Source organism: Miniopterus schreibersii, assembly GCF_964146895.1.
Source record: "Miniopterus schreibersii genome assembly, chromosome: 6".
NCBI lineage: Eukaryota > Metazoa > Chordata > Mammalia > Chiroptera > Miniopteridae > Miniopterus > Miniopterus schreibersii.
Window position 1 is genome coordinate 71,151,909 of NC_138107.1, and position 274,679 is coordinate 71,426,587.

Genomic DNA, 274,679 nt, shown 5'->3' on the forward strand with positions numbered 1-274,679 from the left:
GCGCCTTTCAGCATAACTGATTTATTCTCATGATTTGTGCCTTAGCCAACTTTCTTCCTTTTAGAAATGACTATTCAGTCTGTAGCAACATCTTCCTACCCAGTCAAATCACCCAATATTTTTTATAAAAATTAGTTTTATTTCTTTAAAAAAATTATCACACTCTGAAATTATCTTTGTTTTTTATTTAAGTCTCATCAGCTCTTAATCCTTGAGGACAGGGTTCTTTTCTATACTGCTTACTGCTGTATTTCCATAACCCAGAAATGTAGGTGAAGTAAGTGCTTAATATATTTTTTTAAATAAATAATTTCATCCATTGTTAAAAGAGTGAAAAATAAAATTTGCTTAATAATTTTAAAAAGTATCATTTAAATCTAATGTATTTTAAAGGACAGATCATATTATCAGTCCCATCAGAGTCAATATTAATTCAGTAATTATTATTATAACTAGAACTTCCTGATATTAACTTGGTGGTAAAGACCACCATTTACTATGCTCATATTTTAAGATGTAAATTTTCAGAAGAAATAGTATTAGCCTGGGAATTAAAACAGTCTAGTTAAAGATTAGCATCGTGGAATTCTAACCCACCCTTTCATTTAATATTTGTGGCAACTGAGACACAGAAAAACTACCTTGCCCAATATTAATGGCAAGGTTAAGTCTGGAATTCAGGTTTCTCAAATCTCAAATGACTAATTTCCCCCCCTAAATCATGTCCCCATCCTAATCTAAGAGTAATCAGTTACTGAATGTTTTCATTTATAGAATAAGCAGGTGAAATTAGATGATCTCTCAGCATTTGCAGCTAAGTCACTCATTTTTTTCCTTCCCCTCAACCCTTCAATTGTTCTACAACTTGACTGGAAGCAATCTTCTTAAATTCTCATTCATATTGTCTAGCTCTTATTCAATGATACCTTGAGTCTCCAACAATTCTAAATGTCTATTCCTCAGGGGTGTTGGTGTCATCTGACTGGTTGCTGATGATCCACAGAACAACAAAACTTAACTACTGAATCTACATAAGTAGATAAATAGGGAGGGTTGATCATTTGCATGTCCTTCTTTGGAGGACCCCCCAAGTATTGGAAAAGAAAGCATAGCCAATCTGATATAGTGTAACAGGGTCAATTATGATCAGACTAAAGTTCAAGTTGCATTTCGTATAGACCAAAGTTCAAATTAAGCACTTTAGGATGACATTGTTAAGACTTTTTTGGTAATCAATGTATTTAATTTAGAATTAAATTGCCTTGTTCATCATGGGGGCAAGGTTTGTCTTGTATGTTTCCTCTGTTCTCAATGTATTAGTTTTTCGGGTGAAATGGGTTACCTGTAAGCATATGTATAAGAATACCACAGCCTAGGAAGAAATCTGATTCACTGGTGTAAATGCCCTTGGGTAAATCAGAGTTAGTCTACCTGAGTCAGATTGTTACCCAATTTATCTTAATATCTCACAAAACAATTATAAAGGCTACTAGTTTAGTCCAAAGTTTTCTGTAGTCTTGTGAAAACATTTTTAGAAGGAAACTGGACTGAAGCACATTTTCTAAGCTATTAATGAATCCAGAACCTTTAATTTTTCCTTGTTTTAGAATTTTAAAGCATGCTAAGGAATTTAACATTTTCTTGAGTATGTTATCTTTGTGCCTGAAGAGGGCCTTCCTAACACTGGTTATACAAGTGTGAGAAAAGAGAGATAATGATTTATCCTGTATATAGACATAATCCACGGCCGCGTTCCCTCGGTTGCTCTCTGCAGTGTCTAGAGCATTTGCTTAAATCAGTCTTGGTCTACCCACTGGAAAACGATACAGAGGTGTGGACAGGAAGGTAGTAGAATGGGATAAAATATTGGAACAAAAAACCTAAGGTATATTTCAGAGAAAATAGAACCATTGAGATTTACTCTATTTATATTATACGATACTCTGTTAACCTGGGATCTATGGACTCTCCTGAAACATTCGGGGGGGTCCACACATCCCCAGAATTTTACTGTAAAATAGTGAGTATACATTTTTTGGGAGGAAAAAGACAATCCATACTTGTTTTTATCATATTTGCAAAGGGGTCTGTGACCCCCAAAAGGCTAAGAAAAACATAGTACTACGTCAAAAGGTTAAGAGAACAAGCATGATAAAGATGGAAAACTGTTCATTAATATTAAATTGGCATCTCTCCTCCTCCCATCTCTACCTGAATTTGACATTTGTTATTCTCAGACTTGGAAATCATCTCTAGTTTTGGTCTGTACAACTGAAATAGATGAAGATAACTTAGCAAAGATTTAGGGAAGGACATTTAGGATGAATAAAAGAAGGAAGTAAGATTTATTAGAAAAGAAAACAAAAAACAAGGTTCAGTTAAATGGTAAAATAATAAGGATTTTTTTTACATGCAATAAACTTTAATATAAAGATATAAAGCAACTGTTTTCATTACCTATTAACTTTTGATTTCATTGGTAACAACAACCAATATTTATTGAGAACTTACCATGTGCCTTAGATGGTGCTTAAGCGTACCTTTGTACATCGAGTTCTCACAACACACCAAAGGAAGAAGGAAATCCCCCCCCCCATTTTTTAGACAGGGGAATTGTAATCCTCCTGGCATGTCAGGAAGAACTTCCAAGAAGAGATGACAATGCTGAATTTCCAAAGACTGGTGTGCACGTTTGATGATGTAGAGTTCTGAATTCTAAATGAAAAAGAGTGGAGAGAGGGGCTGGCAAAGGAGCAGAGTAGATACAACAACAGCAAAGTTAGGTTTCATTTGATATAAAGAATCTTCTCTGGAGAGAGACTTGTACACAGAAAGAGACTGATGAGGAAGGCTTGGGAATTTTGTCTTCCAGAGATCTGCAATAAAAGAGCATTGCATTGAATCAAAGTGAGGCTCTACATGAAGGCTGGGGAATAGACAACATGTTTTTCCAAGTTTCTTCCAGCTTTGATTCTTCAAAAGCTAAAATTTAAGTCTCCTTAAGCAAAATGAATATTAAAAATTTATAAGTAGGAAAAGAATGATAGAGCACCTTAAGAAACCTTTTTCATTGTTTTGTAAGAAATCGTATCAAGCCTTCCAGGCCAAGGAGACATGGAAAGAAAATGTGTTGATCATGAAGACTCTAGGGGAGGACATGGTAACACTGTGTCCCTCAAAACAACAACCACCACCTTTAAAATATAAAATAAGCCCGTGGGTAATTCAGGAACTGATTAAAAATATATTGCAAAGAACTCAGAAATTTCACTTCTGGGTATAGAGCCAAACGAATGAAAAGTGGGGAGTCAAATGGCTATTTGTACACCCATGTTCATAGCAGCATTATTCACAACAGCCAAAAGGTGTCCATTGATGAATAAATGTATAAACAAAATGTGGTTAATGCATTCCCCAGCTTTACAAAGGGAGAAAATTATGGCATGCTACAAATGGACGAATCTTGAAAATGTTATGCTAAGTGAAATAAGCCAGTCACAAAGGACAGATACTGTATAATTCCACTTAGATGAGATATCTAGATTAGTCAAATTCATAGAGACAGAAAGTAGAATATACTTTCTGGTACTGGCAGAAGTGGGTAATGAGGAGTTATTATTTAATGGGTACAGAGTTTCAGTTTAGGAAGATAAAAAAGGTTTTGGAGATAGATTGGTGATGATAAATCACAACTATGTGAATGTAATTAATGCCACTGAACTGTACACTTAAAATGATTAAAATGGTAAATTTTATGTTGTGTATTTTTTATCTATTTATCAAAGAGAAGAGAGCTTAAGTTAATCTACTTGATATTTTTAAAGCATATTTTTGTTCCTAGTCTTTAAATACATATATGCAATTGAATTCCATTCTGAATAAGGCTAAGTTAAAAATTGTACATTTGTGAAACATAGTTAATAGATTTATGTATGTGAGATCAATATAAATGCTTTCCTTTAAATTCCTGTATGTTATGTAGCTTGATTTAAATATGCTTAAAATATTATATGGTTAACATTAGATATCTCTTGGTTATTTATTAAGTATAGTCAAAGTAGAATTTCATTATCCAAATTGAAAATGTTGTTTGACATGGTTGATGACTAGTGGCTTATGTGGTAGGAAAATATTTTACCAGGAACTCTTGGCTAGTGGGAAGGCCAATAAGATATATTATCAACACTTTAAAATGGTGGTATATTCACAGAGTTCACAGTCTAATAGATGGCTAACAATTTGACAAACATCATTTTTAAAAAATTAAATGCACTGGAATGTCTCTATAATGTTTTCCAGGGATCTGGGATTTTTTTCAGTGTTACATGATCCTCTTTGGGCCCTTAGCCAGCCCTTTAAAAAATGAACATTAGCTGCAGGAAAATGTGAAATGGAGGCATATTGTGATTAATTTCACTGTCTAGTATTTATTTTAAAGGGTTTAACCTAATATACAACACAGTGAAACTTTGCTTTCTCATACATAATGTATTAAAAAATTTAGTTCTTTAGAAAACATTACAAATGAGTTACAGTGAACAACAAACCCATGTATACTTAGAGCTGGAATTTTTTCAGTACAGTTTATTTTTTCATGGCTGTCTTGAATGGATATTTTAAACTTAAATGGGTTCCATTTCTCCTAAAATAAAGCATCTTTAGAGGAGAAATTTTAAAGGAACAGATGAAATTTCATTACCACGCATGTGGTCACACCTTGTCAGAATTTAGGTTCTGAATTTCACTGTAATATTGATATTTGCACACATTTAAAGTGACATTATTTGGCAAAAGAACAAGTATCTAGTTTGAGTTAGTGGCGTACATGGTGATGACTAACCACGTACTACAAGGTTAAAACAATTTTTAAAATCACTTGTTAATGCGATAAGACCAGGCTCATGTTTTTCCTGACCTCATTTTCAATTGACCTTTTTGTTCAGCCAATAGGTGAATAAATGTTTGGAATTGACAGATGTATTCTTTACTCAAATGGAAAGGATGCGAGGGTGAGATATTAACTGCTTGATTCACACCTTCCTGGACATGAATCCCTTATTCTAAAATTGAGTAGTGCTCTAGTGTAACTGTACCTAGTTTGACTCTAAACCAGATTTCACCTATGTGAATGGACTAATAAGATCTTGTTGGAAAAATATATTTGTGGAAGAATTCTGTTCTAGAATAATTTATTCAGTATAAATTATCTCAGAATTTCTTTTTCTTTTCCCTTCTTTCAGCCCATCACTCCACAAAAAGATAATTTGCCAAGATAAATAAATTTCGTCAAATGCTTAGACTTTACCTTCCTTAGTATTCTCATTCGACAGCAATTTTCCTCACAGTTAATGAGTCTTTTGGATATGGAATTTAGTAGATATTTAACAACTTCCATTATTATTTTTTAAAATATTTTATGGATTGACAGTTTCAGTGACCTTTAATAATCAGTTAAGATAGTTTTGGTTTTGTTTGATCACTTGAGAAATTAAAGCTGCTCATGACTATGGCCACCACTGCTATGCAGTCTGTCCAACTGTACCTCTGTATTCAGCTCATTTTCCCTCCCCCCCTTCTTGCTTCCCTCCCTCCACCCCAGCACAGAGCAAGCTCTGAAAGCTCCATTTGCTGCCCTGCCTCACCGGAGCCAGGCTCTGCTGGGCCTCGTGGAGTCTCACCCGGTGTGTGCAGAGTTCAGACCATGGCCAAGCAAGCCATGCAACCCCAGTCCTTACCCCACCCTTCTGAGTAGCTTCCTCAATACTGGAAACCTGCCTCTCAAATTTCACCTCCTTCTGCATTTCTGAAATCAGATAATTGCCTCCTCAGCTAAATAAAATCGCTGTATTCTATTTGGGCTCCATCTTCATATGCTCAAGTACAGAAAAGATGAGGCTGATCTCATATGTCTCCTTTCTTTACCACCTGTTGCCCAATGCTTCAAAAGTCTCTATCATAAATTGTATCCATGTTTATAGTGATGAACAGTGAGAGGATAATTCTCTTAGCAATTACTGTATCATGATCAGAATTAGAAATCCTATAGATTCTTTAAAACTTTTTAAAGATTTAATTGATACATAATCAAATTCACCCTTTAAAGTGTACAGTTTGGTGGGTTTTCGTATATTCACAAAGTTAAGAAACTATCACCATTATCTAATTAAAAATATTTCAGCACCCGAAAAAGAAACCCCATGCACATTAGCAGTCACTGCCCCAAATCCTGTCCCCTTAACCCCGGAAAACCACTAATGTACTTTGTGTCTCTAGAGGTTTGCTTATTCTAGACAGTTTATGTATAAGGAGCCATGCGATATGCAGACCTTTGTGACTGGCTTCTTTGATTTAGCACAACGCTTTCAAGGTTCATCTATGTCGCAGCGTTTAGGAGTTCTTCATTACTTTTTATTGTTAAATAATATTTCATTGTGTGGATATGTTGCATTATTTATCTGTTCAGCAGTTGATAGTCATTTGGGCTGTTTCTCCTTTTTGACTATTAGGAATAATGCTGCTATCAACATTTGTGTAGAAGTTTTGTGTGGACATACGTTTTCATTGTAGGAGTGAAATTGTTTGGTTACATAGTAATGCCATCTTTAACGTTTTGAGAAAACACCATATTGTTTTCCAAAGAAACTATACCATTTTATATTTCTACCACAGTGGGGGGGTTCCAATTTCTGCACAACCTCGCCAACACTTGTTATTACCTGCCTTTTTAATTATAGCTATCTCAGTGGGTACGAGGTGGAATCTCATGATGGTTTTAATTTGCATTTTCCTGATGGATCTTTTTGTGTGCTATTGTACATTTTCTTTGAAGAACTGTCCACTCAGATCCTTTGTCTGTTTTTAATTGGGTTAGTTGCCTTTTTATTATTGAGTTGTAATAGTTATTTATATATTCTAGATACAAGTTCTTTATCAGATATATGATTTGCAAATTTTCTCCCATTCTGTGTATAGTCTTTTCACTTTCTTTATGGTGTCCTTTGAAGCACAAAAGTTTTTAATTTTGGTAATGTCTTTTGTTGCTGCTATTGCTCAGGCTATTGGTATTATATGTACGAAGCCATTGATAAGCTCATGACCACAAAGATTTACACCTCTGTTTTGTTCTAAGAGTTGATAGTTTTATACCTTACAGTTAGATCTTTCATCAATTTTGAGTTAATTTTTGTAGATGGTTTGAGTTAGGGGTGCAACTTCTTTTGCATGGGGTATCTAGTCATCCTAGTATCACTGTTGAAAAGACTATTCTTCCCCCATTAAAATGTCTTGGCACCCTCTTTGAAAATCAACTGACCATCAATGTGAGGATCTATTTCTGGACTCTCAATTCCATTCCATTGGTCTTTTAAAAATTTATTTTATTTTAAAATACACAGGCTGGAAGGAGCCTAACCCTGTATTTCTCCTAGGGACAATGATTCAGTATTTGTTATTCAAAATTTGAAGGTACTTTTTGGAACATAACTACAGTGAACAATCAGAATCCTCTGTATATAAAATTATAACAATGACAATACAAAAATACCCAAAATTTACTGAGCGTCAGCTATGTACCAGGCACTGTACTAAATAATCTATAGGCATTAACTTACTTCATTCCCATTATTGTATTTAAACCATGAGGTAAGTATCATTATCAACCCACTTTTTAGGTGCCATAACTGAGGATCTTAATAGGTCTCTCCACGAGACTGGGATGTTTTTCCCCCCAGTAGCCTGAATTCAGAGCCTGGGTTGTTAGCAATCTTTCTTAAATGATGAATTACTTTTATTATGTTACATTACATTCTATTAGAATTTGTATGTTCAACCTCTAATATATTTCTTGGTTATTTTCATTTTGTTCTTTAATAATAATAATGACAATAATAATAAGTGGTAACTTATTATAGATCCATTTTAACAAATGGCATATTTCACAATTTCTGCATTTAATTTGTGCCATTTTAGAAATCTTGAATGGTTTTTCATTCTATAGTGGGTAAAGAAAAACTCTTTGGGGGAAACAATGATTATTAAGTATCTGATTGAATTCCTGGTGACACTGAAAGTGGCAGATTGCCTCAAAAGTTTTCTCCATTTGTAAATTAGAAGAATTTTAAGACCCTTAATGACATGAAGAATTATTTTAATTTAATTGATGAAGAAAACATGAAGGTTAAGTAATCTTCTCAAGGCATTGGCTATCGACATAAATGAAACTAAGCTCTCTTGACGGGTCTAGATTGAATCGGTATTATCTCCCTATAGCATTAATGTAACATCACACAAGGTATCTTTAGAATTACAGTATTTGATCAACACTAGAATTAGTCATTACCCTTAAGCCCTTTTCGATTTGTCCTGAGGAAGAGAAGGGTTAGATGAGGAAAATTGTGACAAGCCTCAAAAGAAAAATACTGTGATGGCCAATGAAAAATAGAACCAAAATAATGTGTAACTTTCAAAGCATTATTTTATATCTCACTTAGAATTCTGTCCCAGAGTTCTGTTCATTGAAACTGCAGATACCTACATAAAGTTTCCTGTGGGGAGAGTCTCAGAAAAATGCTTCTAAGACTCAGGGCCAGTTTAGCCCAGGAAAGTTTGGCCAGCCCTATTCTAAGAAATATGAAGTCCTCAGACAAGCGTCAGTTGATCAGGCTTCACTTCCCACATAGAACATGCTATAGAGTAATCACTTGTTTTCATTTCATTTTTCTGGGACCCATTATTCTTCTGGGTTGCAACAAAGACTATAGTTTCCACAGTAGGTTTTAATCTCAGTGGATCCCTTTCCTTCTTGTTTATTTTAAGGATGTATGTTTCTGTTTCAAAGTATGAAGAGCCAGGTATCTTTGTCTTAAAAAATGGGGAAATAGGCTGTAGGAAGGAGAAAAGAGTCACAGGATTGAAACCCTATGAAGATTAAGCAACATTTTGGTTGAAAGACAAAAGCAAAGTCTTTCCAAGAGGAACTGATCACTCAGAGAGGAAAATGTGAATTTCTCTAGTTAACTCAACTTTGCAGATCTTGGTTTGAGGCCACTTTTGATATCCTTGACTAAAAGAAGGAAAGGGATCCACTGAGATTAAAACCTACTGTGGAAACTATGGTCTTTGTTGCAACCCAGAAGAATAATGGGCCCCAGAAAAATGAAATGAAAACAAGTGACTACTCTACAGCATGTTCTGCCTGTAGAAATAGTGCCGTTTCAACACGTAGACAAAAATAAACACCATAAGAGTTTCATTACAAGGGCTCAATATTCGCATGGTAATAACAGTTAAACATACAGGGAAAAGTAAACATTTTTAACTGGTATTAGAAACATATTCAACAAAATTTAGAGTGCAGGATATTTTATACTATTTTATTTATTTCTCAATTCTCTGCCATATTTTTGAACTCATCAGAAGAATTCTAAAGAACACATTCTATTTTGGATGCATGCCACTCTTTTATTTAAAAATTTTGTAATTTATATTGTAGTAATAATTTCAAATTCTTTGAGGCATTTATATTTAGGACCGTTTCTGTAGTTCATGGTTCTTACAGGTTTGAAAGCAGTAACTAGTAGTGGCACATGACAAGAATTCATCAAGTATTCATGAAATAAGTAATGCATAAGCATATAAAATTTATCTTCTGAATAACATAATTCATTTAAGCCCTTGTATTTAGTATTGAAACTATTTTGAATTGCATTAAATTCATGTATAAAATCACATAGTCCTTTGGTCAACTTTTACTGTCAGTACTTGCTACAGAATGAATGTTCTATATGGATTTAATCCCACTTTCTTTCCCCCATTCTCAGTTCCTTTCCTAGTGAATTATTAATAGAGCTAAGAAAAAGCACTTCATGAGACTACCATGGCTTGCAGGGAGAAAGGTATGCTGTTGTGAATTATTAGGGAACGTTTAATTAAACTCTACGTCACTTGAAATTACATGAACATTATTTTTGAGAATGTTTAGTCCTGAGTAAATTGGGAAATAAGAGAAGTTTGTTTTAAGGTCCTACTCTCTAGCTTTCCATTTTATATCCCAGCATCTCTTTCTCTCTTCCTTTGCCCGCTTGCACCTGCCCTGAGCCAGGCCCTTTAAGGTATCTGCCTTCCAGATGCAGCAGTACACGCAGTAGGTCTCCATCTGGGCCTACTGTGAGCTGCCCTGTGCTCGGAACCCGCCAGCTTTCCTGCCTTCCTCCCATCCATATCAAAACTTTGTCGTTCTGAGTTTCATCCTGTCAAGACCCCACTGTCTGCTTTTTAAGGAGATTGCTACCTAATCTGATAAATGCAACCTCAGTGATGTGATACACAAATTAACTTACATCTTCACCCTTGAAAAAATGATTTCATCGAGGAATTAACACATTCAGAAAATGTGCACTAGTCAGAAGTGTGCAACTCAATGGGAGTGAACACACATATGTAACCAGCACCCAGATCAAGAAACAGAGCGTTGCCAACAGCCCGAAAACCCTTTTCCAAGCTCTCCATCTCCAAGAGTCTGCATTATTCTAACTTCCAACAGCATAAATATTGTCTATTTTGTACATTACTTGAATTGAACCATATCATATGTAGTCTTTTGTGTCTGGCATCTTTTATTCAACATTATGCCTATAAACTTCCTCTATATGGTTGCATATGTTTGTGAGTTATTCTCATTGTATACATAGTATTCCATTGTATAAATAGTTCACAACTTTTTTTGATTGGCATTTGGGTAGCTTCTAGTTTAGGGTATTATGAGTAGTGTTATGAATCTTCTTCACGTGATTTTTGTTTATTGATTTTGTTTTGTTTTTTGGTGACTATAACTTTGCATTTCTGGTGGATATGTACCTAAGAGTGGAATTGCTGGGTCCTAGGATACATTTAGTAGAGACTCACAAGAAGTTTTCCAAAATTGTTAGCCAATATATATTCCCTGTAGCAGAGATTAAGAGTTTGTTTTTTCCCAAATCCTCCCCGATACTTCCCTTTGCCTGTTTGTTTTAGTTACTTTGTGTGTGTATAATAATGTCTCCCCATAATTTAAATTTGCATTATGTTGATGACAGTGAAATTGAACATCTTTTCATGTGTTTATTAGTTTTCTATACACCTTCTTTGACGAATTACATATTAAAGACTTTAGGCTGGTTTTCTGTGTCTTTTTCTTGCCATGGGAGCGTGGCAGTAAGCAAGGTGTCAAACGCCTGGGGAAGATGTCTAGGTATATTATTGTTTTCATGTGTCTCAGCCCTCAACAGTACTTCTAGGTAACACAGGAACACGACTCCTCTCCTTAGCCACACAGATCATTTAAACCGATATCTTACCTTAGAAAATAGATGACATTTACTATCCAAGATACACATTTATATTATTTTTTATCTTAAGTTGGGCCGAGAGAAATCTGGTGCGAAGTCCAGATTCTGCTGAGTTGGCGTCAAATAGCAAAACCCCAATGGAAAAAATGCAGAGAACTAGAACACGTGAGGATGAAATGGAACAGACATCCCAGCCTTAGCTGGTGTGTCTCGGCCGTGGATGCCACTGTGGTAATGCTATCCTACACGTGTGGTCACAGTAACCAAAAGCACAGCCTCCCTGAAAGGCGCCCGGGATGAATTAGCCCACAATATTTGAAGGAGCCAGAGGAATTTTCCCATCGGTGCTCCTCCTAAAAGAATGCAAACAGAGATGCAGAGAACAACTACAATGCAGAATTGCTAATGCTGTCAGCTGTAATTTCCATTTTTTTCTGAAATTTCTTACTTAGTCACAAGCCTTCTATAAGTTCCTACATTTGGCAATGACCTCTTATGTCAGTTTGTATATTGGTGAGCCCATCATTCTACTTGCAAAGGTGCTGCAGGAATGCTGATTAGTGACAACTTCAGTTCAGCCTGATTCAGTTTAACCTCAGACTCCAAGTCTATAAACCTATGTATTTTTACGTGATTCCGTAAGTGCCACAGCAAATAATTATCTTTTATTTTGGTTTTTGTTTGTTTGTTTTCCCTCAATGGTATGAGCCAACCAACACCCAGAAATCATACTGAGTCGTCTCCCAGGGTTGTTACCACTTTACTTCCAGGGCCTCAGGACCTGGATTTGAATCTCTGCTGTGTTTCCTACATAGCAGAGTGAGAGCTTGACTAAGTGACTTGGCATCTCTAAATCTTCCTTTCCTTATCTGTACAATGGGCTAAAAATAGTACCTACTTTTCAGAGTTGTCAGGATTAAAGGAGATTATCCATGTAATATTTTAGGTGAGCACACAATAAAGTTGACTAATATTACTACATACTTTATAAAGTTTACTATATAGATCTTCAACATATAGCACTTATCTATACTATTTTAAACTTTGCTAGTATTTTGATGATTCTTTTTTACCTACTTGCCCTTTAAACATTGAGCTTTCTAGAATCAGAAATTAGGAAAAGTGATGTTTTATTTCCACATTAGACTTAGAGAAATTAAGTTGTAAGTGAACAGAATTAATAAGAAAACTTTGCCTCGCCTAAGTTCTCAAATTGTATAAATGTAAATAAAATGCTTAAATACTCAGATAAAAGAATCAGAAGCAAAATTTTATCAAAAAATACCCAAGATGTAAACATAAGCCAGCAGCAGGTTCCAAGCAGAGCAGCAGTTTGACTAAGTGTGTATTTTGTTAGTTTCCTGTCCACTGCTTAGTTCACTTTTTACTCCTGGGGTCTCAGGCTCCTCTCCTGAACCTTTCTGATTACCATTTATCTCCACTGTGACCTTTCTCCCGGACCTATGCTTCCTCATCTACTCAGATTCAGTATCTCCTTAGCCCATTTCAAAATATCTTTATTGCATGATATACATTTAAAGTGTGGCTCACTTTGCTATCACACTGAAAAGAGAAAAGTCCTACTGAGATAGCTTAAAAACATTATGGGACTACCTCTCCAAGGATATGTCCATGTGGGGTGGACCTAGAGGGTATTAGGCTAAATGAAATAAGTCAGACCGAGAAAGATAAATACCATATGATTTCACTTATATGAGGAATCTAAAACAAAACAAAACAAAACAAACAAAATAAATGAACAGACAAATTAGAAACAAACTCATAGATACAGAGAACAAACTGATGGTTGCCAGATAGGAGGGGAGTTGGGAGGCTGGGTGAAAAAGTGAAGGGATTAAGAAGTACAAATTGGCAGTTAAAAAACAGTCATAGGGAATATAGTCAATAATATTGTATTAACTATGTATGGTGTCAGGAGGATACTAGACTTATAAGGGGGATTACTTCTATGTTATATAAATGTCTAACCACTAGGCTGTACATCTGAAACTAATGTAATATTGAAATTCAACTATAACTGAAAAATAGAAAAATTTTAAAAGAATGCATGCCTTGGGTCAGCATGGATGGAACTGGAGAGTATTATACTAAGCGAAATAAGCCAGTCAGAGAAAGACAAGTACCACATGATCTCACTCATATGTGGAATATAATGAACAAAATAAACTGATGAACAAAATAGATCCAGAGACAAAGAAGCATAGACCAGACTGATGAATCTCAGAGGGAAGGTGGGGAGGGGGCAGTGGGTGGGCAGAGATTAATCAAAGAATTTATATGCACATATGCACAACCTATTGACACAGACACTGGTATGGGGAAGGCCTGGGGGTGGGTTGGATGCAGGGTGGAGGGGATCAAAGCGGGGGGGGAAGGGGATATCTGTAATACTTTCAACAATAAAGATAATTAAATTAAAAAAGAATGCATGCGTAATACCTATTAACATACATATAGTTCAGAAAATAGGATCCAGGGTATTTTATAACCTGCTTTTGTTACAATACATGTTTCACATGGAAAAAATACACATCTGTTAAAAACAACAACAACAACAAAGATATGTCCATGTGAACTAGTGGATCTTGGTTTAACTAAAAGGAATCAATTCTTAATGGTGGAATGTTGGGAATCCTTTACCAAGCTGTGGGTGAAACATTTGGGGAGAAACACATTTTCTTAATTGATAAAATCAGTCAACATATTAATGACTCCCTATAACCCTGTGGGCAATCTCAGTCCTGATTAAACACATCCACTGTGCATACATTTGTGTGGCTTTAACTGAACTTTCCCAATACTTTTTTTACTACGTGTAATTATGTCTACTCATATGGCTCACATCTTCTCCTCCTCCGTCACTTGAAAGTTGTTACAGGACACCATCTGAATAATGGCCATATTCGCACACCCACAGTAAACTGGGCCTGAAAAGTAATTATCCTGGATTAGCACAGGTCCTCTGATGCTAAATTAGCAGCCAAACCCAAGCATACAGTTGCTACCTGACCCTCAGTTACTCTTCGCAGAAAACCTGAAGAAATCTGAGTAGAGCAGTCCTTATGCTATTGGTTTAATTTACTTACCATTTATAGACCTGGCCTCAGTTAGGAAAGAGATTTATTTAGCCGCTAAAGAAATTTATCCAACCTAGATACATATTAGGCAGCAATTAAATGCTTATTCACTGGCTGGCAAATAAGCACCTTAAAAGGGTGGGGACAGACCCAATGTTAATGTTGGTGCAGGCCTTAGAGATCATCACTGAGCAGGGGCCTCTTTTTCATCAGTTTCTGCAGATCAGGAAACTGAACACAGAGAGGCTAAATGACAAAAAATGGTGGCAGAAATGGATCCGGTGTCCAGGTTTCGGATCCCTGAGGCAGTGCTTCTTCCACTATAATCTCTGCTCTTTGTATGAACGGGCAGAAACTAGGGGCAGAAAGGGGTATGGTGCTGACTCTGTGAAGTGTTATCACCCCTTGTTGGGAAGAGCTGCATGTTCCATGATAGCTACGCGCCTTAAAATACATTTCACTCTTCTAAGCCTGTGACTACGTAGTGATTATGACAGTGCCCACTCTGACAGAGCTTCCGTTTACCTCTAATTCTAAAAAGAAGTGCAAATTCATTTGTTTGCTGCTGGCTCAACAGTTGGGTGGTGAGATCACCCTAAAAGTCCCTGGTGGCAAATATTCCTGTAACAGAGTTATCCCCCCAGCGCCGCTCGGCTCTTGGTGTCCACCCGTACAGTATCACCCATGAAGTGTGGGGAACAAAAGTTCCTGCAGTGATTCAAGCAAGGAATAGAAGAAGCTCTCTAACGGGATTATAGGCAATGCCAAGAGTGGAAAATTGAGGGAATGAAGCGTAAAGTGATTAGTCTGCTGTTCACACCCCAGGTTATTCGTACTGAAGTTGGAGTCAAACAAGAGCTAGAAAACCTGAGAGCACGGTAGAGATAACTTTGGATAAAACACTGACATCAACTCATTTATATACTGCATATCATTGCTTTTATTTTCTTTATTTTGTTAAATAAAGTAGCAATTTATTGCCTAATGCAAGTACAAAGCACTTAGTTTAGCATTTGTGGACTTCTGACTGCTCACTAATCCGGAATGCAGACTTTAATGTTATGTTACTTTTCATTTTGATTCAAGGGTGCTAAAAATTCTGCCATAACTCATGAATCAGTTAAAAACTGATTAATGTAAACCTTCTAGTAGGAAACAGAACAGAAGCAATTCTAATCCTTAGAAGAAAATGCACTTGTTGTCCTCTTGCACCCTTAGAGAGTAAATAGTCATTCCTAAGGCCTTCTCTGTGTAAACGAAACAACTCCGAGGGCCAGGAGGCACTGGGCCTGCCTCGTCTAGGGAGGCTCAGGCTTTCCAATGAGGATGAGGGCTCCGTCTCAGCCAGGCACAGATGAAATTCCGACAGTGCTCCCCACTGTACCGAACCAGCATCCCTTGTCCCGTGTGTGCTACCATTTCTATGACTTTTTCAAACAACTATTTCAAAATAGAAGAGGCTCAGAAATGAAATGGAAAGAGTTAAAATGTCCTGCATGCAAATAAGAACAACCCAAAGCACGGAAATTATGGGTTTGGGAAAAATGTTTTCTTGGTTTATTTGATTAACACTTTGCCACTGAGGCGAATTTTCCTTTGAGGTTTCTTTTTCTGCATAGTTTTTAATGTAATTGGTTTAAGTGATACTTTACTTAAATATATCTTAAAAAGAAATCTGCCACTAACTATAAAATTTTCATGTTCAGTTCAATTGACTTCAAAGTAATCCAAAATGCTTTTTCCCAAGTGACACCTATCAGTCTCCAGCTGTGTTCCTGATGGAGACTGACATCTGAAACCAACAATTAAAGTTACCTAATGCCAGGACTCTTTAAAGACTGAAGGGCTTTACAGTACCCTATCAAAGCGGCTCATAACCAACTCATACTATTATTGTTTCTATAAGTGTGCTGGGAGGATTAATTTCTTGACACTCATTTAACATTACAGGACAAATAATTTTTAGAGCCAAAAGGTCATTCTCTGCCAAATCAGAACATTCAAAATAGTATGTTTCAATGAAAACCCCAAAATATCATTAAGGCTTTGACTATTTTGTGTGTGTTCTATAATCATTCTGGCCTTCCTCTCATTATCTATGTGACGCCGAGTAAGGGAATTATTTAAATTTAAAACTTGCCTTCAAGTAAGAAAAGCAGAGAAGGGGGACTCCAGAATACATTATCATTCAGACAGATAGAGCAAATTTCTTTCTTTTTTGATATTAAAAATGCATTTATTTTATTATTTCACAAACCTTTTCATTGACTTTCAGAGGGGTTATTCAAGCAAAGACTGAGCTGAACTTAAAGGGTGAAAAAACAGAACAATTTTTGTTCTGTGATATAAAAGTCCCAAAACTCACGTAGTCGTCATGGCTGCCCCAAATCTCAGGAAAGGTGGTTTTAAGGAAACATAGGGAAATATCATTAATATCAAGCTACTATGGTCCTGAGATGGTGCTAAAAGACCATGGGTAATGAATGATATCAAAGGAATTCTTGCTGAGAGTGGGAAGTGGATATCCTTAGCTATGACTCAACTAGGGTCAACATGTAACTACTTTATCTCACCCTACCTTCTTCCCCTTCTACTGCCTACCAGTTGGGCAGCCTCTTCTCAACTCCTCCTTCCCCTGATGTTCACCCATCAGCACAAATTACTAGGATCACATAGAACTGATTACAGATATTTAAAGGAACTTAATAATAAAATTGTTCAATTATTGAGCACAATGTATGATCTATCAACACAAACAAGGCACTGGATATCTCTGGTTGATTTTTAATAAGATACTCAATTTTTCAAGTTTCCAGTGGAGGCAGTCTAATCTGTAATAGACTAATAAATTTAAATTCATACTACATAAGTAAAATAAGATATTATTAACATACAAAAATACTGGTAAGATCAATAAATACTGAAATACAAACTATTTTTATTTGTTTTAGGAACTAAATTCTTTCTGATCAAAGATTATATTTTAAATGAAAGATTTTGTTTTGGCATAAATAATAGCTGACTTTCAGCTGTAAAACAGAATAGGATAAATGGCACTTTTATGGTTTAGCATCAAACTGGGTACTAAATAGAGAATAGACATAATATTTATGAAGGTGATCTAGAGGGAGAAATGTTCAGTTAAATATCTAACCTTTTTGTGATATTAAGCCATTCCAGTTTGTAAAATGTCAAGTAAACATTCAGAAGAATGTTTTTAAGGTTCTGTGTATGAACAGCTTTCTGAAGGTGAATTTCAGGATATGGATTGCAAGGCAATGGACTTATTAAAAGCAGCATAAACAATAAATACTTTGGGATAATGACTTTTAAATTATAAATTATAATCCTGAAGAGATAATTGTTATAATTAGATTATTTTCTGAAGATATTAGCCCACATACTGGTGAGATTATCACAAAGTATTTTGTTTCATTCTTGATACTGTTTAGAAATATATTAGAAACATAAGAGAAATAATTGTTCTACCTTTGCCCAGAATTAAAGTTCATCTGCACCTGGAATGAGATTACAGTTTTGTTGACTGTATTCCATGAAAAATCCGATGGGATTTGGAAAAGTCCAAACAAAAGGCAATTGCGGTTGAGTTTTGCATATGCTCATTTCTTCATTTTCCTCACAAGAAAATTCTAGAAATCTTTTAATAGAAGTCCATCAAGTCATGGAGTGATGAAGAAGCACTTAAAAATATTAAAACAAGGGGCCCAGCCGTCGTGGCTCAGCGGTTGAGCATTAGCCTATGATCCGGGAGATCGCAGTTCGGTTCCCAGTCAGGGCACATGCCCGGGTTGGGGGCTTGATCCCCAGTAGGGGGCCTGCAGGAGGCAGCCGATCAATGACTCTCTCATCATTGATGTTTCTATCTCCCTCTCCCTTCCTCTCTGAAATCAATAAAGATATATTTCAAAAAAACCCATGGCTCCAAGGTACAATCTGTAGACTCCATTGCCAGCAGTAAAGGTAAACAGGAGTCAGTACCGCTGGTTACTCGTGGTCAACAGAGCAGTGAGGCCCCTAAGAAGCTGTTTCATATAAGCACACACTTCAAAGTTACAATAAATTGAAAAGGAATCACGCAAGTTTTTTGTTGTTGTTGTTTTGAAATACAACCCTCCAGGAGGCATTGTCTGCCCACTGAACTAAATGCATAAACAATGCCGTTGTGGGTTTAATCTGTGAAATGAGTGTAAGCCTCGATGAGCTGTGATGTTCGCTATTTGGAAATAAAAAACTACTTTTAATTTTACATGTTCATCTGAGAATTGCCACAAACATAAAATATGTAGGCTCCCCAAATTAGCTTAAAGCTTGAAATTTTTCTCAGCAAGAATTTAAATGATAGCATGAAAGTGATTGGTTTAAAAGTTATGTCATAGGTTATGAAGTTTTATGACAAAATGCCCAATAAAAATATTTTTAAATGCTGTGACAGTACAAGTACAAATGAAATACTTTCAGTTGTTGGCGGCGGGTACTTAAATCTAGGCACAATTGTGTCCTCAACTTATGTGGCCAGCCCTTGCGTGAGGCATGTGCATCACACTCTGTTTTCAGATAGTCTTTTTAAGTATTAGTGATGTGCTCAAAATGTATTAGCATTGTTCTGAGAAAAGTAATCTCATATTAATATTGATAAAACACCGTATCAAACACAAACACATTTAAATTATGTGTTGATACTAAAAATAAAACTGAATTCAACTAGACAAAAAATAGTTAATATAAATTATAAATTAAAAACAATGTACATACACACACACAATACTTCTGGTTTATTCTTATTTGTCAGTTATAACCTGCTGCTGAATTGATATCCAACTTCTATGTGTAATTTTAGTAAAGGGGGTAGGTCACGTTCTCCTGATTCCTGAAATTTGATAACCATGGTAAATGGATTTAATTCATTCCATCTTTGTAATAATATTCTGAATTATAAACAACAGGAAACCTACACTAAAGAATTGTTTTATGGGTTTCCGATTTTAACCAGGAAATACAAGGTGCTACAAAGAATCAACCTGAAAAACAGAAAAAAAAAGGAACATAAAATAGGGGTGAGTTTTGCCAATCATTTTACTTCTCAATTAGTTGCATATTTTTGTAAAAATAATATTATATTTAAGAGAGTAACTGTTAAAAATTTGTCATGCACAGTAACAATAACACACATATGTTATGTGCTCAGTAACTTCAACCAGCATGGGGAGAGTTGAGAGACCTGTATTCTAATTCCATTTCCCCAACAACTAATAAGCAAATCACTCAACTAGAGTTTCGTAGCTAGAGAATGAGAATTTTGTGCCAAATTATAACCCAACCTATTTATAGATTTATAAAATCAGTCATCCTATGACAATTACTATCTTGTTGTTATTAAAAAGGGGGGAAAAAGAAATTATCTGAAAGTTTTTGGTGGATTGCTGACAAGGGTAGAATAAACAAGTTAGAGAAACAGTGGAAGGAATTACTTCATAAAAGCGAATGATATATTTTTAAAAATGCAAGATTCCTAAAATTCTAGCCCTTGATATACTTCAACGACCTTTACCCTATTTTTTGTTACATAATCATTCAAAATAGTGTGAACACTTTTAAAAGCTATTTATTTATAGGCAGCTTATATGGATAAAATGTGATTAGAAAACAAATTAAAAGCATATGAGAAAGAAGAAAGGTAGGATGGGATCTTAAATGGTGTATGGTCATGGCTAATGCAAGAAGACAAACCACAGCAGTCTTGCTGTGGATGAGTCCCAAATGTGGTCCTAAACTTTTGAGCATTAAGTCCAAAAAAGAAACTTGATTAGTCATACAATTCTCAGTGCCATCGAGATACAAGCTACCTATTCTGATGATACTAAACTTCTTTGTCTTCACAAAAAAGAGAGTGTATAATACCATGAACTAATTCTCAACAACAGCTTATGAAGTAGATGCAATAACTCTTTCCACTGGCTTATTACCTCTGTTAGGATTTATTGTGTCTTTTTAAAAATTGTAGCTCTATCAATTAATGCAAAGGTGTACTTCAATGAGGCACAGGCAATACGAGGAGGCTCAGATAGTATGTATAGTTATTGGTTTATTCAACACGTCTATATGGAGAGCCTACTGTGTGCAAGATTCTGCATTAAGCACTCCAGGGGATGGGTAAAAAGTAGCACCCACAATGTGCTATCAGTAATCATCCTACTAAGTAGGCTTTCATTCATACCTAAGACACATACAACTGTGGGAGACGTTCATAAGAAAACCCAAAGATCATTCGTGTCTGAGTGGCTGAGAGTGAAGGAGACAGTGTTGAGAAGAGAGGATCGGACCAGAGATTGGAGGCTCCCCCCAACAATAAAGAGGTGACATGAACAGAGCTGTGCTGTAAAATGAATAATCTAATGGGAGACGTGAGGAAAGGCATTAGAAATAGGAAAACCAATTATGCAGCCACTTACATGGTCCGTCTGAAAGTAAATGAGGCCCAGATTAATTTAGTGCTAAAAAAAATAATAATACAAAGGAGGGAGAAAGCCAAGCTTATAGCAGAGTGGGAACTATGGGACTCCACAACCGATTGGATGAGCAGGGCTGAGGAATGAACGGACTCGTTTCCACCTCCGTGTGGCTGGGAGGGCATTGGTGCCATCCGCAGGTAAGGGAACACAGGGACAGGAGTATCTTGTTTGGTGGAGGCTGAAAAGAAGAGACAAGGGCTCCTATTTCTGTTGTGCTGGATTATACCTGTTCCTGGGCATAAACACTCTTCCTGCTCTAAGGCCAGGACCAAGTGCTACCTCCTTCATTCTCCTAGCTGGACGCAAACTCTCTGCTCTGAACTAAAATAGCCTGTTTGTCAATGTTTCTTTTAAGGAGCTTGACTTTCTCTCTCATGTAAGAACTATTTTTAAATGCCCTATTTTCTGCTCTAGACTGAAATTTTCTGGAGGAATGGACTGTGCCTGGTGCGTCTCTGCACCTCTTTTCACTGACTAAGCATGCTTGAATGCCAAGAGCACCACTGAGGAGTAGCCACATGTCAGTGGCCAGAGAGGATTCAAGGAGAGGCTACTGGACGGGTGTTCAGAGAGGAGGAGCTGATGAAGTCCAGGGTAGACCCCAGGAGCCAAGAGAGAAGAAAGTTCGAGGAAGGAGTTTGCCAGTGGGTCTACCCTGGACTTCATCGCCTCCTCCTCTGTTCTGCAAATAGAAGGTCTAAGAAAGGATTTGACATCGAAAGAAGAGGGTTTCAGGAATCTGATATGGTGAAACCCAGGATGAAAACTAGGCAGTGCCACCAGGACCTTGAGTTCCTCTGGGTTGATGTCCTAGGTGGCTTCAGCCCTGGCAGTTAACCATTTTTTTTGGCAACAGGGCCAATTTGGAGGGAAATTAAGTGTTTATGGGTTTCTTTTTTTTTCATTCAAAATTAAAATAGTGTCTTTATTGGCTCCCCTGAGGACAAAGGGTCATTTCTTACACCTGAGACTGCCTTTGATTTGAAGGGTAAAGAGTGTTACAGCGTTTCAACCACTCAAATATTCAAATGAGGCAGAATCGGGAGCAACAGCACACAGGTGTCTCACAGGGACGCTGACTCATTTCATCTTGAAATAAAGGTGTGTGGGCTCATCCCTCTGCTTCAGGTGGGGTGTCTCTGGCTCACATTAAGTTAAAATTAAGTGAGCAGGGGAACTACAGCCGGATCGGTTCATTTCGTTCAGTGCAATAATAGCACTTATATCCCCAGCACTACGTGAGGCGCTGCCAGCAGAGAGAGGAACAAGGGGCAGTCGGTCGTCCGGAATCCCTCCCCTTCTGCCTTTTTCTAACCCAGCCCTCCCTGGGTTTCTCCCGTGGATGTTGTTTCCTCTCAATGGGTTGCCCTCAGCCTCCCCTCCTGAGCCACATGCCCCAATCTGTTTTTGTTTGTTTGTTTGTTTGTGTTTTTAACTCATAGACTGTTCTGAAAATGGTCACGAAGCTAAGATGGCTCAGCACAGATCCCAGTCTTAGGGCACGTGCAGAACACTTTATCTTTGCTAATGTGCAATAGTAAAAAGTAGAATTCAAAAGAGGGAAGCTGTTTGGCACGTAAAGGGTAAATCAGATCGCCCAAACATGATCCTCTGTGAGTTGGCATCCCCAACTTTAAGCAAATTATTCACACAGGAGGAGGGTCCCCATCAGACTATCATAGTCAGGTTATCAAATGGATGATTTGCTAATCCCTCACTTAAGCCTTTCTTCTCTCTCTCTCTCCTCTCTCTCTCTCTCTTTTTTTTTTTTAGTAATTATTTATCAAGTGTTGGATCCAAAGTACTGTGCATGGGAGGGAAAGGAAGATGCAAGGTTCTGGATTGCCACATCTGCTCTGGGCAGTTATCACTGCTGGGATAAGGAATTCACACTTTATTAAATAGACATTTGGAACCTACTGGAGATTTTTAACTGAGAGAAGAGCTGTACATTAGAGGGGAGGGAAGACCTCATATCTCTGTCTAATGGATTGGCAGAAAAGAGCCTAGAGGAGGGGGATGCCAGTCAAGATGTGGAACTGGGTCTGGGGAGGCAGGATTGGGGGGGGCGGGGGGAGACGATACTGCCGATACAAGACAGACTTGTCCTGTTGATTTATTGTTGTCAGGAGGCGAAGCTGGTGGAAGGGCGAGAGGACGGGATGATGCATTCGGCTTTGAGTATGTTGAGATGCCAACAGGACCTGCGGTTGAGGATTCCCAGCCCTCTGGGCAGGAGATTTGTGTCCTTAAATCATTGGTTTAGAGGTAACAGAAAAGATTACAGAAGTGAATAAAATCGTAAAAGGAGAGCATACAGTGCAGAGAAGAGAACCTATGTCTCATTCTATTTTTCATTGTAATTAAGAGAAAAAAGGGAGCTCTGTAGGAGCTAGAGAAGCGGCAACCAGCAGATAAAGAGGGAATCACGGGAGCTGAAAGTGGAGTTAGCAGAAGGCTGCTTTTGGTACCACCAAATGCTTCCTGGAAGTCAAGGTTGAGGAAGACTAAGAAGTGATCATTTGGAAATCGTTGATGATCTTAAGGAGAGTAGTCTCAGCAGAGGGATGAGAGCAGAGGTCAGATTTCTAGGATTTAGTGGAGCCTAGAAGTAGATGCACCGAGCGCTGACCACTATTTGAGAGGGTTGGTAGCAGAATAAATAAATCAGGTGAACAGGAAAGGCATTGTAATGCATGTTGAAGGGGGTGCTGAGAACACATACTTACAATCGAAAAACATTGTATAAAGAAATTCCTTCTAAATGTGCTCTAAAATGCAATGGAAGACATGGGCAAAACAAAGCTTTCATTACAGTTTTTCATATTATAAAGTTTTCTTTTAAAAATATTCAATCTAAATGGATTGTGGCAATTTAGCAATCTTCATAACTTTGCAGTTTTATAAAATAAACGGATGCTGGAGTAAATCAAGTCAAATGCACTGCTTTAAAGTTGTCAAATCAATTTACTTGCTATCCATAAAGTAAGATTCCTCCTTCTACCAATCATGGAATTGTGTATTTGGGGACTTTTGAATTATAATCAGCGGACATTTTTCATAAGCAGATAAACATCACAAGGATAAACAATAAAGGTTTGTATAAAAAAGAGATTAATTGGATCTTTCCTACGTTGAAATGATTTCTTTGATAAGCCAAAGAAATCAGAAGAACAACACAGTGACATTGTTCATATTTTGACTACGATTATCATTTAAACCTGCATTTGAAGTATTCAAGAAATCAGGGCTGTTATAGCACGCCAAAGAAACACTGTGTGAACTGAAAATAGAGGGGGGAAAATTACATGTCCGTGTGTTAGAATATGAAAGTAACGTGAGTTAGTGGGAATTTGCAGGGAAGCCCAAACCTAATGCCACGGAAGGAAAAAAGGGACTCATTCTAGGATGCTAACGAGACCACGCCTGGAGCAATGCATTCAGTGCGGGACACCTCTCAACAAAAATGAACACCAACGAAACTGGAAATAGTTCAGAGACAAGCAGTGAGAATGATTCAGGGCTGGGAGAGACTGACCTTCTGAAACAAAATTAAAAGGCCTTTCCTTTGTTTACGGTGGCTACAGACGACCAAACGTGGGCATGATATCTGCTTATAGGCATCTGGATATTGGGTGTAAACATGAAAGCTAGAGTAGAATTGCATAATATGGTAGGGAAAGAATTTAACTTGGGGGGGGAATTGAAGAGGGAATGTGAAAGTAAATACAATGAGCTCCTCTCCCAGAGAGTGCGCATTTCCTTTCCTTTAGAGGCTCGGCCTAGGGTGAGGGAGTGGGGCTGAGAGCCCAGCAGAGAAGAGCCACCCAACAGGCCCCCCGGCAGGTCTGATTTCTTCACTTACACAGACCAGCGGAGACCTTTTTAAGCTTGATCTGTGTGTTCAGAATTGCTCAGAAAGCGTGTTTATTTATAGATTTTAGAAAACCAGCAGCACAGCATTTTAGATTCCTGGGCAATCATGTATCCTCATTTGTCCCGTCATTGGTGGAGTAGGTCAGTAAAACAGTCTTCAATCCAGTTCATATTGATGCTGGCCTCCAAACGCCCATTCTCCCAAAGCCAAAGGGTTTGGCTTAGAATTTACTAAGAAATGGTTGAATGATTTTATTTTTTTAAGAATTGTGTACACTTCCAGCTGGAGTTCAAAGGTACACCGACGGAAAGTAACTCAAGAGGTCTATTTTGGGATTAGTTTTACAAGCATTCAGTCCTCTGTTTTCTTTTTTGGGTGAATGTAGTGTCTCATTCCTTTTTTGTTTTTTAGCCTAAAGTTTGTTCTTATTAAAGTGATATAATTGTTTTCCATTAAGGTTACCTTAAAATGAAATTAATATAAAAATTATATTTGGCTTATGAGCTCCTAGAGGGCTTTGTTTGTTTAATTTGTCTTATATAAAACCCAGTGACAAAACAGTGCCATGCACACTTTGGAGAAAAAAAAAAGTAGGTGATAACTGCAGAAGCATCCACACGGGGGGGGGGGGGGGTAAGGGAATTACTGATAAGTGATCTTTATATATTTCCACTGATTTTCACTGTAAAGTTATATTTTCTCTCTTCCCAGAATAAATGTCTTTTCTCAGATGAAGTTGAACATTTATAGGTATTCTGATGGCCTGATTCATGTCACGTAGGACCTGTTAATGTTTCTAAATCACTTCCAGAATTTTCCAGCAGATTTCAGACTTCGGAATTTCCCTACGTGTCCTTCCGGGCTCTTTGAGCTTCTGTTGATCTGCTTTGGCCTCTCTTCATTGCCTTGTAGAACTCTGTTGCAGTACCAGACTGGGCCAATAGATGCTGCCACTTCATGAGTTAACAGTGGAGAGTTTCTTTTTCAGTGGTTAAGGCCTAGGATAAAGTGTGTGTTGAGGGGAAAGTGGAGATAGAGGGAGGGTAATAGGTAACTGGTACAGTCTCTCAGGAGAGTAATTTGGTTTATGAATTATTTGAATTTTACCACAAGTAAGATAGCAAGCAAAACAATAAAATATAATTTTAAAAAGCACATCATCAATGTCAGGTGCTTCAAGTATATTTTAGGCAAGAAAATCAATAATTGAATAACATGATTTAAAATGTAATGCTTAAAAGTATGTGGACTCAACATTTCTCTACGGTAATGGAAAGGAAGGCTTGAAAATATGTTTGGAGAGCCTGAGGGACATAACAAATGTAATTTTTTAAAGTAGTTTTTCTCAAACTGGTGTGTGAGATAATTTTAGGTGGTACAGGATAAATGATTTTTATTTCCATAATATAGATTCATTTGCAAAGTTACCTTCCATTCATGGCTAATTATATTGGTTTTCCATTTTATGGTGACTATAAAATGTTTCCTTTATCAGATAAATGTCTTTAATAGCTTATTTAAAGAAAAATGTTAAGTAAATAATATTACAGGTGATATGGTGATAAATATAAAAGTGGTATTCAATACAAATACTGGAAATAATGCATTGTTTAAACAAGCAATACTTTCGCCTATATAACCTTATAATTGTTTATTATACTCACTTATTTCAATATGGACTGAAAATGTGACATTTTATATCACTCCAAGTGGTATCCATGTAATATATGTATAAGACTAGATGGATTAGGAAGTAGTAATAAGAAGTTGAATAACTAATATTGTGCTATAATTCTGGGTTTTTTTTTAATAACTTTTGTAAACGTATTCTCATGTAGATGTAGAAAAAATATGTGGGAGCAAAGTAACTTGAAAGCAAGGTCAATATTGCTGAAAATCTGATTATAGAAGGGAGTAAACAAACATGCTAAAAACTATATTTGTGTACCAAAGTATGGATTTTTATTTTATTCAAATTATGCATCTTCCCACCTTTATTTAGAGGTCAAATTGACACTTAACATTCTATTCCAAAATGAAATTCAAAATTTTGTGGCCTTATGAGAATATTAACATCAGCATTGTACTTAATTTTTACATGATATTTGCTATAGCCACTGAGAATTTCTAGACACTGAATGAGCCACAAAACATTTAAATTGAAAATTTTACCTGTAACATATACACTGTACTGAAAATATTACTAGTTTTCTGGCTACTGTTACATCGCAGTGTCTAAGGGTGGTCTTTGGAGTTACACACAGGTTGGTTTGGATCTTAGGTCTGCCATTTATTAGGAAGTAACTAAAAATTATGAGCTCTTAGTTTTCTCACCTGTAAAATAGGGGAAAATAAATTGCAAAGTTACTTAAATTTGCCCATTGATATTTCTGTGTTAAGTGGATACTAACTGGCATCCTCTTCAGGCCGGGATGTTCTCTAGACCATACTCCAAATCCTCTTTACACCAAGCCCACCACCAGAACCCTTTCTTTCTTGAGAACCAGGAAAGGGAACATTATACCTGGTCAGTGCCTAACTCCCTCACCCCCCAATTAATCCTCAGGGAAGGACACCCAGTGAGTGGTGAGAGCAGCAATAAATGCCGATTTATCAGTTTAAATTTACAACCTTACCTTTCACATTGTCTGTTAATAATTGTAGATAATGCCCCACTAATTAAAAAATAAATTGTAACTACAAGTATTCAATACTATTTCTGCTTTTGAACTTGACAGTATTCGTATCAGTTGCATAAAACCAAGCTGAAGGAGAGGGGGAAATCTTTTCCTGAACTTTTTACGGAATATAACTTAGTTGACAATGTATTACAACTAAATATTCTTTGAATGGGAGTAATTTATACCAGCTAACTTGTAATCTCTCAGGCCACATCTAAGGCAATGTATGTGGGGGCGGAGGGGGGAGGGGTAGGGGGCTGTGTGTGGAATCAGAGGCTTTGTGGCTAGAGACTACTGGGTTTGTCCTTGAGAAAGTTACTTAGTTTCTTTGGGCCTCAGTTTACTTAGCTCTTATGCTGGCTTAAATAACCATCGCCGAGTTGTGAAAGTAGATGAACTCACACGTACCATAAGTGGCCAGTATAAAGGCTGACGCTCAGTCAATTCTCAATACACTAAAAACACTTATAATTGATGTGACAAAGAAGATGCTCCTGAAATAGACAATAGCTTTTAGGAAGAGGTGACTAAATGGCTGCAAAATGTACGCGCCGTTTACCGTCCACTCCGCTTCAGCCTCTGGCTGCGATATACACGTGTGCGCAACCCCGTGTGGGTGCATAATACATGCTCAGGAGGCTGAGGCATGAAATGTCGCTTCAGCAATGTGCCTGGGGAGCTCTGACGCTGCCTTGGAAGTCAGTCGCGCCTGACCTTTGGGCGTCTGGGAGGGATGCCTATACCTGCGCCCGGCGCTGGAAGGGGCCCAGGCCCTTCCCCGCGCGGCCTGCCCGCAGGCTGCTCATTCGCTCCTCGCACGCATCTCCACGCAAAAGGGTATTTCCTCCCGTCCCCGAGAGCTCCCCGGGCTGGCGTGGGTTGGTTTTTATTTTACGTTGTTGCAAGTAGGCGAAGTCCCGTCTGTCTCCTCCCTTGGGGTAAGTGGAAAGGAGTCCATCAGGGCGTCCGCAGTGGCCTACCCCAGGGGCAGGCGGCCGGCAGGACGGAGGCACCTCGGCGACCGCCCCGCAGCAGCAGGTGGGAGCAGACGGCGGCTCCCGCCTCCGGGCCGGGGCGCGCGGCCGGGGGCCCTCCCCTCCACCCGGAGGTCGCGGCGGCCGGCGCCCGGACGGTTGGGGGCGGGGTGGGGACGCCGCCGAGCGCGCGGAGATCCCCACGGCGCCGCCGGGGACGCCCAGGGTCCCGAGCGCTGCCCCACGCAGGACCGCAAACGATGACAGCAGGCGGCCGTCCCCCGAGGTCGAATAAAAAAGAGGCCGCCCCCGCGCGCCGCCGCCCCGCGCCGCCGCCCGCAGGCCCCGCGCCGCCTCCCGCGGGCGCCCGCGGCGCAGTCCCCCGCCCCCAGCCCCGCGCGCAAGTGCGAGGCCGCCCGCGGCGCGGCGCACGCCCCGCGGCTCCGGGCTTCCGCGCAAAACTTCGAGCCTGTCCGCCTGAAGTTGTCGCTCGGCTCTCGGCGGGGGACGCAGCCCTGGGGAGCGCCCGGGCGTGAGCGCGGCGGCGGCGGGGCGCGCGCGGGCTGCTTTTCTTCCACCCTTTCCCCCGCGGCGTCAGTCCGGAGTTTTGGCTCCGCTCCCTTCCTCCTCCCCCTCGGAGCCGACTTGTCCCCCCGCCCCGTTTCTCCCCCACTTGTGTACGCTATTTGTTGGGGGGTGACCGAAGGGGATGTCCTGTTTTCACCAGAGGCACAGCGCGAAGGGGAAACTTCGACACTGGAAAGAACGACAGTAAATAACCTCAATACGGACCCACGGAGCCGCTGCCGGGACAGGCGCTTGAACTTCAGGATCCCGAGGCGACCCAGGCGGCAGGAGGTGAGCGCCCCTTCCTCCGGCCCCCATCCTGGGGTTGGCCCGCGGGGGCTCAGCGTTAAGGGGCCCGTACCCTCTATCCGGGAAAGCGCGGGGGGCGCGGGGGGACAGTGCGGGCGCCAGGGTCCCCGCGGGCGCTCGCGGGCGGAGGGCCGCGCGGACTCCAGCGTCGCGCTGGGGCTGGAGTTAGCCCCCCGCGCCCCGGGTCCCGGCGCCGCCTCCCAGCCGCTGGCGGGGCCGCCTTGGAGCCGGCGCCGAACGGGGTGCGCCGCTCCCTACCTGCACCCCGCCCCTGCCTCGCAGAGGCGCGGGCCCCGGGGTCCCCCCTCCGTCCTTTCCGTGACGTTTGTGGCTTCGTGAGGACCCCCTAGATATGGCGCGAGGATGCCGACCCGGGCCCCGGGGAAGGGCCCAGGCGCCCGGGGCTTTGGCGACGCCGGGCGCGCGTGTACAGTGAGCGCTGCGCCCCGAGGCCCGGGCGCGGGCCGGGCTCTCACCCTGCGGCCACCCCGCTTTCCTAGTTTTTATGTGGCGTGGTCCGAACGTCTCCTGCAGTTTGCCAGGGTCCGTGAAATTAGAGGCGCCTTGTCAGAGGAGTCGCGTTCATTGGCTCGGGACGCAGATGCCACGGAGGGATTATAACTTCTCCCGACGAAGGGACCTGGCTGGGGGAGCGGGTTTTCTCTCGTTTCCAAGCCTTGTGGTTCGGGGTGGTTGTGGGGCTGGACCCCGCTCCCCGTTTCAGCATCGTTCAGCGGGATTTGGAAGGAGATGGTGTGCGTGCTTGTTTTATTTTTGCGCCGCACGGCAGCCAGAACTTTCTTTTAGGAGCGCTTAAAAGATGTTTCTTTCTTTGTAGACGTTATTCGGAACAGCTTGGAGCTATTAGGGAATTTTCCGACCGAGTCCCTTGGCAGAGTGGTGGCGAAACTGGAGAGCGAGTGGAGTTGTCATCTCTCCCCTAGGTGGGGTGGCGGCGTCTCCCCTCCCCGCCGCCTCTCCGCGCCCCTGCCTTGGCGGCGAGGGGTTTGCGCTCTGGGTGAGTGTGCGTGTGTGTGCGTGTGTGGGGGGGTGTTGTTCGGAGACGGTGTCTCCCCCTCGCCCCCGCACTCCCGAGCGGTCGGTCGCTCCTGAATCCTACCGGGGGCGCTGGGGGAAGGTGCGGGTCCCCGGCCCTTCGCGCCCGGGCGCAGGGACCCGCGTGTGTTTTGGTTTCGCAGCGGTTCCACGTGGAGCACCGCCGTGTGCGTGTGTGCTGTGTACTTGATCTGTGAGGAGGTAACAGGAGTCTCGTGTTCAAACCCAGTGGGCTGTTGGCCATTAATTTGCTTTCCTGGCTGTCATTACAGACACTTCCAAAATCTGATACCTAAGAGAACCAGCAGGTTGGGTTTCACATTAAGAGCTCATACTTAACAGTTTTCTTTCTCCCTTACCCCTTTTGGCTGGGCACCCTGGCACCCACGTAACTGATGGAGCGAAACGTACCTTCTCGAATATGGCATTTTGTTGTCGCAGCCGCTTTTTGCACCCTCGGGGCGCTCGTCCGTTTCGGCGCGGGGCTCCTGCGGGATTTAGGTGGGGAGCCCCAGGGGCGGTTTAACCGCCGCGGGCTCCGCTCAGCAGCTTCTGAAGTTTCCTTCCCGCGTAGGTGACTGTCAGTGTTGCAGGTTGACCGTGTTTTTTTTCTTTGTTGCGTTGTCTTTGTTATTTTTTAAAAGCTGTTCAGGACAAGGATAGGTACCCTTTTCCTTCCGGGCGGAACTTCCTAAGCAGAAACATTGTTTTGGTGGGGTGTTTTTTTTTTCCTTTTAAAATGTTTCTGGCCAGCTTGTAGTCCAACCACCAAAAACTAGGAAGGGGGGCTGGGGGAGAGCCCTAAAACAGAATACTTGGGACGTGGTATATGGTGCGTCTTAGGAGACTGCATTCAAAGGCATTTGTGTATTTTTAAGGATAACAGTATCTCAAGAAATAAGCGGCAGTAGTAACAGGAGACAAAGTGTTTTGTGTGGGGCCAGACTGGCAGAGTCTATAATTTTTATCGCAACAATACCAAACGCAGATATAACTACATCCAATTTTATTGTTACTATAAACCATAAAAATAGTTTGTTCCACCTGATTAAAAGTTGTAAGTCATTCAGAGTTAAACCAATTTTTAGAAATGACTGTGCAAGATAGTAAAAACCTTTGACAGTTACAGCTTTAAAAGTAACATAATTAGATTATCCGGAAACTGTTCCTTTTTTTCTGATTGTTAAGGGCTGTAGCCTTGTCTTTCATAACAAGTGAAGGTTTAAAATCAATGTGGTTTTTAAATGCCTGTTTTCCTTTGTCAATTTCCTGTAAATAGTATGCTTTAACATTTTAAGGCCATCATAATTAGAGGTGGTTTCACAAACAACTGAAATTAAAATTGATTATTTTTGTTAGTATTTATTTTATTGGATATTAAAAACTTAATTTCTCCTTTACAAAATGAAAAGTTTATATTTATTAAATAATATGTTCCATTTAAAAAAATTTTAAAAACCCCAAGGTTTTTATAAAAAAGTGGCTCAAGAACAATATTATTCTTATTAAAAAGCACTGATAGTGAATTCTAGAGTATTTGTAGAAGCTAGTTGAAAAAAATTGTCTGCATAAAAGTTTCTTTTTTGAGGGAAGAGACTGGCAAATGAGTAGTTTGTCATTTTGCTAAAATTTTTTTCTTTTAAAAAAACCTCTTTGAGTTAAAAGAAAAAGAAAAACAAGTTCTCCATTTCTAAGTGTTTCCTTTTTATTTATATTGTGATTTGGGGTGTAAATAAATTTTACATAGCCACGGGAAATAGAGTGTCCAGTTTCATGTTTTCAACCTCTGTTGCAAGCTCTAAATGACTGATGCCATATCTAAAAATATATTTGTGTGGCTTGGTATTTCATTTTTAAAAATTTTATGCACTGAATTGAATTATCTAGAATTTTTAGAAAGGTAGAATGGTAGAAAAAACATAACCATTGTTATGAAAAGTTAGGGGGTTGGAAAGTTCACATTCTAACTCTCAAATAATAAAATTAAACTTATTTCACCCAATGGAACTTCTTATGCAGAGTTTAAGAAGAGGGGAGATAATCCTTTTCAAGACTTAGTGAAGTGTTAAGTAATTCAAGAGTGCAGGTATTTATGTTTTTTCATTATCTTTTTTCCCCTTCTGTTAGGTAAATGCAGGAGCACTGAACATTCAGTAAAAACAGGCCCCCCTTTATAAGGAGTTTATTCACCATAGTTCTGTATTGCAGCTGCTGATCATATTTCATGGAGCTGTTAAAGCACTTAAAACCTAAAATTAGGTACTGTCTGGTTGTAAATATTTCAGATCACTCATTTAAGAAACAAACAGAAAAGCGTGCTATCAAAGGTGGAAGACGGTTGGAATCCTCTCGTTGCAGAGCTAAACAAACCTCTATCAAACGCCTCGTTATTTTCTCACTAAGAATACAATCGTGACAGTTTCTTTAACCAATGGATATTATTCTTACGTATTCTAAACTCTTATAATGTGTCTCCCTGTAGAGTATCTTAAACTAACTGTATTCAGAAATACAGTTGGGGGATTTTATTACAGCGGTTACTAGGTGAATGAAATCAACACCAAGGAGGAATGGCACGAGGCAGCATGCAGTGTACCTGCTGCTCTCATGGATTTCTCCCGGTGAACTAAGAAATAACACGCTCCTTTAGGCATTTGTTCTAGAAATGGGTGAGACGCAACGTGTATTTGATTGCAGCGCGTGTAATACTGCATCTTGCAGTTAGGTGTGTTTTAATGTGGGCAGCACTGAATATTCATTAAATTGTACGCGGAGCCAGACTTGGTGTCATGTAGCTTGAACTCCAGTTCAAGAAGGAGATAAACAAGAACCACATATTCAGAAGCAGACCAAGCAGCTTGGGTTGCTTTTGAGTTTGAAGGCTTTGGAAATGTTACTGTCACCTGACAGTGCTTGTGGCACCGCACATTACTGTAAGGCTCCGTGACATACCATTTTACTCTTGAAAGCCTGTGGTTCTTACCATGTCCCCATCCATGTTTTTACTAGTACAGAGGTACCGAAAATGAATACCACTAGTCTTACTTCCCTACCTCCTTTCCCTCTTTCAGAAAAAGAGATGAAACAGGTTAATTTAAAAATAGAAACCATTTTAAGTTATCAAAACCACATTTATAGGGTGGTTTAAAACAGTTTCAGAGAGCCTACCTCTGAGTCTCACCATAACCTTTTCTGTCATTGAAAGGTGCTAATTGATCTTAGGGCACTGACATAATAGTACAGTTTGATATTTGAAACCTTTCAGCATTGCTCTGGCCCTCTCCTCACCCTGAGATTGCAGTGCATGGCTGATGAAGAATAGCACCATATTAAAATGCTAGGAATTCTAAATTTGTCCCCATACGAAGCATTTTAATACAACATAGTCACATTTTAAAGCTTTTATTTATGTACAGTGTTAGATACATTTTAATGTATTTCTGGGCCATGAGAAAAATACCTATTTTCATGTTAGGATTTTTTTAATATTACTTTTTCATAGGTACATTTAAAAAAATTTTTTTTCAGATTGAAATTTTTAGGTAAACTCTAAATTGCTATGATCACGGAATACTTTCAAAGTGAAGTTTTATTAAACCAATATAGAATAGCCATCTTGAAATTTCATATCTGAAGTATATTTTCGTACATATATTTATATCTTAAAGCATATTTTAAAATAAAAACTGCCAGTTTGGTTTTTGTATAATTGTAATTTTTCTGTCTGTTTAATCATCATTGTCATCATCAATCACTAGCATCATCATAACATCATAGCATCCTAACATCATATACTTAGGATTTACTTTATGCAAAACACTTTAAAGTATTTATGTGGATTAGCTAACTTTAATCTTCTCAACTATGCCGAAAATTAGGTAGTTTAATTATTCCCATTTTACAGATGAGGAAACTGAGACCCAGGCATGCAGTGAAGTGCAGCCAGGATCACAACTCTGCAGTCTGACCCCAGATCCCTTATCCTTAAGCAGTGTGCTGGGCAGTTGCTCCCACCAGTCAGAATGAGTTCATTTTAGGTGGCATTCAAACAAACATTTTACTTATTAGTTATGTATTTATTTCTAAGGACATTAGAAAAATGTGTTAAATTTAATTTTAAGCCTATACTTTCCTGGATAATATTGTTTAAGACAAGGCCAAAAAAAGTATTAAAGTAAAAATAATTTTTAAAAAGCACCTATTTAAAGAAACATATTAAATAACAGTGAACAAGTGCTTGGCTGAAATAGCCAAAATCATAAAGATTGGTGGCAAATGACTAATTTGGAGAAACTGTTACTCTGGAATGCTTTCCAAATGTCAAGAACTTACTACTACATCTTTTTAATATTTAACTTACATGTAGAATTTTCCTCAGCTTTTCAAGCCTTATCCATTGCTTAGAAGTTAGTTTTTTGGTTTGCTTGTTTTAAGCCTAAATGCTGGTTATGATTCTCAAATCTACCCATTTATGTTGAACCAGTTAAAAGGAGGCAAGTTTAGATTATAATAGGGTCATTCATATTTTGGAAATATTTTCAACTTACATGGATATCAGACTTTGTATTTTTAAGGTTTTCTCTAGGTGAACACTTTTGTATCGCTGCTATTAATCTGTTTTATAACTTTGTCTTTTTTCACTGAAGCAGTGGTTTTCATTTTTTACTTATTTAACCACAGGCCCTTTTATTCAAGTGAAAACTGACTCTGTGCCCACTAGAGAAATATCCACTGTTCTGGAAATATCCACTGCTTAGGACGTGGTGGCCTGCGAATCACTCACCAAGTCTGCCTTCTGGTCATTGCCGCCTCCCACAGACTCTGTGAGGGTCTTTTTCAGTGTGTGAAAATCACTGGAAAAATGAACAAATCTTTTGATGAAAGTGGCCAGATCACAGTACCTGCTCCAGTATGTTAGTGTGTCATCCACTAAAACAAAACGAAAGGAGAAACAAAACAGAACAAAAAAACAAGTCTCAAATACCACAAAATATCTCCAGTGTAATTATATAGGCAAAAGTTATGTCTGTCCACCCTCATATAACTTGAATGTTTTATTAACCAATCTGTAACTTTATTTCAGTTTAGTACTAAGAAAATAAAAATAGTTAAAATGTTTCCCATATAGGGTAATATGTCTGATTGAGGCACACAGAATTTGTACTTAAAGATTTGTGTTATTAAAGCATCTTTTATTCCTTTATAGATTTTATGAAGAAACATCAGCAGTGGCCTAAATTGAACTGATCTTAAATTTTCATGTAAATTATTGCTACGTTTTCTATTATTCTTTCTTCCTTTCTTTTTAAAATGACAGTGATGTTTCTTGTGAAAGACCACAATTAAATCATAAAAAGTTACACTTGTATGCCATTAAGTTTAATTCTACTCACAAAAGCAATAGCATTAAATTTAAATTCTATCCTTAATCAAGTAGGTGTACCACATACTGGGAGAGCTTATTCTCTGCAAGGTCACATACACAATTCACAGACCTCTGCATAGATCCAGTGGAGTGATCTATTCATTACATTTCACCTCTGACTTTGAACTCCCCAATGTTAAAGGATTTGAAAACACCTGAATGTTTGGACTAAGCGATTGAATAGCTCTATCTTAATGTGTCCAGTATGTTGAAAGTGGTGATGACTTGGGGAGTCAACAGGTCTCTGAATTAGCTAATTCTTTTTATTTAAAATTTTGTATTTTAATACAAATATATATTCATGTATGATTATGACTCTAGTAATTCCAGCCAAATTTAATCACAAGGTGAGTGAGCCATGTTCAAATTTCCTTTCGCAGATTTTCAGTAACCTCAAACTGTACTTCTAGTAGGTCACTTCAGAATGTAAATCTCAGTAAGTATGTGAACAGCAATACTTCCAGAATGTTTTACATGAACTTTCAGGTGTTAAAATGATGCTACTGTTTTATTTTTCTTAGTTGACCCAAGAAATTTATGTCTGTTTTGTTTCCTTAATTGTTGACTTTAGTTTTTGGGCTTCACTCGGGAAAGTACCTAGCAAAGTTCTGGGTACACTTAAGTGCTTTTTAAATGGCTTTTCATTATCACTGCTGCTGTTGACATGCAAAAATTAAAGTGAGAAGAACAGTTTTATTTTCTGCTCTGTTTAATTTTGAAGACTTTGGGGCTTTTAATCTATTGTAATAAGGTTTAGTTTTTCTTGGCATATACCATTTACAAGGAATGGTTAGCATACTGAGTTTCTAAGACTCTCCTTCCCATCCCTAGGATGTTCAACAACATTAGTTTATGGTGTTTATTGGACCCCTCCTTGATTGAAAATTATTTTAAAACTTTCCTGTTGTCTATAGGACAAATTCCAAAATTCTTTGCAGGAAGTAAAGGGATCTTCATGCAGAGAACCTTGCTCAGGTGGCCATTCTCATCTCTCAGCACCCACTCACAAGAAATCTATTCTCTAGCTGCTGGAAATACTGAATTTCTCAAATCCACCCTGGCCATGTCCATTTAATTCTTTGTGCATGTGATTCTCTATGTTTGGAAGACATCTTTCCTCTGCCCCTGCAACTTCCTTTCCTATTTCTTTCTCTTTTAAAAATTGATATTTATTGTTGAAAGTATTACAGCTGTCTCCCTTTTGTCCCCCATTGACCCCCTCCACCCTGCTCCTGACCCCTCCCCAGGACTGGACTCCAGAGGCGAAATGTTACCTCCTCTGGTAAGTTCTTCTGAACTCCAGAGGCTGAATCGGATGTTCCTTTTCTCTTCACTGCCAAAGCTCACAGTTTCTACCTTTAGCATAGCACTTGCCATGTTGAAATGTAACAGGTTACATGAGCGTAAATCTTGCCCTGAGAATTTACTGAAGTGATTACTCATATTTGTCATTTCGATATCTCCAGTAAGTAGGGGTCAGTAAATTCCTGTTTGAGTGAATGCTGTTGACCCCGAGAGAAAAGATACTAAGGAGGGCTCCTGTGGCTAACGGGGATCAAGTTTAAATGCAGAGCCTGGAAGCCCTTTCTGAACAGGGGCCCCTCCACCAGGCGCGCTCTCCAGGGAGAAGCCTGCGCTAAGCTGCGTCCTGCGCGGCGCCCCTGCGCGCTGAGCCCGCCGCCTTATAAATGCCTTAGCTCTTGGAATTGGGTTTCAATATCCAGCTGAGACTTTCCCTGTCCAATTAGAGCCTACAATTGTGTCCTCATTAGCATCTTTACCAACCAATCACAGTGCTTCATTCTAACCAATCAGGACAGTGCTTTTTGGACAAATCGAAGTAGGAGGATTTGGAGACCTCGTTTGTGTGAGGATGGGCCGGTCAGAGACCGGGGGCAGGGACTTCTGCGTAAGTCAGTTCCCCTCTGGCTGTGAGAGCACACTTTCCCTTTCCACTGAGGTCTGACGACTGAGTCCCTACCCCCCTACCCCCCTCAGCTGGGGAAACTGAAGCACACTGAGGATGTCTCGGTGCGGCAGGGCAGAGCTGCCTGATTTGGAGAGGGGCCGCTGTGCTGTTCCATAGCCATGCTGTTTCATACCCTGAGTTTTAACACAGTTGAGCTGCTCCACAGTTGTGCTGTATCACTGTTGAGCTGTTTGCATGAATAAAATTTCCTCCTTGACTGCACACAAAATTGGGGATTCCTGTTGGCACTGAATTGGCACCAACGCTGTCCGTTGACAGTGCATAGAGGAAATGGGGATGAGAGTAGTGGTGGTGACACTGGACATGCTCTGCCATGAGATTGGGGACAGTGGGAATAGCTGTGACCATTACAAGGCAGGACGGCCTTAAGAACAACCTCAGGGATTTATGGCGTTAACCCAGTAGAATTGCAGCTCTGAATTCAGGCCCAAGTTATACGTATTTGTGTATTGATGTAGAAATGTATTTATATCCCACATGACCATTGGGAAGTCACTGATCCAGTAGGTAAGCCAAGGATCCTGAAAATTTCTGGAGCTATGGGTATTTTATAGCACTTGAAATCTGAAGATCCCATTTGCTTTTATGGCATAGTGGTAAATATAAAGAATATGAAGCCATGCTGCTTGGGTTGGAACCCCAGCTCTGACCTTGGCACCTCTGTGATTATAAGCATGTTACTTAAACTGGTTTTACTTCAGTTTTCTCCTGTAATAGAAGATAGTTAATGGGGTTCTTATGAGAATTCGAAGGTAAATATATGCAAGCATTTAGAATAGTGTCTGATGTGAGTTTTAGCTGTTATGATTGTATACCCTCCATTAGATTACCCAAAACATTCCAGAGATATTTAGAGCTGTAAGTCCTTTTGGGAACTTAGACTGGGGACCGTAAGTTGAGTCCCCAGTGTTCCTACCACAAATTTTATGTTCTGGGGTGATCTTGACAAATCTGAGGCTGTATTTGGAGACCTAAGAGAGGATGTTAGTGGTGTGCAAAACTCAGCTTTGGCCATTTATGTTGCTCAGTATTTCTTTTAACAAATACTTCCCCATACAGTGATCTAGATTTTTAAAAATTTTGATCTATGTGGTTCCTTTCCTACCCTAAGCAATAATAAGAGTATTTTATAATGGTGCTCTTATTTTATAGCCAATATTCAAGTTTCCTCAGTTGCTTTTATTTTTCAGCCTGAAGACACCAATTATAATTTGTATAATTTTTAGTTGACAGTGAGTTGGTAAACTCAGTATAATCTTTTAAAAAGATGACTTTAAACATTGCTATGATTTTATGTTTCTAGAAACAATAGGAGGTTATTAGCACCTCTGTTTCTAGAACTTGTCACTGGTCCTTGTTTTCAGATGTAATGGCTATTCGGTAGAATGGGTCTGAGGGAGGAAAGGAAGTTAAAATGTTAATTATCAAGGTCCCATTTTTACTGCTTACCTGGAATTGCTGCTAGGTGCATCTCTGAAAAAAATAGGATACTAATATTGATGTTGTGCCTGGATCTTCAATATATTTAGACCAGGATTTCTCAAACTCTGCTTATTGACATTTTGAGCTGGATGCGTCTTTGTTGGGTATGCGTGGCTGTCCTGTGCATTATAGGGTGTTTACTAGCATCCTAGTCTCTGCCCACTAGATGCCAGTAGCACCCTCCCCCGAGAAATGACAGTGTCTCCAGACATTGCCAGATGTCTTGTGGAAACAAAATTGCCCCAGTTGAGAACCCATAACCAAAGTTCTCATGCAATCCTGCATGAGAGGATTGTTCTATTTTCAGTCAAGTGTGGAGAATCATACCTTCGTCCCAAGTTTAAACACAAGGTCAAACAACTCTCATTGGTCTGTGTTGATAGATTAACTTTATGCAGAGGGAATTTACAGGTAAACTTTACATAGATGGTGATCTTCAGCATATTTTCCTTTTCAGGAAATAATATATAAGTGGGGGGAGCAGAATATCTGGGAAAATATGTAGAAAGTAGATATTTATTGGAATCAATTATATGTCTGTTCTTTATTATTTTTACTGTTACTTGTTAGTAGATACTTTTGGATCATTTTTAATAATGACAATTACTTGTCCTTTTCAGTAGATAAATATTCAGTAATAAGAAACTTGTACTTTATTCAGTCTGTAGTGTCAGAAAGAGTAAAGTTACCTATAATTACAATTGCCTAAGAGTAAAATACTTAATGAATTAAATCATTTGTTCATTTAATATAATGAAAAATTTTCAAATGAAGTATGGTTCAGTTTTTGGTTTGTAACACAATTTCAGGATCTTGAGTTTAATAACATTGGTACAACCTGGAGAAAGTAAAAATGAAAATATTGCATGTAAAAGCTGCTTTGGTGAATTACCAAATCCAAACTTATGTTCTAATTCTATAGGCTTAATCTTGACATATGCATTTTATCTATGAATTGATGTACAGTTAACTGTAGGTAAATGAGAGAGGGTAAGTTTGCCTATAAGGATTTTGGGTTGAATGTGAAAATTACTTTAAAATATGAAACAATATTAAAATATGTATGATTAGACTAATGTCCATAGGAGGTTTAAACAGTAGAGCATTTCTTTTTAAAGCCCACTAGTAATTGCAAAGATACTTGAAATTCCACACATACGTACTGCCTAATTTAGTGGTTTTACTTTAATTGTATTAAGGAGGTAGTCATGTTACCTGGAAGCAGTCAGATTGACCTGGGGATTTCACATCATTTACTAATTGATGTTGAGGCAAGCAGGGCAGAGGTACTTGATAACAAACTCTGTGTCTGTCTGTCTGTGTTTGTCTCTCTCTCTCACCTCTCCTTTGATTTATGCTTTAATTTTTCAAATATACTCTTAAGGGGGCAGTATGGCTGCAGATATAGCTTACTGTATGTGACCAAAATGTCTCTCTGTTTTCTAAAAAGAGAAGGACCTGGCACAACTACTTGTTAACAGAAAGATGAAGTGGGTGCTGGGCAACTCAGTGACAGATAGGGGCCATTCCAGGGGACGGGGGAGGGGGTTGAAAGTCAGGCGTAAATCATGAGTTTTCAGACAATGAAGGGGAGTTCTGCTCCCCGCCTTGACAGGAAGCTCAGGGTAGGCCTAGCAAACCTCAGGTCCATCCAGGCTCTTTATCCCTGACATTGGACAGGAAGCCTGGTAGCCCTTAAGTCACTGGAGAATAGATAGCAAACCAGAAGCTCTGTTTTTCCAAGTGAACACTTCTTGGGTTCATAAGTTAGAGACCCCCTCTTCCCCCGCAGAGAATTTGAGTCACATATCTACTTTCTTAGGTTGATTCTTTGTACAGTGGATTCTAATGTAAGACTTACCTATTTTTTTTTCCATTTTTATGAATGCTCTATGGCATAAGGTACAATTAGACACTTCCTTTCCTCTCCCTGGGACAGCCTCATGAAGTCCTGCACTGTCCCAGCTCCCTTAACCTACTTGCTCCTTACTCTTTTGCTTACCTACCTGGACAAAAAAGTCTACTCATCTTTCAAGGCTCAGCTCAAATGTCACCTCCTCTGGGAAGCCTTCCCGAAGGCTCAGGCAGAACTAATTCATTCCTCTCTGTAACACCATAGCACCTTATTTGGGCTATTAATATAACAGCACATTGTTCTGGGGCTAATTATATGTGAGTCTGACTTCTAGAGAGAGTCTGAACTCACTGAGGGGAGAGCTCATGTCTTCCTGCTCTGCAGCCCCAGTGCCTGTACATATTGGTGGCAATTCGGTAACTGCACTATTCCACGCATGTCTTCAAAGGACATGCCCCCGAAGACAGGTAACTGCAGAGAAGGAATCCTGTTTACATTTGCAGACTGATTCTCTCTTGCTTGCAGTGATGGAAGCAGATTTATTAGTTCCTATTCTAACTTATTTAAGGCTTCATTTGGACCAGTGTGAGTGATTTTCTGGCAGAAGAAAAGACGTGTCCAGCATGAACGAGTATTTTGAATAAACTGAAATTAAGACAGCTTCCAGTTGAGGTTTATGGTCTTCCTGCTTCCAGTTTTCTCCAGAAACAAATTTTGACCCCTCTGGTCACTTTCTGCTGAGATTAATTTCATGTTATTTTGAAGAATTTTTAACTCTCAGAATTAAAGACTTCATCTGAGAGGAAACATGTTCTGTATTTTTCTATCAGTGTTTCAAAATGTGGGGACCCAAAGTCCCAGATGTGTATGTTAAAATTATATGTGGCCTTTCGGTGAGAGAAATTAGGTCTTTTTTCAGGCACAACCGAGGAAGGAAAAAGTTTTGTTTAATTTCTAGTGGTTTGTTTTTAGGCATTTTCCACAAAAGAGATGAGCAAGACCCTTCAAAACCACAAACTTGCTTATTTATGGGGAAAGAAATCCCTCCCATGTCCAAAAATAACATTAAATTAAAATGATTGTTTCCAATAGTTTCAAAAATTGTGGCCTTATTTCCTTGTATGAGTCATTTCTGAATGCAGTACATGATTTCATACATCATGATGAAGCATATTTGCTCTGGATTGTAGTAGGTCACACTATGGATCAGAGAACCAGATCAGAAGAGGATTGAGCCTCAGTGTCCATTTTGCAGGTAGATACCGACCTAGAGACAGCAGGTGATTTATTTGAAAGGAAGCCAAAGGGAACCGTGGCTGGAGGCACCCTAAATGCTCTCAACTCTACCTCTTGCCCTTATTTTTCTTTGTTCGTGTCTGACAAGTTGCTGCAGACACTGGAATCAGGCTACCTCTGTGGTATCCAGGCCCTGCTGCCACTCATCACATCAGCATGTCACCTTGGGGCAGTTATTTACTGACCTGCTGAAAGCTGTAGTTCCAGAGTGTGAACTGGGGGGATAATAATAATGATTTTACCTGCCTCGTGGAGTCACTGTAAGGAATCCCTGCGTTCACACAGGAAAGGCGCTGAAAATGCTCGGTGTATATTTTGAATGGATTTCTTCTCTGCTTGGCGTATATAACAGTGAAAAAAACGGTGGTTCATGCTGCTGAAGCACAGTTTTTTAAGAGCATTTTTCTAAACAAAAGTAATCCATAAATTGTATGACATACTAAAACAGGTGCGGCAGGGATTACTCGGCGGAGACGGGACCAGGGAGGAAGAGAGGTTTCTGCAGTGCTGACAGTGGCCTTTGTCTTGATCTGATTGTGGTGACATGTGGGTGTTTACTGAGTGAAAATTCATCAGCTGTCTACTTGTGATTTGCCTATTTCACTGTGTGTATGTCACACTGTATCGAAAAGTAAAACAATAGAGATACGTGTAAACTAAAAAGTGGATGTTCCCACTTTATTCAGCTTTTCCACATTCCACAGATCAGGGTAAATTGTTGTTCTGAGGTATGTTTCTCCTCAGACTTTGTTTGTTACCCATGTGTAATGTAAGAACTACATGAGGATGTAATTTATTTTTATTTTACATTTTTAACTCCAAATGGTTCATCAGTTGTCTTAAAACTTGCTTTTGGTTTGCTGTATTTTGAACACTTTTCGATATTAGTACATACAGTTTGGGATACTTCTATTTCATTTGCTAATGTTTTATAATTTAACTGTTCTCTCTTTGGCATTTACTGAGGTTGCTTCCAGGTTTTTACTGTTACAAAGAGTATTGCAGTGATGATTTTCATATAGTTCTCTGTACATCTGCCCAAAATTCCTACAGATAAAACTCTAGGTGTAGGATTAATAGGTGAAAGAGTATGTGCATATTGCATATATGGTGCCAAAATACTTCCAAAAAGGTTTAACACTCACATCTCTATGATGATGTGTACATCTTTCTCATAAAAGCCAAGGGCAACGTTTTCTGCTTAATTGAACATTGTGAGTATTTGTGCTCTGGTTCATAAGAAGGTGCTCTAGTGGTAAATTCCTCGAGACTCATATATTAATGGGACTAGTTCACTGATAAGCACAAATAAGTCTATTAACTACATTGATAACAAACCTACCATATGTAGTTTATATCTCACTTAAGAATTGTTACTACTCAGTTATATGAATAATTATTATATATATATTCATAGTTTTTAACTAATTGGTAGGAAGAAAAAAAATCAGTGCATATCATACTTAATGATGTTTTCACTTACCACCATAAAGTATTTATAAGAATTATTAGGAGAAATGTCTCTAACTCTGATGTTGTAGATGAGAATTTATAAGGATTACTTATTATTATTATTCTGTTAAGGGCCAACTATGTGCCTGGCACATTTCTAGCTAAGCGCCTTACATATATCACTATAGCTTTTTAACATACAGATAAAAGGTATAGACATGTTATTATAAATGAAATTATTCCACTCTGAATGTGTTGATAAATATTACTATTTATCAAAATACAAAATGTGTCTTATGAATGTAATAATTTGTAAATCTGTTAAGTGTTATAGCTTCTTCAATGTGAAAATTAAAATTAATGTATCAAAATCCAGAAAATTACTCAAGTCCTGGCTAAAGTAACATAGTACATAAAGTTTACAGTGAAGTATATTAATCAGTTGGCTTTGTTGTTAGAGTCTCATATGTAGAAAATTCTGTCTTCAGAATATTCAGTTTTTAAAGTTTTTGGTTAGTTGAGATTCTGGTTAGCCTTTAGTGGTTATCTAGTGCCTTAAAAGAGTAATCCAACTCAAAATAGCTAACTTACTTCTTCAACATTGGATAAATATGGCTATCAATTTTTGTGGGCTTTTTTCCCCTGCAGAATTTCCTGTTATTCTAAGGGATTCAATAGGACTTATGCACATAAAACTGAAAATTATATTACTATAGGGAAACGGCTGTGTGCCTTTGAGAAGGAACTCTCTTGCTAACTTAAGTACTGTGTGTGTAGAATAGCTAACATATTCCTCCTCAGAAATTTCATGTATGCAGTTAAAACACTCTTAAATTGATTAAGGATTTGTTATATATTTCCAGAAGCACTCAAGAGTACTTTTATGGTTGTAAGAGTAGAGTGCATTAGAATGCCAGAAACCAGCGAATACGCTAGAGGCCTTCAAAACCATGCCCAGCATTCCTGACTTCACCATATAAACGTGGGGCAGCCTGGAAAAACAAAACAACTCTCCTCCCCCAACGTAGGTGAGCCTCTGATGATAACACTTCAACTGGCGTGAATATTAATTTACTGCTTTTTCTGTTACAAGTAATTTTTATTACTTAGCAAATGGAATGGAGAAATAATAAATATGACTGGTATTTATTTTCTCAAGTAAAGTATTATTTTACATCAGATTTGAACAGTTACCTTTATACTTTTTGGAAAGCGTATTATTCTACAACTACCACAGTATTTTGCCTATTAATCGGGGAAGCTAAAAAGCGTTTTATAAATGTTGAATCAAAACTCTTACCGCTGCGAGGGAATTAAATTTCAAGCCATATACTCCTTTTATAGAGTGAGAAACTGAAGTATGGAGAAATTACAAGGTTTTCCCAAAGCCATACCTTAAGCCGTGGCAGACATGGAAATCGGCGATTGTGTTTGCCCGATTCAGCCTGAAAGTTCATGAAATTCAAGTTCTCTGTTTCCTGACATGTGCCTTAGTAGTGTTTCCTTATTACTCCTCCCTTTATTTCTTCATACATGTAAAGGAATCCGTGTTTTCACAAGATACAGTCTTCTCGTGTGGACCGTGAACAATATTTTGAACTTACACATCTCAGATATTTTCTTTAAAGAAGCTCAGTGTAATTTTTTATGACCATGAGGAAGGAATTGAAACACTGACAAGCAAGCTGGATTGGCCGGGTGCGGGGCACAGCACTGGCTGCCAGGAGGATCTGACGCTTCCCTGGGAGCTGACGAGGTTTGGTCAAGCGCCTGCACGGGAGCCTGGCTGAGGCCGCAGGTGGGCCTGGGCCGTAGGCTGGGGACCAGGAGGGGCCACAGCAGTTGTCAAGAGTATGGAAGGGACTGGTGCCCACGTCTCTACAACCAGGTGTCTTTATATTTGGTTTAATCAACAAGGAGCAAATTATTCTGCTTCTCTTTCATCTTCCTGAGCCTCAGTCCTCACGTTTTTAATTCTTATTCGTTGTGATCTTTTTCTCACTAGTGTAGCCTTTCTTTACTGTCTTCATTTTTCCCCTCCAAGCTTTAAGAGTCATATTTAAAGCAAATAGTATTTTTTGGGGACAGACCTCACTTTTTTTTTTTTTTATGTCTTTATTGATTTCAGAGAGGAAGGGAGAGGGGGAGAGAGAGAGAGAAACATCAATGATGAGAGAGTCATTGGTCATCTGCCTCCTGCACGCCCCCTGCTGGGGATCGAGCCCGCAACCCGGGCATGTGCCCTGACCGGGAATCGAGCGAGGTCTCCTGGATCATAGATTGGTGCTCAACCGCTGAGCCTCGCCAGCTGTGCCAGACCTCACTTCTTGATTGAACGGTTGGTGCCAGGCTACAGAAGAGTCAGCTAGATGAACCATTAGAGTGTGTATAAAAAGCTCAGCAACTCAACACCAAAAATTCAAACAGTCCAATTTAAAAATGACCCGAGTAGACACTTCTCCAAGAGGACATACAGGTAGATGGCCAATAGACATATGAAAAGGTGCTCAGTGTCTTTAATAATCAGAGAAATGCAAATTAAAACAACGAGATATAACCTTATACCTGCCAGAATGGCTATCATCGTAAATCAACAAACAACAAGCATTGGCGAGGGTGTGGAGAAAAGAGAACCCTTGTGCACTGTTGGTGGGAATGCAGACTGGTGCAGACACTGTGGAAAACAGTATGGAATTTCCTCAAAAAATTAAAAATGGAGCTGCCTTATGACCCAGCAGTTCTGTTCTGGGAATATATCTGAAGAAATCCGAAACACAGATTTGAAAGACTGTCTGCATCCTTATGTTCATTGCTGCAGTATTTGCAATAGCTAAGATCTGGAAGCAGCCCAGGTGCCCATCAGTAGATGAGTGGATAAAAAAATCTGTGGTACATTTACACAGCGGAATACTACTCAGTTGTAAAAAAAGAAGGAAATCTTACCATTTTCGACAGCATGGATGGATCTGGAGAGTATTATGCTAAGTGAAATAAGTTGGTCAGAGAAAGACAAGTACCATATTATTTCAGTTATATGTGGAATCTAGTGAACAAAACAAACTAACAAACAAAATAGAAGCGGACTCATAGATACAGAGAATAGACAGACAGTTGTCTGTCAGAGGGGAGGGAGTTTGGGGGGCTGGGTGAAAATGTGAAGGGATTAAGCAAAGAAAAAAACCTCGTAGACACAGACAACAGCCCTCTTGGTGATTACAAGAGGGAGCAGTTCACGGGAAGGTAGGAGAGAGCAAAGGGATAAATGGTGATGGAAGGAGACTTGACTTTGAGTGCTGAACACACAGACAGTATACAGATGATGTATTACAGAATCGTACACCTGAAATCGATACATTTTAATAACCATTTTTACCCCAATAAATTCAACAAAAGTTTTTAAATAAGTGTAACAGAATGCTAATATAAAACTTGGTAAGAAACTGTGGAGCACTTGAACAGAGATTTGCATACAAAGATGACCACCAAATGGAATATCCTAAAAATACTGTATTGAAAATACATTTATTGTCATGAGAAAATGTATAATGTTTAGTTAAAAGGGAGGGCACGTGACTTTATATTCAGCAGCATCCATTTTTGTGTGAAAGATGTAAAAGATGATAATGTAAATTTTAATAGTATAAAAAGAAAAAGTGCTCAGCAGGGTAACTGCGAAGTCTAGGTTGGGCAGAGCGATAGCAGCAGCAGATGAGAAGGAAAGTTGGTCTGCAGGCTCTTCCTGAGTATCTGGAGGAGTAAGAAAAGTTGCTCAAACTCAGGTTCTTTCAGATGTTTCTCTGGGATCGTCCAGTGATAGCTGTGACTGTGTTTTCTAGGATAACTAGCCAACCATCAATGATTAGCAAACACAAACAAAACAGAAAATCTTAGCTGGCCCTTCGTGTGAAAAATCAAGATATCATTTCTAACTCCAGGAATTTTGCTGCCGTCAAATGAAGCCATCACTAGTGACCAAAATGATTATCATGAAATTGAGCTTGTTATAATTTTTTAGCATGTGAAATTAACCCCATCGTTATTAAACATTTCATATTAAATGGACCATTTTGCAAAAGTCCATGCTCTGTCTTTACAAACAGTTCAAAAATAGTTCAGCATCTAGTTTGTAGCTCGGCTCCATTTAAGGCAATTAAGTCAGGCAAAATGCTCATTACTGTTCACCCAGATCTGTTTCTTGGACACCTTTGCTATTTTCCTTTTGTACAAGCAGGGAAGGGAGTCACATGCGTGGTCAAAGAATGCCCACGTCCACCCCTGAACAGTTGGCCCCAGAATTGGAGCTAGGTGTTCTTTGTGCTCTTGGCTTCCTCCTCTGGCACGCTGTCTGAGCATTTGGAACCAGACAGTGCCTGACCCAGCTTCGCAGACCCATTAATGAAATTTGGAGGGCAGTGTAGATAACTTGGTGCACAGACATGAAAGCAACGCCCTTCTTGACAGCTGATCCCAGATACAGTTTCTCAGTAATGTAATGAGAATATAAATTGTTAGATTTCCTATACAGTTGCAGTTTTATGGTAGGTAATATGCTTAATAAAGGAATTAATTGAAGACTATGAGGATAGTGCATGGAATCCAAGGGAGAATTGAACAGCCAAGCAGCAGGAAGAGCATAGAAACAGTAGAGACTTCAGGAGTAACAAGATCCAGGTCCTTAAATTCTGCCAGAACCTTCTTGCCATCCTCGTGTTTGCTCTTCTTTCTGGGTCAGCTCCCTTCTCTCTCTCCTGAGCACACCAGCTATTTCCACGTGGCTGTAAAGAGCTCCCAAGTTTTATACCCTAGGCATTCTGCCACTGACGGAGGACTAGCCCATACTCTCCCAGGCGCATATGCTAAGCAATAGGAAGGGGTTGTGATGAGTCCCCGACAGAAGTAATTTGGTGTAACTGGAAAAGATCTTGGGAATCTCATGGTCGTACACTGAATAGGGGTCAGTGTAATAGATGCATATTATAGTAGGTGTGTCATCCACCACCGTGCAAGCAAACCTTAATTTTGTACACAATATGTTTCTGAAAATTTAATTGCAGTTTGTAAATCTGAAAGTCAAACAATAGATGGGCTGTTCTTAATTATTGAGCCCAGAAAATCCTGCATGTGTACCTCGATCCCTGAAATTCTGCATCATACTTAGGGAACGATGGGGGCTCGAACCACTGCAGTAGCAGTGAGGAGAGAAACATGGAGAGGTCTGAGCGACCTGTGTGATGTATAGATATGACTTGGTGATTTATCGAAGTGGAGAGGAGTGGGCCGGGAGTCAGTGACAAAGCCCAGATGTCTGCCTTTAATGACCGGTGGAAGGCTGTGCCGTTTGTCTACATAATCCAGAGAGAGGTGTAGTGTTCCGCGTGTAGCTTCTGTCTTTGTCCCATGCCAGCCCTGGCACAGGGAGCCTCCACCTTCACGGTCACGTTTATTCAGCCAGAGGAAAGCACCCCGGGCAATCTTTTCATTGAAGGTTTGATTAGAAACACAAGAGGACTGGGCTACATCACACAAAGTCCACGAACTTCCCTTTCTTCAAGGCGCAGGGTCCCTGGCTATGTCCCCACCTGGACCAAGCCTAAGGACCGCTTTCCATTTGTGAGAATTCTTTTTGAATTTTGATGTGCGTATCTCGTTATATATTTAAATTAGAAGAACCCTTTTTATTCTAATTTTCAAAGAGACAGGAGTTTATAGTTCACTTTAAGAGCAGAGTTAAAGGATTCAGTCAGTTTTCTATACGTTGAAACCCTAACTGTGGTAGAAATAATCTAACGTGGATTGGGTGAGGTTACTATTATCCTGTTTTAACTTCACCTTTTCCGAAGGAATGGTCTTGAAATAGAGCTGGGAACTAGATTATTGCCCCATAAAACAGCATGAGGTTACTATTATTCCTTAATTTTATATCTTTATTATGAGGTAATACTTCTCTTACTCGATTCTAAGAGTGTTCTCGTCTTTTTCTCATATATTTGTGAAAACTGAATGTTAAAGGATTTAGCATAACAACCATTGCTGAATTATGATGTAAAATAATACCGTGTCTGCAATTAGCCTAGGTAGTTTTACTTGGTTCAATAATATAAAATCACTGGACTCATAACATTTTAGTACCTTAGTGTGCTTGGCAAAGAAAGAAATTCATGTTACCATAAAAATGTTAAACTAAGTAACAATTAATCTCAATTTTAAGGAAATATAAAGCAAAGTATTATGTTGTAACATGGAACATTGATGCAAATAGCTCCCAAACTGGAACATTAAATAATTCTGAACTAGTGGGTAACCAAAAGAGGCTAGTTTTTGCTTAATTCTCTTATGCTCCAATATCTTTCCTGAAGTCTTAATTTTAATTTCACTTGAGTTATTACCAACGCTCTGGTGGCCCTTCTAGAAAATGACGACTTCTTTCCTAATGCTCAGTGTTCTTATTTTAATTCTTGTGTATCCTTTCTGGTAATATTACATTGAAACCTTGATCCCATCTTAAAAATGATTTCAGTGTGATAACTGCACGTGCTGTGGGTTGAAGCATGTCCCCTAAACAATATGCACCAGTTTTAACCCTGTCACCTTGAATGTGACGTTATTTTGAAATAGGGTCTTTGCAGATACAATCAAGTTAAGGCGAGGCCTTACTGGATTAGGATGGGCCTACACCAGTGGCTAGTGTACTTTTAAGAAGAGGGCACTTTGGACACTGAGGCACCCCCACACAGAAGAAGGCCGTGTGAAGGCGTGGGCAGGGAGAATGCCACACAACGGTAGAGGCAGAGATTGGAGTGATGCACCCACAAGCCAAGGGATGCAAGGATTGTCAGCCAACACCAGACACTAGGAAGAAACAAGGAAGCATTCTTTGCTAGAGCTTCTGGAGGAAGCACGGACCTTCCACAACTTTAATTTTGGACCTCTCTTCAGAACTGTGAGAGAATAAATTTCTGGTTGTTCTAAGCCACCCAGTTTATTTCTTGCACAGCAGCCCTAGGAAACTTAGTCAACATGTTATGTTGTAAGTAAACAATTGGTTAGAATGGTATCATTAGTAATTTTGTTATAAGTATTTTATTATTAGGTCAGATGAGTAGGAAAATATCTGGAAGACTAATTCTCGGTATTGAATTTTCTGAAAAGTTAAAGTATTCTCATTCAGGAAATAAAATGTCCTCCAATTTCTTATTCTTCTGCCCTTATACAAAGTAAAAAGTAAAATATAGTCAATTATGTACTTGAAAAATGTAGGGCAAAACAGAACTTTTCTTAAAATAGGCACATATTTGAGACAGAATTTTCAAAAGTTAAGTTATCTGGCTGTCAACTTTTTTCCTTCACATCGTCAGATACATTGTGTATGATTCCATTCACCACTAATTGTGTAATTCATTCGATTGGTATTTATTTATTAAACTCCTAATATTTTCCACGGACTGAGCAGGGTGCTCTAGATAACGCTAGTCAATAAGACCGAGAGTGCCTGCCTTTAGAGAGAGTACTCTGGCTTTGAGATTTAATCCACATAGAAGAAGCCACAGAGGCCAGTGGGGGATGCGTCTACCTAGAAAATTAATCTTCACTATAATATTTATAGTTTTAACTGATTTTGTAAAACCATTTCAGCATCATTTGGTTTTACTTACTATATGTCTCCTGTATTTTAATGGAAAAAATAAAATTTTATTTATTGCACAGACAACATAAAATCAATAATAAAAGTGAAAATTATTGTGTATTAAGTGAAAAAATAAGAAAATTTTAGCTATGCTTACACTAATATACATGAACTTGATATTGCTTAAAAGGCAAGTTAAAAAATAAAAATGATATGATTAAGAATCATACTTTTGGTTTTACATACTTTTATTATTATGAGTAAAATCCTTGTGACTTTTTTTGGGGGGAAGTTTACATCTTAGGACAGTTAATGTTGGATAAAAGAGTTTAAACATATTTATAGCATTTAAAATGAAGTGACAGATTGCTTTCTAAAAGTATTAGAGAACTTGACATTATCATCAGCAATTGAATGAGGACACCATTTTTAAATTTTTTTTTAATTTTTTTACTGTATCCTTTCTGACAATGATATATTTTACTTAAAATGCTTTGGCTATTGAATATGTGTACAGTAACCCAAAATGCATACTCGTTGCTTAAGTTTACTTATCTCAGCAACTGTGAGAAGGAACGCTTTTCTGTATGTTGGTTTATTGTTTACATTTTCTTATAATGATTTGCGTTTCCATAGCCTTGCTTAATTTTTTAATAGGCCCTTAAACTTTTTCCTACCAATTTCTTGGTTCTCAGCATCACATTTATAATATTTCCTGAAGATACTTTCCATAGTCTGTTGTATCCTTTTACTTGTTGGGCTGTTTTTCTGTGTTCACAAAAGCAAAGATTTTTGTGTTGTTTTTATTTAGTTGAATCCGTCGCCCCTTCCTTCTGTAATCTGTGCAGTGTTTTACCGTCCGTCTCACCCAGACACCTGCTAGGATGCAAAGGAACATCAGGGTCCCCGCCTTAAGAGGGCACTTGGCTGGTTTGTCATCCAGGCGCGAGGAGAAGGGCTTTAAACCGGGCCGGGCGGCTGCAGCCGGGACCGGGCAGGGCTGCGGGGTTCCTGGCGGGTGGGCGTCACCGCGATGGGCGCCCCACCCAAGGCCACCCTGCCACCAGGGGACGTTCGCATTGTCATGTGTCTTGATTTTGCTGATTATTTGTGTGTGTGTGTGTGTGTGTGTGTGTGTGTGTGTGTGTATTCAAGGGGGTGGTTTGGCTTTTCTCTGTTATATTACATTGCTTCTATTATAAAATCCTCTATCTGAGAATTAAAAAATATATATATGCCTGCTGTTTAGAGTTTTCTTAAAACTAATTTGCTAGGAAAATTTGTAGTGTATGGTATGGAGTAAAGATGAACATTTTTGAAATAGTAAACTGATTGTCGGAGCGTAGCTGATTGACCAGTTGTCCTTCCGGGCTGCAGAGTTGGGCCAAAGTAGGTTCACAGTTGTGAGTACATGAAACAGTTTATTCTTATATTATTACTTACTAATTACTGTATTACTTTCCATACGAACAACTGTAAACCTACTTCTGCCCAACCATGTATATTTGTGATACTGACTTTATCATAATAGTCTTATTTTTATTCTCTTTTTAAAATCGGGCATGTATTTTATAACATTATATTCTTTAGAACTGAGTATGATCACCTGTTAATTCAGACAAAAGTTCCAGGATTAGAAAGCTGTCATATTGAAATACATACTGTATTTTCTCAATCTTATGTGCTTTGTAAAGTGAATAGTTAATGAAACTCATACTTTTAATCCATCCATTGTCTAGTAACAGACCTTTCTCAGCAAACCAGTGTACTATGTGTTTGTTCAGACTGTCTCCCACATGGTCCTCAGATGTTTTTATCTGTAGGATTCCCGAGGAGCTCTTTCTATATCCTAACTTAACCATGATGTGATTTTTCAAGATCATTATTTCTAACATATATAGGGACAATATTAATGAATTTTGTTCTTTAAAAGCAATTCTACACATTACCACCTATCATGTAAATCATAGTGTGTTTCGATAATTTTACAAATAAACAAAAAAGGTAATTTTTTCATGTTTCTCCTCTGTTTCCATCTTTTTGTTTTAGATAGTCCATTTTTAATTGAAGGAAGCTGCTTCTACTTGGGAGTGGCAGGAGAAGTGAGAAAACCACATGGAAGACTCCCAGGATTTAAATGAACAATCAGTAAGTCTTAATTCAATCTCAACTTTGCTGAAAAATGTGGTGGTGTCACTGACTACTCAAAATCAGGCTAAAAGGAATATATTGTAAAAAGCAAAAATTTTAAAACGTATCTGTAGTTGATTTTGGAATTCTTTCTTAATACCAAGAAACAGACCTTTGGAAATTTCTGGTGTTCCTGCTTACGATTGTAGTCTCCCTTGTCTCCTTGTAAAGCCACTGGTAGAAAGAGTAGGGAGTTGAAATCGTGCTAAGTGTTTTAGACAGCATAAACCATTTTACACACCTCCTTTATTAGCTTTATTTCAGACATGCGTAGATAGTGCATCTATTGTTGAATGTCAGAAGCATGAGAAGATAGTGTTTTACTAGCATGCCTAGTGTTCATTTCAAGGATGGCAACCGCGGTCCTCAAGGGCTTTCCTTATGTTGCTAAGCTCTTTGCAGGGTGGAGAATGCACAAAATTGCTGGCAATCTTTCTAAGATTCTTGATTTCTCACAGGGAAAGGATTTTTATGGCCTTTCCTCCTAACTCATTAGTAGTGTCTCCATGAGACTAGTTTTTGACTGTGTGGAACTGGAGTCAATGTGAGGTCTTCCTTCATACTCCTTTGGCCCCAGCTGTTCTGTTCACAGACAACTAGTGATGTCACAAGTAAGAAGACGTGTGTACCTACCAAGTGTGTGTTATGCTGACTGATGCTATTTTTTATTAGCTTGTGTGATCATGATTGGATCTTAGAGTCTCATGTTCCTATCAGGCAACAGAGGACAGTGTGTTTGTGTATAACAGTGTGGTTCTAGAAAAGATTTGTTTGATGAGTTCAATTTTAAAATACAGAGGTATATGTGTTATGGTGTATACATACATACCATTCCAAGTTAATTTAATTTTTTCTATTATTTCATTTAAAAGAAGTTATAAAGGAGTCTTCACATACATGACCATTGTTTAATTTCATATATATTGTATTATTATTTAATTTCACATAGAATCAAAGAGTAACAAAAATTATAAAACTATTTAAAAAATCTGTCCAATGGTAGAGATGTTATTTTTCAAGATTTACTTGACCTTTTTAGAAAAGTAGACAAATGGCAAGTGGGAGGCTGGGGTTTCAAAGCAGTTTTTTTAATGCTCGTTATTGAACTTAAATATTGATAGTGTGGATCTAGAAAAATGGATGATGCCGTGATGATATGTCACCCCTGCTCTTGCATGTTTAAGGATCCCGGTGGTGTCAGAGGTCTGTGTGACCATGTGTGTACTTGAGTGAACGATGATGTCCTCTTAACAGTAATGCTTCATGAGAAGGCTACTGTTGATTTGTATTTTGTTCTGACACACTCAGGGTTACTTAAAAGTTTGTGTGCGTGTGTGTGTGCATGTGTGTGTGTTGTTAGATTGACCAACTCTCCCTGTTTTCCAGAGACCCAGGGGTTTCCCAGGACATGGAACTTTCAGAGCTAAAATAGGTAGAGTCTGGGATGGGTTGATCCAGTTAATCATGTTAGGGTGTGTGTGTATACTCAGGCACACATTTTTGTTTTTAATGCAGTGGAAGCTAAAGAAAATACGTTTTTATGTTTAACATTAGAGTGAGGTTATTACCCAAGGTGCTTCATACCGCCTTTTGCAAAAAGAAACCCAGCACTCGTAGACCAAATATAATTTCCTCTTAGTGGTATTTTAGAGTAGTGGAGCTCAGTATTTAAAAACATTTTAAGTTTCTGGTGTTGCCAATGTGCAGCCATGGTGACCTTCTGGCCTCTCAGCTTGAACCCAGCTGCCGAATTTGTGGTGAGAATGGAAGAGATTTTGAGACAGGGGAAGGATGCTCTTCACTGTCTGTGTCTCTTCCCCTTTCTCACATTGAACTCCTCACCTGAGGGTATTGAAGCCGCTGATCTGTGCAGTGGTTTGAGGCCATCAAGCATGGGAGCTTCCGTTTAAGCCACAGAAGCTTGATGTTTGTGTCAAGTGCCAGCGGATTAATGGTCCTAATTTTATAAACACCGAAAATCCCTCCTCCCCCTTCAACCCCCGTAGATGCAGAAGACCATATAGGCTAATCTCTTGATCCTGTACATGTGCAAAGGGATGCTTGGGACTGTTAAGTGATCCACCCACGTTGGCATGGCTGGTAAGCATCAGAGTTGGGACTTCACACAGGTCTTCTGACTCCAAGTCCAAAGCTCTCTTCATAATATAAACATGACTTATCGCTTTTGAGTTTTCTTATCTTGACATTCATCACCTTAGAAACGTCAAAAAAGTCAAAATTAACTCCCTTTACATTGAAATTATTTCTATTTGAATGAAATATTTAACTGACTTTAAATCTTGCAGAGTATATTAATGTCTCAAAACTTTTTGAAAAAACATACTCAGCAATTAAGATGCAGAACAAACAGGGTAGGATTAAAAGAAAGTGTATAATAAGATGAAAGGAAATTCACTTACTGTAGAGCATAGCTATTTTACTTTAAGAACAATTCTTTCTCTAGGCATTGGCCTCATAATTGGTGACATTTATTGCACATGAGTACGCCATCTAGCATTTTCCATGCATTCTCTCCAATCCTTACTATGTCCTTGCAATGTAATTGTTATGGTCACCATTTTACAGAAAAGGAAACTGTGGCTTTGAGAGTAGCCAGGTCAAACAACAGTTAAGCAGCAAAGATTAGAGTTGAACCCACTTTTATCTGGTCCTAAAACCAATGACTTTTGCATGATACAAAACAGTATAGTGGGTAAGGGATTGAACTCTGAAATCAGACATCCCTGACACTGAAACACTTGATGACCTTTGGGGAATCCCTTAAACTCTGCCTCATCTGTAGAGTAGGGAGGATAATAAAAAAAAATTATATGAAACACTTAGCACATGCCTTGCTTAGAGTAATCACTTGATAAATGTTAGCTACTGTTAGAATTAAATCTGAGAAATTCAGGTGGTGTTTAGTAAGTATGAATTCATTCTTGCATATCCAGCTACCTTCTGGCAACATCCCAACCTGGAACTGGTGAATTCAGTTTTATCTCCTGAGCTTGTGGACAACCTCATATCAAAGTCCTGCTCACTCTTAATTTTTAATATCTCTCAGAGCTGTTGTCTTTTATCTGGTCCTAAAACCTGTAATGGATTTTGCTAGTTATTTAACTTAAATATTCAGCTCCCTATTTTGGATCTTTGTTTCACCTCTTGACTGTCTTTGAGTTAGCTCTAGAGCAATCTTTCTAAAATGCATACTCGATAACGTCACTTTTCTGCTTAATATCCTTTCCAGGCCCTTACTTGTCCTGGAGAGAAGGTCCCAAGTGTGTAGTAAAGCACACAGACTTAATGACTTACCTGTAACTGGCCAGCCTTAATTCTGGCTTCTTTGCGTTTCTTGAATCTCGCAGGTTCTCTGAGGCTTTGATGCCTTTGTTAATGCTATAACCTCTTCCCAGATGGGCCTCTTCCCCACCAGGATAACTTGTAAATCTTGAAGACTCAATATGGGCTTCACTCCCTCTGCGCAAGCCCCTCAGATGGCTCCTTCTTCCCCGTGCTGTTCCCATTCCCTTGAGCGTTTACCTCTATCCCAGGACTTACGCCACAGAGCTGGAGCCTGACCTGCTTATTTGCCTCTGTACTAAATTACAAGCTCCTTCAGAGTAATAGCAGGTCTTGTTCTTATATACTTCTTAGCACAGTTCTTGCTGATATTCAATAAGTGTTGTCTTCAAAAGCTTTTATATACTGTTAGTAAGGTATGTAAAGGAATAGCCTGACAAGTTTTAGAAGGCCAAATGTCAGTCAGAATGGATTACCAGGTTATGAATTTATGTTTCACTCACATTTTTAAAAAACTGCATAAAACATGTAATATTAGTTTAACAGCATGTGATCAAAACAAAGTTTGGTCCTTAAACATCGTTTTTCTGTATTTTATCTGTATCTTATTTTGCAGCCTGGATTAGAGGTTCTAGGGAATTTTAAGAGGTGAACAATTAAAGTAAGATTTAACTTTCATGTTTGCCTGAAATTCTGTATTAGGGCTTCAAAGTCCCTTAGAAGTAGTTTAAATTATATCCAATTATAGCTTACTGCAGTTCTCAGCTGAATGTTGCTCTTGTTAATAGAAATAAATATGAATCAAGATTATACATAGCAGTATCTATATTATTAACCAGAAGTTGCTTTGATACTGTGAAATACGTTATATTCCCTGTATTCAAATAAAGGCTGAGTAATATTTGTTGTTTTTATAGCTTCTGTAAGAATTCTTACACATCAAGATATTTTTCAGTCCTATTTTGGTGATATTGAATATTCCCAAGGGTTTTTTCAGGTCTGATTCATTCATATTTAAGTAAAAGAGGGAGCCTGGCCTCGATTTATCATCAAGCTGGAAGGTTTGGAAAAGAAAAGTCTTTTGTTAATTTAAAATAATATATGTTATACAATAAAACATTAGTGGCTACTAAGTAAAGTGGGGTAAAATTAAAAAGTTGCAATTTATAGTAGGATTGCTTTCCTGAATATTAAATAGTAAGAGCCTGAATATTCCTACATAGGTCAATATTGTTGCTAAATAAGTTAACTTATCTTTTTGATGACATATTTTAGTTAGTGAGGTCTAAATTAATTCACATCTATTGGATCCATGTTATATGTTATATTCTTCAGCAGTACATTTAGAAAGTCATATGTATTTGTAGATATCAATAGTATTTATTTTCTTGCACAAAACCTAATAATGCGTATTAAAATTTTAGAGTTAATTTAATAAATTAACCTTTATGCCTCTGTTTTCTCCCTTAGAATTCCAAATCACTTTAGATTATTACCCTATACTGTACATTCTACTATATATAGTACATATAGAGAGATTCTATAGTATCATCTTTGACAGCAGCTCCTGGCCCATTTTTAAAACGCACGCTGCTGTCAGAGCCACCTAGGCAGGTTTCTAGCTGTGGTATGGAACCGAATATACCATCCTGCTTATCACCCAGATACAGAGCTTCAGAATCATCCATTTCTGTCAGTGTTTTAACACTATGCTGGAAAATAATTATTTTGATTACTTTTAGTTTAAATCATTGTTTTCATTTATGATAATGTGGCGTTATCAAAATCCTGAAGTGCCATTCTTCTTTTACTTCTTTCTTAGGTTCCATAAATCAATTTGAGCAGCATGCATACTTATATTTTTAAATGTATCTAATAAAAAATCAGATATTTTTTTGAGGTTACAAATCTGTTGGATAGAACTTGGCCTTTAAACTAGTCAAAAGAATCATGTTTACAACATGTATTTTTTACACCGTCCAAATGGACAGCATACTTCAGTGTTCAATGGAATTCTGCTTGAAGCTAAATTATTTTCAGAACTGTAATCCCAGTGGCCAATTGCAGTTTTACTTTGCAGGTACATAATAGAGTACCTACACTGTGAAATTACACAGTAGATACAGTAAACATCTTTTACCTTTTATTAGTGATTTAGATTGATTCTTTCATTTTAAACAATTTTTAACTCTGAACTTTTATATTTTTCATGAGTTTATAAGGATTCATAAGATTACGTGAATTATTCTCTTCTGTGATTTTCTTTAATTAAAATTTAATTTCTTAAAGCTTTTTCACAAATTTTGGAATACATGTATAGAGAGGGAGAACCCCCTATTGTACAGGATATAGATTGTGATTGCATACCCTTTTCTAATCTCTAGAATGTAAATGTTGGGCTTTGTTTCTACCAACTGTAGTCAGTTGGTAGCAGCTGCTTATGTTGAAAAGGAACCTAAAGCTACCTTGTGGCTCCTTGGAGAAGTGACATTATCCATTTAGTGCAGTCTGCCATGGACTTGGTGAGGATGAGGGTGGCACCAGGGCCTCATATTTGCTGATCCTAGGCTTTGTCAGCAGATGGGAGCACTTTGTTTGAATAGTATAGATGCAAATAAGAGCTATGATATCTTTGGGTACCAAAAGTCTTTTATCTGAATTTACAACTTACATGTGGTATATTAATTGTCCAATAATTCTCCTTTATACATTAAAATGAAAAAATTGTTTATGATAGAAATATAATCTGTTTATTTCATGCTTTTATAATCTTTTTTGTATTATAATTCACTTTTTATTTTATTTTTTTCAATTACAGTTTACGTTCAGTATTATTTTGTATCACTTTCAGGTGTATAGCATAGTGGTTAGACAGTCATATACTTTACAAAGTGTTCCCCCTGGTATTTCCAGTACCCACCTGGCACCACACATAGTTATTACAATATTATTGACTAAATTTCCTATGCTATAGTTTACATCCCCGTGACTATTTTGTAACTACCAACCTGTATTTCTCAATCCCTTCACATGTTTTGCCCAGTCTCCCCAGCCACCTTATAATCTTGAGAAATGGGGAAAATGAAAGTAATATAACTTTTGCTATAAGGTATACAGCGAACGAAAAGTTCTCACTGATAATAAGAGTAACATTCATTTTACCTTGTTCGACTCAGTGGCCATCAATGTTTTATTATATAATATAGAATAAGCACCATGCTAAGCGGCTTGTGGGACTCATCTCATGGGCCCTCCCAGCAGCCCTGTGTGGCGGGCTCTGCCGTCAGCCCTGTGCAAAGAGGACCCGCTGCCGCTGAGCTTGGGGACGTTATTCCAGGCCGCAGGAGCTGGAGAGCTGTGCTGACGAATGCCAGCTTGTCGCCTTATTCCAGAGTCCACACTGCTAAGCACAGTATCTTACCTGCTTTGATCAACTTAAATGGTTTCCAGACCCTTCAGTACATTTGGTGTTTTAAAAGTATCCATTAAAACTCAATTTGATCTCAACTTATTTAAACAAAGAGCCAAGGTTTTAAATAGCAGGGGTCTTGGTGAGAAATGTAAGTTATTCTCCCCCATGAGTACAAACCAACTGTACAATCTTCATTAGTAAATATTTTGAGCAGGCAGCCATAAGATAGCAGAATGTGCGAAAGTTGAGTGATAATTCAACATATTCAATGAAACAAATATTTAAAGGTTTCTTACTCTCTGTTGGGAACTCTGCTATGCTAAGGATTAAAAAATAAATACAATTCCTGACCCCCCCCAAAGTCTAGTTTGGCATAAGATGGTGAGATGTTATGTCAAGTTCTAAAGTCATTTTCAAATGAGATTTGGACAGTGGCTACTAACTTAATCAGTGAATACTTGTGGGGAGCAGCTGTACTTGAAGCATGGTTGTAGGTGCTGGAAATACTTGGTGGACAATATGGAGACACTTATTCTCATGGAGCTTATATTGCAGTGGAGGGAGATGAACAGTAAATAAATATAGTGCGCTGGGTAGTCGTGTGGGCCAGGAGAAAACCAAACAAAGCAGAGACAAGGACAGACGTGTGGGGACAAGCTGGGTGCGTGGGGAAAGCTACATTTTTCGACAGTAGTCGGCGATCTTACTGGGAGATGGCATTTGTGCAAAGATTTGAAGGAGATGAAGGAGCAAGTCGTGTGAATGTGCGGAGGTGTGGATTTTGTTTTGGAAGGAACAGCAACTGCAGAAACTGAGGTGGCAGCATGCCAGCGACACGTATATTCAAGAGATAGAAGGGAGGCCGGTGTTGGTGGCGGCGGGGAGGAAACGAGGCGGCGGGGGGTAAGGAAGTGACCAGGCCGAGGAGGTGGAGGCGTGCAGACTGTGCAGGGTTTGTCGGGCGTTGTAGAAGCTTGAGCTTCTCTCGGAGCGGCATGTGAAGCCGTTGGAGGAGCTTGGGGATGGCATGATGTGGCTCAGGTTTCTAAAAGACCACCCCATCTGCAATGGTGAAAATAGTTGGTATGGTGACAAGAGTGGAAGCCGGGCTACTGCAAGTCTCCAGATGTGCGAAGGACGCTGTAGCAGTGGAGGTGGTGAGGCTGCGTCTTGAATGTAGCGCCATTCAATGGATCGGATGTGGACTGTGAGAAAAACAGGGGAGTCAAGGATGCCTTCAAGGCCTTCGTCCTGAGCAATGGGAAGGATGCCATTGGCTTTTACTGAGCTGGGATGACTTAGAAGGACCGGATTGAGGGTGGAGATAAGGAGTTCAGTTTTAGATGCGGTGGCAGAGACATTCCTGTGTTTCCATCAATTCTGTTTCATGCACCCTTTTTCTGCTGCACCAAGGACTACACCCATAGCCCCCTTTATTTAGACAGGCCCATGAACTAGTCCTGGCCCATGAAATGCGACGGGAGGAGGTGCACATCATTTCCAGGCTGAGGTCTCTGTGTTCCCCTCCCATTAAGCATGAGGAAGGAGCCTCAGGTTAAGATGACAGAACCCCAAGACTGAAGAAGGCTGGACTCCTGAGGCACTGTGTGGACGAGGGTCCCGGGAGAGTATTCGGCAACTGACTTAATAGAGACATACTAAGTTTTACCTGATATGAGACATATGTGTGGAAATGCTGGGCAGTCAGTTAGATGTAACCATTTGGAACTCAAGAGGGAAGGTTGGACTTGAAATATAAATTTGGGATGCTTCAAGGTATCAGTGGCATTTAAAGAAATATTGTTGGTTGAGATCACTAAGAGAGTGAATCTAGATAGAGATCAATTAAAAAGCCTGATCATAGTCAGTGAATTCCCTTTGATGTACCTTCTTCCAAATCTTCCAACAATCACATTATATGCGGATTACTGGTTACTGGGTTCACCTCTTTCAGGGGAGCAAGAGCCAGCACACAGCTGATGAGGTATTGAGACATCATTAACTTCTTTGCCTTTTTGTCAAGGTAACAAGAAGTCATAAATATTTAGGAGAAAATAGTCAACAAGTATTTATTATTTTCTCATTGTTCTGTTTGTAGGTATGATGTTTCTAGCATTCCAGCTTAACAAGAATTGAGCTACCTCAGGGTTTCTCAACTTCAGCATTATTGACTTTTGGGACTTGATAATTTTTTACAGTGAGGGGCTGTGCTGTGCATTATATGATATTTGGAAGCATTTCTGGTATCTACCCACTAGATGTCAGTAGCACCTCCTTACCTCCCCCACTCTCTTGTTACTGACAATCAAAAATATCTCCTGGGGGAAGGTAAGAATCATTGATTTCTATTATATCTACTTCCAATGAGTTATTTGTTTATATATTTATTCTCTGCAAAATATCTGAGGAGATTTACCTGAATGTTTAATATAATATGCTATTTTAAATTATCTAGGAAACTGGGATGAACAGACAAACACATGGTAAGATGGAATTTGAGCAAGAAAGCAAGATAGCATTGCCAAGTTAGCAGTATAGAATTCAAAGCACTATGCTACCCGTGGGGAAAGTCTGTTCAAGAAAGGTCAAGAAAGGAATTATAGATAGGCTAGGTCATCCCTTAACTAGGTCTTGAAAGAGGGGATGACACTGTATGGACATGACAGGACCTAACCTGGCCCGGTGGATAGCAGGAGTGAAGACTCAGTAGTGCAAAATATAAGGCAGTGAGGCCGCCCAGGAACTGGGGATGGAGTAGAATCACTGAACCGGAGCTCTGTGGGGAGGACAGGGAGAGCGTGGGAGATCTCGCAGAGAAGTTGAGACCAGACTGGAACAAGAATTGAGGTGGAAGGAGGAAGATGGATCTGGAGAGACTGAGAAGAGCGAATAAGGGAAACAAAGGGAAGGTCAGGATAATGTTCAGAGCCAGTGGCCAAGATAACTGTCAGGAGGAGTTGGCCATCACTGTCTGACGTTTCAAGAGGACAAGCAGAATGGGGACTGAGAAAAAGGCCGTTTCATTTGTTGATTAGAAGGTCATCGGTGGCACTTCAGTATCCAGCCCCGGTAGAAGCGACATCCCAGAGGCTCAGCACAGAGAAGACAGTGAGGGAGGAAGAGGCAGCCGGTGCGTCAGAAGCAGAGGGACAGAAGAGTAATTGAAGGGAGCAGCTTCTGCAGGCAGGAGGCCTGAGCGTGGCTGATGACAGGGGAGAAGACTCGGTAGAGAAGAGAATCAGATTGTTGCAGAAGGGATATTGGGGCTCATGGACGTCAGGGTAAAGAAGACAACACCGGGACGAGGGAGGGATGGCACCCTCTGACTGAATGTCAGAGAATGCGTGTGGCCTGCACATCCCAGGGCGCTCTCCTCGATGGCATTCTTTTCCAGGCAGGGTCGGGAAGTGGGTTGCACCATGGTGGGACCCAGGATTTGAGTAGTATAAAGATTAACAATGGACATTATTTTTTAAAGTGGTAGGTGAGCTCCTAGAACTAACTCAATACACAGATTATTAAGAGACATTTTCAGTTTTCCTTTAGCAAAGCAGGTCACATGGACTAGGACTTAAGACTCCGTGTTAGCGTTGAAAGTTTATTTTTTGTATAGAAACCATTAAGGAGAGACAAGAGAAAAATAAATACTTTGTGGTTAATGAAAATGCCTCTCATCTTTGGAAGAAACCGCTTGCTCTGTTTTCTTTGGATATCAGCATATCCAACAAAAAGAAGAGCCTATTTATTTAGATGTGATTGGGTCAAATTTAATAACAGCGTCAGACTGAAAAAGTGCTTCTCTCAGAGCGCCTGAAGTTCTATCATTTCATGTCTTCCTGGATTAAGGATTGATTTCTCTGCTCAAACTTCTTTCGGATGCACATGCCCTTGTAAGAGTTAATATGTTCAGAAGTTCATGTTAACTCTCTTGGCAGGAGCCAGGATGGCAGGGTGGAAGAAGGTTTGCAGAAAAAGCAAACGGAAGTTAGAAAAGAAAGGCCAACACTGCTTGCGTACCTCGCTTAGCTTGCATCATGTCGCCCAAACTGCTGTGGATGCCCCGTGCAGACAGTGGGTTAGAACTGGATTATGAGCTCCACCTGCTCACAGCTAACACTTAGGTAGTCCTTATGTATAGTGATTTAATTCTCACAGCAGTTTGATGAGGTGGGCACCATTAGTATCTGTCGATTTATAGGTGAGGGTCACTCAGCTCGTGGTGGGTGAGCAGGATATGAACCCGGGCACCCTGGCTCCTGAGCCGACAATTTTAATTGCTAAAGGAGTCTGCTGGGGAAATGCCATATTTATTTTTTCGTTCCTGACTTATGCCTTCAACCAAAAAATACTGAAATGTTTTGAATTTTTATACATAGAAAGAGAACAGATTTGATCTGTGTCCATGTTTTTCTTTATCATTTCCTTTAATTTGCTGATCTGTCACACCAGAAATGGTGTGGAAGGGGTGGACGGAGGACTATAAAATAGATGGTATTTGTTTTCCAATCTACTGATTAAAAAAAGGGGGGGCTTAGGTAGAAATAGGAGACTGCGCAAAATCCTGGTATTGCACACCAGGATTTTTAGGAAGAAAAAGCCACACTTACATTTCGTCTCCCTTTTTAATAGATTTAATCTTTACTGTTGGAAGTATTACAGATGCCCCCCTTTTTTCCTCCCTCTGGCCCCCTCCCCCCCGCTCCTGCCCCCTCCCCACACAGTTATATTTCTTTTACAGTAAATGTCTTGCCCACTTTATCTCCTTTTCATGTTATCATGCTCAATACGAAGGCCTGGAGGACTTGTTTTATAGGTGGTTGGGATCTTTAGAGATGGCAGTATCCAAATTCTTTCTTTTACAGATGCAAAAAAATGGAGGCTGAGATGGCTTAAGCACCTTATCAGGCTAAGGCCAGCACAACACAGAAGTTCTGAAATGAGACTTTTTGCTTCATTTCAACCTCAACACGAAAACTTGAATTCTTTTGTTTAACGTCTGGAAATTAAAATCAGTCCCTGGAAACCTGTACTATATTATTGCTTTATTTGGGGACTGATGAAACAATTTTATTTGAGCTTCTACTAAAGTTGTTGGTAGATCAGGGTCATTTAAAAAGCTCAAGCAAAGGTGTGAAACACTTTATTTTACATGTTTGTTTTCTGCCCAGTTATTATTTACTGCACAATCAGCATTAACAGAAGAAAAATTATTTGGCTGCTAAGTTACTCCGATATAGAATTTCAAAGGGCCTTATTAGAGAGGGATGTAATTTCATCCTTTGGGCCCTTTATATAACAGAGTGCATATTTGGGTTACTTTATTTTGACCCGGAATTAAACAATAGATTAAAGTTGTGCACAGGAAGTTAGAGTATTCAACAGAGATGGAAAAGTGTGTCATAGTTGTTTTTCAAATGCTCAGGCTGTCTTTAAACTTTATGCTCTTTATTTTTGCTGACTGTTGTCTGAATAGCCCGTGCCTCAACATTTTCTGTTTATTTCACAAATTTTATAAAATGTAGGTATTTTATAACTACCAGGTATAATCAGTGGTTTTTAAATGCGTAACTCTGACCAATTGATACACATTAATGCTTTTGTATATTGCTCAACTACATACGTCCATAGATTAGTTATGGGATTCGAAAATGAGAAATAGAGTCGTCACAGATTGTAACAGTGATTCACATATTAAATATTAAGGGCAGTAAGCTTGAAAGCCTGTAAATTGAAAGTAAAGAGCCTTACAACTTCAGTTGTGAGAGCATTTTCATAAGATGAAAGAGACAAATAATGTCAGGGTCCTGCTAACTCTAGCTGTCTCAGCAGTAAATGTGTCCTTCATGAGACTTGTTTTGTTTTTTAATATATTTCTATTGGTTTCAGAGAGAAGGGAAGAGAGAGATGGAAACTTCAATGATGAGAGAGTCATTGGTCAGTTGCCTCCTGCACGCCCCCTGCATGTGCCGGGACCAGGAATGGAACCTGTCTCCTGGATCACAGGTGGATGCTCAACCGCTGAGCCAGGCCCCGCCGGGCAGGAGACTCTTTTAAAGGTGGTCATCTCTGCTCCCTCACCCCAGGACTGATGACTTGCACTTTTCTTCAGTACCCTGTGATCTGCATGATAATATCCACACTGATTCATCTTTGGGGTGATTGTCTCCATCCTCACTCTGAGACTGTGGAATTTTTATTTTGTTTCCATAAAGTAAAGTTTGTGTTGGCTGGGGTCCCAGCTAGACTGATGCTTTTCTCTCATTTTGTTTGTTTGTTTAATATCTTAGATTTTGAAAGTCATCCAAAATTAAAGGGCTTACATATTATCCTAGGAAGATAATTCGTGATTGAAACCATTTGTGAAAAATCACAAGAGGCGTTTAAATGTTAGTTAAGTAACTTGTTATCAGTGGCTGGATAAGAGGTTCTTCTGAGTGCTCTTCTGCTGAACATTTATATGGTACTTACTGTAGTGGGATCTGCTTACTTTTTGGATGATTCAGACACATTCCATTGTGCATAAGTTATGCCGCAGAAGTAAAACAGGAATCATTAATCATCATTTTTAGGTTATGCATAATTATATTTTAGAATGTTGAATAAATATGCTAATCTACAAGTGAGTAAATTTTACATTGAATGTTTCTGATTTAATAGTTTTAATACTTTTATGCCAGACTAACTTTCCCCATTAGTTTGTTATTGTTTCTTGCACTATAATTGGAATTGTATGTATAGTATTTTAATATTTGAGCCCTTAATGTCAAGCTTAAGATTTAAGGGAATTAGTTGAAGGCCTTCAGGATATTGCTGTTTGTTACATAGATTGAACATTGATGTTGAGATCTTAAGCTCACAGTTGCTTTGCTGTTCAATTCTGTTAGACAGTATACAAGGAATTTGCAGGGGGTGAGGGTTGGGGGTAAGGGATGTACTCCTGGTGCCTGGCTTTCTCTATCTTTGGGACAAGTATCAAATTTAGGAACTGTTAGAGAAGGACAATTTTTGTTTTATTATAATTTTTATCAGACTTTATTACACAATTATCCTTTGATATCTGATGTACCTGAAAAAGCCTGCAGAAATTTATGTATGTCTATTTAAATAATTTTGGCAGAGTCTTTGCATGTTTAAGAGACCAAGCAGACCTCTTATCATTTCATTGATGTCATTAGAGTAAACTAAGGACCAGGGAGATTAACCTTTAAAAGACGGCATTTAAAAGACAGCATCATACAAACTCCATATATTTTCCAGGATCAACTGTACAAATAATGGTTTCTTTCCTTTTGCCTGTAAAAAAGAACGTATATGCTTAGGTTTCTGAGTACTTAAAGAGGCTGTTCAGGACCACACAGTCAGTGGGCAGTAGAGTCAGGATTCAAGCTTGGGTTTTTGAATCCCAGGCTGTGTTCTTTACAATGCTTGTTTTTTTTTCATGTCCCAGAGCTTTCGACTATTTGACATTTGTTGAACTTTTGAGTCTAGGGGATCTGCCATTGTTGGATTTTTAAAAAATATCTTTATTGATTTCAAAGAGAGGAAGGGGGAGAGAGAGAGAGAGAAACATCAATGATGAGAGAGCCATTGACTGGCTGCCTCCTGCAGGATCCCTGGGATCGAGCCCGTGACCCGGGCATGTGCCCTGACTGGGAATCAAACTGCAGTCTCTTGGGTCCTAGGTTGGTGCTCAACTGCTGAGCCACACCGGCCAGGCATTGTTGGAGTTTTTGAAGTCACACAGGGTATAACCCTTTACTGAACATTTCAGACTGATTTGAATCCTCACCATGTCCAACTCGCAGAATTCCATAGCACATCGAAAACCCATAGCCAGGATTTCTCATCCCTGACGGAATAATCCCAAGCTCCTTCCACTGGACAGGCGACCCAAGGGGCTTCTGGGGAAGATCTTACTTCACCTCAGTGCAGGGCTGCAGGAAGGAGGACCCCTTCCTCTCAGCCCTGCATTGCTTACTGCTTAGGAGGCCGCTGTGTTAGCCGTTCTCTGACAGTCAGGTGGGAAGCCTAAGAATGAAAGGCCAGCGTGCTAAGGGTGGCCAAGCAGAGGGACAGAGAGAACTGCATCGTTGATGAAATTACTGACCTGCCAAACCCGGCTTCTTCCAGGCTTCTTCCTTGGGAGATAATTGTTTCTGAGTTGAGATATTCTGTTATATTTGTTAAGATTTGTGTGTGTGTTTTTCCTCCTTGGTGGAAGGAAAGGAAAAATAAAGTTATTTTCCCTGTCCTTAGGATCACAAAACTCACTTTTTAAAATGAGAAAATTATCCTTCCGAAACTGGGGATTGCCTTATTTATTTTTTTTAATTTTTGAATTGTTATTGAGGCAAATTTATATACAGCAAACTGCGAGCATGCACACGTGTGTGTGTGCGTATTCTCGATACAAATTCTTTATCAAATATATATACTTTGCAAATGTTTTCTCACATTCTGTCTTGCTTTTTCATGGTCTTAGTAGCTTGCTAATTACAAAAAGCAAAGAAAAGAGAAGGAAATAAACCTACCGGGATGCTAATGGACAGCCATAGAATCTGTAGATTAATTGGGGGAGTTGACTTCTTAACAATGAACGCTGAGTCTTCTGACCTGTTCGTCCATGTCTTCTCTAACTGTCCTCAGCACTGTTTATAGTTTTCAGTGTACGGGTCTTGCATAGCTTGTCAGATTTATATCGTAGTCTTTCATATTTTTGTTGCTATTGCAAAAGTTTTTGTTTTTAATTGTTCATTCCTTTATATGGAAATAAGTTGATATTGGTATATTGATCCTTTATTATGCAGCCTTGCCAAATAATTATTATTTCTACTATATTAGATTTTCTACAGAGACAATCATATTGTCTGTAAGTAAAGACAGTTTTAGTTTTTTTATTCCTCAATCTAAATGCCTTTTATTTCTCTTTATTGCTGTATAGCAGTGGCTAGAAATCCCAGTTTGATGTTGAATAGCAGTTGAGAGAACATCCTTTATGCCTCTTTACATCAAGTTGAGGATGAAATCTGTAGAAGCTCATAGAAAGTCTCAAATGAAACTTCTTAGAAGGCTCATGATTGATTTTGAGAAAAAATTCACATTTTGCATTCTCCTCTATATCTTTATGTTTTAAAATATAAAATGAAGTTTAAGAACTTAATAGTTAACTTATCTTACTCAGGAAGTGTCTCTCCCCCGACTCCAAACACTGGTGAAAGAAGTGCTTCAGGAAAATGTGCTATCTTTAATCCTGTGTTTTTTATAGCATGTTTCTTAAAACCTAATTTGAGAAGCAAGGTAAATGATAAAAGATAGGTCACATAAAATATATCTAAAAAATACAAAGCAATGTAAAAACATGTGCAAGTTGTAGAACACCATACTGAGTTATATCGCAGGCCATATTATTAATTTATCTCAGGCCTTTACAACCAGACTGTAAGTTTCTTCCAGGCGCACCGCATCTTACTCTTTATGTCCCATAGCCTGCAGGACAGCTTTGTATAGATTTTGTAGAATGACTTTCACAAGAGCTTATCAGCTTACACATGTAGAGATCACTGGAACTAAGTAAGAGTGTGATTACACTTGAGTGATTAGAAAGCAGGTTAGAAAGAATGGAAGTGTGTGTGCGCTTGGGGCCGGATTGGAATAGAGGGTAGGATGCCTATGAAATGGAAGTGGATTATATGTCCATTACAATTGAGCAATGATACAGAACAGTGTTTCTCATATTGGTATATATATAGCCAGGGGCCTATAGATATATTTCTTGACAGGATGAGTTTCAAGTTCTTTATAAAAACTTCCAAAATGTTGTATATTGGAACAAACAAAATTACTGTGCAGTTTGGGGTTATGTGAATGACCATGACTTTGTACACAATTACTTCTATGAAATTTTAGTACTATTGTATTTTGTATATGCCCTGGAAGGGGGTCATGACATTTTCTGTGAGGCCATATCACCTGTAGCACTAACATTTTTCTTTCTATTACAATTGACACATAAATATACACGTTGACTTAATAGAGTGTATATATATGCATAGACATATATATGCATGAACTTTGTTTTTAATTTTTATATGTAAAAAGTACAAAGGAAATAAATGAATTTTTTTGTTGTCAAGAATCTCTCAGAAATGAAAGAAGAGGCAACACAATATTCTGGAAGGGACACTATACTTGGGGCCAGAAAAACTGGTTTCCGGCCCCGTCTCAGTGCTTCAGTTACCTCCTCACTCTGCCTGCAGCAGCTCAGCTCCTCCAAGCCTCTTTCATCTGCCGGCCCAGTGGGGTCAGAGACTGTGCTTTTTAATCCATAGACTTCTCTATAAATATAACTGTTATGTCATTGTGAAGGTGATCGTCATTATCTTCATCATCTAAATGAACACTTTTCTCATATATATTCATAGGTGAGCTATTCATAAGCTTATCCTTGCAAGTGATTTGTATGTACTTGAATTGGATATGTAGGATCCAGACTCCACTGTAGCCCACTGAATGGAGAACAGGAAAAGAGATATTCTTGGTCTTTTTCCTTCACGTTGTCATTCAGCATTGAAATTAACTGCCTATTATTTAAAAACAGAGGTTGGTCCTGCCATTTTTGAAGGACTAGTCAACATTGCATTGGTTATACATTTTTAAGCGTTCTCCCTTAACTGAATACGCAAAGTAAATTTTTTCTGCTCTAGTGTAATATAGCCAGACTTTGAACCAATGTGAGTAAACATTTATCCCCTGCGAGATAGTAAGTGTAATTCTAGATATATTTAAAGGTTTTTAATGGTTTCAAAGTTAATATTTTTACTTGCTTATTTTAAGACTTTATTTTTTAGAGCAGTGATTTAGGCTCATAACAAAATTGAGGGGGAGGCATGGAGGTTTTCTGTATACCCCCTACCCTGGCATATGCAGAACCTCTCCCCTTATTAACACCCCCCCTAAAGTGGTACATTTGTGACAGTTGTTGAACTCACATTAACACGTAGGTACACAGAGTCCATAGTTTTGAGTCATTATAGTTTACCCTTGCTGTTGAACATACTGTGAGTTTGGACAAATATATAATGGCATGTATCTATCATTATAATATCATACAGAGTATTTTCACTGTCCTGGAAATTCTCTGTGCTCCACCTATTTGTCCATTTCTTCCACCCTGTTCCCAACCCCTAGCAACCACTGATTTTTTTACTGTTGCCATAGTTTTGCATTTTCCAGAATGTTATGTAGTTGCAATCATAAAGTATGTAGCCTTTTTGAATTGACTTCTTTCACTGAGTAATGTGATTTTAAGATTCCTTTGTGTCTTTTTATGGCTTCATAACTCATTTTTTAGCACTGAGTAATATTCCATTGTCTAGAGAGACTGCAGTGTATCCATTCACCTACTGACGGACGTTGTAGTTGCTTCTAAGATTTGGCAATTATGAATAAAGCTGCTGTAAACATCTGAGTGCAGGTTTTTGTGTGGTCATAGTTTCAACTCCTTTGGGTAAACACCAAGGGGTGTGATTGCTGAAATGTATGGTAAGATTATGTTTAGTTTTGTAAGAAACTGTCAAACTGTTTTCCATAGTGGCTGTAACATTTCGCATTATCACCAACAATGAACGAAATAGTTCCTGTCACTCCCACATCCTCGTCAGCATTTGGTGTCAGTGTTTCTGATTTTGGCCATTCTAATAGGCGTGTAGCAGTATCTCATTGTTTGAATTTCAGTTTCCCTAATGATATATGCTTATTTGCCATCTGTATATCTTCTGTATATTTTCTTTGGTGAGGTATCTGTTAAAGTCGTTGGCTCATTTTTTAATCTGGTTGTATGTTTTTTTCTTATTGTTAAGTTAAAGCTAATATTTTGAGTTGTAAAATGCTGTGCAGGGAAATCTTATTTGTGATAGTTTTTCCCCAAGTTATGCAAAATTACTGTTTCAAAGGACATCTGAGTTTCAAAAGGATTCTTTAAATGATTGGCTCGATAAATACGTTCTTCATCTGATTATATGTGCACGTGCTTCCTTACAGTGGTGATAAGTGGAATCATTGATTCATGCTAGGACTCCAAACTCGCCTAGAAAAAATGACGCTGTATCCAAAGAATGTCATCCAGCCTCACCAGGCAACTATCTTTCTCCTGCAGTATTGTAGGGCTTTGCATTGGGGTTGGGCTTGATTATTATAGAGAGAGACAAAGTAGGGAGGTGTCTCAAAACATAAAATATAGTGACACCTATTACTTATCAAGCACATACTAATTATAAAGCATGTTGATTTATACATGATATATATTTTCATACATATTAAATGCATTTATATACATGCAACTTTTATCCTTGCTAAAATGATAACTGCAATTTGAGTAATTACATTTCCTTTTTAAAGGTGAGACCATTCTTAGGGTAAGATTTTGCTCAGATTCACATATCAAGTTGCAAATATAAGATCCAAATCCAGGTCTGTTTGACCTCAGGTCCTTGTTTACTCTGCTATATGTTATTATTTATTGATTAATTTATTAAATAAAGATTAATTGAGTACCTATGATGTGCCAGACATGGTGGTGCTGAAAATACTGCAGTGGAATAAAGACACCAAGTTCTTGCTTTCAAATATTTTATAATGTAGTAAAAGGAAGTAAAGAAGCAAAATATGCACATTTGTCCTGTCGTAGTAAGTGCTATGGAAAAAGGGCAAAGATGTGTAATAGGATGGAGAGTGACGGAATAAGAGGTGTGTAAGGGAAAGAATGGGCCATGGTAATACATGCAGGAATAGCCTTCAGGCGGGGGGAACAGTGCATGCAGAGCTCTGAAGATAGGAACTTGGTTGGCATGCTAATGGAACATAAATGAGGCCCAGGTACCTGAAGCTCATTGAGTGTAGGGGAGAAGGTAGGATCCGAGATCAGAAAGGTGGTGTGGGGTCCAAACCTATAGTCCTTGGTCAAGACTTTGGCTTTTACTCGAGGGAGACGGAAAGTAGTTGGGAAGATTTGAGCATATGTTTCTGAACACGGTATGACATATTTTAAATGGAGAACAGACCATAGGACAACAGGAAAGGGTATGGGGACCTATGGAAGTAGTTCAGGCTTGGGCCTGGGTGATAACTGTAGAAGTGATGAGATTCATCATCTAGTTCAGAGGTAGAGCCAACAAGATAAGCTAATGGATTCGATGCGGGGTGGGAGGAAAAGAGAGAAGTTCTGCACCCTAAGTGCTACAATGAGAAAATCTTCAGGAGGGTAGGTGGGGAAGGGAATCAGGAGTTCGGCGCTTTTATAATGTGGGGTAGGCTTTTCCCTCCCCTGAACTGCTTACTGTTCCCAGCACATTTGGTGGTCTTCTTTTTCATTTATCATCTGTTTTTCACTTGTCATTTATCAGATAGCCATTTATGTCCATTAAGGTATACATACTTATGTTACTCAAACTTTCACTTTTAATTACGTAACCTATCATTTTTTGGAGGGAGGGGTCACCGAATCTACTAATTACCGAGATGTGTTAAAATCTCTCATTGTGATGGTAGATTTAGCATTTTATCTTGCAATGCTATGTTGGCTTTATATATATTAAAGTTATGTTACTGGGTTCATGCACATTTAGAATAGTTAATTATTCATGGTGAATGAGCTTTTATTATTATGTGTTAATATGCTTATCAAACGCCCTTTGCTCCAAGGTCTATGTGATTACAACCATTGTTCTTTTGGTTGGTTTTTGTGTCCCTGTTTTTGAGCTCATGTTGTTTTGCACTTTAGCTGTGGGAATCCTTTGGGGTCTGGATTTAAAATATGTTCCTCCACAGACAACTTTAATTTGCTCCTGCCAGATGCCTGGAAGCCCTATCATCTGGGGTTCATTTAAACTCAAGTTTGATTTAGGTTTTTTTGGAAACCCATGTAGCATGAATGTTGAATACCAAATTGAGTGATTGTGGGCTTGTGGTTAGGAATTCTCAGGAAAGTGTTTTCCGATTTTCTCATCCAAGCCAAGGTCAGGACAGGCATGTGGCCTCATCATCTGCCTCTGCAAGATGGGGCTTTTTCTTCTTTATCACTGAGGGTAAAGCCACTCAGCGGTCCCACCTTGATGTGCGTATCCCATAGCTCGTCTCCAGGCACCTAGAGGAGTTTGGACTCCTGGCTTTGCCTCATTAAAACCCATCTTTGAGGCCACTGGGGATTGACACCAGGCAAAAACCCAGTTTGTGCTCCCTAAATCTGCAGAATTTTCCAATCTTTTCCTTTTTGTCCTCTGAGGAATTTTTTTACTTTCCTGCCTTCTCAGATATACTATAAAGATATTTAATTTTTATACAGCATGCCTACATCTGCCTGACCAGGTAGGATCTCTCTGAACATCTAGTCCACAGTAGTTCTTGGTGACATGCAAGGTTGTAAACACATGCGGGTTTGAGGCCAAGCCCAGGGTTGTGGTTTTTGTTCACCAGCTTTGTGGGTAAATACCTTCAGGCCACATGAAGATCCTCGTCTGCAGCAACCTTTCACTGAGCGGTTTTGGCATCCAGTAACAGTTATTGACTGAATTAACTATTATGCTGGGAAATGGTGACTTTTAAGATCTGTTATTTCTCCTACATGTATTATTTGCCAATTTTCCATAAAGAAGAGCTTTCTCCTCTGACCTATCAACCTTTTTCTCTTACTGTGGTCTCATGGATTATTTTTAATTAAACAAGACTTATCCTTTACCGTCATTATTTCTGATACGCAAACTGCCCTGAATTTAAGTGGGAGGCCCTCAAACCAAGTCCTGTGTTCTTTTGACTGCCCCACTTAAAATTTAGAGTCCATCTTTGCTGTCTGGAGCAGAAGATGTTGCAGGCTTGCTTTGTACTGTTCCTGCACTTGATGGAATTAGCCAGTTTTCCCAGGGAGCCCTGCTTCTGTTGGTGGGAAATGGCATTTATAAACCAAGATCAGAGTTCTAGATGTGCTCATTGCTACTAGGGTGCCAGTGCATTTAGGCCCTTTCAGTGGAAACTACTAGAAACTCTAATTTTAAAATCATATGTTTACACTGATATTCTCAACTAATAGAGTTTATTTGCTCTAAAATAAAATCAGTGTCAGAAATGATAGCACCGTGGCTAGTAATCTCCATTCTAAAATGTACTGGCTGTTTGCTCTTGGGCAGTTTACTGCACTGCATCTTTCTTAGTTTCCACATCTGCAGAATCGGTATAATAAAAGTACCTTCCTTAGGAGGTTGTTGTGAGAAGTAAGGGTGTTGATAGATTGGTTAGAACAGTCCTTGGCTTGGAGCATGCACTTTATAATCATTTGCTGAAAATATTAGGTTAGAGCTTAACTACCACTGTTTGACCAATTTGATCTACAAAAATGATAATTTCATCTGGCTCAGCCTAATAAATGTATGAACCCCTTCCTTCACTGAGTGCCTGTTAGGGGCTGGGTACCATGCTTTGCAGTAGACACTTCAAGATAAATACAAAAGTCCATGACCTGAAGGAGCTGAGAGAGAAGTGATAGATCTGTCATTAAGGTTCCCCAATAGTGCAGTGTATGTAGTGGGAGAGTAAAGCAGGACTCTTCTCTTCTTAGACTGTCATGAGTCAGTTGGGGAAAGGAAATAAAAGTCTGGAAGTCTGGAGAAAGAGAAGGTGGGATTATAGATTGGATTCCCCAGACTTAAGGTGGGAACTTCTATGGGATGTCCCCAGGGAATGAGTTAGAAAAACAGACCACTTTTATGCAGTACTATGTATAATTTTGCAAACAAAATAATTATCAACCTATTTCTGTAATATGACAAAAATTAACATAGGCATTAGAATCCTACTTATTCCTTTGTTGACTCTTTAAAAAACTTTTTCTTTCTATCTTTCATATGTGTCACAAACTCAATCCCATGGTTATATTTTTGCCATTGAAATAGTTCATTAAATACTTAACATCAAGCTAACATACTTCTGTCCTTCCCAGTCGAGCTGCAAACAGAAATTTATGTGATGAATGTTAATAGTTTATTCTCTGATTCTCTTATCATCTCTTATTAAATGTTAATGAACGAGAATAACACAGGATTAGCACAAATATGTGGCTGAAGATAGCTGACCTTTCTTTAAAAAACGAATGTCTTATTGGCCGGTGTTTAGTTCATCTCAATATTAATCACAAATATTTGTACAAAATGTACTGTAACTTGGTTTCTTTTTGGAGAAGTAGTATGAGCACCTTCTCGCAAAGTAGCCTTTTAAAACATCTCACAAGCACCACAGCTGGATAGGTGCCACATTGCTGTTTGCCTTCTAAGTGTTCTGCATGTCTGATTAGTTTTGTAGTGCTTATAAAATTAAAAGCAAAGTTTTTACAAAATTCTAAGAAGCCTCATTTTGCTGAAGGCCAACTCTAGCTGGGACTTGAATTTTCATACCATGTGTTTTTTATTTTGTACACTTTTGACTGTAATGAGCCTGGCGTATCCACGTGCGTCATGGTGGTGAAAAGGAGGTGTGTGTTTGTGTTTGTGCTCTGTAGGAGGGTCCTGGAACATGTGTAATTATTACAATCATAAAAATCTATTAAACCATCTGATAAGAAACCTTACTTATGTAAACTATTCATTAAAAAGCCCTTTCGAGAGAAATTCCTTAAAGAAAACATGATGAATGAATGTTTACCTTTTAAACATTACACTATTGGATTCATAACACATGATGAAAACGCTCACTAACCACCGTTGTCTTTGGCTGGTGAGTTTTCCTTTGTGTACTTTCTGAATTTCCACATTTTCCCTTGGTGCACCAATATGACTTTTATGATTATCAAGATTTTAATGGATTCCTGGATGCCTTTGGGGATTCTTTTTTTTATTATTTTGTTAAAAAAGCAATTTCCTAATACAGAGTGAGTGAAAATAGCTCTGCATATCAGGAACTAAATTCTATGTGCATTACTTTATTTAGCCTTTTAAGCAACCATATAAAGTAGATGCTATTTTTTAATCTCTGTTTCATATATGAGGAAACCTGGAACTTGGAGATGTTTACTAACTTGTATAATGTAAAAGCCAGTAAATGTTGGAGCTGGGATTTGGATCTGTGTTCAAGATTGAAATTCCTGTCCGCTGTGTTATACTTGATTTACTGTGTTGGTTGTCCCTGGGACATGCATTCGCGCGTGGTCACGCTGCACGTGGGATGGGGCACTACGCTGGGCTTCGGGAGCAGAGGTGATTAGGGTAGGCCACGCACACTGCACTGAAGGCGCTCACCTCCGCTGGGCCCCAGAGTCCCTGAGCCAGGAGTGCGGGCAACTGTGGAACTTCAAAGAGCGTGGCTACATTTGCCTGGGGTGGAGACGGGGAAGAATCAGGTTAAGGTCTTGGAGGAGCTGAGTTTAGGCTTAACCGGCACAGAAGGGGAGGAGGGGGTTCCAGGAACGGAGGGAGCAGAAAGGTGGTTTTCCAGGTAACTCAGAGACCAGCTTTTGAAAGGCCTTGGGTGCCTGGTGAAGGAATTCTGAACGGTGGGGAACCATTAGAAGAGTTTAAGCAGTAATAGAATTAGATTTGCTTTTCTACAAAGATTTATCCAGCAGCCATGTGGAAATTTTGTTACAGTGAGGGAGACCAGACTGAAGGCTGTCGAACTCCATGCCCAAGTCCTCATGGGAATAGGCAGAAATAAAAATATCTGAGTGCCTGAGATTTCAATTTAATATGAGAATTGTAACACAATGAGTTGGTTTCTGGAGTCTAGACTATATTCTCATATACCAAAATTAGTAACAGTTTTTATAGCTTACTCATTAAATGTTTGTTTCAAAACTGAGTGAATTTGGAATTTATTCAACCAGAAACTTTGACATTCTAGAATCAAATTTGTTCATTCTAGAGTGAACTAGAAACTAAAGAAAATATATACACACTACATGCAAATACACACGTGTTTACACAGCAATTTACTATTTGCTTGTTTATAGTAAATCCTAAGTAGCTATAGATTTTACAAATTAAGATTTTTAAATCTTTATGAGCAGATGATAGCATCTGTCCCACTACCCACAAGCCGTAGTCTTCCGGCTCCTGATTTATCGTTTTGTTCATTTGTGTGCTTGCTTTTGATTCTTAATTTTATTATAAGATTGCAGGCTCACCCTGAACAATATTGCATTTTGTCCTAGTGCCTGCTTAGTGTAAGCATATTGGATTCAGTGTTTTCTCAGTGACTTCTTTTTCCTTAACAACATACATTAGTTTTATATTTGTTAGAATTATATACATTATTTTTTTTGTTTTTTTGTTTTTATAGTCTCTTCTGTTGGAAACCAGTGAAGCAGTTTTTCATGGTTTTGCACAATGGTTTGCTCATTTTAATTATTTTAGGTATTTACTTAAACAGAGGGACAGTTCCATCAAAAGCCTAATCGGAGGGAAGGGCCAGAGCCAGACCACGGTTTTGCAGCCAGTGTTGCAGAGCTGGAGAGGCCAGTGTTTATAGGCTCCCGCCCTGCTGCCTCCGAGGTGGTGACTGTGACTGGGCTCCCGTCTTCCTGCCCTTTCTGCCTTTCCCCATTCCAGGTTCAGTTGTAGAGATTTTGAATACTTTACCAGCATGCAGTAAAATTTTTGCTTAGAAACAGTCAATTTATTTGAGTTCCTATAATTGGATGGAAGAGAAGATATTTTACTTTATCCCATCTTTTAAGATTTGGGGTAAGAGAAATATTCTTTTCCTTCATTATGAAATATGAATGTTACAGTGCAACCAGTTCTTTTGGTTTAAACCAAATTTCACTTCCTTCGTATTATCTTTTCTTATCACGTCCCCACCCCCAATCCTAGAAGTGTTACCTCATGCGTCACAGTTCTGGTAGTACTTTGTTCATATCACTCATGTGACATGTATGTGGCACTAAATTTAATATGAGATTCTTCGCTCCTAGTCAGAAGTGAGGGTGGAGTGGGTGCAGGGCCCAGGTCAGGGAGGACTTTGGTGTTCGTGGAGACTAACGCAGTAGGGCCATCCCTCTCTGTCCACAAGGGATTGCTTCCAGGATCTGCTCAGATACCAAAATTCATGGATGCTCTAGTCCCTTATATAAAACAGCACAGTATTTGCATATAACCTACACACATCCTCCCATATGCTTGAAATCATCTGATACAAGTAATCAATCGCACAAGATAACTTGTAATACCCAATAGGGTGTAATTGCCATGTAAGTAGTTGTGTAATACTGTATTGTTTAGGGTCTAATGACAAGGAAAAAAGTCTGCACCTGTTCAGTATAGATGCAACCATGCAGCCATCATAGGCATGGCCACTTACTGTGTGTGTCAGTGACAGTATAACATGTTTTACAGAAGGTTCAAATCAATGTGTTGGCCGAATGCATGAAGGTGCAAGAATTCTACATGTGATATAGTTTGTAGCAGCCATTTCTTCCCACACCCTAAGCACCTGAACTTTCTGGTGGGTTTCTGTGGCCACCATTCAGTTCAAACTTCATTTGAGCATCTATCCTGTGCTACATCTTATTTTATATTCCTTAATGTATTAGTTTACTACTTAGTGAATTATCTAGTGGGGAAGACAAACCTTAATACATTATTTTAATAAAATGGGGGTGTGCATCTCAGGGAGCATGTGCAGGGTTCTCTGGTAGTCCGGAGGCAGGCACCCCACTCAGTCTCTTTCCTTCTCTGACGTTCCCAGCCAGATCCTGAAATGTGAGTACAGGCAAACCAGGGGAATGGCAGGGAAAAGAAAGGAAGGACATTTGGGCTGAAGAGCTAGCTGCAACGAAGGCGGAGGTGGGTGAGACACTGTGCTGGGTGCTGGGAACTGCGAGCAGCCGTGTTGCTGGGGTGCTGGGAGGTGGGCCTGGAGGAACAGGCCGGGCCAGATTATGGAGGGCTTCAGGCGTCACGGCAGGGGAGGAGTAGCACAGTGACTGCGTTCACTGCGTTCATTCTAGAGTGTGAGTTTTAATCCTGCCTCTGCCCCTTACTGCAGGCTCGGAGACGGCTCCATTTATCTCACCTGTAAAGTGGGGTTACAAATGATGTATCTTCTAGGGCTTGTTCATTAATTCAGGAGATGATTTATGAATACTTGCTGTGTTCCCAGACTTCCTAGGTCCTGGGAATACAGCACTAAACACATTTTTGAAAACCCTGTCCCTAGGAGCTTAGATTCTGGATGGAGTGGAATGGGGAGATGTACAATGAACAATATAGATAAAATATATAATGTGTGAAATGGTGAGAGGAGGATAGGGAATCCTGGGACCAGGTTGGGAGTGGGGGAAGGTGGAGGTCAGGGAAGACCTCTTAGAGAAGACCACAGTTGGGTCAAGACCTGAAGGAGATATAGAGGGTCCAATCAATAAGGATATAGCCTGGCCAGGCATGGCTCAGGGGTTGAGCATCGACCTAGGATCCAGGAGATCGGGGCTCGATTCCCAGTCAGGGCACATGCCTGGGTTGTGGGCTCAATCCCCAGTCGGGGGCCTGCAGGAGGCAGCTGACCAATGACTCTCTCATCATTGATGTTTCTATCTCTCTCTCCCTCTTCCTTCCTCTCTCCGAAATCAATAAAGATGTATTTTAAAAATATATATATATAAGGGTTTCTGGGGGAAGAGCATTCCTGGCAGAGGGAACAGCATATGTAAGGCCCCTGGATGAAATGTGCTCGACATATGTTCGGAACAGAAGGAATCACCATGGCTGGAGCAGCGCGAGTGAGCATTGGGGATGGAGTCAGAGTGGTAAGGGGATCAGGATTTGCAGGTCTTTGTTGGTCATTGTTATGACCTGGAGTGAGATGAAGCATTGCAGGGTTTGGGGCAAGCAGTAACATGATCTAACTGTTTTAACAAGAACACTTAGGCTGCTATTTTGAGAATAGGCTAGGTAGGGCGAGGTCAGAAAGGAAGACCACTTAAGAGGCCAGTGTGACAGGAAGGCATGGTGAGAAGTGGTCTTTGTAAGGATTGAACAACTTGTAAATCACTTCCTATAGTGCCTGGCACGTGGTAAGCAAACAGTAAATGTCAGCTATTAGTTGGTCGTTAAAACTTCTAATGACATTCAGCAAAGAGGGTTCAACGCATATTCTTATTTGGCTTTGGATTGCTGGGCACAGTGCCCTTTGTGAGTTGATGAGCATCGTGAGCATGTGTTGTTTTGAAGTTGAGTGAGAAAACGTATATTCCATTACCCACTAAGACATGACAATTATCTGCAAACAGCTGCCATGAGGAGTTAAGCATAGGGACCTAGATGTCCAGAAAGATAATTGCAGCCACTCAGTGAGCACTCACAGTGAGCCAGGGTTGTGCAGGCTCCGTAACATTTTTTTCTCCATAACCGCTGGGTAATCCAACATGGTAGCTGCTGTTAAACCAGTGTCTGTGCTTCAGATGAGTCCACTGAGGATGCTGGGCATCCTGTTCACGACCATAGAATTGGTAAATGGCAGGCTTGTGTTTGAAAACCATGCCTGTCTTTTTCAGCTAGGTTAGATTACCTTATGTCTATTCAAAATTTCACAGAGTATACAAAAGAATTAACTAAGTAAATAAACATATGGAAGGCATTTCTGTGTTATATTTCTGCCATTATTCATAACACCTGAGTGACAGTGATGACATAGGAACTTAACAAACGTTGTTCTGTGTGTGTGTGTGTGTGTATTTACTCAGATGGTATGTCTGATACAATCACAGTAAAACATTGGGTCAAATGTAGCCTTTTCCTGAGAAGTTTTAATGATGTTCCAAAATTCTACGATGCTTCTAGGCCGTTTTCTCTGCCAGGTAGACAGTGCATTTATATCACATGATTTATCACGAATTACAAAGCATGGAGACCAAGGCAAGGAGAGGTTGTATGCTGTGGTGAAGACTCTTGCCTAGGAGAGAGGAAGAATTTAGATTAGATCTGAACGGATTGGCTCCCGACCCTGTATTCTTAGGCATAGAGCCCCAGAAGGCGCAGTCCTAGGCACATGGTGTGAGAAAGGGCCTCGTAAGCAGAAGCCCTCATTCTGCACTTAAAGGAAGTGGGGTTCTGGTAGTGGGGTGACTGGCTGTAGCCAGCAGCTGGCAGAGCCGGTCCTGTAATCTGTGCCTCTCTCTTCCATCGCCCTGCACAGCTTTCATTTGATCAGCTGTTTTTCCAGGTGAAAAGTATATTCTCCAAGGGGAAAAACAAATACTTCTTTTATTCTCTCAACGTTCCTGAGCAACTTCCTTTTATTGTGGAGCTGTAGTAAAAATGGAACATTTAATTTGAAAAACAGACTGGTATCCTTCAGTTATGTTGATGTTAAATTGTATTGGAAAAATTATCATATCCAGAGTCGTTCTTGTCTGGTGAATATTAGTTTCTAATACTTAACATATAAAAGATACTGATACTATAGGCCTGTTTAAGTAGTTATTTCTGTAAATCAAATGTAAGGATAAAACATATATCCTTAGAATCAATACAGTACAACGTATAAATAGTGATAGTTACCGAGCCGTTGCTATGTACCAAACATGACTCTAAGGATATATAATGATATAAAATATAAATATAAAAAATAAGGGTAAAATAACCCACATAGATTTAAATCGTAAAAGAACTGTTCTATTCAGAGACCCTCAGTAGGAACTTTAAAAATAATATCACGTATTTAATCCACACTCTCCAGCCACCACAACAAAGCAGGGAACGATTTATGCACGAGAAAAACATTTTCATTGTTTTTGTAGTGGGGCATGTATTGCACACACAGTAAGTGTTATAACCAAAACAGATACACAGTTGGGACGTTGTGTTTAAGTGATCTTCTGTCATGTCCGATATGAACCACCAATAGTTTGAAATGTATTTAAGCTTCCATCTGGGACAACGCAGAGGCAGTTCCCGGCGCCGGCGTGATGGATAGGGCCCGAGCCTCATCGGGAGCCTGCCGAGCACGTCCCTGCGTCCTGGATCATTTGTTCCACGCTTGGAAAGAATTCCAACATCCGTCTTAGATCCCAGAGTTTTTGAGTGTTTTTAATAGATCGTGACATTTTTTCTGGCTTCATAAAGAATGAAATCAATGAGGTTAAATGTTATTTGTCTAGATTTCCTTTTAGTCTTGAGAGATAAAGTTCAGGCTTGTGTCTTTTAAAAGCTTCAGCAGAAAGTCCCATCTGATGAGACAGTTTCTTACTGGGATTTGACAGTTTGAAAGGAGCAGCCTTCAGTTCAGTTAAAGCACCTGAATTGAGGACCTGCTGACATAGTAACAGGTAGGTATTTAATCAAGTACCCATTAAGTGCTATGCACTAGAGGCATTTCAGACCTTAATAATAACCTTGTGTCCTGATCCAGCTCTGACTGGCCCTAAAGACTGTCTGAGTGTTTTCCTTTTACAATACTGTGTCTGTTGCATTTTCTGTATATAATGGCAAAAATACAAGCAGTGATAGTTACTGAGCCCTTACTGCGTACCAGGCATGGTTCTAAGCACTTTATACAAAAATATCTCATTTATTCATAACAATCTTATGAGGTAGATACATTTATAATCACCATTATTTTACCTGTTAGGAAACTGAAGACCTGCAGAACTGTGTAACTGGTCCAAGGTTGCATAGCTAGCTCATAGATGCTAGTTTTCTAATTCAGTCCTCATGGCAATGCAGGCACTACCTTAGTTCTTACAGGTTATATAACTTGGATCAGAGAAGTTAAGCAAATCTCCTAAGTCATATATCTAATAAATGGAAAAGGAAGGACTTGAATTCAGGACTTCTGATTTTAAATTCAATAATTTCAAAGTAAAACATATTGCCTTTTCAATAATTACATATTTTTGTACATAGAAACTTTAATACACGCACGTACAATATTTAAAAACAAATTCAGTATGTAGTCTTAAAATAATGTTTTATTCAGAGATGTTTCTACATTTTAAAAAAATCTAAATGGAATTAGAGAAGATACAATTGTATTATTTTCTGTAGCTACTAAATTTCCCAGTTGCACTGGAATATTATGTTTACTCTTTGCAACAAAATATAACAAGAAAATACCATGCACACAGAATAATATGATTAATATAATACAGGTTTCTTTAGTAGTTATGCTAAATATTTTTTGTTAAATATAATATTTAATATAATATTCTTTTATAGGCAATGGAAAAGTTACCAAACTGTGGAAATCAAAGATATTTCATTGGTATTTAATGGAGATACTAATACTTAGTATTTGATTAAAGTTCTCAGTGGAGGTATATGTGGTTATGAGAAACATGAGAGTATAATTATGGCCCAATCATTCATCTGATATGAATGAATTTTACTTCAAAAATTCAAAGATAAGTTGAGCATTATCAATTAAGTGTTATTCTAGGAGAAAATATAAATGAGAACACAGTAAGTAGCACACTATCCGTCCGTGTGTGACTATGTTTACAAAAACTTGTACATTATACACAAAACTTGCTAATTTCTGCCAGACCTGTATTACTTGACCATTTTCAGTTTCCACCATTCATTTGCATTTTCTTGATTTAGAGAGGCTATTAAATATGTACTTAAATGAAACCTAATGATAAATTGTAGTTTTCAGAAAAATAATCTATTATTTTTATTCTTATTTTTATTATTCCACTTTATCGAATGGATTAATCCCCTCACATGGTAATAAAGTCCTGTTTTTCTTCCAGGCACACTGACATAACTTGCCTTTTGCATGAAAATATTTCTATTTCTCAAACCAAATTTTCCACTAATATTTAGTTAAGAAAGCAATATTACTAGCATATTAATCAAAAGCTAATATACATGATTCATTTTGATTTTGATATTACTTTCTTCATCATCCTTACCTATGAAAACATTTTTAGCCCGTAAAACATTTTATATGGTGAAATAAAGTAATGTATAGCACTCTCCTTTTAGTAGTTGGTTACAGGCACTCCAAATCTACTGAAATTTCTAACTGAAATTGGAATTCATTACAAACCAATGTCAGGTGTCACCGTGCTTTCTCTACTCATCTAATGGAAGGGGTGTGTAATTTTGGGTGTTGGCTGATTTTCTCATAGGACTTCGAAAGAACATTCTATTAAGATGTTGCTTCTCCCCAGCTCCCCTCAGTGGAAAAGACGTGTCTAAGCTGAGGGGAGCACACCGCGTGGGGAGGAGCCAGGCTCCTGTATCAGGGTTAGTGGAGCCCCTGGATGAGAAGGATCTGTGGTTACTGCAGCGGCACCGAAATTCAGTGTTCCGGCCACTAAATCACACTTGGCCTGTGCAGCTGTGTAGTCAGGGGAGGCTGCAGATATTCAGGACAGCAACCACAAAATCTGTTTTTTATAGAGCATTTTCCAAGTGCTTTGGGAAAACCATCAAGTGTTAAAACATTTTTGGGAAGGAAAGCTGAAGATTTTTCTCTTCTTTTATGGTGATTTCAACCTTGAGGTGAAATATTTCTTTAATCATGTAAAATATATTTTTTAAATAGAAAAAATTACATTAAAATAATTTTGGGGGACATGACTAAGAAGGAAAAATCTTTTATTTGAGATTTGGTTATCAAACACTCTTAAACTCAGAAATTTGCTAAAAATCTCCCCCTACCCCCCCCAAAAAAAAAACACAGTAAAAAAGATTGACGAGAGACAAGTACCACTGAGAGAAAAGAGAAAATATACTAAATAAATTTTAAGAACAGAAATGACTAAAACAAATTCATAGGGCCTTTATATAGAAATAAAAATGTAAACTGTATTGACACAAACAGAAAGCTTGTGGAATTGAATTATGGCGAGAAATGGATTCTACAGTAATGATCAGAAAGTATATTGATTCTTACATGAATTCATTTTAAAAGCATTTTTTTCACTGCTAAGATTTGTATTATTGGAAAGATGTTCTGCATCTTCTAATAAAAATTCATACTGATAATTTTTAAATAGGGAGAAATGCAAAATCAACAGAAGCAGAGTGCTATTGGAAGTGTCAGCAGAAAGATCTGGCTAGCTGGAGCAAGCCCTGAGACTATCTATGCAGCACACGCTGCAGAAAGCACTTCTGCGCTCCCATCGGGCAGCCTGCAGGCCTGGCAGCTCAAAGGCCCTGCTTTCCAGTCAGTCCTCCTGATGGGGTGCAGTGCATAATAAAAACTCATCTCCTCTTGCCCTCTCCCACCTCTCCTGCCATATTTTAGGCCCCAGGAAGCCTCTCTTCACAGATCTATTGGGGGGGGGGGGAGAAATTCTTCATCCTGGATTTGCATAAATCTTTGTGGCTATCCACCTGGTGCTGTCGTTAAAGTGGAGAATTTCAGGACTAGACACAGACTCTGGTGCTAAGATTCAGCAGTCAGAATTTGTGCCCAATCAATTGCCATGAAAGTAGATGAGTAAAAATCTCTCTGTAAGATTGCACATTTGTTATTTATTTATTATTATTTATTTTTACATTGTATATTTTACATGTTATGATTTATGTGTATAGAAGCTCATAATTTTTATTTCTCCTTGGTGGATTTTCATTTTGGTACTGGACAATGTCCCTTTTTGCTCCTATTAAAACTTTTTTGACTTAAACCTCCCCTTTTCTATATCCACATTGCTATATCAGCTTCCATTTAGGTAGCATTTGTCGAATATTCCCTTTTCTGTCCCAGTGGGACCTTATTTTAAAAGCTGTTGTTTAGCATGGTTTTGTGGTAGGGGTGTCTCTTTCAAAGCAGAATGAGTTCGATATCTTCACTTTTTAAATAGCTGATCCTTCTGAATAGGGATTTTGTTGTTTACATTTATTGTGTTTGCAGGTGATTTATGTTTATTTTTATTATCTTTTCTTGAATTTTCTTTCACCATTCTTTTGTTTTGCTACTTTCCCCACTTCTTGCCCTTCATTGGATTATTAAAGCTTTCTATTTTATTTTATTGTTTCATTTTATTTCCTGTTTATTTGAAAGCTATACATTGTAGTTCTGTTTCTTTAGGGATCACTTTTACTTTTTAAATATATGTAAATTTTTATACATTTTAAAGTCTAAAGTTAATATGTGTTTATATTCTCTTCCTGACCACACCTTAGCATGTTGTTCTTAATGAATAATTCTCATTTTTAATACTGACTAAAGTTTTGGTTTTGGTTTTTCTTTAATGCAAAATAATTAGTTATTTTATAGTAAACAATTAATTAAATTTTCAATATTTTTTATACTGTTGCATTTATATGGATTCATTTTTTTATATAATGAAGTAGATCCTTAATACAGGGTGGGGCAAAAGTAGGTTTACAGTTGTGAGTACATGAAACACAGTTTATTCTTGTATTATTAATTATTAATTATTGTGTTATTTCTATACAAACAACTGTAAACCTACTTTTGCCCCAGCATATATTGATTCAGTGATGGTCAAGGGTGGCTTTATTTTAATTTCATTTTTGAATAACAGTGTAGCCGGGTATAAAACTCTAAATTAACATTGATTTTCTTTTCAGCGCTTTAAAGATATTATCCTATTGTCTTCTGCCTGGAACACAGTAAACAGAAATGAATGACATCTGTGATCACTCATAAGAAACTCCTGTCAGTCTAATAGTTGTTCCTTTGCTTGTATTCTGGCCTTTTGCTTTCTGTCTAGTGGCTTTTGATACTTAACCAGTCTTGGTGTTTGCAGTTTTCTTATGTTGTATCTGTATATATTTAGCTTTATTTATCCTGATATTCAGAGTAAACCATTGATCTGAGGAGTTATATAACTTTATGAAAATTATTAACTTTTATATATCCAAATATTCTTTATCTAAATTTATCGTATCCATAATCTATATATCGTTATCTATAAGATATATTTATAATCTCAGCAACTCTTATTAGATATATAGACTTTATTTATAATCTCTTTCTCTGCATATCCTATCAAAGATCTGGTGGAGCCTCTCAGTTGCTCTGCAAGGTATATTTATTTCAACAGAAATTTTTAATTTTTTTTCAATGCTTTAAATTTTTAATAATTTTAGTATCTCCTGTTCTTTTAAAATTTCTGTCAGCTGTTGCTTGGAAAAGTTTTATTTCTGAGGGGGGAGGACAAGGAATTTCCCTTTATTTATCTATTTGAAATTTCTACACTGACATCTCACAGAAGTAATTGTATATGGAGAAAAATTAATGTTCAAATTGGCTGATTTTATTGGTTGTGTTTCTTGGGATTAGGATTTCTTGTAATGTCTTTTGGACTTTTGGGATGCAGGCTTAGAGTAGGAGGATGTTAGTACAAGTGGGTTTTTCCCCCAGCAGCTTCCTTTCACAATTATATGAAACAGTGTGAGGGAAGCAGTTGGACTCCATACAAGCTCATAATTTCCATTAGTGATCCTTGGGGGAGTCTCTGTATTGTGTTGAGGACATTAGGCTTGTGATGCTCTGGAGCCAAATTACTACCTGCTCCTGGACGTAGAGGCCAGTAGGTCCATGACTTCTGCCTCCCATACCATACCACTTTGCCTAAATACACTCGTGATATTTTTCTGAAATCTCAATTATAGCTTTTTGACTATATTTTCTTATTTTTGTCATTGCTATAGGTTTCAAGCCAGAAGAGGTATGTCAGTGATTGAATGTATGGAAACATCTTAGCTAGAAGCGGAGACTTGATTTGGGGACTAATGACTGATAAAAAGTAAAAGAGTGAGCTTTGGTTATTTAGATTGAGTGGCTATCTCATTTATTATCCAAACTGAGATACTTTTTTAAATTGAAAGAAGGCTCTATTAGTAGTTATATGGGACAGTAAGTAAAACCAAGGCCACTGAAGAAAAATAGAGTTGTGTAGTCACTGTGCTATAGAAGACTGCTCTTCCTTAACTTGCATATATGAATATTTATGACTCATTATCACCGACAGTCTCCATTGATGACTGTACACCCTGTTACAAGATGGTTTTTTGTACAAGAAACACATGATTAGTATATAGGTATAAAGGCCTGTAGACTGAGAACTTGAAATACAAGGTTATTGAGGAGAAAGTATGATGCATGAGTAAATCTGAAGCTAATTTTATTCATTAAATTTTCAGAAAATATTTATAATTTTCTTCTCGAAATATTTAGAGCATTACATCTCATGATAGCTGAGTCTAATTTCCCTTGGAACAGACACAGGGATGTCAGCAGTAGGAGTGACGCTGAGGTGAGTTTGGAGCGCTCACCTTTGGACACGTATGAGACTACATGTTGGCTGTTATACTGTAATTGCGATGAATATACTGTAAGTAGACACATATAAGAGAAATTCTGAAGCAGTGTGCTTTGCAAGTACTGAGTGAACCAATATACATAACTTTAATTAAAACTTGTAGCATAAAGGGTATTTTACAGACAGATTTAGACTTTGTATGCATCACAGAATTTAAACGCATATACTGAGCATGCTTGGTACTAGTGAGATACAAAAAAAAGATGTCTAATTACCATATCTTTGAGGGCCTATGAGTCTAGTCATGGTTTCTAAATGTGTAAGCTTTATCAGTTTCTCAGGGAAAAGTTCATTTTTATTCTATGTATCTATATTTACATATATCCATACTAAATCTCTCTCTTAGGTATGATCTTATACATAAGGATCAGAAACCCCTAATGAATCAGGCTTTACATTTTCTACTCATTACCATATCTCCCCAAGCCAACATAATTCTCATTTTTGTCTTTTTCAAATAAGCTCATGCCATCATGTTGGTCAGATAGAAGGAGAACCATCTCATCTTTTGTTTGTTAGAGAGTTTCAATTATTTAATAAGTGCAAGTAATTAAGACATTAAGAATTAAAGTGACTCCAAGAAGAGCTCGGAGACTCCGAACCACAGAGCGTTGCCTAGGTTTCTGAGTTTGAATTTCAGCAGAAGTGAAAAAGTCCTGCTACAGGTTCTCTCGGAACTTTTATAAGTAGTGCAGCGTGTTGACATTTTAATAGGATTTAGAGACTGTAAAATTATGTAAACGTTGGTTAATAGGGACAGTTATAAAATCCAAATGCAGTGCTTTCACTCCTCACTAAATTGGAATGATTGTATCACCAAAAAGTCAGTACAAATGGGTAATTTTTTGCCTGTATGTAGTAACTTACTAGTTGATAATGTGGTTCTAGTGGAAGCAGGGGTTATGTGCATGAGCACACACGTGTGTGTGTGTGTGTGTGTGTGTGTGTGTGTGTGTGCGTGGAGAGGGAGGGAGAGGGAGAGGAACAGGAGTGACTATGTGTTATATTCTCATGTAGACAGAAATAATAAAGGAATTACCACAGTTACTTCTGTAACCTTGCAAATGCTGCGTCGTGTCCCTGGGGTAATAAGGCACACATCAGGAGGAGGTGGAACAAGTCCAAGTTCTCAATACAGACCCATAAGAAGCTGGATCATGTGGTATCTGGATCTCTGGTGGACACTTTTATTTCTCAGATAACAAAAGAACTGTTTGCAGTTAAAACTTATCCTCCACTAATTTTTAAAAAAAATTCCACTTCCAGTTGAACAACTTCGAATATTATTGATTTTTTTGTCTTCTTTTGAAAATGAATCCCTCAAGTTTTCAAAGACAACTGGAATATTGGGTACCAGTTCATATATAATGCATATAACCTCTCCACTGCTGTCAAAGCAGTCTTTCTGTAGCCTCGTATTAGAAACATAAAGTTCTTAAATTCGGAAGAGTGTATCATTATTCTACAGGGCATTGCTTTATATGACAGAGAATTTAGACTGTATTCTGTGCCCCCCAAACAGCATCTGTAATTAGAAGTTTTATTTATAATAACATTTCAGTTTTAAAATGTAATTTTAAAAGAAACAAAAAATTTTAAATCTGTTGCGTATGTATATGTGTGTGTGTGTGTGTGTGTGTGTGTGAGAGAGAGAGAGAGAGAGAGAGAGAGAGAGAGAGAGAGAGAAGTGTCATATAATATTTGATCCACCAACTTTTTGTTTTCAAGTACTTAATTTTAAAAGTATTTCTGTCTTATGGAATATATAATAGTTTGGTTTTATGAATTTTCTTCTTTTTATGTAAAATAAATGTCTAAAATCGTTTCATGATGTGTCTGAAGTATTGGGGAGATAAAGGATTCCTCTGAAAGTTAAAAAATAGAAAACCATTACCAGGTTATTTCTCTGGTCCAAATTTGTTCCCACCTCAGCACACATAGTAGGTCCTCAGTAAATACTTCTTTAGTGAAGGATGGCATGAACTTTCTTGAATATGAATAATAATACCACTACTAATAATAAATTAAAAGAAAGTTTTTCATTATTAGATAAGCCAGTATTTCAAAATAAGCAAATTAATAAATCTAGTCCCTTCTTTCAAACTTAGTTTTTCCTGGAAACTTAGAGAGCTTGCTTCAATAATTATTTTGACAGAAGCAGTCTTATCTCTGAAAACCAGCTGGCACATTTCAAGGATGCCAGGTTAGCTCACCAGGTAAAGTATCCATTGTGTCAACTAAGACTCCATTGGTAAAGTGACCAATGCAGCATGTGCATTTAGGTGAGAGTGGGAGTTGTACAGGAATGTGGTTGTGATGCCGAGAAGAAAGAACCCATATAATCTTGTGGAAGGTAAACCTGGTGGTTAGAGTGTGTGTGGGGGGGGGGACAGAGAAAGAGAAGGGAGAGAATGAGCTGAATTATATCTTATTGGCATGGACCATTTTGTTAGTATCAAAATTCCTATTGTTTATACCCACATCTGTGTGATCCGTCTGATTAGTACGGGTTAGCTGCAGACATGGACCTTATGATAGGTTTATGGTCTGTCCTTTCAAATCTTACAGTTCTAAATTTTCACTGGTTGCACTTATTTCTATATATAAATTTGTATCTAGAAAGACTGATACTTCTTCAGGGAGTGGTCAACAGACTTTTTGTGTAAAGAGCAGCTAGTAAATGTTTTAGGCTTTGTCGCCATATGGCCCTGGTTGCAATTCGTCAATTCTGCCATGGTAGCAAGAAAGCGGCCATAGACAGTGGCTAAACAAATGGATGTGCTGCTCACTTCTCTTAGCTCAGCTGTAGGGAAACAGGCTCTGCCTCCTGCCCCCACCCAGCCATTGGCTTGTCACGGGTGACAAATTGAAGTTATCATTACCCACCCGCCTGTGGTGGCCTCTGCTGGAATGCTGTATGTGCAGCACCCAGTTTGATGGTCTGCCTCTTCAGCTCTGTGCTTCTTAGACCTCCTAGGAAGCCCCTGAGGGACAGCCCTACCTCTTTGTTGGGTCATATTTGGGAGGAGGCTGTTCCCTCACATGTGGAGGCAGCGATGCCCAGAGCAGCCCAGTCCCAGACTGTCTTGACTGGAGCTTCACACGTGCTGGGGACCTCAGCCCCATGAGCTGGCAGGTGGGGGTGAGTCTGCTGTGCCTGGCGCCTGGTAGGGCTGGTATACACCGTGGGACTGGACCCCCTCCCCCACGTTCACATGACTCTGTTGCCCTGCTGGGCTGGAGGGGCTGATTCACTCTCCTTCCGAGCCCTGAATTATCTTCCCCACACCTTCGTTGTGGCTGCAGGGCTGCTCCTAATGGGCAGTTGGCCCTCAGATGATGCCCTCTGCCCTGTAAGTACCGGTGGCATCCTGGTCTCCTGTGCTTCTGCCGGTTCCATCACTTGACCTCTCTTGGCTTTCAGTCCCTGTCTGAACCAAGCCTCTTTGGTGGCTCTCATCCTCCCTGTCCCTACTTCTTGACCTCCTAATGGCACCGGTTGCTGAAGACTCACGCCTCACCGTTGGCCCAGCATGATGTATGTCAAAGTCCAGGTTATCTTGCTTGTTTTCAGCATATATATATAAAAACAGACATTTTATATATATATATATATATATAAAATGTCTGTTTTTCAAATCTGAACATCTTATGGTTATTGTTAGTTAAATACAAATAAAACTTACACTAATATTTATTTAAAGAAATATTTTTCAAGGAATCTTAAAATCATTACTCAAAGATACTAAACATGAATTAAAACCAGAGAAAAGATCAATGAGATTTCATGTTGGTCATGGTATATAGGGAGCAATTTGAGACTCACAGAAGATAAAAAACAAGGCTGAAAATGTTGGTTATCCTTGATAAGAACCTACTAGAAGTTTTTCTGCTTCTAAATTGTCTTTTACAATTCCAGAGTCAAAATACTTGATGTAATTCAGTAAGTGGATATATACAAGAGACTAGTGAGTCTTTGCCTTTTATATCAGAACATTTCTAGAAATGACATTGAGTAATAGTAATTCTTTTATTACAAAGTCAGTTTATAAGGACTATTTCATATGGATACAGACTGGAGAGAAGACAAAGAAGATGCTTAAAGTCCAGTCAGTAGGCCACTGCAAAGTGTCCAGATGACAGGTTGGGTGGGGTGGGAAATGTGAAAGGGAAAAGTTTCCTAGAGACTGCAAACTGGTTAGTGTCACTGTCCATCCAGGTCTAGATGGTAGACTTTAAAAAGGGCCGGAATCATTTATGTGACCAGCATAACCCTGTGGGATAAAGGGCAGGTAAGGTGGCGGCTTTGAGGAAGGTGGAGGTAGAGCGAAGGCTAAGAGCAAAACCAAGGAGTTGCACTGCCTGACTTTCCAGCCCACTTCTACACCTCAGTAGTGGGAAGGTTATTTTACATCTCTAAGTCTGGGCTTTTTATCCTTAAAATAGTGTTATTAACATAACCATTTTAATAGGGGTGACTATATAAGGATTAATGAGATAATATGTATAAGAAACTTAGAACATTAAAAAATATGTTATTATTATATGGAGTCAGTAGACGTGGATTTCAATTCTTGCTCCACCATTTGCTAGCTGTAAGACACTGGGCAAATTTATTAAGTTACCTTGGTTCAAGTATTGTTATCTTTATTAAAATGGGAGTAATATTACCTATTTCATAAAACGGTTGTAGGAATTTATCCCAGTAACTATAGGTAATTTTAAAATACACAAGAAGTGCTCAATAAATGATAGCTCTCATCAGCGTTCTCTAAAGAGATATTATACCTGGTTTAAATAATCTGATTGCTTTAGAGGAGAACATGAAATACATGTAGAAATAAAACCTATCTCCTCTTTGTCATTTATTTAAAGTTAGTTTATAGGTTTTCTCCAGGGATAAATATTTCCAAAATGTAGGCACAAATCAAATCCAGATTAGTGTTTTGTATGGATAGAGAAATAGCTAATAAATACTAGACAAGTGTATATAGGGAATTGTCCCTCAAGACCCAATACTGATGAATTTTAAGGTCTTGAAGATGGATTGTTTTGATAAATTCTCAGGTTTGCAGGAGACACTGGACTGTTGCAGGTAAACGTTTGGCTTATAAAAATGGTACTGGATGTTTACACAAAAGTTTCATATCAACTTTAAAAACTTGGAGATTTAATTCAGTTCAACAAATATAGGGCTGCTGGAATGCAAGGAAATTACTCAGTCTGCTTTGGAAGGATCTTTCATTTATTTGTCTAAATCATTTAAAAATACTTTTGGTTCTTGGAGTGGTGACAATTTTAGTATCTTGTGACTTGATGATTAGGTGTATGTTTATACCATTGAAACTTTTCAAGATTTTAAAACTTTTTATTTTTTCCCATGTCTATTTTACCAGTATACACAATATTCACCCCAAGTGTGTATGTTCTAGCAAGTCTATTTCCAGTCTAGAGCCAAACATCTATTGGGTAACTACAAAATATTTACAGACATTGGAGAGGAATTTTTAAAAATTGCTCTTTCACCCCTCAGGAAAGCTAAAATTCTAGCTGGGGGATTTGATATTTTTTTTCCAATTCACAGAACAAAAATTTTTAAAATAGTTTTGGGAAATCTTAGTCTGTCTACAGTGAAAGAACAAGTCACAAACTTCAATTAATAGAAATGTCTCAGAAATATCCAGTCCTGGTTAGGTTGTCCATTGTTTTTGTGAGAACTGTTCATGGCTGGTTTTACATTGCATAAGCAGTAATAATGTCTTTTTGTAACACTGTTTCTAGTCCACATTGATAGAACTGAATACTGGGTATTTCTCAAAAGCCCGGTGTTTTCCCTCAAACTGTGTGTCTTGTTTGCTTGAGACCTGCCATTGTAAGACAGTCTATGCCTGCATATCAATCCGTGTGGTACAAACCACGTAAGGGCTAATAAGGATTCTTCCAGGAAGCGAGTGGAGACCTGATGTAAAAGGATCCCGAAGTGGTGTTTTGAAGAGACATGACTGGGCAGAGAAGGAACCATGAATGCGAAGGAATGAACAAGAGCTATCCAAGGAAGGATCAACTTGGCCGGAGTTGAGAACTTGCCTATTTAATTTAAAAAAATGTGCAGTGGGTAGGGGAGAAAAAAGGGAAGAGTGGAAAATCTCAAGTGATTCCTAAAAGGTCCATGTGAGACCTTTCTAGTCCTATCAGCTAAATGAAAATGAAACAAGCTGCCTAGAAAATTTGTGTCCAACTGGTAGAGACACTGAAGTCAAGTGTCTCCCTGTTAGATGTTTAAGGAATTCATATATCAGCTAGAAGATAGACTAGATGCCTTCCAAGATTTGTTCCACCTCTCAGTTACTATGATTCTATGATTTACATTGCTGATTAGCCTGAATATAGTATGTGGCAGATGTGATAATACAGTTGATTGCTCTGTAATAATAAATTACCCCCTTAATTAACTACAGTGAGTTTTTAAAAGTAAAACCCTACTGAAGCAATACATTTCTTTATGGGAAAATTATATTATATTTTTGAGCTTGATTTTCTAAATCCCATTTCAGAAAAATCTGCCCTCTCCCATTAGAAAAACAGAAATCAAACGTACTGTCTTAGACTGAGATTGCAATATATAAATATCCTTTTCAGGATCACAATCCTTAAAATAAACCAGGTAGAATAATTAAAACCTGTATGTTTGGCTGATAATTTTTGAAATGGCCTAGATTTTGTGACACATTGTGGCTTTCAAAAAAGCCCAGGTTTTCCCAAGTAAATAAAGAAATGCCCCTTAAATTTTTTCACCCCGACAAGTCTGCTTTAGAGGGTTTCATTCCTTCTTATGTTGATTTATCAGTCTGTGCATCTTGTGCAAAGTGCAGTGAGAGCAGTATGTTTATAACAGTGAAGTATGTGGTAACTGGAAGCACTTAAAAATTGTGATTTATGTTGGTTCAGGCAAATTAAATAAAATACATTGACTTTGTAAGATTCTTTTTACTGGTTACTTTATATAAGGAAATCAAACAAAATTCTGAAGTTTCATTCCTAATTCTGCTATTTGCTCTACCTGAACTCTTTTTTGCACCAGAAGTGTAAAAATTAATGATTAATACATCCCTCTCCATTGTTAAAGTTGAAATTTCAGATGGTTAACTTTGAGACTCTTTGTGTACTTATTCTATAAAATTAGTAGGTTCTGTGAATTAAAATCTTCACTAAATGGATACATTTTTATGACTGACAAAATGATGGCCCTGAATTCCCAGTGGACCTTAACAACTTTGTCAACATATCGAAAATCTTGGGAAAATGTGACTTTGGACAAGGATAATGCATAGGTGTGATCAGTATCATTTATTGTCGGCAGAATGGCAGAACCCTATAAATAATTCACTTTTTTAAGGCCCGACTGATACCTCGTGAATCCCTGTGTCATCAGCAGCATTATTTAAAAGATGGCACAGAAGGTAACATCTGGGAGCCAATTCATCATTTAATTAAATTATCCTGTAATGAAATCTTCAGTAATGAGATTAATTTTAATTATTTATCAGGAGTTGACATGGGCACAAGGCCCCATGAATAATAAATGAAAGGCTTTGTCTGTTCCATTTCTAAGAAAGGACCTACTTTCCTGCAACAGTGCTTTTTTATAGAGCAATGCTGAGTCCTCGCAATGTGATCATCCAAGAAGCTGGCTTGATTTTTATTTCAAACCTAAAGAGAGGATAACTGATCAATGCTTTCAGATTTGAATTCCACATCTATATATTTTTAGTGGACACATTGGTTCTTTTAGTTGATGAAATTTTCAGTTTTTGAGGTATTTTGAACATGTCAAAGATAGAAAATCTTTAAAAAAATAATGTGAGTTAAATTTTTAATTTAGGTATGGAAACATCACTTTTTCCTGGTACTTTATTGAGATATAATTGACATGTTACTTTGTGTAAGGTTAAGGTGTAGAATGTTATAATTTGATACACACACACACACATATATATATATATTGCAAAGTGATTACCATAGTAAGGTTAGTTAACAGACCCATCACATAATTATAATAATTTTGTGGTGGTAGAGAGAACATTTAAGAAACTTTTAAGTATGTAATACTGTATTGTTAACCATAGTCACCATGATGTATATTAATAGATTCCAGAACTTACCCATCTTATAACTGGAACTTTGTATTTTTTGAAAAATGTCACCTTTAATGGCTAAAAATAGTTATTGCAGTCACACTTTGGTATCAGCTGTAGGTGTGCAGTTGTGCTTTCCTGTGACAAATCTGTCCATGAGGGGTCCCTGGCCTCCAACAAGGTTACACCCATTCTGACAAGACAGTGGGTAGGTCAGGAGACCGAGCCACAGCTCAGCGGGGACTCAGCAGTGCGCAGTGGTGGGCACCCCCGTGGTCACCAAGCAGAAGCCTTCCCTGGCCATATTTGCTCAGGTCTTCTTGCTTCCCTTTCCCTCGGCTGCCTGAATGGAGGACAGTTGTTAAAATAAAGAAATAAGACCTACTCTTTGTAGCCATAGAAATCAGGGTGAGGGTCAAACTGATGGGAAAGCAGACTGAAAAGTCTTTAAGAAAAGGACTGATCATCTCACTTCCTTCATTAAAGCTCTTCAGGAGACTCCTAATTTCATTTAGACTAAAATCTAATTTCCTTAATAAGACCTACAAGGCTTCTGCAACTTCTTTAGCTTTCTTTCACTTACCTACACCCACCCATCCAGTCTCAGTGATGTTATTTGAGGGCCTGGAAGGCGCCATGACTTTTTGTACTTCAAGGCTTCATAATACAGTTCCTGTGCCTGCTCCTGGATCTTTTCTAGACGTGCTTCTGGTCATCCTTCAGGTCTTAGTTAAATGTCACTTCTTCTGAGAATCCTTTTTGCATTTCTCAGTCTAAATCATTCCTCCCCATCTGCTATAGTTTGTCATCACATCTCCATTGATTCATTCATATTGTGTTAAATTATCTGGACTTACCATGTGCCAGCCAGCTTTTGCTTCCTTTTAGATAACTTATCAAAATGTGTAATTATATAGTGATCTTCTATGGTTATTTATATCTCTCTCCTACTAGACTGTAAACCTCAAGAAGGCAGGGAACATGCTGAAGCCCTGACCCAGTACCTGGTACATAGTATTCCTTAATGAATATTTGGTAAATGAGAACAGAAGCGACGTGAACTTCATTTAACCTTATCAGACACTAGAATGGGTTTCCTTAAAAGGCAATGCACTTTACGTTAATGGAAATGTTTAAAAAAAGGCTGGACAACTCAGTTAGCGTTTGCCTCTAGGAAGTGGATTTAAGCATTAGAAAGGAAATTGAAATAGAGGACAATAAAATTTTACTCTAATTCTGTGGGGGGGTAGTTATAATATCTAGGAAATAATCAAATAGTTGCTTATTAGTTGACCAAAACGTTATTACTTCTCAGTGATAGTTGCATTATTTGTTTCATAGAAGAAACTGAACATTTTCCTAATTTAGTCATTAAGTATTTGTTGAGAATACTCTGTGAAAATTGAGACTACTGGCTCAGTCAATATTTTACCCTTATCAGTTTCTAACGCCAAATAATCCCCTGTGATTCTACTTTCTCTTTATTTTCTACCAATCTCGCTAGAAATATCTTAATAGTCTCTCTTAATATATTAGAATAGTAATGAATAACATGATAATTGTAGTGAGAATTATCAATCTATAATCTGATTAAATTGTGCTGGATATTCTGAATGTTACCACTATGTAATGACAAAAGTTTTGCAGGTAATAAAATTATCTTGCCTTCTGAAAAAAAATTCATGGTTAGGAACTTGCTAGTGGGCTATATATACACACTAAGGAAGTCTTTCTTTTTCATTGGTAAAATTCCACTGCTCTCAGCTATCTCTCAATCTTGGCCACTTAGTGTAATTAAAAAGAGCAGAAGTGCTGAGCCTCTGTACAGCCCTTGAGCCCAGTTTGCTGTTTCACTCAGTGACAATGAATCAGTCAGTCCTTGGGAAGGATAGTTCCTACCCACATAATAGCTTTCAACATATAAGATGACAGAAATTTGAATTAGCAGATGCATATACTAAAAACAAATCCTTTTTTTTTTTTTTTTTTTTTTAATTCTGGCTTTACAAGCCTAAATTGTCCATGATGTGCCTCAAAGGCACACAGGACAGAATTCATGTAACTGGTTCCTCACACTCCTTGAGCAGACGAGATTCAAGCCTTCAGTGTTTGGCCACCAGGGCTTTGAAATAGTCCTGTCCAGAAGGGAGCATTTCTTTCAACATCATCTGTTTGTTTGCAGGTTGGTAGTAATAGTAAGACTTTCAGAGCAGGATTTTTTTTTTTCTTAAGTGATATCTGGAAATTGTGTTAGTAATTGTGATTAGCAGGCTTGTCCTAAATATATTTTTTGCTCCCATGTGTCTAGTTGGCATGTGTCACCAGGGCTGAACATTTTAGCACCAACGAGGAGCTGTATTGTGTTTCAGTACTTTTCCTACATGAGTGTGCATTTGCCAGTCTATCTATTCGATCACTCTTAGCAAGGAAAAAAAACACCCTGGTGACCTCCATCACATTCTTTATAAAATAAATAGTGTATTTTATTAAGGTTCATTTTATTAAGCCTCTGTTATGTACTTTCAAGGTTACAAACATTAACATAAATATTAGAAATAGTTCCTACATAAAGAATATTTTAGCATCTATTTACCTTTTGTTGAGAATTTCTTTCATTGCTGAAATTTCAAAATCTATCCAGTAACTGAACTACATGCAGATCTAGCCAATAATTAATACTCTTCAGCTAATTTTAGGATTGAGAATATCATCAAAGCTCTAATTGACCATTTCATATCACTTTTGCTCTGACACAATTTTTCTTATAAGAGAGAATTCTTTATTCCACAAAAGAAAGGAAAGTTATTTTTAGACATGACCAATGACCTGGTAGAAACCTTTCTGGATATCTGATTTTTACAAGGCAGTCCATTGATCCAGATCACTAAAAAAATTAAAATAAGTTTTAAAAGAAAGAACTACAGCAGTGGTTTAGCAATGTGCCTTTATGTGCTTAGGTCTTTGGGTTTTTTGTTGTTGTTGTTGTTTTAGCTAATTATAGATAGACTGAGTAATAAGTTCTGGAGACTTTGGTTGCCAGTTTGTAAATTTTTATAGGCACATCCATTCTGTCTCTAAATAGTTCTAAAGGTGAATAAAAATAACACCATGCATCAGGTTTATTTATTCATTTATTCAACAGGCATTTATTGAGCTTCTACTATGTTTCAGGCATTGTGTCTGGTAAAAAATTAATAGATTATATTTTTGCCCTCATATTGCTTGCAGTCAAGATGATAAAAGAGAGGTAAAGCAAATACATATAAAATCCACTGTCTTAAGTGCTGCAAAGTTAGGAAATAGTTAAATGTTTTCTCTGAGAAAGTGCTTTATTGAAGACAACTAATGAATAGGACTTGAGTAGGAAGAGGTGCTTGGGGAGCACATTCTAGGTGGGGCAATAGCTAGTACACTCTTTAGGAGGCTGGAGCATGACGCTCATACCTGGGACCCTGGGAGCCAAGGCAACTAAGTGCAGGAAAGCTGTCCAGGTGAGCAGAGGGCAGAGCGCAGGCACCTGTAGAGCAAGTTAAGGTGGTGGTTTTGTTTTGCTTTGTTTTTCTTTTTTGTGTTTACACTAAGAGCAGTGGAAGCCCTTAAAATGTTAAAATGTGTGTGTGTGTGTGTGTGTGTGTGTGTGTGTGTGTAAGAGAGGTGGAGGGGGGATGGAGGAAAACATTTGCTTCTAGAAAAGATGATTTTGGCTGCACTGTAGAGCATGATTGAGAGGCATTAAGAAGGGATATAAAGTAATAATTATGATTTATGTAACACAAATAAAAGAAGTTACAAACTATGAATCCATAGTGATGCTTGGGAGTAGGAGTGAAGTGAGGTAAAAAGCTCTTCTCAGAAAAATGCTAGCTCTTGGAAGTAGAAGGAATGATACAAAGTCACCATTTTTGCATTCCCAATATAATAACTGATTGGAGTATCATAAGCAGAAAATAAAACCATTAGATGAACGCCTATGGGGGAATAGTATATTCATATGGTACCAAAATATGACCCTAGAGAATGAGTGCTAATTACAGAAGAAAAATTGTCACTTTCCAGTGAGGGTCACCACTTTAACCAAGGGTTAAACTTAGCTTCACTAACCAAGGGACAGCCTGATCTGAAAGACTTTGTGATGTGATGCGATATGAAGTTCCCAGCCTCACATATGAAGTATTTATGCAAAAGGGAAAAAAGGTTTAACCTGACTATAATCAGGACTCTAGATCTAACTCGGAGTTGGTGGAGAATGTAAGAATGGAGGGTCAATTCATTGACACCGTATGGTGGGATATTCTACAGGACTCCTGGCCTGGGTTTTTTAGAAACTTGGTATCATGGATTAAAAAGGTGGTGAGGCTGTTTAATATTAAAAGAGATTAAAGAGATGTGTCGAAAAACAACTTGTAAAGATCTTGACTGTGTCTTGGTTTTAAAAGTTGTAAAAAAATAAGACTTTCTTGAGACAGTTGGGGATATTAGAGGATTTTATGGTACTGTTAGTTTTTATAGGTATGATAACCTATATTCAGGAAATGACATGTGTCAACCTACTTCTAAATGATTTAACAGAAATTATAAATATAACAGAAATAAAGGTAAGTAAATGTGGGAAAATGTTAAGAATTTTGGAATCTAGGAAGAGAATAAGTGTTCATTGCACTATTTTCTCCATTTTTGTTGTCTGTATGAAATACTCTATAGTAAAAATTTGGAGAGAGAGAGAATGGATGGTAAGCTGGCTAAGTTACTTGACTCTGTCACAGGGTTTCTGGTACATGAAGAACTGCAGCTGGTGGACTTTCTTTTACTAATTCAGAGCCACCCAATGTCTACAATCCCAAAGCTGCTAAGGCCTCCAGGTCTTGGACACCTGGAGTGTAATCACATCAGCAGTGTAAGTATGTGTTTTGCGGTATGAGTGTCCCACCCAACATACCTTCACTGAGAGTCTGGGACTTAGGGTTGATAGTCACACCTGCTACAAAAATAGAGTGTTTGTGCTTGACTTAGCACAGAGGAATGATGGTGGGACACCAGTGAGAGGGCTCTTGCCATATACCAGATGGAAGGTGACATGATAGCTTTGTGCCAGGATGGTAGTGATGAGAGAGGGAGGAGCATAGATGTGAGAAATACATAAATTTCAGGAGTTAAAAATGCCTGCACTTAATACCATGTTGTTAATGGGGAGTAAGACAGAGGAGTATAATGGATGACTGCTGGATATCTGACTTGTATAACTGGGAAAATGTTGGTGTCAGACCTGGAGGGTCAGGACTCTGACAGTGGACAAGTTTGGGAAGAAGGACCCAAGGTTTAGTTTTAGGCGTCATGGGTTTCAGATATTTTGAGTAATTTAAGTGAAAATGTATCATTGGATTATATTGGGTCATGAAATATAGTTTGGCTGAAAAAATACACCTTTAGGAAATACTATAGTACTTTTTTTTTTTTTTGCACAAAATAGCACTAATTGGGTATATTTCCCTAATGGCCCCTACTTAAAACAGTTTCCAGACAATTACATGGTAATTTTTTTCTAATGGTAACAAATTTTTAAAGCACTTTCCTTCCTTGTTTATTCTCCATGAAGCTATATTATGGTAGTGCTTAATCTAACTATGGAATGATGGTTATAGGAGGGGTAAGAATTTTAGTTCTTGCTGAAACCATGCAGTATTATATGTGTTCATGTGCATACACACACAATAACATTTGGAAAATGATCACCAATTACTTCTTTTTTTGTCATCTCAGAAATAGGCAGCTATACTATCTAATAAAACACATTCTTAAGAATTATGTTTATCCTGTGAAGATGGTGTCTTCTGGGCAGCATTTCTCTCTTTTATAAAATGACTGTCATAGTCATTTTTAATCACCATCAGAAGACCTCATTAGGTGCTGAAATCAGTGCTGGGGGGGGGCAGGATGTGGTAAGGGAAGCATTGTGCTGGGTATCAGGAGACCCACCTTCTGTGCAAACTGATCACAGACTTGTCAAATGTCTTTGCACAAGTCACTGTTGATGAAGTCATCATTTGGTGAGTTTGGATAGTCTGTTTAGGAACTAGCTAGGCGGCCATAAAAAGGGACTGTTTCGGGACTTCTGCTGAAGTAGCACAAGGTTGTGAGGTCCATCAGGATAGACACAGTTCAAAGTTCTTAGGTCTCTGAAGGAGTAGAGTTGTAGCTTCACAGTACTAAGCAGTGGCTCTGAACACTAGTGTGTGTGCTGCCTCAGGTGTGTGATGGTTACAGTTAGGTCAGACTGGTTTAAGTGGCCAGAGGTGGTACAGAGCCATCAGTGGAAGAACAGCAGACTTTTTTGTTGGTTTTAGACTTGGAGGAATATGATTGTGTTGTGTCTGGAAAGTAAAGGTCATCCTTGGAGAAGAAATGGAAATATGCAAGAGAAATGGGGGGAAGAAGTCATTCTTGCTTACTGGTAAGATTATCCTTAGAAAGGATAATTATGGACTCTTGGCTGCCTAATGAAACATGACAACCAGAAGGGGCCTGTAGCCTGTAGTTAGGGCAGAACATTCAGTGGAAATGTGGTTTCTGAAGTGATAAGAGGAGAGCTCGTCTTTAGAGAGGGCCTACTAAGAGCTCAAGTTTTGATGGGTTTATTAATAACAAGTTATGCCAACGTCTAGGTAGGTGTTTATAGGTAGCTGAAGTGGAAAAGAACTGGGAAGTCACTGGCTTTGAGGCTGTGTGTCCAGAGATAGAAAAAGTTAGTAACATGATGTTGAATCATAGGGATGACTGCCAAGGATGGACTACAGAGGTGAGTAAAATAGTTGCTGAAACCAACAAGCAAGTTTGGAAGATTGACCATGGAATTGGTAAAATTTAGCAACCAGTTAAAGGTTAATAAAAGGTGGTGGTAAAGACTTAAAAGAGAATGGGATGTTAAGTCACAATATAAGAACTTGTCATATCCATTGAAGTGGGTTAAAAAAATTGTCACCAATATTAAGAGTGTACATAGGCTTAATGTGTTAATTCATGGTCAAAAGTTCATTCCACTCCCTTTCTGTTTACTGGAGGGATTGTGGTTATAGACACAAACAGAATATAAAAGTAACACAGCAGTTTTTATAACCTCATGTCCCATTCTTTGCTAAATTGGTTTTGGACCACTCCTCTGGGGACAAGTATGGTTTTCCTGCCTTTACCCCTTTGAACATATACATCTTTCTCTCAGGACTCGTGCCATTCACAAGGCCTGGACATGTTCGACCTGGAATGTCTTCAAAGTCACCCTAATTCCTTTCTTCACATCTCCATAATGTGGGTTATTCGGATCTCCCAGGCATCTGTTTGCTGTGCTTCATTTTGCAAAATGTTCCATGGAAGATGGGATGGCCTTCTCTTAAAATGTGTATTCAGGGGGCTCAAGTTCAGAGTTCATGTCCAGGGTCTACACCACAGCAAGTATAAATGTGGGAGGAGTTACACATTATTATTTCCTAAATTTGGGAACCTCATGAAAAGTAACTTCCATTTAAAATCCAGGCTACTGGCAGATCATGTTGGCCTAAACTGCAGAATATATCCAGACTTTAATCACGCCTCACCATGCCCTCTACTTTCATGTTGACTAGTGGCACAGACAGCGTTATCTTCCTGTGTGTTCCCTTACCCCTCTGCATTTCTTTCTTCACAGCAGCCTGAGCAATTCTTTTGAAAACTCATATCATCATGCCACTCTTCTGGTCTAGCCTCCAGTGGCTTCCCGGTATGCTTGCAGGAAGAGCCGGGCCTTTACTGGCCTCCAGGGCTCCATAATCATCAGTTTCACCACTCCCCCGACCTCAACTTCCAGCCCCTTTCTTCTCTCTCACTCCTCTGCAGCCAATTGGCCTTTTTGTTTTCTTCAGACACTCAAAACACAGCTCTGCCTTGGGACTCGTATATATCCATCCCCTGGAATGTTTGTCTCCCTTTTTTGCTTAAGAGTTCCTTCTCTTATGTCTATGAGATCTGTGTACAAACCTCACTTTATAAATGGGGCTTGCTCCCCTCGCCCCCCAGCACAATCCTCTCCGATCTCCTTTCTAACTACATTTTCTCATAGTCCTTTCACCATCGGACACGCCATATATTTTATTTGTTCATTTATTTATTGTCTAACTTTCTGAGAATGAAAGCACCCGATAAGCAGAGGTTTTTGTTTTGTTCATGTTTTGTCCCTGACTGCCTACAAAATGCCTGGAACATGGTAGGTGTTCATTAAATGTTAGTTGAACGAATGAGTGATTGGATGGTCACATGGATGAATTTTAAATATATGGTAATTTACATTATAAAGGTAAGTGGTAAAGCCAGGATTGACACTCAGGTCACCTCTTGGCCAAAGCCACTGTTTCTTCTACTTTACCATGTGAACTAATCTAGATCCTTTACTGAGATATGTGATGAATCATTAATAGTGGAGTCCTTAGTAGAGTTCACTATAACATTGAAATTTATATTCAAGCTGGATTTAGCTTTATGGACTTCCAAATAAAAATAGTCTTAAATTCTTATTTAGAGGTGTAGCATTGAACAGAATTTAGAAAATTCTTTTCTACCCTTGAAACAAAGAACTTCTGCGATAGTTGAATTAAAAAAAAACAAAAACATTGACTCACAAATGACTAGCTAAGGGAGAGCAGGATTTCTTGATAAGCAGGACAAAAAATTTCCACTGTTTCTCACCAAGTATGTAGCTAATGGGGATGGTGGCTTTACGCCAACTACCACTTAAGGGGGGAAAAAAAAGCATATCATTCAACAAGTGAAATGGTTAGCGTGGAATGGATAGCGTCTATTGAAATTTGATTTTCAGCAGTCTCCCCAAGTGACTGAATAAATTTTTTTTAACCTGTTTACTTTTGTAACATTTCTTCTCATAGTTAAATTTCAGATTAATTATATGACAGTGTGTGCTCTGATGCTACTGAATTTTCTCCATAGTATCTTGAGAGGTCATTTAAATGGGCTGACTGACATAGGATCATTAACCCACAATGATCAGGGTTTAGGGGTAATTTACTATCAGACTGAGCCCCAAATCCAGATAGTAAAATCTCAGAAAATGAGTTGAAATTGAGACTAGTCTATATTAGAACCAACACCTGTGGGTTTCTTGTGTGGCAGGATGGAGTCAGGTGGGTGGCATCATGAAGCCATTTTGGATCTGGGCTGATATAAATCTAAGGATGAATTCTAGCCAGTAGGCAAATAGGGTACACAGTCAGGTCAAATCCCCAGAAGGGCTTCATAGAGCCTGGACACATATTCAGGGTCCAGCCAAATGGGCTGAATGCCAAGACAGTTGTATGGATCCGGCTGGGGGAAAGTGAGACAGATACAGGTCAGGCAAGTCAGGGGGGTGGGGAGGCTATTAAGGATCTACATTTAGGTCCTATGTTACCCAGGCTTACCTGATAACAAGGTATATTGCTCCTGTCCAATTTAAGGCACCCACTGTAAAACATGTGGTTTCTAATATTTTTATGAACTTAACTTGGCTTAAGGCATGGGTTGAACTTACCCTGCATACTGTAAATCTTTAGCATTTTTATATCTGGGCCCAGCTAGGGTAAACAGGTATTGATGAGATTTGGGGATTTCTGAAATATTTATTCAGTATACCTATATCAAGTAGGCTTCATATGAACTACGCAGCACTAATCTGTTTTCATGGTGAAAATTCCCTTATATCGTGATGCTAATATTTCTTTAATATAGTACAGACTTGATTTCTAATTGTACACTTTTAACAGTTGTATATTCTGAGCACTATTATCTATATTGGGCTTGTGGATCTTTGTGATTTTGATAGAATGAATTTGTGTTTATTTTAAAAGTTAAATATAATCATGAAAATATGCCATGAATATGAAAATTTACAGTTTAATGACTGTTTTGTGTTATTTGATTTATTAGCTTCATAGGTTTCTGGTCAGGAGGTAGAGAGTAAATTGATCTTCTTTAAAATGTTTTATGGACTGTTTTAGAATATGTGCAGATAGCCTAAGAAATGAGGGAGTAGAATTCTTTGAGAGGAGCTTGACCGTAGGCCAGCCTAACAAAAGCTCAATTGTGAAGAGATCCATCAGAACAAAATGGTACACATTAGCATGCGTACTTTCTATGTGTGACTCCTCAGCTGAGTTTACTGGGATGGCTCTCAACCTATCTTTTACTTTAAATCTATTGTTGGTTTTCATTTTCTACTTACTTACACACTCTTGTACTCTGTCTCTGCTGTGCCACCCACACTCTGCTATTCTGTCTCTGCTGTGCCATCCTTGAGTCTCAGCTCTCTTCTTCCATTTTGTCTTTCTTGGCAATAGACCTTGATCCTACACTTGGACTCAGTTTCCGCTAGTGTCCTAGGGCGATAATGTCTCACTCCCTAGCAACTAGCCTCCCTCTAGCCCAGCAATCTCTCCGCCTCCTCCACCACCATCAGCAACGCCCCACATACGCACACTGGTAAATTGTATTCTGATGCCCTTACTTTACCGTCTACAAAGTGTTTACACTTTAATTTTTCTTATCTGAAATAGTGGTTGCTATTTAAAACTAAAAGAGGAAGGTTATGAGTTAAAGGAGAACTATATTTTTCATAAATACTTATATATTTACAATTAAATATTAAAGGGTTCACATATGTTATTTATAAATATTTTCTTGTTATAGGGTGGGAAATAAAAGATTATGGATTCTTATATGCGCAAGGTTTTATTTGCTTATTAGAAAATATTGCCACGTAAGTCTTACAATTTGGTAGCCATTATTTATCAATAAATTTTATTTATTATTAAATCATTACTTTGGCTTTGTTATACTCTGATTTAAAAGTATCATCTTGTCCTTGAAGTGAGAAGAGAGAGCAGGAGATTCTTCACAGTGGCCTCCACGGCCGCACACGGTCAGGCCCTCAGTTGCACCTTTGCCATTCTTATTTCTCCTCAGTAATCCGCTCTAGCGGGATTAGCATGTTGCGGTCTTTGAGTACACCAGGCATACACCTGCCTCAGGGCCTTTGAACTTCACCCCCTTCCTAAAGTACTCATTGGTTAAAGGTCTCTATGACCTACTTCCTTACCCCTTTTTGGTCTTTGCTAAAATATATTTTGAATGAGGCTTTTTCCCTGATGACCTATTTTATAAATGCTTCCACTGCCCTGTCTCATTCCTTATTTGCTGCTGACTGATGGTAATGAACATCATCTAGCGTGGTAGATTCTACTTTTCTGTTTGATTACTTTTTTCTCTCTCCATTACTGAAAATACAGATTTTGAATGTTTTTATTTCAATATTATATACTCACTACCTAGAAAAGTACTTGACGCATATTAGGCACTCAATAAACATTTATTAGGTTAATATATGGATGGGTTAAAGAATGAATGAAAGATGAGATGAGATGATGAGATGAGATGAGATGAGATGAGATGAGATGAGATGAGATGAGATGAGATGAGATGATGAGATGAGACGAGATGATGAGTGAGTATGTCCAAGTTTTAGTAGGAACTTGCATCTGCATTGGAAAATAATTACAAGTTAGTGCCGGTCTCTTATTCTGGTAACTAGGACTTATGAGTATATGGTAGGCAAATATATGTATATTTTTATATAAAATCATATAAAATCTTGGCGCCCAGGCAGATAATGCAAACATGTGACATGCTTTGGGATAAATTAATACAGAGGTGTGGGGGCTGTGTCAAACCAGATGGTCAAGCAATCACCCCTGTTGATGGCTACCCAGGGTGACAGGGGCCTGCCTGGTCTATGATGTTGAAAGAGTATTTGAACAGAGAAACAAACAAACTAAACTTCCTGAGAGGGTCCTGTTACATGCCACATGTTGTTTTAAGTTCTAGGTTATAGAGGTGAAGACAAAAAAGGTAAACCTTTGAATAAAACTTCCAATCCATTTGTGGGGAAGAGTGTGACAGACAGTCATCAGATTAACTAATGAAAAAGCTAATTTTACAAAGATATAAAACAAAATGTCCTGATAGTGCTGGGGTTGGGGTGGTGGCTAATTTACAGAGTGGTTAATGAGAGTGTCTTTGAGATGGTGACATTTGAGCAGATACCAAACCCACAAGAAAAGCGACCATTCAAAGATCTGGGGCAGAGCTTCCAGACAATGGGAATATTAAGTGAAGGAAGGGGAAACAGAAAGAAGCTAATCCAATTCCCTAAAGAAGCTGTGTTTAGGGAATGGCAAACGGGACAGACGGAGGGGCTGGAGGACAGTGAGTAAAGGCAAGAGCTGAGCTAGGTGAGGCTGGGGAGGTAGGCAGAGACCATGTTATAACTTAACTACAAAGAAGACCTTAGAGCCCAGGACGTGGAGCGTGGATTTTATATGAAGTGCAGTGGGAAGGCATCGGATAGTTTTAAGGATAATCAAGTTTATATTTGAAGCATAGGCCTTCATACTTCTTTAGTTTAGACTCATAGTAATATTTTACATAGCTACCCAACACAGACACACACACTCTTCAAATTTCATGAAAATACACTTAATTTTATTACGCAGAAGACACTGCTATTTTCTTTTTTATTCTGTTGCATTAAAAATATTCTGGTTTCCATTTTGTGACCCAGTTAAGAATCATACTCTACAGTTTGAAGAACAGTGTGTTGAAAGTGCTCTCACTGGAATGTAGCTGAATTGTGGTAGATGAAAAATAGAAGCATGGAGAACACCAAGAAGGCTCTGCAACAGCAAAGGAGAGGGGTAATGCTGCCTTGGACTAGGACTGTCTTTGTGCAGATAGAGAAAGTGTAATGGAGAAGCAGGGCTGAACCTGGGGCGATTTTTTAAAAAATCATCTTTATTGAGCTACAAATTGCCTATAACAAAATGCACCCATTTTAAGTATAACGTTTGGTGTGTTCTCGATAAATAGATACATCCATGTAACTACCACCCTAATCCAGATATGGAACGTTTCTCTTACTCCAGAAGCTTCCCCACTCCTCTTTGCAATCAGTAAATCCCATCCCTTGGTCTGGCCAGCTATTGATCTTTTTGTAACAATAGGTTAGCTGTGGCTTTTCTAGAATTTTTTCTGAATGCATTCATATGGTGTGGTATCTTTTTGTTTGACTTCCTTCCCTTAGCATGATGCTTTGGGGCTTCACTGAATTCTTGGGCCTCAGTAATATGTACTTTTTCTTGCTGCATGTCAAGACTATGTGTGCAGTGTAGCTGTATTGTGACTATACCAGAATTTGTTTATCCATTCGGCAGTTGGTGAACATTTGGGTTGTTTTCTGGTTTGGGGGGCTATTATGGATAAGCTATGAACATTCATATACAAGTCTTTGTGAGAATTTATGGTTTCATTTTTATTAGGAGTAGAATTACTGCATCATATGATAAATGTTTTAATTTATAAGAATGTGCCAAACTATTTTCCAAAATGGTTTTACCATTTTACATTTGCACCAACAATGCCTAAGAGTTCCAAATATTCTACACTCTCACCAGCATTTGACATTCTCTTTCAAATTTTAACTTTTTTGAGAAGTGGATATTAAAACCATTATCATAGGCATGTTTGATAAATTAAATGAAATTATTTTTCATTTGCAGTTCCTCGTAAGTGATGTTGAGAATCATGTCATGTGGTATTAACCATTCTATATCTCTTCTGTGTGTATGAAGTGTCTGGATAGTTCTTTCGTCCATTTAGTATTGAATTTATCTTACTATTTTGAGGTAGTAAGAGTTCTTTACACATTCTGGATGCAAGTCCTACATCAGGTGCATCTATTGTAATATTTTTCTCCCAGACTGTGACTGAAGGTGGATTTAAAGATTGGATGTTTCTAAAATTTTATTTTCACTAAATCTGGAAAAAAAGTTTACATTATTATGCAAGTACTTTTCTGCCCCCATTAAACATGTTTGATTGCTTAATATTGTCTCACAATTCCCTGTGACTCTATTAGTTTCCCATGTCCCCACGTTTGCCGATCTTTTCTATACTGCATCAAAACTGTTATTAAATCCAGTGAACTTATTTTTACTTCAAATATTCTATTTTTTAGCCCAAGAAGTTTTATTTTTTACACATTTCATTTCTTTTTATTGTATTCATATTTATATCTAAGTTATCAAACATGTTCATGATAATGGTTTTAATATTCATTTCTCCAAATTATATTATCTCTGTTACTTCTGTGTATATTGCTAATGACTGATACTTCTGGTTATATTTTCTTTGAATGGCTAGGACATTTTATGGGATGCCACACATAATGAACGTCGTGTTGTTGAGTATCTGGATTTTATCGTCTTCCCTTGTGGAGTGTTAAATCTTGGCTTAGCAAGCCATTAAGTAACTGTCAGATCAGCCTGAGTTTTAGAGGCTTGTTTTTAAGTGTTAGGGTGAGTCCAGTGTAGCCCTTAATCTAGTGTTAGTTTTGCCGTAGCCTTAAGGTGTGAACGTCCCGGGTCTGGACAGAAGGATCCGGCTGTTCAGCGAGGTCTTTCCATTGTGTTCCATGCAACACAAAGGGCTGCTAGCTGGCTGCTGGCCCCACACGTTAACATGAAAGCTCATCAGTGTCTTTGTTTCTGACCTGCCCTGTGGCGTTTCAACCTGTATGTACAGTTTAGTTTTATCAGCTGTATAAAGGAGCCACAGTCAGGTTCCTGGAGCTCTTTGTCTGTATAACTGTTAGCCCCTGCCCCATGGCCCCTGTATTCTAGGCTCTTAACCTTCCAGAACTCTGACATCTGACGTCTAATGTGAGGCGATCACAGTCCTCCCTGCAGCACAATCCAGAAAGAGACTCTAGATCCAAACCTGTTCCGCTTGTAATGCTCTCCTTCAGTTCCCTTCTTTCGTGATTCCTCTGCTGACTCTGTCTCATATTTAAAATCACCATTTCATATATTTTATCTGGATTTCTTGTTGCTTTATTATGAGGGGTGGGGAGAGTCTGATATAAATTCTTAAATATGATCAGGAATGGATGTCCGTGAGAGAGATTTTTTCTATAATATTTTATTATGGAAAATCTCAAACATGCCGAAGTAGAAAAAGGACCCTGATGAGCTCTTACACCTGTGGCCCATCGATAACAGTTAACAGCAAGGTGCCAGACGTGTTCACCTGTGTCCTCGTACCAGCCCCCTCTCATTTTAGATTAGTTTTTAAACAAGCTTTGAGGAAAAATTTAAAGCAAGAAGTAGGAAGACTTACTGCTATGTTAAAGACAAAAATAACATAAGAGAGATAATATTTATTGAATCCCTACTTTTTAATTTAGTACTTATTCTTGAACTATAGATCTAAATGAGTTTTTCTTAATCTCAGAAACTTGATGGCTTAATTTAATCTTTTTGAAGGCTGCTGAATATTTTTTTGTAATTAATGAATTTCATCTTTTAGAGTTGTTTATTTTTTTAGAGCAGGTTCACAGAAAAATTGAGTGGAAGGTACAAAAAAGAGTTCCCATATTCTCCATGTCACCACACGTACACAGCAGTACATTGTCCACACCGTAGCGGTACGTTTGCTAAACATTGACGAACCTGCATTGATTCATGATTATTACTTAAAGTCAGATACTTTTACATATACATTTGATTCGTGTCTATATTTTTGTTGCTAAAAATCATTACAGTTATGCCAATAGTTTCAATCATTTATGTACCTTGAGCATTGTTTTGTGTACAAAATTTAATCTAATTTGGTTAAAATCGATAAAATACAATAATCTCACAATTTAATGGCTGCCATGGGAATGACTTTCCTCTCATTTGAAAGGAGAAGTTTGTATAGAGATTTTTTTTATGATGATGAATAGTCTGGAGTTTTGAAAGCTAAGCAAAGAAACAGCATGGAAATGTTTTAATGTAATACTTAATATGTGAAAGAAACTGAAATATGTACGTGAACATTATAATTTGTAGTATTTATTTCACATTTACATCAGTGGTTTAAAATGTCATATAAAAGTAACATGTGTAGCCCAGCCAGGCGTGGCTCAGCAGTTGAGCGTCGACCTAGGATCCAGGCTCTCAGGGTTCGATTCCCCGTCAGGGCGCATGCCCGGGTTGCGGGCTCCATCCCAGTCAGGGGCGTGCGGGAGGCAGCCAATCAATGACTCTCTCATCATTGATGTTTCTATATCTCTCTCTCTCTCTTTCTCCTTTCCTCTCTTTGAAATCAATAAAGATATATTTAAAAAAAAAAGTAACACATGTCATGTGGTGGCTATCTTAAAAGGAATCTAGAAAAATAAATAATATGAATAATTTTTCTGACAGATTGGTGCAATTTTTAAAAAAAATTCCTTTAATATTGTTTCATCAATAAATAAAAATGGAAATAAATGGAAAAGGAAATAATTGGAGGCATATAATTAATGAACATAACCAGTTGACTTAATTTACAAAACATGATTATAATGAGGCTAGAACTGTAGCTGCACTGAAAGGAGAAAGAAAGAAACATAGAGTTGAAGCCAAGTTTAATAGCAGAGTCTTGCAAGACAGAATGAAAGTTGGGAAATAATCACCCATAGCTAAATCAACACACTTAATACCACTAATGATGCTCACATGTCTTACCTCAAAATATTATGGTTGGCAATTGTGGAAAGTTGATAATCTTGTCCCGTCACTAAAGATATTTTGGACATGTATGTACAAGTTCAGATGATTATGAGTTCATAGCTTTTATCAATGAAAGCAAGCTTATATTGAAATGAAAATTTCACTCTGAGTAGTGTTTTCTCTACTTTGGTATAAATTTCACATGCCTTTTAAAAAATCATGATTGTACTTTGTGCTGAGAATGTTTATTTCTCTAATGATGTAGAGAATTTTCCTGAATAATGTATCATGATTAATTGTTATTGAGTCATTCCTCTATTTCAAGTTCACATGAACTGTTCTTGATGATCTGTTCATGAATATTCCATTTCTAACATCTTGCCAATAAGTGGCGCTGATGTGTGTGCCTGTGTTTCTCTGTGTGTGTGTTTGTGTTATGAAATGACAGTTCTTTAATTCTGTTAGTTAACGTTGAGATGAGTGAAGGTTAGTCACCTTCCCTTCTAAACTTTGCATGGAGGTAAAAATGAAAGAAGTCTCAACCAAATTCTACCTTCTATATAAAAATGTATTAAGCATTTATTGGCAAGCAACACACACACAATAGTGCCCCATAGTTTGTTCTGTGTGCTCAAGGAAGTTCTAGCCCTGTGTCCTTTTAGGTGTTGTGATCACCACTTTGCATAAAAGCTTCAGGTGATACAAATATCAAAACACCAGAGGCAGGATTCTCTCATCAGAGTCTTCTATAGTTTATGACTCAATTTAGGATTATTTGAAGAGTTAGGCGGACTTCTCAAAAGTAAAGGCTGCAGCCTTCTCTGATTTTTATACTTAGTTTTTGCAAGGGCAGGACATATTGCTAAATATTTTAGCGACCTTCTTATCTTGACTACTTTTAATTTCATCTATGAGCTCATTTCCAACATGCACGGTGCTAGTCTAGAAGCCTGTTTTCATCAATGAAACCCTATTTTTAAAACATTAAATATTCTAATTTTCAGAATGCTAGTTGCTGATGGAAATACAGACACCAGAAGACTTTGAGTAGTTACCTGAGGGAAAGTGGGTTTCCCAAGGAGAATTCCACTCCTCTGTTGTTGCATTATTAAAAAGTAGAACGCTTGCAACCCCTAAATTATGGCTTAATCTAAGTAATCCACGCAAAATAATACATTGTATGTGCTATAGTATTTTAAGGAAAATTGCAACAGACATCATAATAGCATATATGTTTATAACATTAGGGACAATGGTTTGTATGCTTTAAAAATCCCTGTTTGCAGCTTCTGTGACATAATTTCAGCTGATTCCATGAATGAACTTTGTGTAGCTATAAATTCCAGAGAGGAATTCTAATCTTTTAACTTTCAGGACTGAGTAGGGGTAGTGATGGATTGAAAAGTCGTAGCAATAATAATGGTCATAGTAGAGAAAGAAGCTAGAGACTAGCTTATATTCCCTGAGTGTACACTCTGTGCTATATGTTTTAGGTTCATCGCCTTATTTATTCACTGCAATGACTCAGCTACTGCTATTTTATCTTAAATTTTCTGAAGAAGAATTTCACCTAATTGGAAAGCATACAGAAATGGAACACAAATCATCTACTTCCTGATTCTAAAACATGTTCTCATTTCAGTGGCCTTGTACTGCTTTTTCTGTCAAATCTTTTATAAGGATTCTTATAAAATTTTGTAGATATATTTCTATTAGGACTTCTGGAACCGGAATAGTTTATAGGGAAAGAATAGTTTATAAGGAAATAAAGGATCTAGGATTCTTCAGTTTATTTAAAGTTGTGCCAAGGGGAAAAATGTGAAAAACTTCATTTTTATTTATGAAACATTCAGTTTCTACTTAAAGATATGACTCAGATACATTGAAAATGAGTTGAGATGTAGTTTGTGTGTGTGTGTGTGTGTGAGTGTGTGTGTGTGTTTTATATGAAGTTTATGGGAAATCACAGAATCAGGGCCTTCTCATTAAGACTGCTGCCAACGCTTTTCGACAGTAGAATAACAAATCTACCTTTTGGGTCCATAGACATCATAGCAAAGGTTCAGATAAGTGGTTTTGAAAAATAGTTCAATGATTGCCGTTCCCTGGGGATGGACCCCAGTTCTAAGCATACTTTGGATGGCTTTTCCTCTGTGACTATTATATATCTTTGAAAATGTGTCATTATTTATGTTCAAAGATTAAGCTTCTTATATTGAAAACTATGTTTTTATATTATGTACTTCAAGAATTCAGGATTTTGAATATAAAATCTAAAAAATAAAATAAAGGGCATACTTTTATTAGAAAAATATCAATAGGGTTACATTATAAAATTGTATATTGTCTTAACTCAAGCTGCTATAAAAAAATATCAGAGACTGGGTGGCTTAAACAACGTAAATTTATTTCTCATAGTTCTAGGAGCTGGAAAGTCCAAAATCAAGATGCTAGAGTGGCTGGTTGATAGCTGTCTTCCTGGCTTATAGGCAGCTACCTTTCCCTGTGTCCTCACATGGTGGAGAGGTGGAGAGACAGCAAGCCATCTGGTATCTCTCTTTGGAAGGGCATTAATCTCATCAGGAGGACCCCTCCCTCATGACCTCATCTAACCCTAATTACCTTACACAGCCCCACCTCCAGATACCATCACATTAGAAGTTAGGTCTTCAGCATAAGAGTTTTGAAGGGATACAAACATTCCATTCATAACATATATAATGAACTTTAAAGTCGAGTCATACTGCTTGTTTACAGTTTCCACTGAAGTGGAATAACACGTGAATTATTTAAATTGGCACATTTTACTCACCTTGTATTAATACATAATTTGATGGTTGTGATGATGATGTTAGAGGAATCAGTGCTTGACCAGAACTCTAAGTGACTTGCCCTAAAACTCTTTGATTTCTGAGGTTATTTTCTTATTATTTGTGGCTCTTACTGTGAAAGTTATGCAGAAGATAGCAGAAGTTGACTACCTCTGAGGTAACAGGGATGGCTACTCAAGTTTCAGATTTAGAAATGATAGCTGTTATTATGAAGCCAGCTATTTTGATATTATCAGGACCAATGGTGTAATGAATGTGAAAGAGTTTTGAGAATGAGCTTACTAAAGATTAGTCTAGTATATGTTAGCCTTCAAAATGTCAAAGCATTATTCAGTATGTTTTTAAGAAGGAGTGAAGAATGTTGGTCAATCAGTGAGTTTTTTAAATACAAGAACTTCTAGCATATCATGGCATCATAATAACTAATAAGAAAAGTATGTAATAAGAATATATTAAATACCTACATAGTAATGACCTTAAATATCTATATAACTAATATGTAGTGGAGTATTTAGGAAAAATCAACTTCTAAGTTTTATTTATACTCAAATAATTCTGTCACTCAAACTCAGTTGTTTATTTAAACCATGAATTGGGCTCAAATTCCTGTTTTCATTCATGATAAACTTGATCAAGAATAGTTATATATATTTAAAGTTAAATTGTTAATTTTTCTTGTATATTTACAGTCACAGTATATTTAATGGTCTTGTTTACTAGCTTTTAAACAGTCTATTATTCCTCTTTTTTTTCCTCTTTTGGTTAAACTGAGCTTTTCTGAACTGAGGTTCATTTTTCTAGCAAAGAAAAGGGAGGACCTTTGTATTCTCACAAAATTTATTTTGCAGAAATATCTGAATGTTGTTTAAGTAGCAAAATGAGTTCTACAGAGGTAAGTTCCCCCCCCCCCCAATTTAATTAAATGATAGAACTGGATCTAATTATAAGATGATTTTTGAACTGATGAAATCATTTGGAAAAATTTCTAAAATATCTTTCCACTTTTGCACCATACATTTCAGAATCTGACATAAATCTAAACACTCTCATTTCCAGGTCATGTCAAAAAAATCTAAACTGTTTGTTTTGCAATAGTTTTCAAAGACATGGAAGCCCATTATCCAGAAGCAGTTCTTTTCCTATTAACACTTAGGATGCAGTCACACAAAATGAGGCCCTTCATCACTGGGTTGTTTGTTTTGTAATTAAGGAGGAGGGAAAAGAGGACTTTCTGATAGTTTTACTCAGGGCACAGATTTCATATTATGGTAATGCTTATTATTATTTAGGGGGCAATAATTATATAATATTTATATAACTATATTTAAGTATTATATATTGTTTATACATTTATATATTATATTTAGGAACAACAATTCTGTATGTTGTTCCTATATAATGATATATATAGTTTACCTGAAGTATTACTAAGACTTGTTACTACATATTTCCTTTCAATATGCTTTGAATTAAAGGAAATATTAAAGGTAAAACAAACCCTGAAATGAACCCCACTGTTAACTTCATAGCTTTTGTTGACTTACTGTTAATTTTATTGAAGTTCTTGCTTTAAAACAACAAGACTCACTCGTCTGAAACTCATTTGAAAATAAGAAATCAAAATGTTTTAGTCTTCTGGTAAGAACCTTCTCTTTAAGGCAAAGGTAGGACAGCACACTGGAGGCCTCTGACTTGTATAGAAGGATGTGAATTTGAGTCTTGACTATCAAGTATTATTTTTATGATCACAAGAAAGTTGCTAAATATCTGAATCTTCAGCTATTTTCTTCTGTGAAATTGAGATAACAACTGAGATCAAATGAGAAAATGAATAGGTGATTCAAAAGCTATTTTTGGACTGAAAAATGCATTTATATAGTCATACTTCTATATGAAACTTACAGATAAAAGGAGTCGTGCATTTTCATTGGGTTTTTCAGATATCCCAGGTTTTACCCATTTAAAGTACCAAAATATTTTCTAGTTGAGCTTTTTTAATTGAGAATTTTTCTAAAAATTATTTCATATGTATATATTCACATATATATTAAAATGTGTGGATAGTATTGCCTTATATTTACATATTCATTCATTCAATCACTAACAAAATGTTGTTGAGAGCAGTTTTGTGCCATGAACTATGCTAGAATCTTCATATAAGCTCATGGAAAAACCGACACAGGTCGTTTTCACAAAGTATATAAGAACTGGTGGGGAGACAGGCATTAGGTAAAAACAACTAAGCAAATAAAGGTACATAAATTGTGGTAAGTGCTAAGAAGGAAAACAAGACACAACTACAAGAAAGAACAGGGGAACACTACTTTAGATTGAGTGACCAAGAAAAATCTCTCTGAGAAAGTGAAATTTAAGCTGAGATCTGAAGGATGAGAGATAGCCATTCTTACAGAACGTGGGGGAGAGCATTTCAGGGACAGAAACATGGATGAGAGGCCTTATAGAAAAAGGACCCTTTTTGTTTTCAAGAAAACTGACAAATGCATGGTGGCTGGAACACAGTGACATGGAGAACTGTCTGACATAGATTTAGAGTCCAATACAGATTATGAAGCACAATATAGAAAATAGTTCAAGGCAACCAGTTGAGATACATAAGACATTGTTTTTTTGTTTGACAAATATAGACACCGAGGGCAGCGGAGGATGACTTGACCAAGGATACCTTGCCAGTAGCTTAGATTAGAGCTCCAGTCTCTGACACCTAGTCCCGGGCTCTTTCTCTTATGAAGATCTCCTGGCTGAACATTTTCATACTTTCCTAATGCCCAAGGTCATAATTGTGCAATCAGTTAATGAACTGAAACCCTAAGGGGGCAGTTGGAATGTGGAAGGCCAGTCTTTCAGATTCTTGTGCTTGCATCATCCTTTTCTGTGTCCTCTGCTCCTGGGTAACTGTCACAGGATGTCAACTGTGACATTTTCCTTTTCTGAGGAGCTTCAGCATGGTAATTAGCATAGTTTCTTAAGTATGTGTAAAGTAATCCTAAATGGCCTCTGAGTAAGAGTCCATTGAACTGTTGTATTAATATAGTCAATGCACTCAAGTGTGTAGACTTTGATATGTTTTCTGACTGTTCAGAAGCAAAGTTCTTTTGGTCCTTATTTAAGTATTTTCCTGGTAGGTGAAGTTGTGAGAGTCCAGTATTAGACAGCTGAGGTATTACTGGTGTTTGGGAGGGAAACTGCGTATCTTCTGTTATTTTGTTGTCTCCATAGACCAGACAGTGAGTATAATTATTCCTAATTTTAAAATTTCTTTTATATTGGAAATCTTTGCCTGTAAAATACAACATATTCGTCTGTAGCAAAGGGCAGCATGCCTGCTGCTCATTATAAAAGGTTTGGGTTCCCTAAACTCAGGGTTGTTTTGCTGTAAGGCAACCCATTGCAAGTGCAGATGCCGTGTCCCCCTGTGGAATGATGAAGATCTCATGGGTAGTTAATGGATATAAGGGATATTCATGGACATCATTAGTGAACACGTTGACCAACTTGTTTGGTCAGTGGGGGAATAAATGATCCTCCATTTTTTTGCCAGTTAATGCCAATGAATTGAAGAAGTGGTCATAACCTAAGTACTCAGAAATAGGTTCAAACTTCCTTGGGACTTCCTTGCCAATCTCTGGGTCAACTTTAGATCCACCCCATTGTGACAGGTATTACAGTGACTCATCTGGTCTGGAGGAAGGTTCGGACTCTCTCCAGACAACAGTTATAATTTCACTTGCTAAGCATGGAAGGAGGGAATTTGAAACCATTGCAGGTAGGAGACAATCAAATAGCTAGAACTTTGACTGGTTCACTTGAAAGGTGGAGGTGTGGGGTGTATAATAGTTGTTAAAGAAGAATGGCAATAACTGGTCCATTTTAGAGTTCAATCATCCTGCGATTTGTCATACCAACCTTAGATCCCTTAGGAGACAGTAAAAGGTTTCAGAGTTGTTGCAGTGGGTCTGAGCTGCTGTAAAGGAGCTTTGGCCTTCTTGGGGAAGTTTACCTGAAACAAAAAGCTTCTATGGAAACCATAGGTGAGGTGTTGACTTGTATTTGGACTCTTACTGCCCTGGAATGCTGATGAAATGATCTATTAGAAAATGAGAAATCAACTCAAAGAAATCTAGACAAATTGTAGGAGTCATCTCATTTGCCTTGGAAAAGCCTCATAATTATGTTGAAACAAGGATAGAACTTGAGAGATGTTATAATAATAGGGCAGTAAATGCCCTCAATTAAAATAGACTCCTTAAAACAGTCACTGCTGTGCAAATCAAGCTCCAGTCATCTAAAGGTACTGAATACCATAGCCACAGTTAGAGTGGTTATGGCTATTAAGTCTAGGGGTTCCCCAAGCTGAAATAGATGGCATCAGTGATGAAGATCTTGCTGCCTAATACAGAGTATTCATTGCATGGACTGAAAACTTTAGAAGTGCATAAGATTGAGCCCGGAGCCAGCTGTCAATCAAAACTGAAAGTAAATTCACCTCGTTTACTAACAAGGAGCTATTCTCTCTCTGTGACTCTAAATTTCTCCCCCTCTCTCTACCCCAACTTTAGCTTCTTTAAGGAGAAAGATAAATGTTAGGAATGAGGCTGAAGTCTCCCTGTCCTGCCAGAGGACCAAAATTCTTAAGCACTCATCCAAATAATATGTAAGAAATACGTTATATGCTGGGAAACTCTGGGAGGGGAGGGACTTAAACTTCTAAATTGCCCAAATCACCATTCTACCCATCCCATGGTGGGAGGGGATGTCTGAATTCAGTGAATGTGGCTTGCAGGGTTTGCAGTGAGGGAAGGAAGCTAATAGACCTTGTGAGTGGGGCCCATTGGGCCAATTCAATGTAGCATTGTTGTAGCTTTCACTACTGAATTTTACATGATTACACTGTAAATGTTCATAAAATCTAGTGGGGATGCTCCTGATCCAGAAGAGCTGCATATAGAGAAGTGCTGATATGTGGGGGCCCCACAACCCTAGTGACCTCTTTTGAGCTTCACATCACTTTGACTTTCCTGATTGGAGACTCTGGCAAAAGGAGGCAGCCTCCACCTGGAGGTAACACTTGGAGTTCTGGACTCATCCCATCCCTGACATGGACACCAGGTACACTCCTGTTGAGTCACACTGAACAACTGGTCCATGGAAGCCTTGTATCTCTTCACCCTGACATTCTTACTTTGGAGTGGTTCAGCTCATACTTAGTTAATAACAAGGGGGGAAGGGCCCAATAAGCCTCAATTGTCAAGTGGAAATGATGTGGTCGGGAAGGCAGATGGGCCGACACCAGCATCATCTTTACTTCACATGAAAAAGTGGTAGTTCTCCCTTTGGGGAAAATTTTACCCGCCTGATTCACAGGAGGTTCTATTAAGTGCCTAGGCCTGAGTCAATGATGGATTGGCTAAATCGAAACCTCGTATTCACTGGGCTGCTGTGGCTGTCCAGCCTCACCATCAGCTATGCAGAATGGATATTGCCTGTGCTCAGTGTGCAGACTTCAAGGCAGTTCTCATAGTGCTGGCCAGTACTTCCCCTAATGAATCTTGTTATATATTTACTGTCTCTGGGAATGTTGCCAGTGACCTAGTTGTTTGGTCTGCCACTTGAAAAACTACCAACTGGCAGATTAAAAACATCCCTCTTGGGGGCCACAAGCTGCGGAAATGGTTAAGCTGTCAGGGTCATTCATGAAGACACTTATGATGAGTACCTATTCTCTGATGAGAACCAACTGGAATCAAGCTGCTGGTTCAGCTGCACCAACCAGACTGCTGCCACCATTGCTGCTTAGATTCTTTATTGTACTGGATGGAGCACACCCATAGTCATGGGCACGAAGTAAAGCACTGTGTGTCTCAGATGGAGGGGTGACCAGCATAGAAGATTGATAACTACTGCTAACAGCGGACTTTTTTGTCTCAGGGAGAGAAGACATTTTATAGGTGTTTATCCCTCCCATCCCTGACAGATCGGCAGCATTGGACTCCCTTATAGGGCCTGCAGTGGTACTTCACTGCTATTGACACTTTCTCAGGTTATGGTTTTGCTCGTCCATTTCAATAAGCTAACTCCAGCCACACCATTGTGACCCTTGAAATTGATCTATGTAAGTCTGACAGTGGTGCACCATTTACCATAGAAGCCAGGGCTGCTAGGCAAGGTATTCAGTGGCTCTCCCTGCTTCCTATCATCCACAAGCATTTTATATTGTTGAGCATTGGAACAGTTTCTTAAAATCAATTCAGAGATTTATAATGCCGCCTCCATGACCACATTCTGGCCCACAAACATTAGTAAGACAATTTGGTTACTGAATCTAGCTGGCTGTTAGACATCATCTCTCAGCCACTTCCTGGGTTATGATCAGGATGAAAGGGGTGAGAGGTTATATCAAATTTTATATTTTGAAAATTTGAGGTATCACCCCAACCATTTATAGACATGGTGAGTCTTTTTTTCCTCCTAACAGCTACCCTAGACCAGTCTATTTGGTACACCTTCTGGTGGCAGCCTAGTCAAAAGGGGTTGGAACAGAGGATTCCAACTTATTCTAATTCAGCCACTTGAATTTTCTTGTTGGATTGAATCATCCTAGATGGTAATGATATTGATCACTTGATTGAGCAAACTGCTCTCCGAGTCCCCCTAGAGAGGCCCTTGTAGGTAAAGTGTGGGGGCAAATGGCCTTGGCCCTCTTGCTCATGACATTTCTGGGTGAATGGCCTGTGTGCAAGTAGGAGATGACTGGAAAGAGAAGTTGTAGCTACTGGAACGTGACACAAGATTCTGTAGTGATGGGGACAGAGCAACAAGTCTGAATGTGTGGATAGAAAGCCTGGGAGGTGCAGTGGTTAAAAAGCATTCATGATTTTTGTCTTTCAGAGCCACTCTTAGAACCTTCCTCTGAAGGAAATGCCCTCCCATACTGTTAGATGCACCTTAAATTTAACTGAGTTCTGTTCTGCTACCCCCGACAGCTCTGGCATGATCTGAACAACATTTCCCATAACCTTACCAAGTCTATAAGCCTCAGTAGAAAGTGACCCATCTCTTTCACTTCTTATGCAAAGCTCCTATGAATACCTTTTAGATGTCTCTCCCATCAGTCACAGAGTTGTTATTCATTCATTCCATGGGGCAGATAAATGCAACTGGTTAGTGGTGTGGATATACAGAGATAGAATTGACTGGTCCCCAAAACAAGATTAGACACAGCTATTGGAGTTGAACTGGGAGTCTTAAGGTCAATCAACTGAACTGGAAGCCATGTTCAAGGCACCATCCACCTGTGCCTTCCCAACTGATGTCGATTCCATTTATAGGGTCCCAAAAATTATAAAAACACTTTCTGTCTGGGGGCCCTGTGTACATCTTGGAACTGTACATGTGTAGAGCACTTTTATATTAGGGGTGTCATAAGAGACTTCACGCACTTAAGGATTATAGATCATATATTTGTCAAATGTGGAGCTCTGTCCAAAATGAAGCTACTTTTGGTCCCACAGGGGAGTTTCATGGAGAGGTAACTGACTCATAATTTGTGTGTGCCCTGTGGGCCATTATCTCTATTTCCAGTTAGAAAAGGTGATAACAAATTTGTGCCTATTTTATCTGAGGTCATCAATAACAGCATCTTGGCCCTGGAATGCATTCAGCCCAGGCTTAGCTCACTAGCCATGGTTGTTAGAGATGACAGAATTGTCCTAGAGTTCCTCCTATGGGGCACTTTGGTATCTGCAGGCCAGGTGGAAAAGTCAATACAGAAACTTAAGGATAAAACCACCTGACTCTCTAAAGTTTGTCTTTGATGGTTTATGAGCTTTGTTGAGCTGATTTGGTATGGAACTCTGGAATACATGGTTGAAGTCACTTCTTCAGGTTGGTCTAATCCTGCTGTTCAGATGAAGTTAGATACAGAGTTAGAGGAAAGGAAGGACCTAGTGACTCTGGTTTCTGGCTTTATGTAGAAGGAAAATACTGAACAGTAAAGACAGAATTAGTGGAGGAGTAATAGAGCCTAGCACTAGACATATTAAAGTTTGATATGGTTGTGAGATATTTATATAGACATATAAATTAGGAGTATCTGAGCATTTGGAACTCAGGATGGATCTCAGGAGGTGATAAAAATGTGGGAATCTACAGCATATAGGTGGCATTTAAGACATAAGAGTGCATGAATTATCTAGGGAGGAAGTACAGAACTTGAACGGTTTGGGGCAGGTCATGCATTTTGCCAATAGCCCCACCTCTGCCGACCAGCTTTGCTCCTTCAGATTACCCACATGGCTCTTGAGTGTACTCGGGTGTGTCAGCCTCAACAGGAGAAGAGGGAAGGAGATTAAACAAAAGGCAGATATGATTACTGTATTGATTACTCTATGGCATTTGCTCTACAGTGGCATAGACATAATTTGCTAAATGTTTATTGAAAAATAGGCTCTTAGGCTTTGGATTTTATATTCTAATATACATACCACATCAGTAAGCTGGCTAAGGAGCCTGTTATAAATTTGTGGTGGCTGTTTAGTTTTGGTTCCATATGGTCTTTTTCAAACCAACAATTTGAAAGCTTAGCGTACATACAGGAATTTTAAATTACTTTCCTCTCCACTCTCTGGGGTATTAAGTTGTTGTCAGAATTATATGAGTGTACTTTTGGTTTTCTTTTTTCTCCCATGTTGGCTCTGTTTTATCTCTAGATTTCTAATATCTTTCTTTGGGACTTTTTCCAAAGCTGTCTTACAGTTAGTTAGCCAATAATGAAAAGTAGCAGGAAATGTATACATAAGAGCCTGTAGGCATTTATAACTTTGGAGAAAGAGGGTGCTTGGTGGGTTACTAGACAATATTCAGAATACGCCATGGGGAACAAATGAAGAAGAGGGGTACAAAGCACCAGCCGTGTACTGCTCATGGAGAATCAGGAGTCAAGGCGAACATGAAGGGTGTGCCCCACGAAACTGCAGTAACTGACTTGTTTTCTCAAGTAAAAAAATGTTATATGATTCCTACCCAACCTAAGAGTTGTCATAAATGATGAAATTAATCTTGTTTTGCATATTACTTTGAAGGATATTCATGCATTTGACAAACACTAGTGTAGCATCGACACCGTGCAAGTCACTGCTGTAATGTATTGGCTGTAAGCTTTGCTTTTATCAGAACGTGGGACAGGCCTCATTGGTTGCACTTAAATAATTGGAAGGTAGACTTGAGGGAATTATATAGAGTTTCTAGAGGTCAAAGTGCCATTTTCAGTATTTTCAAATGTAAGAGAAAACAAACATTTACCCAAAACAAGGCTCTTATTGGCTTTTAAAAACATCTAGTACCTTTGAGTTTGGCAATTTTATTAACTCATTTGTACCTACAGAGTATGCCCTAATAATTAGCATTAAATGACAGCTATATGCCTGATTTTAAGCATGGGTAATGAGAGCAATTATTGTTAAATGAAATACATTTGATAGGTGGAGTCTTTGAAAATATGTAGTTCATGCTGAGAAAATAAATACTGTCTATGCTATTGACACTCTGGAAATCTTTATTTTACAGATGGAAAAATGGATGCTTAGAAATAATGGTTTATCTGTTTGTTCCAGATCATATAATTACTCGGTGGCAGTACATTGGGCCAGAAGGGCATCCTAGCAATTATCTGTTCATAAATTGTTATTAAAAAAGCATTGATGTAATTTTCCTCCTTAGTTGAATAGCCTAAAGTAAAGACATACCATTTTACTTTTATGATTCTAGGAACACTTTGATGCCCTGATGTGAACCAAAGTAAAGATTACATTTCTCATCAAAACATTCGTAGTTATTTGTACTCTTTAAAAGTTAAAGCTACAAATAACATTCGTTTTTATGTTTATAGTTCCCTTATTTACACGAAGTTTACACACGCTGCTCGTTGCCCCTGCCACTACCCTCTGCTTTGCCCCCCCCCCCCCAAGATTGGGAAAGAAAATTACCATCCAGGCAGCCCTCTTTGCTTCACGAAGATTTATTTTGTGCTCTTCAGGGTATTAGGTATGGTTCGCTGGGTCTCTATAGTAACAGGACCAGATATAGACGTTGCTTCAATGAACATTTCTTGAGCTCCTAAGAGTTTAGAAAATATTGAATGACTTCTAATCCCTTACGATAGTAGCCATCTCAGAAGCATATTCTGTTGAATTTAAGAATTCAGATTTATACCGCAGTACTCAAGAAGCTTTAACTGCTTGAGATTTGGCTGCAAAGAAGACATTAATTACTTTTAGTGATCCTAACCATAACAAGGAACAAAGAACTGAACTGTCAGAATGGCATGTCTAAAATAATTGATCGATAGTTTTTTTAACCCTGGTAGAGCCAGGCAGCTGTCCTGTAAGCGCTGCAGTGGCCCCGGCCTGGGCTGAGCGCGCTGCAGGTGGATGTCCGCCCTGGGCCGCTCGCAGCGGCGGCCTGTACTGTGGGGAGACAGCGCCGTCTGCAGTTGCGAAGCGCACAGAGCTTTCCGCGGCCCTGCCCGGACCTGAGCTAGGTGATGGCTTTCCACCCAGCTCCTTTCTTGAAAATGAAAACACTTCAAGGAACACTTGTGCTACAGATGACTCAGAATGAGGTATTTTGACTCCTTGGCGCTGTAGGTCTTTATTTTGAACCCTTTGCCTCACTGTGTCAGTTAGAGCCACACTGTAAAGATCAAGGGGAAAAAAAAACAACGAAGGAAAAAGAAACCATCCCAGAAGTATGTAGACAATTTGGAGGCAGTAATTCCCATAATGCCCGTAAACACTAAATTGAAATGTTAGGAGGAACTTAGGAAATGAGTTTAGTCTTTCTTTTGACATCTCCAAGACACAGTTTTAAAAGGATGAATTGGAAAAGTTGCATAGTGTTGTTTTCTCTAAAGAAAACAATTCTTTTTTATGAACCATTAGATAAAAGGGAACCTCAGGGCCAGAGAATAGGCTCGTTTGCATTCCAATTTTCCTTGAGTTCAGCTCTTGTTCACTTCCCATTTCTTTGGAACCTAACATATCTCTTCTTCTGTAAACATAAAAGGCTTTATTTTAGATAACATTTTACATAAAGTGATAATCTCTGTGTGAGCATTTCTAATTGTGTGCCCATCCCTTCCTCTACCTCAAATAAAAATGCATAAAAGTCTAATTAAATGAAAATGCCTGAAGTTATCTTCCCACTTGGTCAGGATACATGTGTGTGGTGAGGGGAAGAAAATTTTGTAGTTAATGGAGCGAGAGAATGATGAAAGTGAACTCTTACAGGCCCCTCCTCCAAACAAACGAACGAACAAAAACAGCATAACATGTTGGTTGGAGACCTTAACTAGCACCAAAGTTTATTTAATCTTCATTTAAATGAGTACCATTCCCTAACTTGCCACGAGGTATTTTTTTTCTACAGAAATGTTTTGCTTTACAAGAAATTACAGTAAAATTTGCTTTTAGACAATTTTAACGCAGGGATTTAACTCCTTGCACAGCTCCACCAGTGGTCTGTGAATGTGTCACCATGGCAGCAGGTTGACAGCCTAGGAATCGGGATAAATGCTGTCCCTTAGATTCCACCCAGAGGCAGGAGCTGCTGATGGGGGCGACCTCTGACGGCAAGTCGTCTTACTAGAAGCAGGAGGTCGTGGAAAGCCATTGGTCAGAGCCAAGAGTGTTTACTCTCCAGGCCTCCTCCTCGTTAACCTAAATAACTGCACTGCTTGTGGAGCCGGAGGCCAGCCGAGCAAGGTGTTTTTAAGGCTACCTGGGTGCTGGTTAGAGACAATGAACCTCTCAGAGGGTTCCGTAATCTCCCAACCGGCTTCATTCTGCTCCCACTGCAGAGTGGAATTTATTGGCTGTTGAACTTCACACACACGCACACACACAACTTACTTCCAAATAAAACTGGAATTAGTTTCAGGTTTTTTGGACTTTGAATGAGGTAAGTTGTATTTAGCTTTTGGTTGAAGCGTTATAATTATTATTATGTTACGTGGTAAGTGATACCTTTAAGTATAGGCCGTTCTAGCTCAGAGAAAAGTATTAGCGAAAATAAGTTGTATGGATTTTTCTCACTTTTGGCACGAGGATGATAGAAGAAATATGTGCATGAAAATTGAGCAAGTAGGTCATAAAGAGAAAATCCCTAATTCTGCCCATGCTGAAACTTGTAAGTACATTTGTCTTCATAAAATTTAACTACTGGAATTGCATTATGCTAATGCTCAAAGCCATGCATATGATGCAATAATTGATATTTAATAGATTACGTTTTATTAGAAAATGTTAATAGTGGACTTTGAGTAGTTTTCCCTTATAGGGTCATGCTGCAGGATTTTAAATGTTAATACCAGCTATTTAAATAAAAAGACTTTTAAAAATAATTTTTATTTTGAAATTTTGTGCTGAATTTGGATTTTTCATTAGATTTCAAATGTGTTCATCTTGATGAGAAGTGTGTTATATTTTTAAGAGATCAACTATTTAAGAGAGCAAATATTGCTATAATAAGTAACTTCATTATTTTTCTAAAACTCTAAAAGTAAGATCAAGTTTAATTTTAACTTAAAAAAATTTTTTTATTTCTAGTTGGTTTTCCCTTCATTTGGATGTGCACTTGAGCATGTGCTTTGATTCAAAAACTTTATATGGAAGCCTTTGGTAACTCTGGTTTAAATTGTTTAATCACATTTTTGTACCTTTGAATCTCATGAAGAAAGAGTGTGAATTGCTGTTTTGTTGATCAAGGGGCTAAGGTGAGGGTGAATTGTCACAATAATTACGGTATCTTAAAGATTTTCTTTCATCCAGGACAACTGAGAAGAGCTCAGCTCTGTTGGTATTAGTACATTATTCTTGTGAGAAAAACACAGTTGAGGAGGAGGAAAATATCTTCTAATTCTAAGTGTCTGGGAAAACTGATTTACAGCCAGAGTTAGATTGTTTAGGGGACCTGTTTGAAGAAAGGGAAGATGAATTATCACAGCCAATAAGTTTTCCAGTTTGGTTTACAGGGTCTTCTGAGCATCAGTCAGCGCTCTCCAGTTTCCTGCTCCTTTCTTAGTTGCAGTTACTGTTTTCTGAATCCCGCGTAATTGAATAATGATGTTGCACTACCTTATTTTGCTTCTTGAGTGTTCATTTATTCATCTAAAGTTTCCTAAGCTACTGAAATATTACTTGTCAAAATGACAACAAAAGCAAATGCCAATAACCATATAATGCTTTGTGTTCTAACTTCTTAAAGAGAGGAAGGGGAGGGAGAGAGGGAGGGAGGGAGGGAGAAAAAGAGAGGCCAGTTTTTTTTTATCTCTACTTTGATTTTTCTCTTTTCCCCTCCTAGTTCTTTATAAGCTATGTTAGAATTTTCAAAATTGTTTGATCTGGCTTTTTGAGCTCATAGCCACCCGCAGAAGGAAGGTGACTGTGTATGTGTGTGTCCGGGGCAGTCTCACGTTTTGCTTTGGGGAAATGGTGCGAGCCAGTTTTGAAGGTAATGCAGCTGTGAAAGAAATACAAAAGCCAGATGACTTCATAAGTCTGTGTTGAGGAAACCAGAATAGATTGTCCTTAGAACCCGCTCTCAGCCATTTTAATTGAGGTCAAAGAGGAAAAAATCGTAAGTATATCTCAATTATTTATTAGGTTTATCTAGAATGAGACCTTCACTGCAGACAGACCTAATCTATAATTTCTCTACTGTTTAACCCTTGAGTTTAACCGCTGTGTAGATCCCTTTTGCATTGGGACTGGGGAGGGTACTTCATTCTTGATGATAGACAAATATTTAGGTTCACAAAAATTGTGAGATTATCTGACTAAATGTCACTTCTACCTAATGAACCAGCTTTGGCTTTTTAAAAGGGTTATAATCAATTGCATAGTTTTTACTTGAACTTGCACAGTTAATGGGACTGTTTCTTCTAACCACATATTTGTATGTGTGAAATTTGCTTGGAGCTGTTTTATCCTATGCCCTTAGCCTTGTAGGTGATTCAAAATGTTACTTCAGTTTGATAGAAAATCTACTCAAACAGGAATTCCATAATTTGTATTTTTTAGTGTGCAGTTATGACACAATCTGTGTTTTATTAACTCTGCCAATGAAGAATTTCACTTTAGGATTAAAACCTGAGGAAAGGTGATTTGTAAGCTTTTTATAACAATGGTTATGCAAGATGGATTTATAAAACTACTTTAGAATATATTTTAAAACTCAAAACGTGGCTAAAATATTGTAAAAATATCAGATTAAAAGGCAGAATGCTACAGATCCATTTTTTCTTATTATATATACTTTAATTTTAAAAATAAAAAGCTTACTGACAACACCCCAGAATTTTCTTCTTATAAAAGTTGCTGTTTTAGTGGGAGATCAAAAATCTAAAATTTATAAAGTTTAAAAATATAGATGTTTTTATATTCTTCTTTTATCCACATGCTGTGTCAGGAATATTTACATTATATAAAAATCTTTAGATTAGTTTATAAATACATACCGATATATACTGTTTAACTTTAAATTGCCTTTAACATTTTATTGTTTACATTTTATCCATCAGTTTGTTTTTAAAGTTAAAGAATTTCTCAGTTTTTCTTAGAAGTAATTGAGATGCCATTGGTCACATGGAAAGTTTTTATATGTTTGTTGAAAATATATTTTAAAGTTTATATATATATATGTATGTATTCAAACCTAAGAGAGATTTTAATAGAAACTTCTGCTAAGACTATTACATATAAATTCAACAATTATATATTAATAAACCACTTTATATACCACTTGTTGAAATTTAAAAGATTAGTTATCAATTACACCTAATAGACAGTGATATTAGGTACATAAGAGTATGTTACACAATGATTGATATTTATGCTTTAAAACAAACGATAGCTAACCTATGCCTATGGCCAAATTCTTTTGAAGTTTCTTGACTGAGATGAGCTGAATTTGTTAAGTGGTCGAGGGCTCTGTTGTCTGGGGGCCCGTTGTGCTTGGCAGGTCATGATAAATGGGGAAGTTGTTCTTAACCTTGTGGTCAAAGCATTCCAATATCTGAAAAAATGAGAGAAAAAACCCAGAGAGATACAGAAGACATTGCTAAAAACATTAGCAAGGATTCTCTATTTAGGGGAATCGGGTCAATTCTTAAGATTACGATTAAAGCATTGTTTGCATGAATTCATAAATCTGCACTCAAGTGCAGAAAAATCTAAAGCTGAAGATTGTTATATGTAATACCGGTGGACTTACTCTTTCCTGGCTCAGCGAGAAAATGCACAGTGGAGTTAGCAATTTGAATTTAATTGCAGTGGATTATACCAAATGAACATTATGCTCGTTAAGTATTAGATCTCGGTTTAGAGTTGAACATCCCACTTTGCTTCTTTGTTGTTTCGGTACTACTGTATGTCTGGTGACACCCAGGGCTGCAAAGAACCTGTAAACCAGAAGTATACAGGAGACAGAGCTATATGGGTAAATATCTCTTGGGTGTTTACAGTACACATTTGTGAAGAAAAATATTCTTTTAACACTTATCTTTCATATATATGCAGAGTATTACAGCTGAACAATCTAGCCCTGTTCCAAACCTGGGGGGAGTGGAGAACTTTCATATGAGCTGTAACATGATATGTTAAGGCATCTTATGGTTCCTTTTGTGGCATTTTAAGTACTGTGTTACCTTTGATATAGTCCCTTTTGGGTAATAATGAAAAACGTACCATTAGAAGGAGTTTGAAAATTTCCGGAATATTTCATATAGTATATGTGGAGTTTATGGCAGGTGACAAAGGACTGTGACATAATTAAGGAGAAAATATGCCTCAGAATTTTAAAAGCTTATGTGGTCTGACATTTGATTTAATAGGTATATACTGTACATAAATAATTATGCTGTGTTTCCGAGTCATTGTTATACATTTCTTTTTAAATATATCCAACCTTGCAGTGAACTCTTGAATAATTTGAACACTGTTGTGACAGATGTAGTTGATGAAGAGTTACAGCTTATAGGATTTTTTACATTTAAAAACATACTTTCTCCCAGTGTGTGATTTTGTATAACATACCTCCCTAAACCTGGGTCCTGGAAATGAAGATCTTACCCATGGCAGTCCAATACTAGAGGGGTAAAATAACTTCTGCTTTAGGTTTTTGGTGGTGGATTTTTATGTATTAACCTTCTGTCCTACTATTCACAGTGTATGTGTTTATTTTATATACTCTTGCAGTTAAAAACAGAGTCTTCAGTTGTGTCTTTGTACTTTATGTATAACAGTTAAAGAAGGGTTATGGCCATTTTTCTTTGAACTGAAGTAGATGCCGACTTCCAGTTATGCAGTAACATTGCCTCACTGTTACAAATAAGTGGTAGCTTGGGCTTTGGGGAACTGATACCCCGTGTCGGGGGGCGGGGGGGGGAAAGCCTGGGCGAGCAATGATAAAGAAGTTGAAAAGGGAGATACTAAGAGAAGGGAGGAGTACAGAAACTTTCCTAACTCCATGGAAAGGATTGCAGAAATGTATGACTTTTAGAGCTGAATTTTGTTTCTGAGAAGGAATGACACTATAAAAATAGTTTTAGATTATTTAATAATTAGATTTTTACAAAGTCTATCTCTAAGACTTTTGGGGTTTTTACCCCATTTTGCAGAATGGCATTTTATTATTTTAAAAAAACCTCTCAAATTTGTATTGGTATATTAAAACAGAGATATATTTTTAAAACTCTACTTGACAACCTTTGGGATCCAGAGGGTTTTTTTTTTGTTTTTTTTTAATGCTTTGAGTTTTTAGAAGTCAAAAACTGAATTGAAACGTATATAAAAAGTGTAACATAGGTCTTGTTGAGGGTTGTGGAGACCTGTTAGCTGAAGCCGGTTTAGACAGTGTCTCCCTAAGTTTGTATGTTTGGGACTAGCAGCACAGCAATTCGATGCTGCTCTCAACATAAATTATATGTACTTGGCTGCACAAATAATCACAGGTTATCTCATTAAAGTGTGTATGTATTGTACACTAAGTTCTATTAACTTGTAAGTTTAGAAAATAAACATATATTTTTGCCACTGTTCTTAGTAAATAAACATTAGAATAACTTCTGGCAAAAGCCTCTATTGTAAAAAATATATATTTTGTTGAATATTCCAACTAGTATTATTTTGACTCAATTTTTAAGTGAATTCATATACCTACTTTTATATTGTCTTAGCTATGTTACTCTATGCATTCTGAACTAAAATAGAAATATTTTAATTCATATTTATTTAATTCTACCAACTAGAGAACAGGATGATCTGGGGGAAGCCCATTAAACTCCTAGTATCATCTGATTCAACTAAGTGAAAAAAAGTAAATGTATTAAAAAGAGTCATCTAATTAAAATGTATTAAATGAGAGCATAATTTACATTCCTGGAATGAAGCTGGAATAATTGTAAGAAAATGCATTTTAACTTCATTATATAATTTAAAATTCAAATTGGTACTTCAAGAAATCTCTTATTCTCACTAAGTCACAACCTAAAGGAAACCCATTCTGCTTTGCCAGGCAGTTATTTACAATAATTTTATCTAACTCAGTCATATAATACATTTTTCTAAATTAAATTTATTTGGGTGACAATGGTCAATATAAAATACATTTTATAATATGCACATTAATACAGAGACTAGGTATCGGTATGGCACAGTATTTGTATAAATACTGTCAATTCAGTCAGATTCGCATTTTAGAGTTTTCACATTTGAAGTACAACCAAAGTTGACAATCTGACTTACATTATATTTTCTACACAGTTCAGTGAAGAAATAAAGATTTTCTTAAATATCACCTGTACAAATATGTGTAATCAGTCATTCGTTACATTAGCACACTTTCATTTTTTAAGTGTTTATCTTGGATGGATAGTTGCAGAATTGATCTCTTGTTACCATGTAGAACGTTCTAAGACTTAATCGTTGAAGTTCATTTGCAAACAAAATGAAGTCACAAAAGACATCTTTTTAAAACGTCTTCTTCCATTATTCAGTTCTTTAATTTTTTTTATTGTCGTTAATGTTTCAGGACTTATAAACAGCAAGATTGAGTAGAAAATAATTGGCATAATTGGTTCCAGCTTTTTTAAAAGATGGAGGATGGGATAAAAGAAACTTTTTCTTTTCTGCAGATTTCTTACGAGTTAATCATGCTTTTAATTCTTACAAAAGTTAATTCATACAAAGGGTCAGAAGTTGCTCAAAGCACCTCATGGTCAGAAGACATGAAAAATTTTAAGGTGATTTTTATACTTGAATATAATAGTTATAATGTAAAACACTCTAGAGATTATATTTTCTACATATATTTTCCAGACATTGAAAGTTTTCATTACTTCCAATCCCAAATCCCACATTCTTTATAATTTATTTTAAAAGCACAGGGTTTTTTTCAATTACAGTTTACATTCAATATTATTTTGTATTAGTTTCAGGTAAAAAGTACAGTTTCTGTTATTTATGTGCATACAGCCTAAAAAACTTGAAGAATGAGTGGTATTGTCAAATAAGAACAAGATTTTTTTTTATAATTGTCTAACTAATGTAATAAAATTGGCCGATCTTCCCTACCCCTGCTTTCCGCTGTCTCTCGGCACTCGCACTGCTGGCATTAGGTTCCGTTGCCTGATCACTTATTTACTGTATGTCTCCTCCGCTGGAGTGCACGACCCATGCAGGCAGGGTTTTGTTGCTCTAGGTTAGTGCTCTTCAACAGAAATAGGGTGCAGGCCACATATGTATTTTGAATTTTCTAGTAGCTGCGTTAGAAAAGTTAAGAAGAAACAGGGGAGTTTGTTTTATTTAACCCAGTCGATCTAAAATATCATTTCATTTCTCAGTGTAAAAAAGGTTGAGACATTTTACATTCTTTTTTATACTACGTCTTTGCAATCCCGTGTGCCTTTTGCGCTTACAGCACCTCTCAGTTTGGACTGGCCGCATTTCAGGGTCTGATAGTCACGCGTGGCTAGTGGTTATTCCATTGCCCTGCCCAGGTCTAGTTCTTTGTTCCTAGAGTGGTCTCCAGTATGCCCAAGGCATTCAGGGAAGTGTTGTTGAATGAATGGACCTTGCTGTTTCAGACATGAAACAGCAAAAAAACAACAACAACAAACCCAAAAAACTGAAGTTGTTTTTCACATTACATCTTTTTAACAGTTTTGAGGATGGTGGATGCTAGAGGTTTAGACATTTTCTTCAGAGCACTTCACTCTGCTTACATGGAATTTAAATGTTACTAGTGCTTGGTGAAAACTGGTTTCTTCAGTAGTCCAATGTAAGAGATTCTTTTCATAGTTGATATAAGAAGTAACTGGTAGGTTCTTCTTTAAAAAAGCATTCTATGGAACATTAGTTTCAATTCTTAGTTTAAAAAAAAAAAAACCCTAATAAAAGCAACGGGTAAATCTAGCATAGGAGAGAAAGAAAGGCTTGCTATATGGCGTTCAGTCCTAATTCCATCCCTGGTAGTGGTAGCCGTGGGACATTGGACCTTAGGTTTTGCTTAAGCCTTAGTTTTCTCATTTGTAAGTGAAGGATTTCATCCATCATACCTGTCTTCATAGATTTAATGTGATTACTTATATACATAGTCCAGCACAGTGAATGAAAAAGAATAATTGCTTAACAAATGGCAGTAATTATTATTATAATGCAGTAAAAATTGAACTTTTAAATATTAAGACTTTTTTCATCTTAATTTTAAACCTTTAGCTTATATGTTTCTTCATTTTGGGTCCTTAACATATCCTGGTTAAAACGCCTTCATAAATCTGGATTTGAAGTTTACTACAGAAATTGCCTGCAGATTGATTTTTCTGGTTCTCAGTATTGTCATCTGTGAATTGGGGAAAAATTGTATCTACCTAAGCATTGTGCCTGGCATATAATAAACACTCAAAAATTTTAGGTATCATTCACTTAGGTATTATTCATTCATTCATTTATTTTAAAAAATTCAATATTTCAATACATTTCTATGTTTATTATATACTAATAATTTTCTTTAAATAGTTAAACTTTTAATTCTTTTTTTATCTTTAATGTTGCATGTACTTTAATAACATTAAGTAGATTTAAAATTCACGTTAATGCAGCTACTCAAATGCATTTAACACAATTCGTCGTTCCCCTCTTGGCATATTATTTGCCCACCTCCTTGAGTGTCTTATGAAAACTAGGCTTTGGATTTAAACTGTGGCCATGAAATTTTGCCTCATTTTTTGGCCTGCTTGTTTCAACTTTGTTCTAAACTAAATTGGTGGTCATTGAAGACAGAAGGTTCTATATATTTTGTAATAATATTCTCTCTTCAATAGCATATATGTTTCAGCAGTCACCATTTTAATGAAGTGTTGCTGATCTCTCAAATGGGAGGGTGTGTTCAAATTTAGGTAAAACTTTCCATTTGGCTTCTAATTTCGTGTTCAAGACACTATAAACATATAACTTTCTTAATGATTCATTTAACTTTTCTCCATCAGTTCTGAAATAAGGTAGGGTTTTGAAGTATTTTAAATTCATAAGTTAACTTTTTTTTTGTATTACTAAATTTTTTTTTTCAAGGATGGATTAAAGGGTCAGATCATATTCTACTTTATACTTTGCCTCACTCAATAACAATATTCTGTCAATTCTGTCCCAGAAATATCTGTCAAAAACATCCTCTCAACTCCCCATGGCTCCTGTTTTAATTCAGGTCTTTACCATCTCTCACCAATGGATTACTCAATTAGTACACTAATGTTTGGGGATTCTCTTAGTCCATTTGGGTTGCTGTAACAAAATATCACAGGTGAGGTAGTTTATGAACAACAGAAATTTATTTCTCATAATTGTGGAGTTTGGAAAGTACAAGATCAAGACACCAGCATAGTTGTGTCTGATGAGAGCTGGCTTTCTGGTTCAGAGCCATCTCCTCGCTGTGTCCTCAATGGTAGAAGGTCTAGGGAGCTCCATGGGGTCTCTTTTATAAGAGCATTTATCCCATTCATAAAGGCTCCACCTTCATGATCTAAGCACCTCCCAAAGGCCCAACTTCCTTGTCTTCGAAGGTTAGAATTTCAACATATGACTGGCAGGGCGCAAACATAGCAGGGAGCACCTACTTAAGTTTTGGGATGTAGTTAGGGTCAAGACCAGTGCCATCCCTGCTTTCATTGAACCTGTGCTTTCGCTCGAGTTGCATTAGGCTGTTATCTGTCTTTCAGCGCTCACCTTGTCCTTCTTCCACACTGTCTTCTGTGCCACCTCTACTCAGTCTGTTCATTAAAACCTTTAACTAGTCTTCATAGGACCAAGATAATATTCTAAATTCTTTATCATTTATAAGGTCTTCATAACATGGTTCCTCTGGCAAACCCCATGATGAGGCCTGTTTCCTTTAAGACTTAGTTCAGAAGCCACTTCCTTCATTGCCATCCCCAGCTTCCTTTGGCTGGAGTAGATTGTCCTCTGAACACCCACAACACTGTATAGACCCCTCCTATAGTAGTCACGGTATCCTAAATATTATTCTTCCCTCATTTGACCATGATCAAATGAATGAAACCCCTAAAAAGAATCACTTTGAATAATGCATAGTTCTTACAATATCTAAGAGGATATCTATACTTCAGTCTTTTATCACGTATTTATTAGCTATGGATCTAGAACTCTGAGGGTACTATTAGCAATCAATAGATGTGACCTCTGCCATTACAATTACTACTTTGAGAGAAAATTAAAATAATCAGAACTTTCTGGTAATTATTTGGGGAATGATGCTTTATACAACCATGAGTATTAAAGAAAAATTCTTTTTTGTTTTTGAACCATAGGAAGCTTGTCTAGGTTCTGACTGTTGCTTGGGAGTATATGTTTAGTTTGCATATGTGTTCTGCAGATTCTTCAGTCAGTCCCAAAGTCAAGTCACCATAGTCTTCAGGAAAGTGACATTCACATTGAGATAATTTCTATGTATCCATTGGGCAGTTCCTGTAGTTTCTGGGGATGAATCATAGGAAAGAACCAGTGGGAAAGAAGGGTTTTACTCTGGCATCCTTTCCTTTTAGTTTTTATTTTTCTTGGACAAATTTTAATGAGTATAAGACTTCTGTGGGTTTTATAGTGAATTCTGTGTTGACATTTTAAGAAAAGTATTTTTTTTCTTTTTCTTTTTTTAACTAATTATTCTTGGAAACATTTCTTCACTCTTCCATCTCATGGTGCTGAATTCCATGTTACAAGCATAGAAAATGTTACAAATAGGATAATCTCTTTGCTAATGAGTTTTATTTTCATATTGTATAAATGCACACCCAGGATGTAAAAGAGAGTACAGTTAATCAAGCAGATAATTGGTTTCCCAGATTATAAAAATGTCTGGGCTTAAATTGGATAGCAAAAGACAGATTTTTGGAAGTGTAGGGGTTTTCTGTGTGTTTGTTTTTAAGCATTTTTCTGAGTCAGAGGAGAAAATAATCGTGTGCTAGAAATACAATGCTGTAGTGTCCTTAAAATTCAAACTGTACTCTTAAGTGACACCACCTGTACTGCAGTGTATACCCATGGTATATAGTCAGTAAACTTATCTATCACTTCCAAGCTACACATCAGAATTTAAATGTCTTGGATTCTGTAGTTACATGGATACATCATGGCAATATAGACACTCAGAGTATCTGACAGTGGGCTTGGAAACGTACATTGTTAATGGTTCATATTAACTGAGGGATTTTTGGAATTTAGTCTCCTTTGCATATACCATTAGGACCATAAAAGTCAAACATAAGTACCTGTGCTTGCAGTGAAGTTGTAAGAGGCAATGGATTTGTGCTCTTTATTTTAGAGACTCTATTGCACACTATTGTCCAGAAATGAATAGCGTGTCCTCAAAGTAAAAGTTATTTTCATTCTTTACCTTTCGTGGGTTAAAGACCCCAAAGTTGAAATATAGTCTGCAAAAATATCCTGCAAATATATGTGAGAAGCCTGTGAGCAATGCCGAAACTTAATTAATATGCTGAGAAGTATATAAAACATACAACCACTGGATTGAGAAAATGAAAATTAATATATGAATGTTTTAGCTGACACTGGGCTTTGCCCCCAGAACCTGGTGTTTATTATTGTGTGCTTTGGTAGGAGACAGAAGCAGTATCGATTGAAACAACATTTCTTAGTGAACTGAGAACAGTATGGCTTTCTAGTTCCTACGTGGGAAGCCTGGCTCTTTGGTTTCTTTGTTCCTCGTTGGGCTAGTCCCGAGCTATTTTAGCTGAACATTTTATATACTAATGGAGCCTAGGGAAGTGCCTTTGGCAGCTGTTCATGGGAAAATAATGAAATACACTATTTAGTACTGCATGCTGCTGCTGTAAAATGCGGGGAGTATTTTATGGAGATCTTGGTGAGCAGAGCTGTATCCACTTTAAGTTTAACAAGTGTGTGAACCTGAGTGAGGAAGTTGTATTTTCATATGAGAATAACTAGTACTCTTTTCTTACAGGTAAAGAAAACTTGCACCGAATCAGATGTTTCAGAGCCTCAGAATTCCAGGTACAGTAAAACGGAGGCCAAGACTTTCTAAGAAAAGCTGCAGTTTTCCAGATACAACTGTGATTTGAAATACTAAGTTTCTTTAAGGACTTACCTGTATGGAAATTGACTGCCTAGGGTGCCATTAATCATAATATTAATAAAAGGGGCAATGGTTAAAGTCAGCTTTAAAAAATAATAGCAGACCCATCTCTAGAAATACTTGAAAACATCCTCCCTTCGCATTCATTATTTTCCACTCACCTTCATTTTTCTTACCAATCTCCTATCATGTATTCACATCTGAAACTTTGCCACAAACTGAGTAACTTTCAAATCTAGGTTTACCAAAAAATCTACAATATTTCTTTTCAATCAAACATTGCTAGATTTTGTGAATGCTGTCAAATTGGAAAAATCAAAATTAATTGGACATTCTCTTTTTGCTTATTCGGAGCCTGTATAAATGATGAATTAAAATGGTCAGGACACTACATGCCCAACAGATTTTTTTTCAGGCCTATACATTTTCATTTCAAGATCCAGGGGCTCACTTTTAAGTAGATAAGTGAAAGTATTGTAAATACCATTGTCATAATAAATACATATCCTTAATATGATATTAATGAGATACCATAACCTATTGCATTAAGAAATTTGTATTTAATGGTGAAATGGGTCTGCTTGTTTTATCCTACTTGCTCCAAAATATGATATATGTAGTGATTTTCTTGCTGTAATTAAACAATATAGCATTAGGTAACGTGTCAATGACTGCCATATATTCTTTTTGGACAGCAAGTACATATTTGTACAGTCTGTTTACAGTTTGAGTAACCTTTCCTTTGCTTTATGGAGTGTGATATTTCTATAAGTAATTCCTATACATTTTATATTAAAAGGATTATATATAATCTTCTGTATCATTAAGAGTGTATAATCCACAAATGGGTAGAAGTGAGAGGGAGGGAGAGAGAGAGAAAGAGAGAGAAAGAGAGAGAGATATTCAGATAGAGATTTAAAAGCCTGGGCTAGATAATTTTATTCTAAACAAATATAAAGTAAAGAACTGAGCTCCAAATGAAATACTACATCAGCATAAAATGCATGCAGGCTGGAGACCCACTGCCTTATAAAATGCTGCCTCACTTGGAACCTAAAGCTAATGTCACTCATTTAGCTAGCTTTATAGTATGTTGGTTTTGGATTTGAAAAGATTAGAATGAATACAGATGGAAAGTGTTTTTACAGTAGGGAAGTAATTAAATTGGGTGTGGAGACTTTGTCAGGAAAATTCTTGCAGTGACATATGTGTATCAGCAAATTCTTTGTCTTGCTTGGCCTTAATTCTTCCTTGGGAAAGAAATGCGTGGGCTGCAGATGTGCCTGGTAGATGGGGGAAAGGAGAATGTACGAACTCATGCGATGGAAGTAGGTAAGAATGTCTGCTTAGAAATAACATTGTGCGTCTATGCCGAAAGTCAAACATTAGGGACAGTGTTTTCTCAGGTCCATAAAATTATTAAACTTGACGTCTATGAAAGGGGATATAATGTGTTTTACAGAAAAAGTGACATTTCTCAATGTTTTGTGTGTTTTTTACTTTCCTCTATGTTGCGTGCCATATCCAGAATATACTGTCGTTGGCCTTTGTTCCTAAGACTAATATTAACTATAAAATGTGTACAGGAGAAAGCTAAAATTTATATTTTTCGCATACTTCACCATACCCTAAAATTGTTTGTTGCCAGATAGACCATCTTAAGACATGAACGGAAACATTTTATGCTGATTTTGTCTATATTTGTGGTGAGTTTATTTGGGAGATGTTTGCCTCATTCGAGTCTTCACTGAAAAGACATTGACCTTGCTTAATTTTACTGTGATAGACACCTCTTGGACAAGCAAAGTTAATAGAAGAAGTTTCTTTGAGTCCCATATTTTTTTTAAAAAGTCTTCTGCTTTCAGTCCTTCTTATTTCTGATAGCAGGTGAGGAAATATTTTATTCTTTAATTGCATTCTTGGCAAATAATCTTAGAGTGCCTGTATGTTAAAATAGTCCCTATCATATCCATATGATCTCTTTGATGATCTTTGATGAAGTTGGGTTACACTTTACATAGAAAGAAAACAAAACTCAAATCAGGCAATTTTGTTTTAAACTCAGTCCGTTAATTGAGGAGTGAATGGAAATAATGATTCTGGTGAAACTGGGTTTGAAGTGACTTCCAGGAAATACATCAGGTTGTTTTTTACATTATTGCTTCCCTTCATCCTGTCCACAGCACCACTAGTAGCTTACAATACGGGAATCTAAGTACTAAAATATAGGAAGTACATATGGTGCGTGTGAGCTGAGATGATAGGTTTTCCATCTAGACTCTAAGATGACTCTGAAGGGGGACTCCTCCCCACTTTAAAGGGTAAAGGAATTGGGCTTGCCGAGAACTTAATGGTTGCCTGAAATCAGTAAAGCCCTGGCCATGTGCTGTGGGTTCTTGCCCTAGTCTGTCCTAACTTCACAATTATCAAGCAAAAGACAGAAGACTTTTCAGCTTTTGGAGTGAATCTCTGTTGAACATCTAGTAGTTCAGTGAGTCTCCGGAAGTTTATTCAGTGTCTGTGTATAAAAACTTTTTTAAAAATGCAACTTATTCATCTTATGTAAATAGTTATGATTTAACAATGTTATATTTAAGACAGTAAGTTATACACATTTATTTGCTAGTAAAGTAATTATTGCAGTGCTTCCAGAATCCAGAAATGGTTATCTGCTTATAATTTTCTATTAAAAATTAAATGCTGTAGTATTCATACCAGTGAAAGCTGAGGACCCCTTTGTGAAAACACACATAGTATTTCACTGCGTCAAATCACAGGCCCATCTAGCCCAATATTCTATCCCTAAGTAGTCTCAAAAATTATTGCTACCAGGTTGCATGTTTTCAATCTTGAAAATTTTAGGACACAGCACCAATAAAATTAGGTACCCCCTGTAACACAATCTAGCTGTACAGTCCATGGGATTATATAAGTATTTCTTGGGCTTAGTCATATTACTAGCATAGACTATCTTTCTGGGCTAAAGAAACCAGAAAATTACTAATCACAATACAAAATAATAATTCATTCCTTGTAGTTGTTTAAAACTATCCTTTCAAGTCATATCCTTCCCTTGAAAATTATAGATAATTAATACAGAGATATTCTAAGAGTGTGATCTAATTCTCGTGTTTCAGGATTTGAAGAGAAAGACCCTGATAACTCTATCTCTATATAAAATGGTATAGTTAACCTGAGTCTTATTATAAGTTTATCTTTCTCTTCCCAACTTTGAGAGCCTTTTGTCTCATGTCAAAGCCCTGCTTCTTGCAGATGCTCCTCTAGTCTCTCCAGCATTTTGGCTCCCCTCCACTGGAGGTTTTCTGAGTCTGTTTTGCCCGCCTTGGTGCATGCTGACAGATTCCTACAGGCGTGGAAGCAGCTGGGATTCTGAATAAGAATGAGCGGCGTATTCTGCGTTGCTGCTGATCGCATCCTCGCTATCTGGGATAGCCTGACCCTTTCGGTCATGGGAGCATATTGAGTTGATTTCCTCAGATAATTATTTGCAGCATCTGCTAAATCCCTGATATCAGTGATAACTGAAGATTTAAACCACAATCTCAAAATTTAGATTGTTGTTTCCTAAATGCCTTACCATATGTGTTCCTGATTAGCCTTTTCCTATAGTTCGTTGGGAACTCTTGGTAATTTATTGGCCAGCATAGCTTAGTGCTCTCTCTACACATACTGATTTCTTTGTGCGTTTCACCTCCAAAGTGAATCATCTTCCAGGACTGAATGAGTACATGAGAGTAAAATAATACATGTGAGAGGCTCTTCCACATTGTTGCCCACAGAATAGTTGTTATGTGTCTAAAGTGGAGCACGATATCCTCAGACCCACAGTGAAGGAAGACTAGGCTGCCACTGAAGGGAAGAAGGGCCTCATTATTGACACCCCTTCATTCACACATGTCTTTTTTAGCCTTTGCTTCCCTGTCTTCAGAGTCCTTTTTGCTTTCCTTTCATTTCATATTATTTCATGCATAATCTCTGTTCACGACTCTCCACCTGGCCTGCAAGGCCCAGCATGCTCAGGCCACTTCCTGTGACTCCAGCTTTGGTTTCAGTCACGATCCCCCTGAGGGGAAGGTCTGCATTACAGGTGCCATTCTCCCTCTACGGAGGCTGGACCACTCCTTCCCCTTTTGTGCTACTTTTCCCCTCCCAGCTTTGTTCCCCTACTTAATATCAACTCACCCTTCAGATCTTTGCTCTCCCCTGGCTGGCCCACTGGTCATATGGCCACATGAGCCCATATACTTCCCCTTCACAGTTGCCTCATTTGAGTGATACTCTATACTCCAAGCTCCATGAGGTGAGGGATTATATCTGCTTCCTTTTGTTCCCTGTTGTATCATCATTAAACAGCTCAGGGCTTAGCATGTAGGTTCATAGGTGGTAAGTGAATAAATAACTTTCAAATATATAAATCCAGCTTGCAGTCTCTCTTGGAACATCTCTTGTAACCACAAATCCCTGATACGATTTTACTAGGGATTTCTCTGCTGTCTCAAACTCCTCTTGTAAAAAATTATAATTATTACATTCCTTACCCCAGTGTCTTTCTTTAGTGGTGATTTTCTTAGTTGTCCTGCCTCAGACTTTTAGAGTAGTCTTTGACTTACTCCTCTCTTTCCTTTCTCAACTCCTGTTGATCCTCAAGCTGTGTTTAATTTTCCTTTGCTATATTTTGAATCCCTTTATCCTGCCCCTTCCCATTGCCACCGTGAGAGTTCAAGCTCTTGTTACCTCACCTCTGAATCGAGACAGTAAGTCCCTGGACATTGACCTTGCCTTTCTATTCCTCCAGGTTACCAGGTGAGCCGTTCTTAATGGTACTTTCTATGTGTGGTTGCCCTGTTCACTGATCAGAAAGACAGTATTCAGTAGATACTTATAGTATTTACAGGAAGATGAACAAATAACTTACAATAAAATTGTCTGCAAGAGGTAAAAATGAGGACATGCGCTGTTCGTACCTAATTGCTGTAATCTGCTCGCCTGTTGCCGTGTTCTAATCTGTTAGATGTTCATTTAGTCCCATTTCATATTTTTCCTTTAGTTCTAAACTGACATAAAAGAACATGAATCTAACATGGGTTCCAGAAAGCACATTCCAGAAAAAAAATATACCAGTTACATAGGTACTTTAATTTCGTTCTTTCCTGCTCCTGTCCCCATTTCCCACATAGACCTTACCGTAAAACTGGGCATTGGTGTATTGAGAGCATGTGTTTTAGGGCTGTACTCACCTGGTCCTTCTAGAGATGAGCACATTCACCAGAGGGTAGAGGAGAATGGTACCCCCAGCGTGCAGCTCGAGCCCCAAGCACCGTGAGCCAGAGTGGTCAGGAGGAGTTTCAGGGGAGATTTAAGGCTGAATGTCAAAGAAGAGGTAAGATCTGAAAAATGGGGGAGAGCCCACAGTAAGGTACAAAAAAGGAGTAGAAACTGAAATTGGAAGGTATCTTTTATGGATGGTGAACAGCACCACTTAATCCATGTGGAAAGGTAGTACATTAGATTGGAATACGGGTAAATTAGCACAGATTGTGGCTGGCTTTGGTTTCTCTTTTTTATTGTAGCTACCATTGCGAGCCAGGGGAGTTTGCTGTTTATTACTTTGTTGTTTCAGCTTTTAACAAGGGCATAATGTCTTAGAGAACTTGAGAAGAGAGGGCTTGCTGGACTTCATAAGGTCTGGGGTCTTCCTACATCCTGGCTGCTGCACAATTTCAAAGCCTTTATCTCTCTTAGGAAGACTGGCTGATCAGTCTTACTTTTTCTCTAGGTCCCACAACAGGAAGATAATGCCTGTGCAATCCTGCTCCTGTTTTTATAATTTTTACCTCTTTAGGCAACCAAACAACAGAATCTCTCTCTTTTTCTTTATCTTGTTCCAAATTTCCAGGGAAGGTAATGGCATCAGAAAGACAGATTCACAAAATGTGGCTTTCAGGAGAACACCCCCTGGGAGCATATGAAACAGGTGAGCAGAACTTCCAGGAAAGGATTCTGAGCAGATAACCCAACATATGCATCTACTTTCTGCCTCTACCCAGAATATATAACTGGTCTGTTTTATTCAAAACCCCTTTCCAAGTCTTCCTTTTATGTAATCCAGTGTGCCTCACTCTTCCCTTCCCTAATTAGATATAACTCAGCGGTTATCCATTGCACTAGTATGAAGACTTGGAGCTTGATTTCATAGGTCAGACATCTACAAACCATGACCTACAAAGCAGAGATTGCTTGAGAGATCTTTAAGTGGAGTGGCAGCCAACATAAAGGAAGAGAAGCTCCATTCACTTCTTTCTGTAAACCCTTCTACTAATTTTTGGCCTTTGTGTTTCCACCCCCAGACTGACCATTTGCTATTCAATGGACCCAGTCTACCCTCCTGCTCCAAGTTACCAATCCAAATGTAAATTGCTTTCTCCATTTCCTGTGATTAATCCAGTTGTTAAATGATTGTTTGATGAATGCACTTTCTACTGCAGTTTACATTATTGACCTTTCTGAAGATAATTTTGCCAAAATAAGCATCTAGGTTTGGACTTCCTTTTTTTAAAAAAAAAAACACACAAAAACTCTCAAACATATCCAAAGATATACAACCAACAACTTGGAGTCCAAACTCTAAATTTTGGCAACCTGTCTTTACAGGCGTTGGGAGGTCACCAGTGGATTTCTGATCAGGTAATAACATGATTAAAATTGCACTTGTGATGACAGATTGGCCATGGCACCTGTGCCTGGAGGCAGAGAAACCAGCTATAAGATGAATTTAAAAGGCCTGAGAGACTGAGCAAATTGTAGTTATTTTTGGGAGGCATTGTACACTATTTTTTTCATAGTTTAAACATGTTTTTCCAATTTTCTACATCGTGTATTTTTTAATTTTTTTTGTATTGAGAACAAATGTATATATCGCGTCAAACAATAGATTTGACTTGAAATAGGCATGGTGGTAGTGGAAAGGACCTGGCCTCATCCCCCTGACAGTCTGCATTATTCTCTAAATATGAGAAAATGCTTCATTTTGCCACATGTATTAGTGATGAATTCCAGAGAACAGCCATGTTTTCGGTCAGCCTCTTGTAAACTGAGTTTCTCTGAAGTCTTTATGGTTAATAATACGAAACAGTCTCTCTGGAGACTGTTAGCTGCTTTGAGCTAATTTGGTCAGAGTAACACATTACAAAAAGTAGCATCTGTTTAGTGACTTTTATCCAGAAGTCCTGAGGAACTAAGACAAGTCTCTACTTTGCATCATAGTGATCATTAAATTATTATGGATGGGGGCAGTGAAGGCCTCTGAGTATGTACCCTGTTGGCTGACAGGCTGCTTAGGAGTTCCTGAGCTGCATGAATCCTTATGGTTATTCTGGATGTGGGGTAGCTTTAGTGCAAAGTTCTAGACTCAGTGTGAATAGAAACATGAAGTTTGGGGGGCCCACTTCATGTTGCATCAATTTAAGGTGGGAAGAAACAAGAGGATCTCACAATTTTCTCCCCAGCAGTTCAATTATAGGAACACTGTTCTTGCCCTTAAAGTTTCTACTTATTGGGCATCTCAGGCACTGGTCTGAGTGCTTGAGATACTTCAGTAAACAAAACAGGAGCATGGACGATGGTGGAGTATGTTAGGAGATGGTAAATACTAGGGAATAGAACAGGGGGTTCGGCATACTGGGGAGAAGTTGGTTGTAATTTTAAATTGGATGATATTTAAGCACAGACTTGAAGGAAAAGAGGGAATACGTGAAGAAGAGGGCCGGGGAAGTGCATTTTCTTGGGAGTGAGCCAACGCCTAGGCCCTTAAGCAGAAGCCTGCCTGGCGCGTTCGAATGGCCGCGGGGAGGACAGTGCTGCAAAAATGGAATGAGCCCAGAGTTGCACATTTGAAATAGCAATATGCTAGGAAAAAAGCTACTATTTCAGTTGCCAATAATTTTTTTAACTTATTGGTAATTCTCTGACAGGCACCTCATCCATCACTGCTCCAGGATGGGGTTGATCCAGCCAGAAACACCTCTCTCCGCCACACCACACACATACTCTAAGACCAGGGCCCTCCCCTGATCCGAAGGCTTCAGGCTTCTTCATCGGCACAGCTCAAATGCCTGAAAGCTGGTTTTTGTTTGTTTGTTTTGTTGTTTTTTTAAGTAATGCCCTTAAAGTTTTAGTTATAAATGTAGATGAGGGCATAGTGTGGATTCCAAAAATTTGATTCATAAAGGTACAGGAATTCTGCTCGCTATCTCACATTTAAATCATCACTTCTCAGTTGTCTTAGCAACCTGCAAAATGTTCCCATTTGCTTTTCAGTAAGCCAATGGATGAATGGAGCCTTTGTTCATGTGTTTATGAATTTCTATCACCTGATACTTGATGTCTTTCTGGCATGCTTACTGTGCCAAATAACTGTCTTTATATTTTTAAAATTCATGTAACTAAAATTAAACTTGAATTTTCTTTAAAGTCTAAATTTTTAATGAGAAAATATCCAACTTAAGAATAGTTGGAAAGATATACATATGCTTGTATTGTAAAAATGCTTTTATTTTAATGATAATTAATTTCCAAGGCTCGATAAGCTTGGCAAACTGAGTTATCTATCAATGTTCGCCCACATGGGTGTATTTGTGAAGTACAGAAAAAGAAAAATGCCTGATGACAAATCTAGGTGTCACAGAGTTCGTTGCTTCAAACTCACATGCCTGCTTCTCTTAGATGCAGTCTCAGAGCATATTCTCTCCTCCTTTACACGTAATTCTAAAGGTTCGTAGCTCATCCTTGTGGATGTTTGCATGCTTACCTGGCATAGTGGGCAAGCACGGTAGACTACTGAGTTCAACCCCCAGCTGTCTGACCTGGAGCAAACCACTTCTCTGTGCCTCAGACATCCTCATCTGTAAAATGGGACTTATACCATATTATCCCATGGAGGTATTTTAAGGACTAAATGGAGAAATATATGCAAAACACTTAGAGAAGTACCTGCCACATATTAGGTGAATTTAAATGACTGGTCTTATTACAAATAGGCATAGCAATAGTATTGAGAAGTGAGGTCTAAACAAAAAAGGACACAAAAAGCGATCAAATGTAAATGTAAGAAAGCAAAATGCTTAGTCACATGAGATGCTTTGGAATTATCGCCAGAAGCCCTCTGTGCTTCATAATTCCTAAGCGCATTGGGCTGCCTAGTTCAGTACAATGATTCTCATTATTGTTGATCACCTTGATTCTCTAAGTAAAAGTTAAATTATGCTTAGCATCATAACACATTTTAGGATTATTTATATACAAAATGGTTCCATTTTAAAGGTGCTGTTGCTTATAATGATGTTCATCTGAGCACCCAGGAAATTTGACTAGACCCTAGTGATCATTCCTTGAAGGTTCTGGATAGCTGAGGCTTTGCAGAGTTATTTATTTTTCCCATTTATAGGAGCAACTCAGTGACTGGATCATTTAGGAGAGACTTTTTAAAATCCAGTTTGGGTACCTAGTATAGGACCTGGCACATAGTAGGAAAGCAACAAATATTTATTATATGAATGAGTGAATAAATGAATGAGCAGCCACTATGTACAATTTTTTGTGGGAAAAGTTTTTCATGTCTTTACCTACATGAATTATGCCATATAATAACTAATAAGGCTTAAAGGTCATTTATAAACAAGGTCGCTGCAGTGAATAGGTGACTGTACATCCCAGCTTGCCCCAAACACAGTGCCAGTTACACCTGCTGTCCCAGCATCCCCTCTGCTTAAAGACACGACTTTCAACAAATTTTATGGTTACTCTAATTGAAATCATTATGCTCATACCAAACTTTTTAAGAAATTTAACAATCAATCAATCTCTCTCTATTCCTCCCTCCTTCTCTTTTCCCCTTTTTCTTTGTGTTCCTTTCTTCTGTCTTAGGATGACTTGTATAATAGAGCTTTACACCTTTATCTTTAAAGCAACACAGTCTATGAAAATGCTGCTTGAGACAAAAGTTCATTTAAGGAACAGTTGTTCTGTTTTTATAGGCTTGATTATTATGCTCTGTCATATGATTAATTTGTAGAAATTCCATACCTCTCAAAAATAATAGCATCTCTTCAAGAACACCCACAGTCTTATTACATGAAGTGACGCAATCCTTTATAATTTATATCCCCAGGTTACTTGTTCTCTCATTTTTTATTTTCTTCAGATGGAACATCCCGAGTCTCAACTAATGGGGATGGCAGGCACCATGGTCGGGCCTGGGAAAAAGGTGATTAACACGGTGTGGCAGAACGCCAAGGCAGGCGCACCACGCCCCTCGTGCGCAGCTGTTGTGGCGATGGCTGCAGGCTTTGGGAGGGAGCGTGATGTCTGCCATCCAGCGGCAGACAAAACAGCCTGCTGTCGCCGAGACACTGTCTTGTACATATTCTTTAGCATAATGTTTCATGTGTGCTCTTGGGGTAGTGGTTCCCCTAGGTTTTCTTGTTATTTTTTGTTGTTTAGAAGCAATGATGATAACCGTGGTGTAGAGATGAAAAGAGGTGTGTGTGTACAACGTGACTGGGAGTGTGGATGACCCACCAGTGTCCCTCCAGGGAGATCTGGAAGAGTCAGTTCTTTGTTATGCCCAACACATCGCAGGACTGTTCAAACCTGACTTCTCCCAAATCTCAGTAGTAACTCAGTCACAGTGAGAACCCCAAACTCCCTGGCATGTTTTCAAAAATTCATAATCAGGCACCCAGTAGGTGCCTGATTACGGTCAGGGGAGACATATCCTAAAAGTTCACACGTGTCTGGTGGACTGAAAAACCTCTGATAAATACAGGCTTAGAAATGAGGCTAGTAAAGCCAACTTTCTCAGGGTCCAGAATGAGTCATTCAGTGTTGCTGGAAAAAGCACCAATTAATCCCAGTCGTGGCTCTCACGGACACTTGACATTGGAACAAGGACATCCATGTGAGAGTATGGGCAGCAAAGCACCACCCGTCAGTGCCTTAGGAAAACAATTGCAGGTCTGCGTCCCAACAGCAGACAGAGCCAGTAACTCCACAGCTGGGATTCAAGGCCTTTTCCTGAAAATGCAAGAAGAGGAATGTGCAGATTCCAAATTATTTCCCAAATGTCTATATGTTCAGTACCTTTTCACTCCTTCCATTTCATTTCCAATCTATCTGTTGCGTTCTAACAAATTCTCAGTATTAGGTCAGATAAATTTTTATAAAATTGAATTTCACTTCATGAAAAAGTCTTTTTCTTCATGCAGTGGGAATTAGTGATCCCTGAGGAATATTAGAAATACTTGACTCTTAAATATTGATAAACTCTTGATTTACTTTTTATCACTACTCTAAAATGGGTTGGAAAGCCTTTGGGACTGGTCTCCTTTACTTGCACTATGACATCCTCAGTTTCTCACATTGCATTCTTTTGTGTGTCCTTTCCCTATGGTCATGCGTTGAGGATCCATTTAATTAAAATAGGAGAGTGGCTGCTAAAAAAAATTGGGGGAGAAAAAAGAGTTCAGTGCAAAATGTGGGCCTTGTCTTCAGGTTAAGAATCAAATGAATAGCAAAGGTATGCTTGTTTTCCATCTCTGCAATTCCTGGGAGTGACCAAACTGGTTTTACAAAGCGTGTGAATTGATTCTGTGTGTATGGTAAGGCCAAAGAGGTTGCTGAGACTAGTTTATTTGAAGTATTTTTGAGTGTTTTTTACTTTCTAAATAATCATGTCCCTTTTCTTATGGGAAAGGAAATTTTATGCAATAGGTTTTCATTAAATTGAATTTTCACATCCACATCGAAGCTGCCTCAGTTGGTTGAACTCTCCCTGAGTGACTATCAGCACAGATTTCCATATCTTCTATTTAGTGGGTCTGACTGATTCAGTGGCTACTTTTTTTCTTCGCATTTTCGTGTTACTTTTACCCAGTTGGCTTTTCTGTCAATATTGTCAGCAGTAGGAGTTAGTACTTATCAGTCTGACAAGTGTTTCTCTCCTGAAATTTCAGTGGCCTCTCCTAACATTACTCCTTTTGCATGCCTACTACAGGAGGTTGGTTTGAAAACTTTGGGAAGATTCTAAATTATAGAGTCCAGGAATTCACTAAAAATGTAGACATTTTTGGGGGGGAAATTGTGCATTGTAGAATGGAAAAGGCTAGTTTCCTAAAGAAAGTCCTGATATGGCTTGTTTTTTTTAAAAGCCATTTGCAGGTTAAAATTGTATTTAGTAAAATCTTGTCCCCAGTTGCAACTGGTGAAAGGGTATAAGATGCAGGAGGATTGCATTTGTTTAAAGATTAATCATAACGCACATGGGTGAAAGTTAATTAAATACATCTAAGCTATAACACTGCTACATGGTATTTATCTTTTGACTAAATGTGAGCCTTCCAGGGTCTGCCGTCTTTCGCTGCCCTGGTTAGAGCAGCGCCAGCTCAGGTCAGCTCCTGCCCACACCAGGTCATGCTAAATCCAGGTCAGTGTCCAGGGGAATCAGCTTGCTCTGCCGGTGGATTTTCTGGGCATAATTCACACATGCCCAATTGTTTTAATGTCAGACCAAGCATATTTATGTTATAATTTATTCTTTATGATTGTAAACCCTTTAATTTGGAGCAAATATAAATTATTCCTAATGAAGCAGGAGGGACAGAAGGAAATTACTTTTGTTAAACGTACTTTGGTATATTTTTCTCGCTCTTTCAAGTAAAGGGTTGCTAGGAGAAACTGATATTCAATATTATTCATTATCTGGGTTAGTTCACTAGATCAAGATGTTGGTATGTAGTGTAGAAAGGTGGGGAAAGTTAGGGAGTTAAAAACAGGTTGATACAAGCTGCTGAGAAAAAAATCAAATGAGGCCACTTATGTTTTAAATCAAGAATATGTTTTCAGTGAAAATATTTTCTAATGAGTCACAGGAGAATGTTGTCAACTTTGACTACATCTGCTGAAAATCAAAGTGTAAGTAGCTACATAGCACTGGATTCTGGCAGGAGTGTGCACTGTGACATGAAACCAAGTTCCCATTAAATGACGATACTTTTGTATTTTTCTAGCTTTAAAAGTAGTTTCCTGACTTCTAAAAATGTCAGCAGCATTTTTCTCCTCCACGTTATGTGGATAAATTGGCAACATGCCCACGTGATTTCCAGAGTAGGTTTCTGAAATAATTTTGATGGGATGATAATTGTTTAATGACAGCATACAAAGTCCTGCCATAGTTTAACCAAAATCAAATAATAGAAAATGCAGAGAGGGGGTTTTGTATAGTTACTGGGAAGACAGATGGAAGGAACAATTAAGTAGTTAGAGCTGAAAAACTAGGAACTAGTGTTTCCAAATTTTATAATATAATCATGAGGATTCCTTGCCTCATTCTCTGATGTCGCTTGATTTTTATGTTTCTGATTTTCCATATCAGAATAACAGCATATTTATCTACTTATTTCTAGGTATTTTGTGTGCTTATATATTCTCTATTTAAGAGTGTTATATAAAAATGAAACCCACCTAATGCATATTATGTACAAAACATCATTACTAAAATATATACTGATCCAGTTACAAAATTTCCTGCAAGTTCCCTTGCATAAACAGTCTGCTAATAAAATCATTTTTACTTAGCAAAATTCGTGAAAATACACTTAGTGTATATTTGTGCCCTAGATACCATGTTGAAGGTGATCACACCTAAGGATAATAATGTACTATACAAAGTGTTATTGGTTACCTTCTCTATTAACAGTGTTATTTTAAAAATACCTTAGAGGTGTTCTAAATTGTGACTTGGGTTCAAACTTCCTTCAGTTAGCATCTGCCTCTTTGTGAAATTGTACCCTTCTTTTCTTACTTGATTAGCATAAATTCTAATTCTCACTTCTTTGTGTAAGAAGAGAGTTAAAAATAGTTCACATGGACAGCTTTTGTTTTGGAATTAAACTGAGGGATACAGGTTGTATTCTCCTCCTTTGTTCTAGCACTTGCTTCTCAGAAAATAATTTCAAAAACAAGCATAGACTTTAGATGCAAGAAGACCTGAGTTCAAATATCATTTCCCTATTTACTAACATCAGATTTTCATATCCTCTTTTCCCCCAGGGAACTGGTGCCTTCCTTTTCTATTTTCATGAAGACTAAATTAAATATTAAATTTAATGTTTGACAGATAGTAAACACCCAGTGAAAGGTAATTATTATTTTCCCAGGTAGGCACACTGACCCTGGACTTAGGACCTCACCAGTTGAAATGTAGCAGAATCCAGGGCTCTGCTTTCCTAGGATAAGACAGCCTTGGATTGAGGGTCCCTTTCTACATACCTCTCTCTAATGTCAGAAACCCAGTATTTTAGAAAGCACAGGGAAAAGATGACAGGTGGCAGCAGTGCCACAGGTGAACTATACCTTTGTTCATCCTTTGAGCAGTAACCACAATGAGCGAAGGGGAGAGCTGGAGAGTTGCCACCACCTCGCTGTGGCCAGCCGTCCTCACTGGCTCTGGGAGGACTTGCCTTTACCGTTTTGTTCCAAAATTTCAACTAAAACATTATTTTTTTCAAAATTATCTATATGAATTTACGTACATGTGTGGACACGAACACATCTTGTTGATACCATTGTATACACCGTTGTAGACTGTGGACTCAGCGTGCATACTTAACGCAGGTTCATAATGACCCCGAAGGCTGTCGAATGGCAATTCTTAAAATGTCTCCAAAATACCATATTAGGGAGAAATATTTGATGCATCTGCGAAATTATGGAGTGGCAGGCTCTTACGTTATCTATATTATTGGCTCATTATTTAGAAATCAGCTCTCCAAATGCACCTTCCCTTTTTATTCCCTGTCAGATTTCAAAAAAGGTAGCATTCATAAAACCACACAGCGTTATAGACACCATTCCAAAGGGAGAACCTAGTTGAGCATCCGGAATCTTAAATTCCAACAAATGTTGAGCTGTGTACAGTTTAGTCAGTTTTCCCCCGAGCAGATTCGTTTTGATGAGCACCATGGGGATGTTCACTGTACCTGGGAACTGTACGGTTGCCTCCGCCCAGGTCAGTGGCTCAGGGAGCAGAGCAATGTGAAGGTGCTGCGGGCATGACCAGGAGATGCTGCTCTCTGCTAATCCCTGTGTGAAAGTCCTGAGCCATCCCTGAGTATGCTCTTTATATATGAGCTCGGTCAATAACAATTAGGATTATGCTAGATGTGTATTAAGCCAGAGGATTAGAATTTAAACCCAGAAAATAATAGAATAAATCCTTTTGCAAGTATAAAATCTCATGTCTATAGAGAAATAAAACAGGGCAACAGAGGACAGGACCAGGAAGAATTACGGAGGAGCGTGGGTTATAGAACTGTTAACTTACTTCCATTGGTTGTGAAAATAACCGTCTACTAATACACACCTTTTATTGAGTGCTTGAGAAATGGCATTGGACAGTGGCGAAGGACAGCGACCCTGCAGATAGACAGCCTGGGGTGGAACCCCAGCTCCTCGGCATTTGCCCCACCACCTGGACCCTTCCCTTCATCTCTCAGTGCCTCAGTTGCCTCACTTTGAATCATGGGGTAATTAACAGCGCCTGCCTTCCAGAGCTGTTGTGAGGATTAAAGTAGGTAAACCAAGTTAGCATTTAGAGTAACATCAAATGCTGTTTTTATTATTTCTGTTACTGTGTTTATGCATTTATGTAATATTGTACAGGTCAAATAGGAAAAAAGAAATTTTGTTAAATAATAACTTAGGTGGTTTTAGTGTACCTGAAGGTAAACAGGATTCTGGGAATCCTGTTTCAGAAAAGCTTAAAAATATCAAGCTGCTTTCCGAGCATCTTAATTTGTTTACATAGAAAAACAGGAATTGACCTGTTAGAGAATGAAAACTGTGAAATAACATGCTTTGTTGATATTTTTATAAGCTTTATTTAATGCCTAAATTAGGCTTGGCCTACACAATAGTATTTTAGAGGGAATAGTCATATAAAATAAATAATCTTTCTGTTTTCCTTCAAATGTCTGCTTTAAATGAAGGGCGAAAGTAAGGCTTCTTTAAATGAAGGGAAAAAGTAAGGCTATGTTTAAGTTAAGAGTAGTGCATATAGTGTGCAGTGTTAGTTCCATATTAAAATTACAAGTGGATAACAGTGTTTATTAAGAAAGATTACACTTAACTTTAAGGACTTCCTTTATATCAAGCAATATTTATTTTTCATGATTGAGATTATTCTTTAAAAATAACATATTCGAATCTGAGTAAATTATAGTCCCACATTTTCACATTCACAATTTAGAGTATCTTTTATGAAAGAAAGGAAGCTACTTCAGAATTGGGAGTATCTTTTCCTATCACATATATTTTTGTTAAAATATCTAGGGAATTTAAACTCTCGTGTCTTTCAACTACTTCCTCTGTTCTCTTTTTAAAATTCAAAGTGAGTGTTGCCACCAAGAGACAGATCAGATGAAAAATATAAAGCACAGCGTCTCTTTTCTAATTCTAATGTTATTTAGTGATGCAAGGAGAGCAGATAAGATCCCTAGTTACTGAAGTGATGAATTACACTTCATTCCATTAGTTCATTCACTTCCATTCAGCCAGTATTATTGAAGAACTTCATTTGTCCCAGACACTGTGCTCCTTCTGAAAAGACAGCTAGGCATACCTCGTTTTATTGGCCTTAGCTTTATTGCACTTTACAGATACTGTATTTTTTACACAGTGAAAGTTTGTGGCAACCCTGCCTGGAGCAACTGAAGTGGCCTCATTGCTCACATGGAAAAAGTTGTAGTGGTCTGGATAGAAGATAGAACCAGTCAAAAGGATTCTTTTCAAAACATTACTGCTCATTGACAGTGGTCCCACTAGGTCTGTGATGGAGATGTAGAATGAGATTCATGCTGTTTTCATGTCTGCTAACACAACACCCATTCTGCAGCCCATGGATCAAGCGTGATTTCCACTTTCAAGACTTAAAATTTAAGAAATGCATTTCGTACAGCTGTAGATGCCGTAGATAGTGATTCCTCTGATGGAGCTGGGCAAAGTAAATCGAAAACCTTCTGGAAAGGATTCATCATTCTAGATGCCATGAAGAACATTTGTGATTCATGGGAAGAGATTAAAATACCAATATTTTGAAGTTTGGAAGAAGTTGGTTCTAACCCTCATGGATGACTTTGAGGGGTTTAAACCTTCAGTGGAGGAAGTAACTGAAAATGTGATGGAAATAGCAAGAGAACTAGAATTAGAAGTGGAACCTGAAGGTGTGACTGAATTGCTAAAATCTCAAACTTTAATGGATAAAGAGTTGCTTCTTATGGATGAGCAAAGAAAGTGGTTTATTAAGATGGAATCTACTCCTGGGGAAGAAGCTGTGAAGACTGTTGAAATGACAGGAAAGGATTTAGAACATTACATTAGCTTAGTTGATTCAGCAGCAGTGGGGTTTGAGAGGATTGACTCCAATTTTGAAAAAGAATTGGGTTCGGCAAGTAGTGATCCTAGTTCAATATTTTTTCCCAAAATATTCAGAACCTACTTTTTCATATTATGAATGTAGATCTTTTAGATAGAAAATACCTACAGTCATACCAAATAAAATAAAAATCATCTATAGTTCCAGCACCCACAGCCTTGTGGTGATAAGAAATAATACTAGTTGGCTTAACTATTTAAGGCTTTGTTTAATATAAACTACTTGGGACTAATAATTTCCTATGCATTTAATTATCAGCTAATATAAAATCTATAAGTAACATAAAGAATTTTCATTTTATTCTGGAATGGACCTTGGGTTTCCACCTGGCCCTCCTGCATCAGATGCCTCAGTGGTGTGCTTATATCCAGCTTCTAGGGCCCTTGGCACTCACGTAAGGAGGGAGAAATGGGAAACCCTAATTCCTTGTTCACTTGATTCAACATCTACTATTACATTCTGTTTTAAATCTCCCTCCTCATAGTCCCTGCTCACTCATTCTGAGCTGCCTTTAAATGTGCTTCTTTCTGCTTGAACACACTTCCTTGGTTCTTCTTGTGGATAACTCTTATTTTTTCTTTCTCACTTAAGAGTCCACTTTATGAACATCATTTCCTAGTGTCACGAGTCGAGGTGCTTTTTCTCTTCACTCCTTAGTCCCCTGTGCTGGTCACCGCCATGCCCAGCCTTAGCACACTGTGCTTCGACTGTTGCCCAGCCTCCTGCCCCCTGACTGGACTTTGAGCTGGTAGGGGCCACTCTTCGTCTGTATTCCAAGGGCCTTAGCCATCTGCTGGCGCATGGAAGTGGGTTCATAAAATATCCGTTGGATGTGTGAATGAGTGAATGGATCAATGTCATTTTAGTAACCTCTTTCCTCCAATAAAGACAAGAATGGAATACATTTCTTACAGTCCAAATGATTCTGACTGAAAATGATGGCTATCTTGGTGGCAGAAAGCACTGTTGTTCTGAAAAACTCGGTGCTCTAGTAACTTATTTTATTTATTTTCTTGCATTTGTCACAGTGAGGTGACAAATTTCCACAAGTCTCATAAGTTATTCTCAATATTTTTATATTCTATCTACCTGTGGAATGTAAATATTCTTGATTCATTAATTTAATAAATATTTATTGAATGCCAGTAATGTGCCAGGCATTATTATAGGTGGGGATTCATCAGTATATAAAACAGACAGACATTTCCCCTTTGGGATTTGAATGGAGGCAAAAAAAATAAGCACGATGAATATATAAAACCTGGTATGTTAAATGATGGCAAGTGCTGTGAAGAGAAACAAAGCAGGAAAAGAAGAGAGTGGCCAGGGAAGGCCTTAGTGAGAGCATTAGAGGAAGTGAGTGGGTGGGCCATGCAATACCTGAGAAGAATTCCAGGCAGAGTTAAGTACATGTGCAAAGGTCCTGAGGTGAGAGCATGTTTGTTCTGTTTTAGAAATATTGTAGCCAACTGGAGAGCAGTGAGAATGGGAGAGACTGGTAATATGGTGGGAGTTGGGGTGGGGTAGATATGCAGTTCATCTAAGGTCATTATAAGGGTTTTACCTTTTACTCTTGAATCAGCTGAAAAGCTATTGGAGGCCTGTGAGCTGAGGATTAAACAATTTGACTTTGTTTTTGATAGGATCTTTTTTATTTCTCTGTAGAGCAGTGCTGTGCAATGTAATTCTCTGTAATGGAAATTCTCTATGACCTGTGCTGTCCAGTGTAATAGCCACTAGTTACATATGGCCATTGAATGCTTGAAATGTGGAGAGTGCAACTGAGCAATTAAATTTTTAATTTTAGTTAATTTATATTTAAACGGCCACATGTGGCTAGTGTTTACTCTATTAAACAGCACAAACCTAATGTTGCTATTTATATATTATTGCTATATGTGTGTGTGTGTGTATATATATATATATATATACACACACACACACATTTATGTCAAATTTCATTAGCATTTTCTTCCATTGCTTTAACAGGCTGTTAGTTATTCAGCATTTATGAGCCAGGTTCTGCCCTAGGTATTTTTTTTTATCTTTATTTTTGAAAATATTACACATACCCCCTTTTTGCCCCCATTGTTCCCCTCCACCCTGCATCCACCCCACCCCCAGGCCTTCCTCATACATTGCAATGTCTGCCCATAGGTTATGCTTATAAGCATAGAAGTTCTTTGATTAATCTCTCCCCACCCACTCCCCCACCCCAGCCTTCCCTCTGAGATCCCTCAGTCTGTTCCATGCTTTTGTGGCTCTGGATCTATTTTGTTCATCAGTTTACTTTGTTTATTATATTTTGTTTATTGTTCCACATATAAGTGAGATCATGTGGTACTTGTCTTTCTCTGACTGGCTTATTTCACTTAGCATAATACTCTCCATTTCCCTCCATGCTGTCCCAAAGGGTAAGAGATCCTTCTTCTTCACAGCTGCATAGTATTCCATGGTATAAATGTCCCACAGCTTTTTTATCCACTCATCAGTACTGAAGGGAATTTAAAATCTATTAGGTGTAGTTCTTGCCCTAAAGACGTCTACAAACTAATAGGAGAGATAACATTTACACAAGTAGTGACACAGATAGACTGTAGACTGTCTATAAAAAATGACTATTAATTGGTCAAAGAAGGAGAGAGAGAATAAGGCCAGGGCTTCCTGGAAGAAATGGTATCTGGAAGAAATGGTATCTGGCTGCACCTTGAGAGACATTCAGTGCAAACCGATCACACGCAGCGGTGTAAATATGGGCACATCTGCTGGGTAACTTACAGACCAAGCTCTGTGAAAGCAGGAGTGGAAGGTAAGGCTGGAAAGGAAAGCTTTGGCCAGCCTTCCTTTTGAAAAGTCTTTGAACCAGTATATGTTTTATTTTTTTATTTTTTTAATGTTAATTTATTGATCTGAGAGGGAGGGGAGAGAGAGAGAAAGATGAATTTGTTGTTCTGTTCCACTTATTTATGCTTTCGTTGGTTGATTCTTTTATGTGCCCTGACCAGGAATCAAACCCTCAACCTTGGTGTATCGGGGTAATGCTCTAACTAAACTGTCTAGCCAGGGCCCAGTCTGTGTTTTGTGAATTCTCTTTTTAGTACTGTCCTAAGATTTCTCACAATGTTCAATGCCTTGGTCTTCAAAATCCTCTGTTGTCTTCAACTAAATGCCAACATATATCGAGCAGGTTGCAAAGCTCATATATATCAGTTAGAATGCATAGCCTTTACACATTTTCAAGTTGAAAGGTGTTAACAAGTTGTATGAAACTTGTTTTTATACTTTAACAAAACATATAACTTCCAGGTACACTACTGTGATTTTTTAAATTTTAGAATTTTTTTCATCAAGATTAAAATGAAATATGTAAAATTTATCATTTCACTCCTCTTTTAACTTTCTGAGTAGAATAAATTAGGAAGAATTGCAGAAGATTTTAAAATTAAGCTTACAATTACAAAGAAAAGCTGACTAGAGAAGTAATATCTATAGCATTGGTTTTTCTATAAATTGGAAGATAAATTACTTGTTTGACTTTTAACTTTCAGATGCATTGTTGGTGATTCTCTTTAGTGGATTTTGCCTCTAGCTGTTGGTATAATCTCAGTAGAATACACTATGTCTTTGAATTTAGGAAGGAAGAAAAGCAAACTTTGCTATCACTTTTTTATTAGGGAAAGGATTCATTAAAACCCTTATATGGAGCTCTCTAAATTAATTGTTTAAATGCTAATTCAGTTTTATCAAATGCATGTTCTCACATGGATTTATCAACCTACACTTCTAAGCAAGTCTCCACATTTTTTCATTGAAGGAAAGGCATTCATCACAAAAGGTTTACTTAGATCATTCTATTTAGTCTTGCTGGGAATTTGTTAGTGTTTCTTAAACTGGAAAAAGATTGGACTAGATGTCGAATAGGGGCCAGACAGTGGAAGGATACAGACCTCAGGAACCCCAAACTCTCCCTCATCAGGGAACCTTTGTTCTTGCTCACAGCCTTTCTTACTCAGAGCCTGCATCGCCCTCCCCACCCCCACCGCCAGGAGCATCACATTACAGCAAGTTTAACAGGAGCAGCTCACAGGATGCCAGCTCCCCTGACTCTAGAATAATCCGAAGACCCCCTGTGCCACAGATAAAATGCAATAACAAATCTTCCCAGCTCTAGTGATTTTAGTCTCCTAAATTCAATTAAGTTGAGCCTCATAGGAATTTGTAAATCGAATAGTGAACTCTGTAGATTCAAATCCACCTTAGGGTTCCTATGTTTGCTACTGATTTTCTTTTTCAGAAAACTGCTGCTGTTTTCCATTTCTTAGCTTCCTTGTAAAGGTATTTCTTATTGAAACCAAACTCGTATTTCTTAAATTCCTAGACCACTATCTATCATGCAGTTCAAGTAAATTTTCCAAATGGTAGAATGCAGGAAATCAAAAGCTGCTTGTTTTTGGTTGCCTGATTTTCTCTAGCATTCTTTGGAGGATTTGAATTAAGGGAAAAAAACACCCAAAAAACAAAAACCTGACCTCTATTAAGAGCTAAACACGAAAAGGGGATTAAGAAAAGCTTTATCTAATTATGCAAACATCCTCAGAACCATAATGCCATACCTTTATAGAGTTTCTTTTGTTAGTGGTGCTATTGTTTGTATTTTGCCAAAGAACATTTAATACTAAAGATTCAAGGGTTCTTCCTGAAAACGTCATGCATTTTACATTTGGGCCCTGGCATAATGAACAGAGCGTCCCTCCTCCGTCTTCCTTGGTGAATGCCCAGCCGAAGGCCCGGGTGAGGAGCTCGGGAAGCTCTTCCTCACGGGCCGCATCTGGCTCCTTGGCAATCACAGGATGCACTGCTGTTAATGGGCTCGAATTTGCCAGGAAGCCTTTCACGGAGTTATATTGCAGACATAGTCTGGCCCTCCTGAATGATTTGTGTGGATGTTTAAAAAAATTGTCTGGCTTCTAGAATCTAACCATAGATTGAATGAATCTCAGAAAAAAAAAATTTTTAACTTGTTCCTACAAAGGCAGTCTAGTATAATGGTAGAGACTGTAGATTCTGGAGTCAATCTGACTAAATGTGGCACCTGGATACGTGCTACTTGTGGGACCTTGGATAAGTTACTTAAGATCTTTGTGCCTCAGTTTTCCCATCCGAACATGAGATGATCATAACAGTACCTACCTCATGTATTTCTGTGAGGGTCAAATGAGTTTATTCCCCCAAAGGTCTTAGGACAGTGCATGGCATAAACTGAGCCCTTAGTGAATGTTAGTCATGATGTAAGGTCTATCCACGTATTCCTCAAACTAGAGGATGTTCTCATTTGTATGGGACTTAGGCTTAAATTCGGCTTTAACTGTCCAGTGGCTTAAGGCTATTTTGATGAGGTTCGTGGAGTGAGCGGTCATTTTGAGTAGATAGCAACGTCAGTTCCTTTCTAACTAGTGAAGAAAGAGCTCACCTTCCACTAACTAAACTTCGATTTTGAAAAACCCCTGCTCCAGTCTGCATTTTATTACAAGTGGAAGCGAGTCAGTGCCGTAACTGCCATGTCACATGGAAAAGGCTCGGATCCTGCCTGGCAGAGGAGACACTCGGTGCTGGATTGGCAGGGTGCTCCCTCCTAATGAGGAAGCATCTACTGCTCCCAGCCAAAATCGAAGCATTGAAATTTATACTTACCTCTTTCACAGTCATTTGAATGGATTTATTTTTTAAAAAGTAAGAGGGCTCTTAGGCTTTTAAAACACTTCAAACACAACGACAACCAGTGCATATCTATTAAAGGTTTAACATTGCAAATTCGCTAATATTTGCACAACCAATTTGGACATGGATATAAAGTTAGATCATGACCTTAGCATTCTGTGTATTTACCCACATCTGTTGATTACGTCTATTTCATTAATTTAATGAGATGATAGTGAAATATCACATGGGTAGTGGACTTGCCTAAGTGAATGGAAAAGTTGGCATTGTAGAAGCTTTCTATTGAACTTGATATAAGTAAAATGAACTCATGTAAAATATATACATTTTTAAAATAGGGATGTGTTACTGGCATTTCTTAAATATGCATTACATGCTACTTTTTCTCCAAATTTGATTTAAACTTTAGAGTGAACAACAGGGTTTGAAGACTAGAAGATAGGAAAAAACACATTATTTTGAAAAAAAGTAACTTAGTGCGAACCCAGCTTAATTAAAGACATTGGGTGATTACTACCCAGGTCACAAGTTTTCCAAAAATTAACACCTAACATAAAAAAAATAACAACTTTGTTTAAAAGCAAAAGTCACAATTTGGCTATGAAGGAGCTCCTTCTAGGAAAAAAAAAATTATCCATATTGTTTTGTTAGACTAAGATCTTAATATCTTCTATCAGTCATGTGTTACCCCCTTTACCCTGAAGGCTCCCTACTCTGTCACGCAGCCAAGGTACCTCCTGATGACCTCGCTCTCCTCCCCTCTGTGGGCTCCCTGCCGTCCACTTCAAACAGGGCTCTGGTTCCCCAGTGGGCCAGTTAAATAAATGATTATCCCCAAGTGTTGATTCACCCTTGGCATTGTTGGGTTCTATCTCCTTCAGCCTTGAATAATGGGGGAAGGGAAAGGGAGTTGGAAGGAGATCAAAGTAGCCGTGCTCTAGCTGGAGCATCGTGGGATCTCGCCCACAGCCCTGTCTCCACCCTTCTGCCCTCCTGAGCCTAATCAGAAGACAGAGTGGGGTGTGTGACTAAACCACAAACTGTGCAGTTACAACTATTTTATTTTTTAATACAAGCAGCATATTTAACAATATATAATATTTATTTATTGTATAGTATGATTACATAAGTAAAAGATAACAGGTGAGGTCTTGATATTTTGTGAGCATATATACTTGTTCTCTGCAAGGTACTGTTGGTGAAAGTTAAGATGAGTAAAATACACCTGCCCTCAGGCATCTCAGAGTCAAATAGTTAATAGTTTTTATGGAGCAGAACACAATTGCTACTTATGTTGTTATATAAATATGAAACTCCATGAGAAAAGTCAATGAAAATGCAACACCAACATGATATTTTTACCTGTAATCAACAAAATATTGCATACTGTTTTTGGGAAAATCTAGAAAAGACAAAACTTATTTTAAAAAACACAAAATTCTTCTACACTTTGGTATATTTTAAAAATATACATATTTGGAATAATACCATATATTCATTTTTCTATCTTGCTGTTTTTTAAACTCTACATTGTATTATGAACATTTCACCATGTAATTGAAAATTATTTGCATAATTATCACATCACAGGATATAACAGTTTATGTAATCATTTTCCTATTTGGGGACATTTCTGTTCCTTTCAGAGTTTTTCCTCATAAATAATTCATTGAATATATTTTTGCATTAGTCTCCTCATATTTCTGGTATTTTTATAATGAACTTCTAGAAATGGAATTCTAGGTCAAGGACCATGGGTATTTTAAAGCTCTTGAAACATTTTGCCAGGCAGCTTTCCACTAAGCTTCTGCCACATTAAAGTCACACCAGCAGGGCATAGGAGTTCATGTCTTACGCTTGCCAGCGCTGAATATTACTATTTTTTTTTACTCTAACTTTTGCTATTTTCATAAGTAAAAATTGTGTATATATTTTTTTCAGTTGGACAGTCTTAAATTTAATTTTTGAAGTGTAAAATACATACAAAAGTGTGCACATACTATAAAAGTTCCATTTTGTGAATTTTCACAGTCCTGTACACAGCCATGTAATCAGCACCCAGAGAAAGCAGTGGACACTTCCTTTCATGCTTAAACCAGTGGTGGCTCCTCATGGCCTGCAGTACTAACACAGTTTTCTTAACCAGACCTGTGGGCCTTCATGATCTGGTGCCTGCAGACTTCTCTTTCTCTGCCCCTTGTGTTCTGCATGCTCTCCATGGTCACTCCCATGTGTGGGCTTTTACACGTGCTTCCCAATTCTGAATGGCCTTATCTTTCTTTGTTTAGCTCCTCTTTAGGTTTTTAGAACATATCTTATGACATTCTCTGCTAAGAGCTGTTAACGGACTAAAGGGGCCAACTTACCTGCATGTATCAAAGCCCAATAAGATGCACACAAGAGCTTGCAGCCTAGGAAGTAAGGGTTTATTAATTGAGGAAGTGGTGCCATGTCAGGAGTCACAGGTGAGTTAGTGCTCAAAGACCTGGCTCCCTGGTGGCTTCCAGAGGATGAGTTATGTAGGAGGAAAATCATTAATCATGGTGACAGGGAGTTAGGGTCATGGTCAGGGTCATGGTCTCTACTGACTGGTTGGTACTAAGGCAGGGGGTAGTTGATCACTGCATCTGGTCTGATGTCAGCCATGGTGTTCTTCGTCTGGTGTCAATGCTTTTCTGGGTCTGAGGCTTCAGTGTTATTGAAATTCTGTCTCTGTTGTCAATAGACCTGAGGCTTTGTTCCTAAGATTATTTGATGCTAATCAGAACCTTGGTGTACTGAGGGAGAGACATGAAGTCTCTACATGGTTACAGAACCTTTCTCAAAACTGTCCCCTCCAAGGGTTGGTGAAGAATCCCTCTTATATATTCCCAAATGGTTGTGCGCTTGCCCTTAGTGTAGAGAATTAAAAAGCTGTGTTGTAATTTTCTGTTTATCTCTCTGTCAGCCTACTAGACTTTTATTTCTCTTTCCACTTTCTCTGTAAGCCATGTGGTACCTAAAGGGGGAAGAAAAGCCATCTTTTAGGAAGATGGATCTATTGGTAGGTCAGGAATGAAAGTTGAAGCAAGGAATTCTGGACAGTGTTTTAGTGATTAAGACTTGAGACAGAGAGAGGGCCTAGATTAGGGTGTAGTAAATGGGAGTAAAAAATAAAAGGCGAATATGGGGCCCATTTTCAAGATAAACTCCGAGGACTTGTGATGGTTGGTTAATGCACCATATTTGTACATGGTAGACAGTCAGAATATATACATAGTAGAATGTTGAATGAATAAAGATTTATTCATATGCATGTATATCTGTACACAGCCCTCATACATGTCACATATAGACTCTATATTGGGTAATCATAACCAGGCATATTACTCATAAAAAAGAAAACAATGACCAAAAACTGATTTCTTTCTTTTAATATTTATAATAACATGGTGAGGTATTATTTCTACTATACAGATAGAGCTAAGGCTCCAAGAGGTTCGGTGTTTGACTCTAAAATCACAAATTAGTGTGAGTAGCTGAACTGGGACTTGAAGACAAGTTTCTGGAATTAAAGTCTGAATCTTTCTACAGATTTTAATTACCCAAAACACAGAGAGAATAACCATGTATATTTATTTATTTAGCCGTGGCTGGTTTTTAAACCTGACATGTGCTTCTGTCCCTTTATTGTATGCAATGCATAGTGTTCCTGCCCAGAAAGCAGATACCCCACGTTCTTCTCCAATTTTCCAGATTTGTTTTGGTTTTACTGTTTTTCCCAGTGTTTGATGGCTAACCCCATTAGTTTTGCTTGTGGTCTTTCCTTTTCCTACTCTAGCTTTCATCATTCAGCAGTTGGGGAAAGCAGTATACATTCTGAACTTCTGTACTACCTAGCAAAAATCCGTCAAGTTCATGTCATGACTGACTGCATTCTGGGAGTTTGTTTGCAAGAGCCAGACTCTGCTTGAGTAACAGCTCACTTTTTTCACACAGTGGATGTGACAGCTGTGGGCTTTGTTATGTATATGCTAGACTCTTAGACGTCTTACAAATCTCTTCTCCCCACAGAGCCCAGCAAACACCCAGCATATATTAATTGCTTAAGAATATTTGTTGAATGCATGATTAATGAAAGTTATTACTGTCATTATACTGTGGCCTTTTTTTTCTGACTTAGGCATTTGACATTGAAATATATTCATACATGCATAAATGCACATGCATTGTATATATAAACAGAAATATAAACCATTCATGTTTATTCTCAGTATACTTCAAAATTGTTAAGACAGTACGTAGATAAATTGTATGAAGTCTGAAACACGAGCTTCAGGTTTTCTTTAGCATGAGTACTTTCTATTTTAGACAGATTAGCTATGTAAAGGGTAGTATGTATGTAACTAAGATAGCTCTCTAAGTAGATTAACCAAATTTATAATAATCAGAGGTCTAATGATAGATTATGATTTTATAGAGTTTATGATTTTGGCATTTCCAGGTTAGGATATTGTATACTTTGTTCTTTGATATATGAAAATAGAGAGAAAATAGAGAAAATAGGCTATGAGCAATAATTTCTAAACTGGTAAAGACTTTCTGCCATGGCATCCTGCTCCTTGTGTTGATAGGTGTAAATAGAGTGATATGACTCCCTGCTTTCTCTCTCTTGTCTCCAGGCCACCATGAGGCTATCTAATTATATCCACTTATAGCTCATGGAATGAGCTTTTCCTTTTGTTATAAAGGGTACACTGGAACCTCACCAAAAAAATCACCCATAACTTAGTATGAAGGAATTTTCCATAATTCAAGAGATATTCTTTTGGGGGGGAGAATCATAAATTCATGCATGCATTCATACTCATTATGAAGTCCATGAACATGCACTGAGCATCCCGTGTGGGCAGAGCTGATAGTGTATTTCTAAACATTCCATTGATAAGTAAAGACTATAGAAAGAAGGGGTGCTTTGTAAACATCAGGTCTCCTTCCTGATGATGATTCTTGCCTGTATTGCAAATAATATCTTGCATTTGCATAGAACTTACAAATTTAAAAGCATCTCCCCAAACCTATGTTCTGTCATCTTTACTCCAGCTTCCTTGGTTGGGAAGACAAAGCTGCCTTCCTGATTCTGCACCTGAGGAAATGGAAGTGCAGTCACATCCCCATCATGTCAGTCCCTTGGGAAAGAGTGCGTCTCGGACTAGAGCCCAGGCCTTCCAGACATGCCATTCTTCCTGCCAGGCCTCTTGGACTTTTAAAATAGAACTCTAAACGCAAGTTCTTGAGTTGACCATTTGTTAAAATAATGTTTGAAGGAGGGATGACCTCGATGACATTGAGGACTTTAGCACTTGTGTAAGCAACGAGAAAAATCAACTCTGCCAAACTTGTGGTATCCCCTTAGGTGACTGTGAGCTGAAAAGCTAACCGTGCTGTGTGCTCGCATCCTGAGTTATGCATAATCTCCTAGGGTTAATGTCAGCGATGGCATGAGCCTGTGGAATCTGACAAGCAGCTTGCTAAACTCTGACACTCCATTCAATGCAAAACAAGTAGGTCCTGCAGTTATTTCAAGAATAGGCCACTATTTAACAGCCTTTTTAGCTGGCTCACTTTTCTTCTCACTTCTGTGACTACAGCCTGCCCTCCAAGTCAGGTTTCTCTGCAGAAAGGAGATGGAGACACCTTAAAACACACACACACACACACCAAACCCCTTCCTTTTCCCCTCCATTTGGCTCCTTCTTAGACTGGATCTCCTCTCCAGAGAGGACAAGGCTAGATACGGCCCAGCCATGCAAGAGGCAGATCAGAGTGAGCCCTCTGACTTCCCCCTGGGCAGATGTGCTCAGCAGGAAGAACTACTGCTGTTCCTACCACATGCTGATTATAATTGCACCTGGAGTCTATTCCAATATAAATGTCTTTCAGATTAGCTCAGCTCTTCTATCCAAGAATTCTCAGGAAGAAGAGGTGGTCATGCTGCCAGCACATTAATCCAGACATGCCAAGGAATCTAAATAAATCAAGTAACATCTCATTTAGGATAAGATTTAATACAATGAGCTTGCAGCAAGCCATAATATTTTGAATTCATTCCACATGCCTAGCATTTATTTGGTTACAATAGGTTTTCTTTTTCATGGGTTCTCAAGAGTGGCCTAGAGAGTCTTCAGTGTCTTTGTATTTAGGTGACCTTTCTGTGGGTGTCCCAAAGCTCTACCTCACTTTGAGGTGACACAGAGAGTGATTGAATTGCAGAGTCCAGAGTTTATGGAATTTGGGCATCAAATTATGGGAAGGAATTGAAACCATGTTTATTGTTATGCTTAAAGCTAAATTCATATAAGAGCAGCTCTGCTTTATATGTTTTCCTGTAAGAACATTCACATGATCAAAAGCTGTACCATTTACATGATCAGCTTAACCAGGATAAATTCACAGATGGGCTGTGAATGTGGAAGGGAAGTTTGTCAGCGTTAATGACCTCCGTGGCAACGGAACAGCTCACTATTTTTCATTATAATGGCTTTTTAACGGTATCATGTCTACAAGGCCAACTCCTTTTGGTTTTCACACTCTTTTTGTAGAAACTATTAAATAGTTTGGGTACTAATCCTTTTGGCTTGAAAGGCAACAAAACTATTTTTTATTTTTTATTCACTTGTAAACATTAGTACCCACCTTCTATTTATATGAGATCTCAACATCAGTTTATATCCCTTCAGGTCGTAAAAATAAACACTACAGACACTTCTGAGGAAGCTTGTGTACTCCTCTGAGTCTCCTCTCTACTTGAGAAAAGTACTATCTTGAATTTAGAAGCTACCATTTCCACAAATGCACAATACTTTAATATATCTATAAATTCGGAAAAATATATATAATATCTGTTGTCCTATTTTTAAACTCCATGTGAATATAAAACAATATGCATAGTTCTGTGGCTTGTTTTTTCCTCTAAGGTTATATTCTTTATATTTATCTGTCTTAATACATGTAGTGCTAGCTCATTCATTATAAAATTGTATAGCATCTTATCGTGTGTGTGTGTTTGTGTGTGTGTGTGTGTGTAAAACCTATACATTTTTTCTAGATGGACATTTACATTGTTTCTAATTTTTTCCTCTTACAAACACTGCTACGGAAAACTTTTCCTAGAATAGTAATGGGAAATAGGAGTGTGGGGGTCAGTGCATGGCATTTGCTGCACCTGAACAAATGACAACATCAGCATGTCAGCACTTTCCCTGTAATACAAGTGATTATAACAGTGTCTGACAATATCAGGATGTGCACATTCAATAAAAACATTTTGTGACACTAAATATCTAAAACATCTAATATCTAAATATCTAATACCATAAAAAATTAATAGCTACAAATCATAAAATTACAAACGATTTCTCTTACTGCTGTTGGCTTTGCTGCTTTCAGTGTTTAGTTACCTCCAGCAAGAATGCCCTTAGGGTTGCCACCTCGGCCCAGGCTGGCCCTGTGAGGACTTCAGTACCTTCCTTCTGTGTTTACACAATACCGTGGCCTCTCCCTGCCCACCTTGCCCACTGTCAGTCTGTACCATCTCAGAGGAGAGGTGTGTCTTCTTCAAGTGGCTCTTCTGATCCCTGCTCAGCCTTTTTTTGGGTGGGGAGTGTAGATGGGCATGGGGAGGAGAGGTTGGGATGGGGAAGAGAAGTGACATGTTAAGAGACCAGGCGATTCTGGGAGTGGGAAGTGACGGGAGGGTTTGCAGTGAGCCTCTCAGAGAGGAAAAGGAGGGGAAGGGAAAGGAGAGGGGGTTGGGGAGAAATCTAGGAGAGACGAACTAAGCCGTGGAAGTCTGAAATATCAATATTTACACAAAATATACACAAACCTACGCCAGTTCTTTAAAATGGCACCAATTACTGGAATAATGGAAAATTGAAAAGTGGTTCTGCGATCATTAGTAATATAAACACATTTTCGACTTTACTAGATACTGCAGTTCTCTCCTAATTAGCTCTACCAATTTACATTCCCAGCGGAAGTGTGGGAATTGCCCATTTTACCACATTTAGCTAGTATTTCACTTTATTTGATTTTGTAACATTTGCTAGATGGGTTTGATACAGCATTTCATTGTCCTTTAAAGTTGCAGTTCCCTGATTATTAGAAGAGTAGCTGGGTACCTGGCCAGTGCACTTTTTATAATTTTTACAATTTTTAAAATGAATTTTATTACAAAGGTAAAATGGTTTTATAGCATATTTAAAATGTAAATAAAGCAAAAGAATGTAAAACTAACCCATAACCTACCACATAAAGATACCTGTACTGAAAAATAGCTGTCCTGAGGTATATTTAACATGCAGATTTAAAGTGTTCTGGTTGATGTTTTAACAAATGTACACACCAAGGAAGCACTACCACAGTTGAGAGAGTCAGCTAATCCATCACCCCAGAAGTTCCCTTCTGCCCTTAATAACTTCTTTCTCCCCCCCATTCTCCCTGTCCCCATTTCCTGGCAACCATGGAGCTCCTTTTCGAATGAGTTTCAGATTCCTCCATGGCAGAGCGTCTTTCAGTGGCCCGTTCCTTTGTACTGCTGAGTCGTATTCTATTGGGTGGCAGCACCACAGTTTGTCCATTTACCTCTTGATGGACATTTGTGAATTGATTGACCATTTAAACATTTATAGGGTAAAATATATATACAGGATGGGACAAAAGTAGGTTTACAGTCATTTGTATGAAAAATTATAAATTAATAAATAATAGTACAAGAATAAACTGTTTTGCTTACTCACAACTGTAAACCTGTTTTGCCCCACCCTGTATATCCATAAATCTTTTTATATGCAAAACACTGAACATGAAATAATCCCGACTATTAATCAGAGCCTAGGACAGTGCCTGGCATGGATAGGTGTTCAGTAATTGTGTGATGAAATGTTAGATGTCTGTTGGCAAATCTCAAAGCTAATAAGGAATCCAAAGCTAAGACATTAAAGAGCACGGAGCCGCTGAACTGAACTGAAATCAGCAATATTCTTCCTTTACCCAAACATCAGGGGGTCCCGCACTGCTTCCTTGGAAGTCTCTCCTTCAAAGCGGCGCATCGCTCGTCTTTCACTGAAAGCAGTCTCTCAGCTTTGTTCCTCTTCTGTCCCCTCCGTATCCCAACCACTAACTTCAAAACCTTAACCAGCTCTGAATTTCCCTCGTTGTGGCTAATCAGCTTTCGGGTTCCGGGGATTCAGCTTCCACTGCCGCTCTCATGTGTTACCGTGGCCTCTGCCGTCAGCAGGCCCGTGTCCCCCCCTTGCCTCCCCGGTGCCTCTTTCTCCTCCTGAGTTCCCATGGCCACAAACCCCAGACAAGTTAATCACTTCTCACCAGCGCTGCTGACGCCCACTGTCCCAGGGTGTGGAGACCGTGGCCTTTTTATCTTTGAGCCTAGTCATAGGTACCATGCAGTTACCAAGCAGGCGCCCAGTAAATATATTGGGTGCTCAACAAGTATGAATAACTAAAAGTTCGATGGTCAGTGCATATGAATAGACGAACCTATGACAAATACCTGATCAAGTTATAGTTTTTCAGCCAAAATATGCTTGATGTCTTTCTATTGTTTTCAATCCTCTCATCACCACCTTAGTCAAAAACTATTCAACCTCCTGTGTGAATTGCTGGATTCGCTTCCCAACCAGCCTGTCACTGAATTCTCCCTCTCTTCTAAACCACACCCATGCTGATTAGCTGATCTCCTGCAGTGACTGCTTTCATTGCATGACTCCCTTTCGGATCCCACCGCCTGGCTTTCTGAAAGCTCCAGCTACTCTGGGGATCAGCCTGTTTCCTGTTCTTCAACACACATGCTCCACGTCACCAGCCTGCTCTCCCCCCCTCCCCAGGCCAAGCTCTGCTCGGTCAGCTGTGTTCCAGGGCTCAGGTTGGTCCCCTCGCTGGAATACCCGGTCCCTCGCCTCCCCCTGTCCGAATTCTGCTAATAATTGATGTCTGGCTGAAGTTGCACCAGTGTGACCGAGCCGCCTCTCCTGTGGACTCCGCTGGGGTTGCTCATGTATTAGCACCCAGATTCAGGTTGCACTGTAGACAGCTTTATCAGTAGGTGAGAGAACCCTCTGCACAGTATTTCACAGCGAGTCACGGTTACAATAACAGGGAGTGTATATTCTTCTCTCCTGCCCAGCACGAGAATTTAAACTCCACAAAAGCAGAGAATTTTTGTCCATTTCGTTCATAAAGGAAAACCAAGGGCTTAGGCACCCAAATATGTGTCAAATAAATAAAGGAATGAAAATGCCCACTACATGGTGGGAATTCAGATATTCCTTTCTTCACAAAGGAGTTTGGAGCCCTGGCCAGGTGGTTCTGTTGGTTGGAGTGTCATCCTGATACACCAAGGTTTTGGGTTTGATCCCCAGTCAGGCAACCAATGAATGAATGCACGGATGAGTGGAATAGCAAATTGACATCTCTCTCCCTGCCCCTGCCCCCTCAAAAGCAATAATTTTTTTTTTTTAACTGAAGGAAATATGAACAAATTTGAGTGATTTCTGAATTTTAAACAAGATCTTTTTAGAGGTAAATTCTTAAGTGGAATCACAGGACTAGCAAATCACTGTGTTCATTTAACTTAAAAGTACTATTTAAATTTTGAATTTAAAGCAGCTTCTGAAAAATAGTGATTTCTGTATCTGGCAGTGTCCCCTAGTGAATCCTATGTTTTTTGGAATTTTTATTCATTAATATAAGTTGATATTAAGATACTTCTAGTACAAATCTAGATGGATGCAACATAAAAATGACATGAGAATATTATAGCTCAGAATAAAAATATATGCAGGTTCTTGGATTCAGAGGAGTTTGATGATACCTATATTTTGCTGTGGCTACAGTCATTTACCAACTCTTTCCTGAATTAATGATTTTTAAAAGGAGAAAATCATAACTCACTCTTTCAAAGCCCTTAGCCCAGAATCCCAGAATCTGATGTGTAGTAAATATTTGATCTTTTAAACAACTGCAGGTTTGTTTGTTTGTTTTCTGGGGATGGGAGATGCTTTAAGAAAGGGAGTGACATAGTGATAGTTACATTTGAGAAAAATAATCCTGATGATTGTCTGGAGGAGGATTTGCAGAAAAGACAAACAGAAACAGAAATATTTGTTCCTTTCTTGAGATACAGTTATAGAGCATCTTATTGGTGTGCACTTAGAAGAGAATGAGTTTCTAAGATTTGGTGTGATAAGCAGATCACGTAGGATTATGAAGACAATTTAAGTAGTGAGGTGGATGAGAAGGAGTGGGTATTTTGTAATTTTTTAGGCAGAAGCACTAAGGGTATTTGAGGAACTCTGTTAGACTGAAGGCTTGAGTCCTGATCTGATTGACCAGTTTCATAGTCTAGTGAGAGATGAGAGTGTGAGTGGGCGTGAAGGGAAATGATGCTGAGCTTAGCTCTGGACTTACAATGTTAGAAGAGTCTGTGGAAAGATTGTGCGTCTGAACAATATAGAATTATAGATGAGAGCTGCCGCTTAAAAGAGATATGACGATTGGGGAGGGATGGCTTTTGAATTGATCGCCAATAAGCAGTTATTGAGGACTTAAATTCGTGTGGAAATTCCCCAGAAGGGTGCTTACCTGAGTGAAATGAGATGTGGGCTGAGGCTACAGATTACAAGCATCAAAAGGTTAAGGGGACACGACACACGAAGAAAACTGAAAATTAATGGCCAGTTGTGACGTCAAGAAACCAGGAAAGAGTAGTTGTATCAGTTAAAATGGTTTCAAGTGCAAGTAATAGAGAAGCTGACTCACTTGGCTTTAAACAATAAGGTAATTTATTGGCCCACATAACTGGAATTCCAGAGGTAGTGTCGCCTGGGGAGTGGTTGATCCAGGAGCCCAATAGCTTCGTCCAGAAGCCAGTTTCCTTTGTCTTCTTTTGCTCTGCCGCCCACAGTTTTGGATTTGCCCTAAGTCTGTTTCTTCTCTGGTGATAGAAGAACTGGTTATAGAAATCAGGACTACATCTCCCCTCCTTCACCTCCAGCTGAGGAAGCAGCCTGGCCCTGGAAGCTCTCCCGAAAGAGTGAAGAGCTCGCCGCTCGTCTCCAGCAAAGGCCTTCCTGTGTCCCGCTGGCACCAAAACCATGGCCTCATGACTCCTGAAACAGTCCTTAACTTCGGGAGAGGAATTAAGCCTCCATCTCCCAGAGCTGGAGGCGAATTTAGCTTTTACTGAGATGCTGGTGAGAGATAAATACCTGAACAAAAATCAAGATCCTTTAGGTACAAGGAAATGGAAAATGGAGACTGCACAGCCAGGCAGCAAGGGCCACTGCACAAATACTGCAGACGCCGAGGAGGCAGAAGTTTGGGGAGAAGTCATTTACACTGTCAGGTGCCGAAGGGGGTCAGAGTAAGAGTTAAAGAAAAACAAAAACAAAAAGCCCATTAGATTAGAAGTAGAAGGTGACTCTAGGTGGGCTTCCTGGAGACGGAACGACGTGGAGAGAGGGTGTCCGTGAGGCAGGAAAGAGGACAGGAAGCTTTGACGTAAGTTTAAAGATTCTGGGTTTTGAAAGGAAGAATAACGGTAGTGTAGCAGCTCGGAGGGAAAAGCAGGGGAGAAAGGGGGTTTGCGATCATCACTTAGATGTTTTAGAGTCTAGTCAATGTCTCCTAATCAGGTTCTGATGAAAGCTCTTCTGGTGACCAGTTCTGTGAACTTGGTCAACTTATCAAGCTCCCTTTGAGTGCTCATCACTGAAAAGGAGAAAAAGAAAGATATATGCGTTTGTGTGTGTGTGTGTGTGTGTATCCCTCAGAGAAGGTAGATTTCAGAAATACTTAATTTATTTTTTAAATATGTTTTTATTGATTTCAGAGAGAGGAAGGGGGAGGGGGAGAGAGAGAGATGAGAGATGATGAGAGTCATTGATTGGCTGCCTCCTGCACGCCCCCGACTGGAGATCGAGCCCGAAACCCAGGCATGTGCCCTGACCGGGAATTGAACCTCGGTCTCCGGGATCCTAGGCAGATGCTCAACCACTGAGCCATGCCAGCTGGGCCAGAAATATTTTAAAGAAGAGAGAAGAATCTTACTTATATTTTAGATGTGTATGTTTAAGAGAGATCTTAAATGTTATACTCCACTGAGGCATCAAAAAATCATTTATTTGGGGACTGAAAATAGAATATTTTTGTAATTATTAGCACAGTAATTATTTATAGAGGTAATCCAGCTAATGCTAGCTGACCATTCTGCATGCTACTTTTGTATTGAGTGAATCTTGCTTTGTAGCAGGTAGAATATGAACCCTACCATCGCCTTCACTTCAGCAAATTACAACAGATTGAGATTAGTGTCCTTAAAATTAATGACATTATACTGTTTTATTGTAAAGAAAGAATTACACTGTAGGTATTTTGTCAAGCTATTAGGAACTGTTCAAGTGCTTTACATTCAGGACATTGTGTCTTCCCCTTCAATGGTAATGGTTGGAACACTTCTAAGTTTTTGCAATATTTAAATCCATGAGATTCATGTGACAGTGGTCTCAAAACTTATTTCATGCTGCATTTCATAGGCTAAATGCCATTTATTTCAGAACTTACGGGCAGCCATTCATATTTTTCAGGCTGAAGTTACAGAATGATTTTACTTGGGAAAACAAGAGAAAACTAAAAATTGCATCTGGGCCTAACAAATTATTCAGTTGGCTTGATATTTTTTGCCAAGATTTTTGTCATGCGGGCTGACCATGGTGCCTTATTCCACACCCCCAGCCAGCATTTGCAAACCACCAATCATTTCCTAAGGGACCTTAACAGACGGAAGCATTGAATTCTCTGCAGTCAGTGTTGCCTCCCACCTGGGAAAAAGACAGCCCTGTAATTGAATCCCAGCATATGCATTGTCATCCCTCCTGCCTGCCCCTCTGGTGCGACAGCAAATTAAAAGACTTCTAAGGCTCAGCCTGCCTTCCAGCTGCCAGCCCCTGGTAGACATGAGGGAGCCAGAAGGGACCAGGTGGAGCAGTTTTGAGTTGCACTAAACACACAGTGCAAGGAGGTTGGCCGTAACTTCCCAATGAATATTTATACCAGCCCCATTTCTCATGTTGCACTTTGGCAGGGACCAGAGTGCTGAGCTCCTGCTGATTTCAAGGGCCCTGCATTGTTTGGACCTGCTCCGTGAAGTATTACGCCAGATGAGAAGTGGGCCCCAGGTTCCTATCACTAAGATGGCTGGTTGACTTTTTTTAAATGGAGGCTATCATGTTATAGTGTCATAAGGATGGGGCCTTGGGGGAGTTCCCTGACGTCTTCTGGCATTGCCGTTCATGAATCGCACACAGCCTCAACCACAGCTTCCTGTGGAGTGGAACTTTAATTGCTTATATTAAGAGCCACACTGTACTCTATGTTGTATATCATTGCATTTTCTTCATTTTTTTTTTCTTGGAGGGTTTATTTTTGTTTGCTAAGGTCAGGCACTTATCACAGGGCTGTCTCATCACATTTCACATTCTGATCCTTCGTGGCAGGTGCTAACTTCCTTGCGCTCAAAGTGAATGGGTTGAGTAACCTCATAAAGATACAGAATGTCTTGGCATAGAAAGGAAGGGAGTAAAGAATGCCTGTCTATGGAAGACTCTCAGTGTTATTTAGTGAGCCCTGTAAACTGAGAAGATATTTGGAAAACCATCTACACACAAACCCATTAACTTTTTCTAGGTAGTAGATCATAGACTTATATTCATGTTCGTGATTCCCAGTCCATACATTTACCAGATAAAGCACACAACTTCTCATGAGGTTTGTTTAAAAGAAATAATTTTTGTTTATTTTTAAAAATTTTTATTAAAGCATAGTTGCATACAATATTGTATTAATTTTGAGTGTATAACAGTGATACATTTATATATCTTATGATTTGAACACCATAATCAGTCTATTAACCATCTGTCACCATGCAAAGTTATTATTACATCATTGGCTATATTCTCTCTGTTGCACACTACACCCCTGTGGCTTATTTATTTTATAACTCGAACTTTGTCCCTATTATTTCCCTTTACATTTTTCACCCATCCCCGCCCCCCTGGCAATCATCAGTTCTTTTTCTGCATCATTGAGTCTGTTTCTGTTTCTTTTTCTTTTTTAAGATTCCATATATAAATGAAATTATATGGTGTTTGTCTCCTCTGTCTGACTTACTTCACTCAGGACAGTTCCCTCTAGGTTCATCCATGTAGTTGATGATGACAAGATTTCATTCTTTCTTATGGCTGAGTCATATTCCATTGTATATGTGTACCACTTCTTTATCCATTCATCTGTGGATGGACACCTAGGTTACTTTCATATCTTGCCTATAGTAAATAACAAAGGGGTGCATATATCTTTTTGAGTTAGTGTTTTTGTTTTCTTCTGATAAATAGCCAGAAGTGAAATTTCTGGGTCATACAGTAGTCCTATTTTTAATTGTTTGTTGCACCTATATACTGTTTGCACAGTGGCTGCACCAATTTACAATCACGTCAACAATGCGCGAGGGTTCCCATTTCTCCACATCCTCACCAACACTTACTTGTTGACTTTTTTATAATAACCATTCTGACATATCTTGTGGTTTTGATTTGCATTTCCCTGATGAGTATTGCTACCCCCGCTTTCTTTTCATTTTTATTTGTGTGGAAAATATTTTCCATACTTTCATTTTCAGTGTGTGTCTGTCTTGTTATCTGAAGTGAGTCTTATGTGCACAGCATACAGCTGGATCTTGTGTTTTGTTTTGTCTGTTTTTTTGTTTTGTTTTTATCCATTCAGTCACCCTCTGCAGCTGATTCATTCTTCTGTGTGATCTAATCTGTTGTTGATTCTCTCTAGTACATTTTCATTTTAGCTTTTGTGTTTTGGAGCTATTATTAGTTATTTATTGTATTTTCTAACTCTGTTGAAGTTCTGCCTGACTTCCTATATTCTACTGTCAAGTTTGGTAAGGATTTTTATTACTTGAATTCTTTATCAGGCAAATTATCTGTTTCATTAAGGGTTTTTTTTGGGGGGGGGGGAGTTCCTATTCCTTCATTTGGAACATTTTCCTCTTCTTTTTTCTTTTACTTTCTGTGTTTGTGTCTATGAATTAGATTAAATAGCAATCGCCGCCTTGTGTAGAAACAACCTCTGTGTATACCGTGTGTGCCAGCTGGAGCCAGATCCGGTTGTACCCGGGTGCCCTGGGGGCCGGCTGGTCGGAACTTCAGCACGCACTGGCTGAGGGGGCCTGCGGCACAGGGCTCCAGGGCGGCCTGGTAGTCGTGCATTTTGGGACTAGAATGGGCACGGAGTGGGGTGGCCCAATGTGCATGTTTGGTGGTGCCCTGGCAGTTTTGCTGTCTGGAACCATAATGGGCTCGGGATGGTGAGGCAGAGAATATGCTGCAGATTTGTAGAGCTCTTGCACAGAGCTCCAGCCTGTGCTGTCTAGGTGGAGAAGAAACTTACACTGTGGCACTCAACAGGACTTCTGATTCCAGAAAGTTCCCTCAGTTCTCAAAGAGCTCACACAGTTCCCCAACCTTTTCTTTGTGATCTCTCTCTCTCACTTGTGTAGAAGCTGTTGAGTCAGCTCTCAGTTGTCTCTCAGGAAGAATTGATTTATATGTATGTACATATTTGGTGTGTTCATGGGAAGGGATGTGTTCAGAATCCTCCTTGGTTGTCATCTTGGATTGGAGTGACCTTTACACACACCATTGTTTCTTTATGACATTATAAACTACACACCAGGGAATTTCTTTAGGGTTGCTGATTTTAAAATTATATTCTTAAGTAACTAAATGCAAATAATTAGAAAAAGGGCTCCGATCTTGAGAATTCTCTAAGCAGAAGGGCTATCAGAGTGGCCTCACAGTCTTTTGTGATAGCAATACTAGAAACGAGGAACAGGAGCATGCGTGAGACTTAGTACATGTGGAATTCAACAAGGTGTGTATCCAAGGCTCTTGATTGGTTTACAAGGAAAAGATACCAGAATAGAGACTGAATGCCAATCAGGACCACTATCAGTTCAATAACTACTTCTGAGTAGTTAATATAAATCTTGAGATATACCTTTAGTACCCTCTTCGAGACTTGTCCTTGACATTGGCCTATTCCACATGTCCGTTGTGATTCGGCATTGAGGACATACTAAGAAAATTGGTGGGTGTCGTGGCCCAGGGAAGGAGTATATTGAACAGCAGAACCAGAATCTAACAGGGCAAGCAGGAATGGACTCAGTTCAACATAGTGCTATTTAGATATTTTTAGGTGGTATTTAGGAAAAGCTGTTCATTTGGGTTCCATATACCAACTGCAGTGTAGAGTGGCTGTGAGGTCACAGGGCTCTCAAGCATCACATGGGACTGAGACTTAGGCGCTTGGTTGACTGGGTTTCAGTATGAGTTCCTACCCTAATCTATCTGCTAGCAAGGCTAATGTACTCTTCAGGCTACAATGATGGGTCCATAGTGAGAGTTATAACATCCCTGTCATATTTGTACCATAACTGTAAGACTATGGGTCTCGCAGTTTAAGAGGAAGCCTGGAATTTCCTCAGAAGAGAACACTGGGATGATAAAGTGGTTTGAAATGGCCTAAGTGAACTGAAGAAACTGGAGTTGCTTAACCTGGAAGCGAAGGGCTCTGGGTCAGGACAGCCCTCTTTGGTATTTGAAGACCAGTATATGAAAGAATGTTTAGATTTGACCTGTGTCAATCAGTACCTTACCTTGCTTATAGGACTGAATTGCTATGGAAACCATGTACAGGAAACTTTCTAATACTGAGTGATAAGAAAGTAAAATGGCCTGCCTCTTAAGAAAACGATTTTCTTGAAACTGCAAGTTTTCAAATGGACAAATCAGACATTTATTGACAGTGTTACAGAAATGATTATAGTAATAGCTAACATTTAATAAGATATAATATATGCCAAATTTTATGCAATTTGTGTGTGATCTTAATTCACACAGTAGCCCCTCAGTGAATGTTATTATCTCTTCTTTTGAGCCTAATGACTGATAAATGGTAGAGGTGGAGTTTAAAGCCCAGGTTTGCGTCTACAGCACAGGCTCTTAACCTGCACTCACAGCCTAAAGCATAAAATGATATTTTTGCATTTGAGGGCACTGACTGTCCCTTCAGACCCTGAAATGTCATAACTTGAATAGGGAACCATATTGATTTTTCCATTATGTCAGTGCTTTGCCCTTTTGAGTTTAATATTCTAGTATTTAAAAAATCCTCATTCTTCCAGTAAAATGTCCAATCCTTATGGGTAGAATTTTTTCCTTAGAAAAAGAGTCACTGTGTTTCTTGGTATTATCCACGACATTAGATGTTTTGATTGTAGCCTTTTGGCCTTATTCTGTTACTTTCTAGAGAGAAATAATTTCCTGCTTCATTAACCATGGCGTGACTGACCTAACAGAACCTTGAGACCTGTATCATTCAAGTAAAGCTTGGAGAATTCATTGGATTTTTTTCTTTGTTTTCAAGTGAAGGAGTGCTTTCACAACCTAAATTTAGAGAAATGCTTCTGTTTTAAAAAATGCTTCCTCACATTTCTTGGGTGGGAACATCATGTTGTGTCTGAATAATTTGTTTGAGTTTTTGTGAAGAAAGGGCTGGAGTTGCAGGTCTCAAGTCTAAAGTCGTAAGCCCTGAAACACAAGGATGGTAAAAGTATCCAAAGAACAGTGTGTTTATGGCTTTATTTGTTATTACTCCAGGGCCTGAGGTCACCCTGGCAGACAGGTCACTTGCACTGTAAGCATTCATGCTGGCCTCAGGGACAGGCATGAGGTCACTGGCAAAGTTCAAGAACAGCTCCCATTATGCGTGGCCCGCTTCCCGGATCCTTGTTGTTAGGGGTCTTCTTCCTCCTACATTTCCTTTCCTCTGAGGCTGAACCCAGTTCTGACCATGGCCTGTGAAATGGCTCATGAGGGCCTCTTTCTGAGACTCTGTCTACCTATCAGAGACATAGACACTGTGCAGTAGAGAAGATCCACATCTCCCAGTCTTACTGCCAGAGGAGAAACTGGCTCAGGTCTGCAGTGATGACCTGGGTTTCTTGGATTCTAATCTGAAATGGGTTGGATTAAGATGGCCTGGCATTGCTACCTGATGTTTTTAAAAGGCCAGTGCTTTTTCCAGAGAGTGAGAACTGGGACTCAGCAGTGACATGCCCATGACTTTCTGATCGAAGTTGACCAAGTCATTTTATTATTATTGTTTTCTTCCACAGTGGCTTTCTGTACCCATACAGAGCATCTTCCTTCCCTCCCCCACCCCCAACCCCTCCCAAACACCTCCCTCCCTCACTCATTTGGGAGATCTGACATATTCAGATATGGAAAGTTCCACGTGTTTGTATCAGAGAACTGATCCTTGTCTCTCCCCACCTATCCCTATTCTCCCCCTAGCCTGCCAGCTCTTTCAAGATACTTTATGCATTCTTAGAACTCTCCCAGTGCTTCATCTGGCTGTCTTTTATGAATTAAGAAAAAAATAAGCCCTAGCTGGTTTTGCTCAGTGGTTAGAGCACTGGCCTGTGGACTGAAGGGTCCAGGTTTGATTCCAGCCAAGGGCACATGCCTCGGTTGCAGGCATGATCCCCCGGCCCTGGTCTGGTGCTTGCGGGAGGCAACCAATCACTGTGTCTCTCTCACATCGATGGTTCTCTCTCTCTCTCTTCCACTCTCTCTAAAAAAGCAACGGAAAAAATATCCTTGGGAGAGGATTAAAAAAAAAAATCATCATTTGTAGAAAAAAAATGTGGACAATGTATGCCTTCCTGCCAATCTTTATTCCTTGCTGTAGATCTGAGTTTTTATGTGGTTACAAATAACAAACAAATCATGGGGCTTAACTACTGTGGACGCTTTACCTGTTTATTAATTTTTAATGGACTGGCATGTTCACCGGGTTAACCAAAAGTTCTTCGCTGTCGGTGTCAGTTCTTACTGCTGTGAGATCACATACATGCTCAGTAGAATGTATATGCGGTGTATTAAGAATAATGGCTGAAATCTCAGCTCTGCTCTCCTGCTTCCTGCTCCCCCAGGCCTATGGAAATGCAGGACCTAGCAGGTCCTCACGCTCTGGCCGGAGGTGGCGATGCTCCTGGGAGCTCCAAACTGGAGAAGGCGAACCTCAGCAGCACGTCAGTCACCACAAACGGGACAGGAGGTAAGTGTGCAGCCTTGAAGACACCCGGAGTCACATTGGAATGTTTGCTGCCATCTCATGTGTTAGGGATCTGCTAATAAATATCTCATTACAATATCACAATCAGCATTATATACAGGGAATATATAATTAATGGATTATTTATTGTTCTGTTTGTTTTCTTGAAATTTTTACTCCTCTAAAACTGGAAACGTTCAGAAAGGCTAGACAGCCCTGGGCAACATTTTGAAAGCCTTTAGTGAGGATTCCTTTTGCATTTGCCCTTGTAAATATTTTTTAAAATGTGAAAAATATGGCCAAAGGATTTGCACTGGTTCTTACCAAAAAAAAAAAAGATGAAGAAGAGATTATATTATTTTCTAGCTTTGCTTTGAATTATAAGAGAAAGTCTACCCCAATTTTTTTCTTAAAATATGGTTTTTCTTAAAAATAATTTTGGAAATAGAAAAAATATATCTGCTGCAATTTTCTTTACAAAGAGAATAATATCCAACATGTATTTAAAATAGGAATTGAATATTTTTTCCAGATACCTTCTCATTTGATTAGCCCATAATTATTCCACAGCATATGGCAGCAGTAACAGTCATTTCAAATATTCTGCCCTATTGTTTTTATAAAATGCATTCAACTTGCCAGAAAATAAGATTATTTTTGCATCAGAATACATATACTACATAAATATATATAAACATATATGTATGAGCTGCATTTTAAATTATTCATAATCATTTTGATGTTTTATAGATCTGGTTTTTTATTCAATAAGAAATTATATGAAATTGGTTTTAATTTAGAAACTTAATATTACTAGATAGATATCAGCATTTGCCACATCATATTTTCTTTGAAATTTTAATAAATATTTATGAAATTGATACACCTCTTTTCATTTATTTTAGAATAACTGTGCAACCTAAAATTTTCTTTGTAAAGTTGTGTGCATTGCAACTTGCCTGTATGTAATAATGTTTTATACCAAACCCTTTGTAGATTAACATTTTTCTTGTTTATAATGTTTATTTGTCTCTAAACATGCATCTATAGTGTCAGCTAATTAATTACAGGATTGCAAATTTATAAGATTGTTTAGTGATGACTTCTGGAGTAAAAACATTAATGTTTAAACCTTAGCTTGGTACAAATAATAAGATTTTTTAAAAACCATGCATTCTGGAACCAGACCTTGGAGTTCACTAATCATCATGTGTATATATTTAACTGAACTAAAACAGACCTGATAAACTAAAATGTAAAAGCCATACCATGCAGTTATAATTTTTGGCAAAGAGGTCAGAAACCAGTGCAGGCATTGAAGACTATTCGTGTACACCGACCAGGCATTCAGACAATGAACCCTTATGTTGTTCCTGTTCTCAGGGGACAACATGACTGTTTTAAACACTGCAGACTGGTTGCTGAGTTGCAACACCCCCTCTTCCGCAACAAGTATGAGAGATGATGGTACACTGCATGTGTTTGGGTGTGTGGATTTGCCCTGCTGGTTTGCTTTCTGTTGCTATTTCTATGTTTGTACCTTTTTTCTGTGTCTAGTACTTGTAAAGAAAAAGGAGAAATGAACATGCCTTTTAGTTTATTGATAACAGTTGGCTGTATTTTTCATATCGACTAGTATTCTCATCTTAGATTCTTTATATCAGTAGTATACTTCCCTTAGATTTTTCATAATTTTGCAAAAATGGGTGCATCTATTATTTTCCTAACTATATATCAGTTTATTAAATGGTTGAGCACCACTGTCATGTCAGTCAGAACATTTGAAGCAGATTGTGCCATCCACACAAACTCAATTATCTTTACAACCTGTAAATTTTCGTAATTCATATGACTTTTATGGCAAAATATATTTGCTATTTTAGCCATGTTAAATATTACAGTTGAAGTACTTTAAGTAACATTAATGAACAGTTAAAATTCCATCATTTAGAAAATCACCAGTGATAAAAGCTATGTGTTTTAAAATATAAATTAATGTCATCTCTTAAAATGTTTCAACTGTACACATTTACTACATTCGTATATGTAGTATGTATTAAAGTATAAACAAACTTTTCCTAAATCAAAAGTTAATATACTATCAAAAGTTAAAAATAGAAACAAAACCATAACACTTATCCAATTTTAAGATTAAAAAAAAGAGAACTCAGTACCTATCAGAAATGTGCATTACAAGCAAACAGTTGGACAAGGCACAGCTCGCCTGGACCTTGCTGTATCTCAGATTATATTAGAATATATGACCAGTGAGTGAAGAACATTCCATTATGCCCATTATTTATATATTTATAGTTTTCATTTCAATTTTTTTTATTACACACTTAAAATATACTTTTCCTACTTAAAAGTACATTGCCAGAATTTAGTTTCTCTTAATTCTAATTCATGGGTCTTTTTCTATAAAGAGCCAGATAGTAAGTACTTTAGGCTTTATAGGTCATCCCGCCTCTGTCTCCACTGCTCATCAATGCCATCATAGCTCTAAAGCAGCCATAGACAATACATAAATGAATTAGTGAGACTAGGTTCCAATAAAACCATTTGTGGACCTGGAAATTTAAAGTTTGTATTATTTTCACATGTCACAAAATATTCCAAATTTGATTGCATTTTAAAACATTTAAGATGTAAAAAATATTTCTAGCTCACAGGCTATTCTGTTCTAAAGTAGTATTAATATAACAGGCAACTTTACAATAGTAAATACATATATTGAATATTTAGTAATTTATATCTAATCTTAATTGGAAACCTTTTACTGAGTGTTACACATCAAGTTTTTCTGGTTCTTACTGTTAACATTAAGTGTCATGTGGCCATTTGGGAAGAACAAGGACTTGTGTGTCAGGAGGACCGTGGATCTAAATCTTGTCACACTTACGAACTGTGTCACCTTTGATAAGTTACTGAACCTTTATGAGCTTCACATTCCTTCTATAAAAGAAGGTTAATAACACTTCTCTGGCAAGGCTTTTTTCCCCTAAATTAGATAATGTATGTAAGTTGCTTGGTAATAAGTGCAAGAATATTCCCTTCTTTAATTAATAATTTAATAATCACTAGGCATCAAATCCTTAAGGAAAATGAAAGCATGCATTATGTTAAAATACTTTCCAATGTTTGGTCAGATAATAAATTCTTATGCATTTAGAATATGTAAATTGGCCACAGAAGGCAAACTTTTAGTAACAAAATGTTAGGTATACGTCAGTTATTAATGACATAGTCTTGGTGGCATATTGATATGAAATTTTTAATGAATTTTTATGTTGGGTGTTTATAATACAAACTAAGCATTTGGTGCATAATCTCTCCCATTGATAGTCAACTACTTTATTTGTAATCCTGGGTTTTGTTGGTATTGGATCTTTACATAAAATTGTTATAATAAAAAAGGCAAAAGCTAATTTAATGTCTTTTCAAAAACTTTCCATTAACTTTGAGATTTTCAAAAAGAAAAATTTAATTATATAGTTTATACTAATATGAATGAGTTGGTAGTATTACCTTAATAACCTACCATACTACATTGGTGCTGTTTAAATATATTACATTATTATTTTAATTTAAAAGGTTTTATCACCTTAATCCTAATTATTTAATTACATCTGCAGATTTATATTGGAACCTAGATTTTCTTTTCAAATGTTTGTTACTTATAAAATTGTTAAAATATAGAACTACTATGAAAAATAGAATAAATGCAATCATACCTTAGCATATAGATCAATGATCAGCAAACTCTTTCTGTAAAGGGTCAGAGAGTAAATATTTTAGGCTTTACAGGCCATTTGGTCTTTGTTGTAACTATTCAGCTTGGTACTGTTGCACAAAAGCAGCCACAGGAAATATGTAAACAATTGAGCTTGGCTGTGTTTGAATAAAACTTGATATATGAACACTGAAATTTGAATTTCATAAAATCTTCATATCACAAAATAATATTATTCTTTTGATATTTTCAACTACTTAAAAATGTAAGGGTCATCCTTAGCTCATGGGCTATTCAAAAATTGGCCCCAGGCAGATTTGGAACATAGGTTATAGTTTGCCAATCCCTGATATATATCTGTATATATCAGGGGTTGTATATGTATATGTGCTATATGTATATGTATATGTATATATGCTATAGATGAAGTGTACATACTTCATGTATATGTACATTTGTGCATGCAAATGCATGCCAATTATATGAAAGTTACTTCCAGATATAGCAAAGTTTCTAATTTGCTAAATGGTGTCAGATTTATGATAAGCTATACTCTATATACAAAAAGTACCTATATCTGTTGGGAGTACTTAGGGTAGGGTCTAAAAATGAATTTTTACTTTCTCAATGAAAATGTGGCAAGTTCCTATTATATGCCAGGCTCTGTGCTAGGAAATGGAAACCCAATGACCTGTAGAACACGATACTGGCCACAAAGGAACCTAAAGTCTAGTAGAGGAAAAGAGACAAGAAAATGAATGCATAATGTGTTCAAGGTGGGTGCACAGTAGAAGGAGGGAATATTTGATTCTACATGGAGATTAAGAAAATACTTTAAAGTGACTTGGGGGAACCAAAACCAGACATTGTGATCAGGTTTATGGCATTTTCTATAAAAGGGTGGGCAAAAGTAGGTTAATATTAACAAGTAATACAATGATCAATCAATAAATAATAATGCAAGAGTAAATTCTGTTTTACGTACTCACAACTGTAAACCTACTTTTGCCCACCCCGTATTTAAAATCTGCATATCATGGAAAATAATCTTATAGAATATTTAATATATTGATGATTGACTCACATGTGATTAATTTATTTATGGATGTTATATACATGTGCAGTAGAGCCACTTGCTAGTGTGGCTCTGTACTGTTTACATTTTCTTTTTGGAATGAGAGCCATAAATTGCTCCATCAAATTATTTTACAAAATTAAATACTTTATGGATATTTAGGAATCAGAGATACTTGGAGCTCATAGTTTTTAAGTGAAAATGTTGATTCAGACAAACATAAAGCATAGCTGTAGCAACTAGTAAAACTGGCAGGCAATACTTACTGTTCCGCTGCAGTGGTATAAACTGTATCCCTCCTGACCTGACTCCTCCTGAAATCCTTTGTAAAACCTAAACTGTCAAAAGTTGCTATGTTTAATTTTGTGGTTCAGAAAGGAGTGTATTTGGAATTACATATATCTATGCTATTTTAAGTGGACACCAATTTAAATGCAGATTTCTGAAGATGAAATATAAAATGTAAATTACTTGGGTCACCCCTTTCAAGGAGTAAGCCTGCTATTACAACAAATGAACACGAACGTTGTTATGATAATAAAGCAGACTTTCTCCAGAAAATACACACATTAATGTTATACTTGAATTCTGAAGATAAACTGCAGGGACAAGATTAAATTTGCTTTGAAAATATGTATCTGATATGGATGTATCTGCATATGGATGAAGGTTGGGATGTGAAGAGAGGAAATCAGTGAGTTAGAAGTCATAGCTGACAGCTGACAGTAATCACATACAATCTTGGTTTAGTCTGTAGATCATTTTTAAAGGTAAAAAATCCAATCATATCCATATATTAAAATTAATTTGGCCCTTTTAAAAAAACCTATTTGGCTCTATTAAAAACATCCAAATCACAAGTGGATAACTGGTGGGGAGGGGGACCAGAAATTCAAGTATTTCCTCTGTACAAAGTACTATATATAGTTTTTTTTATTATTTTACTTTTATGGTAGTGAACCCTTATTTTGAGCATGTAGAAAACTACAGAATTCATTAGCCTAGCAAATTAAAATATAATTGCTGCTTTTGAAATCAAAATAATAGTTTACTATTAGCATTAATAAATATATTATACAAATAATGTTCATAGATTTAGATATGTTTAAGTAAGAATTTAGCCACAATTAGAATTTGGAAGCTCCAATGAACTTTCTCTTGTCTTGAAGGCTTTGGACTGTCCTTTTGTCATAAATGTCAGGAGTAAAATGTGGACATTGCATCACAGAGAGCCTTTACAGCCATCTAGATCACACTCTGCATTACCTTTATATGGGTACAGATTAAAGGAATTCTTGGTTCATCAGTGCTGCCTGCAAAGGTAGTGCTTTAGAGTTTGGATTCTGAAACTGTACCACCTGGTCTCACATTCTAGCTCTGTGACTATAGGCAAGTTATTTAACCTCTTTGCTTTCTTATTTGAAAATGAAGATGATAATATCACCCACCCCATATGATTGTCATGAAGAGTAAATGAGTTAATGTCTATAAAGCACAGCAAGAGCACCTGGAATGTATTAAGTACCTTTTAAGTGTGTGCTGTTATTACCTGCTTTCAAACTTGCTGCTACTTACTGTCTTTTAAAATATTTCATGAGGAAGAATTGGAAAACATACTTTATTAGTCTATTCCCAGATTTTGTCATTTTCATTATTAACAAAGTGTACCTAATTACTCCGTCTTAAAAATAGCCCCATCCTTATCACTCTCTGAGCCATTGTGAAGAGTCTGTCAAGAACGTAAGCCATTTTCATAGCTGAAGACTCCCTGTTAAGGTGGAGAGATATAGATTTGGCACTACAGACATGTGCTCAGCTCACCTAAGCATTAATTTCCTCATGTATAAAATGGATATAGTGATTCGCATTGATCAAGGTTCTTTTAAGGAATAACTAAATGTAAATAATCTAGGCTCTCAATAAATAATTATGTAGTAGTAATTATCTTGCAGTGGCAAATTTAGTGATCAGCTATAAGCATAATATGGACTACTGTACAAGTTACTACTAAAAAGTAGTAACCACAATTTATTATCATTATACAAATAATTAGACACTACTCCTTAGATTATTGTTGCTATTGAAAAATAGGTCAACCTTAAATATCCCTTTCGCTAGGAGAAGTAAGCCAAGTTTCTTTACTACCTCTTTCCAACCTCATCGAGTTCTCTGAATCTTCCAGCAAATCTTTATGACATTATTGAATCATGGACACTAAATGAACCCCAGAGCTCACTAAGGGAGGGCCCAGTCAGCTCCGTTCATGTGGAAAGAGAGCATAATCATGACTGCATGTCTCTCCACTAATTGATTGCTTTTCTAACAAGTAACCTTGCTGACTTGTTGGGTTGGCGGGCACGCTCTAATCCACTCTCCTTTTTGTCATATTTGTTTATGGTTGGCTAGTCTTCAACTTTCTTCTTTATAGTTTTCTGCTTGCTTCTAAATTACTTAACTGTATCATTCCAGGAAACATAAGAGGTGTTAAGTAGAAAATAATTTAGCTTGTTCCCATGCTGCGATGATATGTGTAGCAGAGCTTTGCCCACAAAGGGAAAATATGGTGTGACAAAATGAGTCGAAGCTTTCCCACTGCCCCCACTTGCATCTAATAGTGACAGTAACGTGTGCCAGGCTACATCATTGCCAAGTGAGGATTTTGCCAACATATACCACCTCAAAGTAGAAATAACATATTAAAGAATTTTCAAAAGATATAATTATTGCTGTAGAAATCATCTCTTATTCTATGCTTCTCTCTACAATTCATTAAAAATCATTATGCCATTAAAATAAGAAGCCCAACACCTCATGTGTAGCTCTTTCATGTTTTTTAAGAGCCAGAAAATTTATTGAGTGCCTCCTTTCCCACCCATCACATGAATACACCCATGGTCTCTGTATTTCAGTAAGCCTCCATTGTACTCTTACGCAATCATTTAAAAAAAAAAAAATGCCTTCTTGAGAAGAATAAAATATAAGCTAATACATCTCTGTTATGTTTTGGATTAAATGTTCTGAAGACTGACCGATGGTTCCTTTTTTCTGTCTTTTGACTATAAATAATATCAGAGTGTGCTTTAGGTGAGTTAAAAATGCAAATACGTGTACTGCTGTTTCAACTTTGTAAAGTTAACTGCCCTGAAAAGCCAGATTCGAGAGAACTGGCCTAGCCTGAGGATTTTTAGATTAAGTTCTCTCCAAATGCATGTCCATTTAGAAGCTAAATTAACAAAACTCTCCTCATCGACTTCTCAAGTTCTCTCTTGCATGCCCATGGTAGCTAGAAAAACCACTTGTAGCACAGTCAGCATCTTTGATATCAATTTAGAAATAAAACTCACATGTACTTATTCTTCCACGTAGTGTCTCTCCTTGCAGTCAAAACAGAGCCTTTGAACAGCAGTGAAACCACAACCACGACTGGAGATGGAGCGCTTGACACTTTTACTGGGTCAGGTAAAGCCTTAAGCTCGTGTGTTGTTACGTACACTTTGGGGTCCTCCTAGTGAGTGAGCAGCATAAACACCGAAGCCGTTAGAACGTGGGTTTTTATAAAGTCAGCAATAAATTTACTTGTTTGAGAATTGATTGTCATAAAACTATGCATTTTTTAGAAATTATATTTGGAATCATTTTGCAGATTTTTTTTTAGTTGACAGCAAAACAGTCCCCCTGACTTTCTTATCAGAAAGAAGCAGAGCTGGCTTCCTTCATAATTATTTTATACAGTGTTTAATTTAATAATAAGGTTGTGATAGTTGACTTTATTCTTTCAACTTGCCCATTCACATGACATAAAAACTGCCTTTTCTCCTGCCTTCGAGATGTAAAACTATCCATTTGATTCCTTCTAAATAGCCTTGTTTCCTCTCTGGGCTTAAAAAAATCCTCCTGTGCAAACAGCTGAGTGACAAGCATTAAAGGTTAGCGGGCTGCAGGAGAGCACATGCTGGTTGCATTAGGGCCGCGCCTCTGCGCACCCCTTTCACTCAGTGCTTCAAAGGGAGCAGTGGCGTGGCTTTAAACATCAGCCCTTTAAATACCAATACCTGATAACTCCCAGGTGGCCACGAAGGACACGCATTAAGTTGACTTAGTTAAAGTTACAATGTTTTGTTTGGTTTATTATCTGGTGAAAGGGTTCTTTTCTTTCTTTTTTCTTAATTTGAGGAGGAATGTATATAGCAGAAAGAACATTTAACCCAGAAAAGTACTTGTAATTAAATCTTGGTTCCGTTATTTCTACTTTATTTTACATTTACTAATGTTCTCATGTACAAGGATTTTATGTGGGTGAGCTTCATGTAAAGAGTTGAGGTATATCCTTGAGGATAATGTCACTATAGCATATATTTGATTTGATTTTTATAGATACAGATGATCCAGTTTCATGAGTTTGCACTGATTGGGAACATTTGTCATGGAGTCACTTAAATATTAGTACTCCAAACAGAAAGAAATAATAATCCATACACTCTGCATAGAGATTCATGTGCTCATCTATATTTTTTCTAACAATTCACTTGCCTCCCAGGAGATTAATAGGCACCAACTAACTCTAGCATTCTTTATTACTCACCATAACCCTTGCAAACTTTCTACAAAGTAAATGCATATGAACATATTTTTAAGGAAAGGAATGGAATTAGTAAGTAATTATTAACATACTTAAATAGCAAATCACAAGTTAATTGAAAGCTAAATGACAAAATTATAGAATGTTAGCTCCAGAAGGAATTTTAGAAATCTCTCTTTCATTTTATAGGCAAGAATACTGAGGTACTGAGAAGGTAAAGGTGGTTAAGGCCATACAGGCAAAGCTTCAGAGGTGGTCCCTGGTATAAATAGTCTAGAACAGAATTCTGGGCTGTTCAGGAGACTTTCTGTAATACCCACAGGAAAACATAAAGATGGAAAAAGAACAGTCATCCTATCTGAAATTCACTTTTTTTTTTTACATATGTTTTCTCGGTTTTCTTTTAAGACTTGTCAAGGACTGTGCTGTCCAATAAAGTAGCCACTAACCATATGTGGCTATTTAAGTCTAAATTGATTCATATTTGGTACAAGTGAAAAAAAATTATCTAGTTACACTATTCACATTTCAAGTGTTTAATAGCTGCACGTGGTTTTCCGAGTGGCTTTCATATTGGACAACTCAGATATAGAACATTTCCAACACCACGGACCAAGTCTTTTAGGACAACAATAATTTAGGTCAGCGATTCTCAACAGCAGCAGTATTTATTGTCCTCTGCATTGTAAGATGTTTAGCAGCATCCCTATCATCTGTACCAAGGTGACAGCAGCACCCTCAACTATGACAACCAAAAATGTCTCCAGACATTTTAAATGTCCCCTGGCAAGCAAAATTTCTACTCATCCCCCACGCTCACCTTCCACCTCCCAGCCCATTGAGAGTCACTGATCTAAGGTGCCGTGATAATAAGAATAAAACATGAAAATTGCTTGACATCACCCTCTGAGAATCCGGTAATGTTCTTTAAAATTTTGTTTTAATCCATTTTCAGGAAATTTTTAAGACAAGCAGTTTTCTTACTTTTATAGGCAGAAATGATGGAATATAATGAGTTGAGTGATTTGGGTAGTGTCTCTAGATTAATTAAATGTCAATGGGGAGTAAAAGGAAGGTCTCCATGGTTCTCCAGAAATCATACCGGAGATTAGGCTGCCTGTGTAGCAACTGTCTTTATTTTGTTCAACATAATCTCAACTCATTTTAGTTGAATTTTCTGTTATCAGTTATGTGCTGATTTATGTTAGAATGAAATGTAGAAATTTTAGTTAGGAAGCATAAACTCTCCAAGTTTTATGTGAACATCCTAGTTTTCTGAGCCAAAGGTTTTATATTATATTTAGAAAATGAACATACAGACAGTAATATGAAATTTGAAAGGTTGAGTCTTTATACAGTCATGAGTACATTATTCTGACAACTTCTAGATTCATTCACTAGAGAGAAGAAGCACCCTGTGTACTCAGACTTGTGTTCATGCATATGGGTTTTTCTAAAATAATTTTGCTCTTTGGCTTATTTAATAAAAGCTGCTACAGAGAGTGTTTATTTTCAGTATTTTGTATCTCTTTGGAAAAGCCTTGTGTTTTACAATCTTGAAAATAACTGATTAGTACAGTCCAAGTCTTGAGTGTGCCAAGGTGATATTTTATAAATAAGAGACAAAAAACATAGAATTAAGCCTCATTCAACTATATTTTTGATAAACAGAGGTATTCACTATTGTGAATTAATGAATCAGACTGGATTTTCTTTGGAATAACATTATTGATATTATATACTGTACATTTAGTGCCCATGGTGTAGTAAAAAAAGTCTGTTCTCATTGAGTTGATTTGAATGTTTTAAACATTCTTTAAGTTTCTAATAAATAAGTAGAAAATTAATGATTTATTGATCAATGTATTTTGTGATATTTATTGCCAGTTCACTTAGATCATGGTTGCTGAAAATATTTAGAACATAACACCTTAGTCATAATTAATGATTTTCAAAATCATAAATATTCTTGAAAACATTCTTTCTGTACTGTTGCTATGAAAACTAGAATATACTTTCATACTCATTCAGGGTGTACAGGCCAAATAGCATTTTAAATACATTAAATTCTACCTGTTTATGAAACAGTAGATCACAAGGGTACCTAATAGCATTTTGATATAGAAAAATCTCATGTTTCATGAAATAGTTAGCAACCTAAACCTATTTGTCACTTTTACAATTCTAAAAGCTTAGCTCCAGAATTATTATGAACAACTTAGAAAGACATAGTACTTTGAAGTATAACTATGATTGATTAGACTAAACTAATTCCAGCACTGCGTTGTGTACTACTTTAATCTTTTTGAAAAGTGAATGAACAGCAGATGGCCTAATAAAGACACTCTGTGTGCTTGCCCAGTATGGATTGGCTCTGAAGGGCCTTCCTCAACACGTTAGAGACCATATATTTGCAATGCATCCGTCTTAGTCAAGGCAGATGGTTAAAGGAAAGAGAAACTTCCAAACTTTTGGACATATTCCAGTTTGGGGCTACATGTTTGGGTGAAATAGTAATAGGACTCGACTTTCACCTTTATGTTCTTCTCAAAAAAGTTCTATCTCTGATAGGTCAAAATATTTTTGTAAAAAGATTGCTACTGCATTTTGCAATTAAGTGTTTTTTCTTAAGTGTCGCATTATCACTCATGCTTACTACATATATTCCAATTATTACCAGAATACTGTGGACTCTGCATTTTTAATTACTCATCTGATTGGTAAAAGATAGAAAATGATAGCATTTAACAATTTGAAAATGAAGGTTGGAACATCACATTTTTCTTAATTTTTATTGTAATTCTATTAGAATAAATATGGAGGAAGGATCATGTATTGCCATCATATTTGGAATTTAAAACATAAAGTTTAAAGTTTTAAAAATGTATCTTTATATCATGAGAGATTAATCACCTATAATCTAATATATTTATTAAAAGCATATCAATACATAAGAGCATGCTACTTATTTGAGAAAATGGAAGAATGATGGAGGGGAAGGATTTTTAAAAACTCATTTCATGGTCTTAGGACAAATTTGAAGCAGTTCAGTTAGAATGAAATGTTTCGGCATCTGTTTCTGTTTAGAAAATGAATTCATATTTTTTGAAAATCAGTGAGTCTTAGAAACATATCTCTAATGTGATAATTTCTTTAAATTGGTTTTGTGTACTCTAGTGAAATGTATTTATGAAGCAACCTTTTTGTACTTTTTTGTGTCTTACAGTAATAACAAGTAGTGGCTACAGCCCCAGATCAGCACATCAGTATTCCCCACAGCTTTATCCTTCCAAGTAAGTGGTCAGCAGATTCTTTCAGGTCCGTTAGAATAAATTTTCAGGATTATCTTTATTCTGTATTCACACATATAACAACCTTGAATTGGGATACTTTTATGTATATAAATGTGTTGTAGATAGATGGATAGATTAGTTGGCTAGAGACATATGCTGTACCAATCTAGAAATACAGATACACTCACTTTTATCTGGACAATTCCTGTAATTTTGGATATTTATATACCTTGAGGAAAGCATAAAGTTCAAAACAGAACACACTGATTTTTTAGTGAAAACTCTAAAATGCTGACTAGTTTAAAGCAAATCTAAAAACATTACATTTTATTCCAACATCCCTTCATAATTTGTTCCATCATTACAGCATTTTATTAGATTCCAAGACCTAATAAACATGTTTTTGAAGAATATGCTCTATTGTTTTGATAACTAATGTAGACAACTTATTGAGGGCAGTGGTAGAAGTTTCAAGTTTAACTGTACTGGTTGTATATCTGAATTTGGTTGCAGTTGGCCAGATGTGTCAAGATTTTGGATCCCTGATTCTTACACATGTGAACATTATTTTCTGTAGCAGTTATAGTGTGTGTCCTTCAAAACAGGCAGGGGATTGATATCCATTTGGGAGCATTCTGTAAAATGTGGCATGATGAAGGGAATGGCATTCTGTATCTTTTCAGGAAGCTGCCTACCTTTTTGTTTTAAAGATTTTTAGTTCTTGGTAGAGAATTTTTGGTAGGGCTTTTAATGACTTTTGTGGTCATTGCATAGCATTAGGTCACTCATGGTTACTGGAAATATGCTCGCAAGCATATGAATTAATTGGCTTGTGCTACATTTTCCTCATTAACATATTAATGAGAATTCTATATCTGATGTAAATAAGAATTATAGACCTGGAAAAGACTTTAGCTACAATGTTAAATCAAATTTCTCATTTTACCGGGAGGTATTGACTTAGGGATTTTAAATTACTTGTCCAAGGTCACTAGATTGGTGTGTAGCAGACAGAGCCTGGGCTCCTGACATTCAGATTCATGTCCTTTCCTATACTGTTAAAATTATACTGTGGATAAAGAAGAGAATTACGTCCTGGCTGGTAGGAGGTTTCGCTGAATCTAAGCTGTCTGAATTAATATGCAGTCTTTGTTGCCACAGTAATGCTATTTTTCTGATATTTAGGCCCTATCCACACATTCTTTCTACACCAGCAGCTCAAACGATGTCTGCCTACGCAGGCCAGACTCAGTACTCGGGGATGCAGCAGCCAGCGGTCTACACGGCCTACTCGCAGACAGGACAGCCTTACAGCCTGCCCACTTACGGTACTGCACGCCTTCTCTCTTCTCCTTTGGTTAAAAGCAGGTCATCCTGCTGCCTCGTAGTGATAGATTCTAATAGAAGGTGCCCCTCGGAAGTAAGATCATTTAGTAATTCAACGGTTTGCACATGCGTTTTCCAAACAGATCTGGGGGTGATGTTGCCAGGCATCAAGACAGAGAGTGGGCTGCCGCAGACTCAGTCTCCGTTACAGAGTGGGTGCCTCAGTTACAGCCCAGGGTTCTCCACCCCGCAGCCGGGCCAGACACCTTATTCTTACCAGATGCCAGGTAAGCAGACACACAGGAGACATGGTATGTGAGAACGAATTCTTTGAATGAGACTCCTTGGCTTCAGATTAGAATTACACAGTCACGAAGACAGTCTTGAGCCTCTACTCACATGATTCCAGCAGAAAAGCAACATGATGAAAAGTTGAATGTAAGATATAAGGCCTATTCCCAATTTAAAAACTTAGGTTTAAGTTACATAAAATTGGCAGGAAACTAGGTCCAAGCAAAGCCACCTCTGAGCTAGTCACCATGCCAACAGTCACATGTTCAACATCTACTTAAGTGATTTCAGAGGTTCATGAAAAACCCCCACTATTTTCTTGTTAGTATTCCGTAAGTAAATAATGCTGTTTTGATGCTATTTAAACTTGAGTTAGCACTTTTCTCAGTCCCATTTATCATTGAATGGGGATTTTTTTGTTCATTCCTAAAATACTTCTCCCCTATTGATAGTACATTGCCTAATAGGAATATTTGTATAATTTGAACCACCCCCCAAATCCTCCATATACGATCATTGTTTAATTTTTCCTCTTGTTTTTGACTCCAGTTAAAAATTCTTTTTAGTCATTGTGTAGTTGCAGAAAAAAATTCATGACATAATAAAAACATTAAAAGCTTGTCCCTATCTGTCATTTTGTCTATATTGTTAGAGTCACAAATTTGGGGCTATATTAACATATTTGAAGCAACTAGTATTGACATTTGAGTCAGTTGACTGAAATGAAATAATTCCTTGGACCTTTTTAGCTCAAACGGCAGGTCTCTCTTTACCTAGAATATAGATAGAAACATGTTTGCGCACATGCTTCAGCCACAGTGAGCCACACAGCTTCAGTAAGTATGTGAGAGAGACCACAGAGACATTTTCAATTATTCCCCCAAACACTTTCGTATTGCACGTTCCAGGTCAGGTCAGCCTGCATTAATTACATAATACCATTAAAAACTCAGGGATAAAATAATCAGCTGCCTCAATAGCTTTTCATTTTACCCTGTAACAAGTACATTCCAAAAGAATGTATTTAAAAAATAAATGATCTGTAAATTGATATTTCGCTTGTTTTTGCCCCAATGTAAAAAAATCATTGAATAAATTTCTGGCCTAAATAGTAAATATTAGAAGGCCCTCAAACATTGGATTGTTGCAGTATAAACCCTATTGAGTCTGATCCCCAGTTCCTAGCTCTTTTTGTTCTAAGAAAAGGACAGAGGAATGAAAAGACAGGGGTTTTCAAGCTTCAGTTAATTCTAGGTGGGTTCCGTTGTTGATCTCTTAAGGTAACACTGTCCAGATGTTTAACTTGGGTGGTTTTGGATGCAAGTGCAGTTGATATGGCCACGTGAAGGTTCAGTAGTCCAGAAGTTCCAAAAGTCTGGAAGTAGTCTCAGCCTGTACGGTATTGTATTCTTTGAGTGCGTCTGCACTTCACCATTGAAGGTTAGCTGCATGCAGTCCTTGTTCAGACGGTTCTAAAAGTTACCTATTGTCACCAGAAGGATAAAGTTAAGCACATTTTCCTTATAAATCTCTCAACTGCAAATTTGATTGCCTTAACAACAAAAATTAAAAATATGTTGAACTCATTGAATTCTGCAAAGTGAATTTTTTTTTTATTATTTTACAGTAAATACCTTAAAATGCAATTTTTTATTTACCTGTAGGTTCTAGTTTTGCACCGTCATCTACTATTTATGCAAATAATTCAGTCTCCAATTCAACGAATTTCAGCGGTTCACAACAGGTACAGTAGTTTTTTGTATTTATGCTTTTTATATCTATTTCATATTTGGGAAGAATAGTTTCAGGTTGCCATGTAAGTGCATATTCTCCCAGAATAAGGTTTTTAAATTTAAAATTAAGATAGCATTTTGAGGTAATAAAAATTGGCTATCCAGAATTTGAGGGATATATGTAATTCTATATATTTTAGGTTTCCTGTTTGCTGAAGGTTTACCCTTTAAACCTTTAAGCTATGATTGTTTTAATCATTTGGCATGGAATTACAAAATGTATTGCATACTTTCCTATAATCTTAAACTGAACATAATTTAGTTTAAGACTAAACACAATTATACTAAACATAATTTTATTTTTCTTGATAAAACAGTTTCTGAACATTAATTGATTGAACTATATTCAGTAATTGGATTGTACTGTCATTTTTAGTCCAAAATGTCATTTCTTACTAAATAAAATTCCTTTTGGATTACTGTTGGCTTTTATTTTTATTTTTTTTAGCTTACTAGGTTGGATGATAGCATAAAGGAAAGAATTACTCTGTTCTACTTGAGAGGATTAAAGATTCATAAAGGAGAGGAAAGATTTATATCATAAAACAGATCCAATGCTGCCTGAATATTTAAATACAGTGGCTTCAATATAAAATGTAGCCTGTATTTTGGGCCATGGACTGAGTACCAATTTATTATTTTAGCAAATACTTATTGATTACTTATTCTGTATTAGGAACTGGTCGGTATTCCAAGGAAATGAAAGTGGGGGCGGGGTAGATTGGACCTGATTCCTACCTCATGGAGCTTATAGCTTACTGAGAAAAGTGGACAGTGAGCCAGTAATCAGACAAGTAAATATATAATTAGAAAGCAAGAGGGGAGAGAACAGGGTCCTATTAAAAATATTATTAGAAGTCTAATTTGAGTAGAGGAGATTTTGTGGAAGGCCTTTCTATGGAACTGACGTTTAGGCCAAGTCCTGTAAGGGCTGGGTGAAGACTGAGGACGGGTGTTTCAGGCGCAGGAGGCAGCATGGACCAGAGCCCTGAGGGCTGAAGACCTTGGTGTGTCAGTGAACTCACAGCAGGCTGGAGTTTAGTTTGTACACGAAGGTCCGGTGGGGAAACACGTCTGTGGAGGTGGGCAGGGGCCTGCATGTGAAGGAAGGAATTTCTATTCCATTCCAATCCCAATGGGAAGCTATTCAATGAGTTTGAGCAGGAGAATAGCACCATGTAATTTATGGTTTGAAAAGATTACTCTGGCTTCGGGGACTTTGGAGAAAGCCAAAAGTAGACTCAAGGAGACAAATTAGAAAACCTGTCCATTGACTACAACAGGAGTGAAGGTGGCTTGGGCCAGGTGATAATAGTGGAAATAAAGAGAAGCGAAGATCTTTGAGATACTGAGATACGTTTGAGTACAAAAAGACATCATCTTCACGGAAGCTAGTAGTCCGGACCTTTGCAGTCAGTAAGTTCATCTCCCTTGCGGCACGGATGCTCGGCAGGCTCTGGCTGCCAGCGGCAGCTCCGAACTTGCCAGCCGCCTGATCCCGGGCAGATCGCTTAAGCACTGTGTGCCTCCCCGCTCCAGTGTAAAATGTGAATAATGATAATACTGCACAGGAGGTTGGGAGGGTTAAATGACTAAATCCATTTAGGGCTTTAGAACAGTACCTGACACAAAGTAATTACTAGGTAGATGTTTGTTTTTACTGTTGACTCCGAAAAATATGTGTTGCTAGGAACTTTGTCCAAATATTGCTAATAAGTTGGTGTTTTTATTGGCTCATGGGTGGTAATGGGAAACATCAAATCTAGAAATTAACAGACAAGTAGAATTTTAGTTTTTCCTGCCATACTCCTTAATCCTTTCTGATAATATTTGCTTGTAGACATATGTACTTATACAGAGAATTCCCTTTCTGGAAGTCACATCAATGTGGCTCTTCTCCCCTTTAGGAATATGTATTAGGGAATCTTAATCCTGACCAAGGCTTTGTCATCATTAATAACAGTGTGAACTAAAACACACTAGATATATGAAACATCAGTTATCACAACAAATCCTTGTTCATTGTTTTAATATGTAAAAGGATTTTGAAGGATTATTTAGATCATTTTAAGGTCCTTAAAATTTTTTAATAAAAAGCAGGTCAGAGGAGTTGATCCTGTTTTCTCTCTTTTTTTTTTTTTCTCTAACAAATAAGTCAAATAAATGTTTGAAAACCTTGACTTCAGGTCAAGGCCTCAGGTGGCATGTGTCCTGTGAGAGACTAGACAGGAAAGTCTTTTACTCTTATTTACTCTTTACCTCCTGCCAAGAAAACAAAATTATCCAGGATAGCCTAGAAGGGGAATAAAAACCACAGTAATGCAGACTGAGGTGGAAGCATGGAAGCTGGGAGGGGCGCCCGCATCTCCCCTTGAAGGTGATGTTAGATTATGAAAACGGATGCTGTGAGTGTGAACTGATCCCATCTCCTTCTTGCCTCTTCAAGTGCCTACTACCTGAGGATGTAAATCCTTAGATAGATAACTATAGGGACAGAGTGAAGCATATATACCCTGTAGACAGATGAAAATGTGTATATTGGACCTGATTTGCAAAACCAGCCAGGTAGTTCATGACAATATGCACGCAGAAGATACCCACAAAATCGACTCTGCCCATTGGGATCATCTCAAAGCTGTGGACTCCAAGGCAAAGGGAGCCAGATACTAATCCTACAGTTTACCATAGATTGCCTTTCTTTCAAGCCTAGCAGAGAGTCATTTCTCTCTGAAATGCACACACATCTCAATTGCTGTTTCAGGACTATCCATCCTACACAGCCTTTGGCCAAAACCAGTATGCACAGTATTACTCAGCATCGACGTACGGAGCATATATGACATCAAATAACACAGCCGACGGTACATCGTCCTCGACCTCCACCTATCAGTTGCAGGAATCTCTCCCAGGACTGACTAGCCAACCAGGTACAGATCTTCATCCAGGTGAACTACTTTCATATGTTTTGCTGTGTCTAATACTATGGAGAAAATGGACATTTCAGAAACAAGGCTAAAAGCTCCTAGACAGTTGTACTGATGTTAAATCTGTGCTAGTACCACTGTATAAGATGACCTTCTGGCATTTCAGAAAACACTTCTTTTAGATGTGGTGCAGTTAGGAGATTTTTAATCTTAAATGGCAGTATATTTGTGAATATAAATGAATATCGAAAGGTCAGGAGACCTTTTGCCAGACTAATTATTTTGTGATGATCTTGACAACATAGAAAAGTTGTAGTGTTATCTTCTTTGGCTATAACTGACCATATTTCCTTTATGCTTGAGAGACTGTAGAGTTCCTTCACCTTTGTGAATCATCAGTGCGTCCAGTCAGTGAATGTTCCCTACCTTCCTAGGGTTTGTAGGTTCGTTGCTAAGTAGTCTGGTATCTTTTTCTAATTAGCACATATTTAAAATCCATTGTGTTTTTTGTTGTCTGAAGCTTATCTTTTTTCTCACTGGAATCATATTTGCTGACACATATTTAACCCAGCTGAAGCATTTAAAGTTAAAAGCAAGTTTAATAGAGATTCATCATAATCCCAATCAAAATTCCAGCAGGACTTTTTGGAGAAATTATCAAGGTGATTCTAAAATTACAAGGAAAGGCAAAGGAACTAGAATAGCCAAAATAATTTTACAAAATAAGAACAAAGTTTGAGGGCCCACATTGCCTGATTTTAAGACTTATTATAAAGTGTAGTAATCAGTAATGTGTGGGATTGGCAAAAGGACACATACTTGGAGCAATGGAATAGAACAGAGAGTTGAGAAATACACCAATATATGTATACTGGAAAATGGGTTTTGACAAAGGTGCAAAAGCAATAGGAGAATGAATAATTTTTTTTAAATGATGCTAGAACACTTGGACATGCACATGCCAAAACAAAAAACAAAACCAAATAAACAAAAACACACCAGAATCTTCCTCATAACTCATACCATGTACAATACATGTAAAAACTAAAACTGTAAAACTTCTAGAAGAAGACATGGAAGAAAGTTTTGTGGCCTTGGTTTATGTAAAGATTTTATAGGTATGACAGATAATTTTCAGATCTTATCAGATTTTCTGTTAAATTTAAAGTAGAAATTATTTCTACTTGTAACTATATAATTCTCTCAACCAAAGTCATAACAATACACATGTCTGACCTCAGAACTTTAGTTAAGGTACTTTTAATTTTGATTTTGCCTTTTCAGATCTGGCATGCATACAAAAAGTAAACAGGTTTATAACTATGAGATTTTTCTTTATTATTGATGAACTCTGAAGTATTTAGTTTAAGATTATGAAAATTATTTCCAATTAATCAGCTTTGCATTTTGGAATTGAAGCAGAGACCTAACAATTAAATCCACAATTTTTCATAAATCAATCACCATTGACGTCTCCCATTTTTAAAATAGAAACAGACTTTATGTTCTATAAGAGACAGCTGGTTGTTCTGATTTAGAGATAAATCCTAATGAAAAAAAGTTGGATCTAAATATCTAAAGCAGGGAAGGTACAGTTATTCATTACGGTACTGATTAAAGGGTAATTATTCAATCATGTATAGTGTTGGTCCAAGAAAACGCCTAAGGCAGTTGGTAATGACTGATGTTATTTGGAAATTGCAAATAGCATTCAGTTATTACTTCACCTTACTCAGTAGTTTGACAGCGTATTTAAAAGAAAAATCACCATGCTGATTAAGAACAGATATTTTAGTTCATTATCTTTATAAAGATCTGTCTTTGCTTTTAACGTAAAGATTATCTTAGGTATATTATAATTTTGATTTGCATTCAGGAAGTGATGAATGATTAGCACATTAAAATTAGAGATAATTTTAACAGCTCCTCCTTTATAAAATATTTTAAACACCTTTAAAATTTTATATAATTAGTAATTTATAACAATATTATCCTTTATTCTGAGACCTTGGCAGACATTACAATACATTAGCTAATTAAGCTTTACTAGTGCTTCAGAAAAGTAAGGGATATAGTAAGATCACTTCGCTCTTTGAAAAGAAGCCAGTTTCTTAGGCAGAACACAGTAGACTTTCCATAGCTTCATGGCATTTCACTTAAGGACAGGAAGGAAAGCAAAGTGCTAATTCATTTCATTGAAGCTAACAAGAGGACTTATATATCAACTTGTTCCACGTTCAACTTCTCTTCCAATCTGCATTTTCCCTTTCCCTACCTACAGTATTAATGTACCCTAGTGCAACTACCTGGGTGAAATTTGGCAGACGCACTGGAATTGACAGCTTTCTCCTTTAAAAAAAAAAATGGTGTCAACAAATGTTTAATGACCAGTTGGGCTCAAGTTCCTGGTTTTACCCTTTATCAGAAAAAAGGATAGCACCTTCAAAAGGTATAGAACAGTTCCACCTGGTTGGTGGCTGTGGGAGCCCAGGGACAGCCTTGGCCACTTTAGGACCTGCTCTTTTACTATGAAGTTCTTTCGATAAGTTTCTTGGCTCTCACTCTCACAAATTGTATAAAATCTGTATAACTCTTGATTAGTAGAAACAGATATAGGCTTGTAATCAGGAGGGTCTGTTGCTGTTTGTTGGAGGAAGGATAGCCTGGTGGTTAAGGCAGCAGTTCTGGAATCTTCCCAGAATTCCACATCCAAGCTATTTCATCTTGGTAAGTTAAGTTCCACACGTCTCCAGTTTTTCCATTACTAAAAGAGGATAGTGAAAGACCAAATTCACTGGGTCAAAGTGAGACTTATATCAGATTAGGTAGATATAGATATAGATGATATAGATATAGATATAGATATAGATATAGATATAGATATAGACATAGAATATATTTCACAATAAAGAGTGCTGACAAATCAATAAGAAAAAGATAACCCAGTTCTTTAAATGGAAAAAAGATGTAAACAGTTATATCATAAAAAGAAGATACCAAATGGGAAATAAACATACAAAAAAGTGTTTCACATCGTTACTCATCAAGAAAATTCTAATTACATCTACAATGAGATATCACCATACCTCCACAATGACTAATATAAAAGAGACTAGTAATATCGAGATATTGGCAAGGATGTCGAGCAACTGGAATTCTCATTGCTAGTAGGAGAGTGAATTAATACAACCACTTTGGGAAAAGGTGGTCAGAGTCTACTAAACATGAGCGTGTGCCTTTCCTCTGACCCAGCAATCCCACTGCTAGGTATATATACCTTAGAGGAATGGGAGCTTATGTCCACAAGACAAGACCAAGAATGTTTATAGCCACTTTATTCACAACTGCCTAAAATCCTGAATAATCCAAATGTCCATCAGCAGAATGAATAAATAAGGCATAGCATACATATATAATGAAATTCTAGCCACATTGAGGAAAGAACAGACAATTGTTCCAGGCTACTGATGCAAATCATCACACAGACATCATGAGCAGTGAATAAGCCAAATGTATTTCAATAAACATTTTTAGAAAGAAGACAGTACATGACAGATACTAAAGTGTAATAAGTGTGGAGCTGCACTTCTTAGTTCTTTAAAAAGCTATGCCTTTACCTCCATCAAAACATTTCTGTTTATATTTTGTCCATATTTCTAGAGCCCTTTTAAGATCTTTGAGTAATTGGAAAGAATCAGCGGTATCAAGTCCTACTTCTACTGAGACCCAGACACTTCCTGTGAATACTCTTTTCCCTTCCTCCTGCTCTTTTCACTCTCTTGCTGTTGGCTCCCAGTTTATCGGAATAGCTGAGTTGTTCCTGCCCAACTCCTTCTTTATGGGTCCAGTCAACCATCAGCCGCCCATAACATCACAGTGACGGGGATTTTGCAAGTTTTTGGCCTTTCAGCTCTTGCACTGTTGCAAGAACGGAGCTGCCAGAGGATAGTGAACACCTGAAAATATGGTTGGTAATGAACAGAAAGACAGGTCATATGGAATGTCCTCCCCCCAAATTATCATGAGCTTATTTAATAAGCGAGGCTTAATTTGAGTCAGCATTTTGTTTGAAAGAGAGCATTTGATTTGCAGGACATAGTAACCTTAGGAAAATTCTGTTAAAAAAAAATTAAAGTAGAAACAATATTGTGATATATTTTAGAAGTTAGTGGGTGTTTAAATACCTAAAGGCTAATCAATGCCTATGCAAGTAAGCTGAGACATGATTTACTGTAAGATAGGGCTATATTCAACCTCATAACTAAAGAACTTTTTATTATCCTGTCTACTCTCACACCGTTGATAGCAGAGACCCACGCAGTCAACTGTGCTAGCAGTGATTTAAGAGCAAATAATATTTGGAGCACAGACATATGTTTTTTGATGCTGTCCTGACATGCACAGTGTTTCCCAAAGAAAGTGTTATAATCATTATAAATGATGAAAAGCTACTTATGTAAAATTTACTATTAGTACATCTCAGAAAAAAATATTACCTAAATGTTATGTAGTTTGTTCAGATTTGGTTATTTAGATTAAAATCTGCTCAGTTTTCCTCAAAATTATTTTACTTTAATTTCATGATAAAGCGTGATAGGCGTAACATCTTTATGTCAAAAAATCGCATATCCTAAATTTAATATAGTTTGCCATCAGATTCTCATAGAAGTTTTTTACTTTATGCATGTGATTTAAATCCAATTAAATATAAATCATATCTATCTCAATAATTCAAAAAGGTAGCTGCTATTATCGATGCTTTAATATACAGAAAGACTGAGATTCAGAGAGATTGAGTAAAATGCTTGCAGCCATAGGGTAAAACAGACTCTTATTACTTGTGAGGTTTGACTGCACTTTTTTGTGCCTTCATTTGCTTCACACACACACACACACACCCCGCCTGCACACACACACACACCCCGCCCGCACACACACAGATTTGCCGCTGCTCGGTACTCCCTACCTCATAAGATGCTTCACCATTAGCCTTAGACATGCCAGACTTTCAGATCCCTGTAGGACATGCAGAAATCAGACTCAGGGTCTGAAACTTCGGATGTAGCCTCGGGGGGGTACAGATTTATGTGTGGGTCGTCGCATGGAGAGGCTGAGCAACCTCTGGGAGGGTTGGGTCACCCGGCACGAGTGGGACAGTGATGAAAGGATGGGACTCTTAAAGATCAGCATGTAAGGAACGGGAGAAGAAAAAGGAGCCGTGTCTCCCAGGCAGAGGAGGGCTGGGGGGGAGATTCTCCACCCGGGAGGGTGCGGGGTACCAGCTGTCAAGCAGTGGCTCTGAGGAGGTGCCGCTTACCAGGATCAGAGCCGCCGTGGGGACCCAGGAATATAAGCTCTGAGTCTGTCTGTCGCATTTGTCAATGAGGTGATTATCGGGCACTTTGAATGAGTCGTTTTCGAGTTTTGGTGAACTGAAGCTAAGTGATGACAAATGGGGTGCCAGGAAGTGGAGAGAGATGTGCTGCCCTGTGCCGTGGCTGCTGGCCACGTGTGGCCGGCGAGCGCGTGTAACGTGGCCAGGACAGACTGGGGTCCGCCGCCAGTGCGCACTGCGCGCGAGGCTTAGTACGAAAAAGGGATCACGTAAAACAAGTCAGTGATAATTTTATATTGGTTGCAGGTTGAGATGAATATTTTGGATAAGCTGGGTCAATTAACATAGACAAATAAAGTTAATTTTACATGTTTCTTTGTACATTTTTTTAATGAGGCATCCAGAAAATTTTAAATTATATATGTGGTTACATTTGTGGCTCGCATTACATTTCTGTTAGACAGCACTGGGGTGCGCTAGTCTTTTAAGAAATGCCGTTTAAAAAATAAGATAGCTAGCAAGATGGAAATGGAAGGTCAAAGGGAAGGACTTTTAAACTTGCCTGTGACCCCAGAAGAGGAAGAGGCTGGCGGGAAGACAAGAGAGGGTTTGACTGATGGAGCGGGGTTCCCTAAGAGGTGAGGCTGGGGAGTCGGGTTTGCAGGTGGAGGCATGGGATTGATCCAGAAGACATTTCCTCCTCTGAACTCTGATGTCAGGAGGTGAGAACAGATCTAAATTTAGATAAATATATCGGCGGGGGTAGGAACAGGAAGTTGAGGGCCTATGTTGTATAAAAGGCGTTCAGGTGTGATAGATCACAGAGACTGAAACTAGGAGGGATTTGCCTGACCTACAGACAATTTTTTTATTCCCTTAGGATTTGGGGTATTGGGAGTATAAATCATTTTCTCTCTCTGCCTCTCTCGCTCTCTCTCTCTTTCTCTTCCCTAAGGAGATTTCTGTTGTATAAGAATTTGTTGAGATAATTAATAATGAAGACTCAGATCTGATCTAAAATTGAAGTGCTATTCTTGATGTAAATTATGTTATTTATAGGAGAGTTTGATACCGTGCAGAGCCCCTCCACGCCCATCAAAGATCTGGATGAGAGAACATGTAGGAGTTCTGGGTCGAAGTCCCGAGGAAGGGGCCGGAAAAATAACCCCTCCCCGCCTCCCGACAGCGACCTGGAGGTATGCTGACTCAGCCTCAAAGAGCGGAATATGATGTTTTACTTTTATTGAATACATGTATCTATATTTAGTTTTATAAAGTTTCAAACTTTAAATATATATATATATATATATATATATATATATCATGAAGGAAGTGGATCCACTTTGCAGTAGGCATTTCACAGCTGCACAGTCTGAGGTTTCATCCATCATAATAGCCAAATTAAAAACAATAATAACTTAAAAATGATAATGATTTATGAATTCTAGGTCTGAGATAATTGCATCTTTTGACCGACATTGGCACAAACAGAAAATTTAAAAGTAATTGCTTGTGGACTCTATTTGGTAGTACTACAGTAATGAAAGATATTTATGTGGGTCAATTAATTTTAAAACTTAAAATTAACCGGTATGGAAAGGAAGTGTTGTCTTCTGAAAATAGGAAAAATTCCAATCATTTGATATAGGTTAAAATTTTTATATCTGTAAAAATTTCCATGTGCTATTTTTTTCTGGTTGAAAGCTCTTTTGAGATAAATCCATATGAAGCAGGTTACTTTTTATTGTAAAACATCAGGAGAAACTATTCTTCTGGGCAGGTGGTAATCACTGGGTGAACTGGGTTAGGAAGCGAGCCTTCTGTGGGGAGCAGGGAGCATTGGCCCAATCTAAAGGGGCCCACCCGTCCCTGCCACGTGGAACCACAGCCAGCGTTGCCACAGCTTCCAGGTTCTCTGCTGCAGTGTGAACCCTGAAGTTTGTATGAAATCTCCTAATCTTGAAAAGTTGATTAATAAATTTGAAATCTTTCAAACACTGTGCAGGGTAAACAACCCATCTGATGGTCTAAGCTGACTCAAGAGCTCACACTTTACAATATCCATTTAGGGATTACTTATTGAATCTTTTAAATATTTTTAAATTTTTAATTGTTTGCATGTATTATTGCAAAATTTCATGAATCCATGAGGCATAGAACTTTAAAATAGAGTTTCAAGTTCACGTCTATCATAAAGTCCAAATGTGTCTTTGGGGGTATTAACTGCAAGTAAGTATTTGGGTAAATTTATTCAAATTAGGATATCTGATTTTTAAGCTTATTACTTGTATTACTTCTGCTTCTCAGGTTTTGCAGGGGTTATATCTGGAAAATTTGGGGGGGAAAATAAATAGAGTATGATAGGTTTCTCTAAAATGGTATCAAGACTATATTCAACAACAAAGTGAGATTCTTTCTATTTGTAAAGAGATGTCTGCTTCCTTAGAATTTGATAATCCTTTGATATTTATCTTTTTCTTCAGCGTGTATTTGTCTGGGACTTGGACGAAACCATCATTGTTTTTCATTCACTGCTCACAGGTTCTTATGCCCAGAAGTACGGCAAGGTAAGGAATCAAGAAATTTCCCCCCAAAAAAACCTTGTTAGAATTTGATTTTGTTCAAAAATCAAGAGCCATTTAAAAATACATTTAGCTGGTTGGATGGCTCTATTGGTGGAGTTTTGTCTGTGCACCAGAAGGTTGCCAGTTCAATTCCTGGTCAGGGCACATACCTGGGTGGCCGGTTCCATTCCCAGTTGGAGCACATACGTAACGCAACTGATCAATGTTTCTCTCTCACATTGATGTTCTCTCTCTGTCTCTCTCTCCCTTCCTCTCTTAAAAAAACAATGAAAAACATATTCTTAGGTGAGGATTAAAAAATTTAGAAAAAAATACATTTAAGTGTTTTTATTGCAATCTGTCAAATCTGCTCTTCATTATTTCTTTCTAGGGGCCCATTGTTTTTTATTGTGAATTAGCAAATTTTACAAAATTAATAATAAATTGCATTCTTTTTTCTTCCTCATGATTTTGAGTTTTCTACATTGAAACCAAGCTTATTACTTTGATAGAATTGTTTACAAAAAATTTTTGTAAATTGAAATGGACATTAAACATATAAAATTACATATTATCCTCTAATAAGGGAACCTTAAGAAATTGCTTGAATTAATCTGTTGCCCCAAATGTTGCTGTAGAATGCCATTGGGAATAAGGAAGTGGAATTGTAATACCTTTTTCTGACAGATCCTTTGGATTCATGAATAAAAGTATTTTTTGTAACTTTGAATAAGGACATGAACAGCAACCCTCTCACACACATACATTTAGAGACAGATGGTCTCATTACTCCTTTTTGTTTCTCTTGTCATTGTTTTCATAGTGAGCTAGCTTGTTACAACTGTGCTGTTACACACCTAGGTGAGTGCTGTTTCAAAGGTTGATGCAACTGCAACAGGCTTTTCAGCTGGAAACACAATTGTTCAGGTCATTACTGTTTGTGTCTTTGACTCTGTAGGGCTCATAATCTAACCAGAGTCAACTCAGCACATGGTGGCCCTCCTTCAATGACCGGATTCAAAGTTGTATCTGACTTTGGTTACTTTACATATCACACCTACTGAAGTGTCTTCCTATGTCTTTATAGTGTCACATTATTTAATAGAGTCTCATGACAGCTCAATGTGCAGCTTTTAGCAAGTTTGTTAAGCTCTGTCTCCTAGACTAGTAACAATGAGTCACACTCATGTACTTCCTCCTAAACTGCACTCTTGGTGAATCCGCATTGCATTTGATTTTTAGTATAGGTAGCAAATGTTGCTAAACTTGTATGAAAGGTAGCAATTTTGTTTAATGACCATTTAGAAGAAGGAGTCTTAGTCCCTTTATCACAATCACTGTCATCTAAAACATTAAGCAGGGTGCATGCATATGGGCCAGAAATACACAAGATGCTCCTCTGAGATAAGGAAAGAAAATACTAGTGTGTGTGTATACACACACAAATACACACACACATACTTGTATCTTGCAATCTCTATTGTCTTTCATAATGTACATACTTTATAAATACATGCATATGATTATAATTTAAAGAACATGTATATAATTCATAAGTAAATTAACTATACATAAATTTGGTACACATGCCAGAATTCTATTACTGATAGAGCATACCATCTAAAAAGTTTCCAGCCCATAATTGAAAGCATTTCTTCTGGAATAATTTTGACTTATGAGGAATACACAGTAAGTCCTGTTGAACTGATTGCAATATTTTTATGCAGCTAAGTTTCATATAGATAAATGTTTAAAATCAACAAGCTAACTTGAACACGTGAATCCAAATAAAGTTCCCTTCAAAGTAGTCACCATCAGCGTCCACGTCTAAACATCTGTGTCGCTTCCATTATGCCAAATCAGTGGTGGAACTAATTGTTTTGCAAATTACCTTTAGATTTTTAAAATGTTTCCTGACTTCAAACCTTCATTCTTTCGTGGGAATTTTGATCTTTAGTAACAAGGCCATTTGTACCCAAGGCGATGAGTAAGAAGCATAGTCAACATACCACTATTTTTCTTTTTGTCAAAAATGCCATAAAGTTGCCTCCATCCCTGAACCGAGCATGGACTTCCATTTGGGCTAAGAAGGGGTGCCAGCAGAGAGGCAAGGAGGGTAGGCCATTAAAAAAATGAAGCTGCTTTTCTTGAGTGACTCATAAACTGGCTCTAAGAGTAATTCCCAAAGCAGAGTTCTCACCCTTCCCCACCAGTGGTGCATCGCTGAGCTGAGCCTGTCCCCTGCCCACAGGGCAGCCCAGACATGCACATTCTTTTCGTGTACAAGTTTCATTATTTTAAAGTATTCTCGCAAACTTTGTTTGAATACAAAATGACACATCAATGTGACCTATTTTATTTGGTTTCAAGGGAATCTGGATGTTGGGGAAACTGGCTGTTTTCTAAAGATATTTGCGTGGATTCGTATCTGTTGTTTTATCTCATAATGTAAGATATTCACTGAGCTCAGTGTTTAGAGAGGCAGAGGGTGACGAGAGAGTGATTATGGTTCATATGAAATAACAAATGCAAAGTCTGAGGGCCCCAAACATTTGACAGTGCGTTTCACGGTTGTACTTTCTGCCTGTCCCTCAGCAGCTGGTGTGGCCACATGTCTAAGTGGATCCAGGCTCCTGGGTGAATGAGCTCTTCCAGCTGACTGTTTCAGACCTCTCCCCTCAAACCTTCAGCACCCCTCTCAGTTCTGCACAAAGCTCCTCCTCCATCGCTAAAAAAAAGCCACTGAAATAATTACTTCACCTTTGCACCGTAACTCTATTCTCTGCCCTTTCTTTACCCCTTCACCCTCTCACTCACTCAGGGAATCTACTCCTAAAACGGCCTCTTTCGCCCCTGCGTCCCCAGGCTCCCACCCGTTGGGATTATTCCTATTCCACAGTCCGTGCTGTAATAGTCCCATCACCAGGAAATCCTCTTGAGCCCCTTTCCCAGTTGCTGCCCTCTCTCTGCTCTTCCAGTCCGAGGAATGACCTCCCCGCAGATCATGGCGCCCCTGGGAGGCCTCTGGCCTGCCTTTGGCCCAGCTGAGCACTGCCTCTTCTTTTTAATACTCGCTTCGCTTTACTTCCCAGACCTGGGTCCCTCTGCCTCCCTCTGTTCCACACCCACGAGACTCCTCCTCCCCTCTGCCCATGTTCCCTGCCACGCTGGTGTCTGTGAACAGCTAGTTCCCTCACCTTTTCCAGGTCTCTCCTCTCCACTGCCAACTCCTGAGAAAGGCCTTCCTGGAGCTTTCTTTAAATGAGCCATCGCCATCTATCCCTAAAGTCTTTTGTATCTGCTAACTCTGTATGTGTTTTTCAGCACCTGAAATACTACATATTTGTCTGGTTTTTCATTTGTTTATATATTAGGTAGCTCCTCCAGTGACAGTGTAAAGCCCTAAAGGACAAAGACTTTGCTTATTTTGTTCTCTGCTCTCAGTCCAGAATTTGAATATTTCTAACACATAGTAGACACTCAGTAAATCTGTGCTAAATAAATGAATGCTCCTGAAAACTTTCTCCAATTCCCCTGAGAGCTCTTAAGCCCACTGCCTATCCGTCATAGACAAGCATCTCAATTGTTAAATTTCCCTTCTGATTCATGACTACTTTCTCTCTTGTCACTGATTATAAGAGTTTATTTCCTAACAAACCCACTCAGTATTTCCACCTTGGTTCGTGGAGTGAGTCAGGTCCCAAAGGAGTAACTGTTCCAAGGACTTGAGTTCTTTAAAAAAAAAAAAAGTCCCCCATTTTTTAAAAATCACATAATTGCTTTCTCTCCTGAGATATTTTTATATTGTGCCCCTCGGGGAGGAATTCCAGCTGATGGCCCAGTACAGGGCAGAGGCCCATAGACAGACAGTCTGGCTCCAATTTATGCTCTGTGCTAGCCTGGCTAATAGGCCGTAGTATTTAGACATAGAGAACTGCCGTACTTGAACCTGACTTGGTCATATGCTGGTAACATCCAACTTAGAATCACACATTTAAGGGCCAAGAGTTATTCATTTCTTTCATCTTTCTCTCTCTCTCTCTCTCTCTCTCTCTCTCTCTCTCTCTCTCTCTCTCTCTCTCTCAAACCAAATGTCTTGGGAGTAGTTTGGGTATTTTAATAGAGCGGTGCACAGAGTAAGTTGGCAGAAGTTCAGTTCGCCCCATATTAAGCTCTGCTGTAGACACTTTGAACCTGTTGGAACTGTTATATGTGTAAAATATGCATCAGAGCTTCCTGTCGGTGCCTTTAGTATCCCACTTTTTTCCTCTGTCCAAGTTTTCACTATCACTTTATTTCAGACCCTAAACTCAACACTCCCTACAGGTAAACTGAAAAACTGCAGTAATTCTTGATTCATAAGGTACTCATAATTCTACAAACATCTAATGAAAATGAGCAAACATCTCTGTATAAAACTTGGGTTCAGTCCAGAGTATATTTAACTCTCAAATGCCTGATAAAACCACGGAATTGCAGGCGCCGGCAGCTCTTTCACAGTGTCTGGCAGGCAGAGGGAGCCCAACACTACAGAGACCTTGCTAAGGACACCCCCACCAAATTCCTGGTCATCTTTTTTGGATTCTTACATCTGTGTCCTTTAGCTAAAAAAACATGATACTGTAATCTGTCTACTTAGAATCAGTTGTCCTGATGACTTAGTAAGATGTGGGGGGGGGGGGGAGTCAAATTAGATATTTGAAAGTAAGCCCTCACTAGACATTCTCCTCGAAACTAGATCGCCTCTTACAGGCATGATTTTCCCTGGCTTGTGGCATGACTATCCCTAGCCCATCTGTGCAAGTTTTGGCATGGCAAACAAAACACCTCCCTCTCAATAAGCGTTGCTCTTTGGAAAGTTTAGTTAAAATACAGCTAGTTCACACTCCAGCAAACCTCAAACCTAAACTTTCCCGGTTCAAAACGATATTTTGCCAAAGTGCTTACCAAGTCCTGGCTCTCGCGGAGTGCGTGATGTGGAATCGCCATAGCTTGATAAACAAATGAGCAGCCCTTCCAGTGGCGTGGGCTTGCATTCCAGTGGAGGGCTCAAATACAGTGTTCATCATACCATGCCTTGTGCTTACTTGTTGGAGAATTCTTGTCTGTTTTCTAAAAGTTATGTTTATTTGCATGCTTATCAGATGCACAAAATGCATTTTTCATGGATTTTCCTATCACTGTTGGGGTAGCGTAAAGAGTTACGTACTTCAGAAGCGTGGAATCGATGAAAGTAGCAATCAAAGAGGAACAGTATGTTTTCTTCCATCCCCATAAATCTGATCTGTAAATGCAAAGAATGTGAGGCATGAACATGAGAGAGTCAATAATTTTATTTAAAACTTACAAAAGAAAAACTGGCAAATTGTAGGATAAGAATTTAACCAACCCAGTCTCAAGAAGGAAAACCTTTTAAATGAGCCATTCTGAACCCCCATCTGAAATATATATCTTTAGGGCAGTAATCATCAGAAACATACGGACTAGTGAGGAGCTCAGTTTTATTGTCCTGCATCAGTGAACATTCCTCAAAAGCATAGAGCGTCACTAATGGAATTATATGTTTTCATGCTATAATTACATTTGATTTTTCCTGATATTTTTGTAGACATTTTGTTCATGGTTCCATGAATAGACGGAATATTTACAAGTTTTCTATGTCTTCAGCCTAGCCAACCCCCACCCCAAAGAGAAAGAGGAAATTTTTTTACAGAAAAAAGACAAATGTATATTTTTAAAACTTTTGCTCAACTTTTAGAGACTTTCTTTCAACAACAAAAACATGAATAACAACAAAAAGAAATAAGAAAAAAGAGGAATTTTATACTTGAAGGAAACAGAGCAAGAGATCCCTCTGAATTCTGAAAGTCTTTGAGACAGAATGAGTGCTTCATGTTTTTGTTCCTGTTCTGGAATGTCTATTTGTTGGATAAAATGGAATTGATCTGATGTTTGGATATGTTGCTCCAAATGATCCTGTCACTGGAAGACAGATGAACCTAGCAATAGAGTCAAAGTAGAGTCCTCCTTACTGAAGGGCATGAGAACAGGATACCATCAAGTATGTGAACAATGAACATGTTTTTGAGAAGAAAGAATCTCGAGCTATGAAATCCACAGAAGTCTCTGAGGAAGAGGTGTAGACAATTAGAAAATTATGTTGACATTTAACGTTTTCTTACCATCCTTTCTCTTCTCCCATATCAAGTCTTAGCTTTGCTCAACATGCCTCGGTGAACTCTTTCTTTTCTTAGCTTAGCACTCAATTCCTATTCTCTAGATTTTAATCACTACAGACTATGAGGTGACACTTCAAATATATTTACAGTCTAGGGTGACCCCCTCAAAGCATTATGGAAGGAAGTATAGGAAGAAAATTGGTTGTCGTGGCATAGGTGTGAAATGAGGAGGGGCTTCTACTTCCTAAGTGGGATAAATTCCGGGGTGTATGTGAACACTGCTGGGCCCGACCTGGGTTGCATATCTTACCATAAATTAATTTCAAGTTAGCACTACATTTCCTCAAGTTGAAATACATTTCTTGAAATGCCATTTATTAGGCCATTGAAAACACAAGTTCGGTACTCTCTCCTTAAATCCTTACAATCTGGCTCCCGGCCCAGCCACTCAACCCAAATCACCCTCTGAGGTCTTCCAAAAAGACTTCTCAGCCAAAACGAATAATATCCTTCTAGGCTTGTCAGCTTAATTCAAAACCATATTCTCCTTGCTAACACCAGGTTCATTCTGGCCTCAAGTTCCAAGGGTTTGTTCCTTATAGGTTTTCTATTTTCTGTATCTTCAGGGTCACACCTGTAGTAGTTCTTTTTAGAGATCATTACAACTTTGATCACTTTAAACACAATATTTGAGCATGAATTACTTCCGTAGCCCAATCCCTAAGCTCTCCTTAGTTTTTAAAGCCTTACCACCTCCTCATGCCAGGCTTTCAACTACAGTGAGTCATGGTGAGGTACCAACTCTGATCTTGATTCTCAACTCCTTGCTACTGTGTAATATCTTCGTTTCTGTAAACAAAAAATAAGTCACTTTGACTCCTTAGTAATCCCCTTTTATTAAACTTCTAAGTGTATATATTTTCTACTTAGATTACATTTCCTGAATTAATGTTCCTTTCATTATCTTCAACCCTTCTCTCTTCATCCCTAGTCAAATGCATGTTAGAACAAACTATACACTCAGGCAGATAAATATTGCCTGTTGATCAAAATGCAATTCATAATTAAGTGATGGTTTCACCATGTTCCATCAGCTCTTTGGATCCCGCCTCCAGATGACGTTGTCTACTCAAGCCCTGCAAACACCCAATAGACCTACTTTTCTCCCAATCCTAATTTTTATTTGTCATCATTCTTAAAAGGACATCCCTTCTTCTTTTTAACAAGTCTGTTCCGTTCTTCAGTATTCCATCCAAATACATTTCTCCAAAGGACTTTCCATGGAGTATATGTAGACTGGATCCTCTCATGAACGTACAGGTCATTATGTGTGTGTAAATCCCTCTCAATTCACAGATGCATCTAGTATACTTATTATTTCTCATATAAACCCTTTGGAAAGGCACCTTTTCAGATAGTTGGGAAATCTTTTGAATCAGGTAAAAACCCATGCAGTCTCCCCATCACCACAAACAGTATGCACTTGAAATATTTTTGATAATAACTGTGCTTACTGAAATTTTACCTGTATGTGCGTTTTCTTTTCAGGATCCCCCCATGGCTGTAACCCTTGGACTCCGAATGGAGGAAATGATTTTTAATCTTGCTGATACACATTTATTTTTTAATGATTTAGAGGTAAGAATTTTAAAAGGTAAGAATAGTTTTATTCAACTATTAAAATTTTTAGATGGTTTCTATAAAACCAGATAATCTCGAGAGAACTGAAAGATAGAAATTTAGCCTAAGAGAATGGTAAAGTTCATGTCAAGGGGGAAAAATGTATATACAAATACAAGCAGAAGCTAAATTTAGTTAATGAATTATACCTATGTACTGGCACGTAGTTAGAACAAAAATATCTGGGAAGGTCTGCTTTCCTGCCCCGTGCCGCTCACCCCGATACACTGCCCCTCATCCTTTTAGTGTGTCAGCCACAATCCAGGTGCACCTTTGGAATGAGCATTAGCTTTTTCAGAATATAAACCAGGACACTCTTTAGGTTAATCACTGGACAGTAATTACAAATACTATTCACGGTGCTAGTGCAGGTCCTTAAATTTTGTGGACAACCTGATACCTAACTTTAGACAACGTTATCATTCCTCATTTCCTCCCTTTCAGATAAAACAGTGCTAGAGCTATTTACATCGTACATCTGACTGGTTTGATTGCATTTATTTTCTCTCCCCACCCCCCCAATTTATCTTTTCATTTCCAACTACTAAATGAAAAGGACCCAACAGAAAAGTAGCCTCAGGATAGCTGAATAGGTTCTGTAATAGGTATATAATCTGCTAATGATCTGAGTCATTAGGCATTCAGACAATAAAATGTGAAATAACTGAGGAGTTTGGGCGCTGGGCAGGAGTACCTCCCAGTCAAACACCAGTATGCTGAAAGAGATTTTTCTTTCTTTTTTTAAATGCCACTTAAATTTATTTTTTATCTCATGGTTTCACAGTGGAATAAAAAAAAGTTTTTGTCTATAATATTATGAATGAAGAGGGAGATTTTTATTACTGAACCCTCACCTTGTGCTCAACATTTTTATATTGGAATTTCCACTAATTAATTAACAACCTTTTGAAATCAATGTTTACCACATTATTTTTGTAGAGGTAGAACTATAGGGAGCACAGGCATAAAAATCATGTCTAAGGTAACTGCTTGCTAAGTGGTAGAACTGGGCTTTGAAACCCTGGGGCCTGTCTGGCTCCAGAGCACACACTTCGGCCCCTGTACCACACTGAAATTCACAGAAGTGTGTGAGAAAGAGAGGCCACGTTAGTGTCTTCAATGAGATTTGTTAAATTGTCAAGGTCTTAAATCCAGTTTTACTCGCAGTTGAGACATAAGAGCAAAAATTGCATTGTTCAGTATGTCCTGTAAACGTATGTGCTGGAAATCTGTGTCATCGCATTTTGTTGTTTTCTCTTCAGTGAGTCACTGTTTTTACTGGATAATAAAATTACTGTCTGTTTAAAGAGGTTTTATTTCTTTTTCTTTAATGGACGTATGAAAGATTAGTATTTCTAGGCAAGTGTTTCAGTTTTATTATAAGAAATAATAATCACCTCTCTAAAACCTGATTTAAAGTAATCTTGCTACTGATCCCTGTCTAGTGTACAGAATGATTTTATATACACATGATAATAAGAAACACATTTTAACCTTTTGGGAACTTAAATTTTTTATATAGAGTCGTAACTTCTTAGGTTGACTTTTTTCTGTTGGTTAAAATGGATTAGCCTCATTCTGAAGAGAACTCTAAGATTATTAGTTCTTTCAAAACTGTAAAAGACTCAAAAAAAGGAAGTTTTATGTAGTTTTATCCAAATTTTATAGTTTTTATTTCATTTTATTAATTATTTTTTACTAGAAGTAATGGAATAAATGACCCATTAGCTATTTTACTGGCACATTAGAAAACAGATGGAATAAATTTGCCACCCAACTTTCAACAGAACGTGAAAGTAGAATATAATGAATTTGCAAATACCTTTAGCAAGTTCTACATGAATATTTGCATATCAGAAACATGCTCAGCTATGGTGGTTTAAGCATTTTGATTTGGGGTTAGGTACTACATAAAATATATTTTTAAAATACCTGGCAGGATCTCTGGTAGAAATATTAACTGAGAAAATATTGGTATTGACTTTCTTTCTATGACTATAGCTTTTTTAGTTGTGTTTAGAAAGTGATAAAAATTGTATTTGACTCGAACACTAAAACTTGGTATCCAACAATAGTGTATTTAGTCAAAAAAATGATTGGGTCTCGCATATAAATTGGTTGGATTCTTATACACGCGCACACGCATCCACACACACTCATGCCATACGCACGCACAGGCACGTTCGGATGAAATGCCCAAGGAAACTCAAAAGCTTATTTATGACTCAAGTGAGATAAATACTAAAACTAATAAAGTCTAAACAATATAGCTTTCAAGACCATTCACTATAGTTACACACATATCCACTCTCCTTCCGCATCTGATTTTGAAAGTCAACTTTACTTTCTACCAATTTTTTTTAGTTCGGTAAACCTCTTGTAAGCAAAGACTGTCCTGGGCCTCGTAACTGGTATTAAGCTATTTTTGTTTCTGATGAAGAGGAGAATTCCTCAAGAGAGTAACTCCAGCATTAGCCTATTACTGTTGTTGTTTTTCCCCCTGTGTATTAAATCTCTCAAGGTTTCTTTTCTTAACCTAAAAATCTAATTTGAGACTCAAATCCTTCAATAGCTACTGCAACATATGTAATAGCAGCTGCTTTCACATAATTCCTTAGAAGATACAAATTTAAATCCCCCTACTAGACACTTCAGGACATCCTGCCCAACTGCAGCGAAGGCAAATGCTCACACTACTCCCCCAAAGAAGAGAATGCTCTGTTTAAATACAATGTTATTTCAGTTAGAATAACTTCCAGAAAAGAAGGCACCAGGGAGTTCTGGCTCACAAAAGTGAGAGAAGACTGCTGTGGATTACAACTATGATAAAGATCAGCGACAACATTGCGGTCGCCTTATAAAACAAAATGAAAGAATTTAAGATTAGTACCAGAATTATGCCAAATGTTTGAGTTCTTACACTGAAATTTGTTAAAGCCAAAGCATTACACTGTTTTTAGTATTTTGGGGTTTGGCCAAAATGATTCCTGCAAAGTTCCTCTGAATGAAAATAATTGAAGAATAGTTATTTAGATTTTTCTAAAAATGTACGTGATTGAAGTTCAGGTTGCTTTCACTGGAGTGTAATTCTCGGGCAAGAGTCCAGAGTCAACAGCATAGCTAACTAGGCATAAATTTAAAGAGAAGTTCCATTTGGAAAAGCCTCAAACATAACTTCAAATATGGAGCTCATGGTTCAAAAAGTTTGATATACTGATGTCCTCAGGAGTAAAAAAATGAGTTTGGGGGCAAAATGTATAAATTAATCATGTGAGTTAATACTTGAAATGTCAGAGGAATTTCTCTAAAAATTAGGATGAGAGGATATTAACTGTAGAAATAACATCTAATTGCCAAGGTAATTCATAAAAACTTCCTCCAAACTCTTTTTGGATATTATTAGTTTATTGTAAAAGAAAGACATGGAAATTATTTACATGATGAAAGATTTTAGAACTTAGGGGGAAATGAGCAGCTTCACATGATGTTATTTCAATAGTGTTTTAATTCAGTCTTCATACTTACCAAGAATGCCACCATCTCTAAATAAGAAGTAATCCTTGTCATCTAGAACTACTTTGCTGCCTCAATCCATGTTCTGGAAGAAGAAATTTATTTTCAATTTTCATGCAAACTGGTTAAATCTTTCCACTCTTTCCTTTAGAGCCCAAGCAGCTACTACTGTTGCTTGTAGCACTTTTCCCTGAGATTTTTCTGGAAGCATAATGCCTCCTTTCGTTAAAGTTGGGGCTGTATTCCTATCAGAGACTACTCAGTCCAAATGCATGTCCAGCCATGGCTCCCCTGGCCTCAGTCCTTGGCCCGTTCTCTCCCCCTCCCCTCCAGTCCTGACAGAACTGTCTGCTTACAGTTCTTACCATGTAGAATATGATTTCATATCACCATAACTTTGTGTTAGAAGATTTAAATGACTGCAGTACTTCTGTCGAGAACTATAATTTGTCTAGACTTCTGCCATTTACTCAACAAAGAATTGCTGAGCAATTACTCTATGACAGATTGCGTCGTAAGTGGGGGAATATCTGGGGGACCCAAACACCCCCCTCAGGGAGCTTCCAGTCCAGTTAGCTTTACTGGGCCCTTTCTTACATGTTAATATAGGTAGAGATTTATTCAAAATTTACTAAACCCGTAATTTATGTAAATCATATGAACCTTTAAAATGAATTTACCTGTATTTTTCAACTTATGTACTAAAATTGTATTGATTGGGCTAGTCATTAAGGTTTTATATTTTAAAAGAAGCCGGGGCAGAAAGCTGGAGATGGAAATATTAAATATTTCACTACCAGATATTTTCAAGTCCTATAATGACTGCGGATAGTAGCTGTAAGCTTTTCTTTTTAGTATGGCAGCTATTTTCAAAGTTTATAATTTTTTTAATTGGGTTTGAATAGTAAGCAAACTATGTATAAAGTCAGAATCTGTGAGTCTGACCGAAATAATCTGAGAGGGAAAGAAGAAGCCCAAAAAGCTAACACATATTTATTCTGAGATTAGTAAGTACTGGATTTTTTAGGTGCTCCGGCCAAATTTCACCCTTAGGTCATAGACTCTTTCACTGGAACTTTGCAGATTATTTGAAGATAGAATAGTAAAGAAGAACTGAATTCTTATCCAAAAAGTTGCCATTTATTCTGAGCACGCTATAATTTAAATCAGGTCAGTTGTTGGGTATAGGTACCTAAAGTTTGTTTTCCTCTAAGTTTGTAGCACATTGTATGTGGTAAATCTTCATTATTCCCCTTTTACTTTTAAGAATTTTTTTTGTTTAAAGATTTTAAAACTTGACCAAAAGAAAAAAAGAAAATGTCGCCTTTTGTGGTTATTAGCTTTCTTCTGTGTTGAAAGACCACAATCACACCACTTGGTTCTTTCACGGTATCTCTGGTCCAGCCCAGTGCAGGAAGTCATAGAAATCTCACAGAGCACTTAATCACCAAGCCCTCTGTTTCTGCTCAACAAATAATAAACAACAGTAACTACCGAGGTGCTCACACCAAACAAGTTTGTGTATCTTCAGATTATCTTTGTTTCAGTACTTACGTATGCACAACAGAAATGGAGAAATGGCTGAAAGGGAACACCAGTGATTAGTATAAAGACTCAAAAGAGAATTCTTATCAATAATCAACACAAATTATTTTTCAAATTGCTCTCAGGAAACCCACGTGCCATGTGTCCTCAGACCCCTTTCTGTGGCACTCTTCTAGATTCGGGTTTTACAGGGTAGGATGCGGGTTCTCAGCGGGAGACGCTGGCATGGATGGGCAAATGCTGCCATCTCCTGGCCACGGCCTGATCCAAATGGAAAGGTGGAAAAAAACCTTCCAGCGTGGTGCAAAGCATCATTTGAAAAACAAGTAACTTTTCCAATGTTTTTAACAGGAGTGTGATCAAGTTCATATAGATGATGTTTCCTCTGATGATAATGGGCAGGACCTAAGGTAAGCCATGCCTTCTAGTCTGCTCTTTCCTACAGAAATTCAGCTATGGAGTTTTGCACCTGTAATTATTTCTTTTATCTCTCTTTAATATATTTTGGGTGTTGCAGTACCTACAGCTTTGCAACTGATGGCTTCCATGCAGCTGCAAGTAGTGCAAACCTTTGTTTGCCAACAGGTGTAAGAGGAGGGGTTGACTGGATGAGGAAGTTGGCTTTTCGTTACAGAAGAGTAAAAGAATTATACAACACCTATAAGAACAATGTCGGAGGTAGGTGCGGCTTTCATCCTCATAGAGGCACCCTAGAGAGGGAGAACCTGAGCTGCAGTTCCATGTTCCATAGTAGAGACGGCCGACCGGGAAATACATTAGCAAGAGCTCATGCTGATCCCCTGAGCCAGGATTTTAAGTTTCTTAGAAGGGGGCGAGGGAGGGGGGAATCTAACTGCAAAATAAGATGTGTAGCTCTGTCAAAGGCCTTGGGAATTCATTATTCCCAGGATACTTTGTCACGATTAACGGCAGGGCATTTAGTTTGCCATCTTCAGCTGGGACGCTACCAGTGAAACCAGACGGAGGAACTCACTGAGGCGGGGGAAGGCCTGTTTAAAGACAAGCTCCCGTCATGGAAGCAGAGTTGTGAGCAAGCATTACCTTGCTGGGATCCTATCAGAAATAAATGTAAACCAGTGCTTTTTGTTATTTTGAAGGCTTCAAGGAGCCTATTTTATTCTTTTAAAAATTGCATGTTATCTGACAGTATATTTTCCCATGTACAGTGATTGTTATGGTTTTTTAAAAGTTCAAAACTTCGTAGGTAATATCTAAATCATTTTATACTTATCCACATATTACAGGTGATACCCAAACCTATGACATCAAAATTTAGATCTAGAATGTGCTTCTTGATAATAAACCTTGATGAATTCTATTATTAGGATCAACTGTAGGTCAAGGTCCTAAGATTAGCCATGAGGTCACATAAAGTTTTCTCCCAAGGTGGTTTGTTTGTTTGTTTGTTTGTTTGTTTGTTTTTAAAAAGAAAAAAGAAAAAAAGATGAATGAGGAGCATAAACCAGAATTAAAATTGAATGATACAGCTAATATGCTTGTGCATACCTTACGTATGTATATCCACATGTGTGCCATGGAACACAGTCTAGTAAGAAAATGTTTTAGCTGTAGTATCTGCATTACACACACCCAAACTCATCATGAGGGTGATACATTCACCTTGTATTCCCAGTGCCTTGCCAAGCTTGAGGTGCATAACAGATGCTCAGCGGATACTCAGTGACTCCATACGAGAGAAGAAAAAATGTAGAACCATAGACAGTAATGTTAGAACCAAAAGGGAGCTTACATATGGAAGACCTTCATTTCCAAGTGAGAAATAGGCCTCTGCAGGCTCCTGCCTTGCCCAGAGTTCTAGGGAGGCAACTAATTCATTCTAATGCTCTGTACAAGCCACTTTTGTAAAATCAAGTAAATAGGTATTCTATTTAAAATCAATTGTGGGTGATATGTTTAACTTTAAAATAAAGATCCTTTTGGAAAATCTGAATTTTTATCATCCCGGTATGTTGTTATTTCCCTCTTGAAGAGTATTATTCAAATTATTTCAAAGTTAACAAGATTACTAATAAATAATCATATATCTTAAAAAGTTTAAACAGTGGCATGAGTCCATTTTCTGTGACACATTAGCATCTCTATATTGGTATAAGGACAAATGAGACTTGCTAGAAACTATACATTTTGATTTAAAAAATCAAATAATCCACCTATATATGTGTTCCCAGTATTCTGAAATACAATTAAAGTAAGAAATTTTCTTTTGTAATAGATTTACATGATCTTGTTTTACCATAAAAGGAAGGGCTTAAATAAAATTAGCATGCCTACTTCTTTTCTTATCATAACCCCAATATAGCTTCCAACCACTGTTTATAACTGTGTCATATACTTCAGGATTTTCGACACAATTCTTAACTTCTTATAAAGCAAAATATTTGTGATCACTTTAGTACAAATATTAGAAACATCCTATAAGCTACATATGAAAATGCCATTATTACTGTTTCAAAGTGGTAATGATTGTGATTATTAAGAAGCTAAACATTCTCAGGCAGCCCAGATATTTGAGGTATGGTAATCCTTATATGGGGCTGGTAGACCCTGACCTCTCCTCCAGACCTGCTGCATCACAGCCTTGGAGTGGCACTGGGCACGGGGGTGGTCAAAGCTCCTCAGGTGGTTGGCATCCACTATGTCAGATTCTAGGTTCAGTGGCCCACATTTTCCCTGTTACATCCCCAGTTTTCAGCCTAGTACCTGACATGTAGAAGTTCAATAAATATTTGTTGAATGAATGAATGGATAATCAATTCTGAAATGAAGGATCAGTATTGATATAAATCAGTATCTCTCTCCATTTCTGATATAGGCTGGAATAAAAATTATCTATACTAGATAGAAGGGAGACCAAACTAGGTATTCTTGGAAAATGTGCATCTCGTGACTCGGCCTTGCTTTTCCGTGTTGCAGGACTCCTTGGCCCTGCCAAGAGAGATGCATGGCTGCAGCTAAGGGCAGAGATTGAAGGCCTGACAGACTCCTGGCTAACAAATGCACTTAAGTCTTTATCAATTATTAGTACTAGGTAAGTGGTATTGTTGCAGTTTCTGTATTTATTGTATTGAATATATCGTCCTAATAGCACAACATATATGAATGTTTTACTTCCTAGACTATTTTAGCATTTGAAGGGACCTAACAATTCACTGTGTCCAGTGACTTTCAGTGTGTGTGTGTGTGTGTGTGTGTTGAGGTGAAGGTTGGGGCTGCTGCTTCTCAGAATAACCAAGAGATGCCATCTCCCTACCCTTCTCTCCTCATAGCCACTAATGATCCCCGCAGAAGATCATATGACTTCTAATAAAAAAAAATATTACTGTTGGTGACGAAGTACAGGAGATGATGACAAAATTAAGCAATACTGTTTATACAAAGTAGATGTTTTTAAGTTTTCATGTCATAGATAATATGCATGACTTCAATGCATCAAAAAAATGAAGAGAAAGCTCCTGAGAAAATTGTAACCTTTGTGTTGTTTGAACTAAACAGTGAAATAGTGAGTTGTTAGTGTTGATGATAGGATTGAAGAGACTTCTAGCTGGTTGACCAGCATGTGCCTTGAATGCTAATGAATAATATAAATCTGGAAAGTCATAACTAGCAGGGTGGGGATGAATCTTTGTACTATCCTATTTGTTAGTATTATTTCTGAGTTAGATGAGTAAATAAAAGCATGCTTAGCAAGTTGTAGGTAACACAAAACTCAGGGAGGGGGGTAAGGCTATTTGGACTGATTGAGTCAGGATACAGAAAAACCTTGACAGGGAAGAAGGAGAGTCCAGTATTCAGAACACAGAAGTAAACGGGGGTGCATCACTTCCTGCACGTGGCTTCCAGATGTGGGTCATGACCAGCAATTGCACTGAATACAGAAGGTCTAAATGGGGAGGGGAGGGACAGTGGCCTCCTGGGTCAGGCTGGGACAGCCAGGACAGAGTACTCTGCTCGGTTCTGGGCACCACATCCCAGTGAGCTGTGACATATTGGAAGCATCTTGTTTCCAGTGGCCAGAGGGTTTAGGCTGTGGAAACCACATGAAAGGACCAGTTGGAGGGGGATCCGCAGAGTTTAGTCTGAAGGAGAGTCATGTGTGGAACAATAATCCCGATTCAACTATTAGAGCTGAAAATAAATTAAGTTTCTGTGTCTGTGAAGGAGAGAATTAGGGCTGCTGAGTCGGAATCCTAGAAATGGGATTCGTGCTTTGTGAGGAAGAATTGTCTCACAATTAAAGGTGCTTTTATGATGAGACCTGCTGCCTCATGCCCACTGTAACTGGGGACACGGAGACCAAAGGTCAGGAAGGCTGGGGGGTGAGGACTCCTGAGGCCCTGAAATTGTGTGTAAGATGTAGTGGAATGTGCATTCCTCTGGGGGGTTCAACAGCTTTTACTATTCCTAAAAAGAGGTCTCCTAGGTGGTTAAAAACCAAAGGTTATCACATTATTATGTAGATTATATGCATGGTCTGCATTGCATAATTATATACAGATTATTATTAAATACATGGCCTTAAAGGAGTCACATGGGTGTGTGATTTTTAAGAAATAAGCATAACAAGGAAATGAAGGGTAAAATAAGTCATTACACACAGTAAATGCACAAAATGTACATCTGTGGATGGTGAAATAATTGATGCTTTTCATTTTCTTCTTTAAACTTGTATTTTACAAATATATCATGCATTTTATAATTATATGCAATGTTTGTAATTAAAAATTACAATGCATTATAAATTGTATATAAATATATGCAATGTTTGTAATTTAAAAAATAAATGATGTAATTCTGAGTATCACAGGGTGAATGGTGAAGCTAGATTTCAAAACCACACCTCTATACTTAACAAGTCTGTGCTTTATTCCACCATGTTTTCATTCTGTAACATTCATTTACATATGACACTGAATAACATCTTATTTTGACAAAATATTATGTAGAACTTTAAATATCACAACATAGTAATGTGTTTGTGTATTATTCTTAATAATTTGTCATTATTTTGGGGAGTTTCTGCCTGATAATAGACAAATCACTTTCTAGGTCTTCATTCCCTCATCAGTAAAATGAAGGATCATATTGATGATGTTTATTAAATTTCTGCCTCTAGGACTCCTTGTTTTTTATCTTGTATAAGTTGATGACCTCATCATTTGCTTCCAGGACTCAGAGTTCTTATTATAAAATAAGATGTCTATGGAGATAACTTAGAAATTAATCTTTTTAAAAGCTTTAATTGCAAAGGTATTGTAATTGTTTTTGCATAAATTGTAGGTTTCTCTTACAAATGATATATCTAAAGAATATAAGCGTAATAGTAAGTGTACTATATATATATATCTCTAGGAAGAATTAGCACTCGAATTGCTATTCTAAGTTACCATTAAGGCCAGGTTTCTGAAAATTAATCTGGAGAATATTTTACAGCCCTCACAAATATGTATTAAAGGCTCACGATACAGAATATCCAATAGAGAATGTGTCCACAGCTACCTGCCTTCTGATTGCCAATTTCACAGGTGTGGTTTTGAGCCCCTCAAAGCAGGATGGCTCAGTTTCCCCACAGTTAAGAAGGAAGGACCACAAGAAGGAAGGACCACAGTCCATTCTTCCTGGATCTCTGCCTCATGGCACTTCCCACTCTCTTGGTGTTTCCTCTATCTCCCCCACCCCAGTACTACCATGAAAGAATCAGCTGTAGATTCCAGAAAGGCTGATTCTCACTCTCAAAGGGCCTTTGTAGAGGATTCAAATCTGTACTCATAGAGACTACTTAGTATTAGAAAACAAATATATGTATTTCTTCCCTGTCTTAGGAGTAACTGCGTAAATGTCTTGGTAACGACAACCCAGCTGATCCCAGCACTTGCGAAGGTTCTACTCTATAGTTTAGGAGGTGCTTTCCCCATTGAGAATATTTACAGTGCAACTAAAATAGGTAAGAAAATTATTTCTGAATCTCTATGAAAGGAATTCACTTCTGCGTTTGTGGGATTTTCTTAATGTGTGCCTCTGCATGATTCTCTGTTTCATCAATTTTGCTGTTAGAAAAATCAAGCAAATTTGTATAGTACTCAAATAACAAAGTCCCCTGCAACTCATCATACAAATGCAGATTTTATAAAAACTGTTACCTGAACTGAGCAACTGGATAGTTCTGACTCATTTTTAAAAATTTATCTTTATTGTTGAAAGTATTACAGGTGTCCCCCTTTTCCCCCATTGACCACCTCCATTCAGCACCTTTCCTGCCAAGCCTTCACCACACTATTGTCTGACTCATTTTTTATATATATTTTATCTTGGCACATGTTATCTGAATAATACACAGTATCTCTAGTCATCGTATTTAATGTTTTATTTAGTAAGGATAGTATTTTATCCGTGCATATGTAATCTAAATCCAACATAAAAATACCATTTGGCAGGGAACTATCAGATAGATTGAACTAGTGTCCTTAGTTCTAGACAAAAAATAATTTCATGAATTAGAAAACGTAATTGGAACATTCATAACACATGAATGGCTAGAAATCCACATTTCCAGAAGTGTTCAGTAGCAATCAAAGAACAACCTTGCTTATTTGGTTAATATCTATCTGTGGAGCCATCTTTGACTTTAAGTGTGTTTCACAGACGAAGACTTCAAGTAAACTTTCAAAAACAAAACTTCATCAGCTTCTGCCATACTGAAAGAGTTAAAAGGAAACAGTTCATGTATTCCCTGTCTGTCAAGGAAATGCCTGGGGAAATAGATGGGTTGTGTAATGTGCCCCAAAGGTCAACAAATTTAGGCTCTGGCACCTCGACAAGAGAAGTTCAAAATCCTAAAATCCCTTCCCAAAAATAACCTGCCCTGGGCCTTGCAGAGTTTTGATACTGACACAGGCAAAAGGAGCCCCTAGTTGCAGCTGTTTCGGGAGTACAGTTAAAGAGAGCCAAGCTTTGACAAAGTAAATTCAACATTGTTATAAGCACTGCAGTTCAGAGCCCTGATTTCAATCCCATTCATTTTTACATAAATGTATGAATTTATGTTAGCAGGATTAATATATAGAACTTGGCTTTATGACAAATCAAATAATTTTATACTAGGGTAGACATTTCTTCCGGTAAAAACAATATTTTTTTCTTATTGGCCAAATTTTTCCTAATATTTAATCTGAATAAAAATCATTTTAATATTTTCCTTTAAACTAGTATTTTTGGGGGCTATCAGATTAAGAAAAAGTGCAAAAGTAGCCATGACTACATGAACATTCTGGGAATGAAATTCAGAGATTAATGCCAATGTTATAGAAAAAGAACATGTAGAGATTCCATGGTGTTATTCCCATAGTGCAATCCAAGGATACAGTGTCAGCAGTGCTGTGGCCCAAACAGCATGCTTAGGACACTTAATCTGAGCAGACTAGCTCCCAGCCACATGAAGAAAATGTTATATATCAAGGTAAATCCACATTTAGTATTCCCTCTTTCCTTATAGGTGAACCTTGAATAGTTCACAATAATATTTTCAGCTGACTGGTCTATACTATTTAAAATAAACCAGATAAAACTGATACATAGAATGAAAAGATAAATGTAAAAACGTACAGTTGCTTGTGAGGTGGTTCTGATATCCTTTTGGTGGATTGAAAGATATTAACATTTTCGCTGGGTCAAATGCTTAACCTTACAGATGTTTTTGATGCATGGAACACATTTGTTTAATCACCTGTCCCAAGTAAAGACCGACTTATTCAAATATATTTGTTGATTTCATTGACCCAGAGGTTGCAGGCTAGTTTGAGTGACTGATGTTCGAGAGAAATTAACTTAACGCTTTATATGAATCTTTAGGTTAATGAATGCAGTGGCTGGAAGAATAAGCAGTGCATTGTTTTTCAGGCAAGGAAAGCTGTTTTGAGCGTATAGTGTCCAGATTTGGCACTAACATAACTTATGTTGTGATTGGAGATGGCCGAGATGAGGAGCATGCCGCTAACCAGGTAACTTCACTCTGAACTTTATCTCATTTATCTTCCAGGAAAAGAAAGTTGCTTTGAACGAATAATGCAAAGGTTTGGCAGAAAAGTAGTGTATGTTGTAATTGGGGATGGTGTAGAAGAAGAACAGGCAGCGAAAAAGGTAACCGTCTCAAACAGTGTTGGTGTGATGCCTCTAATGCAAGCTGTGTCGTTTGCATTCCTGTAGTTTGGCCCAGTGGCAGCTTGGTAAATGATTTAAACTTACAGATGCAAAGCAGTAAGAGCATGAGAAGGTCAATACTTACATTCAAATAAACCATTTGGAGTCTAGCATTTTTTGCCTGAAATTTGATAGGAAACGGGGGGAAATTTAGTTATAGTTCTTTGTGTGTGTGTGCGTGTGTTGCGTGCACGTGTGCGTGATACACACTGATATAATGGTCTGCAAGAAAGATGGGGGGAAATTACCATTTTTAAGCACATGAAATTTCACAATATAAAGCTTAAAGAACTTTATAGAAAATCATGGGATTCAGTTCTTACCCTTTTCCCCATCCATCCTCTATGCCATGTGGTCCTTGTGAGTGCCCAGTAGCCAGTATGCTCCCTGATGACAAATGCTGAGGGTAGATTTAATAGCTGAAGGAGAAACTGTTGTGAGAAAATTTAATAAGTGCTACTGGAATGGGATGTACTATTCAGATCCTTTTGTGCCAACTCGTTGCAGAGACTTAGAGGCAACATGCCTCACATCTTCTAGAAGAGTGTTGTCTATTTTGGTGAGCCACTGGTACGTGATTGAAGCCAAGCAGCTGGCTTCGAACATATTCAGATCTCTTAGGCCCTAGGTATTTAAATAAGCCTTTTCATCTGGCCCATATTTCTTCTGAAGGAGAAATCAAGGCAGTTAAAAACCATTAAATGGTTGGTCTGAGATCAAAAGAGGAATGATATCAGGATTGGCGGAGACACCAGACTATCAGTCAACACAACAGAGATGTGCCGCTTCCTCCTTTGAATGAGCAAAACTATCATCTAGCCAGGACAAAAGTGATATAATTTATAAAACAAAGCAAAATGATGAATTGATCTTTTAAAACAATGACATATCAGCTTATAGTGTTTCACATAGAAAGAATGTTGTCCTTTTTATCTTGAGGAAATTTCAAATCATCATCTAATAAAGCCTTCACTAAACACTCCCATGTGCAGAAGTGTTTACCTGGCTTTCGTTTTCCTCCAAAAAATCAACATAAACAGTTTCCTAGAAAAGTTTAGAGCCTTCATAAAAAGAGAAAGGAAATTATTTGTGTGTGTAGTCAGTTCAAACCAAGCAAAATGGAGAAAGAGAGAGAGCTCCCACTTTAGAAGGTGAGCTGATGTGTTGGCCATTAACATTAAGAGAGCCTGTGCAGGCCTGGCCCCCCCCAGAGTACCTCGGTCTTAATTAGCAGTCAGTGACCCTAGACAGCAACTGGCCCTGCCTTCTGTATGCTGAGGTCAGGGATGCAGCCCTCAGGAAATACGCCTTTCATTGCTGACTACTATTTGAAATCACCCAGTTGTGCGCAATGGAAATATCTTCTAGAGTTTGTCAATGTCCCGAGTCCACGTTGTTTCGATTTTCATATTGACACCATAATAACACAACAAATAGCAGTCAATGCAGCTGCTACAGTGACCATTTACATGTCTTTCAGCCTATGTGAAATTCACGTATATGTGGTCAGGGCTAATAAAATTCACTTTTCCAAACCAGAACAGTATATGCCTTTGAAAGTTAAAATCTATACCCCAGTGGTCCATGGCGTGAAAACTAGATTTGGTATACCAGTTTTTATAACTTGTGCTTTACACCTAAAACTTCAGGAGAAAAGGCATGAGTCCAAGAGGGTACGACCCTCGGTTAGAATGCTGTTTCCAAATGGTTGTTTATGTAGGTACAGTCTTGGTGGTGGTGAAGGCTTATGATTGTTTTGAAACACAGGTGGCTGGTTTCTCTAGTATCCATAATGCATGCTTTTCTCTGAATGTAGCTGTAATCGCATGTGCAGAAATATTAAGTACCGTTTTCTTTATTACAAATAGATCTGAGCTGAATGAAAAATATGTACTTAGGTGAATTTCTGTGTTTAATTTGATCTAAAAATGTAGGGGTTTTTAAATTTAAATTGAAGAAATTTCCAAGTTTAGGAATAGTGATGTATAACTGCCTTCCCCTCTAGATATATATAAGACAAACCATATTTGTAATTTTAAATTTTCTAGAAGCCATGTTTAAAAATAAGTAAAAACAGACTAAATTAATTTAAGTAATATATTTAACCCAAGATATTTAAAATATTAGTGTCTCAACTCCTAACAGATATGAAAATTATTAATAAGATATTTACAGTCTTTTTTTACATTCTGAGTTTTTGAAATTCAATATGTATTTTGAACTGGACAAACTACATTTCAAGCACTCAATGGCCACATGGTACTACTGGCTATCATATTAGACAGTAAATAATTATATAACAATAGTGATTATTACTTTAATGATTAATTTTATAATAAAATGTATTCTCCATTTTTATACAAATGTATTTCCATTATACATATGAATATATATAAATGTTCTATAAGATGCCATCAGCTGAAACTTACAAATAATGCTTTGATTCTATTAATTGCTCTAGTGCAATGTTCCATTTTTTCATTACCCACAATGGAGTGGTTTTATACATGTTTTTATCTGAGCACATCCCTCTACGAAACTTTAATACCACACATATACCAGATACTGGTATATTTTTATAGGGCCACAAACTGTTCTCATGTCTAAGAATTTGTGCCCCATAAGGACCCATGTTTGTCTCCTTGTGTCTCCCCCAGTGAGAATGGTTGCTAGCGTGCTTTCTCTCAATCCCACACCAGTGAAATAAATTGGTCAACTCTACTGACTTAAACTAGTTCCCCCAGAAAAGTAAGAAAGTTGATCATCTCCACATTATTTTCTACCTTATATAGTCCAGCTTCAAATTATTTTTTACATAGAAAGAGATTCACTCTTTTCCTCTCAGAAAGACAAAAGATCTTGGGCTTAGGAAGCTGATCATGTTTAAATTTTACTTTTAACTGAGACATGGAACTTTAGGAGTGAGGTAGTGATTAAAACTTGCTTTCCATCAGCCACATAGGATTTTGATGCCCAAATTGCTTTCCCAGATGCTGCTGTTGGTAATGAGACTTCCTAGAATAAATATTAAATTACCTAAGAAACCTCCATATTTGCTTTTCCTATCATTAATATCCAGTTCAGATCTATTTCTCTATTATTTTGACAATGCCATATGGATGCTACCAAGCCTTCAAATGTGATCATCCCTCTCCTGAACTCCCTCCCTTGAACTGGGGTGGACTGCACATCCTTGTGTGTACGGCTGCTTCACTGAGACAATAGTTATGATCTCTCTCCATTCCTTCCCCTTCTCTCTCCCATCTCCCCTTCTCTTAACCACACAGCACAACATGCCCTTTTGGAGGATATCAAGTCACTCAGACCTCTTGGCTCTACATCAAGCACTGGAATTAGAGTATTTGTAACTGTGTTCTCTAGCTGGAGATCCGTTTTTTTATATTTCAAGTACACTGAATTTTTATGTGTGATTCAATGCCTCTGGCTTTACACATATAAATTGTCTTAAAGAACGAAATCATATTTGGAATGAAAATTCCAGAATGAAGAATTCAGATTGCTGAACAGGATTAAACTTTAGTGCTACAGACAGGAAGCTCTATGGTCTTATATTTACAACACTTTAATGGTTTAACAAAACAAACAAACAAATCTGTGGAGGTTGCTGGTACACACCGAATGAGTCCTAACTGGAATTAACAGCTTTAGCAAAGAACTCTTACCCTGGCAAAGCACCGACACGTGCTCCGTCTGACAAGGTGGTGTTCAACAACATTCCTCACAACGGGAGATCTTCGCAGCCCTGAGGTTTGAATCTGACTTTAGCCTACCTAGCCCAGAAAATCTGAATTGGAATGCACTCAGACTGTATAAGGACAATCCTATCTAGACCTGTAATTTGTGTAAATTATTGATGAAGATAATTTACTGTGACTTTATTAGCAGCTGACTTTGAAAGTGGATGCAATTTTTCTTTCATTCGTTGGGGAGGGAAGAGGGAGGGGAAATGGGAACCTAATATTGTCTCTTTTTTAAGTTTGGCAAACAGAATGTTCATACTGATGTGTTGTGCCTTAAAGACAAGACAGCATTTGTGTGTTACAATGTAACTTTGGTTGAAAAATCTCTGTAGATACTGAAAAGCAAAACCTTTGTGATCATTCTTCACATGACCAAATTTAAAATTCAAGCTATCAAAGCCTAACACTGCATCAGCAAGAAACTGAGTATTTGTTGCAATAAGAAGACAACAATAATAAACGTAAGCTTGTGTTTTATTTGGGTTCTTAATAATTCCAGTAATTGTATGAGGCAACTATTTGTGCATCCAACCATAAGCAGAAGGTTTGCAGAAGACTGTGGGACCTTTACTTAGAAAGTGAAATGTATGTTGAAGTCTCGAGTACCCTTTCTACAGTTTTATTGGAGAAAACTAAGAGCCATATTCATGACGACTTGCACTATTTTGAGTGTGACTTTTTGAGAAGTGTAAGTTGCTAGAGGAAAATATTCTCATAAAAATGACAAGCAAGTATCACCTGAACTTTCTTAGAAAATGCCAGGAACATGGCTTAAGATTCACATTGAGTAAAATGGCTTAAAATAAAGCCAAATGTATTTATTCCCAATGCCATTGCAAAAATGAAGTGTCACTAGTAGTGGGAGGTGGATGGATGCCCCAGATGGCTTCTAATGGAAAAAGTGAATCAATGAAAATTTTACCTACAATATCATCATTAAATTACATTAGCAAATGAGCCAGATCTTGGCAGCATTACTGAAATTACAACAGTGAAATAGTACCTGGTTCTCTGTCTTTACACATCAACCCAGTTTCTCTCCATTACAGACCTGCGTACCTTAGTTTCTACCTGCACTGTTACTGCAAAATGGACTGCATTCATTGCAAGGAGAACCTGTCATTGTTGTGTTTGCATGTGTTTTTTTTCTTGGTGTGTAGCCCATATTAGGAACATGATACAGGTTCTCCTGTCATTTTGTGTGACATGATTTCCCTTGTGGAAATTTAAGACTTCAAGACCTAGGAGTGTTTTAATGATGTCTGCACCTACAGTTCTGTTTGAAATGTCATAGCCCAGCTACCAGACAGTGCCCCTAACCCGAGGCTGGTTGGGGTAGTTCACCCTCAGAGGCTCCCATTCAGTCAGCGCTTTGCACGCTGATCACAACAGTCACTGTGGAAATGTGATTTTATTTTCCAGGCTATAAACCTGTATTTCTTTACTGAATGCAAAGGCCATGTTTACGTTGGGCAGAAAGAGATTGAGATCCAATTTTATATAAGCTTGTGATTTTATCCCACAAACCTTAAACTTATTCTTTAAATTTGGTAGCTTTTGGCTACCTCTGCCCTAAATACAGTTGCAGACAAATTAAGGTTGGAATGCTTTTAATAATAATGATGATGATGATGATGATGATGATAATAATTCTTACATTTCTGTTAGCCTTTAGCTTGAAAATAACAGTTTAAAAAAATTAAAGAGCTGCATTGATTATCAATAGTTATATTTTATGCACTAAAACCGTAAATATTTATTACTGTGAATAAAACAAAATTATCTTTAGTGTATAGCCAGTTTGTTTAAATGACAGAATGGTGGCATTACATCTAAATTTTTAAATTTTTTCATATCAAACAAGCAAGGCTTCTTATGCTGCTAAACCTGCAGGTGCAGAGAGGAACACCCTTCACAGGGCAAAGAGAGGGGTCACTGATTGCATCAGCCAGTGCTATTTCTCACACACATCTCCTCTGATTATGTGTTCAGAGAGGCTGCCAGCGTAAACCCTAAATGCTGGGGTGAAGAAGAGCTTATCTATAGCAGGCCAGTGAGCCCACAGCACAACTGTCATGCAACTTTGAGCATGCTCCAACTAGAACCCTTCCCTTCCGGCCTTAGGAATAGAAAATACTCATCCTTTGTGATCTGAAAATAAATTAACCACCAAACAAAACACCAGCCCCGTTGGCAATATCCACATTCTATTTACCTATAGAATATTGTGCCTTATTGTAAAACAGTTTGAAAAATATTCTGCAACTAAAATGAGTTATGTACAAATGTGGTATATGACTAGCAAAGGTAACCATCTTGTGGTGCACCTGAGATAGCGAGATAGATGGCCTGAGTATAATATTACAGCATGCAAGATTAAGTCACTATACCCCTGCAAACATTTGTAAATCTAATTCAGAGGCATGCATATATATACATATATATATATATATATATATATATATATGTATATATGTATTAGAATCATGCAGTTTGTGCACAAAAAGTAGATAACTCTCTAATTTTTTTTCTTTATTCTCTGGTGAGCTAAGATGCAAAATAGTGTCAACAGCATGCTCCAGAATGAATTATTTTTAAAGCACATTTGTTTCTGACAAGCCTACATTCTCAGTGAATATGGCATTTAGTATTTCTTTTAAAAACACACTTAAGCATCATGAGCCAAAGTTGCATTTTGACTCCCTACTAGGGTAGCATTATGGAGATCTCACAAAGTCAAGGGTTTCTGTTATGTATTAGTAAGGTATAGATTATGGGGGCCTATATAATTTAAAGAAATGTAAATTAATATTAAAAGCTTGTAAAAATATGTATATCTTTACTATTTCTCAATAAATACCTTTGGAAATGTTTTCATTTTCTTCACCCTCCCATGTTGTAGAGTTTTTGTTGTTTGTATTTAGCTCGATTCTAAATAATGTGAAATTTGTATTTAGGTCTCTTGATGTATCCTTACTTTCCCTTCTTTTGTGTGCCTAAATTGCATAATTTACCGTTAAGGCAAGCCAGGATGTAACAGTAAAATGTAACTAATTAAGACTAAAAGTGGGCCGGTGTAGTGAAAAGATGTGAGTTGCATAGTTTTTTACATATAGGTACTACATTCAGGTATAATGCATAAAGTAGTCATAGTTTATTAGGGATAAAGTAATACCTTTTAAAATACTTAAAGCAAGTTGCCTTGAGATGAACATGGACATAGTTTATGTAGCTTCCAAGAGTGATAAAGGAGCGTTTTTCTGAAATAGATTCCACTGCCCCTTTATTATCTTGTGTAGAGTATTAGTTATCCGCAAATCTGTTGCGTATGTAAACCAAAGGCAAATTTCAGACCAACCTCCTTCACAACTCTTAAGGCATTAGTCTCTGAATTGAACAGATCCTTCTCTCTAAAATTGCATGTGCTCCCCAATACTTCTGTCATTTCCCTGCTTTACTGTTAAATAATACTTAATCCTTAGATGTATAAGTATACAACATGACACATATTTTAAGTTAACTCTTGTATTGTATGACTCGACCACTAGGATATTTGTTTAGTTCTGTTCACTTCTGTATAACCAATTTGTAGGAAACTGTCTGGTATATAGTATGTGCTCAGAAAATATTTGTTCTATGAATCCATAGAACACATACGTAGACATCATCTGCAATTAAAGAGATTTACAATGGTAGAGCTAGATGTAAACAATAAATAAAAGGGGAACGCATACAGGTAAGTTTGGATGGGACCAATGGAAGTTTTTACAAGTTAGCTGGAGTGTTTACTAACCTAATAATTTACAAAAAAATAAAGAGCAAGGATGGGTGCAAGCAAACATGTATTTGGAGAGAAAAAAAGTTATGCCTGACCTGAGAATGATCTGCTGGGGGAAAAAATAAGTTTATAATGAATCAATGATTGCTGCCTCTTACTTTTTTATTAAAAAATTAGTATGCAACATTAGTAGGTTTAGTTGATTTAAATTACTTAAAGCCTCAAAATATCACAAAAATCAGATCTGTTTGCAAACGAACATGGTTCATGATTCTGAGTCCCAGAAACAAAATAAAACAAAGCAAGATAGAGAGGTAAGTGATTTCCCTTAGCCAGCCAAAGCTAACCCATCTGTGCATGGTTTGTATTTTTTAAAAATCAGTTACTGGATGTAATGGTATAAAAGTACATATATTGTCATTCACAAGTCACTACTCAAAGCCGTCTCAGATCTCACCGGGCCAAAGTCAATTCTGGGGATGTACTGTGGTCCACAAAGATGCTCCCTCAGAGCATCAAGGAAAAATGTTCCAAGTTCTGACTTTCAGTGCCTTTCCTTCGTCTGGAGAAACTTCCAGCACACAATTGAAAAATGTCCAAACCTAATATGCTAAGGAATCTCTGATATAGCAGATAACTCTATACAAGCCAGATGACTATCTTCCCTCCCCATGAAATACTTTTAAATCGGGGCATCTGGGGACACACTCTCTGTGGCTAAAGAGCACTGTTACTGTCCTTTGTAGTCATAAAATCTTAGATTTTGTGCTTGGTGGCTGCTCTGCAGATGTCAGTCTAGCTCTCTGGTGAACCTTCAGTGAAAATACGTGGAACTGAGTGAGGAAATGGAGGAGCCACCCAGTAAATCAGTCACCACAGAACCACAGCAAGGTAGGACTGACCCTGAACCCATCACACTTCCAACCCTGAACCCCAGGTGAATAGCTTGCAGAGGCACCTAACCAGCCCTCAAAGGGAAGATTCCCAAGCTAGAATTCCAAGGACAAAGTAGAGAAGGCCGGGGAAAGGGGGATTGGAAGCATCGTAACAAAGGAGAAAATATATGAGTATAGATAAGCAGGAGGAAGTAGAATGGTGTGGTAGAGAACAGCAAATAAGCCTTGTTTCAGGAGCACAGAATAAAAAGAGGGCGACTGGAAAGTAAACAAGGGCCAGATCAGAAGGGTTTTCATTACAATTAATGAGTTTTGATTTTATACTGGGATCAGTAGGTATCAAATGAAGAGTTTGAAAAGTAGACAGAGGACTTGCGTGTCCGGATTTGAACTTGATCAGTTACTCTGGCCACATGGTAGAGACTGAGAAATCTGAGGCTGGCACAGGATCCCTGGAGAGTTAGTGATAGACCCCTGATGGTGATGGCCATGATTATGGGGAGAAGTGTCCATATTCAAAGAGATGAAGATGCTAATAATTAGGATTTAGCATATGTTGCTGCTTCTCTTGTCCTCAGGCAAATCCAACCTGACCGCTAAGTTTCTGGTTTGGAAACATGAAGTTCAGTTCCCAGAGATCAGCTAAAGAAGAAATAAAAAAGATTCTAGCTGCTCTTTTTATTGCTGTTGGTGGTGCTTGTTGTTGGTGAGAGGTTCTGAGTCCAGTGTTTGGAAACACTCATTTGCAGGTGGTGGAGGACCTCAGAGTTATCCAGTGGGAAGGTGAATTTATAACAATTTTGTTGGTCTTTGTTAAACACTGTGCCATGTCATAACTGAATTCTTCTAAGAAGAGTCAGTAAAATTCTAAATAAATTTATCAGATAATATCAGTCATCAAAAAAGCATTTACCGTTTGTGCAACCTTATGACAGTAAGGGTGAAAGCTAGGAATGATGGCAGTAATGTAGTGTGGATGAACACCACAGAAAATTGCTTGGGGTTACCAGTTAATTTAACATCCTGTTTCTCTATCTCCTGTCTTACCCCAATTTCCAGTAAAAATAATGTATCTGGATTTACATCCATGAAGAAATTCAAATGCTTCTATGAACTTCTAGTTGGTGACTTGTGTACAAGACATTGCCAGCTTATGTCTGCTTGTAAACAAATATGACATTTCTAATTGATTTGCCAAAAAAGAAAGCAATTAGAGAAAGAGTTCTACAACAGAATGACAGGTGATTTATTCATTTATTCTTGGACAGATTAATGTCTTCCAAAAAAAATATGACCTTCATTAAAATATATGTTATGGTCAAATAAACTGTTTCAGGAGAGTGGGCAGTAATAACTTGTACATTAATGCCAAACACACACCTATGAAACAGCCCTATTTGGCTCATAAATTAAATTACTTCTACATCAGTTATGGGAACAGCAGGGGGTAGGGTAGGAGAGACACTAGGGAGGGCTCTGAAAAAAAAGTGGTATTAACACATCATTTTTTAAACTTTCATTTAGAGTTTTACAAATGACAAGTGCATTTCCCAAATTTTGAGGGCCCACTGCTTTCCTAAATAAAATCTACTACCATAAACAGTTACCACTTTGGGCAGTCTATGTTGTTACCATGCTTGGTTCAGGAATTGCTTTTAAAAAAGAGAAAAGCGAACATGTTCTTTCTGTCCGTGCAGAGCAGGGTTATTCACTCATGCACCTCCTCCATATCCGTGAAGCCTTTATTATTGTTGTAATTTTACTCATCTGACCTAAGCAGTATCTGCTCTGCAAAAACAGTACCTTTAAAGCAAGGTTGGGGATGGGAACATGCAGGAGGTGGTCAGGCTTCGACTCCACAGGAGCTTTGGAGCCAGCTCTAGAGTGAGCATGCCAGACAGAGGAAGAGGGAGGAAACTACCATTTTACCTCATTTAATTCCCACATCCCTGAGAGTTGGTATTATTTGTCCCATTGTACAGTTTAAGTGACTTCCCAAGGTCCTAGATTTGTGGGTGGCATAAGAAGAGTTGGATCTAGGTCTATTAGGTAGACTAGGATGCAAAGTTATGCGTCTTGCACTGTATCTGGCTGCCCATTTATTGCAGTGGAGTTGCCCAGAACTTGTAGAGTTATGATCTGAGGAAAAGGGGAATCAGGAGCATGTGCGATTGCAAGCAATGGAATTAACGGTAACTCTTTTCCTGCCCCATGGACATAAATGCTATCCCAATAACATCCTGTGTTGCCTATCTGACAAATAGCCTTTATGCAGAAGAAATGTTACTTTTGCAGATAAATGATAAAAGGGCCCGGAGCTGAAGATTTGGCTTAGCAATCACAGTTACATCCAGTTATATGCCTGTGTGGAAGCCTAAGAAATAACTGGCAAGTAAAATCTATTGAGTTGATTTACAGTTAGGTAAAACAGATTTTCCAGATGCCCCCTTTTCAAAACATGTATCAGTAGCTCTTGGCACATCTAACTTACAGGCTCCCTGGCCCTGAGGAGGGCCCTGGACAGCATGTGACCGTAGTGAGGAATTAGCCAAATCAGGGTAGAACATTTGGGGACTCCGCATGACTTCAGGAGTACCTGGATGGAAGATGTTCAGAAGAAAGTTCCTAAAGGGTAAGTGGAGAGAGAGATTTTAGAAGCAACTTGGCCAGCATTATATATTCTCTCAAATTCTATACTGATCATGGCTTTTTAAAAGTTGTAAAATACACATAAATTTACTCTCTTAACGATTTTTAAGTGCACGGTCTGTTGTATTTAGTACATTCACACTGTTGTGCTGCTGTGACCACCATCCACCCGCAGACCTCTTTACGCTTTGCAAAACCGAAACCGTGCACCCTTCGAGCAATAACTTCCCTCTCCCCAGCCCCGGCCACCACTATTCCGTGTCTCTATGGAGTGACTACCTTATATGAGTATAATCGTACAGAATTCATCCTTTTGTGACTGGCTCATTTCACTTAGCATAATGTCCTCAAGGTTCATCCACATCGTAGTGTGTGTAAGAATTTTCTCCCTTCTTAAGGCAAATAGTACTCCATTGTATACTCCAATATAGCACATTGTGTGTTCGTTCATCCGCTGATGAATAGTTGGGCTGCTCCCACCTTTTAGCTCTTGCGAACGAACAATGGTGCTATGAACCTGGGTGTGCAAATATCTAAGTCCCTCCTTTCAATTCTTGTGGGTATTTATCCAGAAGTGGATCGTACGGTAATTCTGTTTTTAAATTTTTGAGGAACTGCCGCAGTTTCCCACACTAGCTGCACTATTTTACTTTGCACAAGGATTCCAGTTTCTGCCCATCCTCAGCGTGGTTACTTTATGTTTTTTTATTGTAGCCATCCTGGTGTGTGTGGTATGTCTGGCACCCACACTAAGAGCTTACTTTGCTTTTAGATGGACCAGAACTTTTTAACAGCTGAATAAGCCCTAAAAGTAGGAGTTTCTGTTACAACAACTGATAGATCCTTAGTGCTAAAAAACACATTATGCAAATGAAACAACAAATCATGAGCTTGACAGTAATGAGGATGTTGCTGAGACATTTGTCTTTTTGCAGGGCAGTAACTTACGCTTGTAGGTATTTATTTCTTTAACGTTATGTCTAGGAATAAGTTGCCTTCCCTGAAATTCCCTTCTTTAACTAATGACAAAGTTGTACATAATGCATTTTTGTGTGTTTTGTTAAAAACAAAGTGGTGTATCAGAGTTTCCATCTGAACACAGTTTTAATCATGTTTATTAACTACAAAACATAAGATATTTGCCAATTCTGACCATAAAGTATTATATCCTGAGGCTGCATCTGTTCTCAGGAGAGTAAGTATAATGTTTTATAAATAACCAATCCCATCCTCAAAAAACTTTCCAGTTCCTTTCTCGGGATTTTTAAAAAATTAAAACAGACCAGAGCAAAATAAAACAAAAATAATATTATCTGTAATAGTGTAGGCAAGTGGAATTAAAGTACATTTTCCATTCAAAACAATGTCTAAATGAACGTCTAAATTCATCAGCCTTTCACTGCCTAATAATGTGACATGTTTACAGTGTTGAAGGAAATCAGGTGTTTTCATGCTAAATGAAAATAAAATTTATGTACTGTTATTACCATATTCTTTGCCTGGTGTTTCTCACTCTATTCATCATTAAAGGCTGCTCAATAAATACTGTGCAAACTACATGTGGGAATGTTATGCAGTAATAACTCAGAATCAGCTATAAATAACCACCTACCAGAGCTTTGGGAAGACCCAAGGGCTTAAGAGGGAATGTTTGCTCCCCAATTGCTAAATTGAGAAAAAGAGAAATACTGGTTGATTTTTCTTTATATTTGAGACACTGGAAACAAGGCTTGAGCATTAACACTCTAGCCTAATAAAGGTCTTTATCCATCATTATGTGAGCTGAGGCAGGCAGTAGGCTAACTGGTATAATTTAGAGACAAATGTTTCCTCTCCCCAACTTTGTTAGAAAGCTGATAGAGAAAAACTTACTTGTCTGCCCTGTGTACTGGTTATCTATTGGCTGTATAACAATCACTCTAAAACTTAGCATCTTAAAACATCAACCCTTTATTACCTCTTATAGTGTCTGAGGATCAGGCATCTAGAGCATCTTAACTGGGTGGTTCTGGTTCAGGGTCTCACAAGATCACAGTCAAGCTGTGCCGATACTGTAGTCATCTGAAGGCTGGACCAGCTGGAGCATCTTCTTTTAAGCTCACTTAAGTGATCATTGACAAGAATCAGCTCTTCCCTGGCTCTTGGCTGCTGCAGTTCTTTGTCACATGGACTTCACCATAAGATTAGTCACAATATGGCAGCTTGCTTGCGTCATAGTGAGAGATCCAAGGCGAAAAGGTGAGTGAGCTAACACGAGAGTGCCCCAAGTGGAAACTGCAGTATTTCATACCTAATCTCAGAAGTGGCGTACATTTTGCCAGGTCACACATGTTAACCTTGAGGCAATATGGGAGGAGACTACACGGGGTCAATACCTGGAAGTGGGAGTCACTTAGGGCTCAGCTCGGAGGCTGGCTACCTTACTCTTGGGTGACGCTGGCGTTGATGCTTTAGAACAGATTAAAAAGTAAAATGAATCAGCAGAGTCAATTCAAATGAGCACAGTTTAGAGTAAGACATGGGTCTAAATCCTAGAGTGATTCTTGATGCCTTCTGATAATTAGCCCCCCCCCCCCGCCCCCCGAGCCTTCGACTTCCCATCTCTGACTCTAACAGCGCTTCTCATATGACTGTTGTGAGTGTTAAATGACCTAATATGTAAAGAGCTTTCCTTCTGTGGAGGTACTTTTAAAAGGAAGTTAACAAAAACAAAAATATGGGGGTTTTTTTGGAAAGGCAGCAAAAGCAATCCAAAAATAGCATGCCACAGCCTACTTTGGAGGGCACAGTGGCCTCAGGCATGAACTGCCGCAGGTGACTTGATGGTGTTGCTAGTGCTCCAGAAAGAGTAATGCTTCTATAACTGAAAACAGGTAATGCTCCCACATCGCTGTATTGGCCAGGGTTTCCTGGGAGTGCTGTTGAGTCACGTTCCAAGCATTTATTAAGCACCCCCGGTGCCAGGCACTGAGAGGACTAGGGTCACAAAGCTGGGTAAAACTCCAATCCTGGAGTCAGGCCGCTCCTGGGCACACCTGAGGCCGGAGAGCAGAGCGAGGAGACGGGCACAGGACAACTCTGACCTTAGGTGGAGGTTTGAACAAGGACGTGCGCTTGGCCGGAGGAAGACGGACCGACTGCCTGGGAGAGAAGAGGAAGATCCTCGCCCAGCCCTTGGCATCCAAGCCGGGGAGTGCCAGCTGGAGGGCCCCGCAGCGGGGGCAGCGGGGGCAGCGGGGGCAGAGGGGCCATTCTGATGTCCGCACGCGAGGACCGCGGCCTGTTCCCAATGATTTAGGGCGCTCAGGCAATGGAAAACGCATGCACCTTAGATCTTGCAAGTCAAGTGGGTGCTCCATTTAAGGCAAAGGAGAGGCCCTGAGTCTATTGCTATTGGTTTCATATCAACAGCCAAGCGCCTGCCTTGGACAGAGAGAGAGGTGTTATGGACATTTTTTTTTTATCTGTACTTTAGTTTTTCTTTTTTTCACTTACAAAATATTTATCCCAAGATTCTTTAGCAGCAGAAATTCTTTAATTTCTAAAAAGCATGATTCCTTTTACACCTTGTAAAATGCCAAAAATATATATGCCATTTATATTCTAGCTTCTTTCCTTCATACGAAAGGCATTCTCCTCTTCTGTCCCCTCAACAAGAGCTTCTCTAAGGCCCAGGGTTGTAGTTTGCTCGTGCCTGAGAAAGGAAGGAATGATTTGAATATGTGAGATTGTTAACCAGTCAAGGAACACCAAGAGGTTTCCTGTTTAGCGTATCTGACCATGGGCTTAAAGGTACTTTGAGATTTAATCAAGCCTGAAAACTACTTTAAATTCCATGGTTTACCTTTTGTCCCCTTTTTATCATTAGAGTTCCTGTCTTTGGAGACATTCTTGTGTGTGATATCTACCAGGGAAGAAGCTGAGAGCAGTAGCTGGAAGTAGCTAGTGAAATCATTAGGAAAAAGTTTTAGTGGTTTAGTATTGGCAAATACCTGATCACAAGAGCTCTGCTCTCTGAATTTGATTTTAGTGAAAATATGGAAACTAAATTTAAATAGTCCAATAAAATTGATACAAAATGTTTAGAAACTGTTTTGGACTGATAGAAAAAAATTTAAAATAGAATGAAAAGACCAGCATGGAATGATAGGAAAAGCATTGGATTAGGAATCAAGAGAACTGTGTTTCCTGATCTTGATTTCAGGGTGTGTTTTTTTCAATTGAGATGTAATTGACATATAACATATATTAGTTTCAAGTGAGTGACATAACATTTTGATATTCGTATATCTTGTGAAATGATTATCAAAATAAGTCTAGTTAACATGCATCACCACATGTAGTTACAAATTTTTTCCTGTGATGAGAATCTTTAAAATCTTTCTTAGCAACTTTCAAATATACAGTACAGTATTATTAACTATAGTCACCATGCTGGACATTACAGCTCCGTGCCTTATTTATTTTATACCTGGAAGTTTGTACCTTTGACCACCTTTACCCATGTTACTCACCCTGCACCCCCAACCTCTCTAAACCACCAATCTGTTCACCACATCTATGAGTTTGATTTTGTGGGTTTTTTGTTTGTTTAGATTTCACTTTAGTGAGATCATACAGTATTTGTCTTTCTCTGTCTGACTTACTTAGCATAATACCCTCAAAGTCCATCAAAAAATCCTTTTTCTCTTCCTCTGTTTTTCAGGAACCCTTATAAAGTAAAATAAGGGGGTTACAATTGAATCTACAAACAAAATGAACAAGCAGAACAGAAACAGACTCACAGAGAAACGTTTTCTTGGTTGCCGGGTGGGAGGGGGGTTGGTGGGGTGGGTAAAAATGGTGAAGGGATTAAGGGATTGTTACAGAATAGTCATTGGGATGTAAAGTACAGCAAAAGAAGTATAGTTAATAATATTCTAATAACTAGGCATGGCACTGGATGGGTGAGGGATTTATTGGGGTGATCACTTATTAAGTTATGTAATGTCTGGTCAGTGGGGTATACACCCGAAACTAAGATAATGATGTATGTCAACTGTAGTTGAAAATAAAAAATAAGTTTTTTTAAAAAAGAAAGAAATGATTGTTTCCAATATTTCTTCATGTTTGGAAGTGTTTATAGTTTACTGGAACTTGGAAATGAGCATAATAAAAGGAATATGTGACTTTTGTTTGCATTTGAGAAACATTTTGGCATCAGGCATTAAAAACCCACCGATTCATTTATCTAACAAAAACCATTGAGCACCTATTAGCGGTCAAGGCCTCTACCGGGCCTTGGGCCAAACAGCAAAGGAAGGAGGCTGGTTCCGTAGGGGTGTTTGGGGGAGGGGATTGTTAGGAGCACAGACAAATACAATGCCTGGGAGTAGTGCTGTAATAAGAGCTATATGCATGGTATTTGGAATTGAATGCTATTTCCAATTTAATAATTTTTGAAGTGGAATCCCTTTCAGCCACGTTAAAAGAAAAACTAAAACAGCTTCCAAATCTTACATCACAATATAAACAGTGTAGTGGATACCAAAAAATTCAGGCCTTCTGTTAATCCGGTGCAGAGAAGGCGTATGTGCTCAGACATCTGTTTAGACATCCACTTAGCAAGCATTCTGTCAGCCTGGCGGGACCAGGACCACAGCTGAAACACATATAGCTCCAGACATCAGCTGTAAGGGAACCAAATGGTGTCTTACCAAAAATTACCTTAGAATTCAAAGTATCTAAACAGTTTGACAGGCACAACCAGTAATTTACAAAGGAAAACCCACAGCACACGGACACACACAGCCCCTAAATTTAGTAAGGAACTATTCTGCATTGCAGTTGTCTCACTTCACTACTGAATCTGAAATCTTCTCAATAGAGCGAGACAATGCATAACACCATAAAAATAAGCAAAATATAAAGATACGTTAGGTGCCAGCCAGATGACAGTAGATTAATCAGTAAAGCCACACACGTTCAAAACACTTGGAAATACTGGAAATCTTTGCTTGTTTGATATTCTGCTATTGTTCTGAGAAGTTAAAAATGGAGGTGCTTGTTTTATTCTTAGATTTCCAGAGTCGTAATGCAATGAAATGGGCTATTTGGTCGTTAGTGAATTGGTCTCCTGTCTATTAAGAAAAACTAAAGAAAAACCTAAAGTCCCCATGCTCCCAGAAAAGCCTGAGAGTTCTCGAGCTTTGCTAACCAGTGAAGACTAGACACTAGTTTTAAACCTATTTAACCAGTAAACTTCAGTGAAAGGGCTGGGGTGAAAAGCAAACACCCGAGCTGATCTTATACTTGCCTCATCAATTGATATACTTGCCAAATGGGTTGCTGCGAGCGCAGCTCTGAAACCAGCCAAGCAGGGGCAGCCTTGCATTCTCAGCGCAGCCGGGGGTGCACGAACGCCCCAGTGAGCACGCTTCTGAAGCTGACCCACTCCTGTCACCAACACAAAACGCTGCTTCCAAGACTGTGGCAACCTTCTCTTCCCTCTGCAACCAACCCTACCCAAAACAAGTGCTCCCCCAAGCCCTTTCTAAGGTCTTTGCTCAGTAAGACTAGCGAAGTTCTTCCTTACTTAAGCACTACATTCAACTTTGTAGTCTGAAGATCAAATGTATTTTTCTACACTATCTACACATTATGTGAAATTATAAGATCAATCGTTAATTTTGTATCACTTTCTGCAGGCTTGTTTTTCTACGTAATGACCCATTATGTTAAAATATTTTATTTAGGAAAGCCTTTATTAAGTATAGATTCAGACTCCTATGTAAAATCTGTTTGCTTTTTAGGAGTTTATTTTTACTTACAAATTCTTAACTTGTCCAAGAAGTTGAGATTCCCTATTTTTGTTTATGCCTTAACCATCTTTCTAGTTCTCCAAGCCACAAACTTTCACCCTTCCTCCCCTCCTCCTTCTCCAAGCTTATCAATACTGTTTCTGGAATGTCCTTTAAACCTCTGCCCTCACTTTATTCATTCGGCCCTACCCCTGATTAAAGATTTCAACCCCTTTTTGCCAAGATGATTAAGTGTTAAATTGTCACCTGAAGTTGCTCTCACCCCCTAATGCATACCATGTGAGCCAGCCCATTGAAAATCTGCTTACAAGTCCCCAGGATTTCTTAGGAGACCAAGTGGAATCTCCTTAGCGTGACAGTGTGGCACCACCATACTGAACTCGCCTTCCTCTAGCCCATTTGGACGCTGGCTTTCCCTGGGCCTCATTTGGTCTTCCATAAGCACCCTGTACACCCCAGTGCTCATGCTAATTCCTCTTCCTAAAACTCCTTTTTGTCTTCTGAGCATGATCCTATCCCGACCTCAGGCTGGCAAAATCCCACTCATACTGAAACCATCTCCCTATGCCTTGCGATCCATCCTGCTGGTGAAGCATCGCACTCCGTGCATGAAGCTCACTACACAGTGCTCCCCTACCGGAGGCAGCTTAGGTAAAGACAAAACCTTACTCCTCTTTGGACTCTACTGGTCAAAACAAAAAGTAATGTAGAGTGAGATCCCAAGAAATGTTAGTGAAAAAGGATTTCATTCATATAGGGACTAGTTTCTGCAGCAGACTTTAATGTATTCGTAGAACTTGCAAAATTTCTCTACCGACAACTCTTCATCCTATTAACCCACCCGACCTTGACCTCTCGGCACTGCCTATATTAAGGCCGTAAGTTTCTACGAGCAAATGTTAGTCTCTGGTTTCATATTCCTCTCCGCCGGGCTCTCTCTGAGCTATTCTTATGAGAGAAGGCCAAGGCATTCCGGGATGAATGTTTGCATGTGTTTCCGGAGGAATGTTTCTTGGACTTTCCTGTCTTCGCTGGCATTTTAAAGGAATGACTTCTTAGATGGCAACAGAACTGCATGGTTGCATTATGTTTGCCTTGGCAGTTGTTCGCAGCGCTTCGCCAGATAGATTCCAAACCTCCCGGTTCGAGAGGTGAGAGTTTAAAGAAACATTGATGGACCACTAGGTAAGAAGGTGAGGTGAGACGATTAGGACACAAGGCACTTAAAACACACATTCGCCCCCAGAAAGTCTGCACCCTGATAATGAATGAGCCGGGTATACAAGCGAATAATCAAGGCACTCAAAGAAGAGCTAGTGTGCAGCATGGAGGGAGTGCTCCTGGTGCACAGGGAAGGGCTGAGCAGGGAGGGCCCCTGGGAGGTGATGTCTGAGCATAAATGAGCATGCATGTGAGCATACATCTGCGTGCATGCTGCACGGGTGGGTCCTGGGGAACCTAACAGGCTCTGCAGCTAGGAAGTCTTAGCAAGCTCTTTCAAGTTAATAATTTTAATTTCTTTTTAAACTTTGTCTTCGCAGGCCCTTCGAAAATATAGGGTTTTTTTTGCTTGTTTGGCTTTGCCAATTCCATTCCTATAGTGTACTATACTGTCACCTTTTTTTTTTTTTTTTTTTGGTCCCTTCCAACTAGGCTTATGTACTAAAAGAATAAGTTAGTTTACAAAAGCAAACGTCACTAACCATTTTGAGGCCACACTTTGAATAACCTCCAGGTTCTTAGCCTGGATGAGGGGTGGAGTCCTGAAAACAGGCCAATAAAAACAGTAATATTGAATAACTCACAGAGCATTGTGTAAACACGCTGGTCCTGTTCAGCCGTGGTGGCAACACTTTGAAGGGATGCACTGGGACAGTGCCTTTGCGTCCGCTTGATTTTTACATGCTCAACTCACAGTATCAGTTCAGGGCGCTCTAATCCCTCCTGCTGAGCTCAGGTCATTAAATAATCGCCCTACATTTTACAGCTTCAACCCTGTGACAGGGGAGCCGACCCCAGCTCGGTGCCAGGCACCCAGCAAAACAGGGATTAATAAGCCCCGCCTCGATGTAGCCAAGGGCTCTACAGCTGCTTCTTGCAATTAGACTTGTCATCATTCTCTCAAGAAGCCCCTGTTGATTTTTAAATCCTAATTGGCAGGAGACACCTGTTTCCCATGGGAAGGATGGGAAGGGTCATTCACTTGCAGCAGGCACAGGAGAGGCTGAGAGGCTGGTTGAATGCATGCAATTACCTTTGCCTCAAATCCCTTTGCTTCCATTTAGAGTTTCTGTTTTTTCTTTTTTAGCTTTTTTCCTTTCCAAATACAGCATGTCTAAAGTCAGCCTAGTCCTTAGAAGTAAGTAAGAATTTTCCTCTATATATATGTATTTTTTTTAGCTATAATGTACCACTGATCCCTCCCTAAGGTGTCCTCATCACCCAGGAGCCCCCTCTTGGCATGAGTACTTTTCCCGGCCACTTTTTTTTTTTTTTGCTAGGATCAAGGCTGTCATTCATTTTGGTATTTAGGGCTTATTAACTGCCTGCGACCTGTTTAAACTCTCCAGCTTATTTGTGCCTATAAAGAATATTAAGGATATTATTAGTTCCTGTCTTCGCTGAGCTTGCATTCTACGTAGAGGGAGGCATTAGAACTGCATGAAATAATACAAGTGAAATATTTTTTCAATGAACAGATTTGAGACAGTGTTCATAAGTAAAAAGAAGAAATTGTAAAGGCTCTCAGTCTTCCTAGAGGTTTGGGCATTTTGATTTTCTCTAAAACTTAATCACCTTAGAGATTTCTGCTTACTGCTAAAGCTTGAAGTTGTCTAAATGGTAGCAAGTAATGTCTGATAGAATTCACTGTGACCATATCTCTTAATGCCACTGGATATTTTCAAATTAATATTATTATTTATTAGGCTCCTCTCATCAGGGCAAATATGAAGGGTAGTAAGAATAAAATAACTGGATGGAAATGTGGAGGAGGCTATGAATCAGTGAGAAGGGAGAAACAATGGAATCACAATGTTCATTTTTACACAAGCATTTATTGAACGCCTAGTACATGCCAGGATCTTTTCTAGCTCTTGGACCTCTTTTGGATCACCCCAGGTTTCAACTCAGTGTGTAAGCACTGTCCTCTTAACACAACTTGCCAATGGCCAGTTAAGCCCTCTCATCAACCTTGCCATGTCCTTGAGGGCTTCAGTAAAGTTAGGCAATCAGGGAAGACTTATTCTGGAGCCCAACTGAATACTAACCAGTAGGAGATGTCTTCAGATTTAATACAATAAATTCAAATAATTTTTTCAGCCTTGTGTTACTTACTCTATGCCTTGTTTTACGTCTAGTTTACAATATGTCTTGTTTGCTTACAGTAGCATTGCCATTGTCACTGCTAAAAATGTAAAGGCAGTAAAAGACCTGATTATTGCTCTTGAGAGATTTGGATGTTGGTAGACAACATATGCATGGTAAGAACAACCACCTGCATCTGTGCGACTCTGTAAGAGGGTTAAATTGAAGGCATTGGAGCCCACTGCACCCTATGATAACTGTTTAGGGAATTCCACTGTTGTTAGTAATCTGAAAGTCTCTTAAGATCCTAGATAAACAGTTTGCAAAACTTAGTGTCCAAAAAAATTATCCAAGAATCTCTTGAAAATGCAGATTCCGGGGGTCCCAAACTCTAGTGATTCTGATTCAGTAGACCTGTAGTAGAAGCTAGAAATAAACCTTTAATAAGCACTCCAGGTGATTTTGATGGAGGTCTGCACCCTGAGCTTTAAGAAGGTAGGAGACCCTCCCCCACTCTCTCTAAGAGAGACTGCCAATGGAAAAATAAAATTATGAAAGAACCAATTCTGGCTCCTTGATTTTCATTTAGGACCAAGTGGATTTCAACCATGAAGTTGAAGTGCTCCTAAGGCTCACGAGTTGTTCCCATACACATAACCCTGTTTGAAAAGTGGTTGCCTGTATACTTGCCTTAAATATATTTCTGTCAGGTAAATAAAAAAGCTCCTCTAGATCTTTGATTATTGATATTGCCTTTGACTCCATGGAGTTCCTTTCAAAGACAGGGCTCTGTACAGGTTCAGAGCCCGGTTATTACCATATAAGGAGGGAGATGCTTAGGCTAAAAGCTCCTTTGAGATGTTTGGAACAAAGTGTACAGGCTTTGCAGCCTCCGTGTGTTTATGATGTCAGCAGCAGTGAGTAGCACACAGACCTTAGAGGAGAACCAAATGGGTGATTCATTCAGGAAGAAATAGCTTGCACCTGTGAGAAGGCCGAAGGCGCCACTTGGCATTATTGGGGCGCTGCATCAGCTGGAAGGCAGCCTCTGTCCCCAAACGAACTGACAGCTTGTAGCTCTTGAGCAGAACTGGGCCTCTCTCACTGTTGTGTTTTGCTTTTGGAGTGAGAGCAAACTTGTGACTCACATGGGAGCTGAGGGGAGGTATGCGCTTAGCTGCACTCAGTCTTGGCAGGAGGGCGGCCGCTGCAGACATGGGATGCAATCGAATAAGCACATGTGTTCTTACAGTACGCCTCATGGCCAGGCCACTTTATCTCCAGTAATCCCAATCCATGTACCAGAATCACACTGTTTGGCCGTGGATCAGACCCCATGCACTCTTGGCTTGGGGAGCAATGAAACGTGATCTCAAGACAAGATAGGATCGTCATCTGAAGAGGCACGGATGTATTACTGTCCCCAGCAGCTCAAGATTAAATGTAACACAGCATCGGGAAAAATATATTCAACATGCCGCCAGCAGAGACGTCTAAACACTGCCTTCCGCACGTGGACTCTGCCTCTAGAGCTTATGATGGTTGACAGGAACAAATTGATGTTCAAGATAAAAGAACACCAGAAAACAAAGCTTCAATAATAGGCAGCAGTAACCCTGAGTGTCTTTGCTGTCACTGTCAGTAGTCATTCGTCTTGCAGAAGCCACAGCCTGCTGTTATACATGCCATTCAAAGGGCTATTTATCAAGAAAAGCCCTTCAGGGGACAATAGTAAAAGAAAAACCCCTTTGTGATTAAAGAGCGTGGTGAAGGGGAGGAGGCCATGGCTAGCGGGCACTGTGGTGTCACTTGCTGCTCCTCTGAGCATGTGCAGTGGGTGGGCCAAAGCCTGGGACCCGGGAAGGGTCAGGAGGGCAGCTGAGAGAGCGCCAGGCAGGTCTCAGCTGACTCTCTAGCCGCTGATGATCAGAAGGCAGCTGCTGCTGGATTCAGCAGTGGGCAAAGGAATCATTGGCTCTGGAAAGCCTGACTCTCTTACTGTGAAATCATATAAATGTCATGAAATCTCTTAGGGCAGGGATGGTTCTTTTCCAACGGCATCCCATTTGCCATGATCAAAATTCTGGCTTGTCCCACAGTGAGCCCTTTTCAAAGTTTAAACTATTCTTAAGTTCAGTGTTCTCACCAGGGACACAGTATGTCAATTGGACAGGTCAAAGTCAAGGCTACATAAAATAGAAGAAAAAAAAAGTATAGGGTAGCCTGTGTGGGGAGGAGGAATGAAAACCCTGTTGACGCTATGTGAATATATTTAAGAGGTTCCAGTGCAGGCATTATTATTATTTCAATGTAATGCAATTGAAAAAATACTTCCAAGTTACATATCCCAAAAGTTCATACAAAATATATATGTATTTTTTAGTTTTAGATTTTGGTTTTATACTTTCAGAGAAAAAAAAAGGTTTTGTCTTCCTTTTTGGAAACAAAAATACCAATGAAATGGGTTTTTTTACTAAGTGACCAGCAACTTGCGATGAATTTTCGGTTTGGCAATTTGACCTGGTCTATGGGGGAAACAGAAATAGTCAAACACTGCCACCTGCTGTCACTCTTTCCACATCTACTTTTAAAACAGGTTTTGTTTGGCTTTTGTGGCTCCCAAATTTCAGCAGGCACCAGAATCACCTGGAGGGCTGTGGAAACACAGATCACCGGCAGGTCGTTTGGCTTCTGATTCCCTAGGTCCTGGGGGGGGGGGGGGGGTAATTTGCATTTTTAACAAGTTCCCAAATCCTGCTGCTGCTACTGGTGCAGTCTTGTTCAGTGTTAAAATGTCAAGGATGCCTTCGGTTACTGGCCTAAAGGCTTCTTAACAAAAGATCTCAACTTCTATGGCTCCATGAAGATGTACATTTTATTGCTTTTTCTAACCTGCTCCCCACCTCACATGGGAAGAATGAGGTAAGAGGACCAGGCCTGAAAGCAAGCATCGTGATGAGATGCGGTGCAAGAGGCACGCAGGTGGCTGTGCTTGAGGCTGAACGATTATCACAGAGGAACAGGGGATGCATTGGCCGCCGGGAGACTGTTTATACAAAGAAACGGCTTGGCCTGGAATGTGAAGGACCTGCCCGTATGTAAGAAAGCTGCTTTCAAACGGAATGGATAGTGCTAGTCTTTGAAGGTCTGGGCAGAGTCCCAATTTTTCTGCCTTTCTTTCATATGCCACATGTTAATTTGTCTTCAAGATGCACTTTCTCTGAAAAGCAGATGGCCAGAAGTGTGAAATTTTGGTGGTATTAAGTGCTATCATTTTTGTCATCACCAATGTTTTCAGTAAAACCAGAGACTTCATTGATTAAATAACTCACTGAGCAAGGCTGTGCTTTTGAACTTTGAAACTAATGAGAAGAGAAGGAATGTGCTACAACCACTTTTTTTTATTGTGGTAAGAAAAAAACCCCACATAGCATGAAATTTACCGTCTTAATCATATTTGAGTGTATGGTTCAGTAATGTTAAGTATATTCACATTGTTGTGCAACAGATCTCTAGAACTTTTTCATCCTGTAAACCTGAAATTCTAACAGCTTAAACACTAATTCCACACACCCTTCCCTCTAGCCCTAATTCCAACCCCCCTTCCCTTTAGCCCTTCGGGGCTGCCTTTTTTCTGCTTTCTATTTCTATGTTTTGACTATTTCAGATACTTCATGTGAGTGAAATCCCACACTATTTGTCCTTGTGTGCCTGGATATTTTCATTTAGCGTAATGTCCTTGAGGTTCATCTATGTTGTAGCATGTGACAAAATTTCTCTTTTGTGAGGCTGCGTAGTATTCCATTGTACGTATAAACCACATATTCTTTATCTACTCACTCGATGATTGATGGGTTGCTTGCTTCTGCCTCTTGGCTAATGTGAATAATGCTGCAATGAGCATGGCTATGCAAATGCCTCTTAAGGCTCTGCTCTTGAATTCTTTTGCAAATGTACCTAAAAGTAGGATTGGCTAAATCACAGGTTCATTCTATTTTTAATGTTTTGAGGACCCTCCATACTGTTTTCCATAATGGCTGCACCATTTTGCATTCCCACTAACAATGCACAAGGATTCTGATTTCCCCACATCCCCATCAACACTTTTTTATTGCCACTAACTTTTGGGGTTTTTTGCTTATTTTATAGTAGCCACGCTAATGGGTCTGCTTTGATAACGCTTGTGGATTTGGCTTGCATTCCTCAAATGGTAAGTGATGCCGAGCATCTTTTCATCTGCCCGTTGGCCATTTGTATATTATCTTTGGAGAAATGTTTATTCAAATGCTTTTCCATTTTTAAATTCAGTCACAGCCATGTGCCACATAACAACATTTTGCTAAACAACGGACTATATACTAGCGTGGTCCCATAAGATTATAATGGAGCTGAGCAATTTCTATCGCCTAGGGACAGCGCAGCCATCGTAATGTCTAGTGCAACACATTACTGTTCTGTGCCTGTTTGGGTCTGTGGATAGTAATGCCATCGGTTAGCAATGCCTAGAGGCAACTCACCTGGGCCCTCAGCCGCCTCCCCTTTCTAAATCGGTGTGATGACTGGACCGACCCTTGTGTTTCTTCTTATTTATGATTTCAAGACTCCCTTCAGCAATAACCATTAGGAAACTTTGAAGGAAAAAAAGAGTTTATTACTTACAAGCCCTGGATTATATGATGCATGCCAGGGGCCACACAGTGAGTTTGAGGGCAGTGTAGGGGGGTAGAGAAGGGGTTGTGTTTTTATTGGGGTTGAGCATGGGACCTCTGGTTTCTTTACTGGTGAATTTAAAACATAAGAGAGAGAATTCAAAGCGTGGAAAGAGAAAAAAACAAGTGGCCCAAATGTTCAGTGATTAAAATCAAGATCTCTAAAACAAAGAAGCCTCCGTGGGGGTGTTAGCATAGGTAGATAGCTAGCTATTAATAAAGGAAGGGAGTAAATGGAATTAGACATTAATCCTAATAAATCAGGGAGCTGAATTGGACATTGGGCCTGATTTACTAGGAAGCTATAGCATTCACAGACTCCCCAGGTAACTGCTGCGTTCTCCACTGAAGGGATTTAATTAACCCTGAGCAATTCCCTAGGGAGCGGGAAGAATCTCCCCAGGGGACAACCTGCCAGATAGTGGGGATTATCAGGGGTGGGAATAAAATAGTGGGGGAAATTTCTTTGCTAGATGCATGCACAGTAGAAACTAGATGACGAAGCAGAACTTTGAGGCATACACAGTAGGAGCCAAAATGACCACATAAAGCGGTGGAGTCTAGCCTGGAAAAGACTAGGGGAAAGTCTAGGGGAAAAGACCAGATTGGATAGGGTAGGATCCTGCACAAGCCAGGGAAGGATTAGGAAAGAGATTGGTTAGTTTGAAAGAAAGCCTGCTCTCGCCCAAGCTGGAGATCATATAATTAAAGCTTAACAAAGGCCCCTCTTGGTGGCCCATGTTCGCCTGTTTGTTGGAAGGCATTGTCTCTCTGTAGCAGCTGCACAGCTCTGAGCACGCTCCAAGCCTGCCAGCGAGGGCCCAGGGGCGACAGGCCTCAGTGTGGGCCTGGGTGTGGCAGTGCAGCCCAGCCAGAGTCAGGAGAAGAGACTGTGCCCGACTGCTGGAGCCCGGGGCGAAGGCATGGCCGCTCTGGGTTCTCACCCTCCTGGCGGGCGCTTAATGCGCACCAGGCCCAGGACTTATTCCATGGCGAGATGGATCTGAGCTCTTGATTTTTTGTGTGTGTTATTTTTTTAGAATAAGTTCCTCACTTATAAAATGGGGATATTGAAGTAACGTATGTAGCATATATTAGGCAATCTATGAATCTATGTGGGTTCATCTCTGTGGTAGATTTTAAAAAATGGTCAGAAATTATTTCCTGCCCTGGGTCCGTAGTAACTTTGAACTTCTTCCGATCAAGTTTTTCTCCAGCCCTTTTGTTTGAACTCATCCTGTGACTTGCAACTGACCAATGGGACATTTGCAAGTGTTATACAAGCAGAAACAGGAAAAAATACTTGTGCTTTGGGATCCACTATCTTAATATTCTTGTAGCATGTCTTCCACGTGAATAAGCCCAAGCTAGCCTGGTAGGGAATGAGAGCTGATATGGAGAGAGGCCCCAGGCACACCAGCCAAACTTGGTCCAGACCAGAAAGGTTGCCCAGCTTCGATCAGCACAAATTACCAATTTTTAGAATTGTGTGATTAATAAATGGTTGTTGTTTAAAGACACTAAATTTTAGGATGGCTTGGTAATTCAGCAAGAGCTAACTTACGTAATGTCGAACCAGGAAGATGTCCTGAGAAGAACAAATTTCGGGGCGATTATAACTTTTTAAAATAAAGATGACATATAATCGTCTTCTAAAAAGACATCAAATGGGATCTATTAGTCTCTATTTCACTCACCTGATTAATAACCTAGGTAACCAACCGTGCTGGCCGCCAAACCTAGATCTTCCTCAAAAAATGTTTACACTTGAGACTTATGGAGAAAATTGATTCATAGTTTGATTTAACTTTTATGCAATGCCAGGGGGTCTCTTTTGAATTCCATTTTATATGCTAAATTAAACAATCTGGAACATTTTATTACACTTATTTGGTTTTTATTTCTTATTTTTCATTCGTTCAAGCTCCTGACAGCCCACATCAAACAGAAACTTAAAGGCCCGACACGTGGTTACCCAAATGTAGATGCTAACCTGGTCTTGGTTTGTCCACACTCCATTCATGAGCATGTACCTCATCACTCATTCATTCATTTCCTCCGCAAAATATTTGTCACTTTCTTTTTAAACAAAGACATCCTGTGCTAGGTGCTAAGAATACAAAAATGAGTGAGCATAGCCTTTGCTTTCAAGGGGCTCTAATACAAATAGGGACACTTCAACAGTTAAGTGCTACAGTAGAGATGTGAAAAGGTATGGTTTCAAAAACATAATGAGAATGCATTTTGACCCACTTCATCTTAAATTTCTGAAATAATAATTTCAGAATTCTGGAATTGTGCAGGTTCTGCTTACTGACCCCTAAGACACAAAGAGGAACTGGATGTGTAAGTGGAAAACAGCAAACTGATTTCCAAAAGGCATGACTCCCTCGTTCAACCCAAATTTCTGGGGGTTTCTGCCTTTAAACCAGCTTGGACTGGAGACATGATTGTTCTTTGCGACATGTCAGTTCTTTTATACTGTGTCGTAAGCCACAAGGATTCCAAAGAAGACAAGCGACATAAAACATGAGGGATGTGGAAGCCTGGACCCTCAAATTCTTCTATAGTTTCTCAGGCAGCTTCTCTTTCAGTACCTGACCTGCTTTGTTTCAGATCCACCCCCTTTTGTGCCTCTCTGTTTGAATTTTATATCCCAGTCCTTGACTCTTACCTTTAATACTGGCTAAAACACCCCTAATGTTTTATTTCTGGTAATTAACTCTAGAATCACAATTCCAACCGTGCCTTAGTGCTAGTCCCAGGCCTGGGGACACTGCTGGTCAAACTCCCCCGGCCCCCTCTCCTGTGGGAAGGCGGGGGAGACGCTTCCTTGTGGTCGTGGCACCGCCTTCTCTGTCTAATCAGCCTCTAGACGAATTACCATGTGCACAGAGCTCACCTTCGGCCTTATTACACCTTTCCTGTCCGTGTCTCCCTACATGGACAGGTTCTCATTCCTATTGCTCCTGTCCAGTGTCGTCATGCTTGTTCGCTCCCTACTTCTCACACAATCATTCTTCCAAATAACATGCCCAGTGTTCCAGACATCGCCAGCCTCCTTGCCCAGTTTTTTTTGTTTTTCAAATATATCTTTATGGACTTCAGGGAGAGGAAAGGAGAGGGAGAGAGAGATAGAAACATCAATGATGAGAGAGGCATTGATTGGATGCAGCCCACAACCCAGGCATGTGCCCTGACCGGGAATCGAACCCCGATCTCCTGGATCCTAGGTCGACGCTCAACCGCTGAGCCACGCCCAGCCGGGCTCCCAGTTCTTGATCCCCATGTAAGTGAACGCCTCCTCCCTCCAGGATTCAATACCTGCCGAGGAAGGCTGACTGATCCCTAAGTATAAGAGAATAACTCTCGAGCACATTTGATACAAGTTTCAGGATTCCAAAACTCTGGGGGAAGAAGTTAAGGGTGGCTGGAATTCCCAAAGAGCAGGAGCAAGCTAATCTGTTTACCTGCAAGTTGGCATCATTTGAGAAAAGCGGGTTTCAGTAATCAATCAGCAAAACCCGGATACTCAGAAAAGATTCGAGGGCAAGTGAGAAAATTTAAAGTAGCCCCTTCATCTTTTTTTTCCCCAGCAACGAACACAGTACCTGACACTGGGAACTAAATAACTATTTGTTCACTGACTGATTAGAGTGACTCCTCTCAGAGGCCAAAAGATATAGGACCAAAGCTTTGAGGGCAAAAGAATTGGCTGTAGCTGAGGGAAAACATGTCACATAAACTCGACAAAGCCTAAGGAGATAAGAATGAAGAGGTTCCTTCAGTGGGTTCCCAAGAAAGCCTCATACGGTGTTTCCTTAGAAGTACCTCAGTTATTGTTAAAATTTATTTCGTTTAGGCCAAAGAAATCCATATACCCCTTACTTTCATCTTTCCCTTCACTACTGCTCAAGTTGAAGTCTTCTTGTGGCACTACTACAAGGGAACGCCAGAGGGCATGCCATTTTAACTGTTTGGAATCCCTCTCAAATCCAAGCTCCGATTTTACCAAATCCCAATGGCCTGGATGAAATCATCTAAGAACTATTGCACAGAATAAAATTAGAAGCAACATACCTTGCAGAGAAATTGCTGTGTAATTTATTATCCTTCAAGATGAATATTTTATTTTGCACAGAATTTGTGCAGGCTGCATATATACTGAGGATTATTCCAAGTCTAAACAGGGGCCCAGTACAAATCATAAGATCCTGAGGGTCTTTAAAGCTCTAGAAAACTGCACTTTGCTTTGTAATGTGGCAACTTTCCTGCTGGAAACAGGCTTCTTTTCTGCAACTATCTACTAGAGAAGTGTGATATTGTTACAAAGATCTAGGAGGAGCAATAGTTTTGGGAAAAAGAATTACAGGAAACACGGACATTGCGATAGAAAATCAAGTATACATTTACATGTATGTGTGTGCATGTATATGTATATATGCATATATGTGTGCATGTGTAGATTTGTACAAATTATGTGTTCTGCAAACAAGGATGACCATTCTCTCAAACATTAAACTTAAAGATATGTTATCATCATTCTCTGACTACTGATTTAGAGCAGTTTCACTGGGAAGTGGGGATAAGAGCTTTGGTGACTAAAAGCTTAGCTCCCCTTAGCTGTGCCTGTGGGGTGTGTCACATATGGGGTGTGGGTCACCGGCTGTCCTAAAATGATGTTTCAAGCCAGCTCCCATCCAGTGGCCACCTCAGCTCTCCCTCCAGCTACACCTGGCCCTATCATTCTTACTCTAGCACACCTGGTTTAATTATGCTTCACATTAATAAAACTTTGTCTAAAAGTACCAGAAATTAAGCATTAAAAGCTATAATGCTTAGTTAAAGTCTAATTTTCTCCTGATATCTTAACCTCCTCACAGGAGGGTATGGCCTTGATATCCTTAAACCTCTGTGAAAGAGAAGCTAAGACATTTCCTTTTTTCCCAGACCCTGAAATTTTATTTTCTGTGAAGCTACATTTAATATTCAGAAACTATTCTGTGATTTTTCATAGGATGGCAGTTAGAGGATCTGCAAAATGCAATTGACTTAAAACATACAAGCAGTGGAGGGATTTTAATCTATAAAATAAAGTCCTCTCAAACCCTCCAAATTTTAAGTACCTTTAAAAACATTTTAAAATTAAGAAAATAATTTATTGAATTCAAATAGTCAGTGCTTACTGGTTACTCTTAATATTAGCAAAATTATAGGAGGTTCAGCTAAATAAAATCTATAACAATCTGGGACTTGAGAAGAGTATATTCATTATTTCTATAGATGCCAAGGAACAAATATCCTACCTGCAGAGTCAATTAATTAATCAAAATTGCTGCTTCAAAAATTAACTGTATTTGGAGTGTCTTGGTAGAGCTCACATTTTAATGTATCGGAAGGTTGGAGATTTGATACCTACCTAATCTCGACTCTAGAGACTAATGCTCCCTTATCCAATTTCCCTGAACGTCCATTTCCAAACCTGAACCAACAATTAGAAAAAGAACAAATATAATTAAATAAAAATATAAAATAGATTCAACTTTATCACCAAAGAGATGCTCTTTACAATGTATTATATATGAAAAATAAAAATAATGTGTTTTTAAATCAATGAAATATCCAGTTTTAATGAGGAAGGGATGAAACTGGTATATTCACACACTGCTAGTTTTAATATATATTCATTCCAGCAGTTATTTCAAAAAGCGATTTTAAAGTACAATTTGAAAGGCAAAATTCTATTCATTCAGAGGGTCAATAAGTCCTCCCTGAGTGCTCCCGTGCACCGAGGTACTGGTGGCTGGAATTACATGACTGGCCTGAAGCAACACAGTGGCCCTGTCCTCAGTGGCTTGTGCTCTGGCATTATTTTAAATGGAAAGGAAACAGCACATTCCCTGATATTCTCTGAATATAATCTATATGCCCAACAATTGGAAAGCCAACAATTAAATTTTAGCTTATTAGTATCCTGTAAGACCATATAACCACTAAAAAGAGAATTATGAATATAGCAATTAGACAAGTGCCTCTGACATAGTATCTGCTGAATGAAAAGATGGGACTTGATAGCATGCCATGCTTATGAAACCAAGTATGTGTGGATAAAGTCTGGCAGGGACACAGAATCTAAGAAGTAGATGAATTCAGTGTTTCCATTGTGTCCCCATTTTTGGCGTCACAGTGGTTTTATGTAATAATCTGAAAGTATTAATGACAGAAAAATAACACTTTCCATAAATGACAGCACAGGACTTGCCGTGCTTGTCTCACAGGATTCTTCTAAAAACTTCTGAAATGAGGTTTCATGAGAATTCTGTACATATCTTTAAAAATTGAATTTTGATTACTTTTTGGAAATAATTTTATCTATGAAATCATTTTTTGCTACTCATGTTCATCTAAGCATACATTGTATCTCATATTTTTTCTATTATACCTCTAATTAATAATAATATTAATATCCTGGGGTCAAATGAGTGTGAAAATGCCAAGCTAATAGATATAAAAGTACTTAAAAACCTGTAAAATGCCTTGTAAGTGTAAGATTTTATTACTATAATGAATGGTCTCTTGAATCATCGCTTTTTGTTGTTTATACTAAGAGGATTGGTTTAGTAAGATTTTTAACTTGAAAAGATCTTTCTTCTCCTCTTTTTGAGTAAGAAAAATCGACTTCCCCAAAGGAGTGTGAAGACACAGTTGGTTTTTTGTGTGTAAAACAGATTTTGGGATGACAGATAAAGCAAGCCCTCGGGTGGCGAGGACTGTAAGCGTGGGAAGTGCGTGCAGGGTGGCCCGCAGGGTCCCACGGTGTGGCGTCGCCTGAGCCTAGACACGCAGGAGGGGCCGTTTGGATGCGATTCCCCTGCGAAGAAAGCAGCTCTGAAATGAGAAAGGAGAAGCGTGCAAGGGGCAGGCAAAGCAGACCTGGGCAGTGCGTCTTCAGCGTTTGAGAAAGGGAGATGGGAACAGTAGTCTCAGGGACTTCTTTTTCCTGCGAGAACAGCAAGGACAAATTCAGGCTGCAAATTACTCAGAAAGTGGGGAGCTGTGGTTCTGTCCCCCTGGGCAGGGGGCTCGGGGACAGGACCCCCAGGGAGAGGGGAGCAGGCTGAGCCGCAGCTGGGAGGGCAAAGGGAGAGCTGGGCCCGCGCCAGGCTATCTGGCTCCCCCTTTCCAGTCACAGTTTCATGTCTTGTCCGTGGCTGGTCAGGACAGATGACCCACCGCATAATGTTGACGAGAAGTAGGCAGCTTGGCCTTCATGCGAATTGTAAGTGAACACTTTGTAAGTTTCCAAGATGCGTGGTGCTTAGTTTTTTGTATTCTTTTATCCTGTTATGGACACTGCCTTCCACTCCTTTGCTAAGAGTTTTGATGATGAAGATTGGATTATGTCAAGAGTTTTCCCACCTCTGCTATAATTGTATAATATTTGTCTTTTTAGCCTATTAATATGTAAGTTGTTTTCCTTTTCCCGTGAAATATATTGTGTAATATTTCAGACATACAAATATAAAAAAAGGTGAAGCCACCATTTGGCATAAGAATAAAAACTTAGATATATCTTTATTGATTTTGGAGAGAGGAAGAGAGAGGGGGAGAAAAAATAAATACATAAACAAAAATGTAGCATTAAAATCAAACAGAAATATATTTTTACTTGATCAAATTTTCTTGTTTCTCAAAGATAATTGTTACCCTCATTTGAGCTTTATCATTTCCAACCATTTCTTTACACTTTAACTAATTAGAATGTATTGCACCTCTCTCTCACTCCCTAAGCAATGTTATAATATGTTTTTTTGCATGTTTTTATGCTTTCTAGTATCATGCTGTATGGATTCCTCTGCAACTTACTAGTTTCTCTCAACATTATATTTGTAAAGTTTATTTAGTCACTCATTCATTCATTTCTTTTCATTGCTATATAGTAAGCCATTACATGGATATATTATTACAATTTTTGTTAATTCTTATGTTGTTCAACATTAAGGTGTTTCCTGTGTTCTTTTAGCATAAACATTGCTGTTTTGAATAATTCTGTATATTTTCTTTAGATATATGACTCAGTTTCTCTAGGTATATAGTACACATAGAATTTCGGAGTCCTAAGGTGTATGTATTTTATCAAATCTCTCCGAAGTTGTTTTAACAAAACATACTGCAATGCAAGCGTATAGTCTTAATGTTGTTTTTCATATTCCATGAGAATAAGTAAGCTAACCAAAGAGGTTCAGGTTGTAATAAAGAACAAAAGGCATTTAATTGAGCAAAAGGATTGCAATCCAGTAGACACAGATTCAAGTGGCAACTCAAGAGGGGAGAGAACAAATAAAAGCAGGGTTTATAAAGGCAAACCCAGAAAATGCAATTCTTTCATACAAGTGAAAGACTGATGGCTATGTTTACAGGGCTGGGTTAGTGCCAAGTATGCAAATGAGGGAGCTGAAAACTACAGGGAAGGAGTAGAGCCCATATTTGTCCACGTAACAGTTGTTCTGGGATGTTAATGGCTCAGCCACAAGCTGAGTTTAGCAGCAGGTTAGCAACATAATAGCAGCTCTGAGAACTGAGGCACAGGATGTGCACAGGCCCCACTGTCTTAGTAACTTCCTGACTCTCTTTCAAGTAACTCTTTTAGCAATGCTTATGCCACTTTATTTTCTCCATTGTCAAATATCCAAGTGTCCCCCCACAACCCGATGACTATGCAATTGCGTATCTTTTTTATTTTCCTCTACAGATCTCAGCTTTCCAGCAAATGTATTTTCATTTGTTTATTGGTCATATAACAAACCCTCTTCTTTTAATTTACCTGTTCATGATTATGTTCATTTGTCTATCAATTGTCCTTTATTGGTTGATGTTTAAGAGTTATTTATGTGTTCTGTATATTAATCCTGGTTATATATATGCATTAAAAATCTTTCATGTATTTTTTTTTAAAGTTTCAGTGTTTTCTTTTTAAATTAGACCTTAAATAAACCTTCAATTTTGTGTTTGTGAATGTGTGTGTGTGAGAGAGAGATCCAGTTTTAATATTTTTCCTTCTGCAACAATTATGTCAGTACCATTTCCTGAATCGTTATTATTTTCCTGCTCATCTACAAACCTTTCCACAAAGAAAACTACAATCAGTGGCTATTTTGGTTAGTTCTATGAAGCATTTGAGGAGTAATACCAATAAAGCTACACAAATTTTTTTCAGAAGATAGAGTAGGTAGAAACCCTTTCTAACTCTAGCTTTTGGTGTCAGCATACTTCTGGTATCAAAACCCAACAAAAACATTGTAAGAAACAAAGTATTAGCAAATTGAATCCAGTAATATCTGAAAGCAATACATAAGGACCAAGTGGAGTTTATCCTAGGAATTATAATGTCCTTCTCAGAACTTAAACACAGACACTTCTGTGGTTGAAGCCTGATTCTGTGTGTGCTTCCAGGGAGGTTAGGAAACTAGGATTGAAGATCTACTAGATCAGAATTTGCATCCCGATGTCTTTGACTGAAGTACGGATCGGGGGAAGCTAGCTAGAGTCCTTTTAAGGGAAGCCAAATACTCTTAGCTGTGAAAAAAAAAAGATCAGTTTTTGGAGTCATTTACCCTCATTTTTGAGAGTGCTAAAATGAAGTTTTCAAATATATGTTTTGAATGTTGCCAACTTTTACTCTTCCTAGATATAGGTTAGTCTAGTTCATTATTTATAGCAACAGTGACCACTCCATTTATCAACTTGTTTCTGGTTCCTTCCAATGGTGATTTCTCCCATTACCTTGACCTGTGCTCCACTTTCCCAGGGGCTGAAGCCAACTGCTAGATGCAATGCTACAAATAGCAGGGAAGCAGAGCCTTTTACAAGAATTGCTAAGGCTTTATTGTTGCAATTCCAGCTTCCCTGCCTCTGCTATTTCACCCTATAATTCAGATGTATCTGGGGGAGTTGGTGGTCTAAGGAATGAAGAAACTTTATGAGAAAGAACTAATTTTAAGGAAAGAAGAAAGAGTTGAGTAGGACAGTGGAGGCTGGAGTATTTTTCATATTAGTCCCTAAGGTGGTCCTTATTTCTATCTAGTTTCCATGATCTAGTACCAGAATTTTAAAAATTACAAAGAAATCTAATTTCCATTTTATTCAAATTAGAACATCTATGAGACAGGGAGATTCCCCAGCAGCTCTGTTTTGTAGTCTCGGCAGTGGAAGTCTAGCGAAGGCAGGGCCTGTTGGAGCCTGGTGAAGTACAGAGGAACATACCTGGGCATGGATCCTGATCAACCAGTACCTAGGGGCAGAGGAAGAGAAGGCATCAGATTGCCCCTTGGGTGGCAGCCATCACTCAGCAGCCAGCTTGTAGAACTGGAGAATGGCAGGGAAATATGGTAATGGAGAAGCACCAGCAAGAGACAAGCATGAGCCTCCTTCTAGGGAGGCCCAGGCTATTCCAGAGCAATTTCAAATGGGCCAGGGCTCCTGGAACTTTCTTGTTGGAGAGAACTGAGGAGGGTGGAGGATCTTTTTAAAAAAAACATCTGAATCTAAGGTTCATGAGTCAGTGAACAGAGGTTCCATTTGTATTCCCAATAAGTGTCTTGCTCATGATGGAGCAAGACATTAGCTATTTATTGATAATTATATATTTTTCTGCTCTGCAAACTAGGGGTGTAGATTGTAATTCTGGCATTGGGAAGAAACTACAAGGATGTGTTATAAACCACAGAGCCTCTGGTCTGGGAAAGAAATGAGCAACAGTACTAGAGTGGCTATTTGGAAACAAATTTTTTCAGCTAAGCATCAGCTCGGTCAAAGCCAAATGGACTGCTGTTCTGGTTATCATGGATAGGACTATGGGCTGAATTCCAGCATGAAAGAAATGAGGTTGTTTAAAACAAAATAAAACAAAACAAAAAAAAACATGGAAAACTAAACAACTCAGTAGCTAAAACAAAAGTAAAATATGCTGTTTTTGCTACACAAGAGGTCTTGCCGAGAAGTTTTGTTTTGTTTGTTCCTATTTACATAATAGACATTGATATTTATTTTGAATGGTATGGTTAACATGATGAGTGTTCATTTAGCAGTCAATTTGTGTGGTTAAATACAAGATGTCTCAATAAAATTCAAATGCCTGGATTAGCATTTTCCATAGACAGTTACATTTTTAATTGTGAGACATTGGAGTTTTATAAAACCCAAAACTGTAAGCTTTCTTACGGGTAGACGAATCCAATTGCATAGTGGATATTCTGGATATCTGACAGGCGATTTTTTTTCTCTCTTTGAAATTTCCAAAAATTCCTTAATCAATGGGTGTGAATTCCACGTACTTGCCTATAAGACTTTCTCAATAGTGGGGTTAAGTCTTCAGAACACAAAATGCCAAAACAAAGGCTACAGGATAAGCATGCCAAAAATCAAATGGAAAAATAGAGATAAGAAAAATATTAAAAATTGCATTTTAAAAGCAAAAAAAGTGATTGTACTTAATTGGAATGGTATAACTTTCAGGTCATTATCTTTTCCCCGAACTATTGCAATAGTCTTTTTTTACAGTTCTCTGTTTCCAGCTTTCACTCACTCCAATCTCTCATACACTCTACCCACCAATTATCTTTCTGAAGTTCAACTCTAACTGTGTCATTCCTCAGCTCATAAACCTTCAATGACTCCTCATTATCTGAACAATGAAGTCCAAACTTGAGCAGGGCATTCAGTCTTCCAACTAGCTTTCCAATTCTGTCTTCCAATTTATGGTTCTTATAGTTCAATTCCCTTTAGAGTCCGATCGACTGGAACCACTCTTGTTTTACATGCACACCCTGGATAACCCTATCTCTAATTATTTGGCTCCCTTGTTTCCAACACTGGCAGTTTTTGTATATTTAATTTACAAACCTAGTTCACATAGGGTTTTATGCAGGAATAGTCCCACACCTGTATGGACTGGATTGTGTCCCATCAAAATTGATATTTGAAGCCTTAACCTGTAATGTGAATATATTTGGAAACAGGGCCCTTAGGGAGATAATGAAGGTTGAACGGAGTCATAAGGGTTGGAACATAATCCTATAGGACTGCTGGCCTTATAAGAAGGAGAGGAAGAGACACCAGAGATCTCTCTCCCTCACACACACAGAGGAAAGGCCAGGGGAGGACACAGCAAGAAGATAACCCTCCACTAAGCAGGAAGAGCTGTGACCAGAAAACCGCTCTCACAGCACCTTGATCTTGAACTTCTACCCTCCAGATCTGTGAGAAAGTAAATTTATGTTGTTTAAGCCACCAGTCTGTGCTATTTTGTTATGGCAGCTCCAGCTGGCTAATTTACCACCTCCTCAGCAAACCCTCTCTGGTCATCACCATTTCCCTTCCTCTCTTCTCATGGCATTTAAAAAATATATATGTTTTTATTGATATTTTAGAGACAGAGGAAGGGAGAGGGTGAGAGAGAGAGAAACATCCTACTGGGGATTAAGACCACAACCAGGGCTTATGTCTTGACAGGGAATTGAACCAGCGACCTCTTGGTCATAGACTATGCTCAACCAACTGAGCCACACCGGCTAGGCCATGGCATTTTATTTGTATCTATATAATATTATTGATCACTTCCTAGCACTAATTATAGTAATTAAATGTGTTAATTAATATTAAGCCTGGCCTGAATGAGACAGAGTTCAGTCACTCTCTAATGTAAAAGCAATGTGAAGCATGCTGCTTAGGTCTGGTTTGTAGACGCCTTGCTCATAAGGACTTAGTCTATGTTTTGATTTGTCCAGTCTGACATTTCCATCCTGAGGATCACCTGATCGTTCAAGAGAGCTGCTAAAGCTCAAACCGTATGTGTTCCAGGAAATAGGTCGGAGGAAGGAAGAAGGAAGGCAAAGGGCCCACCTCTCAAATCGGTCAGCTCTCCTTAGAAGGCCTTCCCAGACCTCGCCAACAGCACTCTGCTTACATCTCGTTAACCAAGATCTAAAAATTATATGCAACACCTAACTGCAAGGGGTGTGTAGCCATTTAGCTGAACGCTAGAAGAAAGAGATACTGATGCTAAATAGCAGTCTCTGCCGTCTCTAAGTTTATTTTATCACTGCTAGAAGACTCTAAGTTCCTTAAGAGCATGCTAATTATACCTGTGCACTTGGAACATTTGACAGCACTAAGATTTTCATATATAGGACATTCCAAAATATTCGTTGAATGGATGAACTAATTGATATTAATTCACTTGAACTGTGCATGAAGGCCATGTAGGTAGAGCTTAACCTTTTCCTGCTGCCTACTCAGGCTTATGGAGCATCCTAAGTGTTCTGCATAGTAACACTGTCATTATGCATGTTGTAGTTAATGCTGAATTTTCTCAAGATCGAGGTTTTCACTCACTTCTTACAAGGGTCAGATAGTATATTTGTCTAAACTTCTCCACAGACAGCAAATTTTTGGCATGAGAGCACTTCCATTTTTTCTTACCTCCCTAAAGATTATAAGAGCAAAATGTTTCTTTTTAAACAAAGGAAATAATTTTCATACAGTTCCAGGGAGGGAAATGTGTCTCCGTACCTTCTAAATTTTTAGGACTTTAGTACCATCGGACAATCAGCCTCTATCTTTTCCTATGGATGGTGGTAAAATGGAGTGTATAAAATGCTACATTATTTTTTTGTTTTATTTAAAAAAAACACTACCCTCTTTTGGGATGATCCCAAGTGCAAAGTACTTACACTGTTCCTTAAATGTTCTTCCTCTTACTTTTTTTTTTTTTTTTTGGCTTTTCTTCACCCTACTCCTTCCTACTGTAAACCAGCATTAAAAATCACAAAGGACGTGAAAGATGCATGAGATTGGCATAGGCGATGGCGTAGAGATACGGGAGGGGTAAATTCCCACTCTCCCAATTCCTGCTTCTGCGTCCTGACTGGTGGAAGCACAAGGGGCGTCCAACAGAGGCGAGCTCAGAAATGGAATTAGGGGTCCAAGGCTTCTTCCTTGGCACCAGTTTCACGGCTGGACTCAACCAAGGGAAGCCTGACTCAATTGCTATTCCAATGGGCAAACTCTAGGCTTCATTCAGGGTCTTCAAACCCACAGCTCTGCTCGCCAGGGCCCAAGTTTCCATTGAACGTTTCTCTACTAAAGGCATTCCTCCAACGGAGCACCATCTCTGGCCTCCCGCCACTGTGCTATTCCCCTGTGAGCACAATTAGCACAGCGATATCCATACCTAGCTAGGGGGCTTGGCCAGGTCTATAAAAGCACCTACAGAAATAGAGGCATCTCGGTTTGTTTATCCTAACTCTTCCTTTCTCCAACGTATCCCGTCCGATCTACGGTAAATAGCAGATGTTGTTAATAACAGGGTGAGAGCCACTGATCTGCCCATTTTCCCAGGAGTGCAGCTGAAGGATATTCTGTGAGTGTGGTAACAAGTGACAAATTGTTCACGTGTATTTTCATGAAATGTTTTGACTGCTGAAGTTGTTCTATAGCAGTTCATTAAAAGACCCATAAAATATGTAAGTTTACATTCTATAAAAAGATCATCAGGAATTTCTTGGCTGATAGTATTCCTTCTATTGAGCATCTGTTTTCTATTTTCCAAAGGACTGTGGCAGTGGTTGTCCAACTGTATATTAAAAATAGTTGATTTAAGCTGGATGAAAATGTTGTAATTTCTTATTAAAGATTAGTAACCACCAATGAAGCTTGCTTAGAAGGCAACCAGCGATGTGTATGTAACACATCTGGTTTCAAAATATTAAAATATGATAAACACTCGCCGATCCAATCCATCTGTTCTCTCCATCTGCATAATTGTCGTATTTTTAAAACTAGGACATGCACCGAGTTTGACATCACACAAAGCTGAAAAATTTTGCTCCTTGATTTCTAGGCAGTAATGAATGATTGAGGTCAATTTTAGAGGAATGTCATGTTTATTATTGCATATGTAGGCATTCTGGAAAACTGGTTAAAACTCAATTCCAATATAAGTACACTGTCTTTGGAAGTTGTGAATGACATCAACTGCATAGAATGTTAAAAATCACAAGTTAATTTTTTGATTAAAGAGTGTCAAGAACTCAATAAAGACTATCTAATTTAATACTATTACCGGTAGCTAGCACTTACTGAATGCTTAATTTGTGCCAGGCATTATGGTAAGCACTTCACAGGAATTTTTTCTTATAGTTATCATTGTAACCCTTACTAATCCCATTTTAGAAAAGAAAACTGAGGCTCAGACAGTTGGGAGTTTAGCCAAGGCCACACAGCTAGTGCGTAGTGAGACCATGATTTATCTTCGGGCAACAAGACTTCAGTGCCCATTCTCTTGCACTCTCTGTGATAAGGCACATGAAATATCTTTTTAAATAATATCAGTCTTCTTAGCCTTAATAGTTCTTTCCTAAAAGCTATATCTCTCAAATGTTAAGAACTCCTTCCCCAACCAGCACCTCATCCATAAATTCATTAAATGACAACATAGATAATGATGATAATAACACCTGTGAGTGTTACTGTGTTTCAGGTATGGTTCTAAGTTCCTTACAAATTAACTCACTAATCCTCATAACTCTGCAAGATAGGTAAGGTTACAGCTCTCACTTTTCAAGCCAGGAAAATAAGGCATAAGGGGTTAAATAACTTTCCCAGGTCAAACAGCTAAAAAATAAAGGTCCCAAAATTTGAACCTGGGAATTCCTGCTCTAAGCCTATACTGTATTTATGTACTGTGCTAGGCACGTGCTAGGTGCCATGCTCAGCGGTGCACAACATGAACCTTATCTCAACAAGCTTCCTCCGTGTCGTAGCATGTATGTATCAGAACTTTAGTGTTTTTTGTGACTGAATAATACGCCATTGTATCAATATACCACATTTGGTTTATCCATTTATCATCTTTCAATAAGCACTTGGGTTGTGTTTTCACCCCTAGGCTGCTGGGACTAATGCTGCTGTGAACATTGGTGTAGGAGGATCTGCTTGGATCCTGTTTTCAGTTATTTGGGGTGTATACCCAGGAGTAGAAGTGCTATGTCATAGAGTTAAAATGGCAAATTTTTATGTTTATATGTTTTTGTTTTTGTTTAATTTTTATTTATTTATTTTTTAAATATATCTTTATTGATTTCAGAGAAAGGAAAGGAGAGGGAGAGAGATAGAAACATCAATGATGAGAGAGTCATTGATCGGCTGCAGCCTGCAACCCGGGCATGTGCCCTGACCGGGAATCGAACCCCGATTGCCTGG

General features: G+C 38.3%; 1 protein-coding gene across 15 annotated transcripts; it reads left to right on the forward strand.

The window, feature by feature from the left end:
- Nucleotides 1-28,228: 28,228 nt before the first annotated feature.
- EYA4 (EYA transcriptional coactivator and phosphatase 4) lies at nucleotides 28,229-239,154 on the forward strand (the record flags this gene model as incomplete). Of its 15 annotated transcripts, none has more annotated exons than XM_081139549.1 (20): nucleotides 28,229-28,347; nucleotides 29,212-29,342; nucleotides 53,590-53,688; nucleotides 140,853-140,902; nucleotides 184,334-184,458; nucleotides 192,630-192,722; nucleotides 197,069-197,135; nucleotides 198,321-198,463; nucleotides 198,605-198,748; nucleotides 200,417-200,496; nucleotides 203,307-203,490; nucleotides 209,864-210,000; nucleotides 211,288-211,371; nucleotides 219,096-219,185; nucleotides 224,637-224,695; nucleotides 224,803-224,963; nucleotides 227,241-227,355; nucleotides 230,147-230,268; nucleotides 232,360-232,460; nucleotides 235,808-239,154. In XM_081139549.1, the coding sequence occupies exons 3-20, from the start codon at nucleotides 53,656-53,658 to the stop codon at nucleotides 235,886-235,888; spliced, it is 1,869 nt and encodes a 622-aa protein (XP_080995675.1). In that variant the 5' UTR covers nucleotides 28,229-28,347; nucleotides 29,212-29,342; nucleotides 53,590-53,655. The 15 variants fall into 15 exon arrangements, with proteins under 15 accessions (XP_080995675.1, XP_080995682.1, XP_080995678.1 ...); XM_081139556.1 differs by lacking the exon at nucleotides 28,229-28,347 and adding an exon at nucleotides 28,727-28,770; XM_081139557.1 differs by lacking the exon at nucleotides 28,229-28,347 and adding an exon at nucleotides 30,199-30,378 and having other exon boundaries at nucleotides 28,962-29,342.
- Nucleotides 239,155-274,679: the final 35,525 nt, after the last annotated feature.